Below are 253,953 nucleotides of genomic sequence, written 5' to 3'. Positions count from 1 at the left end.
AGGCAGTTATTGAGAAAGAAGGAGGACACATAGAATAAAAACATTTTCTATTATGTCAATTTTCTTGTGGCAAATAAATTCTCATGACTTTCAATAAACTAATTGGTCATACACTGTCTTTCAATCCTGTCTCAAAATATTGTAAATTTTGCTTCCCCACCCTGTAATTCGTAATTCATGCAAAAATTAACAGGTGGCTATGGCTCATTTAGTAGAGCAGGTGATCCAGTGACCAAAATGCATAATTCCATTTAATAAAGCTAAATCTCCTTTAATCCTGCAGTATAACATACAAAACCATTAAAAAAGACCAGCATTTACACTGATTGACACCCAGATAGACCAAAATGTGCTGTACTTTCAGACGTTCACGTGAAAACCACCTTCGGTCACTTTCATGTCAGTCAGCTGAAATAGCAGCTTTTGTTTTTACCTTCAAAGAGACCACAAGAAGAGGAATCAGGAGCCGTCTCTGGAGCTATCGGTTTACACAGAGACCAGCCCCTCAGCTATAGACCTGCAAGTCTGACAGGGATTGAACACATTCACTCAGTCTCATCCCCTGTCACTGAAATCACTGCAAAACCCAGCGATAACATTGAACTGATGCACTGCTGTTAACAATATGGATTGGATTATATTCACGTAACAAGTTCTCTGAGGTGCAGGAATAGCAAGAAAAGTGTCTCCATGAATTACATATGAGCCTGTTTCTGCATGAGGATCGCATTTTAAGGATTCTAACCCTTTGAATGCCAGTTTGATTACATGAAGTCACGGTTATTTATGAAAAATACACTTTTAAAAAAAATGTCAGTGTTGGATATGTCTGATTTTCTACAAATGCAAAATTAAACAACACAATTACAAAATGCATGACTGTATTTGTATTGGCTTTGAGGTTAAAAAAATGTGGTTTTATCCCATAAAGACCCAAACTATCTACTGATATAAAATATTTAATACCTGTTGATCCACTAATCCTATCAATACATGTAAATAATTGGTATAAAATACAGTTTGTCATGTATCTGTTGGGATGTGAATCAGACGTATAAACCGTCATCACTACTGTCAGTGAACGCAACAGACAATAAAGTCATAAGTAAGTCATGATAAAAGTCACTTTTCTTCACCCATAAAGACCCAAACAGCCGCCGGTGACACAAACCATCTACTGATATTAACTGTTTAATATGTAAATAACTGGTATAAAATACAGTTTTCATCTTTTCATGGTCATCTGATATGACCCATTTGGACGTTCAGAGGCTCCGTAGTTACCATGGAAACACGTCATCTTCTACAACACTGATTGACCAGTAAAACCCATGGAGTTGGATCAATAACAGTGGATGGAGGTGATTGTTTTTACATTCATTAATCATAGATTTTACTGTAAAAATCAGTTTTTCTTAAGTTTTCTCTGTTTTTCGTAAAATAACCCTCAAATGTAACATCAGAATACCGATGAAAATACATAATCTGTAAATCAAATACAGCAAAATACCTGATTTTCAGGATAATATTAAAATAAATGCTGATAAATCACTTAAGAAAGGTTAAATAGAGAGAAAAATTCATTTAGGAACTTCCACTAAAGTAGTACTGGGTCTTTATGGGTTAATGGGACTTAATGGGTCATTTTTGCCATGAATGACTCCAGAGGGTACATTAAAACTAATAATGCATAAAAGCCAATGTTTTTGGTCATGTTTGATCTATCCCAGATTGAAAAAAACAAATAACCACCAGCCCCAAAACATTTGTTATATTCTGTATTATTTTTTTTTATTTAAATAATTGTCTTGATTGGGAACAGTATAATGCAACAGTTTTTCCAGATACATTTTTTATTCTTTCTTTTTTTCACGGAATATCCTTTGTTGTGGACAACATTTGTTTGTTTTTTAAGTAAAACTTCCATCGCTAGGTCTCAAAGGACATGGAAAAAACTAATTTTGTGATTTATTTTTTTTTTCATTAAAAAAACAAAAACAAACAAAAAAAAACACAATAGCATCATGTAATCATTTAAAGGGTTAAAATGTTGGTAGATATCCAATATTTCATAGTTTTGATTAGGACTGAATTTAATCAAAATATTTGACCAATAAAAGTAGAAACTAGTATTAACCTGTATTATTTCTACAGCGTTTTCTGGAAGTGGACCTGTTGGTACTGAATGACTCAAGAGGATAGAGAATATTTTTTCAGAGTTCTGATGATCTATGAGAAAATTCACATTAGAATTCTAAATTTATTCCAAAAAAAGCCCAAATGATGACAGGTGAAACTTGTATCAAATGTCCATAGTGATGCTTGAGGGTTAAGACTTCAGTGTCCTTCAAAGTGTTCCTTTGTAGGACACCTGGACCTTACTCCAAAAAAACTCTCCCAAATAACCAAACACAGAGCCTCGAGGCGACCCACGTCCACTTTGACCCCTGTGACCCCTAAACAATGGAGGTGAGACTAAACAGAGGTGTTTGTATGGAGGGGTGGGGTGGAGGGGTGGGACAGGTCGAGGCCTGCCTGTGTTTGTGGAGTCTCAAAGCGGAGGTTTGTTCAAGGCTCGTGAAGAAAACCAATAAATGTTTGTGATTTCACTCTATTTTTTTTTTTTTTTTTTTTTGAACTTTTTATTTAGATTTTTGCACAATATAAACAGAACAAAACATCTGAGACAATAAATACACTGAACAAAATATAAACGATCACTTTTGTTTTTGCTCCCATTTTTCATGAGCTGAACTCAAAGATCTAAAACTTTTTCTACGAACACAAAAGGCCTATTTCTCTCAAATTTTGTTCATAAATTTGTCTAAATCTGTGTTAGTGAGCACTTCTCCTTTGTCCTTTGCTGAGATCCATCCACCTCACAGGTGTGGCATATCAAGATGCTGATTAGACAACAGGATTATTGCACAGGTGTGACTTAGGCTGGCCACAAAAAAGGCCACTCTAAAATGTGCACTTTTACTGTATTGGGTGGTCCAGGGGGGTCAGAAAACCAGTGTATTTGGTGTGACCACCATTTTCCTTGCACAGTCAAAACTTGTGACATCTGTGGTATTGTGCTGTGTGATAAAACTACACATTTTGGAGTGGCCTTTTATTGTGGCCAGCCCAAGGCACACCTGTGCAAAATCATGCTGTCTAATCAGCATCTTGATAGGCCACACTCTGAGGTGGATGGATTATCTCAGCAAAGAAGAAGTGTTCACTAACACAAATTTAGACAGATTTGTGAGCAATGTTTGAGAGAAATAAACCTTGTGTGTACACAGAAAAAGTTTTAGATCTTTGAGTTCAGCTCATGAAAAATGGGAGCAAAAACAAAGTGGTGCGTTTATATTTTTGTTCAGTGTAATAAATAAAAAATAAATTACACCACATAGTATTATTATTGTTACAAATATTATATTACATCTATAGATACATTGCCAAATATCGAAATATTCATGTATTTGTATACATATGCACACATCTATATAAATACAAAACACCTCATGTCAGGCTTATAGGAGCAATTCTTGTCAACAACCCAATAAGTTTAATTATACAAATAGTCTTCGACCATGTGCCATCTCCGCTTAAAAAGATCCATTTTCATTTGTAATGATGCGGTCATTCTTTCCATAGTGTACACTTGTTTCAGTCTTTGTTTCCATTCTATTACCATTGGTGATTTGACACTCTTCGAATTTACTGTTACTATTTTTTTAGCAATCAATAGTAAAATATATCTCTGCTCTGCATTAAAATCATTGACCGGTATGACTCCAACTAAATAGAACAAAACATTTGAAGGGACTTCTCTTTTTACAATTCTTTCGATTTCTTCTTTGATATTTTTCCAGTATATAAACAAGCTCGGACAGTCCCAAAATACGTGTGTATGGTCACCTGTTTACCACAATTTCTCCAGTATAAAGCTGTAGATGGATCCCTTTTCATTCTATTTTTATGTGATGTGAAGGCAGGGCTGTCAAACTCACTTTAGTTCAGGGGCCACATACAGCTCAGTATGATCTGAAGCGGACCGGACATGTTAAATTATTACATAAACACCTAGAAATAATGAGTAAAGATTTTTCTTGTTTTGGTGCAAAAAAGTTTTTCTAAAACACATGCAGTTTTAACAGTTTTACGCCTCAGCTTCTCATTTACACACAGTGGATCCACAAATGCATAAAACATTTAGTAAGCAGGATAACATTGAGCTCATTTACATGATAATAAAATCCGACAACTGGGAGTAATCGCATAACTGACACATTTTCATGCACTTCAGAAATGTGATAATTGAAAAACCCTGGTTTATATGTTTCAGTCCATTATCAGGTTTTGTCCGTAGGATGTCGGCTCAAACCTTCTATCAGTAGTCGTTTTTCCATTGACCCCCAAATTTCGCAAATAGAACTTGCGCATAAAATTTACCTAATGGAAAAACGACAATTTTGCCAAAAGTCTCATTTTTTGATTAAAAGTTTTTGCGCTGGCAAGAGGTGGTTTTCGGGTGTAGCGCAAATGGTATGTCACACAAAACTGCGATGTAAGAACTTTTTTCATCAGGTGAATAAAAAAAAAAAAAAAAAAAAAAAAAAACGGATGTTGACGTACGTTACAACAAGCAAAGAAGAAGAAGAAACATGTCGCGGTATGTGGACACACCAGGAAACCCAATCATTTTTTAATTTACTATGAGATAGAGGTGTAATAATAATAATGAATATATCTGTAAATCAACACATATTTACATTTGTCGCTATGTTTATGGAATGACGTCTCATGTCATCTCGCGATAATAACTAAACAAATCATTGCATTTGTGATTTAATGGAAAAGCCAACATAATGCACTTGTGTTTTTGCAACATTTAGTAAATATCGGTAAAATTTTGAGCAGGTGTCCAATGGAAAAGCGACTATTGTCTTCTCACTACGTCACTTCTTTATTCTATGATTTGTTTTTACATATGTGCAGATGTAAAAGAACAAAATCAATCACATTAACAGGTATATGCACAAAGACATATGAGTAGAGTAATGGAGAGAATCTCCTAATCGGATTACTGCTGTTATCTGTAAAACCTCGAGACCCAGAAATGCATTTTGTCCTCTGTAGGGGACAAAAGTTTCACAGTTTTACTTAAAAAGGCTGTCCATTGCAAAGGACATTCCATTAAAACATAAATAAATGAAAATAAATTTTTAAATGTTATAATGACTCAGCGACAGAGAATAAAATAAATATAGATATTTTAACTTAGAAGGCAAAATTAAAACTTCTGTGATGTTATTCGCGCCAATAGCGTCATTTCTGGTGTTGCACTGCGATGAACTGGCGACATGTCCGACTTCTGAAAACTCTCTCATATTTAAATGTAATGAAAATACAGCTGTAACATCTCAAAACGTACTTATATGTTTTGAACATGACGTGTAATTTTGAATTTATTGTTAATTTGATCATTTTATTAGGAAAATTTCACATACACAAAAGTAAATATGCCAAAACGCCCGAATTTTTAAATCTTTATGATCGAATTTGAAAAATATACTAAATCACTGGAATTTATCTTTAACAAGAAAAACACAAGCACTCTGACAATTTATAAAGAACTATTTAAAATGGACTGAATTTACTCTGGTGTTTTTTTTTCTTTGATCTTTATATTTTAAATAATAATAATAATAATAATAAAATAATAATAATATATAATAATAATAATATATTATTATTATTATTATTATTATTATTATTATTATTATTATATTAGTCTTTTCTTTGTGTTTGTAAGCCTTTGCATTATGTTAATTTATTTGGATTATTTTCCCTTTTGATATCTTGATGTTTGTTCAAAATTTCCAGATGTTTTGTATACACATAAATTTTCAATATAGTTGAAAAAAAACCCCAAAAAAACTCGCAACATGTTCAGGGTGTCCCCCCCCCCCCCCCTTGGCCCTTAAGTCAGCTGGGATAGGCTCCAGTGACCCCCATGACCCTAGTGAGGATAAAGTGGGTTCAGAAAATGAATACATTTTTTTAATGTACTGAAAAAAACAGTTGCATTAAGCAGTTTCCGATCAAGACAATTGTTTAATATAAAAAGCAAAAAAAAAAAAAAAAAACAAACCAAAAAAAAAACAAAACAAAAAAAAAACACGCCTTTCTCTTTCTTGGGTCTCAGAAGGATAAGTGTAAGTTTTATTCCTCAAAAATTCATCTAAAATTCTTTCTCATTTCTTCTTGCCCTGTTTTGGTTCATGAAACAAACTGAAATTGCCGACCTGAGCTCAGCTGTTTGCACACGGCACTACATCTGCCCTTTTATGGTGTTAAGTGGGCGTGGTCACATGCTAATTCCAACAATCAGCCATTGTGTCTTATTTACAATCAAGTGAGATTCAACACTGAGAACACCTGGGTGGTACGAATGTTTGCTCTGGAGTTGAATCCTCTTGATTTTTCTTTAAAATTAAAAAAATAAGAGGAATTTAAGAGAAATATGAAAAGCTCAACGTCACACAATCATGAACAGAAAAAAACAACTTCTTTTAGTGATCATAGTTAACCCTTTCATGCACAAATTATGAGAACCTTAATCAAAATTTTTTCCTGAGTGTTTTTATTCCTCTTTAGGCATGAAAAAACAATGTGACTGAAAATTTTCTTTGAAAAATAAATAAAAATAAATAAATAAAATAAAAATAATTGAAAAAAAAAAAAAAAAAATACATTAAAAAAATGAAAAAAAAAAAATTCTTATGACCTATTTGTCATGAAGTTGCAAAAATATCCACTCAGCTGGACACTACACGTTTAATTTTGATGCACAGAAACATGTATTTACTGATAAATTGTGTGAAAACTATGGGGAGGGCTTGTAATTCTGGGGGTTTATGCTCAGGAGAGATCTACATAATGTTACCAATTCATGTCAGAAAAGATGTAGTGTCTTGAAACGTTAATAAGATATGTGTTTAAAAAAAAAAAAAAAAAAAAAAAACAAAAGAACAACAAAATCCATGATATACAAGAGAACAGCTGTAGAATAGCTGTCCACTGTAGTGACCAGTATGCATGAAAGGGTTAAACTGATGGTGAGTGTTTAGACACAGCTGTGCAATTCTGTTGAATGTACCACAGCCTATACTGACGGCTCATTAAGGAAATATTAAAAAAAAGTAGATTAAAACAGATTTGTTGTGTTCAGACCAACTGTTTGGCTTGTTTCATGATCATTATGAAATTAAATCATGTTTTAGAGGCAGAAAAAGTCAATTTTTCAGATCTGTTAGGTGTTCTAATAATTTTGTCCACCATTGTTGTTGCAGTAAATAATTTTTTTCATTTTTATTCATTAAATCCCTGTAATTTCATGTATTTATTGCATACGATAGCACTTTGGCAGCTTTAGAGTAATTTTTTTGTCTTCTGCCAACGTTCTCCATCAAAACATCCATCTCTTTTGGATGTATAGACCTTTTTATATTACACTGGTCAAACAAATTTATTAAGTTTTTTGAGCTGATATAGGATCATTTTGGTGTGCTGAATCCAAAAATCCTATTACTTTTGCTCAATCAGGTCAACTTTCTGAACTATGCTACATACTGGCTTTTTAACATTTTTGCTTACATTTATGGGCATTTTCACATCATATGATACAAAATTCTTTATTTCTTGCAATAAACGAGTTCTGAAGATTTTACTTTTGCCAATTTATGATTGTTTTTTTTTTAATATTACAGGTGAATGAAATGGCTTCGACTACAAGATCTTGCAAAAATAAGCCTGACGTATTCTGCTACATCTGTGGTGAATACACCATTGTACCTAACAGGAATCAAGTCACAAGTTTCATAAAGTGTGCTTACCAATCTTATTTTGGTATTAATTATTTATTTTGTGAGAAGATCAAATTTTTCAAAATCAAATTAGTAAAAAACCTGACCTGATTGAGAAAAACAGATGTCATTTTTGGATTTAGCGGTGCAAAATGGTCCTAATTCAGTTGAAAAAACCTAGACAACTTGCAAAAAACATTTTTTTGTAACCCAGTGTTATCAAACATACAACAAATAAACTAGAAAACAAATGAACACATAAATAAACAACGAAGACAAGGATACCAGTTTGAAAAGAGACTCAAATCTCACTTTATATAAAAACATCTGCAGTTTGCATTTTTGAGTTGCGTCATATTTAGCAGGGTGCTTACAGTGGAGCCACTGAATATCTGAGACTTAAGCCAACGAATGCAACACGAGCAGATGTGCATCTAAACTGACTGCAAAGAGAAACGACAATATCTGATGACCTCTACTGCCAAAATAGAAGCACAAATAGTGAGTGTTGAACTTATCCATTCCCATCTGTTTAAATGATTGAGATTCAGTATAAGTGATCACACTAGCTGGGTTTCCGTTACCGTCAGAAATGCGCGGAATGTAAATTGTGCAACAGAAAACTAGGGATGTCCGATAATATCGGCTCACCGATATTGGCATAAAAATGTAATATCGGTGAATATCGTTATCGTTTTTTTGCCTATCATTAAAACCGATAAAATAATGCTTGATTCGCTGGCATTTACCGACGCGTAAATGAAGCATTGTTTGTAGCTGAAACAAATGTGCAGTTTTCAAAATTGTATAGTAGAGTTGCCACACTGTAATAGACTCATGGAGGGAGGGAGGAAAAGAAATAAATATGGCATTTTTTCCACAACTTAAGTTGAAGTATGTATTCTTTGCACAGACAGTGTTTACATTTTGAAAGCCTTGTTGCATTTGAGAATGCATCCAATGGGGCATCACAATAAAATTAGGCATGATGTGTTAATTCCATGGCAAGAGATATGTGATGTTACCTAAAATTAGTTTAATATCCCACAATATCAGCAGCGGTATCGGTAGATATTGGAATCGGAAATTAAGCGTTGGACAATATCGGCATATCGGTTTTTGGCAAAAAGCCAATATCGGACATCCCTACAGAAAACTGGTACTGGAAACACTGAAATGTCGCAAAAACTGTCAAAGATCGCAAAAAGGTTTTTGTGTTCTCATGGTGGTTTTTGAGATGTTTCGATATAGAAGTATATCGCGAAAGTGTACATTTTCACACATCTGTGCACGGTGGATTTGCTCAGCCCAAACGTCTCACCTATGACCCTGTACCCAGAACAGGTGGTTCTAGTTTGTACAGACAATACACACTCGCTTTTGTGTAGGAACTGCTTCCTGAGGGCAGGACAAGTCTGGTGAGATTCAGTAAGATCACATAGTTCACTAAACGTCTAAAAGTCTGGATCCATAACTAGTTGGTGAATTCCTGATGGACAGTTATCTCCCAGAAATCCATTCTGCTATGTTACCTGGCCCAGCTGGGAATACATTCTAGTTGTTTATATTGTGATTGACCTGTTTGTTTATTTATTATATTTCCTTAAATGCACTGTCTAGTTACGCGTGTTTTGTTTATATTGACTTTTGTTCATTTTTAAATGGGTTCTGTTTATCATGTCCGATTTCAATCTTTGTTTTGAACACATATTTGAAATTCTAAGTGTTATATTGTTAAATGTGAAAATTTACAAATGAAAAGCCAAGGAGAGTATGTTTCCATCATTTGCATTATTTGAATTCTAAGTGTTATATTTGTTAAATGGTGAAAGTTCTACAAATGGTGAAAAGCCAAGGAGAGTATGTTTCCATCAGGGTTTGTTTGTTTGTCAGTTAGCAAGATAATTCAAAGAGTTTTGGACGGATTTGGATGAATTTTCAGGAAATGTTGATACTGGCAGAAGGAACAAATGATAAATTTTGTGGTGATTGGGGGGGACTGATCTGCCTTGGCGGAAATCTGTGCTCTCCGAGTGCTTTTCTACATTTTTCTATGGGTTCTGTTTATCATGTCCAGTGTCAAACTTTGTATTATGAACAAATTACTTGAAATTATAAGTGTATACTTGTTAAATGTTGAAAAGCTCTATAAATAGTTTAAAAAAAAAAAAAAAAAAAAAAAAAAAGGAAATCCATTCTGCATAGCCACTGCCATAAATAAAGACTTTGCCATTCCCTTCTTTAGTTTCAGACAGTCAGTGCAATTGCAGTAGATGAACCGACACTACAGTGCCAACACCGTGGAAGTTTTACATGAAACTCAGTGCGTCCATCTTCCTTAAACAAGCGTCTAACGAGAACTATACAGTATTTTACTAGAATTATGACAAGTTGCAAGATGGGACTTTACTAGAATCACACATCAGAAGCCAAATACTCTTCAATGGAAACACCTACTTTGTCGAAATTGTAGAAATATCGCTTTTATTTTGCGGAAAACTGTAATGGAAACCCAGCTACTGATGATCAATACGTGTTTACCTCAAGTCACTGTTTCTAAAGCGAAAAGCAGACATGCAGCAGTGGGTATGTGTTATCTGAGTCGAATGAAACTGTTCAGTGCGTGTTCATGATTATCACACAGCTGCAACTGTCTTAAGAAATACTATCTGTCCATGTCAAATAGCGTTAAATGTCATTTGTCGAGGTTCGGCTCAGGTCCTTATACCCTGTGTTCGTAAGAAGATGGTGGTTGATTGCATTACTTCAAGTCCCTGCTTAATATCCTCATCTTTTGGAGTTCCAAAACACATTTTATCATAATACTCAACCCTAAAAAGCTTTCTTAGAAAAAAATTACATGTACAACACTTTAAATGCTAGCAGCACTCTGACGTGCTTAACCGAAGACATAAATCTTATCATTACTTCTGACCAGCAGTGAACGTTTCCTCAAAAATATCGACTTTTGTATCAGTACACTCAGTCTAGTCTTATATACAATACAGCAGCTTATCTGTATATTTCCACAACAAAAAACAAAAACATACAAGTACATCCACATCACTAGTTGACATTTCCCTGATTTTTTTTGTTGCTTCCGTAACAGCAGTAAAGGCATGGGCATTTACAGTGTTTGTAGACGTGTGTATGTTTAAGCGCACGTGTGAACTCGTACCTGAACATGCGCGCATTCACAACCGGGAAAAGTTTGCAGTAGCAACAAAAATATTATTATTAAATGGAAAATCTCATCATAAATAGCTGTTCAAGTAAGTTGGACTCATTCAACAAGGTGCTCTGTTAGCTAGTGATGAGCATGCGCGATACGGGGAGTAGCAGAGCCAGCTGTTCACAGTACAGGAAGTGGAGTGCAGACGCATCGTACTCCCTCTGTCCATTAAAAACGCAAAGTGTTCCTCAAGTCCATGGAATAATGAGTCACCCCAGTGCTTCTATATCAGTGTGTTGATCCATATTAACTCAGTGGTTCACTGGTCATTGGTGATTCCACTCCGTGTCCTCGTGTGTCACTTCCTAGGAGACAGACATGACATTATAATTCATTCATAACCTTTATTTTAACTCAGATATATTGAAGAAGCAACCTCACTTCCAATATAGCTGAGACAAAACACAAAACATTTGAAACATACGATGAACATGGCAGAAATACCAACGAAATACTACAAGTGCATTGTGCTCAAGTGCTTCTGTTGTCGTGGTGAAATTTAAAATGGGTGACGCACAATTTATCATGACCTGCTACTCGAGTAAAAACAGTTCTGGATGTGTTAATTCATCTGCTACAAGCAGTTTTTTGTTTGCAAATTGTATATACTATAAATGTGCAAATTCATCATTTAACAACAGCATTGTTTATCCCTCGTTGAGAAGTTCTCTGGTTCTTTCATCGAGGCAGCTTGTGTATCAAAATTTTTTTCCCACTTGCTCAGTTGAAAATACAATGTGAGGGGGCATTTATGTGCAATTTTTAAGTTTGTAACTAGTATTTACCATAATTCCCATTGCACATAAAGGCAGGATTAGAAACAGGTTCAACGTCAGGGCCATAAAAGACTTGAACTGATAATCCTGGGACTGTTGGACATCGTTTTATACGTTAATACATCTCTTTTTCCTATTATGGTTTATGTCAAGATGCTGTTTATTATCTTCCCTGGAGTTGCACTTAAATTCCACTGTATGACAAGAAAGTTCATTCACGTACAGAAGTTTTTAAAAACTTAAGAAAACACCATGGGATTCTAACGCAAGATCTTGAGCTTGAACCCCCCCCCAAAAAAAAAAAAAATCATCAACTGGAGCCCCAGAACAAAGTGCAGCCTAGCTCCAGTCTCTCTCTGCAATCACTTCCTTTTATGCTTTCACTTGCACCTACATGGACTGTACCACCTGAACAGGTATGGGAGGGGTGTGTGTGTGCAAAACATTAAATGATCCTAAATACGTAACCTAAAAAACAGCAGTGTAACCTGATCTCTGCTGACATACACTAAATACATGGCCAATGTAATCATAAATGTCTATATTCTAATAATGTCAAAGGCTGCAGAAGTCTGTCTTTCTTCCCCTTCTACCTCTGAGTCTAAACACTCTCAGGATCTAATCATGCAAACCTGTTGTCACTCAGCCTAACGAGCAGCTGAACTCAAGACACAAGAGTAAACCCCCTGTAAATCCCACTATGTTTATAACCCATAACCATCAAAACTGATCAATAATTAAAGTATAGATGATAATGCTGAAAACTCCTTTCATTGTAACTCAACTTAGTTCAGAGGAGTAACTTTATGGCTATACTTCCTTAAGATGAGGACAACTGACTGTCATCAAATTCATTAGATTCGGAACATAATGTTAAGGCATTTTAATACATGGATGGTCACTTGACAATAATAATAACCTGTTCACCTTCAACAGACACAAATGTATATCTTACTCTTAACCTTTTGAAATTTTTTTGGAATGTGTTTACAAGATAATCTTTAAGTTAGAACTGTGATGCACTTTTTCGGGAGCATACCTACAGTATGTTCCCTGGTACCTATGTGCCCCAGTGCCTATGTTAGGGTTAACTAACTCTAACTCTACATAGGTACCGGGGAAGATTAGGCTGACTCCACTTTTTCAACCCAGGATTTAAAAGTATAAGAAGTTGCATTCATTTCTTTTCTGTAACCAACCTCATCCATATGGTTATGGGGGAGATAAGTCAGAATGGTGGAAGTGAGCATACCTGTTTATGTCTCATTCTCTTTTCTTCAGCTCCAAGAAAACACAGTAAATATGCACACAGTCTTAAAAGACACACAAAAAATTAAACTAAATTGGTTGTAAAGGTTAAAGTCACTATTTAGTGTGATATCTGTCCCCATGACAAGAAACAGCACAAACAATTAGGCCATGCACACAGGTATTTATTTATAGAATTGCATATTTACCCACCTCCATTTTCAATTAAAACATTGTACACGCTAGATCATTTTCAGAAAAGTTTTCATCTGTACGAACCCACATAAGTATGCTACAGAGCGCTGTCGTGGGATGCTACATACTCAGAATTAGAATCAGAATCGCCTTTATTCGCCAAGTATCTTCAAAAAGAATACAAGGAATTTTACTCTGCGAGAACAGAAATTTGTTTTCTCAAAGAGGCAAGAACAAAAACAAGGTTTGCTCCAGTCAGGACTTTTCTTACTTCATCAAAAACTCGAATGCTGAACTTGTGGGGGGTCCTTTGCTTTCCCACATTAACCACGCCCACTTGAAATTCCTGACCAATCAGGCAATAGTTCTTGGACACCACATGAGAAGAAAGTTCTGACTGGATGGACTGTCAAGAACAAGCTGCTAGAACTCCCAAACCAGAGCTGTGAGAACAACATGATGTCATTTTCTTCTTGCGGTGAGAACAAGACCTTTGGGTGGTGCTGTTTCATACCAAAGACCCTCTTGCTGTGAGTCATCTCTTGTAACAACTACACCACTGTGTCAATTTTTTTTTTTTTTTTCTTACAATTTTTCATTTAGCGTTAATGTTGGATTGACTCCAACGTACCTCTTACGGTGTGGTCCATATGTGTCCAACATGACGGTATGGCCTGTTCCAGGTTCCACTGGCAGCGCTGCAGAAGATCTTCACACTCTGCTCTGGACCTCAGGCCCAAACGAAACAACTGCTCCACCTACCATACAGACAGGTGCTGTAGTTTAGTCACAAAAGCAGATGAGTTCAGAAGTGCCTATTTTGTTATTTGTTCTTTGCAAGATGAATTTTTTCCATTATCCTGTGGATGTTTTTACCAATTACGTTCTAATTTTAGACCTCTACTACTTTTAGCACGCCCTGTACTCTGCATTTACACCTTTACATTCATAATTTACACTTCATCAGCATAGAACAAAAGGTGAAAAGTAGGCATCAAAGTTCTCTGTCTCAGTTATGATGCCATAGCCACTACTATGATGACAACAAAGTCAGATAGACCGTACCTTTCAGATGGTTTACAGCCTGAGGTAATGCTCCAGCTGTGACTCTGCAGAGCAGCCCGACCACTCCTCCAGTGTGACACATGCACTTCACCCTGGACCTGTCATTCATGAAGTAAATGTATGTTAACGATATCTGAAAACAAAAACTGGACCTACACAGCAAAAAAAACAGTATTAAAGAGCATAAAAGACACAAAAATGCATATCACACCATTTCACACAAATCTTGTTTGTATGAATAATTTTTTTACAGTTTTGTCAATACAATATGGTTCCTTAATCTAAAGATTCCCACAAGTTACCATTTACAGTAAAACTTGCTCAGTTAGTGCACACAGAACCAAATTTTGTAGCTCCTCGTCAAGTGCAGAAGATTGCAAATTACCTTCATGGTTGACCTTCCAATGATACTACCAGATATTGCGAGGAAAATGAAGTTGGTCAGACAAATGCAGCATATGGATGTTTCTATTTCCTCTTTTTCACCTGTGAGATGCTCTGTTCCTGCTGCATGCTGGGAGCTTTTGCAGGTCGCCCGTTATGTTGTTGTAGGAGGAGTTAGGTTGGTTCCGCCAGGCTGCTGCATCATGGGTTTGACGGCTGCCATGTTCGCTGCTCCGTATCTGATGAGAAAAAAATGGGAGGGGACAGTTTTTATCCTGAATCATGATTACAACGGCATGAAAAGTTGGCTTTCAAGAAACAAACTATATGTGCAACATTTTTGTTTTCCGCTTGCAGTGTCTGATGGATTAAAATCAATGCTGTAAAACTTTTTCTATGGATGAAATAGACTCCTTCCTCCCAGATTTTATTCACACATGTGTTCAAATCCGTGATAGGTTATAGAGCACTTCTGCTTTGCCGAGGTAGTCTGTCCTCCTGATGCTGATTAGACAGCATCAGTATTGTTCATGTGTCACAGTAAAAGACCACTCTGACGTGCAGTTTTATCACACAGTACAACACCACAGATGACCAAAGTTTTTAGGGAGCGTCGCAGTTGGCATGTTGACCGAAGGGATGTCCATAAAAACTGTTGCCTATGAACTAATCCAGTTACCAACACTACTCCAGGACCTCTACACAGCGATTATCGGAGTGAGCCCTATGTTCCCCAGTCCAACATACATGATAGGAATGTAGTTCCGTATATAGAGACGTAGGCCTAAATCCATAATTGAAGGCATGGTGTGTTCATTAGTTTCACCAAAGGTTAGGGTTAGGCACTGGGGAACATAGGTATTGGGGGACATAAGTATGCTCCCGGATATCTGAGACCAGCCACTGAGACAGGTGATGAAACAACCACGGAATCTCTGTACAACTTTTAGAAATGGTCTCAGTAAAGCTCTGTGGGGTCTGAACCTGACTTCAGCCATAACATCCTAACGTTTCACAGCCATTGAGGAGGAGTGGACCGGCATTCCACAGGCCACAACAGACAACCTTAGCCTGTTGTGCTGTATGAGGCAGATGGTGGCAGATACTGACTGGTTTTCTGATCCTCAACCTTCAGCATATCCAAGACATCCACAGTGCAGAGCCTGATAAATGTCTCTTTTCAACATAAAACTGAGTAGTTAGTGGCCTTTGTTTGCCTCCTCCTGAGGCACACCTGTAGAATATTGTGCAGTCTAATAGCATCCTGATATGACACACCTGGTAGGTGAGTAGAATAACTCAACAAAGCACAAGTGCTGAGCAACACAAATTTGGGGAAAATTTGAGAAAATAGGAATGAATGTATGGATAGAAAAAAATGTATATCCTCAATTTCAACCCAAGAAAATTTTGAGCAAAGACAAAAATGTTTAATTTCTGTTTTGTTTGGGTTAGGTTTTGTTAATGGACTGAAACATGTAAACCAGTTTTTGTCTTCATCCAGTGATTTTATGACTACAAACAATACCTGTCTTCACATATCTGTGACTACATGAAATCAGTTAAATATTTAAAGATTTAAATGAACATAAAATCCTGTTCACCATATTCAGACACAAATGCAATTTTCAAAATCAACTTTTCAACTTTTTGTGATTTATTGTGTTTGTTATATCTAAAGTCTGCCCTTCAGACAAATTAAATAACTAGGCTCAAAAGACATACAGTAATGAGGCAGTAATGTGTTGGTCATCAACACACCTCTCCAGAAAGGCTGGACGCTCTGGTAGTGGGGCAGGAGTCGAGCTGTCAATCAATGACGAAAGGCCACGCCCCTCCCGAAAGCTGAGAGGATCCAGTAAAGAAGTGGAAGAGTAGGATGAGCCAGAAGCCGCCAGCCGTGAGGAATGGGACGTGGCTTGAGGCGGGGAGGATGAGGTGGTGGACAGGAGGGGACCCAGTAACCCTGATGCCCTGCGGGGAGACACAGAAAGAGGAGGAGGCGGCAGAGCCATGGGCCGAGGACGAGAGCGCTGGCACCAGTGGGAGGGGCGAGGACGAGCGTGAGCCGGGCTGAGAGAAGGCGTGGTCTCTGGGTGGGATCTGAGGAGGCGTGTCTTCCTCTTCGCCTAAGGAGATGGAGCTGGAGCGAGCCTGTGGATGGGTCGAACGGTGGGACATCTGTTTGGAGGGACGCAGAGGGGGGACGGGGCTGCGAGGGGGCAGCACCGGACGCTCCTCAAAGCAGGACGAGAAGGAGGAGGTGGGAGTGGGGGGAGGGAGGGGGCAGGCAGATCTGTCTGTGGGGGGGCGAGAGGAGTGAGGGGCATAGGGAGAGGGGATGATGGGAGGGAGCGGCCGGTTGCCATGGGAACCTGAAGCTTCACCATCACCTACAATAGACACAGAGGAATGAAATATGTTTTAGTGTTTTATCATTCCATGTAGTTTTATACAATAGATGCTGACAATATTTTGAGATTCCTGTTGGATTTGTGTAGGATGGTATTACATTTTGTAATGGGGAAAAAAGTAAAAGTGTAGTGGGAATCTTGATAGCTGGTCAGTATATACAGTTGCAGAAAAAAATATTAGACCACCTTTGTTTTCTTCAATTTCTTGTTCATTTTAATGCCTGGTACAACTAAAGGTACATTTGTTTGGACAAATATAATGATAACAACAAAACTAGCTCATAAGAGTTTAATTTCAGAGCTGATATCGAGCCATTTTCTGTGGTTTTCTTCATAATAACCAAAATCACTTTTAAGTTCTTACATCAATATGGAATTGTACTGCCAAAAACAGTGCTTTTAGGCATTCCATGTTTTCTTTCCTGTCTGTTTTAGTCACATGATACACACAGGAGTTAGTACTTGATAGCATAACTATTGTTTTTCATGACTTTTGATGGTCTAATAATTTTTTCACAGCTGTACATTCATGCAAATTGCCTCTTACATATAACGGGAAAGGGTTAGGAGTCATTCTTCTGGGATTGAGATAAAAAAAACAGAGTATTCCCATGAGAATGGGAGGGAAAATAATGAAAAGTCTAGTCCCGTTTCCTCCTCTATTCTACTTGCAATTTTTGTCTTTACCTCTCTCTGTAGTTCTTGGAAGAGATCAGCTGATTGCGATTCACTCCTGCCCGCCATTGTGGACCCAGGTGTCGTTGAGGCCTCTTCAGTCAGTCCCTTGTTGATAGAGCGCACTTCCTGGTCCTCTGATTGGTCCTCAAGGTCTGTGGTAACCTCGTCATATGATGGCTGAGGGAGGGGCCAGTCCAGGATGGAGGGAGTGTCCTGAGGAGGAGAATGATGGACATTTGTGATGCAGTTATTGGAAAAATACAGCTGATACATGATACATTTAGTATCATTTTACTGTATTTACAACATGTCTCTATCTGTAATAAGGTAAAATATGTTGGACAAATCAATAATAAAACAACTGACAGATAATGAGAATATTTATAGGTTATAATTACTCACACCATCTGATGTGGATCATACCTTTAGTGTGTCGTCATCCGGCTGTCGTGACTCAGTGAGAGGTGAAGGTGTTGTTGAGCTAAAGCTGTCGTCTGTGAAATCAATGAGTGACACCTCACTTTGGCCGAGCGCACGCCGGACCCCTCCCACGGCGGAGCTTCAGACCCAGTGACACCCCCAGTCTCTTCAGCCCGACGAAGCGCTGGTGTCATCATCGTCGTCGTAATCGTCCATCACAGAGTCATAGAAGGGCTCTACGCACAAACAGATGCAGAAAGCAGAGTCAGGAGATGGCGGTCAAGGTGTTCAAAGGTCGAACTCAAGGTGGGAGACAAGAACTTACTCTTCAGGAGAACAGCGGGCTGCGGTGGACGAGGTGGAGGTTGCTCTAATAAAGACAGTTACAGTATTAAAGTCATGTTTACAGCTACATTTTCCAGATCGTCAAAGATTCATATGTAAGGTGTGCGTTAATTTTAGAATTACTCTTGGCACGGTTGGGGAGCTTAGTCGGCCTCGCTATGCAGGCGTCAACACCAAGGACATCAGGAGGGTCCATGGGGTTCCCCAAATACAGACTGAAAGGAAGAAGAACATATATATCAATAGAGTCAATCAATCCCACTGGAGTTTTTCCTTGCCGAGAAGGAGGGCCTAAGGACGGGGGATGCCTGGGATAATCCATTCCCTTCTTCTATTGCTTATTTGACTGTTGTTTGTTTTCATATCCAACAAATTCTGTAAAGCCCTGTGTATCTTTTTTCTTTTCTTTTTTTATGTTATATACCTGTTGTAAAGCACATTAAGAGCATGAAATGTGTTCTGTAAATAAAGTTGAATTGAATTGAGTACATTTTATTTATATATTTTATCTATATATTAAGCAACCTCAATCAATAAAAGGCTGCAAAAGAAAGCAAAGTATTCATTTATTATTCTTTAGGATTGTTCTTTTTCCTAACACTGTGAGAGGCTGCTCTAAATCTTGTTGTTCTAAAAAAACCTAAAGCTTGAAAAATCATATGGCACATTGCTGCCCTCTACTGGAGATTATAAGCAACGCAGCAAAAGAACATACTATACAAGGCTTCTTAAAAAAAAAGAAAAACATACTAAAACTTTAAAGCCGTAGATTATATGTATATCAGTCGTAAATATAGGCTTACAAGCATATGATTTATTAAAGCAACACAGTATATATAATACTAGCTCGGAGCTCCTTAAACTATAACATTTAAATGGTACTTGAGCTGGCAACATTTGAAGTATATATTGATCGGACTGTGTATGTACAGCTAAGTCATGACCAACAATAACTTCGACAAACTTGTAATATCATCCTGAGACCCAGCATTTTTTGTCCTCTGTAGTGGACAAGAGTTTCACAGCTTCATGTAAAAAAAAAAATGTTCACTGTAAAGAACATTGCTAAAACAAATGTATTAAAAAATTGTTGAATCAGTGTATCAGTGTTTGTTTGTGTGTAACCCCTGTCCTGTCCTCCCATCAGGTAATATCCATACAGTAATACAATAATTAAATCCAACCAATAAGGGGAATTGATCTAAGGTTCAAGCAGAGCTTTAGCAGAGCTTCCCAGAGGCAGCAGGAGCTGTGATGCTAAATTAGTCACGGAAAAAATTATGAGACAATCCTTGTTTTCTTCAATTTCTTGTTCATTTTAATGCCTGGTACAACTAAAGGTACATTTGTTGGACAAATATAATAATAACAACAAAAATAGCTCATAAGAGTTTAATTTCAGAGCTGATATCTATCCTTTTTCCATGGTTTTCTTGATAATAACCAAAATCACTTCAGTTCTTACATCAATAACTATGGCATTGTACTGATAAAAACAGTGCTTTTAGGCATTTCACGTTTTCTTTTCTGTCTGTTTTAGTCACATGATGCATGCAGGAGTTAGTACTTGATTGCAAAACCGTTGTTTTTGGTGACTTTTGATGGTCTAATAATTTTTACATTAAAATCCTCAATGGGGCATTTTCCTGCACAGCCTTAGAAGACATTGCATGACATGAGGAAAACTGGAGGTGTTTTACTGACCTGTCTATGCGATCTGCATGTCCCCAGCTCCTGTGTGGGTCTGTGTCTCCATGTCCAGTGTGGATGAATGAGTGTTTGAGTGGCCGGCTGATGTCGTGAGCAGACAGGCCGGCGACTGATGTCACCACATGTCGCGGAAACTGACCAACACGAAGTGTTCCTCTGTTTTGGCCTCGCCACCAATAATGCTCTGCCCTGAAAATGCAAATGTACAAAATGAGACACAATAAATAACAATTATGAGGCCCAGGATATTGGACTCATCAGATGCTAAGTGGCGACGGTGCTTCAGAGTGTCTGCTGTTCCCTAATTTGTGTCTATGGTGGAATCCTACTATGCTGTAGCGTAGTTTAATACATAGAGTATATAATATGTAGAGTTAAAGGTACTGTTCCTACTTTACATTTATATCGCAGCTTTAAGTACATGGATTTTTAGACAAAACACCTAAAATTTGATGTTTTGTTGTAAGTTTCAGTACGTGGCATTTTACCCAAGTGGAGCTAAAATAATAAGCTCACCAGTTATACTGCAAACTGTTTCGACATCGTGTCATTTTGTTTTTTCTTTTCTAACAAGTAATCAGTCAATAATGGAAAATAATCAGCAGTTTTATCTGTCAGTCCTATAAAAATAGTACAAAATGAGTTACACCTTATCCAAGTGCAACAATTATTTTCTGCTGATAAAAAAAACTAATTATATAGTATCTCCAAAATATTATTATGCTATTATGTGATAACTGTTGCAGGAGACATTATTCCACATTGAATACTTCTGCCTTTCATATCTAAGTACATTTTCCGGATCATTTGACTTTGACTAAAGCAACATTTTCAAAACATGACTTTTTCTTGTAACGGAGTCTAATACTAAGACTAGTTTATGTGTCTGTTTCGTCTGATTTCCATAACTTGTGTCATCAGTAGTGTAAAATGAAAAGTTTTAAGAATGACAGGACTTTCAGAAGTACAACAAACTGCCTGTCACACGAAGAGAAGGATCCTTTAATTGGTTTAATTAGATTGGGACATATATGCACGCACAGAAGTCTATAATGAGCCAGTAATGGGACAGTAATTTCCCACAATGCAAGGAATGCAAAGTCAACAAAAGATGCATTTGTTGTGTTGTAGGAAGGATCGTCTCTCTATGCTGACACACATACAAGCAGTAATCGTGTTAAAAACTGCTTTCTGACAAGAACTAGCTGAAGGTTTGGAGCCTTTCTCATGGCGCCTTCATATGTTGGCCCATAAATACACACTGACCTCCCCTCTATGATGGTAATGACATCATTCATTTTAATCTGGAGCTTGTCTTCCTCTTCAAAGTCCTGCAGGGCTCTCATATCTGTAGGCATGGTCTGCAAAACACACAGATACTCATAGTATCATCGACACATTATATATGTACCTTAAACTACTACTTATTGTGCTTAAATAATATCAATAATATCGTTGTATATTCAGCTTTTCAACAACTTTATCTCATCTGTCAACCATAACAGCTATTCCGGAATTACATGCATGATAATAATAATTATAATCTTTTTTTTTTTAGAGCACTTTTCAGACACAGTAGAAAGCTCTTAAGTAATTCCTAAAATACAAATGACAAGGAATATGACAAAGATGCAAACTAGTATAATCTATATGATGAAAAAGATTTGATTAAAACTTGCTACCTCAAGTAGGAAGTCTCTGAGGGCGATAAAAGTGGGCCTGTCATCAGGTTTAGGGCTCCAGCACTGCAGCATGACATTGTAAATATCCTGAGGACAGTCGTCAGGTTTACAGAGCCTCTCAGCCTCCACATCTACCTTGTGGAGAATCTGCAGATGGACATTGATAATGCATTAATAAAAGAAGGATATATTTCATGGATATAAAATGTTTAACTCTTGATCCATTAATCCTATCAGTACATGTAATAATTGGTGTAAAATGCTGTTTTCATCTTTCATGGAGTTGGATCAATGACAGTCTGTGGACACATTTATTTTATGTTTAGTTAACAATATACAGTCGTGGAAAAAATTATTGGACCATCAAAAGTCATCAGAAACAATGGTTATGCAGTCAAGGACTACCTCCTGTGTGTATCGTGACTAAAACAGACAGAATAGAAAACATGGAATGCCTACAAGTACTGTTTTGGCAATACGATGCCATAGCTATTGATGTAAAAACTTAAGTGATTTTGGTTATTATCAAGAAAACCATAGAAAATGGCTAGATATCAGCTCTGAAATTAGTTGTACCAGGCATTAAAATGAACAAGAAATTGAAAAAAAACAAGGGTGGTCTAACATTTTTTCCACAGCTGTATTTTGCAGAAAGAATGATCTTTTTCTTCAGTTTTCTCTGTTTCTTATACAATAACACTCAACTTTAGTCTGAGCTTTAATGAACATCCACATAATCAGTACATTAAATATAGGAAGATACTTGATTTTCACTTTCAGAACATTAGAGTAAATGGTAATAAATCACTGAAGAAAGCTTAAAAATTCATTTGGGAACTGCCACAAAAGCAGCACTGGGTCTTTATGAGTTAAACTGAACAAATCCATGAGCTTCCAGTAGTATTACAGCAAAGTATGGACGCACCTGGCTTCCATAAGGCCCAGCCACGGCTCTTGTCCATGGGTGAACATCTCCCACAGAGTGACCCCAAACATCCAGGTATCAGACGCATGGGAAAAAGTACGAGACTTCAGGGGACTCTGGAGCACACCTGCAGAAAAAAAGCAAGGACGGAAAAACAGCTGAATCGCTTGACACAATCTGAAAACTGCTTTTGTTTTGTCTTTCATCTGGACAGGATTTTTGTAACCAGAAACCTCTGCTCACCATGGAAACGGGATTTTGTGTCCCTCCTCCATGATGTATTGGTCGGTGTGTGTCGGCAGCGCCCTCATCAGACCAAAGTCTCCAATCTTTACCGTTTCGTTGGTCGACAGTAGAACGTTGCGAGCAGCGAGGTCTCTGTGGAGGAAACGCTTCTGCTCCAAGTAAGCCATGCCGCATGCCACCTACACATATTTAAGGCATCCAAAAACACAGAAAATAATCAGGCACAAACTACAAACACAGCTGATGTCCAAACTCACGGACACAAAAACATTGTAGTACCAAGTCCATCACATGAAATAGCAGGTGTGTAGACGAAAGGATGGAAGAGAGAACAGGTTGTTCATATTTGTTCAGGTTATTACATTTTTTGTAAAAGACTAGTCTGTAAATATGAATATTTTTGTGTAATTTTACTTTTCTTACACTAAAACAATGAGAAAAAATTGCAGTTTTAATTATTTTTAGGTTATTATGATAGTAGTTTACTGGTCTGACGCACTATAGATTGAATTGACCTAAAATGATTTTGACACCCTTTATTAATATCTTCATTGTAATTTTTGCACTTCACAAATTCATCCCAAGGGCCTGACTGGACCTTTTGGTGGGCCGGTTTTGGCCCCCGGGCCGCATGTTTGAGACCCAACATTTGCAATAAACAAAATGATTACAGATTAATATATAAGTTTAATAGGGTTCTCATGTTTTTGTTCATGAATTCTGTTAATTACAAAGTGAAACATTAGGATATGAGTCAAAAGGTAAAAGGATATAGGCTCATATGGAAAGACAGATGATCAAGTTTTGTGTAATATTCTATTCTGAAAATGAAATATTTAGAAAAATCCTCTTCTACACTGAGGTAATGTAGCATGTACACAAACTTTAACTAAAAATCACAAGTAGTAAACCTCAAAATAGAAGTCCAAGTGTTTTGCTAATGTCTCTGGGTGTATCACAAAAGATGTGATGAAATACAGGAAAAGAGAAACATGTGCTTCATCACTTTTATTTCCTCTATTGCGTATTTCTCCAACTGACCTGTACAGCGTAGTTGCACAGGGAGGAGATGAGGATGTGACCCTGTCGCTTTCTGAGACGATCCAACAGGGATCCCATAGGGGCCAGCTCAGCCACCTACATTAAAGCACCACACAGGCACTCAGTCTTCAGCTCGGTTTATTTGATAGCTTCTACATCAGTGTTCATCTTTGTGTCTCTTACCATCTTCATAGGCTGTGTGAGGACGATGCCGTGGAGCCGGATCAGGTTCTGGTGATTAAGTGAGTGCATGGCGTTCACTTCTCGGATAAAATCATCCAGACCATCTGAGTCCAACACGCCTGCCTTCAGACACTTGACAGCAACTGACAACTATAAATAACAGCAAGCAAAAACACATGTATTACAGTTGCGGAAAAAATTATTAGACCATCAAAAGTCAAACAACAAAATATTCCAAAACAACTTTGAAATAATTCAGACAACTTTTAGGTTTCTCACAATAAATTCTTAGGTGTTATTGTAGATGAAAAATTGAGCTGGAAATACCATATTGATCTTGTCTGTAAAAAAAAAAAAAAACATGAAGTCAATTGGCATTTTGAGTAGAGTCCATTCATTGATAAATCATTCCTGTTTCTTGATTTTTTTTAAAAATTATTATTGCTTAATTTATCCTTATATTACTTATTGTAATACTGTCTGGGTGGCAACCTGTCCCACTTATCTCAATAAGATTTTCCTAATTCAAAAGAAATTTTTAAGAATGATCAGCTTTTCTGAGAGATTTGACTCATCTGCTCCTCTTTTCAAAAAAATTCCAGCTTTTCTCAGTTTTTGATGTGAATGTTTACCAGACCTGTGTCTTCATGTACAAATATGTTCACTTAACTCATGTCCTTTCTAAAGTTTACCAGAACTTTTTTATGTTGTCTTCTGTTATTCAAAATTATCCTACACCATACTCAAGCTAATTTTATCTTCCGTACTGCCGAACTTCTGTCAGTCAGTATTCTCTAAAATATCGTGGAACTGAAGTGATTTGGTTATTATCAAGAAAACCACAGAAAATGGCTAGATATCAGCTCTTAAATTAAACTCTTATGAGCTATTTTGTTGTTATCATTATATTTGTCCAAACAAATGTACCTTTAGTTGTACCAGGCATTAAAATGAACAACAAATAGAAGAAAACAAGGGTGGTCTAATAATTTTCTCTGCGACTGTATTTCTCATCAAATCATGCAACATGCATATGAATGTAGGCTGCAAAGTTCAAAAGCTGACTGTAGTGCTTTTGTGTTATAAGGCCTTGTATGGATTAATTCAGCACAGTCTCACAGAGTACTTTTGTGTTATAAGGCCTTGTATGGGTTAATTCAAGACAGTCTCACAGAGCTGCAGAGATTAATTATTCAGCCAATGAAATAAAATGTTAGCTTATTTCACTGCACGAGGCCAGTAAACAAAAACTGAATGCAGAAATACAGTATCTGCAGTGCAGGCACCTTAGATTATGGCAAAAACTTTTGGTAGTGTGGCTGCTGTGGAACAATGTTAATGCTCCTTGCAATTTTTTTTTTTTTTCAGACGTAACAGTGTTAGGGAAATGTTCATATAATTTCAGCAATTTTGCATGTATTTTATCATTTTTATCAAAATATTGTGTTTTCTCAGATGCCAAAAACATAACATGAATGTCCTCTACTTAACTGGGATCAGTGTCTTTAAATGTAAAAAAACTTCCCTATGACAGATATTATCTTGTTATCATTTCAATATTTCTTTCCAGCCAAATGATTTTCAGCAAGAACATCATGCCGTAAGGAGGAAAGGAAATCATATCAGCATGAATCTCCTTGGGAGGTAAATCCTTCCTCTGCAGGTGCCTCATAATTGCCAGAAAACACCAGCTCCCATTACCATTTAAAGTCATCTGTTTGCCACCAAATACAATCTTACTTGTAAACACAGACTTTCCCTGCTTATCCTGTTTTAAGTTTAATCACTTTGGCATTCATTCTTCAGCATCAACTTATGGATGGAACAGTCTACGCTCATTAGTGCTTTTCCATTGACCCTCAAATTGCGTGAATATAACTTGCGCATAAAAATTTGCCTAATGGAAAAACGACAATTTTGCCAAAACTCTCATTTTTTGATAAAAGATTTTGCGCTGGCAAGAGGTGGTTTTTCGGGCATAGCGCAATTGGTATATCACGCAAAACTGCGATGGAAAGACCTTTTTGCGCAACTAGAATCACATGAATAAAAAAACTGGATGTTGACAGATGTTACAAGAAGTGAAGAAGAGTTTTAAAAATAACATGGCGCGGTATGTGGGGACACACCAGGAAACCGAATCATTTTTTAAATTAGTACGAGATAGAGGGGTAATATATAATAATAATAATGAATAAATCTGTAAATCAAGACGATATTTACGTTTGTTGCCACGTTTATGGAATGACTTCTCGTGTCATCTTGCAATAATAAATAAACAAATCATCACATTTGTGATTTAATGGAAAAACCAACATTACGCACTTCTATTTTTCAATATTTAATAAATATCAGTAAAGTTTTGCGCAGATGTCCAATGGAAAGGCCACAACTTGATTGATTGATTGACTGATGTATGTATTTCAAATATGAATGTCAAAAAGGAAGAAAAATAAAATAAAAAAAAAAAAAACACTTAAACATAAGACATATAATAAATATTCGAAAAGGAGTGAGAAGGAGTATAACTTATAAACTCCAAGCCCTTCTCCTGAAAATAATCAATAACAACAACAACACAACAGTAATCTGGGAGGTCGTTTTATCAATATCATCTCACTGTTTCATAGAATAAACTCGAGTGGTGCCTGAAATATCACGTCTTTCTGCTTTCAGCTTAAAATATTCACATTTACTAATAGCTTGTCATAACTGATCTCCAAGTGCAGCTCGGCACATTAGAATGATAACAAATAAAAAGACTTTGTAATTGTAGTTCTTTAAGCTGAATGCCTGGGCTGATGTGGAACCTGAGTTTAAGAAGTGCAACATTAGGTTAATTATTCATACAATTTTTTGACACTGTGTGAGTGAATTCATAGCTTGTTACCTCCGCCAAGGAGGTTATGTTTTTGCCAGGGTTTGTTTGTCTGTCTGTTTGTCTGTCCGTTAGTGTGCAACATAACTCAAAAGTTATGGACAGATTTTGATGAAATTTTCAGGTTTGTTGGAAATGGGATAAGGAAGAAATTATTAAAATTTGGTGGTGATCGGGGGTGGGGGGGCCCACGGGGGGGCCCATTTCCAACAAACCCTGAAAATTTCATCAAAATCTGTCCATAACTTTTTGAGTTATGTTGCACACTAACGGACAGACAAACAGACAGACAAACAAACAAACCCTGGCAAAAACATAACCTCCTTGGCGTGGGGGGGCCCACGGGGGGGGGGCCACTGATCAGCCTTGGCGGAGGTCTGCGCTCTCCGAGTGCTTTTCTAGTTGTAGATATGTCTCACCACTCTGCCGTTAGGGCCAGTCCACTCTCCTCTCCGCACCACTCCAAATGTGCCATCACCCAGCCGCTCAAACAGCTGCAGCTCTGACTCTCTGATTAAACAGGTCAGTGAGGCTCCTGATTCGTTATTGGACGAGACGGTGCTGGACGATGCACCCTGGGTGTGAGGCTGCTGGGGGTCGGCGTCTGGTCGTTTCACTGGAAACACCTTTGAAATATTATATTTGAAATTAGAAATAGTGATAAATAATTAATGTCAGGTCCAGCATCGAAATGTGGTTCAACAAAACTCAAAATCAAAAGGGGTAAAATATCAAGGGGAGCCTCATATACTTTATGAATTTTCCCTTGGCAAAGCAAATTTGTTCAGCACCAAAAGGCAGCCAGACTACCATTCTGCCGTGATGATGCTGGACAGGACAAGTTTTAAAAAGAAAAAAAAGAGAAATTAGAAATAATGAAATGAAATAATATTTGATCGATTACTGTGAAAAAAAATGCAGGGTGAGTTCTAATTAAAGACAAATAACACTGGTCTGCAAGTAAAATGCTTCCAGGATAAAAGTAGTGAAATTTTACCACGTGTGAGTCACTGATGAAGACAAATCAAGTCAAAAATGCTGGTTGGCTGAAGTTTCCAAGATACAGTCTTGGGTCAAAATGCAAATTAATGAGAAAATGGGTTTTACTCAAAAGGAATATTTGTCTCAGAGCTACCAGATCTACTTCAAGACACTGTCTGTACATGACAATACATTCACTTTACAGGTTCTATCTAGTGGAAGATTTATAAATCTACACTATGAATGTACATAAACAAATATATATATGTAATAACACTTTATCATATACCTTGAAAACATCAGCAAACCTGCACTTTTGTCATTTGTTTTCCGATTAATCTTGTTAAAATTTGTAACATTTAGCACATTTAATCTCTGAAGCAAATAATTTCTAAAAAAAAAAATTGTAGATCAGTGTTATCTAATATTTAACAACATATAAAAACAACATAAAGATTCAGATAGTAATAATCCATCTCAACCTCTCTAAAAGTGTGCATTGGTACATTTCCCAGTAAGATCCTGCCCTCTGCATTTTCTACTTTCCTCTTTTTTGCTCCAGACATTTCTTAATGTGGACTTTAGGGCTGTCAGTTTTCATCTCCAACCCAAAATATATAATTAGTGGATAGAGGAGCCTTGACATCACCCAATGGTGTCTGAACTGCTGCTTTTAAGCCAGTACTTTCTATTTTGTGTGAGTCAGAAATGATCATATTTGACAAAAGTGGTGGAACTACAGCATAAGTGGCAAGCTAATGCTAAGTGCTAATCTACTGTCTAAGTAAACGTGAACTTCATCAAGCAATGCGCAACTTATTTTACAGTCTTGTTGGTGGAACCTATTAATCACAAATACAGTCGAGTTGCCTGTCAGGAAAAGTTTTATTCAATTCTGATAAAATCAGTCATTCTATTATTCCTGAGAAGTTATTAAAGCAAGAAAGATTTAAAGATGTACCACCAACCTTATTAGAGGTTCCAAATAAAACTTATGACACTGGACTGACCCTGAAAAAAATGACTTGCTTAGAATTCATAGAGATGTAATGTAAATCTCTCGGAGCCAGGGCTTTATGAGCTGTACTAAAACTTTAGGACACTTCTGCATTGGCTCCATTTTGGAAGCTGAGGTCCTTGTCCAAATCATGTTCATTCCGCTCTTCTCACTTACTGCAACACTGCTAGCGTGTTGAAGTTCTGTCTGAGAGACACAAAATGTCACCTGTTTCACATAGTCCTGTTGGTCGGACACAGGCAGGACAAGGGAGTAAGTACTTTGTATTCCATGAAAATTTCCATAGAGTTTTGTAATGAGAAGACATTAACATCTTATTTTTCTGTTTCACCACCATAGCTCTCTCCTGTGTTCACTGATCAGAGCAATATTACATAGCTTATCTTTCAGGAAAAGTAATGTTTATGGGTATTCTGCGTTTTTATGAATGCTATGCACCTTGCTCATCCAGGATTTGCGCTTATAAAGAGCTCTTCTCCTCTTGACTGCCTCCCACAATCGTCTCTGACCTGAAACAACAGAGACACATGTATTGAAAACACTTAAACGCATTTATCTTAAAACACCCACAAAAATATTACTGTCCTGTTGACATGACTAAGAATAAAAATGCAGAAATAAAGATGGATTTTTATGGGTTCTTAAAGGGGCTTCAGTCCCTGTGAAGTAACACTTTACATGCATTTCAAGTTTTACAAACAGCAGCTGGAATAAAATGGGACCCACCTGGGCGCCCCATCCCGATCTTCTCCAGGTCTTCATTTTTGACATAATCAAAGTGGGAGAGTCGTGTGACGTTGAGCTCATCGCGAATCCGCAGGAAGTACTGCTGCAGCTGAACATCTGTCAGCAACTCCAGCAGCCACTCTGTCCCTTCTTCACACTGCATCTGCACACAAAAACACGTTTCACTAAAACCTGATGTTGGTTAAAACAAGCAGAGTTAAAGGAGTGATATTTTAGTTTTTAATGGAATTATGCATTTTAAAACATTCCCTGTGGTCTACGTAAACTGTAAATGCTCTGCTTGGGTCTGAATTCTTCAGTAATTCAACTCCACAGGTCCATCTTCAACCCTATTTCTGAGTAATGACACCAGAAAGGTGGTTTTGAGCGCTGGCCCTTTAAATGCAACTGAGCCACTTTACGACCCACCCCCTCCAGGTTGTTGGCTGTGCTGCTGTTCAACCAACGACTGAACATTTTAGGTAATTGGCTCCAAGTACAACAATTATGTCGTACTTGGAGAAATGTTTGTCTGAAGTCTTGACCTTACATGTGTAAATGTCGTGATGTAACTGCATATAGATGAAACAAATTATGCAGGAATTAAAACAGCTTGTAGAAATCCACTCGATTTTTGCCAAAATGAACATAAAGATAGCGTTGCAGCACCTGGAGGGTTCAAATTCAAACTTTTTGAACTATTAATGTCCCCAAATACACAAATAAATGAACCAAAGACTAATGAAAGTGGGTTTAGCAAAATATGACCCCTTTAAGTAGTCCACATTTTGAGGGCGAATGGATACTGTTAATGGACAACATATTAAGTACAGAAGAAATGACAGAGATGCTATCAGCTACATCACTCATTTATGAAAGACTGATAGCTCCAACATCATGTCAGACCTGGAAATAACTGTACAGTTAGGAAATAAAATCGTCTAATGAATTAAATGTATTTCAAGCACCTAGTAAATAAGGCAGGGCAGTTTCTTTGAAATTCAATCATAATGAAGTGATATTTTAGTGAATGACATTTACAGCCATGTAACAAAAAAGGTGTAAAACATTTGTTCTTCTATGAGTCAGTGTGATTCAGTTTAGTCATTGGCAAAGAAATTATGCGATTAGTTCCATTTGTTAGTCTGTCTGTCAGCGTAATTATAAAAAGAAACCCACCGGACCGATTTTCATTAAACTTGTTGGAAGGGCATGAGCCAAGGACAAACCTCTTAAATTATGGAGCAGATCAATAAAGAGGCGGGGGCTGGAACTGTCTCCACTGCCTTTAATGTTAGAGAGCACCAGGTCAAAACAGGAACAGATATAAACGATGGTTTGTTTGTTGTTTGATATTTTGGAAGAAGTAAAGTGTACAACAGACAAAAACAAGTCAGGTTATGTCTTTTTAAGAATGTGAAAAGCAATTCCAGACTCTTATCACATTTATGGATATGCTCCAAGTTTAACCCATAAAGACCCAAACATTCATCACTGACCAAAAGCATCTACATGTCTAAACTGTTTAATACCTGTTGATCCACTAATCCTATCAATACATGTAAATAATTGGTGTAAAATGCAGTTTGTCATCTTTTCATGGTCATCAGATATGACCCATTTAGATGTTCAGAGGCTCCATAGCGAACATGGAAACACCATTATCTTCTACAACATGGGTTTACCAGTAAAACCCATGGAGTTGGATCAATGACAGTGAATGGAAATGCTTGATTTATATTCGGTTAATGATAGATTTTACTGAAAAAGTCACTTTTCCTGCTTGATATAATAACCTTCAACTTTAATCTGAGCTTTTATGAACATTTTCATGGTCAGTAAATAAAAACAGGAAAATATCTGATTTATACTGATAAAATGCAAAATACAGAGGATAATATTATAATACATGGTGATAAATCACTTAAGAAAGGTTAGATATAGAGAAAATTTCATTTGGGAACTGACACAAAAGTAGCGCTGGGTCTTTATGGGTTAAAGGATTCATCCTTGGTCTATATCTTATCATTCCACCAAAGTTCATGCAAACTGGTGCAATAGTTTTTTTTTTTATAATCCTGCTGCAAGCCTGAGGAATGAGAATATTCAGAGGAAACACAAATAAAAGAGGAATGGTGTGTTTATTTTATAACCTTAAAGCTACAGTGCTGGATAGTTTTTTTTAGCATTAGTAAGCAAAAATTCAGTGCATTGTAATTCAAGCATCTAAAACCAAACTTCTGCATCTGCTCTTTGCCTGTGTTTGCAGGCTGTACAAAATCTACCCTGTAATACCACGATTTTGTCTCTCGTCACAGGCATTTTCAGACACGTGAAGGGGGGTTTAAATATGTGATTTACAGCTCTGTTTACCGATCAGTGGTCAGATTCTGTCCAATGTGACTTGGTCTTTATTTGGACCAACAGGAGAGAACCAAAGGAGGAAGGTGTGCATTTTCAGATTCTGGTGTTTTCCCCCTTTTGTTAAGATTTGAGACTTTGAAGAACCAGTGTATAAGACTTAGAGGGATCTACTTACAGAAGTGAAATGTAGTATATGTATTATTTGTATTTGTATTAAATGACAGAAAAATATGTTTTCATTACCTTAGAATGGGCAATATGTATTTGCAGATGGAGAGATTTGCAGATAAGTGTCACTATTATGTACCGAACCTCTAAACAATAAAAAAAAAACATATATAGCAAAAATAATACCATTTTTGTCATAAATCATAACCTTTTGTTTTTAATTATTGCCCACAGAAAGTAAGACCCAAAAGTTTTGAGCCAACCACATACAGTTGCAGAAAAAATTATTAGACCATCAAAAGTCCTCAAAAACAACGGTTATGCAATCAAGCACGAACTCTTGTGTGTATCATGTGACTAAAACAGACAGAAAAGAAAACGTGGAATGCCTAAAAGCACTGTTTTTGGCAGCACAATGCCATAGATATTGATGCAAGAACAGAAGTGATTTTGGTTATTATCAAGAAAACCATGGAAAATGGATAGATATCAGCTCTGAAATTAAACTCTTATGAGCTATTTTTGTTGTTATCATTATATTTGTCCAAACAAATGTACCTTCAGTTATACCAGGTATTAAAATGAACAAGAAATTGAAGAAAACAAAGGTGGTCTAAGAATTTTTTCCGCGACTGTATTACGCCCACAGTAGCCTTTATGAAATCCAATTCTAAATCCATGGGCATTAATATTGAGTTCTGCCATGATGTCAGCTGATGTCAGTGGGCCCCAGACATTATAGAAAGCCAAAGTCCCACCCCTTACACTGTGGTGCATGAGACCTGCCTTCAGAAAAAATATGAACTGTGCCACCTTTTACACATATGATGTTTGTCAACTGATATCATGATTTTATGAGCCAAGAACGTCATAGTTTGAGACAGTTACAATGACGTCACCTCTGCAACTGTCTATATTTACATGTTTTCACACTCTGATACTTCAACAGTTTTTCCACAAACTACCACTTTCTTTCTATTGTAACCCTCTGTCTCCTGTACATATTCCATTTTTCTATCATTTTCTATTAATTGTCTTTGATTTAGAAGAACTTAATTATTTTAAAGTCCATATTTTAATTTTCCTTATCTGAGAATGGGTTATCTTAGAACTATTATAGCTAAAAATTAAAATGAAAGATGAAAAGAAAATTACTGTTTTCAGCTTTCAGGTGTTTTTTTTCCTCTACATCTAGCCTGTAATAAGCACGTTAAGGCCTTTTGTTCTAAAAATGTTGTGAGTGTTTTTCAAGGTATTTGTTTCTATTTAATCAACTACCCAAACAAATGTGTCCAAAAAGAAATATATTTTCAACTCAGCCAATGCAGTATGACACATATGTTGCATAATTTATGGAGCCTTTGTATATCCAAATGACGGTAATAGATATGTTAGGTACGTCTCTGATTTTGAGGGTTAACAAACATCATATGTGTAAATGATGGGATAATTTAGAGGAGATCAATACACTTTTGAAAAAAAAAAAAAAGGTCCCAAGGGGCACAACTGGAAGGGGCGGGAACCCAGCTCTCTATTGGTCACTCCTACCTCTATCTTTTATATAGAGAGCATGAGAATTATTAAATGAAACAAGACTGATTAATCAATACTGACAACAGTCTTTAGGTGGTTGAACAAGCAGCCTTCCCTCCACCCTCCAGCTGCACCTTCCATCCTGATACATACACACTCACTAACAATCTCAACAACATATTCATCCTGCCCACACATATGACACCTGGCAGCACACGCTCACGCCACAACAGTAATCACAGCCACGGCAAAAATAATCACTGCACATTCACACATCTTCGGACTTTACCATTTGTCCTCCAGCACTTCCTCTTATGCTTCTGCCTCTCTCCTCTTCGTCCTCATCCTCCCTCTCCTCCTCCTCCTCTCCTCTGGTGAAGGGAAGTCGCTGGTACATATAGCTCTCCCCCATACTGTGGCAGCTCCTCTCGTCCTTCGTCCTGTCTATTTTTTCAGTCTAGCGTGAGGCTGTTATTCAGAGGAGGCGTTAGCTTTTCCACCCCACTCCCCTGGCTCGGAGTCTAGTTTGCTAATCTCCTCTCAGCTCCATGACCTTCCCTGCTCGATCGATACGCGCATGCACACACACGGACGCAAACGCACCGGGAGGCATTTGACGCCACTCTCCCGGCTCGCACCATCCAGCCGTATCACCTAAAGCTATCTATGAACTCCCTCTGTCTTCCCTCCCACTGGTTCTTGTGCTCCCTGCTGACTCACGACTTCCTGCAGCGTCCGACACCTCCATACATCCCATTCTCTCTCCATCTCATCCTCCCTCCCTCGTTTCCATCTCTCTGTATCTAGTACATCTCACTCGGTCTCCTCCTGGCTCAGCAGCAGAGCCTCCTGTCTGATGTTAAATAATTCAGCAGCTCTAACAAGAGGATGAGGGGGAGAGAGAGAGAGAGAGTGTGTGAGAGAGAGAGAGCACTTGGAGAAAGAAAAGGGAGGAAAATGTAGATACAAATAGATGCACAGATGGATGTGTAAATGGATGAATGGTCAGGCCAAAATGAAATGAACTGGAGATGGTTCCCAGCATGCCTTCGATAGGTGCAGATGGTTGCTATGTTTGACATGAATGCAAATAAGTATGTTTGTAAACGATGGAATTGACAGCTTTGCAGACAAATTTGATATTAAACCAGTGCTGAGGCTGTAAATTAGTCTTTTTAGCATAAATTATTTCTTAGTAAATCACTTAATCTATGCCTGAAAAGACAAAATGACACATGACACGATGCTTTAAGAAATCAGATGTAATGAATTTAACATGGAACATTAAATGACAAATCCTAGAAGCTAATTTTAGGAAAATTTATCACTCCTTCTGCTCATTGAATCAGTTAACTGCCCGCTGTTTAAGCTCTTGATTCAATTATACAAAGCTTGTTTCGTTAGATATCAGATGAAGTATTAAGTCTCTGGGCTAGCATTGGTAGTTAATGCCAAAAGAGTAAAGGACAAGTCATTTAACAGATATTCCCTCAAACTACTGGAAAATGAGTTCATTCTTAATACCATGTATGCCTTTACAGCATTTATTGAAATGTGAAAGGGTCCAATGTGAAGGAAAAACATGTGAGAAGGGTGATTAAGTGGAAAAATGTAAGATGTGATTGGCTGCCATTGGAATAAACCACTAATTCCATAGTGACCAGAATTATTAGTTTAAGTTACTTTAAAGGCTGCACGAATACAGGACTTCACTCATTATTTGAAAAATCCTCCTTCAACCCGCCACATCCTTTATATTTTTAATGTCATGAATCCCTAATGAGACAATATATAGGTATATCTGCTTCTGCTTCTTACATCACCAAAATCTTATCTATTGGATCAGAGCAACAACATTTTCCTTAATATCCTTCTCGTGCTGGTGATTTTATAACTGAATGCACTTAGCTAAAGAGCAGAGGTACACAAAAATCAAGTTTGCCTGATCCCTTATGAGCTCTAATCAAGATATCAGTAGTACAGCTATCTAATATAGTTACTATAATGATGTAGTTAAGAGGTAAAGTTCCATTTGAGCTTCTATCAGGTCTTTGAAAGTCAATGTAAGTGGGAAAAAGATTGTTTAAGCTGTTACCTGATACAGAACAAAAAGTCAACCTAGTCATTTTGTGGATGAAACAAAGAAAGAATGATTGATAACAATGAAAAACTTTCACAGTGCTATGCAAAAGTCCTAGGCCAACATTAGATTTATTGTTTTAGTAAAGTAAACTAATGACCGCGCATATGCATTTCACAGTCTCTACATTAAGATAAAAGTTTCAGGAAAAAACGCTTCTATAAACCAAAGTGGTGGTATTTAGTGGGATCTCCCTTTGCTATTAACATGTCTTTAATCCTGTTGTTCAGATTTGATTAAATTTATTACATTAGTTTTCTGTTTTATACCAAGTTTCATTCAACACACAGCTATGGAAAAAAGTAAGAGACCACTGCAATTTCCTCTGAAAGCAGCGTGTCTGCATGTATGACAGCCATTCCATTCCTGTGTCTGTTGAATTCCGACACAAGCACATCTTATTCTACTGAATAAACACCTGATCCATGTCTTATTTAAGAAGGAGAAGTAAAACCACTACTGTGGCCATCACTATCTTCTTACAATAGGCAAAAACAGCGCTATTAGTAGAGCAAAATTAATTGGAATCAAAAAATAACAATAAAAACTACTGGACTTCTGCTCTGACAGTGTTCCTGAACTCTGAGGACTGGTTCTTCTATCAGGACAATGCTCCTAGCTGAGGCAAGGTGTGGATGACGGACCATCAGATGAAGACCCTGTCATGGCCAGCCCAATCTCCAGACCTGAACCCATTTTAAAAACTTCTGGAGGAAGATGGATGGTCACAAGCCATGGAACATTGCTGAGCTTCTTGAATTTCTATGCCAGGAGCTGCATAAAGTCATCCAACAGCAAAGGTGGAGAACCAAGACATGTGAAAGCTGTCATTGAAAATCAGGGATATTCTACCAAATATTGATGTCTGAAACTTTCCCAAGTTACAACATTAGTATTGTGTCATTTAGAAATGAATATGAACTGGTTTTCTTTGCATTATTTGAGATCTGCATCTTCTTGTTATTTTGACCATGTGTCGTGTTCTGCAAATACATGCTCTAAATAACAATATTTTTATTAGGAATTTGGGCGAAATATTGTCGGTAGTTTAGAGAATAAAACAAAAATGTTAATTTTACTCTGACAGGTAACTGTAAATGGCAAAATCAAAGAAAGTGATAATTTTGCAGTGGTCTCTTATTTTTTTCCAGAGCTGTTTCTAATTGTTTGTGCTGTTTCTTGTCATGGGTAAGGGGTCATAGTAAATATTGACTTTAACCCATTTAGTTCAGTTGCTGTTGTGTGCCTTTTAAGGCTGTGCCCATATTTCCTCTAACTTCTTTTTGTATGTGAAGAAAATAGCATGAGAAATAAATATGTATGTTCATTTCAACTCTGCAAAAACAACAAAGCTAAAGGTGGCTTAAGACTTTTTCATATTACCGTATGCTTAAATGTTATTATCACAGCACTTTACAGCAAATACATGCACCCACTGCCACAGGGAAGTCAGTTCTGTCTGTTCCTGTAACTGTATGTAGTATCACTGCTGATAGCGGCTGATGTGTGAATGTGCATTTGAGGCCTAAATGAGCACAAAATCAGACCCTTCATCTCACAGCATGCACGCGTTTTATCAAGGGCGACGCTCTAAATATAGCCGTGCTAAATTTAGCGTGCATTCGCTGAGATAGAGCGTGAAGTGGTGTACTGTAAGCTAGGCTGCCTTACTTTACTTTTATCTCAGCATCAGCATCCAGTGAGTGTATCAATCATCAGCTCTTTAGCCCTGAAATGACTGCTGAACTTTGTTTTCCTAACAAGCCACATGACAACACAGAAAATTTTGAGTTTCTGTTTGAGTTTTATACTGCAGTAAACATGGTAATAATACACTATTTATTATATATGTATTGTTTTGATGAACATGTCAGTATAGTAAAGATCCAGTATTGGCTGTCATGTTCTGCATTTAAAGTATTACTTATATAAAAGAAAATAATATTACAAAAACATCCATATTAACATACAAAGTAGGGGCTGTAATTATGCACTAAATGATCCGTGTTGGTGGTGTACTGTTATTTGTTATTTATTTTACTTCTGCATCAATGCATATGTTGTGTTTTTCTGCTGTACATGCTAATGGTTGAGCTGATTTGATTTGACTTTATTTATTGTTCAGTAGTTTAATGTACAGAGATGTGTCATATCGTATAAAATCCGGATGTGTTTGTAGCCTCGTATCACTAAGACAGTGACTTTACAGGAGCTTAGAAGCACAGCCCTCTTTTCGGCTTTGTGACAGTGCATTTTCCTGGTAATCTAAGAGGATTTTGAGGAGTTAACTTTAGCTTCAGATGGAGGACAGTTTTCTTAATCCAATACGTATCAACACATTTCCAATGACACTGTGTGATCTGCAAAGAACTAAAGCTGTCAGACAAATCCAGTGGAGTAAAAAAAAAAAATCCTAAGTTTGCCTCTGAGATATCATGAAGTAGATGTTGAATGTTAGAGCCTGGCCAAAAAAAAGTCCCAACCTGGATTTAACTACGTAAATACCTCAGATCCTTTAACTCTAATTGATGCTGTGAGTAGCTTCTCATTTCTTAAACAACCATTACTTTGTAGAGAGCATAAAGATTGGACTGTGTTTCAGTGGAAAAAGTTCATGTGGTCTGATGAGTCCAGACTGACCCTGTTCCAGACAGAGAAGAAGGTGGATGAAGTGATTACCCATCATGCTTAGTGCCTACTGTACAAGCCTGTGGGGGCAGTGTCATGATCTGGGGTTGGTTCAGTTGGTCAGGTCTGGGTTCAGCAACATTATGTGTCTAAATATTGTGACATTGCGTAAGTTTAGAGAAATTATGCTATGGCAAATGTGCGCTGTAATCAAACTACAGTCAGTCCAATGAAATATTAGAGTGTAGGACCTGCTTTTGGCCAGGCTGTGTAAATTAGTAGAAGTACCTCAAATATTTACTTTAAGTCAAAATAGAGAACGGAAGTCCCATCCCTTCCAGTTGTGTTCCACAGAAAAAAAAAAAAATGCATTAGTCAACGGAAAGACATTCCTTGATTGTGTCTGAAATCATTATTTACATATGTTTGTCAATTGAAAAGATGAATTTAAAAGTCAAGAAAGTTGTTTGCTGTAAAACTGCTGAACTGCCAGACGCAAATAGAAACTACACTGCAAAAAAGGGTGTCTAAAAACAAGATAAAAACACTAGATCTGAGGAAAAAGGTAAACAAAACAAGTGAAATATCTGTCCATGCAGCAAGATAATTTCACTAGACAAGATTTCTTGGATTAAGATTGTTAAATCTAGAAATAAGCATGTCTACAAATGTATGAACACTTGAAATAAGAAATTAACTCTTAAAACAAGATAAATTATCTAACACTTCTAAATCCAAGTTTTTGTTTTGTTTTGTTTTTTAATCTTGGTAAGAACCAAATAATTTGCAGTGTACAAACTGTCTCAATCCACAATCTGTTCAGAGTCTGAAGATGTCTTTGCAGCTTCAACATGAACAGACTGTAGGGATTTTCATCTCTTTTGATACTTTTTCACCTCGCTCTGGAAGTTTGAGTTAAAATAATTCAAGGCAGCAGCCATTTTGGTGATGGTGACATATCTCACATGCAACAAGATATGTAGTCCATTTAGATATTTAGCACAAACTACATATTTTTTTATTAACTTTGCTGCAAACTGTGACTTTCTTGTCTTGTGAAATTAGGTTTTAAATTGACAAACATCATAAGAGTAAATGGTGACACAGTTCAAACAGGATCTTTCCATCGACCACTGTTCATTTTTTTCCAGAGTAAGATCCAATGGAACAAGCACACCAAAAGTGGTAGGACTTCAGCTCCCTATCACTCAGCCATATTTACCCATTGGTTTTCTGTCCTACAGATTATATGCTGATCTATGACAGATCTTACCGTGCATAGGTCTTCTGGAGACAGCAGCAGTCAGGAGTGACTGGGTTCACTGGAGGTCACCTGGAGAAGGCCATGGATGGACGGACGCCACCACAGCTGCAAAGATAGAAAGGGTCATAAACATAGCCTATAATACACTAAAGTAAACTATTAATTAAAGGATTCAAGGAGTTTTTTATTGTCATTCTAAGTGCATGGTTCATGAGAGGGATGGAATTAGTTACCCTGGTCCAAGTAAAAAAGGCAATGACAATATAACAAACTTTAAATGGCAAAAAATATATATATTGAATTTAGACAATTAAATTAAATACACAGAAGCATGTGGTATAATAAGTAAAGCTATACAGTATTGTGCAAAACTCTTCACCACCCCCTGGATAAATGAGCAGATTTGTTTATTTCTCAATCTCTTTCCTTCAGATACACTAAGAAAATATCAGAAATATGTGCACAGCCTTAAAAGACACACAAAAAAATTAAATTAAATGGGTTGTAAAGGTTAAAGTCATTATTTAGTGTGACCTCTGACCCCATGACAAGAAACAGCACAAACAATTAGAAACATCTGACGTGTTGGGTGTAACCTGATAAAAAATATCTGAAAATGAATGCAATAAATGCAATATTGTCTGAACAAAAGGGTTAAAAACATGTAAGTACAAAGCAAGGTCACACTAGATACGACCGCTTTAGCTTATAGAAGCTGTTTTTTCCCTTAAACTTTTGTTTTTAATGCTGTACACACTAGACATATATCCAGATTGTACTGTATACTGAATACTCTGTATATGTGTGGTCATTAGAACTTTACTAAACCAACAACAAGTTGACCTAGGACCTTTGCACAGCGCTGTATGTAAAATGAAATAATAAGTGCCAGTGGAAGACATTGCATTTACCCACAGCATAAAAACATATAAGAACATATCAATTTCCAACAGAAGACCAGGTGGTAGAGGCAAGTAGATCATTTGAACATACAGTTCAAGAGTCTTATGGCTTCAGGAAAGCTCAATTAAAAACATTTTCTCAATTAATCATGTGTTTTCTACAAAATCATAGAAAACTGATAACTAATATGAATAAGAAGAATAAGACTATCAGGACAAGCAGGGAGTATTTGGGTACTTGTGTTTGAGAAATAAGTCATGAATCAACATAATAGCTGCCAACTTTCTGGCAGTTTCTCGCAGACAACAACTAACTTGCCTCTCCAAAAGCTCAAAGCAAACTTGCATTCCATCTGTCCACAAACAGACGACAGCAGAGTAGCCCAAAAGCTGTGACAGACTGTGAAAATAAATAAATAAGATGTTGAAAACTGTGACAGTGAACTCAGACGAGGAGAGCCCAGTCTGGACAAAGAAACAGACAGACTCAGGAAGACCTGGAAGTCCAGCAGAGGCAGACTGTACCCGCAGAGTTTTTCATCCACGTACAGTCAGTTGGGGGGAGTTTTTACACATTACTCTAAGGCATGTTTTCAGTCTGGAGGGATAAAGAAGCTGGATTCAAGACACAAGTGTTGTGAATGCTGCCTATAAATAGAATACTTCCCATTTCCACTGATTTGAAATATTATCATGATAAATACATGTATGTCGAGGGAACATTGCCGGAAAAATATAATAACTCCTAAAATTACAGCTAAATATGTGTCCAGAGTTCAACCTCGTTGGAGAGAATGTGGAGATGTCAGTGTAAATCATGTACATGTCTTTTGGTTATGTCCTAAACTTGTATCATTCTGGGATAATGTACTGTATATTCAACAATTGTTATGATATTGGGTTATACAATCCTTAAAACATGTTTGGTGATGTATTTCGGATATATTATTGGTAATAATGTAATTAGAAATGATAGATATTTGTTTAAAATACTATTACCAGCCTGTAAAAAAGCTATTACCAAAAAATGGTGCAGATTAGAACTACCTACAATTAACAACTGGCTACTAATTGTGAATGGAATATTTGAGATGGAGGTTCTGACCCATAGATTGAGGATTTAAGAAGAGCAGTGTCATGATAAATGGGAGAAATGGACAATTTTCATTTCAGCATCACATGATTAAAACCAATTGTTAGTCACAAAGGTTTTTTTATGGTCAGTGTATCCCAAATGTTCCTTATGTTTGTACTGTACAGAATTCAAACAATAAAAATAAAGTAAAAAACAAACAAACATGTATGTCAGTTGTTAAAAATGATCATGATAAATGTCAAATCAAAGGCTGTTTTTTCTTCTTGATTGAGAATTGAAGGAACCAGATGTTTACTTGAAATACAAAATTATTATTTATGTTCAGAAGATGGGAAATATTTCAGAAATCTACAAGTAGAACTTTTAAAACCATTATAATGATAAAATATTTAAAGTAGAAACTAACTGTAAAGCATGTTATAATTGAAGCATTAATGACAATGAAAATTAACTAAAACATATATTGCAATGATATTGATCACAAAATGAAATTACATTATTACAAATATTATTATGTTATAGTCCAGCTCCCTGTTAGCAATGAGAGACCTGAACTCAGTGTCTCAATACTTATGTCTATACAGTATAGTGACACTGTCATGAATAAATGTATTTTGCTTTTATTTCTCAAGTCATACCAGATGAAGAGGTATGTCATTAATTTGCATATTTTTGCTTATTTGTTTTTCATTTTTGGCTTAATACAATTTTTATCATCCTATTTAATAACCATTCTATGATTTTTATTATTCTGTCACTTTACCCTTTATTTTTACTCTTCTGTCATTTTATAATTGTGCCTTTAGTGGTTCAGAAATTATTAAACATTTTAGACCATTAGATGTCGTGGTCGCCAGAAGTTGTTTAGGTCTTTGAGGCTCAAAAGCTTTTTTTGAGGGGATTGTTTATAATCACAGATAAATAATTCTAGTTGTGTGCATACAACTTCTTCATGCACAATGGATTATAATTATTTTGCCCAGAATCGTATGCAAAATTGACAGTTTTACAATATAATATAATATAGGTTTATCATATAAACTTTACATGATGTGAAGGCTTTGAAATCAAGGCATCTAAAGTCCAGGAATGTCTGACATATGGCCCATGGGCCAAAACCTACCCCCCAATGGGTCCAATCTGTCCTCAGGGATGAAACTATAAAGTGCAAAAATTACAAAGATTAATATATACTGAATAATACATGTTTTAGTTCCAGATGTCTGTTAACAGATGTTTTGTGCCTTTGTTGATCCACTCTGATCAGTAAGTTGTAATATACATGTTTAACTAATAAACAGAGGCATAAAATTGTTAAAATTCACTTACTTTTCTCAAGGAATTTCAGGTTGTTCATGGTTGGTCAGATTATTCACATTTTGAAAAATACAATTTGCTAAGATTTGAAAACTTCAGACTTTTCAAACTCACCTGTCTTGTCTATAAGTCCTCATCAAATAAAAAAATGAATTGTGTGAAAGGATAGTTTGTAAATATAGATATTTTCACCATGTAATTTTAGTTTGTTTTTTTTTTGCACCAAAAAAGAGACAAAATTTTGGAGTAGTCATTATTTATAGGTTATTATGCTGTTATTTCACTGGTTGAGAGCCACTTGTGTTGTATGTGGCCCCTGAATTAAAAACCCACAGTTTATAGACTAGTGTTGATTGAATAAATCAACACTAATAAATTTATATTGTATTTATTGTATTAATAATGTATTGTATGATGTACACTTTTATATAGTAATGTGTTGTATATACTGTATTGTCAATTGAGGACTACGGATGGAAAATAACTCCCAGCTAATTCCAGCATATTTACACAAAGTAGCCAAATGTTTTTATTTGTACTGAGTGTTCATTAATATGCATTGTCCTCATCAAATAAGTAGATAAGATAAGATAAGATAAGATAAGATAAGATAAGATAAGATAAGATAAGATAAGATAAGATAAGATAAGATATTCTTTTATTAGTCCCACAAGTGGAAATTCCAGACTCCAGAAATAAACAAATAAATAAATAAATTTTGTGAAAGGATAGTTTGTAAATATCGATACTTTCACCATGTAATTTAACTGTTTTTTGCACTAAAACAGAGAGAAAATTTTGGAGATGTCATTATTTATAGCTTATTGTGCTATTATTTCACTGGTTGAGATCCACTTGCGTTGTATGTGGCCCCTGAATTAAAAACCCATGGTCTATAGATTAGTGTTAATTGAATAAATCAACACTAATAGTACTGAGTGTTCATTAATATGCATCGTCCTCATCAAATAAGCAAATAAGATAAGACAAGATAAGATAAGATATTCTTTTATTAGTCCCACAAGTGGAAATTCCAGACTCCAGAAATAAACAAATAAATAAAGTGTGTGAAAGAACAGTTTGTAAATATAGATATTTTCACCATGTAATTTAACTTTTTTTTGCACTAAAACAGAGAGAAAATTTTTGAGTTGCCATTATTTATAGCTTATTATGCTATTATTTCACTGGTTGAGATCCACTTGCGTTGTATGGGGCCCCTGAATTAAAAACCCATGGTCTATAGATTAGTGTTGATTGAATAAATCAACACTAATAAACTTATATTGTATTTAATGTATTAATGGATGGAAAATATCTCCCTGCTAATTCCAGCATATTTACACAAAGTAGCCAAATGTTTTTATTTGCACTGAGTGTTCATTAATATGCATCATCCTCATCAAATAAGCAAATAAGATAAGACAAGACAAGACAAGATAAGATAAGATAAGATAAGATAAGATAAGATATTCTTTTATTAGTCCCACAAGTGGAAATTCCAGACTCCAGAAATAAACAAATAAATAAATTGTGTGAAAGAACAATTTGTAAATATAGATATTTTCACCATGTAATTTAACTTTTTTTGCACTAAAACAGAGAGAAAATTTTGGAGTTGCCATTATTTATAGCTTATTATGCTATTATTTCACTGGTTGAGATCCACTTACGTTGTATGGGGCCCCTGAATTAAAAACCCATGGTCTATAGATTAGTGTTGATTGAATAAATCAACACTAATAAACTTATATTGTATTTAATGTATTAATGGATGGAAAAGAGCTCCCTGCTAATTCCAGCATATTTACACAAAGTAGCCAAATGTTTTTATTTGCACTGAATGTTCATTAATATGCATCATCCTCATCAAATAAGCCAATAAGATAAGACAAGACAAGACAAGATAAGATAAGATAAGATACGATAAGATAAGATAAGATAAGACAAGATAAGACAAGATAAGATATTATTTTATTAGTCCCACAAGTGGAAATTCCAGATTCCAGAAATAAACAAATACATAAATTGTGTGAAAGAACAGTTTGTAAATATAGATATTTTCACCATGTAATTTAACTTTTTTTACACTAAAACAGAGAGAAAATTTTGGAGTTGTTATTATTTATAGCTTATTATGCTATTATTTCTCTGGTTGAGATCCAGTTGCGTTGTATGTGGCCCCTGAATTAAAAACCCATGGTCTCTAGATTAGTGTTAATTGAATCACTCAACACTAATAAATTTATATTGTATTTAATGTATTAATGGATGGAAAATAGCTCCCAGCTAATTCCAGCATATTTAGCCAAATGTTTTTATTTTAACTGAGTGCTCATTAATATGCATCGTCCTCATTAAATAAACAAATAAGCTAAGATAAGATATTCTTTTATTAGTCCCACAAGTGGAAATTCCAGAGTCCAGAAATAAACAAATAAATAAATTGTGTGAAAGAACAGTTTGTAAATACAGATATTTTCACCATGTAATTTAACTTTTTTTGCACTAAAACAGAGAGAAAATTTTGGAGTTGCCATTATTTATAGCTTATTATGCTATTATTTCACTGGTTGAGATCCACTTGCGTTGTATGCGGCCCCTGTATTAAAAACCCACGGTCTATACTTTAGTGTTAATTGAATAAATCAGAAATCTAAAGGAAGAATTGGGATGGATGGGGGGGTAAACAGAGGATGCCATGTCTTTAATGTGTAAGTGTTGGCTCGCGCAGTTCGTGTCTGTGCGTCAAAGCTGATTAGCCTCAGTCACGTTAGTCTGCCCACCTGCCCGTCACCGCCGAAAACACTTCACTTAAGCCTCTACAACAACTGTTTCAACTTCACTTCATTCATTATTCATTCATGTGTGCAACAATTCTACTCTGTTTTTGGTGCAACACGTCGCATCCTCCTCACTGAGCCGTTGACAAACTGCCAGACGCTCCAGAAAAAAAAAATAACCCCGGGCATACCGACCTATAAAGACGGGCTTTGTGGGGAAAACAGTCCCTTCCTCCGGTCAGTCCTCGTTCCGTCCGCCGTTCCGAACCGCGGCAGCCCCGTGGGACACCGCGTTGTCGTTCTGGAGTCGGTGAAATTCGGTTGGTGTCTTATCTCTCCGTTCCTCTCCTCCGTTAATTCGTGGACGCTCCCCAGTGCGCCTGCCGGGATTCACGAGCGTCACTGTGCGTAACCTCAACGCTCTATTAGCGCGAGCGAGCGAATGGTCCCATCCCGGAAGTAGTAAAAATAAAAGCACTTCCGGTTTTATTGCAGACACTGAAAACTAAAAAATAATGCGAAGATGACAATTTTAACCCTTTCATGCACGAATTATGAGACCCTTAATCAAATTTTTTTCCTGAGTGTTTTTATTCCTCTTTAGGCATGAAAAAAACAATGCGATTGAAAATTTTCTTCTGGGAAAAAAAAAAAAAAAAAAAAAATCGAATAATTTAAAAAATGTAAAAAATACATGACAAAATAATAATAAATTAATAAATAATAATAATAATAATAATAATAATAATAATAATAATAAAATCTTATGAACCTATTTTTCATGAAGTTGCAAAAATGTCCACTCAGCTGGACACCACACGTTTAATTTTTGATGCACAGAAACATGTATTTACTGATAAATTGTGTGAAAACTATGGGGAGGGCTTATGATTCTGGGGGTTTATGCTCAGGAGAGATCTACATAATGTGACCAATTAATGTCATAAAAAATATGTAGTGTCTAAAAAACTTTAATAAAGATATGTGTAAAAAAAAATTTTTTTTAAATCCATGAATATATAAGAGAACAGCTGTAGAATACCTGTCCACTGGAGTGACCAGTATGCATGAAAGGGTTAAACAAGCTAGGAAATATTTTTTGGGGTAAGTATTTTTTTTTTTAAACCATGAACAATAAAACATATACATCGTGCCTATTTTAAAACAAAAATGATTGAAATTACTTAATGTGAAATTACTGGAGCCCATGTACAGCAGGGGTGTCAAACTCATTTTAGTTCAGGGGCCACATTCAGCTAAATTTGATCTGCAGTGGGCCGAACCAGTAAAATAATAACATAATAGGATATAAATAATGTCAACTCACTCAACTGTCAACAAACTTTTCTCTATGTTTAAGAGCGAAAAAAAGTAAATTTACATTATGCACAGGTTTACATCTACAAACTATCCTTTCAAGCAATGTGAATAACATCAACAAACTGAAATGTAATTTAAGTAAGCGTAATTTTAACAATACTCTGCCTCAGTTTATCATTTACACATGTACATTATCACTTACAGATCACAGTGGATCTACAAATACACAAAACATTTAATAACAGGCAAAATATTGTTAAAATTTTACTTCTCTTAAGACATTTCAGGTTCTTCCTATTTGTTCAGGTTATTCACTTTTTTTTTTGCGAAATCATACTTTGTTTTAGTGTAAATACATGAAAATATTTCCATTTACAAAGAGAAAAATTTGGAGTTTTGAGTATTTATAGGTTATTGGGTAGTATTTTACTGATCTTACCCACTTGAGATTGAATTGGTCTAAATGTGGAACCTGAACTAAAAGGACTGTTAATATCTTAGTGTAATTTTTGCATTTCACAAATTCATCCCAAGGGCCGGATTAGACCCTCTGGCGGGCCAGATTTGGTCCCCGGGCCACATATTTGACACCTGTGATATACAAGTAGTTGGATTAAAAATCATAAAATTCAACATCATGCTAGTTGACACAAGGGGGGCATCAGTAATAACCTTCAGCATATGTACAAGATACAAACAAATAAATATAAATATATAGTTTAGTTATAGATACCAACTTAAGATTTTTTTTGCATAAATTAATGTTTTACAGTGTTATAATTGTTTTACATTTAACCTTGACATACATAACCAATGTTAATTTGAAATATAGTTGTGAAATGTCATTTTTAAAGTCACAAATGAGAAAACTTTAAGAAAAAAAAAGCATAGTCACTATAAAATTACTACAATAAATACAAAAAACTACATTTGAAAGCTCTGATGTGCTTCAATGTGCAGATACAATGAGCCAAAATTGTTCTGAAGCAAAAATAAATGTATAAAAATGTGCAACTGGGGATCTATTGTAGAAGGACACTGAAACTCCTGAAAATTTCACAGATCTATCATGAATAGTTCAGTAATAACTTCCTGACTTTTGCATCTTTTCCTTTTTTTTTTTTTTTTTTTTTTAAAAACAGAAAATTACGATAAAGTCCCATTTTCAAAGCCCAAATATCTAACACAAAAAAACAAAACAAAAAACCCTACCACCCTCATGCTACAACAAACAACTATGACAAAACAGGTCGGACTGATCAGATGCTAAGCAGAAGGGTTTATTACATGATTCTGCAGGGCATGAAAAACACAGAGACATGATCTTGAGAACACACAAATAATAATAAAATGTTTTGACACACTGCTGACTCTTATTTTATGTAACACAGTGAGCACAAACTGTAATAATTCCCTATCTCTCCTCCTCTGTGTTGACTAGAGAGCTATTTCTTTCTCATAACAGAGGAATGTAGGACTGTAGCAACAGGATGTAACAGTAACAAGCTGAACAAAACTGAACGTACTGTAATTTTAATATCAGAGTGGTTATTTTTGTCGAGTGATCGTAATATGACTTTCAGTTTCATGTTATCATTTATGATTGTAACAAATACCAAGTAAAAGTGAAAAATTAAAGTTAAACCCTGATTTTTTTTTTTTTTTTTACATGTGCTACTCAGTATTTGGGTAAGAATCTGTTGAACTACTGTGATTTAACATGCAGTGACAAAATATGTAACTGGAGAAACATGCAAAGAGTTGTAGGAGTAGCATCGGGAGTGAATCAAAGAATGCAGTATGTAAGTATTTTTAAAGTCACTGACACAAAGAAACTCAGGAGGTTTCATCAGGCTGCTTAAGTAGGCTACAGTATAATGGTTACAGTGCATTTCACAATTCTAGTGCTTGTGTATCAAGTTGCTTGATCAGACTGAACACAAAAAAAAAAGTGAAAGATTAAGGTGTATGTACTGTAGTTCTATGGCATAGACTTCAATCTGGAGCAAAACAGAAAAATCAGAAGTACACACATTTTGGAGGTCAGGAGGACTATGCCTACAAACAAACACACATACATATAATCCAAAAAAATAAAGACAACACAAATAAATATGTCAAGTATAAAACTCTGGGAAACACTGTCCCCGATAAGTTGTTCCACCCTTCAAGTGAAATATGAGAGACACTGCTCTCGATAAATACACAAAAAAATCACTCACACACACACACACACTGGTAGGCAAAAACTACCATCACTGCTTATCATTATGGGAGACACTGCTCCCGATAATGGGTTTAATTATGGAAGGCACTGCTTCCGATAACTTGTATAAATAAACTGCTCCAAAGTTGACTGTGCAACACAAATGGCTGTTTTGCAAATTATGCAGCTTTTTCAGCTCTTTATCAGTTTTCAACTGCCTTAAAAGGGGATTTGCTTCATATGCATTACTGTTTGTGCTGTTTTTTTGTTTGTTTGTTTAGCATCATCATCATCCTGCCAACAAGTGCAGGTAAGTCAGACTTATTTTTAAATCAATTATTCATCTCTTCAGGACTGTGTTATGTTAAAAATTTTATATTTTGTTAGTGTTTTCCTGCCCATTTTTATCCAAAATCCTACCCAACACTTTATCAAGGAAAACCCTTCTGACCTTCATTGCTTCCTTGTAAAGATAACAACAAGAAAGAAATGAAAGTCAGACCAAAACAAAAGAAAACAAATCTACATTTTTTTTTTTTTCCATTTTGTCAGCAACAGTTGAGGAGTCATTTCTGTAGCAGATGCTGCCGTAGGATCAGACAGTATAACCGTCATAATTATGGAAGGCACTGCTTCCGATAACGTTGTATAAAAAGACAAACGATAAGTTTATAGTGGGCGCTGCCACTGATAATACAACTTAAGTAAGGTTCTCAGTGTTTGGATGGCAAAAGGTCACAGCAAAGGCTTTGACTGATTTCATAATGCTGAACCAGGAGGAGAGGCAGACTTTGTAGTAGCTTTTTAATTGCTTTGAGTATTTTGTGCTGTTTCACAGTTACATTTTACCTTAATATTAGGCCTTTCTTCATCTTTGATGGTTTAAGACTCTGATCCCCCACAAATTCTGAATGTACGCCAACTTCTATCTACTTAACTTGTGCTGATTGTTGGAGCTCAATATTATTTTCCGTGCTCTTAAGTGGTCCTTTGCCGACACCCGCTCAATCTCACAACCACACGCACACACCTGCAATCACCCCTCACGCTGGCCTGAACCCTTTAGATTTCGTTGTCTATGTCCCAGATATCTCGATCCATGGTGTTGGCGCATCCCTGCAGGGTCCAGGTGGCCAGGGCCAACTGGGTGTGGAGCTCCTTCATGTCAGTAGTCTTAGCGATGGCAGCCAAAGTGTGCGGGCCGTGGCCCAGGAGGAGGTGGCGGAAGGGAGTCTCAATGGGAGAGACATACGGGGAGAGGAGGGAGTGTTCAACCTGGAATGTAAGAAAAAGAGAAAGACCATGTAAGAGACCAGCAGTGTGGTGTTGGAGAAAGACTTTTTACTCATGTGCTGTGGATATTTATCCACTAAAGTAAAGATGTATGACATTTTTTATCTGTCTGATGTCATCTCTGGATCCAAACAGTCAATAACCAGGTGAGCCTGTGCTACTTTTACACAGCACTTCTGGTACGGGAATATTTCACCTTCATTCTCAACGACATCTGTGTAAACAAAACGGTGGGATCATTTGGTCCCACCTTTATCGCAGCTCTAATGTCTGTGGAGGTAGTAACAGAGCTGTAATAAAGGAGGAATCATGAATCTGGAACGTTATGTAAAAGGAACACCTCTCATTCTGCAACCAAGGTGTCACGTTTTGATGATGGCGGCGACCGCCCCAGGCCTGAGAGACAGCAGGCACATATGGAGGCACTGGCATGGATTCTACGGCAGCCGCCCGGGTGCTGCGGCTTCGTGCCAGGGGTGTTGCGGGTGCCGTGGTTTCATGCCAGGGATGTCGTGGCTACATGCCATTTTCACCTGTGGCACAAAGCTGTGGGACCAGCACCCAGGACAGATGCCGCAGAATCCATGCCAATGTCTCCATATGCACACTATAAATTACGCTGCGTCACCAACCCTTTTATTGTAGAACGCAGGTCTACTGTGTAAAAGTCCAGCCTGTCTCACCGCTGTTACTCCTTTGGTTTGGCTGTGGACATCAGTCAATGGTGGAAAAAAGGTGGGATCACCATCTAACCGTTTTTCTCTGTGTAAAAGTGGCTTATGATGCCTTTTGTAAACAAGGCAACAGTCAGGGTTCAGAAGGGGTTAAATTCACTTATTAAAACCAAATACATTTATTAGTGCAATTTTACATAGTAGTTAAGACACTAAAAATAAAAACTGACTGTTTAAATACTACCACAGAGACACTGTCTAGTTCCTTTCATATTTCCAGTTCCAATTTATTTCTTTAAACAAATCATTTTTCAAATAATCATGTCATCTGTATTTGCTGTTCATGTAGTCTGTCTTGTGTTTTCTCAGTCTACTGTTATATCTTCACCTACTATTCTACATTTGGTTAAAAAAAAAAAAAAAAACATATAGGGAAAAGCAAAAGCTTGCAAGTATTGCTACCAACCCTGCATGTAAGAACAGATCTAAGAAGCATTACATATCTTACCTTCATGAGCCTGTCATTGAGAAGTCGACACGCCTCCTGGTCACTGATGTCAGTGTTTTGGACTGCGTATCTGATGCGTTCGGCAGCTCGTTTGAAGGAGCCTAGTGCACGGTTCAGCCAGTTAGAACTCACACCCTTCAGGTCACCAGACTACAGAAAGAAAACAGAAAAAAAAAACCCTGATCTGTGAAGTTAATTGTCAAAAGCTAATGTTCAGTTTTAGAAATAGCCAAGACAGAGACATATGCTCTAACCTGTGTGAGGTCGAAGACGCGTCTGTAGACACGAACCACATTTTTGGTGATGAGGCCACTGTATGCGGTCACGTCCAGTTTGATCAGGTGATCGTGCACCAGGCGTAGAGCCATCTGGCCGGCAAACTGGGCTGCCACAGTCATCATTTCACTGGTGTGATGGTTGGTTTGGTAATCGAGATGGTCCATGTTATCCAGGTTGGTGTTATAGTACATGTACTCCTTACTCTTTAGAAGCAAACAAGCGTAAAGAGAAACAATTTTAATACAAAGAAAACAAAACACTAAAGAAACAGAATGCAACCAAAACTACATGTCGGTTATCTGCACAGTTATGGTATGTTTATTAAACTGTCTGGAAGTAAATCGGTGTAATCTTGCAGGAAGGCTTACATTGTCAGAGACAAAGTGGAAGGAGATGGAGGGAATTCCAGAAAAGGCCAGAAAGGGGTAGGCGGGGTCGTCCATCGCCATTGGCTTCAACCTGCACACAAGATAATGTTACGTCAGTATACAGTCGTGGAAAAACTTATTCGACCATCAAAAGTCATCAAAAACAATGGTTATGCAATCAAGTACTAACTACTGTGTGTATTATGTGACTAAAACAGACAGAAAAGAAAACATGCAATGCCGAAAAGCACTGTTTTTGTCAGTACAATGCCATAGCTATTGATGTAAGAACCGAAGTGATTTTGGTTATTATCAAGAAAACTATGGAAAATGGATAGATATCAGCTCTGAAATTAAACTCTAATGAGCTATTTTTATTGTTATCATTATATTTATCCAAATGAATGTAGCTTTATTGTACCAGACATTGAATGAACAAGAAACTGAAGAAAACAAGGGTGGTCTAATATTTTTTTCTGCGACTGTACATTCCTATACTAAAAGATGCAAAAGTCCAAGGCCTATATTAGGTTCATTGGTTGAATAAAGTTCTGATGGCCACACACATGCTTTCCTCAGTCTCTGTATTTAGATCCAGTCTCCATATATGTTTAGTATGTACAGCAAGAAAGACAAAAGCTTAAGGGAAAAAACAGCTTCTATAAACCAAAGTGGTAGCATTTAGTGTGACCTCCCTTTGTCTGAACAAATTTGCTAGATATGTTAAGTGCAATGACATTTACTGAAATAATGTTCTGATGTTTTATACCAGGTTTCATTCAACACATGTCAGATGTTTCTAAATGTTTGTGCTGCTTCTTGTCATGGGGTCAGGGGTCACATTAAATAGTGACTTTAACCTTTAAAACTATTTAGTTCAGTTGTTTGTGTGTCTTTTAAGGATGTGCCCATTATTTCCTGTATTTTCTTCTTGCATTTAAAGAAAACAGAACGGGAAATAAATACGGATGCTCATTTCAACCCTGCAAAAACAACAAAGCTAAAGACTTTTGCATAGTTTGGTATATATTCTATATACTTCATATGAGTTCTGGCATATGAATAAATAGTGAAAAGTTTTGCTTATTTGATAAACTGGAAAAGCATTTTTATAGAACCATATTAAACACACACATAGAAATACACGATGACACCAGATTTTAATACACATGATAACCAGCCCAAAACTGTGTGACTCTGACACTGAAAAGGCAAAAAAAGTGTGACAAACAGACACCACAGACAACTAAACATTTGCTTAATTATAATGTACTTACACAGTAGTTTGCCATTTATCTTTTCCAACCATATCGTAAATAGTGCCAGAACCAAGAGGACTTCTCACCTTCAATGAGATAAGGGAAATATGGTTAGTTCACGCAAGACTGGGTCAAGGTAAACAGGATTTGGTATGAAGTGACTGCCTCTGTTACCTCAGTCATTGTGCTCTGAAGAAGGCTGTGTAGAAGTGGACTCGCTGAGGCAACAAAGCTCCCACGGCCTTGAGAGGAAATACATTTACTTTACTTATAGTCAGTGTAACAGCCGTAACATGAGAGCAACAATGGTAAGTTGGAATAAAAAGGTAATTAAATGCACTTTAAGCTATGTACAAAATCAGTTTCAACTTTGAATATTGGTGTGCATGTGTGTACTGTACGAACCCAGGACCATTCCATCCAGACTTATGTATGTCAGCACATTTCTGTCAAGAGAGGACAGGTACGCCTGAAAAGGAACATTCATACATTATTTACAGAACAAAAGCAAATCATACATTTGTATGTTGATGTTGCTTTTCCACTGATTGTAACAGCTCAACTCGTTTTAACTTTACTCAGTTGATCACTGTGGCTGGTCATGACATTGTAACATTCTCTTCAACACGTATAACTTACAATTTCCAAAATAAAACCCTATTATCAAGACATTAGGCATTTATTTTTAAAGAAAGTGCCTCAACTGTATGAACTTCTATTGTTTGAAATTATGGCCACAAAAGGACTTTGTATTTTTTGAATTCTTGTTCTTCTCGATAGAGCTGACTTGAAAATTCGCTCCAGTGTATTCTGACACTTCCCACACTGTAACATGACAACTCACATACGTACTGATACAGCAATGATTCTGAAACAACCAATCTGAGATTTGTATGATTTTACATGACTTTTAGCTTGTTTGGAAACTTGATGAAGGTGACACTACATACAGTATCTAACACTACCTTCTCACTACAGGTGTTATTGCCCAATTCCAATCTTTCGCTGAAATCAGATTTTTTTTTGCATGGTTGTTCAAATTCTAATTTAAATGCATATTTGAACAGTCGACAGTCCTGACGTGACCAATATTCACAGAAGATGTGACGTCACATGCAGCACACTGTGTTTACAGAAGTAAATATGGGTACTGTTGGGTTCCGTCTCCTCCAGCACACAATTGTGACATCTGTTGCATTACACAGGACTTTTATGTCAGAAAAAAGAAGTCAGATTTAAGTTCCTCAGACTGTGTAAAAAAGAAAAAATAATAAATAAAATCAGACACGGTTCACATATGGGCACCACCTTTATCTGCAGTGTGAATGTAGTGTAATAGTACCTGGTGGTCACTACAACATTAAAAAAAATGCAATTATGAGTCCAGGTACGATGAGCTGATACCATCAGTGGAAAAGGCATTCGATTCAAATCATTTAGTTCCCACCTCCAGCCACTCTGTGGCGCCAACGCTACCATACACTCCAGCAGACCAGCTTGCAAACACCAGGCTTCTCCTTGGCCTAAATCCATCTGGAAAAAAATGTTATGAGAAAAACATTTTCAGCCATTAAGTCTCAGTCTTCACAATCTGCAGATTTTGTTTTATTCTTTTTCAAGGATAATGATTGTACTTTCACTTTTAAACATGTATCCAGAGAACCACATTTGTTACCTTTCTCCACCATCTCATGAAAAGCCTTGGCCAGCTCTATCAGTGCAGAAGTACCAACAGCGGCTCTGGCATAACCTTTACCCCAGGCATCCCTCTGAGCTCCCAGAACAACATAGCGATCTGCAGATCACAAAACAGCTTACTGTAGTAGCATGTCTTTCAAATGTGCAAAGACAGAAAAAAATCCCATTGTTAACTAGACCTACCAGGATCTGTGAAACCCTTGATGACTCCAAACACATTGTGGATCTCCTTGGTCACCAGCACGTTGTTCACCTCAACGGTAATGTTTTTAACGCCTCCGAGTGTGTAAGCCAAAGATGAGTGGCCACCTCTAAAACCACTGCTTGCATCTGCTTCAGGGCCACCTATTTTCCTTGAAAGGGGACAAAGGGGAAGACAAACACAAGATAAACAATACTGACACGGTGGGATTAGTCTTTTGCTCAACAAAGCACAATGAAAACAGTATTTTCCGCTATGGGGTTTTAAAAAATATGGCTGAAATGGCTGTAAAACTAAATTTAGACTGCTTGCAGTGAAAACATGTAAATCAAAGTTACAAAAAATGCTTCTAAGGCCCTAGTGTATTTGTGTGACTGTGTAACCTTACTGTAGAATAACTTGAGCCATGCTGGCAGTGATGGTCTGGGCTGGGATTTTTGGGAGGCCAGATGAGTTAGTTGGGGGAAACTGGGTGTGATTGAAGGAGGGAAATCCAGGGGTGTAAGGATCGCCTGTGCCCAGGTGGACCTGAAGGGAACATAAAACAAAATAAGACATTAAGAGATTGCAGACCCTCGCTCCCTTAACTGGGGTAAACACATAAGGATTTTCTAAATCTAAAGAGACTGTTTATCCGTTACAGACCCCACACATGAAGATAAAAAAAATCAGGCATTGAACAGTTTTGAACGTACTGTGTGTGATGTGCTCCAATAATCTCAACACAGAACACCTCATACATAAGGATTCTGATCTAGAATTTAGTCCTCCAAGCCAGGAATCTCATCTGATCAAACATGATCTAACAAAATGAAGAACAAACATAGCAACAACCAGAAACACAACACACACCATGTCATTTCGGTTATGGTATGACTTGGCGGAGACACTGAATAGACATTCTTGGGCTTCCCACAATTCCATAAGCTGGTTCTCCATTTCTGAGGTGCACCGAACTTTACGTTTCTGGTCAGTCATGTGTGTTTTTATTTACACCTGCTTCCTTGTTCCTCAGTCAGCTCCCGTCTTGAATGACTACATTCCGTTCCACATCACAATTCAGGGAATCATGACTCAGCAGTCATCAGCTTTCCCCACAAACAAAGATTTTTGGTCGTAAATATTGAACAAGTTTAATAATTACAATTGTCAGCCCTGACCAGTTTCAGAGCCCATTATTGGGACAAATTCACTCTTAACACCCCTCAGTCCACAGGAAAATCTTATAGGATAATCTTGTAAAACATAAGATAATCTGGCGTTTGCCGTCCTTGGTCAGGAAGGGGTAAAAAAAAAAATAAAAAAAAACTGGAACAAAAACAGCCCGATTATCTTTATGTGTGTACCCACTTTAGGTCATAATCACCATGCTGCAGAATTTCCACAAGGGGGCAGTACTGAGTAGAATGAAATAAAGCCTCATATTCCAGTGGTGTAAAAATTTCTAGTCAAAATGCACAGTAGATTTTGAGTTCCAGGCACAAAAAGAAGAGACCAAATGACCTGATTACAGTAACTCCTTGGGGTCTACAGTTAAAATATGCAAAATAATTTAAAAACAACAATTTCGTGGCTCTGGTGTGTTTGCAGCATGTTGAAAATGTATGTGGAACTTACATGTCCATAGAGTGGAGTGTCTGCTACGTAAGTGTGGTCCTCAACATCTGGGTAGATCAGAACAGCAGAGACACCCCTCGATTCAGCATTATCCACCTAAACAAACATCAAGACAAACAAGTAAATAAGAAGATTGAAGAAAAGTAACAGCAATAAGTGTTGGCTGCACAGTATATTAGGGTTTCTACAGGTTTCTGCAAGTTAAATTTAAGACTTTTTAAAACCGTTTTAAGAATACTTGGAATAGAATTTAATTCCAATTTCACAGCCATACAGGCAAAAATTATTGACTCCAAAAATTTAAGAAAATGTATTTATTTACTCCAATGCCTCAATTTCCACCATTCCGAGTCATTTCTCAAAAGGGCCACAAAGGTGCCGATAATTGGTTCCTAATTTCAATATAAATTGTCAGGCTGGAACACATGAAACTGAGTAAACTGTTTGTGTTTCTTTGCAGTTTGGACATTTCCCAGACACATTTAAACACAATACAAAAAACAGGTTTATGGCAACATAACTTAAGACCTACCATATCAAATTTAATCCCTTTTAAAGATGTTTTTTGAGGTATTAAATGCATATTTGTAAATTCAAGACTTTTAAGGCTTTTTACGACCCTGCGGGAACCCTGGTATATACACATATTAATACCTGCTGAGCAAAACTGATACGTCCAGCTCGGAGTAATAACACACAGCCCTGAAGCTGAATGTTTTTGTTCTGCAGAACATCAAGATCTTCAGGACGACCAAAATTTCCATACACCAACTTGCCCTGTGCACAAGCAGATAGAACATCATATTAGAAGAAAAACCATCATCTGCAGCAACACTGACTCACTGATAAAACCTGTATAAACTGACAGTGGTTGTAAAGACTTCTTCTAAGTTAAAAACAAAAAAAAAAAAGTTCCATTTTCTCCATTTAAAGATAACCTAGGAATTTACTTTGAATTTTTATGAACATCCACATGATCAGTGCATTAAATATAGGGAAACATCTGATTTTTTTAAAAAAAAAAAAAAAAAAGAAAAGCAAAATACAGAGGATAATATTGTTTTAAAAATGGTAATAAATTGCTTAGAAAAGTTTAATGTACAGAAAAAAATCATTTGGAAATCTCCATAAAAACAATTCTAGGTCTTTAAGGAATTTGTTGTAAAAAAAAAGTAAACTTCAAAATTTCAACAACGATCCATTTCCACTACATTAACTGACCTGAACTTCACCAGTAGCACTGTAGGCAAGATATCCTGGGGGCTTAAAGTCATTTCCATCAAAAATGACATGGTTTGGACGTGAGCTGGTAATTAGAAAAGGAAAGTTAAACAATTTTTTGTGCACTTTGTTTAAAATCAGAAGTAAACAACTAGAAATAACCAAAAAAAAAAATCTACAAACAAGAACAAAAGCAGCATCTGCACTTGAATAAGCAAAACAACATGTTTGCAGCACGTGTGTATTAACCTGTCTGGCGTTTGCAGCTGAACATAATGGATGTCAGTCCACGGCTCCATCTCCAGTTTCTTGAATTGGTCAAAAATGTGGTTTCCTAGACTACGATCTTCATCACTGCCAGCTGATCGTTTGGGTAGATCAAAGGTCCTACAAATAAAATCCAAAACAAATTCAGTCTGTTCCTCTGAAATGACTCTTTTGGCAGTTACACTATTTCAATGTTCCTTTGTAAGAAATGACTCTAAATGCTTTAAAAGTCACACAATATGCAGTCAAACATTTTGTAATTAGTCTTTTCACATTAACTAAGATGCCTGCATCTTATACGTGCCCAGTTTTCAGGCTTTGTAGTGACAGTCTTTTGTAAAATGTAATGACTTAAATAAAAAAAGTGAATTTCCTAGGCATTCAACAGTCAAACTATTCAACGCTGTATGTAAAAACACATCAAAGGCTACTGCATAACATTGATTTTTAATTCTCCAGATGGTCAAGTTCAGTGGTTTTTACACCAGTTCCACTAAATGAACTACCAGCGTACTTCAGAGTCTCGTCAAAGGCCTGGCTGGTGAGTTTTGATGCAAGAAGGTGGGTGATGTCCTTCCAATTCAGCGGCGTTTCCGGAGCCGGTGCAGTAATTGGAATGTTTTCAACCGGCGGTGGGCAGGTTACCGGCTCAGCCCGAGGTTTACGGTGACTGACAAAACCAACCAGATAGCCTGGGAAAAAACCAAGTTGTATAACTGATTTTAGAATAATTTTCACTGGTATCACTTAATAAAACTGTCAGTTTTATGTCCTCTTTTTCTTCAGGGTGAAGTAAATAATCTAGGTTTTAATCACTGTACCATTTAGAGAGCAGATAAAGAAAACAGCAAAAGCGAGGCCTACCGATTAGAAAAATCAGCAGGATTGACAGAACCAGGTAGCAGGTATTCCGCCGGCTCAGATTCTGTGGTGCAGGCCTGAAGGTTGGAGACCCCCCTGCCTGACCTTCAACCTCCAAGCCTTCATCTGTAGCATCGTCGGACAGTTTGACCTCGACTCGTCCTTCTCCGTCCTGCTCGGGCTGTAGTGTGAATCTGCTGTACCGTTCATTATTAATCTAGAAAAGGACACAAAGACAGGAATGAAAACTATGACAGAAATGTGTTAGTTATCCGGCACCTGCAGGATTCAGTGGCCAAAATGGGTGATTACAAATCTATTCTGTCAACGCAATGAAAATCACTCTAAAAAATGCAAAATGTGCAAGTTGGTTGTAAATGTAGATAAATAATAAAAATTTTCATGAAAAGAAGAATCACTCACCAAGCTGTTAAATGTTTTCCTCACTCGATTCATGTTGTTTTTGTTATTCTGCTGAGAAAACATAAGAGATGACAGAGTTATGGGAAGCAAATTAGTAGAACAAGTGCAGAGAAAAAGATGAAAGCAGGGCAGAAAAAACCCAACAGGAAATTGAGAGAAAGAAATAGAGTGGCAGACAAAGGAGGGGATGAGTACGTGTGGTCAGTCAGGTCCCGAACAGAGCTGCTGTTCCTTTGGCATCAAAGGTTCCAGTCAGGTCTGCAGGCCACAGGGTGTTTTTTCTGTAAACAGCAGAACGTTACACCCTGAGGCAGAAAGCTAGCATCATCACTACAAGCCCACAGAGGTGTTCTGTAGGAGTGCTTTAGGGGAAAATTTTAATCTTTGTCACACTCCTGTGGCAATAAGGCAATACTGTACGATACTGTAGAGCTGATTCACTGAGTCATCGAAAAAAAGTAATTGTTTCCCGACGTTAAACTGACGAACTTAACTGCAAATCTACGGTCAAAATAAAGCACAGTTAGCTGAGACTGAAAGGTTCTAGCCTATATGCTGTATATTTACTTTTAAATACTAAAATAATGGCCTAAACTGGGGAAAATGGCTGACATTCAGGGAAAAATGTGTCTATTAAGGGACCTAAACACATTCTGACACAAACAAAGGCTGTTCTTTTCATTTGCTTGTTTTCTGTCTTAAAAGGCGCTGGAGACTTTCGTGACGGATTTTTCATCAAATCTGTAAAACCTCAGTCATAGCCTAAGCATCACAAATCTGTTAGTCTTTCTGTGATTACTCACCTGAATCTCTTGCATTACGGTGCAGAATTTCGAAGTGCCATCCACTGTAAACAAACCCGTGTGCTTACATTCTGAGCCGGAAGGTAACTCTGGCATCTTCAGAATTTTTTTGTCGCGATGTGCATTGTGGGAAACAGAGGCTCACGCTGCCACTGCAGGGAGGTTCGCACTGCCAATGCCTCCGTTTCCCACAATGCACGTCATGACAAAAAAAATTCAGAAAAATTCAGGTTTGTTTACGGTGGATGGCACTTCAAAACTGTTCACCGTAATGCAAGAGATTCAGGTGAGTAATCACAGGAAGACTTACAGATTCGTGATGCTTAGGCTATGACTGAGGTTTTACAGATCTGATGAAAAATTTGTCAAGAAAGTCTCCAGCACCTTTAATCTGAAGAGACTGGATTGTATTATACTGATAAAAATGAGAAATAAATAAAAATTGCTAAAAAAAATAAATAAATAAATAAAAATAATAATAATAATAATAATAATAATAATAAATAAATAAATAAATAAATAATGGCCTAACAGCTATAATATAAATTATTAGTTGACACAGTTTTTTTGATTGTTGGTTGAACGAGACAGTGTTTCTGAATTTGTCATCACAGCTGATGGGTTAAAATATAGGCCTATGTCAAGGAAAAGACATCAATGAAACCAGCAATTTTTAGACCACAGCATCACACTGCGGGCAAAAAAAAAAAGGTCAATGTGGCTCAGCTGAACTGTTTCTGGGTAAAACCCCAGTGGTTTGATCATATCACTGACATAGAGTTAATTCGACGGATAAAAGTGAAAAAGTCTTCATCATTAAGTTAAGTTCAGAACCTATTTTAATTTTTTTTTTTTTTTTTACTTTGGTTCATGCATTTTTTTTTGGTATTTTAGTGCCGTTTCCTTTTCTTAGGTGAGTGAAGGATGAATGAGTGACAATAGTGAAAAAAAAAAAAAAAAAGGATAACTTGAACAACAGCAAGGAACATCATGAAAGCAAGTCGTTGTTAATATTCACTTCAATAATTAACCAAAAGAGAATAAAGTGCAATATGGAATACACAATACCACCTTAAGACTGTAGATGCATACATTTTCATACATTTTACAGTTTCAGTCTCCATTTCACCATCATTATACTCATTAAAATGTCACTGTCAATACCTTATGAAGTGAAATACTTTTTTTGGGGTCTGTTAACATACAAATAATTCCCCATTATTACATTAATGCCATGCTCATCTTAAATCACAAAAGAAGAACAGAGTTGACCTTCACTTTCCATAGACTTGTGAAACATGACACTGATAAAAAATCTGGAAAACAAGACTAACAGGCTCTGTTTCCAGATCATAACAATGATAATCTTGTTTTGGGCATTGTTTCCTTTATAAACATGTCAAACGCAGACTACTCTGAGGCAACGGGCAAATGTCACACATTAGTGGTGGACACTTCTCACTGTTTCCTGGTTTCAGTGACATTAAGCAACACTTTGCTGACCTGAAGCAGGAAATACTTGAAGACAAAATTCTATTGTTATCGAATCATTTCGTGTTATTCCGTGAAATGAAGCAACTAAATATTTCCTGTTAATGAAAATGAATGCCTACATTCATTTTGATTTCTTTTATTGCTACTGACTATTATTTTGGTGATAGATTAATTCATAGTTTTATTGAAACTGCAGTTTTCTAAACTATAATAATAACTATCACATACATATGTTTCAGTAATATGTCCTGCTTCTAAAATGTGCAGATCTAACTTTGTAGTAAACTGAATGTCTGTGCATCTTATATGTGTGGTGGTAGGATGACAAAGTTAGGAAAGCAATCTAGGGGGAAAAAATATTATTTGTCATGTATATATCCACTTCAACTTAAGATTTTTGGTCAACCTGCTTATATTTTACACATTTTTACATCCCTCATTTTACTTAGTTGAAATCATGCTAATCTGCTTATGAAAAAAAAAAAAAGGCTACCACAAAGAACACGTTGGTGGTTGCATCATGGCATGACTCCATATTGTTCCTGGTTGAAGCAGGTGTAACAACCTCTGCAGGTCTGGATGTCTGAAATAAACCTTAATTTACATTTTACCAAAAAGGAAGCAAAATAATTTGTCCTTCATACTAATTCCTCATACTTCCCTAGAATAGCAGGAAACAAATCAGACTCAACAATCCCAATCTGAAAACAAGTCTCCTTAACATTTATAATATATATAATAGTTATAATTTTGGCTAAATACAGAACATATGTCATGCTAATGTATTGCTGCATCATTTATGACTAAGCTAGTTAGCAGTGACCAAATTCGTTGCTAATTTAATTGAAATGGAACGTAAATATTATATGTAGCTTAATAAGATTAACCTTATAAAATAGAACTAAATAAAGTGGTCGGTGTTGTCCATTACCTCACCTTGAATCGGTTGAAGCTCAGCCAGCCCGCTCCTTCATCGCAGTAAATCTGCTCCGCGTGCCCTTATACGGCGCTGAACGTTCCGCCTACGTCATAACGCACGACGCAATGTGTACGTAAGCCCGCCGCCGTAGCGTAAAGGTGACGCCCACTTCATCCTGATGAGATAAGATGAGCACCAGGTCTTCCTCATAGGAAAGACCATCTCACTGATATACACAAAGAAATGTGACCATGACTTTTCACATTCATCTCTGTTCAGTTTCAGACGTAAACTACTGCATTTACAATTCATAAAATACATGTAGCTTTAGATTTTTTTTTTTTTTTTTTTTTGTTTGTTTGTTTTTGTTTTCCAGGGTTCAAATGAGCATACATATTTATTTCTCATTCTCCTTTCTACAGATTATTATTATAATGATTATTAGATTATTTTTGACTATTTGATTTTATTGTTTTATTTATAGGATTGTTGTAGTATTATACACTTGTTAATTGTTTTTGGTATATTTCTTTCTTTTGTATTGTTTTTATGATGTGCAGCACTTTAGAAATGTTCTTGTTGTTTAAATGTGCGATATGTAACATAAAGTGGACTGGATTGGATTACAGATACAACAAGAAAAATCAAGAAAGATGTGTACAGCCTTAATTATTAGTATGAATTTCTTTTTATATGTACTCCTTCAATTTTGTCTTATTCATTCATTTCATTAATTTTTTTTTTCTTAATAATTTATGTATACTTGTCTTTCCTTGTGTTTTTATACCTCCCTTGTTGAACCCATTCTTGGAAGATTTTCATGTTCATGTAGCTTCATATGTGACATTATGTTGCATTTGCATGTGAAAGTTCTATTGCAGTTAAAAGATTTTATCCTATCTTCTCAAAAATAAAATTCACAGCTAAAACCTTTTAATCTTCATGTCAAATTTGGAGATCTGGAATATTCAAAAAAATTTAAGGATTTATAACTTAACTTTTACAGAAGATAGAAATACATTATATTACAAAAAAAAAATTAAATGATCCAAAATAGGGTGAGTAATTCATTGTATGTGCTTCAGAATGAGCAAAAAAATAGCTGAATGAATCAGTTGGTACAGTTCTTTTTTTTTTTTTTTTTTTTTTTTTTTTTTTTTTACATGCATAACCTAAAAAGGCTGAGATCTTCAGGCATAAATCCCTCTAAACTGTTGGTACACAGTGTTAGTCTGGTTTTACCTTTGAGGTCCTTCAGTCATTTTGATACTTTCTTTTTGGTTAACCACTCCACTTTGACAATCAGATCATGAGTTTTACAGTAAAACTGTATCAGAAGTGTAGATGAGATGTGCTGATAACAGGTGGTACAGAAAGTAATTGAAAAAACATTGCAGCTACTGTTCTTTCTAATATATTCTCTGAGACAGGAAATAATGAGTCACCACATCCTGAACAGGAAGATGTAGCATGATGTAACCCTAAACTGTTTCTCAGCTCAAAGTCAGATGTAAAATGTGAGAATGTACCTGCTTTTTCTTCTGTAATCAGGGTGAGTCACTAGATTTAATGCAGTTGCACACAACCAACTGCAGACATTTGGCATGTGACCACAAATATGATTGCTATTATTAACCCTTTAAAACCAAGAGCATAATCTGTGGATTAAATTAAATGTCTATTTTTCCAGAAATGTTCAGTCATTTTTTTAACCACTAATCCACACAAATAGTAAAGTGGAGTTTCTCAGTTTATCAGTTACATTCCGTAGCTCTTATTTGGACATGAAGGCTCCATAGTGAATGTGTTTAAACACTAACTTTGTGCATCACAGAGTCATTATAATGTCCACCTATGAGCCAATGAAACGCTCTGATTTGTTTCATCAAAGTAGCAAATTAGAGCAGTAATTTATTTGGAAATTCAAAACATCTACATTACATTTTCTAAATTAAACAAAAAATTTGCCACAGGTTTTGTCTGAGTTACACAGTAAACAAAATTAGCACTTTTTGAAGCTATTGTCATTTTTTGTGAAAATTGTGACTTTAACCCTATAAAACACGGCCTATTAAAAACTAGCCACAACATTCTATTTTTTTTTTTTAACTGAAATGTTTATTAGCGGTATTAACATAATCCAAACAAAAAAAAATTGCCATATCATTTTGTTTATGATATTTTTTTGTATCACATTCAATACATTTTCACACCTTTTTGCTCACAACAACGCTAACTTTCGATATAAAAATACATTTTACCAATAACATTTTAAAAATATAGAATGTTTAAAGTGTTTTTTTTTTTTTTTACATGATCCTTTTTACAGACTTTTTATTTCTTTTGAATGGCACCATAATTTCAATGTTTTTCAATATTTTTCAGTTTTCAACCGCATAACAATATAAATGTATGCTTAACATAACTTTTTGAAAATTACCAAAGACTTTCCTACAAAATGTGTGTTAGATGTTTTAACATTAGCAGCCATATTAAAAAGGGCAAAAAAACAAAAAAACAAAAAAACAAAGCCTTTCCATTGGCTGCAGTGGGATGATAATCCACCAGGAGGCAGAAAACACAGACTGGGTCATGCACAAGTTTTGGAGGAAAGAACTGATTTTGTTGATAAGATAAAGGTCTCAGAACCTGGCGTAGCAATTATGATACAAATGGTTTTATAGGGTTAAATGAATTGAATGACCAATACTAGATAAATACTTCAATAAACTATAAAAACTAAATAAAATAGTACGGTCAGTCAGGTACCACAAAAAGAGTTAAAAAAACTCTGTATATATTTTTTTCATATTTTTTTTCTCTCTCTTTTCATCAATGATGTTAATTGCCTGTTATAGAAAAAAGATGGTAATAACATTTAAAAAAAGGGAAAAAAAAGGGCCCAAGGTTAAAAATGTCTGCACTTCTTTTGGTCTGTGTTTCCCAAACTTCAAAGTAGAACCCAAAGTAGCTAGAAAAAAAAAAAAAAACAAAACAACTTATGCTATGTGAATTAATTTATCTGATTTAAAACAGGGAAGAGTGCATGATATTTGATGATGGAAAGAATAGCTTTTAATCCAAGAACATCGAAATATATTTTTTTATTGAAAACTTGGAAATATCTGCATCTCTTTAAAATGACAAAATCCAAAGAAGGTCAAAAACGTTCAAAGATTACAGACACAAAAAAGACAAAATCAAGCTTAAAGATATAACAAGACTAAAATAATCCATTTTGATAGTGGAAGAGTCTATAAAAATGTAGGTCTACAGTGATTCATGATGTATTTTTGTACATTTCAGGTCTTGAGGGAGACACTGAATTATTCTTTTGGGTCCTATGTTGAGAACGTTGGGGACGTACTGTTTCACTTTCCACTTGAGCATGAATAATATCAGAATATCCTCCTGGGGAATCTCACTGGAGCAGAGCCATGGCTAATGATATCAGTAACACCTGTGTTTTGTCTGAATTTACAACCCACATCTTTGCTGTGAAAGGTCGATAACACCTGCAGTAGTGAGACTTATCACACATGGGGTGTGTGTGTGCCCACAGTAACAATGGGTGGTAACATTTAATTGGGTCTGACCACATCGTGCAATAGCAATAATATCCCAGATGGTGTCACCTTTGTGCTTTGTGTTAAAATTACTCCTCATCTCTGGAGAGAATCCGGTGAGAAATAATTTGTGTCTCTTAAAGAAACCCTGACACATATAGCAGTGCAGATGGCATGTGTGGGTGCAGATCTGTAGGAGCACTTAAAGTTATTTTTAAGCATATAGTTAATATTTAATGCATTTTTTTTTTTTAAGGAATGATCATAAGCCTGCTGTCGGCCTAATACATCCCTGTTGGGTGCTGTAAATAATTAACCTAGAACATGAGGTTTTTTGATTAGCATTTTATTTATAGGGAGATTTTTTTTGTAGTGTAAATGCAAAAATATATAAAAACAAAATTATTGCAGGTAAATGTGTTTGTGGTTGAAGGAATCTGGGCAAATACAGAGTAGGTGTTGCATTAAAAAATAGAAAAACTGTACGCAGACACCTCTAAAGTTGTTAATTAATACGTTTGATATAGTTTGTGTAATCATCAAACTAAAATAGAAAAGAAGTGTTAAAAAGATAAGGTTGTTATCTGCTGGACTGGTCGGAAACGGTAACATCCTGATGTCTTGTCATTGGTGCGAGGTTGCTAGGCAACAAGCGGTGACTCTAGGAAGCCACTGCTCCCAGCCAAGAACTCGTCCTGCAGATAAACCCCCCGTCACACCGTAAATAATCCATTGGTTTTGTAAATTAACATGATATAATATGAGCCGAAGAACAGGCTGTATGGAGAGTAATGTTACTCAGCAAGTAAAAGTGGCTCTGTTTAACCCATAAAGACCCAGTGTTACTTTGGTGGCAGTTTCCAAATTATTTTTTCTCTCTATTTAACCTTTCGTAAGTGATTTACCATCATTTATTATAAAATTCTCCTCTGTATTTAGGGTTTTTTTATTAGTGTAAATTAGGTTTTTTCCTATATTTTATCCATGGATCATGCTGATGTTCATGAAAACTCATCGTAAACTCAAAGATTATTATATCAAAAACAGAGAAAACTGACAAAAGACTGACTTTTTCAACAAATATGTCAATAACTGAGCATAAAACAAGTGTATCCATCCACTGTCATTGATCCAACTCCATGAGTTTTACTGGTGAATCAATGTTGTAGAAGATGATGGCATTACCACGGTAACTACGGTGCCTCTGAATGTCCAAATGGGTCATATTTGATGATCATGTAAACCATGACAAACTGTATTTATTACATGTATTGATAGGATTAGTGGATCAATAGGTTTTTAATGTTTAGATCAGTAGATGGTTTTGGTCACTGGTGGATGTTTGGGTCTTTATGGGTTAAGTTGTTACACTCGGCTAAAAGAACTATGTCAGGACTGCAGAAAAAAAACTCATACAAGCCAAAAAAAAAAAAAAGAAGGAAAGGTAATTTATCATTCAAGCACAATTTTCCCTCATTTGTTTACAGCCTTGTTGCTGATTTGGTTGAGATCATTTAATAAACCTCAGGGTGTTCCTGCCTCACCTGCATAATTTCATGTATTTTTATATTTGTTTTTCTTCCTTTCTTCATTTTTGTCTGTCTGTCTCTGTTTCTCTGTGCAAAAAAAGTACTTTTCTGTTGCTATGTGTTAAAAGCTGCTCTCAAAAACCATCACTGCTTTATTTATTTATTTATTTTTTGCTCTAATGTCCACATTTATCTTAGCTACAGTCAAATATTTTGCATTTACGAGAGATGAAACCAAATTTTTCTGTGTGGCAGCAGACCTACGCTTCTGTCATTTTGGACTGAAAAGTGTTGTTATGCCTCTTTGCTTCTGCACTTTTTGGCTGTAGTACGGACAGACTGGTGTCTTACTTAGCTCTCAAAAAGAACAAATTTAAGCTCTTTTCCAAAAATGTGAAACTCATCTTTTAATTCATTAAGTATATCCACATTCTGAAGAGTTTTAGAAAGGAGCCACAGCTATAAGTTAAGCATCTGAGTCAACTATTAACAGTATCCTGTCAAAAAATAGAAGTTCAAGGATGAATTTAACAGCTTTAATAACTACTTGTGCATTTATATTTTTAATTGCAGCAGTTTTGACACTCAAATCACACCATAAGTACTGTTCAAAAGGGGTTTTAGGTATATCGTCTACATACCTGAGATGCATTTGCAGATGTTTTCTCATGACATTTCCAAGCTGAGCTACAGTTCATCATGTTAAATGTCTAAATATGCACTGGTGAAAATGCCAAATAAAGCACATGAACATTCTGCCTTTGTTTTACCATGTCCTCTTTGTTCACTACACACCCAGCCAGAGCTGTTTGTGACCAAATCTAAATTCCTCATCGCTTTCTTCCCTCTATCGCTGCATCATTTCATTGTTTCTGCTGGTGTTAGCACATTCTCCCCTGCACATGGTGGAATCCATAGGGGACACCACTGCAGGGATTAGTGTAGTGGGTGTATCTGGAGCTATGTGTGTTAGTGTGGTGTTGCCAAATTCTGCTAAAAACTACTGCTAAAGTCTAGAAAATCAATAAACTATGCATTACATGATGGGTAAAAAGCAGGAAACTTAACCCTTTCATGCACTGTGTTATTGAAACTTCAGTTAGAACTATAATATTTATGTTTACGCATTTGGCAGACGCTTTATTTACAATAATTATTCTGAAGTAGCTACTCCAAAGTATAAAACCAGAATTACTACATGGACAACATTATCAGATAATTGGTAACCTGCACTACAGTTACATTTTAGATTAAGTTTTCCTAAGTAAACCATGTTATCTTTATGGAGTGCGGCTTTTGGATGCAATGCTAAAAATGTATATTTAATATTAAAATTGTGTTTAACCAGTCATTACCTTCCTAAAATAATTGTGTAAATCGTTTTTTCAGATTTTTCAGGAAACACCAACAATTAACCAGAAATTGAGTATTTGATATTTTAAACAAACAAGTGTTGCTGGGCACAACAAACCTCACCCCTCACACATATTGTAGATTATTTTGGCATCAATCCAGCCGATGTCATTATGTCTATGTGTGTGCTGATGTCAGCATATCAATTGCATCTATATATGTGCCAAGTTTGAAGTAAATTGAAACAAAATTGATGTTATTATAGACGTGAAATGTATGCCATTATAAGTAAATGGGAGAAAAAAAAAGATTTTAAAAAATCATAAAAAATTTTAACTTTGACCTACTTTTCCCAAAATGAAATCACCTCTATTTTGGGTCACTGGCAATTTATAAACCAATGTGATATGAATTCAACCAATAGTTTTACTGCTACAGACATGTGAAATTTTGGCCATTGTAAGTAAATGTGGGAAAAAAGATTTAAAAATTCATAAAAAATTGAAACTTTGACCTATTTTTTCCAAAATGTAATGCCATCCATTTTGGGTCACTGGCAATCTATAAACCAAATGTGGTAAGAATTCAACTGATAGTTTTGTTGCTCCACACATTTGAAATTTCGCCCATTATAAGTAAATGGGGAAAAAGATTTTAAAATTGCTAAAAAAAAATTGAACTTTTACCTACCATTCCCAAAATGTAATGAGATCTATTCTGGGTCACTGGCAAGCTATAAGCCCAATTTGGTATGAATTCAACCAATAGTTTTGCTGCTCAAGTGTTAACAAACAAACAAAGAAACAAACCGAACCTAACACAATACTCCTTGCCTCCCCTTCAGGGGGCAGGGTAATACATCTAAGGCGATTATTTAAGGTGATTATATGTATCTGACTCAAAATGGATGCATTTTGTGCTTAGAAGTACTGGTCTCACTCAGGTTTGCAACAATTCATGTGCGAAATAGTCAAATTCATGACTAATACAACCATTTTTACAAGTGCAATCTAAAAAATGACTGTAGAATTAACACCAAAAAGTAGTAAAATTACAACATATAAAAACTGTAAGTGACAATACAATGCAAAGTTGGTTATTTGAAAATATTTTTGTGTTAACGATAAAATCAAATATAGTTGTAGTTCTTACAGGAAGAGTATGTTAACAAAACCAGATTTGTATGTAGAAATTATGTATTTCTATTGTTTTGAGAAACTAAAACTGTAAATTGAAAAACAATGTGGTGCCATTTAAAGTGCAAGACCATAATGTTTAAATAACTATTTGCTTTTTTTTTTTTTTTTTTTTAAATAAAAAAGTTATTTAAAAAAATAAGTGAACATTTAACAATTTAACATTTTAGACTTGTAAATTAATGGGTTGGTAGAGTTGGTAGAGTGGCTCTTCCAATAACCAAAGGGTTGGTGGTTCGAATCCTGGCTCCAACTGTCCATATGTTAAAGTGTCCATGGAAGACACTGAACCTTAAACTGCTCCCAGTTGGACCTGGTGGTTTTGGAAAGTGCTTTGGACACCATGAGGGTGTAGAAAATGCATTCAATAAGTGCAGTCCATTTACCATTTAAATCCAATGTTAAATATACATGTTTGAAATATTAAATCTACATGTTACTCTGTAAATATGTTTACAGTTGGATGTGTTTTTTACAGTATTGTTCTGGTAACCATAGCTGCCAGTTTTTTTTTTTTTTTTTCATAAAAACTTCACGAACGAATTGAATCTTTTGAACGGCTCTTTGAAATTAATGATGGGAACCAAGTCTTTGTAAAGAGCTGTTATTTATTTATTTATTTTTTTAAGGAGGGAGTGTCCGATTACCTGTCAATTTACCAACATACTGCTCTTGTTCTGAGAATTGCCCTACAGTTCAGGTATTCAAGTAATTGCAGTGATTAATCACTGTTGTGTTTTGTGCAGTTTTTTCCGTATGTTTACACACATTTATTGTTCTTGTTTTGAGGAGAATACAATGTTATTTCATACAAAAATGTTTTATTTTCTTCTTCATTTTTAGGCTACAGACTAGTCCACATAAGGTACCGTGATGTTTTTGGTCAAATTCCATCATTTGCCAAATGTCACCTCTCATGTCATGTATTTAGCCCACACATTTGAACGAGCTATTCGTTTTTACGGTAAGACAATATTTACTGCCGCGCCAATTAAACACCTTTAAAATGTAATGTCAATCATCACATGTAGCCTATTTAGTCATTAAAACATTGGTGTTTCAAAATAATGCAAAAAAACATAAAAGAGCCAATCTTTTGAAGGGCTCTTTTCAGTGAACGGCTCTCTTTAAAGAGCCAAAAGTCCCATCACTAATAAAAACAACAGGATTTTTTTTTTTTTTTTACAGTGCGGCCTATTCACTTCTTAATTAACCCTTTCATGCACACTGGTCACTACAGTGGACAGCTGTTCAAAAGTGTTCTCTTGTATATTCATGGATTTTGTTGTTTTATCAGCCAACACAGTGGACGCTTATGCATCATCCCATACACTGCAATTCATACCATTACTGTAACTTTGCTGGTCTAGGTAAACCTGATCTGCAGTAAGATGTCTGAGAGTAAAAAAAACTGCTAATTGTCATTAGACTGTCATTAACAGGGTTTTTTTTTTTTTTTTTTTGCATATTATCTCCATGCAGGTATGTTAAAATGTGAGAAAACAGCAGATTAGCAGCATTAAAAATGTTTTAATTTCATAGTTTTCACACAGTATATCAGTAAATACATGTTTCTTTGGTTCTAAAACTAAATGCATGGTGCCCAGGTGAGTGGACATTTTTGTAACTCCATAAAAATACGCTAACAAAAATCAATAGAATTATTATTTTTATGCCTAAAGAGGGATAAAAACACTCAGGAAAAAAAAAAAAATCGTGATTAAGGTTCTTATAAGTCATGCATGAAAGGGTTAATTATCGCGATATTTGGGGAAGACAGGTGCGAGGAATTGAGTGCAAACATATGCTACCTTCACATACTATTGGAAATAATTAGGTAATAAAAACTAGATCTAGCTCTTTTAATCCTATTTAGTGTATTTCCTCGGCTGATGTGCGTTCACTTACTCAGCGATAGTAAACTTTTCATTGTGAAACAGCTTACAGGCTATTCTGAGCCGCTATCCTATTACCCAGAGTTATTGTGTCACCGCCATCTGTTCAAGACGCCTGGTGCGTGGTGCGACAAATGCGTCATTGCGCTCATATCTGCCCATTATGAAAATGCATGCGGGGAAGTGGGAATTTACGCGGGGTACCTGAAGGCAGCAGGGGGGAGTTAGAGACAGAGAGAGCGCGAGAGAGGGAGACAGAGAGAGAGAGAGAGAGATTTGTTCATCAGCGCTTTTTCCGTTTTCTGGGCAGTCGCTCTGCCTCCTCTGTCGTGTCACCGGAGTAAAAAAAAAAAAAAAAAAAAAAAAAAGAGGAAGGAATATGGTTTCATCTGACGCTCCTCCCGTTCCAGAGCTGCTGTAGCGGATCTCTAGTACGAGGAGGAGGCTGGGGCTGGGGCTCGGTCCGGTACAAACCTCCCTCTCTACCTGAAACAACCACAGGACTCCTTTCTCTTCCCGTTATTCACCCCATCCCGCAGGAAACCAACCAGCACACCGAGAGACATAAATGGGTGAGACGCAACGGTTTTATTTACCCCCTTGTTTTTAATATTTACAGAATATCCAAAAATAGCCTCGAGCCATCCGCGCGCGCATCTGGATGAGGTTGGAATAAAACGCCCGATCCAGATGCGCGCGGGGTTCAGCCTCTTTTCTTTCCTTCCTTCCTTCTTTCCTCCTCCTTCTCTCATCTCATCTCCTCTCCTTTCCTTCCCACCTTACCTCCCCTGACGTCGCTGCCTGCACACACATAGCTGCACATTGTGTTTCCGATGCTTTATTTGTGATGATTAGAAAGGCCGCGTGCGTGTGAAAGGCGCTCGTGCTGGTGCGATTTGAGGAAAAGAAGCAAGTCACATTGATGAGTTGCAGATGTTGACACGTTTACATTCAAGCTCTGTCTGTGTATGTGTGTGTATGTGTGTGTGTCCATTGTGTTGTACAGTGTTTGGCTCTGTCCGGCTTCACTGTGGACTAAAAAAAAAAAAAAAAAAAAGGCCCCACTGTGACATTCTTCTTATCATTGCCATCATTTCCCACAGTGTGAGCTCCGTGCCACACAATACATGCATTTATTGATCGCAGGTTTGGTGGTCAGAAATCGATCAGTTAACACATATACAACAAATGACTTGTTATTGACAGGGAACGTGAAGGTACTTCCTGTTTGGGTGCACACTTTCCTCTGTCATTCCTTTGGTTCATTGAATAGCTTGCATGGTCTGCAGAGGTGGACTTGACCTTCTGTGAAGTGAATGAATGATGAACTGAGCAGGTTAATTGTCAATGTAGGAGCAATACTGTAAAAAAATGAGTTAAGTAGAATTAACACCATAAAGTTGTAAAATTGCAACATAAAACAACTGTAAGTGACAATACGATGCAAAGTTGTTTATCTGAAAAGATTTTTGTGTCAATGATTAAATCAAATATAGCTGTGGTTTTTACAGGAAGAGTATGTGAACAAAACCAGATCTGTATGTAGAAATTATGTATTTCTATTCTTTGGAGAAAATAAACCTTTAAATTTAAAACATTATGGTGCTATTTAAATTGCAAGACCATAATGTTGAAATAATGGCCTATATGCTTTTTTTCTCTCTCTCTTTTTTTTTTTTTAAATAAAAAAGTTATATAAAAAGTAAACATTTGGCAATGTAACATTTTAAATTTGTAAATTAATGGGTTGGTAGAGCTGTTAGAGCGACTCCTCCAATAACCAAAGGGTTGGTGGTTCGAATCCTGGCTCCAACTGTCCAAGTGTCCATGGAAGACACTGAACCCTAAATTGTTCCCAGTTGGATCTGGTGGCTTTGGAAAGTGCTTTGGACACCATGAAGGTGTAGAAAGTGCGCTAAAGAAGTGCAGTCCATTTACCATTTAAATCCAATGTTAAATCTACATGTTTAAAATGTTAAATCTACATGTTACTCTGTAAATATGTTTACAGTTGGATGTGTTTTTTATAGTATTGTTCTGGAAACCACAGCTGCCAGTTTTTTTTTTCCATAAAAACAACAGGATTTTTTTTACAGTGTAGGAGCTATTTGCCCATTTAGTTTTTTGTTTAAAGTTAATTTACTTTTTTGTTTAGTTTTTTTTTTTTTTTTGCTAATTGTTTATTTTTGATTGTTTGCTTTTGTTTTTCTTTTTCTTTTTTTCTTTTTTTTTTTTTGTTTTTCTTATTGGTTTAGATCAGGGGTTTCAAATATGTGGCCCGGGGGCCAAAACCGGCCCACCAAAAAGTCCAATCTGGCCTGGCGGTTGAATTTGCCAAGTGCAAAAATGACCCTAGTCACTTTCCCATTGGACATTTTCACAAAACTTGACCAATATTTGTGGAAAGATAGTTTGTAAATTTAAACACCTTCATGTAATTTTTCTTTTTTATACTAAAACAAAGGAAAAAAATTATTATTTATATTTCTAGGTTATTATGATAGTATTTTACTGGTCCGACCCCCTTTAGATCATATTGGTCTGTGTGTGGCCCCTGAACTAAAATGATATTGACACCCTTGAATGTTAATATCCTCTGTAGCTGCACAATATATCATTTGAGCATCGTCATCACAATGTACATGTGCGCAATAGTCACATCGCAGGTCCTGCAATGTAGGAGGCAAATGAACTCAATGTGTTCTCACCTAATTTCAACCTGGGTACCTGACATACACTCCACGCAGCGATCCACCAATCACAATTGTTCTTAATCAGTTTGTCGAAGCAGACCACAACCCTGCACATGGAGGGAGTCATTGGTAACAACATTGAAAAATGAGAAACGAACAAGAGAAAAACACTGAAAATGAAGACTTGGTGCCAAAAAGAAAAGCAGTGTCAGTTATCTGGAATTATTTTGCCTACAAGAAGGATGATACTGAAACACGTGGTTTGTGTTGACAGTTGCCTTGCAATTGTTGCCACAATGAGAGGAAACACAACTAATTTGTTTCACCATTTACGTTGGCACCATACAGCTATTATATCCTCCTGAGTATTTTTTTTTAAATATCGCAGGGCTAAAAAAACTGCAATGTTGGTTTTTTTTTCCAATATTGTGCAGCCCTAAATTCATTCCATGGGCTGTTTTTTTTTTTTTTGGTATATTTGACTCCCCTGGGCTAACTGGTCACTTTCCTCTAAATGTACCCATTCTGAAGTGATGTATCACCATTTATTGTAGTATTATCCTCTGTGCTTTGTATTCTTTCAGTGACAATCATGTATTTTGTTATATTTAATTTACTGATCATGTAGATGTTCATAAAAGTTCAGATTAAAATTGAAGGTTATTATATCAGAAAGAGAGAAAACTTAAGAAAAAAGTGACTTTTTCAACAAAATCTCTCATGAATTGAACATAAACCCAGTGTGTCCATCCACTGTTATTGATCCAACTCCATGGGTTTTACCGGTGAATCAATGTTGTAGAAGATGACATGTTTCCATGGTAACTACAGAGCCTCTGAATGTCCAAATGGGTCATCTCTGATGACCACGAAAAGATGAATAACTGCATTTTACACCAATTATTTACATGTATTGATTGGATTAGTGGATCAACAGGTATTAAACAGTTTAGATCAGCTGATGACTTTCGACGCCAATGGATGTTTGGGTCTTTATGGGTTAAATTGGTTTGATTTTGATGACAAATAGTCACTACAGTCAACGTAGTCTAAAGCACTAAAAACCTGCAAAAGCTGCATCATCTTCTGCTTGCAGCCTCAGTTTCTCAATGTAAACAAACCTGGAATTAAGACCATCTAACCCAAGGGTGTCAAACTAATTTTAGTTCAGGGTCTGAAGTGGGCCGGACTACTAAAATAATAACACAATTATATCCTCCTGAGACCCAACAATTTATTTTTGTCCTCTGTAGGGGACAAGATTCACAGCTTTACTTTGAAAAAAAAAATCCTGTCCAGTGCAAAGGACATTCCATAAAAAATAGAATAAAAATAAAAATTGTATCTGAAATACTATTGCATTATGCTTTTTCCAATCAAGACAATTATTTAATGTAAAAAAAAAAAGCCAAAACATTTACTTTCATGGGTCTCAGGAAGATATATAAATAATGTCATGCCCAAACTTTGGTTACATGATGAAAATGTTTACATCTATATCCTTTAAAAACAATGTGAATAACTTGAACAACCTAAAATTTCCTAAGAAAAATAAGTGTAATTTAAAAAATATTCCGCCTTAGTTTCTCATTTACACATGTGCATTATAATTTACAGATTACAGTGGATCTACAAATACACAAAACATTTACTAAAAAGCAGAATATTGTTAAAATTAGGACATTTCAGGTTGGTCATATTCAGAGGTGGGTAATCTCAGTTCCATAGAGTAAAAGTCCTGGCATGTATTGGTTCTACCTGTTCACTTAACACAGGTGATTCCATTAAGTATCCCATCTACCTGGATGAGGAGTTGTGCTCATCAAAATGGGCTGGTTCAGTGAGTGGTTGAAACAAATACATGGCAGGACTTTGACTCTGTGGAGCTGGGATTACCCACCTCTGGTCATATTTGTTCAGAATATTTACATTTTTTGTGAAATGATAGTTTGTTTTTGTGTAAACACAGTTAAATTACCTTAAGATATTTAAATTTACAAAGAGAAAAATTGGAGTTGTAGGTTATCATGGTAATATTTTTCCCAGTCTGTACATGGAACCTGAACTAAAATTTTTGTGAATATCTTAATTGTTGTTTTTGCATTTCACAAACTCATACCACATCCTGGACTGGAACCTTTGGCATGTTTGACACTCCTAATCTAACCTCAAACAACTCATCAGTTTATTATTTCACATATTGTTGGCCTCATAGCATAAAGTTGTACACTATGTGGACAAAAGTATTAGGACACATTGAATTCAGGTGTTTCTTTTCTGGGATACAAAACAATAATGACAAATATTATAATATAGTTTTATATTGGGAGAAATGTCAAATTGTTTGTCAATATTGATGTTTATGTCTTAAATCAGCATAAACAGGACATCTTACGAGCTGTAGCCATGATGTGTCCCAATATTTTTGTCAGTATTTCCTGTTTGTTTAATGGGGAATTTTTCTTCTTAAGTAAGATAGGAAGAAAGTAGATACTTAGTTGTTAGAACATGAAAAATATTTTAGAAATTTAGAGGTAGAACATTTAAAATCATAGTCATAGATAAGAAAGACAAAATCAATGTTGAGAGAAGTTAAGTAAAAAACATTTCTGGGGAATTTTGGAAGAAAAGATAACAATTTAAACAAAACTAACCAACGCAATGTCATAATATTTATCACAATATATAGCTATATTATGACATTGTTAGAAAAGAGACACCTGAATTCAACGTGTCCAAATACTTTTGTCCATATAATTTTGAAACATCAGTATTTCCTATTTAAGTTTAATGGCAGATTTTTCATCTTAAGTACGATGTGAAGAAAGTAGATGGTTCGTTGTTGTAGAAAATGTATTATTTACAGTTAGAACACATAAAATTTTCAATATTTAGAGGTAGAACATTTAAAATCATAGTTATGGATAAAAAAGCTAAATGAATGCTGAGAGAAATTAAGTAAAAACCATCTCTGGGGCATTTTGGAAGAAAAGATAACAATTTAAACCAAACTAACCAATGTAATGTAATGACATTTATCACAATATACAACTATATAATGACATTTGTCATTATTGTTTTGTATCCCAGACCCCTGTTTGAAAAGAAACACCTGAATTCAACGTGTCCCAATACTTTTGTCCATGTAGTGTATGACTTAGGCAATTATGCTATGAATTTATCAATGTGTTTATTTCAGTGTGTGCTCAGACTGGACTTTTTCTTTAAAACAGAGGAAGTCACTAAACACTTGTGAAATGTTTATAGTCATATTTTCGGTTACACACATCACAGCAGACACAGCAGAGTGAAAATGCAACCACAGACCAGCTCGTAATATTTTAAAGCGTGGGCACATGTTATAGTTGTTGAACATGTGTGACTGATAAGCTGCAAAAAGACAAAATACTATTGAGTTTTACTAGATATGGTGTTGCTGCTGTTAAAGACCCCCCCCCCCCATTTGCTCAAACAATGAAGATGTACACGGAGAAATGTGCCATAAAAGGGCTCAGTGTCTCTATTGATAATTGTCTGAACAGAACACAATACAAGATTGACTGAAGATGTTTCACTTTTGTCAGAACTGAAAACTCTCACTGTCTTTCCTCCGCTGTTGCTGTCACTCTTTCACTCTTTCACTCTCCACCTACACTGAAATCCCAGAGATGAATGTGCCATGTCCCATCTGGGGGGTGGGGTTCAGGAAGGCATTCTGGGAAATGGGAGTTGCATGAACTAGCAGCAGAAAATGCACATCGAGGAAATGTAATAAATTACTAAACTCTGTCGCAAAGTAGCTCTGCAGATGCATCAGAATGTCGATTGGGAGAAGGCTTGAATTTTTCCTTTAATGTGGGAGGATTCGTTGAGGTCTGTGATCTGATCCACAGTTGGAGTGGGTGGGTTTGAGTCCCAGTGGGCTCCAGTCCAGCGTGAATGTTTTACAGACGGCAACACACAGCTGCTCTTGACATCATCAGAGACAATTCTGAAACATACCCACGTTTAACACTCAGGTCTACTGCAAACCAATGAAATGTTAATGTGGTGGGTTTGCAGAGTTCAGTGGGTCTGTGTTTTTTTGTTTTTTTTTTCTGTGGGAATGTGCAGTTTCCCCTTATCTAAACTGACTGCAGCTGTTGAGAAGACGCTACAGCCTCAACCTAGTTCCTGAATGTGTGGACAGTTTCTTGACCACTTGAGTGTAGAAATGTTTATTTGCGAGAATCTGGTGGTAAAATACATAGCATGGTATGTTGGTTATGACTCAATGTATAGCAATATATTCTGTAAGTGACTTTTTAAAGGGGTTTTATGTAGTGCTGATGTTCCAAATTTTCACCTGGAAGAAGTCATGTATTAGAAGACATTTAGTTTTACCAAAACCACCAACTAATCAACACTATATATTCAGAGATTGTATCACTCACTGAATAAAGTTCATTGTTTTCACACATTTGTATTATGGTATCAGCAACCTTTCCACTGCAAGCTAAAAGTCACTGGGCTTGATGTACCAAGATTGCAAATAACTAGGGGTGTAATGGTGCACTCGTTTGTACCGAACTGTTTTGGTTTGGGGTTTTCGATACAATACAGAGGTGTACCGAACAAATACCTGTAGCCTATATGAAGAGCACAAACACTCGGAAAGCAGGGTGGCTGCAAGCAGAACCCAGGGTTTCCCCAGTATGCATTCTGCAGTGGTGTCGGTGCTAAATGGTCAGCACTACTACAAAAAAAAAACAAAAACCCAAAAAAACCACTTTATTCTGAGGCTGGGGCACCGATAAGGGAAGGTAAACATGACAACAGAGAATATAACAGAGGCACAGAAGCTGGGTTGGATGTTCGAAGCTCATTAAGTTTTGCTTTTGGTTTTTGGTAGTTAATTCACTGTACCAAAAACATATCGAAAATGTTTCAAAAACCGAAGACCCCTTGTTGAGCCGCATTATGTAATAAATTCCCATTATGTAATAAAAGTTCAAAATGGAATAAGAATGTCATGTCATCTTGTAATAAAGCCGCATTATGTAATAAGGTGACGCATTTTGTAATAAACTACCTCAATGCATTATGTAGTCAATTTTTTCGCATTATATAGTAAGTTATTACAATTTGGGAAATTTTTGACAAAATGCACTTGACACATTTTTATTTTCAGGAAAATGTAATGTGCTAAATTAATCTTTAAACTGTGTGGTTAAAGTTTTGATTACATTACCTGTAGCTCCTGTGACTGATTTCTTCTAAATTGCTCTGAAATTATATTAATTTGGATTGTTATTACATAATGAACAATGTTATTACATTTTTTGAATAAAAATGTGTCAAGTGCATTTTGTAATAAATTTCTCAAATTGTAATAACTTACTACATAATGTGAAAAAATTTACTCTATAATGTGTTGACGTAGTTTATTACAAAATGCGTCAGTTTATTACATAATGCGGCTTTATTACAAGATGACGTGACATTCTTATTACATTTTGAACTTTCATTACATAATGGAAATTTATTACATAATGCGGTTCAACACCCCTGTACTGAAAACATACTGAACCAAAATTTTTCTGTACTGTTACACCCTTACAAATAACAGGCACATATTTGCCTGCTCGCACAAAATGCACACGCCATTGATTTGCATGTCACGGCTGATCAACTAAGATTGCCTGCGTGAATGATAACAGGTGCAAAGTCTTAGAGACTGCCCTATTTAAATGAGGATTTTGCGTGCGCTACTGGTTGTCGTCATGGAGACAGCACTAAGGGCAACAGTGACTGGAATGATCCAGACGCATGGAAATGTAACGCTACGAGAAGTTTTGTCGTAGTAGGTATTGCATGACTTCTCCTTGTGACTGGACCCGAATCACCATCTAGTTCATCTAGAAGTTCTAAAATGGCATCACTGGGTCGGCGATACATCTGTGTTATTTTTTCTTGCGTCGTTCCAAAAATGTTGATGTGAGCAGAACAGATTGGTTGTTTGTGTTGTCTTTGGTTGGTCCTATGCCGCATCCTCACCACAACAGCTGCAGCAGTCTTGCACAAAGCTGTGTCAGTTCAAACGTGCCATTCAGATGTACTCAATATAGATGCAAAATCAGCCGCCACCATCAGTTTCAGGTTTGGTAAATTGGTAAACAAATATTTGCATCTACTCCTTACATCAATTTTGCATGTTCTGCTAGAAATGCCTATATTCCATATTCATCAAGGCCAACACACTAAATGGGTTGCGTGAGCTATTTTGCCCATTTCAGAGATGCAACCCTCGGTGGATCCTGTTAGTAGATAAGCTTCAACATCTTTTTGCGTGCACAGTCAAGTTTTACATGCACAAACCTTAAGTAAACCAGGCCCATAGACACTTATTTCGACAGTCTGTCAAAATACACTGTGTCTTCTAATCATCACGTGCTGCATCAACTGATAGTTTACATTGTAGCTCTGTTAGCTTAGCTCTGTTCTTAGAGAGAAAACAGCCACAGTAAAACCACAAATCACCTGTTTTCTGTTCGGTTTGTGTTGTCAGTAGCTGAACTAAAGATCTGTTTGGAATCAAACAAGGTCAGAACTGTCACAGTTTAGTCTGACTCGTGGATCAACAAATGGCAACTTAGAAAAGATAATAACATCACATAATAACTTTATACCTTCATAAACCTCAGAATCAAACTCACCTTTGTAGAAAAAATCCTGCCATTTCAGCATCAAACACCATTCTTTTTATTTAGAGCTGTGTCCAGTGGAGAAAACAACAACAGTGCTTCTAGTTTTTACTCACTTTGTCACTTTCCTTGACTTTTAAAGTTGTTTCTTAGTGGTTCTCATCCCATCTGGTCACTTTCTGATGCTTTGGCCAAAAGCTCCGTGGTGTTAGTTTTCCTCAACATGGGAGAGCGGCAGGGTGACTCACTACTCCCTCTAGTGGTCAAAGACTCAGTTCATTTCACTACAGTCCAGTACACTGGCATATTTGGCAGAACTTCACATCTCATTACTCTAAACACTGATGATTTTAGGCCATATTTAAATATTTTAATGTAGAAATACCATACGCAGCTTTTTTTTCGGAAAACGTTCAGTATAAAAAACATACACCATGTCCATAAAATATGACTTAAAGGAGTTTACTTTAATGCATTCAGAACAGTAACACCTCTAACATCGAAATTCACCAAAATGATCCATGAATTAAGTTTTACGAGATATAATAATACACGGTTTTTGAGAACACGTATGAGTGTGAAGTGTGATTGTATTTTGTCAGAAGGTGATGAAGCATTCACTCTTCTGTATTTCACTTCCTCCCTCTTTTTTATTATGACATTTTACAACATCAACATCAGTGATCGTTCTCTTGCGCCAAATACAAATCATAAATTCAGAGTCACTCATTTCATTGTGATTATATATTTCCTAAGACCTGAAACTAATATACTCTCACACATCAGCCATGGTTACAACTCTGTGTCATCTCCATCGCTCTTGCAGAACGTTACATCCGTTTTTAATTTCCTCGGTGCACCATCATTTTGCATGGGCTTGAGTTTTCTCATCTCTCTGCATGGCTTCACACCAGGCAGAGTTCCTCTCCTGGCATTAACTTAGTGTCACTTTTAACTTGCGCCCTCTTTTGCACTCGTCCAAGTGTGTCGTGTACTGAGCCACAAGCTGTCGTCTCCTTCCGTACTGTAGTGCTGCTGACTGACGTGGGCGGGTGGGTGGACATGCCGTGATGTCCTGCTCTGGGTTTGCGATCTGCCACAAGCTATCAACTCACTGAAAATCCTTCTCCTACTTACCGAGAGTCTTTGCCACCCAGACGTTTTCACTCCTACTACTGTGGTAGCTCCCACATACGTGTCCGGAAAAAAAAAAAAAAACTGGCTTAACTCTTTAACCCCTGAGACATTATTTCTATAAAACATGCTTTTGCGTCTGTAGAATTATCATAAAAGCTGCTGTGAGTATGTGCTTGTGTCCCTTTTCTTCGGTGGTTTTGTTTTATTGTGTGTTTTAGGGTCAAAATAGGATGAAATAACAGAAAAAGACAAAGAGAGGAGTTGAAGTTTGACAGGTTTTTAGTAAATAAGACACTCAGAATGTACCTCAATAAGAGATGTAGGGTGTTGAACATGAACTGTGAACTGGAACACATGCAACAACAACAAGCATTTGAATTTTGACCCAGTAGTTTTTGTTTTGGGGTTTTTGGGTTGTTTTTTTGTTTGTTTGTTTGTTTGGTTGGTTTTTTTTTTTCTAAATCAGTCCAGCTACTTTTTGACAGATGGTTGAACTGAAAGCAGTTATGTGGTCAAAACTTGGTAAACACAGTAAAAAAAAAAAAAAAAAAAAAAAAAAAAAAAGGAAAATCACAACAGGGAAAATACCAATAAAAACAAAACAGGAAAAAATGGTGTAAAAATCTCACTCACTGCTCTGTTTTTTGACCCCCATTACACAGGCGGTGAGGGGTGTACTGAGCATGCACAGATGTGTGTGGAAAAAACAAGGTCTATTCTATCAGCACGTTTTGAATTTTTTTCTATTAAGCAAACGGTTGAATTTTTATGAATATTTAAAATAAACCGTACATTCAGAACGCTCACCCCAGGCACATCAGGAGTTAAAGGGTTAATGGAATTTATGCCTAACCGCTGTCTCATCTCTGGCTAATCTCTCACCAGAATCACACCCTCCCCATCTATACACGACTCGGACCACAGTAGAACTTCTTCCTCCTAATGCCCTGACCTTCCACTTTACTTTCACAACAGCAGTAGTCTTGTGGTTCATTGTGGCTGGTGTTATCGTGTACCAGTTTGTATTTGTGTGCTTTACTTCTCTTTGCAGATGCATATGGACGGTGTGAGGGAGTGATCATTTTGGGGAGGAAGCCAGTATGTCTGAGTCATAGCTACCCCTTTCTGCTGTTGTTCCCATGGTTACCCTACCCCTGAATCCCTACCACCCCCCCACCCCCTACCCCTGGCCCACCCTCTTCTACCCACACAGTTTAGACAAGGATCAGGCCTTGGCAGTGTGTATGTGTGCATGTGAGTGACTGTGTGAGGGTTAGGGTTAAGAAGGTTATACTGTATGTGTGATATGACACATTCAGTAAATTTTTACCAGCATTAGCAGCTACACAAGCTGTCACAAGGTGTTTGTGTGCATGATGTTTAGAAAGACAGAGAAAGAGAGTGAAACATGAAGTGTGTTTGCATTTTGTCAAAGTATTAGCTTCATTAACAATTCACTCTAAAACACTGACCTTAAAGGCACATTATGTCGTACTGATATTCCAAATTATGGTGTCAAGATGAGGTCAGATGACATTGTAAACATATGTGAAGTATTGTAAACCAAAACAAGTGTTCAGAGAACGCAAACCTCTGCCAAGCACCCCGAACGGTGTGCATGTGTGGATCGACTATTTCTTTTTAAATTAAACAGTTTCAAGGTTGTTCCATACAGCAGAAAAAGTTGAAGCTTGGTACCAGTCATGTGTATGTCAAATTATATTAAATTCCAGTCAATATTTGTTGAGTTATAATGAAAAATATGTTGTAAATGGGATTTTCAATGTTAAATTGAAATGTCCACAAAGTCCACATTCCACAGTGGATGTGGACAATTTTATGCTAGCTATAAGCTACAGGTATATCAAATTGGAGGATAATCGGAGTTGTTTTGAATTTTTTTTATGAATTTTCGAATATTGCTCAATGATGAGAGACTGGAAAATTTGAGATTTTGTGACCTTGCTGTGAGCTTGAACTTTGGCCTACTTGGCCCAAAATTTAATGGGTTGGTCCCAGGGCCTAGGCCTATCTGTGGGTCAAATTTGATAAAGATGGTTGTAATAGTTTTCTCGTAAATTTGCTAACAAACTAACAAACACGCAAACAAACAAACACACAAAGTAAAGTGATCACAATACCTCCTTGTGGAGGTAAATATATATTTCTTTTTAAAAATGCACCTACAAAACTTACTTTGCTCCCACAAACCCGTTTTTTTGCTTTTACAACACGCTTTCTGCTTTTACAAAACTTTGCATTTACAACACTTTTCTGCGGTTACAAAACATTCTGGCCTCTTTTTGGTGTGGGGGTGTGGTTAGATGAGAGACGTGTCCAAACCTGGTTTAGACTGGAAGCAATGTTAGTGGTAATGGACAGACATCGCCTCATTCACTACAATGGAACGATTGTGAAGTACCACTGTGATGTGTCTGTTTCATGTTGTTTGTTTGTTTGTTTGTTTACTTATTTCGAATTTGCATTAAAACCAAACAATAAAAGGATTATATAAAAGGAAGTCCAACATTCGAAAAGGACTGGGATGAAGTTTAATTTATAATCTCCCATCCCCTTACCCCATTCTTCAACCTACCCTAAATTCCTACACAAAACACGAAATTGCTATACATATCAAGAATAGATTGTCCATTTTGCAGCAGCATTTCACATTAAAGTAAACTCTGTCCTTTTCGTAGCAGTAATCATGCACATATCAACAATAAAAATAAACTCTGTCCATTTCATAACAATAATACACATATTAAAAAAAATAAACTCTGTCCTTTTCATGACAATAATACACAAATCAAAAACAAATAACACCACTTATCCTTATAGGGCATAATGAAGTTGGTTCTGTTCTTGAAACCAGTTCCGAGATCCGTAAACAGAACCAGTTTTGTTAACGGAACGCGGAACCAAGCTGTGCTCCAAGCCCTGTAGTGTCTGGCTGTGCACATAGCAGTGCCGGTTTGACTTAAATGGACCTCAGATTCACTTCCATTTTTTTGACAGTTGATCAGAATAACACTGTTTCTTATAATCTTTGCATGTTGGATCTGCTGATAGTTTACATCATAGCTCTGTTAGCTTAGCTCTGTTTTAAGACAGAAAACAGCCATAGTAAAACCATAAATCACCTCCTTTTTCTGTATGGTTCGTGTTGTCAATAGCTGCACTAAAGCTCTGTTTGGAAAAGTCTAGACAAGGTCAGAACTGTCATTGTTTACGCTGAACGACAACTTAGTAAATCCCATAATAACCTTAATAACTTTAATAACTTTATGCCATAATAACTTTATACCTTCATAAGCCTCACCTGTGTAGAAGAAACGTCGCCATTTCAGCATCAAATTCCATTCTTTTCATTTAGAGCTGTGTCCAGTGGAGACAACAACAGTTCTTTTAGCTTTTATCACTTTGTCACTTTCTTTGACTCAAAAAAGTTGTTTCTTAGTGGTTCTCATCCCATCTGGTCGCTTTCTGATGCTTTGATCAAAGGCCCTGTAGAGTTTGTTTTCCCCAACTTGGAAGACCGTCATAGGAGGTGTCTGTAAAATTCTTAAATTATTTGATTTCAATGTGTTTTAGCACCCTGAAAAACTAAAATTAAACAGGACACCAGCACATTTCTGGATACCGTCATTGTAAAATATCAATTATCTTTGGCATAACTTTGTAGCTGTTGATTCTCAGTACTCTAATGATAATTTTAGGCCATTTGTAATATTTGAAAGTAGAAATATTACATTTAGCCCCTTTAATTTACTTCAAATACAGTAAGTATATTGTGTATTTGTATAGGAATTTTTGGAGTCTTGCTTCTGTTGCTTGTGCATATGAGCTTTCATTATTATTTCAATATCTGCTGCTATTCGACAAAGAAAAGCGTCAAACAAATAAACAAACCAGCAATTATATGCAGTTTATCCCTGCAGTTAGTGATTTGCATATTAATGTAAATTTACAGTGTGGCAATTGCAGCCTTATGCAGTCGTTCCTCTTTCAGTTCCAGTTTTGAATCCATGAATAAAACCAGCACATTCATCAGAATCAAGCTTATTGTGCAAGAGAAATATGAAACAATTTGACACCTTTGCAAAGCTTGACCTTCTTTCGTGCTTGCTCTTTCTTTTCCTTTGCGTCCAGTGGAGGCCGTGGTGGAGTTCGACTATGAGGCTCAGCAGGACGATGAGTTGAGCCTGACGGTGGGCGACATCATCGTAAACATACGCCGCGATGATGGAGGATGGTGGGAGGGCGAGCTGGGGGGACGAAGGGGGCTGTTTCCAGACAACTTCGTCAGGGTGAGTAATTGCAATTTCCCCTTTCATCTTTCCTTTTTCTCAACCTCACTCTTTTACATGTGCCATTAATCCACAGGAGGCTTTCCGGAAAAAGCAGAGTACTTCCCAGTCTGACGCTGCTTTATGGGTTTTTTTTGGTATTTTTGCAAAGCGTAAAGTACTTTTGTCTTGGGTTGATTTTGCAGTTACAAGATATAGCCTATTAGGCGAGGTTAAAAACAAGGCATGAACAAACACAAAGTTGCACCACTTAGGGCAGGGGTTTCCTCACGTTTTATGTCATGCTGTCTCTTGCAAGCTAAAAGAATTTCTTTGCTTTGATCAACATGCAAATTGCTGACATTTCCGATCCAAAGCGTATTCAATGTGGGTATTTTCTCCTTTATAACACACATAATATGCAGCTGATTGAAAAGGGCTTCCATTCAATTCTGATCATATCCCGTAAACATCCACAGTTGGATGGTTTCACACCATTAGGTTCAAGAGTTAAAAATAATTTACAGACAGACAGACAGATAGATAGATAGATAGATAGATAGATAGATAGATAGATAGATTCTTCATTGTGTTATTAGATACTATATGTAAAAGCCTACATCTTATATGCATGAGGTGTAACCCAAAAGTTCATGTCATGTAAAATCATGATCAGTTATCTGCAATATGACCTTTGAGTATTTTTTTTTCTATTTAACTTTTATTCAACCAGATAAAACCCATAGAGATCAAGATCCATTCACAAGGGTGACCTGGCTAAGAGATCAGGACAGTATAGATTAAAACATACAATTTTAGAGGTGCAATAGTATAGTATTTAGGACTAACTTGTGAGAGTAACCCATAAAGACCCAAACAACCACTGGTGACCAAAATTAACTACCAGTATAAAAATTTTAATAACCTCTGATCCATTAAATCTATCAATCCATGTAAATATTTGGTGTAAAACACTATTTGTCATCTTTTCATGGTCATCAGATATGACCCATTTGGATGTTCAGAGGCTCCGTAGTCTTCTCCAGCATTGATTCACCAGTAAAACCAGTGGAGTTTTATAAATGAGAGTGGATGGAGACACTGGGTTTATATTGAGTTAATGATAAATTTCATTGAAAAAGTCACATTTTATTCATTGTTTTTCTGTTTCTGATATTATGACAACTTTAATCTGAGCTTTTATGAACATCTACATGATCAGTAAATGAAATATGGGAAAATACCTTATTTTTTATTAAAGAAACACAAAAGACAGAGGATAATATTGTAATAAATTTTGATAAATCACTTAAGAAAGGTTAAATACAGAGTAAAATTCATTTGAGAACTGCTGCAAAAGTAGCACTGGGTCTTTATGGGTTACACCCAGTTTTCTCACCTGCTAGATCATGATCCAAAATAAGGTTGTGAACTCATTCCAAGTATGTTGCAAAGTATGTGGTTAAAAACAACAACAATAGCAAAAAAAAATACCTCTCATGTTTCAGCAACCCAAAACATCTACAGCATTTAAAATATTTAATAACTTTTGAAGCATTAATCCTATCAAAGTACAAGTGTAAAATGAAAGACGGATAAAAAAATAAAGGGGAAAGTGACAGAATAATGAATAAATAAATAAATAATATAGGCTATTCAACCGACTGCTACCCTGACTCATTGATCAGCCTGAAGGCAGAGGGAATACATGAGTTTGTTTATCTATTTGTTCTCCTCTGAGGCACATACTAACATCTCGGCAACGGCATTAAAGTAAATCTGTCTTTGAGGACATTGTCTGCTTGGCTTAGGATTCTTCTGGTTTTCTGGAACACTTGCTTCTTCCACAAAGAATTCAAGTCCTTTAAATTGGACGCCTACAATTTTGGAACAGCCCCTAATGCTGCTGCTGAGACTGTTCTTGTCTTTCACAGAAAGCCCATTATAAAAGTAAAGAACAGAAAAAGTTGAAGGACTTTCAATAAAAGAAGGATAAAAACTATATAAAACTGTTTTAGAAATATTAAATGAGTTCAGGTTCCGCAGTAAATGGATTCTTTGTTGATCTATTTTGACCAGTGACTGTTTTTGTCGAACCTGAGCTCAGAATCAAACAGCCGCAAGATACAGCTGCGGGAAAAATTATTAGACCACCTAGGGCTGGGTGCTATGGGAAAAAACCTATCACACTAAATTTTTTCATATCAGACAATATCGATATGTATCACGAGATAAATCAAATCACTATTTTATGTCAAGCTTAAATTTTCCATTTCTCATAAGTTAGTTGTGAAGACATCAGAGAGACAGAAAGAGAGAAAGAGAGAGAAAGAAATGCGTATATCATGGTATTTATGGAGAAGTCCCATCCTCTGTGCTTAGAAATATCAAACATTAGCATGTGCGCTGTGGCTGCTCTTACGCCTGTCCTGTGTACCTCAGCCTAACTTGAAGTTGCTCTAGTGTGACTGGTTTGGTGCAGCGCTACTTAATTACAATTGGCTGTTCTCACATCTGTACAAACATGGACAAATGAATTCTATCGAAATTGTATCGGGCATGTCTCATATTTCTATTGAGGAAAAGTTATATCGCGATATATATTGTTATTGTTTTATCGCCTAGCCCTAAGACCACCCTTGTTTTCTTCAATTTCTGGTTCATTTTTAATGCCTGGTACAACCAAAGGTACATTTGTTTGGAGAAATATAATGATAACAACAAAAATAGCTCGTAAGAGTTTAATTTAAGAGCTGATATCTATCCATTTTCCACTTTTTTTTTTTTTTTTATTTTAACCAAAATCACCTAAGTTCTTACATCAATAGCTATGGCATTGTACTGACAAAAACAGTGATTTTAGGCATTCCATGTTTTCTTTTCTGTCTGTTTTGGTCACAGGAGATTTTTTCCACAACTGTATTTGTACATGTCCATAATTTGGACCTCTTCGCCATGAATCATACTAGTATCGTGCACATCAAAATATAACTTAAACACATATGGATACAGATGGATGTTTCTCTTCATTTAGATCTGGTTAGTGTTGATGGAATACTCAGATTACTTGAATATTTGCAATATCAGATGCAGAAGACTAATAATAATAATAATAATAATAATAATAATAAATTTTATTTATAGGCACCTTTCTTGGCACTCATGGACACCATACGATAAACAGGAGAGTATAAAACAAGCAATAGAACAGAATAAAAAGCAAAAGGCAGGTTAAAAATTGGTCAGTACAACTGTGGTCATATCGAGAAAGCGGTCCTAAACAGATGGGTTTTGAGTCTGGATTTAAAGAGAGGGAGTGAAGTCATATTTCTGAGCTCTGGTGGTAAGGAGTTCCAGAGAATTCAGCCGCTCTGCTCCCTATGGTGAGAAATGTGAATGTTGTTCAGGTTCAGGTTGTCATTTAACCCATATGTTATGTACCTACCCAGCAGGTACAGAGCTTTTAGACTGGCTATTTTAAGATAACGTCTTCTATAATGGGTGTGCGCTTAGAACTCTGCCCTTTGATGGCCATCTTTGGGACCCCGGCTGAGTTGACTAGTCTGAGTTTCACACAGAGATCATTGCCTTCACATCATTACTGGCCAGACGCCGTCTTCTTTTACAATGGAAGCCTTCTAATCCTCCTTCGTTATCTCAGTGCATTAAGGATACAGTATCTTTTCTTAAACTGGAAAAAATTTAACACATAACGAAGGGATGTACTGACAAGTTTTTTCAGAAATGGCATCCATTTTTTGATTTTTGTACTGATTTAAGATTCCGGCTTGACTAGATGCTGTTGTGGAGATTGTCAAATATTTTGTGGAATAATGTGTATGTATGATCGAGACAGGGCATGGAGTGGATGGGGTGAGGTGGGGAGCTGGGTTTTGTTTTTTCTCTTTCTTTCTTTTCCTTTGTCTGTTTGTGTTTGTTAGTGTTCTAAATTTCAAAATTAAATGACATATCTGGGGGAAAAATATTTGCAACTGTGTATATTTTGCACTTCTGTTCTTCTTTGACTTTCTTACATGGATCTAATCGACACTAGTAGTCAATAGTCGAGTTCTATAAATTGGCTTAGAGTCTGGTTCTGACCAACTCTTTCTGCAAAGTGTCATGAGGTAACTTTTGGCGCTATATAAATAAAATTTGATTTGATTTGATTTATTTGTTCTTATGTATCTCTCCTTTACAGGGTGGGGAAGCAAAATTTACAATATTTTGAGGCAGGGATTGAAAGACAGTGTATGACCAATTAGTTTATTGAAAGTCATGAGAATTTATTTGCCACAAGAAAATTGACATAATAGAAAATGTTTTTATTCTATGTGTCCTCCTTCTTTCTCAATAACTGCCTTCACACGCTTCCTGAAACTTGCACAAGTGTTCCTCAAATATTCGGGTGACAACTTCTCCCATTCTTCTTTAATAGTATCTTCCAGACTTTCTCCTAATAGTTTTGCTCGTAGTCATTCTCTTCTTTACATTATAACCAGTCTTTATGGACACTCCAACTATTTTTGAAATCTCCTTTGGTGTGACGAGCGCATTCAGCAAATCACACACTCTTTGACATTTGCTTTCCTGATTACTCATGGGCAAAAGTTTCTGAAAAGGTCTGGATAATAGTGTTAGGTATGATTATGACATCAATATATGTTTGGTTTCAAAACAATTGACGTAGTGCCTGCTGAGAAAAAACAACTAAATGTTCATTGTATATTTTGCTTCCCCACCCTGTATGTGAAGCACTTTGTAACATGTTGTTTTAAAAAGTATTGTATAAATAAAGCTTTACTTACTTCTTCTCGTTTTAAGTTAAGTCTAAAAAGAAAGCAGAAATACTACATTTAGTTCCTTTAACCTACATCAGATACAGTGACTATATAATGAATGTATAATATTAGACAAAACTTTAACTTATCAACTTCTTCTCCTTCCTTTTTGAAACCGGACCATCTTAGTCAAATAATTTACTGGTACTTAGTAGAACATGTGACGCTGATAATCTTTGTTTTGTGGCTTTTTTCTCTTGGGTGAAAACAGCCACAATATATAATTTTGTCCTCAGTAACGTTTTCTATTATTTACTATTTTTGTCAATAAATGTTCTTTCTTGCAGTGGTACTAACAGCACTGAATGAATAATACTTACATCCAACATCTTTTGTACCATTTTGCTCAGAGAAAAGGAAAATGTTTCTGTGAAGAAAAACAGAAATCATTTGCGATTTTAACACCAAATCCAAACACTTGACTTGACATGAGCTTTGCTTTAACTTTACTTTAACACCACACTTTTTCAGTCGTTTCATAAAATATGCTCCAAGAAACAATTTTTCTTTGATATACACAGATACATGTCATACATCAAGCATTTCACAAATAAGTACATTGTATGTCATATGAAAACAGATTTAAGTTCCCATGTTCACTGTAGAGGAGACAAAAAAAAGTTTAAAAAAAAAAAAAAAATGCATGTCACCAAAAACAAAACAACAAAATATTATAATACAATTAAGTAAAATAAATAATACCTATTTAATGAGGACTATAAGAAAAAAAAATTATGAACAGAATATCATAAATGACAGCCCAAATAACACCAGCAACAAATCCACCCAACATCAGTTGTTCACATTAATCTCTCGTGACAGAGTCTTGCAACTTATGTTTTAATAGACTTGAGACTTAATTTTTACCTTTATAAACACAATGTCTGGATAGTGGCCAAACATGGGGAAGGGGTGGGACTAAATCAGTGTTTACTTCCAATGTAGAGAGACTGTGTTTGTTTTCTATCTGTGTTACATTCCAACTTTTTTCCTGATTGACTGATTGATCGATTGAGTTCTCCTTCATTCTATGAGTACGAAATAAAGTACTGAATTAGAAAAAAACATAGTGTTTGATAGGGCAGCATATTGGAAAAACAAAACTTTTATTTCATTAAGTAATCTCTAAACCAGAGGTGGGCAATTAATTCTCTTATGGGGCCACATAAGAAACTTTGACAGTTGTTAAGGGAGCCGGACCAATACACCTGCAGCTCTGCTCAAAATATATCTCTCTATAAACAGTAAACAACACAATGATGCAATGAAAATGTGGAGCAAAGCTTTGTTTGTTTGCATATCTCAGTTCCTTTTTTTTTTTCTTTGCCTGTGACTTCAGTGAACAAATATTTAGAAGTTCATGTTTTGTTAAAATCTCTGCATTCTGAATCAGTCTTTCTTTTTTTGGCAGTAGCTGGAATCTTCATGGGCTGAAACTGACCAACAAACCAATCAGTGTATAAACCTTATGCTAGGTACTAGGCCTGTAACGGTACACAAAATTTTCGGTTCGGCACGTTTTCAGTTTTGAAAGCCACGGTTCGTTTTTTTTTTTTTCGGTTCGGTACGGGACGAAAGAAAACCCCTCAAAATGTCTTTAATACATTTATGAATTTTTTTTTACATTTTCCCCCCAATTTTTGGACACAATAGAATATAGAAAAACAGGAATATAATTCTGCTGCTATAAATCAAGTAGAAAATAAAATAAATTACTAATATTACTAAATGTATTTTAAACATTAGTATTGCACTTTTCTCTGACAGGTTGTTTTGAACAAACAACAAAAAGTAAATCACAGTTCTGTAAGTTCACATTCTGCATAAAAATACCCAAAAAATTCCACATGAAGTGCAACATTAACAAGAGGACAAACTGGTATTCTCTTTAAACAAACTGAAGAGCAACAATGACAACAAAAAATTCACCAAATTATTTATTTTAGGACAGAGAACAAACTGTTTAGGACACTTTGTGTATGTGCGCGCGCGTGCAGGGTGCGATTTGTCTTTTTTTTTTGGGGTCGGAGCCGGGATGGGGGGTCCATAACTAACATAACTAATGTTGGCGTGAAACGAAAGAGAAACTTTATATACTTTCAACGTCCAACTCCTGGGTTCTATTCCTCTATTATACAGCGTACAGGAGAGAGAGAGAGCCAGACAGACAGACAGAGCTAGTGTAAGTGTTTTAGAACTACCGTAGTTCATAGGTGATAAACAATGTCCGTCTTATCACCGTCTCTTTCCCCGTTGTTGTCTTGAACTGACTGAACTGACCTGAACTGATCCCAAACGGGACTGTAATAATGGTGGAGGGTCCTCAGTCTCTTCCTTCCAGGTTCACATCATATTTGTTGTTTTTTTTTAACCTTATATCAGCTGCTATTTTGTATTTCAGGTCAATGTGCGCGCCCTTCAATATGTCCGTGTGGAACTTGTGCGGATTTAAAGTTCCGCATCAAACAATGTCTTTCATTCCTTTTTCTTTTTCTCAACATAGTGTGCCGTTTCGGTACAGCTGTGTACCGAACCGAACAGGTGTGTATCGAAATGGTTCAGTTCGGTACGTGTACCGTTACAGGCCTACTAAGTACGTGAAATACGCACGAAAAACATCAATTTAGCCGATCCTTCAAAATAAAAGCAGTGCTGTTGTATTGGTTACGTTAGCTACAATGATATATATTTATATTGACTTTTAATTTGTCAATTTGTGAACTCATGAGGGCCAGTCAGAGTCAGCTATTGGTCCGCTTGTGGTCCATGGACCGTATATTGCCCAGGTCTGCTCTAAACAGTCAGGATGTCCTCTACACAGAATGACACATTTTACCCTTGTAGTTTTGTTTTTAACACAATGCTGTGTAACTCATGTCACATACAATAGACAAAAATTGCTGGGCATTGCTGGGTCTCGTGAAAATTTATGTGTTTTGTTTTTTTTTCACTTTATCTGATCAATTAAACAGAAATACGAAACATCTGAGCCAATAAATATTAGGTAAATGGTTTTAAAAAATGTAAAACCACATAACCATCTTTAATTTATATTCTTATCATAAACATTCAGAATCAACACATCTCTCGACCTTCTCCATTCTGTGTTTATGAGTACTTGGAGATATTAGGCTTCCAAATCACGCCTCTGTAAGACGCATACAGACAACTAGCTTCCTAACAAATTGTAATATCACAAATCATGCACGTCTGAAATGTGAAGGTCAGATGTAAGGTCAGAACAGAAACATTCCACCTTCAACAAATGAATGCGGGAGCAGTCTTATGAATGGCGCATTCATCATTCTGCTCAGCGAAGGTCGAATGCTGAAGTAAAAATAAGTAGTACAAAGTTTAACACATTAAGATCCAGTTTTTATAATATTATCCTCTGTATGTTGAATTTTTCATGCATACTGAGAGCTTATTAAAGCTTATTATATCAAAACAGAGAAAACTGAGGAAAAAGTGACTTTTTCAGCAAAGATACCAATAACTGAAAAGAAAAAAGTGACTCCAACCACTGTAATTTATCAAACTCCATGGGTTTTACTGATAATGTTATAGAAGATGACAGAGTTTCCTACATTTAACCATTCCCAAGTGATTTATTATAATTTTTTATAACATTATCTGAATATTGCATTTTTTCATTGAAAATCGGGTATTTTCCTATATTTAGGTTACTGATTCATAAAAGCTCAGAATAAATTCAGAAGTTATTACATCAAAACCCAGAAACTTAAGGAAAAACTGTCTTTTTCAGCAAAATATGTCATTTGTCAAACTATATGGGTTTTACTGTTGAATCAGTGTTGTAGAAGATGACGGTGTTTCCTACATTTAACTATTCCTGGGTGATTTATTGTCATTTATTGTAATATTATCCTCTGAACACTACATTTTTTCATTGAAAACCAAGTATTTTCCTATATTTAAGTTACTGATTCATAAAAGCTCAGAATAAATTCAGAAGCTATTACATCAAAACCCAGAAACTGAAGGAAAAAATGTCTTTTTCAGCAAAATATATCATTTGTCCAACTCCATGGGTTTTACTGGTGAATCTGAAAGATTGCTGCAGAAGATGATGGGGTTTCCATGTTTACTACAGAGCCTCTGAACATCCAAATGGGTCATATCTGATGACCATGAAAATACGACAAACTGCATTTTACACCAATTATTTACATGTATTGACAGGATTAGTGAATCAACAGGGATTAAACAGCTCAGATTAGTAGATGTTTGGGTCTTTATGGGTTAATCCTGACATTTAACAATTTTACTGCATATACTGTTGTCTCAATATAGATCAGATACAGTATGAAAGTATGGAGTTTCACCAGCTAGTTGTATTTTCACATGTGTGTGGTTTTTTTGTGGTGGTGAAAACTGGGAAGTATTGAAGTTCACAGTGCCATGAAGGGAAGTAGAAAAATACCACAAGCAAAAGTCAGGTGTTCACATTTTACCAGTGCTAAATAAGTCCATGCATTGTCAGGTGTGGGCTCAGTTTGTGCTGACTGAACGTCACAGTTTGCTTTCGCTGTCAGACGGTCGGACAATGGGTCTGTGGAGGCTCACTGCAGCATTTGTGTGTGTGTGTGTGTGTGTGTGTGTGTGTGTGTGTATGGGTGTGTGTGTTTTGCGAGAGACAGAGGGAGACTGTGAGTAATGCAGTAATACCAGACTGGTCTGTCACAAGACTGCAGTTATGGGAATCAGTGACATTAAGCCTCGCAATGCTGATGAATGTGCATGTACAGGAAGTGGGGGATGTGGACAGGTTGAAAAGGCAAGAGGAAGTGATGGCGTCCACCCCCCCCTTTCTCCCGGTGTCGCCTCGGTAGTCGACTGGAAGACATAACTGACAGGGATAAGGGTGGTTTCAGTTATTACGCCGACATTTTCAGACAAAGGGAAGGTTAAAAGTTTTGTTTATTTCCACATTTGTCCAAGTTGTGTTTGACATTAATGGAAAACAATGTAAATGGGAAAAGGATACATCTGGATGCAGATGTTTTTCTAATTGATTGAATCGGGTTCTGCTTCGAGGTGCTTTTAAGGAACATTGTTGTTATACCTTTAGTACCTTTTAAAATAATGGTGATGTTTTGTATGTACACTTGCAGAAAAAATTATTAGACCATCAAAAGTCATCAAAGACAATGGTTATGCAAACAAGTACCAACTCCTGTGTGTATCATGTGACTAAAATAGACAGAAAAGAAAACACGCAATGCCTAAAAGCACTGTTTTTGTCAGTACAATGCCATAGCTATTGATCAAAGAACTGAAGTAATTTTGGTTATTATCAAGAAAAACATGGAAAATGGATAGATATCAGCTCTGAAATTAAACTCTTATGAACTATTTTTGTTATTAGTGTTTCATTTGTCCAAACAAATGCACCTTTAGTGTACCAGGCATTAAAATAACAAGATATTGAAGAAAACAAGGGTGGTCTAATAATTTTTTTCACGACTGTACGTTCTTATCTACTGTTTTATGTATGGTTTTCGTACTGACTTTTATGGTGTTTTATGTATACTTTTTATGTATATTTTTACTGTGGATGTATGGCTGTGATTTCTATTTTGCATAACTTCTGCTGCTGCTGCTGTCTTGGCCAGGACTAGAGCTGCATGATGTTGGGAAAGACTGACATTGCGATTTTTTGTAACCCTGTGATATATATTGCAATATGAAGAAATACTCAGTTGGATATAATAGCTGTACGGTGCTGATGTAAATGATCAAACAAATTAGTTGCGTTACCTCTTGTTCTGGTGACAGGTACGAGACACTGACGACACAGAACACGTGTTTCAATATCATCCTTCTTGTAGCTGAAATAGTTCCAGGTAACTGATGTTGCTTTTCTTTTTGGCACCAAATCTTTGTTTTCAATGATTTTTCTCATGTTCGTTGCTCATTTTTCAATGTTGTTGCACTTTGCAGGACCTGCGATGTGACTATTGCGCACACGTACATCATGATGGTGATGCTCAAATGATAGCTCTAGCCAGGACAGTCTTGAAAAAGAGATTTTTAATCTCAATGAGCTTTTTTCCTGGTTAAGTAAAGGTTATAACAATTATAACCAGGAAAGCACAGACCTCCGCCAAGGCAGATCAGCCCCCCCGCCTCCCAACACTACCAAAATTTAATAATTTCTTCCCTGTGCCTGTATCAACATTTCCTGAAAAGTTCATGAATATCCATCCATAACTTTTTGAGTTATCTTGCTAAAAGACAAACAAACAAACAGACAGACAGATAAACCCTGATGAAAACATAACCTCTGCCATTTCACTTGGCAGAGGTAATAATAAAAATATCAAGTTATTAATGTTGGCCACTTTGAGATGCATTAGCCAAGTGAAGTATTTCTGAAAAAAATTAATTACTTGCCCGTTAATGTAACCAGCCTGCCTCCATGTATGACTCAAAATACTCTAATCGGAAATGCTCAGTTCTGTGTTAAAAACCGCATCTTTCAGATTCTGATTCTATCTCGATCATCAAGTTCTCAAGTTTCTCAAAGCTTTATAAAAGAGGAAAAAACAGCAAGAACAGGAAGAGGTAAATGTTTAGTGGAGAAAATGTCAAGCACACAGGCATTGCACGTCAGAATCACATGTATAACTTGACATTAAATGCTTTGGAGGTCAAGCTAAACATTGTTCCACTGTGTTTTCTGGTCATTTCTGAGAAATAACGTCAATGGAGATGTCTGTAAAATTGGCAAAGCGGGTAAAAATAATATTTTGCATCACTGTTCTCATTGTGCATTTCACCAGCTCCCAATGGTTCCCAGCGCTCTTTCTTTCTATGTTTGTGTGTTGCTGATTTGTTTCAGAGCTACCGAGACTAATCTGTCCTGAAAAGTTGAAGCTGCGTCTGTGCATTGTTTTTTTATTTTTTCATTATCTGGGGAAGAGAAAGAGAACAAAGCTTTTAAAATATATGAGGCAGAACACAATGTTTAGCATTAAAGCAGTGGTTTGTATACTGCATGCTGTTAATGTTACACATAAACACACACACACACACACTGAAGCGTACATTATCCAGGTGTTTCCTGTTCAGATATGATGAATCATGTTGTCTTCCTCTTCTCATTTCAGCTGGGTTTCCTTTAACTCTGGGTTACCTCCATATCCCCACAGGAGGAATTGCAGTAGAGCATGAATGCAGTCCAAGTAGTAACAAAGGCTCCAAGAACAGCACAGTCTGCTTTGTTTCTCCATTTGTTTTTGCAAAACCACAACCTAATTAGACTCAGTTTCTTAGTATTAAAATTGACATTTTAATGCATAACAAATATAGTCATTTTTTACCTACGCTCCACTGATTTTTCATGACGCATAGAGCTGTAAACCTCTCATAAAAACAACAAATGTCTGCTTAATGCTGCAGATTTATGTGTAGGTTGAATGAGCTGTGTAGCGTCTTCCAGTTCAAAGATTTTTTTTTGTAGTCAGTCTGTGGGCCTGTCTGTAAATGTGACTTTCAGAATGACTATCTGTGTGTCTATATCTGTTTTTGCAGAACATGAAGGTGTGCAGTATACAGCGACAGAACCACTCTGGCTGCATGATCAATGCCTCCTTTCCTGGTTCTGCATTAAAACTGCATTAACCTACTTTGTAGAGTGCAAAAGGCAAATGTTGTTTAGCGGTAGCTGTTTAAGTGACTCTATGGTTTGCTTTGTCGTTATTATTAATAGTTAAATATATATAGATTTGTTTGGTACAAATGTTGATGCTGAGGAAACCGCAGAGAAGAGGAAGGCAGAAAACATTTAGAAAATTTATGGTGCGTCCTTGAGTTTTAATCAGCCACTTCCTACAGGATAAGTAGTTCACAAACCCCATGTCAGAATTAAATTAGCCTCTACAGCTGCAGGAATGTGAATCTCCTCTCAGCTGAGCGCCAATTTGTGGTTCAGGCTGATAAGACAGGGCGCGTTTTTTACTCAAGAATCAAACCTAGCTCCGTTCCTGACCTGGTAGCTCCTAAAATGGTTCTCAGCCCCTAGATGAGCTTCAGCTGTTGTCTAGGAAACGTCTCCTCCTTGTTGATATTTTTGGATCTTAGTGGCTCATTAAGGCCTTCACGCCACACCAGGCCATACACAACCAGAGTGTGTGTGCAGGGTTAGGTTCTGTGAGTCAGTATACCCAGGCCTGTCTGCTTCACTGAGCTGTGTTTGCCACAGGCCAGGGCTTATGAAACAGTGTCATGATGAATGTGGTGGGGAGATGTGAACCGTCATGTCGAGCTTTCCGGGCTTCCGTGTGTCTCCCTCTTTTTTTTTTTTTTTTAGTCGGTGGACTCTTCTCCTCCATCTGTCTGCTTGTTGATTTGTCTCATTTATCCACCCGCCTCTATCTTTTTCAGTTTTCTTGATCAGTTTCATGTGGCGTCTTGTGATTCCTTAGCCGAGTGAAAGTCACAGGCACAGAAAGTTACCAACAGACAAAGAAGAGAGGTTGCAGCAGAGGAGGAAGGGGTGGTTTTCTGTTTGGATATTTGTGTTTGTGTAATCTTTCTGGCCATCTGCAGGTAAACAGACACTCCAGAACCATCTCCAGCCACACAACTGCCATTATAACAGGCCGCGTAGGTGTCTTTATGTTTTCTTTGCAATTAAAGTGTCAAAAAATGTCTTTTTTTCTAAATCTTTTGCATCTTTGTTTTCAGGAAGAACTTAACTTTTCATATCTGGCCATTAATTATCATTATTATAAGTAATAAATGCTTAAAACAGTATATTTTAGTAAAAAGAAAAAACGGACTTGACATTTTTAGCATATTTATTATCAGAATCAACTGTACATGTCCATAACGAAACTTTTTGAAATCGCAAAAATAAACTTTGAATTATTTTACATCTCCTCAAACATGCTTTTTGGTCTTGAACATTCAGTATCCATATTGTAGCTTCAGATTCTTTATTTGTTTGGTTTTTAGGCTGTGTTGAAGTCTCTAAAACAGTTCCTTTTTATTTGTAACAGAGTCTGACCTTGCTACGGTAAAGTGTTAAATAGTATTGGCAAGCTCAGGATCTCAGCTTTCCGATGCCATTTGAATTTTGAGGATAGCATAAATTGAGTTACAGTCATTTGAGTGCGAAGTGCAAAATGCAGCGCTGGAGAGCTTGCCGTTGTTAAAGGGTTAAGAGCAATTTCTATACCAGAGCCATGGCTGCTCTGAACCTTTACAATTGCATTCTGCTGCTATGTAAATAAAAGTAATAGAACCCCTACTCAGGACATTGCACTACTACTTTGCGCTTCTCACTTTACTTAAAAAGACTTGACATTATTGCCGTTACTACCACCTGCACATCCTGCACATTCTATTGGTACTGGATTCGCTCTTCTGTGTGTTTGTCTATGTGTGTCTTTTTACTTTACTGTTTTCATATTTATATTTTCATTCTTGTCTGTCTTTATAATTGATATGTATATTTTTACTCTGAGTACCACACAGACAGAACACAAAAACAAATTTCGTTGCACTGCACAACAGTATTTTGCAAGGACAATAAAGCGTATTCTATTCTATCTATTCTATTCTAACACTCAGGGTGACTTCCTCAGCAGCAACACATCAACTTCCTATCAAAGCTGCTAGTAAATGAACTGTATTATCTCGTATACTTCACTCAACTGACCTTTTGTCTGTAAAATGCTCCTTATCTTCTTCCATTTCTCTCTACTGATGTTCTTCACCTTTCTGTCTCTGTAGGAGATAAAGAAAGAAGGAAAGAGGGATGGAGGACAGGCGAGCATGATCAAGTCCGAACTTTCCAACGGCAGGGCCAGCCCCGTGTGCGACTCAAGCGTACGACCGGCCAAGAAAGGTACCCACGCAATGCCCATACTTTACATTCATGCAACACTGCTCACTTTCTGTCTCACTGTCACTTTTTCTGGGTCAGAAATGACACATCTGAAACGTTCAAACACTTGATTTTAGCTTTCATTCATTCATTTATTTTCCGAGCTGCTTAATCCTCTCGAGGGTATTGGGAATGCTGGAGCTTATCCCAGCTACCATCAGGCGAAGGCATGTTAAATCCTGCTGCCATTTCATTGCTGGGCTGATGTTATTATATCTAGGAGAAAATTAGCAACATGTATCAGAAATCAAATGACAAGTAGCTGTTTTTGGAAATGCATCTTTCAGTACCAGAGCAGCATATAAAGAAAAGTAGGAGTATACACTATTTTTTTTCCGCGAATGTCTTAATTAAAATGCATGAAGTTTATAATATTGTGAGATAGAGCTGGATTATATGGTAAAAAAGATTGATTTCCCAAACAATTTATGACTTGAATTCAATGAATACATGAATCCAGCCACTGTTCCAGTACCAAGCGTGTATAAATGGTGAGGGTTTTGTCAAGAAGGGCATACACGTAAAACTTCGGTCAAATTAACCATTCAAATCATGAACACGACTTGCATACTGGATCGGTTAATAATGATCGCCACCGGTGCTGTTGACGAACAGGGTGCCGGCAGAAACTGGGCAACTGTTGATCGAAGAAAAAGAGGATGTGGACATGTATGTAGGAGAAGAACATGCAGATAGTTGGCGTGCATGAAGAAAATACATGGGACAGGGTCAGATGGAAACAGATGATTTGCTGTGGCAACCCTTAAAGTAGTAGCAGAAGTAATTTAATTGCTACATGAACCAATAGATAAAATATGATGATGAATGTTATCTCTTTCCTAAAATTATATGAAAGTTAACTCACTTTATTATCTCTATAGGGAAACTGTTTTGCATTTTACCCATCTTAATACACACACAGAGAACTTAGCATTAGCACCTAGCAGTAGCAGTAGCATTAGCACTTTGCAGATTAGGATCAGTGAGCTGCCATTGAAGGCAGTCTGGGACCAAAGCCAGATCTTCATCAGTACCTTGGTAAAAGGCACTGTATATAGAAGGAGAACATGCAGGATAGTTGGTGTGCAAGAAGAAAATACATGGGACAAGGTCACCCATAAAGGGAGCAACCAAAAGTAGCTGTAGTTGTAATTTAATGGCTACATGAAGCAAAGATAAAACATGATTCAAAAATGCTGTCTTTACTAAAATTATATAAAGGTTGACTCATTATACTGTCCCTGGAGGAATATTGCTCCCTGCATTTTACCCATCCTAATACACGCACGCAGTACCTAGCATTAGCTCCTAGCATTAGCATTAGCAGATTCAGATCAGTGAGATGCCATTGAAGACAATCTGGGACCAAAGCCAGATCTTCATCAGTACCTTGGTCAAAGTCACCGTATGTAGAAGGAGAACATGGCAGGATAGTTGGTGTGCAAGAAGAAAAGACACGGGACATGGTCAGATGGAAACAAGTCATTTGCAGCAGCAACCCATAAAGGCAGCAACCAAAAGTAGTAGTCGTAGTAGTAATTTAATGGCTACATGAAGCAAAGATAAAACATGATTCAAAAATGCTACCTCTTCACTAAAATTATCTAAAGGTTGACTCATTTTATTGTCCCTGGAGGGATATTACTTTCTGTATTTTACCCATCCTAATACACGCACACAGTACCTAGCATTAGCACCTAGCATTAGCATTAGCAGATTCGGATCAGTGAGCTGCCATTGAAGGCAGTTTGGGACCAAAGCCAGATCTTCATCAGTACCTTGGTCAAAGGCACCATATGTAGAAGGATGACATGCAGGATGGTTGGTATGCAAGAAGAAAAGACACAGGACATGGTCAGATGGAAACAAGTAACTTGCTGCAGCAACCCATAAAGGCAGCAACCAAAAGTAGTTGTAGTATTAGTATTAGTAGTAGTAATTTAATGGCTCAATGAAGCAAAGATAAAACATGATTCAAACATGCTATCTCTTAATTAAAATTATCTAAAGGTTGACTCATTTTATTGTCCCTGGGGGGATATTGCTCTCTGCTTTTTACCCGTCCTAGTACACACACACAGTACCTAGCATTAGCTCCTAGCATTAGCGTTAGCCAAATCTTCATCAGTTCTTTGGTCAAAGGCACTGACAGGAGAATTAGCATACAGTATGTGTATGTGTTTTTGATGAACAAACAAACTGAAAACAGAACCTTCTAGCTATGAGGCAGAAGTGTTAACCAGTGTGCCACTGCACCGCCCTAAAAGAAACACATTGTTAGCATAATACAAGAAACAAATAGGTTGCATTTTGAGTTTTTGTTTAGCAAGAAGTGTCTCCAGAGGAACAACCTTGATTTTGCGATAGCCTACATCAGGTAAATTCACACTCATTTATTAATACTACATCAGCAACATTGTTAATTCATAATGATGACAGCTGCAATGATTAATCAGTTAATGAGCAAGTATTTTGATGACAGATTTGACTCATTTTCCAAGAAACGAGACACAATTATTACATTATAGCTTCATAAATGTGAATGTTTTCAGGTTTCTGTTCTCCACTAAGACAGTAAAGTAAATATAAGAGCTGTGGAGCAAGATATTTGAGGATTTGATCTTTGGATATTATATTTTAGCATTTTTGATATTTTATAGACCAGATAATAAAAGCTGCAGGACACCCCTTCCATCTGTCGGAGCTACTCTTGGTTAAAATTGAAAGACTAAATGTAAATAGAAATGAAACTGACATTGTTTCACACTGTTATAGAAATGTGAAACCACTTTTCTAAGCTTCCGTGTCATGACACAGAATACAGAATCTGACCAGAGATTTGTAGTAACTTTCATTTATGTATTCACCCTCTGTACCTGTCTGGGAACGCCTGTGATTAACAGAAACCTGTTTCATGTAGTCAATTTTCTACAGTTAGAAAATACAAGGAAGGAATAAATACAGAAATTACAGTATATTGAAAGTAATTATAGATTTTTCAGCAAAACGGCTAAAAAAAAATCATGTTTTGCAATTATAATAAGAAAGTAATCAGTAAATTAATCACAAATTAAATTGAATCATGAGTTACAGCCCTAATGAGGTTAAAGATAAAAAACATGAAAAAACAAGGAAAGGCTTTAAAACCTCAGATTCATAGATCCTATTAGTGTTAGTCTGGATTTAGGTCAGACATTCCACAACACTGTAGAAATATTTGAGAGCACGCATGCCATACATGTGCCTTCATACACACATACTCACAAATATGTAGCCATGTGATTCCTTGGTGCTTCAAATGAAGAGGAGAGCCACCTGGTGGGTAACAGTGGGTATTACAGTATTATGCCCCAGCTGGTGTGGAATGACTCAAGAGTAATGAAGAGGCTAATGAGTGTTAGACAAACAACTGCAAGGCCAATGGGAAGCATTTGGTGTCTGAGCTGGTTAGTGTGACCACCATCTAATTGAAAGGTCAAAGGTCAGCATGCCAGGCCACAGCCACAGGCTTTTGAGTTAGTCATTGAACACCTGCTCAGTCACTGTAAGTCAGGGGATTATGGGTAACTGCACAGAGCTAAGCATGTGACATGTAAGCTGAAAATATGTACTCTCCTGGTCTTTCCGTGTGTGTGTTCTGCAGGAGAGCAAATCCGTAAGCGAAGATGTAAAGCCGCCTTCAGCTACGTGCCTCAGCACGAGGATGAGCTGGAGTTGAAAATAGGAGACATCATTGAGGTCATCGCAGAGGTAAGACTGCTTCCATTTTGGTGGAGTTATGATGTGATGATAGTGAGGAAAAATCAGCTCCAAAAACACAAAACACCCATAATTATAACATTTGAAGATGTCCAATGCATTTTATAGCAAGAGATGCTGGTGAAAAAAATACAATATAATCCCAAATGCTAAATGTATCATACAATGTATTATTGCGAAATGTAAAGATATGATGCTGAAACATAGACCCACACAATAAATAAAACCTTAACTATTAAGGAGTCATCCAATACTGATAGAATATCTAGACATTTGTCAGTTAATCTCAATAAACACTATAAAAATTCAAATATATTTGAAATTTTAGATACTCATGTTCAACAAGACTGAGTGATTTGGTGAAAAAGTCCATTTATCCATTCATTTTATGAGCCGTTCAGGACTTGTGAGGTTCACGGGGGTTCCGAAGCCTACCCCAGCTACAAATGTCATACTGTGATAATTGCGGACAGTATTGTAATTTACACCTGCCCTTTGAGCCAACTTATGCAATTACCAAGGGAAATGTACAGATTATGGTTATTATGACATGGTTATTGAAGACCTAAACTAGTTTTTTACATATTACCTCCCTCAATCATTGTCACTGAATCTACAAAATTACAATTTCAGCCTTTTGTGATTATATAATTGCACAAGCTGACATTGCGTTTTACACATGCATTTGATACTGATAGAGCTGGTGTTAGAGAAGTGCAGTTTGCAGTCAGTTAATACCAGCTTCTGAAAGTGTTAACTGCACCAGCGAAAACACATTTCAGTTTGCATCAGTTTTTAATGAATTAGACAATCAGGTTTTTGTACCAAGGATTATTTGCACAGAAAGTTTTCAGTTTTGCACCAAATGTATAAATATTCACAAATTTACATCCATGCTATCTACTTGAAAGTGCAGTTCATCTCCAACGTAATATTTTATAATTCAGTTTTTTGGAACTTAAATATTAATATTAACCCCAACTTTTCACTATCAAGCTTATATTTGATCTTTCCTACCAGTTCTGTGAAAACATACATACTGTATATTTGTATATTTGTGTGTAAATTTGTTTTCTGTATGTTTGCTAGTAGATACACCTCTGTCTGTAAATCTTTGTCTGGTCTCTCAGTATGCATGCGTATTACTGTTTGTCTGCTGTGTTGTGTATGTGTGTGTTTAGGTGGAGGAGGGTTGGTGGGAAGGAGTTCTTCATGGGAAAACTGGAATGTTTCCCTCCAATTTCACCAAAGAGATCATGTCAGAGTCGGACATGGCGTCTATAGACACGCCCACGTCGCAGGAGGAGGTTCGCAGTGTTAGAACCAGTGAGTAGAAACAAACAGTTGATACTATATACAGTGTGTTAGGACTATAATCTTTCGATGATTTTTCCTGCTGTGTCTTTGTCTGTAGAGGGCTGTCGATTACTAACCTTTACTGTTTATTGTCTGTGTATGCAGGTAAGGACAGCCCAGGCAGCGAGAGCGATGGAACAGACAGTAGATCAGACGTAGGATCAGGAGAAATCCAGCCGAAGAAGGTAGTCATCACGTAAACTACAGCTGTGTGCTACAGCAAGTGTAGCACTTACTATAATTACTACATTTAAGCATCAACAGTCAAGTTGACATGAACTTACACAGTATATTATTTTAACTACATAACAAAACATAGTTAAATGTGCATGGAACTAGTCATATACAACAGGATTCCATAGAAAAACTGAACAACTCAGGCTTCATATGTATATGGGCTGCACAGTAGGAAAACTGATATACTATACTATCTATATTATAAAAGCCAAGTGGCCTCTGTGTTCGTTTGTGTGTGTGTCTGGGGATTCACACAAAAACTGGAAAGAGCTGACTGCTGCAGTTTAGCATACATATGTATTTTTGGTCAAGGAAGAGACTAGCAAAAACAGCAAGTTGATAGGACCAATAGTTTGGGAGATATTAGTAGTTTTGGAATACAATAGCCTTACAGTTACATTGCTATGGCCAGATTGCTTTGGTGGTGACTGCTGGACAAATGCGGTACAGCATGCATGAATACACAACAGCACGGGTCAGCACAGTAGTATATTTTATTTCTTAAATAACACTCCCTGGCCACTTGATTGGGTACATATTGCTAGTACCAGGTGTACCTAATATAGTGGCCAGTGAGTGTATATGCTGTTGCTGTGGCCCATCTGTTGTAAAGTTTGATATATTGTATGCATTGGTTATTTGAGTAACTGTTGCATTTCTATGGGCATTCTCCTCTGACCTCTGGCATCGACAAGACTTTTGTATCCAGAGAACTACCTGCTTACTCATTATTTTCCCTTTTTTGACCGTTGTCTGTAAACTGTAGAGATGGTTGTGCATGTTCAAGTCATTTAAATGACTTTATTCACCATTGTGTTGCTTGGTTTGGACTTCAGTAGAATGTCTTAACCGCATCTACACACCTGAATGCATTGAGTTGCTGCCATCTGATCGGCTTATTTGATATTTGCATTAACGTCCATTCAAACTGATGTACCTAATAAGAAAGGGAGAGGATAATACAACACCCAACTTAAATAGCGCTATTTGATTGTAATTTATCTATCGAGAGGACTGGAGGGGGCTTTTCTTTCTTTCTTCCTAATTCATTTTTTTCAGTTTGTGAGAACTGGCGGGGTCAGGGTAGGAGCTGCTTTGGTTGTTTTATTGTAAAGTAATCAAGAATGATTGCGTATAAATTGAACTGAATCAAATTGAAAAATCTTTAATGTCCTACTGAAGGGCAATTTGATTTGCAACAGAAGTGTACATATCTCACATGTCACCAAAGCAATCATTCTCACATAATACAATAAATACAGTAATTAAGTCATCATAGTTAACAGTGCATTGTTCCCAACAAGCTCGCCTACAGGCTATTTAAAAACTTAACGGCAGATGGGACAAATGATTTGAGATATCAGTTTGATTTGGCTCTGCAGGGGGAAGTGTACCTTCTCTTAGATGGAAGAAGCTGAAACTCTGCATGACGAGGTTTGCCAAAATGCCCTTTGCCCTCTGAGTGGCTCTGGCTTGATACAGATGATCAAGATCATTCAAGCCAGTGCCAATTGTTTTTTGGCCGATTTTAACAACATTCCTCAGCTTGTTTTTGTTTAGAACACTGAGGTTTCCAAACCAGCAAATCAAAGAAAAAGTTAAAATGGACTCAACAAAAGATGAAGAAAATATTTTAAAAAGCTTTTTTATCAACATTAAAACACCTCAGATAAAACAGCCTCTGATTTGCCTTCCTGCAGATGGCATCTGAGTTGGTCTCAAAGGACAGTTTGTTGTCCAGGGTGGGGGCTTCCCTAATCTGAATGACAAATGGCATGGAATAACTAATGACCACTAGGGTTAGGGTTAGGGTTAGATCATTCGTTATTCCATGCCATTTGTCATCCGGATTAGGGAGGCCCCCAGGATGGTGCCTAAATACTTATACTGACTACTGCCACTGCTGTACCTTTAAGAAAGATTTGGGCTGACAGGTGCGTTCTTATGAAAGTCAAGAATCAAGGGGGTTTACAGTTCAAGCAGCTGTTACAACAATAAAGTCTACATATCTTAGAACCATTAAATCAGATCAAACCGTCCTACAGCTGTCAGATGTCTCGAAAATTAGTGGGAAAATCAAAAGCATGTGAGTTCCTTTAGAGTCAAGCAGCAAGAAAGTTGTATCAGTTGTCCTCAGTTGACGTTACATGTCCCGTGATGCGACTTTTACACATGCTGAAGTTGTACATTGTGCAGCGCTAATTGTAATGCTAACGATACTTTCAACATGAGATTGCTTCTGTTTTATTCATATAGTTTTTACAATAGAGGGGAATCGTTGTACCCTGTAGCGTCAACGCAACGCAATTACTCTTCACCCAATCTCCTTCTTTTTTGGTATTTAGGTGCAACTTGGGAACCTCTTTGTTGAGTTCATTAATATCTGCCTCAACAACTTCTGTGAACTCCAAAAGAGGCATTTAACTATTTATGGCGTCCATAACTCAGGATTAAACAGTCATAAATGTAGTGTGTTTTCTGCAGCTGTTAGACTTTGGAATTACATTATAATAAGGATATATGAATATGTAATAAAACTGTCAGATCATCATTGTTTCTAAATCTAAATGCCTAAAAGTCCAAGGAGTAACACACACTGGCGTGATCCCTCTAACATATGACTAAAGAATTCATTGACCCGTGAGGATCCACAGGTTCTAGATGTGGTAGTTTTTATACTGTTGTGTATGCATGCATGCTGTACCGCATTTGTCCAGCAGTCACCGCCAAAGCGTTCTGGGTAGCAAACGATTTTAAGGCTATTGTATTCCAAAATTACTAATATCTCCCAAAATATTGGTCCTATCAACTTGCTGTTTTCGCTAGTCTGTTCCTTGACCAAAAATACATATGTATGACAATCTGCAGCAGTCAGTTCTTTCTGGATTTTGTGTGAATCCCAAGACACACACACATACACACACACACACACACACAAGAAGCTCATCATCAAGCTTTGTAGAAGCCTGATAACGATGTAATGGTTTCCAGGTGTGCTGGAAGAGGGAAATATCTAAAACATGCAAGATACTGGACCTCGAGGACCGGATTTGAATACCCCTGATAGATTCTGGACATTTTTAAACTTTAACTCACTATCATTCAAGATTCCTAAAGAAACAGAGTGATACTGAGAGAACCAGTGAGTGAGAAGTGGGTTTATGTTCAACTAACACCAGCTTTGTGAAGGTGTTAACTGCACCAGTGGGAATTTTATTTAACTTCAAGTCAAATCGGGGTTGATGCCACAAATTTAGACCCTAATGTTGACCAAAATTTTTCAGGTCTTGAGGGGTCAGTGGATGGTCATGGGGGCAGATATACGAAGCTAGTCCAGATGAGGTGAAGGGATAAGTGAAACTGGTTCAGGGCAGTCCTCATTGTCAGAAGGGGAGGCTGAGGGGTCATTACAGTGTTCAACGGTGGTCTTGTTTAACGTATATAGGAGGGAGGTGGCTTGAGTAACAGGGGATTCAACAGTGGCTTTCACAGCAAAAAGAAGACACTTGTGATCATTTTAATCCATAAAGACCCAGTGCAACATGAATTTTTCTCTCTATTTAACCTTTTTGAGTAATTTATAACCATTTATTATAATATTATGCTCTGCATTTTGCATTTTTTTCCCTGTGAAAATCAGGTATTTTTCTGTATTTAATTCACTGACCTTGTAGATGTTCATAAAAGCTCAAATTAAAGTTGAAGGTTATTATATCAGAAACAGAGAAAACTGAAGAAAAAGTGACTTTTTCAGTAAAATATATCATTAACTGAACACAAACCAAGTGTCTCCATCCACTGTCATTGATCAAACTCCATGGGTTTTACTGGTGAATCATTGTTGTACAAGATGATGGTGTTTCCACGTTCTCTATGGAGCCTCTGAACATCCTAATGGGTCATATCTGATAACCATGAAAAGATGACAAAATGGATTTTACACCAATTATTTACATGTATCAGTAGATGGTTTAGGTCACCGGTGAATGTTTGGGTCTTTATGGGTTAAGCTGAATATAACCTTTACGCCCCACAAGGAACAAACTTTTAAAGGCTCATTCAAAGCCTAAATGAAGCACTTTGGTGGACTTGACCTCATTGGGTATCATCTTCATTCATAGGTCCGGGGGTTCGGTTTTGGTGACATCTTCAAGGACCAGCCTATCAAGCTCAGACCTCGCTCTCTGGATGTGGACTCTGAGGGGGATAAGGTGAGCCTGTTTTATTTTCGTCATACTTTTTTTTTTTGGATACTGCTATCATTGTATTGTGAAGGAAGGAAGTCCCAGCTGTGGCTCCTCCCCTTCCTCCATCTCAGTTTTTCAGCACAGGAAGTGGTTTTATGTTGACACACTCATGCACACACATGCACACCCGCACACACACACACACACACACACACACACACCCTGCAGGGATTTGACAAGCAAAGCAGAAGTGAGAGCCCTGCAGAGTGGAGAGAGAGGCAGAGAGGAGGGAGGTAATACAGTTTTACACTGACGTTTACATATTCGCACACTGTCGGCTGCTGCCAGGGCTGATGTAGCAGAGGTCCTTCTGTCTGTCTGTCTGTGTTTAACTGGAACCACAAGAGCACGGTAGAGTCAATTTTTATTTATTTCTCTGTCTTGTACATTTCTTTGCATACTCTGTAACACTTTCAACCTCTCTCATTGACTTTCTTATCTTTATATCCTCTTCTTATTCTACATTTACTATGTGAAATTCAGCAGTCTTATTGTACCCCAAAAGTTTGAAGCACTAGACTGCTAGACTCCTATTTTATCCACAATATGCGCAAAAATAAATAATAAATGTGGGTTTTGATAAAGGCTTTGGAATGTCTTGGTGGTCAGATTGCTCTGAGAGGATGTTTCATGCAGCCAAAACCACATTTTTGTGGAAACAACAAATACTTTTTTGTATTTTGTGGGTGAAAAAAGTCTGATTCATGGATGTGAAACTTCAAAGGTCAAACACACTTTTTATAGGTGCAGTTGGGTAGTTTCAGTTTTAGTGGCCCTTGACTCTTCCTCCCTACTGTCTTGACACTTCATGTATAATGTATTCATTCTTTATTTATAACACTTTTTAAACAACATTTTATTTCTATTATCTTAAAACCTCAGTCTATTGCTTCATTCTCTCTTTCTTTTTATTTTATCATCTGTTATTATATTCTCACTGCTAATAACTTCTCCTTTTAAAAATACATCACTGTAAATACTGTAAATAATATTCTCTTTTAGCATTATTATGGCTTGTTATGTGACTTTGTAAGTTGTTTCTTTCTTGTTTCTATTTTATCTGCCTTCTATGCTGCCTCTTAGCCAGGTCGTCATTTTAAATGAGAACTGGTTGCCAATTGATCTACCTGGTAAAATAAAGTGAAATAAATAGATAGACTTGGACTTAGAGGAACTTTCTGGATCCACAAGGGAAATTACTTGGTCAAAATATGAAATGGTCAAAATGGTCAGCTGCATACAAAAATACTCAAAAAAAAGCAAATAAATAAATAAAAACAAAGAAGAATTTAACTGAATTTCCCCCTGGGGATCTGTGTCTGTATACACTTTAATTGGCCTGAAAGAACAAATATCAGGCATCAAACACTTCTCTACAGACGTCTGAGTGTGTTTGAAGGATGTTTGTCAGCCTGTCCCGCTGAGCAGGAGGCTGTAACGTTGCTTTATGGTGAGACCGGTCTCTTTGCTCCCTAATGAGGCTCTGGAGGAGGTGACAGCAGATCGTCTCCATTGGGACGGGTGGACACTGAGTCACTCTGAGCCACGTCAGTAATAACCGGGGTTCAGCTGTTTGTTCATGGGTGAAGTCCACCAGTGTGGTATGAGCTCCTGCAAGGATGCTTACAAAGCTTCAAGTCCATGTGTGAACAAAGACCAACATTTCTGGATGGAGGCTAATGCATTCTGCTATCACACACACCATAACTTCCTCCTTTTCTGTACACAAAACAAGAAGTTTCCATGTCTCCTCCAGATGTTTTTTTCCCCTTCATAGTGAGTCAAAGCCACTAAAGCCACTAAGCCTTGAGATTAGCTGAGTGTACACAGTAAAAATACAGTCTAGGGGAATTTTAAGGGAAGGTAGTGGATACTTAAAGCGGGGCCATGAACTTAAGGCTATTTATGGTATAGAAAAAACCTAAAATGCAAGGACATTTGCACTAAATATCAGACTTAAATGACTAAAATGTATATGGTTGTAGATTTTAAGCATCAGTTTTTGAGTTAAAAACCCTGCATTAGTATATTTAGTAATTAATAAGCAGTATTTTAACTATAAGCTTTAACATTTTAATCAAATTGTTCTTGTCTTAATCTTCCAACCCCTATTACATAATTTTCTGGTTTGAGATATTGGACAGTTAAGTTTATTTAAACTGATGTAGATATGTTGCACCTCACATTTATAACTTAATTTCTATTCTGAGACTTGAATGGATGGTTTCATGATGTACCGTTTTTCAGTTACTGGACAGTTTCATATTCCCCATTGAAAATGCTGAAAATTACATTGGGGATTTTAGCAATTCATCATCATATTTTAACCTTCAGTTCCTAGATGAATCATAACTGAACTTCTCTATTCTAACTAAGTAAAATGTGGTTATAAAGGCCAATTTATACACAGTTTATCCCTCAAAGTCCTAAACAGCCACTGGTGACCAAAAACATCTGCTGATCTAAAATAATTAACTACTTTTGAGCCTCTAATCCTATCAATACATGTAAATATTTCAAGTAAAATCCAGTTAATCGGATCAGATGTGACCCATTTGGATGTTCAGAGGCTCCAAATTTTGCTGATTCACCAGTAAAACCCATGTAGTTTGACAAATTATGTATTTTGCTGAAAAAGTCAGTTTTCCTTAACTTTTTGGGGCTTGATGTAATAACCTTTGATTTTTTCTGAGCTTTTATGAACACCAACATGATTAGTATAGGAAAATACAGGATTTTCAGTGAAAAAATGCTGTATTCAGGGGATAATGTTATAATAATTGGCAATAAATCACTTTGGAATGGTTAAATGTAGAGAAAAATTAATTATAGGGTTGATTTATATTCCGATCCTGCCTGTGAATGAGTTTGAATGGATAGTTTCATAATAATGTGCTGTTGTTCAGTTACTGTAGAGCACCTTATTCCCTGTTGAAAACGCTGAATTTTATATTATAGTTTTTAGCAATTCATCATCATATTTAACCTTCACCTCCTTGTAAAGTGGATTCTGTATTGTAACTAAGCAAAATGTATTTACATAGCACATCTAAACATGAATTAAGCTGACCAAAGTGTTGTGCTATAGCAGACTTGGCGTTTTCTTAGTTGAATTTCCTGTACGGTTAGAGTGTTAAATCAACTCCCTGTAGATGCAGTTTTTTTGGTCCAAGTGAGGATCTGAAAGCTGAAGTCATTCTAGACCATGTACAAACAGATCTTGGCAGATATTGTGAGGTTTTGCAAGTTTCTCCGAGGGTCAGCATGTGACATTTGGCCATGTAAACCTCCCTGTGATGCTGTAATGATGTGTCCATGCTTGTGGCACCACATGGGTCTCATTAGGGAGGAAAGAAGAGGAGTGGAGGGAGTAGAGAGAGGAGAGAAGCCGGTTGGGGGGAGAGATGTGGTATTTCTCGGCCCGGACAGAACAGAGCTTCGTGTGTGTTTTCAGGACAGACCGGGCCCTGTGAGTATGTGTTTTCCTGTGGAAGAGCCACCCTGGTTCCACAAACACAGTCGAGGGATCCACTCCAGCAGAAAACAACAGGCCCTTTAAAAGCCCACGCCGCTCACGCACACGGCTACACATACACACTCTTCGTCATCAAGCCATCTTGTTGGTTTCTGTGCTAAATCTGATCGCATCGGCTCTAATTAGCTGGTTATAGTGGAGCTCTGGGACGGCGCTGTTCACTGGAGGGAAGAGATTAGCTCATATAATTGTTGTTTTTGTAATAGCTTGGTTTTGTTTTGCATATTATATTTTCCTTTTGTCCCTCTGCTACTTTGTAGTTTTAGTTTTATATGTTTCCTAACTTTTTTTTTTTTTATGGTAGTCTGTCCTTCACTTTTTAAGACACCCATGAGGATCCTTTAATGAGTCAGGTGATAACACAATAAAAAGGCCATTTGCATTTTTGGGGGCTATTTTTGGTGGTGTTTTTTTTTCTATTGTTATTATTATTATGTCTCCACACAGGTGACAGCAGTGGCTGGAGGCGTTAGTTATCAGGTTGTCCATCCATCTGTCCTGTTCTTGTTATATATCAAGAACACCTTGAGGGTATCTCTCCAAATTTGGCCCAAATGCTCAGTCGGACTCAAGGATGAACTCATTAGACGTTTAAAGATCAAGATCACCTCAGAGCACATGGCTGTGACCAAAGAATTCCTACAGCGCCTGTTAAAAGTTTGGACACAACTTTTCTTTTACCGTTTTAATAGATACATGCATGTTCTTATTACTTATGTGCAGGAAACTAATTTTGGTAATTATCGTTTTATTATTAGGCAGCATTATCTTATCAGCATTTTACATCATGTATGTAACTTATATATTTGTAAAGCAAAACAAACAAAAAACAAAAGCATACTCATACAGGGGAGCAATGACAGAAATAACAGAAGTATATACAGTAACCTAAAATAATAATAATATTAATAAAAATAATAATTATAAACTTTATTGCAGACACAAGTCCACATAACACAAGCCTACAACATACACACAGCATACAGAATAAATACAATTAAAAGGAGATACAGAATTTGTGCACATTACAAGATATACAGACTCTTGCACCAATGCTGTCTCAGTTTAGAAGTGAAATGATAGCTTTTCAGGGGGCTGACTAGGGCTTCTGTTGTGTGGTTCTCTGATGTGCCCAGGCGACACATAAAAGTAATAGAGTTAATGAGAAATGATAAGTATTTTTCCCATTTCGTTCAGGAAACAAAGTAATTTAATGTTATGCAGAGTCTTTTTGACCAAAACAAATATGTAAATATACAGATATTGGCACAAAATGAAATACAGTACATGAATGAAATGCATGTAGCCACATCATATTCCACTTAACTAGAACATATATTGAGGCTAACTCAATGTATTTAAGTTAAACACAACATGATGTAATACATTGAACACCAACTTCATCTGCAACAAGGCAATGACCTGAAACACATACATCCAAACTCTGTAAGGGTTATTTACGGTAGAGGACAGTCAGCTGGGGAGTCATCTATCATGGTTGCAAGGTCAGAGAGAAATACAGTTTTGACAGGTTTAGCAAGAGGAATGTCAAAGTATTTCAGCTAAATGTAGAAATTGTCCAGATGCTAGTTAGTGCGTAAAATATTACTATTTTTGTACCAGTATCTATACACGTGCATACATTATTTGTTGGTTAAAAAAATCTTCATACTGTTAAATTACCTAGTTTGTTGCATGTAAACAACAGAACAAACATGTTGTCTCCGGAAAATGCTAATGTGTGTTTGCTAATGTGTGTGACAGACAATATAGGCTAATTCCGACAAAATTTCACATAAATGTGCAGTAGGATAAAATGATAACATGATGAGGTTTTTAGCTAAAGGTCAACCTCAGTGTCATGTCATCATGCTTTGCAGAAACACCTTTTCTTGCCATCCCCGGCAGTCCTCTGAAAAATTAGTCTCTAAGTAAGAGTAAAATGTGTTGGAATCATACAATATTGTGAGACCGTCTGATTTCACTTAAAAATAGATGTATTATAGTCTGTTAAAATCCTTCAGATTCCTCTCTATATGTGCACTGCTCTACACACAATACTTATTACATTATTGGCTACATGAATAGGTTGAATACATCCAGATTTGCATTAAGTTTTAGCCAAGACCTCGATGATGATAATGGTGAGTCAGACTTCTGTGTAAAGTCTTAACACTCTCAGTAGAGTTCAGGTCTAGACTCTGTGGCATCCAATCCATGTGTGAAAGTGTTGTCTCATGCTCCTTGAACCACTCCTTCCCCTTTCCAACCCTGATGTTTCCTCTTATTGTCATGTTGAAATATACAGGTGTCATCGGCAAAGAAAAACTCCATTCATTATAATCAGTTCATAACACTGCCAACATAGGCTTGTACTGTGGTACTAGGTATGATGGGTAATCATTTCATCAACAGGGTCAATCTGGACTCATCAGACCATATGACCCTTTTCCATTGAAACTCTGTCCAATCGCCATGCTCTTTACAAACTGATGGTTGCTTAACCCTTTAACGGGCAAGTGACTATTTTAGGTAATTTCCACATTCATTACAAGACATTGACAGCAACAGTTCCAGTGAGGACAGTGAGGCAACAGTCTCAGGTCCAATGTGGTCTACAGGGTCTGTAAGGTCCACCTCTGCATGAACAGTGAGTGTACCTGCTTTGTTAGGTACCATGAAGTAATGGTACTAATGTAAGGAATGATGTTCAAAGGGATAATGTGGATGTTGACAGGTGTCTGGATCAGCACTTACATTGTTCTTTTTTTTTTTTACCCACCACCACCCGCCTTTTCGGAGGACAACTTTATTATTAATTACAGCTTTTTTTTAAGTAACAATCTCAAACTTTATATTCACATGTTCATCCATTCCTTGCTTGTATACATATACATAGAGGGAGGGCTCGTATAGACGAAAGTGTACAGGTTGTTCTAATGTTCTAAAAATGTTGGTCTATTGTTCTAAAATACATGTTCCTTTCACATTACATGTGTTTTTCTTGTATTTTTTTTCTTTACTACTCAGATATTTTTTGGGGGGATTTTTTTTTGACACTTATGGGCAATGAACCAAATATGGTAACTTTATTGACCTTAATTTTCTACATGACAGTAAAATGTTTGGAAAAATTTCACAAAAGTGATAAAGTCTTGTTAGGTCCTGCAATAACACACTAAGGTTGAAAAGTTGGCATCAGTGAAAGAACTGAAACATACAGTTGCGGAAAAAATTATTAGACTACCCCTTGTTTTCTTCAATTTCTTGTTCATTTTAATGCCTGGTACAACTAAAGGTACATTTATTTGAACAACTATAATATAACAACAAAAAATGCTCATAGTTGTTTAATTTCAGAGCTGATATATAGCCACTTTCCATGGTTTTCTTGATAGTAACCAAAATCACTTCAGTTCTTACATCAGTAGCTATGGCATTGTACTGCCAAAAACAGCCCTTTTAGGCATTCCATGTTTTCTTTTCGGTCTGTTTTAGTCACATGATACACACAGGAGTTAGTACTTGATTCCATAACCATTGTTTCTGATGACTTGATGGTCTAATAATTTTTTACACAACTGTATTAATTACAAGGAAGGATCTGAATTATTTGCTTGTTTTGGCCAGATTGTGCAGCATATTATTCTGGGTGGACATGGATGGAGACAGTTTGGCTAGTTGACAGATTTGTGGCCTAATAGGTCTGCTGGCATAAGTATGTTACTAGCAACTAAATTCAGTTATGCTATCAGTCAGTTGCAGAGGATGAAAGATGTCATAACCCGCAGATAGATCACACTTCTGTACATCCTGCTACTTTCTTGAGAGACACTTGAAAGTCAGTGTGGGAAATTTAGACAGTCCGGAAGTGAATCAGCCTGACCACCAAGTAGATGTGCGCTACGACATCTGCAGCAGGTGTCAGATTAAACTTACATGTGTACCTGAAAATAAAAGCTTGCTTCTATCTGTTTGTCACTCAGGCCGGCGAGGGGAAAGCAGCAGCAGCAGTAGCAAGTGTGGTCCCCGAAACCATGAAGACTGAACCTGACAGCAAAGCAAAAGGTGACAAGTTACTGAGGAAAACTGCAGAAACCTGTGCATGCTTTGCACCCAGTGTTTTCCAGAGCATGCCACAGTCTGTAGCTCACTTCCTATTGCTCATGTAGAAGGTTTCCGTTCATTCTAATGTTGTTTATTCGGGCATTGTAGTGTTGCTTGTATTGAAAACGCTTCCTTATAGAAATATTTGACATCTAAGAACTGATTGATTGAGGAAAGTATTTGCATTGTGCAGAAGTTACATCAAAAACTAATGCTACATCCACACTGCAGGTTGATTTTTTTTTACTGAAATCACACACATAATACCACAGACTCATGTGGAAACCGTCTACCGTCCTGAATGATAGATATGTGCAGAAGGACGGAAGTTTATTTTTAGTGTAGTATTTTATTTTTTAATGTAGGACTTTCTTTTATCTGTAGCAGTTTAAGATTCCATTGAATGAAACGTGCTTTATAAATGCAATTGACTATTTTTACCCCGCCCCCTGAAGGGAAGGCAAGGGGTATTGTTTTTGGTTCAGTTTGTTTGTTAACATTCTAGCATCAAAACTGTTGGCTGAATTCATACCAGATTGGGTTCATAGATTGCCAGTAACCCAGAGTAGATGTGGTTACATTTTGGGAAAAGTAGGTCAAAGTTCAAATTTTTAAATCTTTTTTTTTCCCATTTACTTATAATGGCCGAAATTTCAAATATCTATAAAAACATAAATTTTGTTTCAATTTACTTCAAACTTAGCACATATATAGAGGCAACTGATATGCTGACATCAGCACTTGCATAGACATGATGACATCAACTGGATCGATGCCAAAATAAGCTGCAATACGTGTGAGGGGTGGGGTTTGTTGTGCCTGGAACCGCTTGTTAATGTAGCGTTTTATTTTTTAATGTGGGACTTTCTTTTCTCTATTGCACTTTGAGATTCCGTTGCATAAAAAGTTCTTTATTAATGCATATAAATCTTGCTGGGTCCCGCCTCCTCCAGCGCAGAATTATAATATTTGTTGCATTTCACTGAGCCTGATCACATGCACACCAATACTTCGATCATTATCCGATTTCTTTAGTTATCAGATTAATCAAGTGATCATATAAACAGGATAATCTGATATGTTTTTATCGGATAAATAACCTGATCATAAGAAATAGGATTAACACACCTGGATTTGTCCCCAATACTCCAATGTCTTCTTGCATGTATACAGGTTAATTGGATTTATTTCATTCTTTTACATCTTCGCATGTGTAAATGCAATTAAAATCGTAGGGGATGGTAGTTATGTAGTCAAACATGAGTGGAAGACAATAAGAGGAAGTTTAGCCTACCATCGCTCTGTACGTTAGTCGTCCGAAAGAAATCCGATAAAGGACTGGAGCATCTAAACCAGGGTTTTTTAATTATCACATTTCTTAAGTGCATGTAAATGTGTCGATCTGATTATTACAATTATCCAATTACTCCCAGTTATCTGAGTTTTATGGTCATAGAAACAGGTTCATTGACATAAAAGAAAGAAGATGAAAGAAATAAAATGCGATATGACCATTCAGACTGAAGTCACATTGCAAAACATCCCATGCATATTCGATTTAGGACCACATATAAAATTAATTTATTCAAAAAAATCTGGTTTGTCATTAAAAAAAAAATCTGATGTGGGTCATATACGGGCAAAAAGTCAGATTTGGGCCACAGTGTGAACACACATTGACAGAAAATCTGCATTTCATCTTTTATTCTTATTATTCTGTGTTTTTCTGCAGGGAAGGAACAGTGTAAAGTCCTTTTCCCATATGAAGCACAAAATGAAGATGAGCTGTCAATCAAAGAGGGGGAGATCATCAACATCATCACCAAGGTAACCAGTGTACAGTCGACTCCACCCATCTCCAGGTGTGTGGTGTCTGCTCTAATGCTCCATCATCTGGTCAGCTGGATTTGTTTGTGGAAAAGAACACATTTGCTTACACTCATATTAATGCTCTTAGAGGGAATATAAAGTGCAGTTTGTTGTTACATTTCGTCCAGGACTGTGCAGATGCAGGCTGGTGGATGGGGGAGATCGGAGGGAGGCAAGGTGTCTTCCCAGATAACTTTGTGAAGCTGCTAGTTCCTGAAGTGGAGAAGGAGGTAAATGTGACTGAAGGATGAACAGATAAAAGCCTCCGTTACAGCGGAGATGACGGACGTTCATGAAAGGGTGTTTGTGTTTTCAGAGACCAAAGAAACCGCCTCCTCCCAGTGCACCTTCTGCCAAACATGCCCCAGGTAACAACCCCTCCTCTCCTCAAATCTCCCCCTCTTTCCTCGTCTCCTCATCTTTCTCCTACTTTTGTTTCCTCCTTGTTTCTCCTGATTTTTCCTCATTTCTCTTCCTATTTTCTCTCCTCTCGTTGTTTCTCCTCACATCTCCTCCTCTCTCTTTGTTTCTCCTCTTCTCCATTCTCATCTCCTCATTTCTCCACTCCTTGTTTCTCCTCCTTTCTCCTCTTTTTTTCTTGTTTCTCCACATTTGTCCTCTTTTCTCCTCTTCTCGTATCTCCTTCTTTCTCCCTGTTTCTTCTCATTTCTCCTCGTTTCTCCTCACATCTCCTCCTCTCTCTTTGTTTCTCCTCTCATTTCTTCACTGCTTGTTTCTTTCTCCTCTCCTCATTTCTCCTCCTTTGTCTTTGTTTCTCCTCTCCTCTCCTTGTTTCACCTCTCCTCGTTTCTCCTCTCCTCTCCTTGTTTCACCTCTCCTCGTTTCTCCTCTCCTCTCCTTGTTTCACCTCTCCTCTCCTCTCTGGTATTCTTGATAGAAAGAGAGAAACTGACAAAAAAAAATCCAACACAAAACAAAAAACAGAAACTTGTGACCTTTGACCTGTAGAGAAAAAGCCAGAGGTCAAGAAGGTTCCTCCTGAGCGACCTGAGCATCTTCCTCAGAGAGACCAGGATCGAGGTAAAGCCGTCTTAGCCCACTTTGGCCCTGCTCGACCCTCTTTGGCCTGCTTTGACTCGCTTCAGCCTGCAGCTTCCCTCAACTTTGCACTGATCTGTTCAGATGAAAACTAGCATACTAATAATAATACTCAGATTTTTTAGTCAGAGATTCAGGTCAAAACAAATGGGGCCAAATGTATATTATGTCAGGTGCGGATGTTGGATGAGGTAAAAGACACGCGAGAAATCATTTGCAGCATGTTTCATAGCAGGAAGTTAATGGGCACGGTGGTTTTACTCTGAACATCCAGTCTCACAGCTGCAACTTCCAGTTATCTCAGCTGTGATCATAGGCTTCTAATCATAGCTCAGAACATATCATAAGGAAGTGCAACATGTCTGAAAACGCAACACCTTCAAAAGCCACATAAGTGAGAGCTGGCGAATACAGTATTTAACTGCAAATTGACTTAACCCTATAATGCCAAACGTATCATATTTGATACATGAGTTTTGAAGCCCTCTACATGATCAGTGTGATATTTTTTTCCTTGAAAAACCATATGTATACAATTAGATACATGTAATACACAGATAATCCACCGGGGGGAGGAATTTGTTCATCAGAGGCCTTTCCAGTGATACTGCAAGACTGTCATTAATGAAGAAGGAGGCAGAACTTTGACCATTTTAAAAAGGAATTACCAATTTGTTAGACATGTTTGTGTTATATTATGTTTTTGTTTGTTCAAAAATAATATTTGAGCACTGAGACCCGACAAAATTGGAACTCACACATGGAAATTTTTCTTTGGGTTGTTCAGAAGGACCAATAAAGGCTCCAGTTTCAAAGAACTGGAATTTTCTGTCAATGATTTAATGGTTCAGGCTTTACAGGGTCAAGATTTGTTTTACATTTTGGAAGACAATCATAATAAAATAAATCAGTTTACACTAAAAGGAAACTGTGAAGGTTTGTTTGTTTACTCACCTTTTGGAAACTCATTTAAAATTACACTGTCTTATAATCTTCACGTGCTGCATCAGCTGATAGTTTACATTATAGCTCTGTTAGCTAACAGCCACAGTAAAACCACAAAACACCTTCTGTACGATTTGTGTTGTCAATAACTGCACTAAAGATCTTTATTATTATTATTATTATTATTGTTATTATTATTATTATTATTTTAACCTTTATTTAACCAGGAAAAAGCTCACTGAGATTAAAAATCTCTTTTTCAAGAGGGTCCTGGCCGAGACAGCAGCAGCAGTTGCACAAAATAGAACTCACAGCCATACATCCACACTAAAAATATACATAAAACACAATAGAAGTCCATTTTAAAACCATACATAAAAAACACTAAAATAAGATCATACATGTAAAACACCACCGTTATTTTAAAAGGTACAACAATGTCGGAACTGTCACAGTTTAATCTGAACTGTGGATCAACAAACGGCAACTTAGCAAAGATAATAACATCCCATAATAACTTCATACCATCATAAACCTCAGAATCAAACACACGTGTGTAGAAAAATCACTGCCATTTCAGCATCATTGTTAAAGGGTTAAATAAAGCTGTTTTTGTTAAATCTGAAAAAAATCAATCTCTTAATGGGAGTTTTTCTCTACTGGAAATAACAAAAGACGTTGCTTAAAATGTCCTTGAAACAGAAAAAGGGAAGTCTTTTGCAGTTCTCTGATTAGTTTACCCCAAACACAGGACTCTAAACTAACGAAACAAACTCTGCCACCACTTTCCTCCTAATCCTCCTAATCCTCTTTGTTCCGTGTAGCTCTCCAACTTCTGTGCTTGTCGTTATATTTTTCCTGTCCGTCCTCACAGCCCTCGGCGTCTTCAGACCTTTCTTTGTCCTCTTTTTTTTTTTTAATACTCTGTCAACCTGCTTTAATCCGTCAGAGGCAGATTTAGTTTGTTGTCTCGCCACAGCTCTCGCCTCCTGATGCACTTTCTGACTCTCCCATGATCGTCATTAGTTTGTTCTTTTTCATATTTTAGTTGATTCATTTATTGTTAATTTACTGTATTATTTTGTTCTTTTTTGTCCATAGTTTTTTTTATGAATTGTTTTCTTCATTTATTAGTTAGTTTTCTTGATTATTCTGTTCTTTTTGTTTCACTGTCTTTATTTATTTTTACAAATTTTCCTTGTTATTTTGTGCAGTTTGTTCATTTTTAATTTTTTTGTCCGGTTCCCAAATTATTTTATTCATGTTCTGGATTAATGTGATCATTTTTGTTCATTACTGTAATTTACATTTTTTACAATTTTTATTTAATTTTTTTTCTCCAGTTGTTAGTTGTAATATTTTCTTCATTTTTATCTATTGCCTGAATCATTTTCTTTTATATATGTTCATATATATTCATATTTTCTTCTTCTTCTATTTATTAGTTAGTTTTCTTGATTATTCTGTTCTTTTTGCTTTTCTTTCGTGTCACTTTCTTTATTTTTGTTAATTTTCCAGGTTATTTTGTGCCGTTTGTTCATGTTCTAGACATTTTTTGTCCAGTTTCTTAATTATTTTATTCATATTCTTTATTAATTTGATCATTTTTGTTCATTACCGTGATTTTTTTTTAATTTTACTTTTTTTATCGTCTTTTAAAAATTGTATTATTTTGTTAATTTTTGTTCATTGCCTGTTAGTTGCCTTGTTCATTGTTTTATGAATTTTCTTTCCATTTGTTCTTTTCATTTTTCATTAATTTCTTTGATCATTTTGTTCATTTTCCTTCATTTTTTTTAAAATTACTTTGTTAAATCTTATTCATTTTCTTGATTTTTTTTGTTCATTTCCACTCATTTTCTCTATTTTGTTAATTTTTGTTCCTTCCTTGCTCTTTTTTTTATGTCCTTGAATATTATGTTATTTTTATTGATTTTCTTGATTATTTTTGCTCCTTTTTTGCTCATTATCTTGACTATTTTTTCCTTTTGTATTAATTTTCCTGATTATTTTTTCCATTTTGTCAATTTATTCCATATTTTGACGTACACTTCTACTTTCCCGTCCTCTAATTATGCTCATCTGTCTGCACGTGTGTGAATGTGTTGGTGTATGTGTTGTATATTCTCTTCTTTATCTGTGTTTATGTTTTATGGGTCTTATTTTGTTTTGCGTTTTTGTGCGTGTGTGCATGCAGGTGAAGAGTTGAAGGTTGGAGACATCCCCAAGCCCTCCCTCCCGTCTGTCCTCCCCAAGAAACCCCTCCCCCCAAAGACAACCAACTCCTTCTCGTCCTCCCAACCCCCACGGCGTCCTGAGAGACCGCCCACTCTCACGTCAGTACATAGTCACACTCACATCCAATCAGAAAAAAAAACAAAAAAAAAAAAAAAACAGCTGACAACCACAAGGAAACATCACTGAGCGTGTCCAGCCTAACGTTGTTGTATGGTTTACCTGCTCAGGTGTGAAAGCCCCAAGTCTGAGGGCAGGGCTTCAACCCCAGACTCTGCCCCTGACAGGTCACATGACACTGGTGAGTTCACCTGAAGGGAGCATCGGCCAATCAGATCAGGAAGCTTCTCTCTCTATCTAAACACCAGTGTTACACTTTAGTTTTTGTTTCTCTGTTTCTGGTTTTTCATAAACTTAAAAATGGGTCCTGGAACATGTTATTGGGTCGCCCGTTTGTTTATTATTTTGTATGTTTTATTTTCTTAATTTTTGCAAATTTTCCTGATTGTTTTCTTAATTTCCTTATATATTTTCAATTTTTTTTGCTCGTTTCCTTGATTATTTTGTTCATTTTTGTTCAATTTTGTGAGTGTTTGATTTTTTTTGCTCCTTTTCTGGAATATTTCATTCATTTTTATTCATTGTCCTCATTATTTTCTTCATTTTCTTGATTTTTTCCCATGTATTTTCATTATGTTGAGTACTTTGATTATTTCTTTTATTTTCTCGATTCATTTATGTTCATCTTGTTTTTGTTTATGTTATTTTGTCAGTTTCCTTGAATTTTTTCTTTTTTTTTCATAATCATGAATATTTTGTTAATTTTGTTTCATTGTCTTCATTTTTTTCATTTATTCATTTCTTTGATGATTTTGTTCATTTTTGTTCAGTATCTTGATTATTTGTCATTTTCTTGATTTTTTTTCTCACTTTTAGTGAATTCCCTTCATTATTTTTTTTTTCATTTTCTTAAATATGTTATCCATTTTTATTTATTGTCTTGATAATTTTGCTAATTTTCTAGATTATTTTTTCCTATTTATTGGTTATTATGTATTTTTATTTAGTTATTTCATTATTTTATAAATTTTTGCTGATGTAATATTAATTTTAACTTACACTGTCTCTCACAACATTAAACCAATATGAACAAAACATCAGATGAAGTTTAATCTTCATTATGTTATCTTTTACATTTAAAGAAATATGAAACTCCTATGATATATTCATCGATCCTCATTGGAAAATGGAGAAGTTATTGCAGTTCATGGTGAATTTTTCAACAGCTGGGGTCCAGGGAGACGCCACATTTGTCGTTTACATATGTGAACCACTGCTGTATTTCATCTTTCAACTGACTTGCGTGAAAATTTGTGTCTTGTGTGTGTGTTTTCGTTTAGAGGTGGACCTGGATGCGGTTGTGTCTTCAACAGAGAAACTGAGTCATCCGACGGCTTCGCGGCCAAGAATCACAGACCGCCGGCCTCGCTCACAGATCATCACACCTGTGAGTGTATTTATATTCTGTCCACAAGAACGGGAAGTTCCACATGTGAGACGCAACAGCCCGACATCCAGTACACGTCGACTCTGATCCATCATATCTATGCAGCCCATACAGTCTGAGGAAAATCTGCAATATGTGATAACATTGTTCTATATTACAATGAAAATAAACAAATACTGAGATGTTTCTATTAGTTATGCGATCTCAAGTCTTATAGATGCAATGTTAACATACACTGAATGAAAGCATGAAGTTACTGCAAGCAAGTTTATTTGCCAATGAATATATGAGACAAAGGACATTAATATAAACAAGTGGTGCCAGGCACAACAAACCCCGCCCCTCGCATGTCTTGTAGCTGATTTTGGCATTGATCCAGCTGATGTCATCATGTCTGTGCATGTGGTGACGTCAGCATATTAATTGCCTCTATATATGTAGCAAGTTTGAAGTAAAGTGAAACAAAATTGATGTTTTATAGACATTTGAGATATCACGCATTATAAGTAAATGAGGGGAAAAAAAGTTTTAAAAAATTCATTCAAAAAATGTGAACTTCTACCTACTTTCCCCAAATTGTCACCCCATCTATTCTGGGTCACTGGCAATCTATAAACCTAATTTGGTTTGAATTCAACCAATAGTTTTGCTGCTAGAGTGTTAACAAACAAAGAAACAAACAAACAAAAAAAAAAACAGACCAAAAACAATCAGTAATAATAAGACAAATAAAAAATGTACTATTGAATTCCTCTAGCTATTCTCTTTTTTATGTTTTGCAAATCTCATAAACTCATAATTTATTTAGAAGACAGAAAACATGTCAAAAATCTTTATGTTTTGGAGTCATCGTCAAAATGTGCTCATTTTCTTCCAAATATTTGACACTTTTTTGATTTTGTCATTTTTTTTCAATGCTCGTGATGAATGTCCATTTTTAATCATTAAAAAAAAAATTAAGTTACATTGAGGCAATTTTCTTTCTTTCCTCTACAACTTTGCAAACTCCGATTAGATCATATTCACATGCTGCATTTAAATAAAATGATGTTTCTTTTTGCATTTGAGACAGATTTTTATCAGGTCTTTATCACATATGTACATATTGCAGTTACAATCACAATAAAATGTATTAGTCAGCAATTAAATGTCATTTTAAAGTCATATTCTAGGGCATCTATACAAAAACTATACTGGTTATTATCACTTACACATCCCATATATGTCTGCGTCCTAATGTGTAAACTTAAATGTTGGAATTAACTGTAACTGATATATACATTTTTCAATTATATTTCTTTTTTTTAATCTGTGTTTAGTTGTAATAGTCCCCTATCTGTTTGTATTGCCTCTAGCAGGTTAGTAATTGTTATAGATTTTCTGAACTTTCCTTGTCAGTAATAATTTGTTCACGTACAGTAGATTTTTAAGTGTTTATGACAGGTTTATACTAATATATAAAGATCCCATTTTATAAATAGAAGTCATAAAACCTGTAGCAGTATGGAATTGGTCAATGTCATTTATTTAAGAGTTTATTTCAGTGTTCGTAAACTCTGAATAACCAGTTTTCTCTGCCTCTTTCCTCTCTGTCGCAGTCGTCTCTGTCCACCACCGACCTGCTGGACTCCTCTGCAGCTGAGGACAGGAAGGACAAGGACAGAAGCAAGGATGAGTCGGAGCCTGTGGCGCCTAGAACTGTAGACGTTGCCCTGAGAAAAGGAGTTCCCACCATCCATGTAAGTCACCTTCACAGCACAGGACTTGCAATAGCTATTGTTGTCCAGCAGGGGGAGCAATATTGTTGATTTTCATAGAAGTTGATGACCTGAGTTAACCCTCCAGGGTCTGTGATTATGCAGTATCAGACTATTTAGTGTTTTCAAAGCACTGTAACAAAAAAAGTGCAGATTCGAAGTTTTTGTTTGACATTGATAGACTATGTAAAACCTGAGAAAGCTATTCAGTTCTACCTTTATATGTTCGTATTTGCCACATATGTACTTTTTCAAGATCCACAATAGTTCATTGAGCATGTTCGTGGTATTTATTGAAATAAATAAATGCAGATTTTTGGGACCAATATGTTAACAAAGTAGGTGTAAAAAATAATAGTAATCAGAATATGTAGGTGAAAAAAAATCTAAAAAAAAAAAAACAGTGGCAACAGTGCTGTGATGGCAGCAACAATAGCATTAACAATGATGACTTTATATTTAGATAAATTGTACTTGTCATCTCGTTTAGTTATTATCAAGTATTTATTTATTTACTGTTTAACTTTTTTTATTATTACCCCCGTTTTCCTCCTTTTTTCTCTCTCTCTCTTTCTTTTTCCTTTCTGTTCTTCTCCCCCAATTATGATGACTTCATGTAAATATTCTATATTATTACACATAAGTTTCCTTGTCACTTGGTGTTGCTTAAATGAAGGTTATGGAGAAAAAAAAACAAAAAAATGAACAGATCATGTAGGTGAAACATGGTTATAGTAAGCATTTTTAATGTGGTGGTCAGACCCCTAAGGGTTAAAAATACTGGTTTGTTATTTGACACAGCCATACTTGTTAAAAACACTTGTTAAATAATTATACACTGCAAAAAATCTAAATCTTAACAAGTGTATTTTTCCCATTTCTTGTCAAAATATCTCATCACATTTAAAAAAAAATCTTGAATTAAGCCCAAAAAAAAATCTGCCAATGGAACAAGTGAAAATTATCTTGGTAAGATTTCTTTCAAATAAGATTGTCAAGATCTATTGTCTAAAAATAAGTTCTTATATCACACTGAAAAGTTACTCTTAAGGTGATTATGTCTTATTTTAAGTGTGATGAGATATTTTGACTAGAAATGAAGAAAATGCACTTGCTAAGATTTAGATTTTTTCCAGTGTAGCATTATTATACCAAGAAGCATGTGTAGTCATTTACATTTTCTTTCAACACTGACCCCTGAACTGAAAATCCATTGAGTCCTTTATATTTGAAGTCATTTTTGGGTGTTTTCGTAGGTACCCGAGAGTAAAGCACCGCTGCCTGCCAAACCCTCAGTCCTGACCCCACCGAACACCACCGGCCATCGACCCTCATCCCCATCTTCCTCCTCGGGTCTTAGCCCCTCCCCCGAGCTTCGGCATTCACCTCTGACCCCGCCCACGCTGGAGGAACTCAGGAACCAGCTGCGTGACCTGAGAGCTTCCGTAGAACTGCTGAAGAGCCAACACAGGTATGAGCATCCATCACATGGGTATAATATAAAAAAGTTACTAGACCATCAAAAGGCATCAAAAACAATGGTTATGCAATCAAGTACCTACTCCTGTGTGTATCATGTGACTAAAATAGACAGAAAAGAAATCATGGAATGCCCAAAAGCATTGTTTTTATCATAGCTATTGATGTAAGAACTGAAGTGATTTTGGTTATTATCAAGAAAACCATGGAAAATGGATAGATATAAGCTCTGAAATTAAACTATTATGAGCTATTTTTGTTGTTATCATTATATTTGTCCAAACAAATGTACCTTTAGTTGTACCAAGCATAACAGTGAACAAGAAATTGAGGAAAACAAGGGTGGTCTAATAAGTTTTTCAGTGACTGTACATATATGTATATGGAAAAATAGATACGATTTTATGTGCGTTTATGAATTTCAGGCAGGAGATGAAGCAGTTGTCCAGCAGCCTGGATGAGGAGAAGAAGATACGTATTAGTTTACAGGTGAGATTCAATATTTTATTCAGGTTTGTGGTTTAGCACTGCAAAAATCAAAATCTTACCAAGTGTATTTTTCTCATTTCTAGTCAAAATATCTCATCACACTTAAACTAAGACATAATCACCTAAAGAGGAACTTTTCAGTGAGATATAAGAACTTATTTTTTGACAATAGATCTTGGAAATCTTACCAAGATAATTTTCACTTGTTCTATTAGCAGATTTTTTTTTTGCTTAATTCAAGATTTTTTTTGCTTAGTTCAAGCAAAAATCGACCAATGGAACAAGTGAAAATGATCTCGGTAAGATTTCTTGAAATAAGATTTTCAAGATCTGTTGTCTAAAAATGAGTTCTTATATCTCATTGAAAAGTTACTCTTCAGGTGATTATGTCTTATTTTAAGTGTGATGAGATATTTTGACTAGAAATGAGAAAAATACACTTGGTAGGATTTTGATTTTTTCTAATGTGGATTAACAAACAGCAGCTTAGCAAAGATAATACCGTCCCATAATAACTTCATATCTTCATAAGAACCATAATCAAACTCATCTGTGTAGAAGAAATGTCCCCATTTCTGCCTTAAATGTCATTCTTTTCAATAAGAGCTGGAGAAAACAACAACAGTGATTCTACATTTTATCACTGAGTCACTTTCTTTGACTTTAAAAGTTGTTTCTTCATGGTTCTCATCCCATCTGGTCACTTTCTGACACTAACCTAAAAAGTCCTGTGGAGTTTGTTGCTTCAATCTAACACATTTATACACATAATACTCTTACACACTGTAATAACAAAATATAGAACATTTTCTGAATAAGTGAAAATCTAATTATAGAAGAATGCATAAAATAAGATATTATTCTGTATTACCTATTTGTAATTAATTAATACAGACTATCATGATTGGGAAATATTATCACATTTATTACCTCCGCCAAGGAGGTTATGTTTTTGCCAGGGTTTGTTTGTTTGTCTGTTTGTTTGTTTGTCTGTCCGTTAGTGTGCAACATAACTCAAAAAGTTATGGACAGATTTTGATGAAATTTTCAGGGTTTGTTGGAAATGGGATAAGGAAGAAATGATTAAATTTTGGTGGTGATCGGGGGTGGGGGGGCCCACGGGGGGGGCCCAGACCAGAAAATTTCATCAAAATCTGTCCATAACTTTTTGAGTTATGTTGCACACTAACGGACAGACAAACAAACAAACAGACAGACAAACAAACCCTGGCAAAAACATAACCTCCTTGGCATGGGGGGGCCCACGGGGGGGGCCACTGATCAGCCTTGGCGGAGGTCTGCGCTCTCCGAGTGCTTCTAGTTAATGATTGTATTTGTAGTAAATAATGAAAGTGCATATAAATATTATAGTTCATATTAAAAAAGGTTGATTATGCAAAAGTGATTGTGTGCGAGGTGACTGAAAAAAATGTATGTGAATGGTTTGTATGGATGCTTTGTGTTATTGTAAAAATATATAGAAAACAGTGTGTTAAAGCAAATGAAGCGGAATTAATTTAATTATCGGTTTGCAAAAAGGGGTGGGAGTCTATAAGTTATACTTCTTCCCACACTGTAAGACTAGATAAGTTTAGTTTACTTAAAAATTTGAGGAAACCGGTTGCCTTAAAAAATTTGAGTAATGAGTAATGAAACCTTGAGTGTATTAAACCTAAATGCTTGATTTGAATGGAATTGCTATTTTAAGTACAACGCACTAAATGCCAAGTTAATTTAACTTAATATTTGTTGCGATGTCAATTCCTTTGTATAATCATTAGACTTAATATCATCGGTTCATTGCACTCATTTTCTAGTTGATTAAAATTAAAGTCTTTAGCAATATAAACTGCCTTATAAAATTACTCAACTTGGTATGTTGTAGTGTGGATGAAAGTGAGGTAGGAAGTTAACTCTGTAATTTGCCAGTACAGGAAGTGTTTTCATTGCAACAAGGCGTAGAGATTTGCTTACCCAAGAACACGAAAAGATGAACAGGAAATCCACTGTTCTTCCTCTGGCTCTGACTCATGGTGCAGCTGTACAAAAATACAAAAACAAACACAAAAAGGCCAATAAACACTGCCATACACACATTCAGTCCAAATTAACACTAACACCACAACCCCACTGAACCCCTGCACAGAAAAATAACACATTTTCAACAACATGCCCAATACCCACAATGCAATGCACAGATAAAAAGGTGTGGTCATGACTAAAACTTAGTGATTTAAATCCATTCAACTTACACTTTTTCATACTTTCAACTATGTCTACAAATTAGTAGAATATACTGAACATTTTATAGTCATGTAATAAAACTTAAATCATTCAAGTACATTGTAATTAAAGCATTTTAGTAAATACAAAGTCCGGGCTTACAGTGCACTCCTTTTCATGCGCCGAAAAATTTTGTTTGGCCGTGTTGTACACTGTAAGCCCGGAATTTGTATTTACTAAAATGTTTTAATTACAATGCACTTAAATGATTTAAGTTTTATGATGTTACTATAAAATGTTCAGTATATTCTACTAATTTGTAGACATAGTTGAAAGTACGAAAAAGTGTAAGTTGAATGGAATTAAATCACTAAGTTTTAATCATGACAACACCTTTTTATCTTCGCATTGCATTGTGGGTATTGGGCATGTTGTTGAAAATGTGTTATTTTTCTGTGCAGGGATTCAGCGGGGTTGTGGTGTTACTGTGAATTTTGATTTAATGTGTGTATGGCAGTGTTTATTGGCCTTTTTGTGTTTGTTTTTGTATTTTTGGAGAGCTGCACCATGAGTCAGAGCCAGAGGAAGAACAATGGTTTTACTGTTCATCTGAAAATGTTGTACAATGAAAATCTTAATGTCTTATCAAATTAAAAACACCTCCTGTACTGTCAAATGGCAATGAGCTAACGTCCATCCATGCTACAATATATTGAGTTGAATAATTGCATAACTATTTTGGTCAGAAATAGGATTTTGAGTTTCATTATCTTAAAAAACCTTTTAATCAATGATAACTTAATCTGGCTGCAATTGAGAAAAGTAGTCAATGTAACCTAAAATGCTGAGTTGAATGGTTGGATAGTGGGGTGGATTCTACAACAGATTTAAAGTACAAATAACTTGTCTTTTAGTGTTTTCTACTTAATAGTTTAAGTTCAATACTTTTAGCATTAAAGTTGAACGTACTTAAACCAACTGATTAGTCGATCATTACTCAAATCATTTAAGTGCAATCACTTGCCTCAAATTTTTTGAGTAAACTCTACTTATCCGGGCTTACAGTGTATGGTTCTTTGTTATCTGATTCTATGTGCTCGAAATAAAAAAAAAACTAACATTGTAATTGAATCTACTAAACAGAATGTCCTGACAGTACGTCTTTTTTTTTTTTTCCGTTCCAGATGGAAGTAGAGCACATAAAGAAGAACCTGTCGAAATGAAACCTAAAGCATCCTCATCTGCCCGTTTGATCGCCACATCAGATGCCAGCGTTCGACCACACTCTCACCGCTGGCCGAGACATTTCAGCCAAATCGACGTCTGTGCCAAATGATCACGACGACCCCCTTTCAGAAACTATACATCCCCGCCTTATCCTGCGTTTACTTCTGTGTTTTACTTTTGAGTTTTAAGAGGCTTCTCTGTTACGTTTACTGCTGTTTAGTCAGAGCTCGCTGTGCCACCGGTACCGACCTCAGCATGTCGCTGTGTGTTGCCACGGTTACAGAACGACAACACAGAGCCGCCGCCGCCGCCACTGACCTCACTGGTACTTTATCCTTTCAGAGCGTGAGGGGAAACCGGGAACTCGGCCCGGTTTCAGAAGACCTCTGTGCTGTTCTGTGTCCACTCTGCGGCCTTCGCCTCTTATCTCTGTGTGTGAAAGAAAAGAGTGTGAGAGTTTTTCAGTTTCCATCCGTCAAGGGGGGGTGGGGGGTCCGGTGTGAGTTTCAGATTAGAGATTAGATTTTGAAGCACATTGTCGCATTATAGTTCCATTTTTTGACACACTGAGCTTGATGTTTCTATGGTACACTGCAGGCGGGTGATTCCAAGCATCAGCCATTTGCAGCAACACTGGTGTTCAGACACATTTCTACAGCGTTTTTCTTGATACATTTTTAATTAGCAGTCAAATATGTCAACTCTTGGGAGGTACAATAAGCACATGAGTTTAAATAAACTAACCAACGTGACAAGTACTAATACTGTAGGTGCTATTTAAAGGAATAGTTTGACATTTTGTGATATATATACTTGTCCTGAGTTGACCTTCGAGGGTTATAGGGCGTCAAACTCAAGGTCACATGCACGTTAAATGTCCCAGACCTGTAAAATCTATATCAAAATACTAGAAGGTCTCAGAGCATCTGTGTGTGTATTTGCACAGTTCAGAGAAATTGAGATGTTTTTAAGTTCACTTCAATTATATTTGTAGAGACTCTGCACGGAGAAGAACTGGACCTGGAGTCAAACCCAAGACTAGGATTTGTATTTGATTTTTTTTAGTTAGATAATGAGTATGGATGGACATTTTTATTACTTTTTTAAATTTTTCTTTACATTTATCCTTTTATATGTGATTTATCACCATTTATTACAATATTATCCTCTGTATTTTGATTTTTTAAAATGAAAATCATGTATATTTGTGATCATTCTTTACTTTTTTATTATTATTATTGTTGCTTTAGTTTGGCTGGGGAGCACGTGTTAACCCTTAAATACCAAAACCGTCTATGTTTAATGTTTAACGACTTTAGGACCACTAATCATGTCAATGCACCAACATTATTTGTCTGCAGTGGCATCAGATATGACCCATTTAGTTGTGAATGTGGAAGAACCGTCATCTTCTACAACACTGATTCACCAGTAAAACCATGTAATTCAACAAATAACAGTGACTGTAGATTGGTTTATGCTATATTTTGTTGGAAAAAGTCAATTTTTCTTTTTTTTTTTTAATTTTCTGATATATAACCTTTAAATTCACTCTGAGCTTTTATGAACATCTGTGGTTGGTGAATTAAATATAGAAAAATAACAGATTTTCACTAAAAATGCAAAATGCAGGGGATGATGTTATAATAAATGGTGCTAAATCTATTAGGAAAGGTTAAATGCAGAGAAAAATTAATTTAGAGGTGACCACAAAAATGTCTTTAAAGCTTAAGTTATAAGTTACAAACACAACAAAAATGAACAAATAAGCATATTTTACAAACTATCAAACTATTTCTTCAATAAAACTCCAAACTGCCTCTTGACATTTGACTGCATATTAAACACTTATTTGACCGAACACATCTGAGATAGTAAAAATATACATAAAAAAAAAAAGAATGCCTTTTTTTCTTTAGCACTTTTACACATCTGAAAAAAGAACAAAAAAACAAAAAACACATCTGTGCTGGTCACGTCTCCGCCCCCAAACATCACCCGTATCCATGTCCATCTGCCTGTCTCTGGTGCAGTTTTTTGGCAGTAGCATTAGGTGAGATTTTACATTTTGGGGACAGGGTTTATGGAATGTAGTCAGTGAAAAGTTCTGGAAGGAAAACTGAGATAAAAAAAAAATCTGCGAGTGCATGCGTGAGTGTGTGAAGAGCATGTACGGCTGTTTGCCAACCCTTCCTAATATGTACGTGCACAGAATCTATGGCAACCTGTCACTGTGGCCTTCCTGTTTCTGACTCCACTTATCCTTTTCTTTCTTTCTTTCTTTCTTTCTTTCTTTCTTTCTTTCTTTCTTTCTTTCTTTCTTTCTTTCTTCCTTTCTTCCTTTCTTTCTTTCTTTCTTTCTTTTCTTTTTTTTTTATGACAACAAGAAAACTGCTACAAATGAGGCTACAAGATGTTTTCTTGAGTTGGTCCTTTCTCTCCAGGATAGTGAAATATATAAATATATATATATATACTTTTATATTTCAGTGTAATAAAGATGCTATTATGTACTGTATGTGCGTTTCCTTTTATTGTTTTTTTAACATTCTTTGCAGTGACTATTTCATTCAGTTTACCTTTTTACTGTTACTGTAAGTACTTAGTATTATCTGTTTCTTTGGAAAATGAGCACAGTCTTACTTAACTAAAGGTCTGCGTGAACAAAAGAAGAAGTAAAACTCCCAGTTTGGTCATAACTGCAGCTGAAACTACCCACAAGTCCTGCAACATCATCAATATTTTTATGGAATGTGAAACGCGACAAGATTCGACAAGACATTTCTGCTGAATATATAGTTTGCGGGTAGTTGCTGGATTTCGGGTGTCGCCGGCCAGGATGAATCACCTAAATGTAAGGATGCAGAGCTTTAGAAGAGTTATATATGGAGGTAAAATAAACAGGCGAACAAGAAGAAAACTACAGATATCAGCTGGAAATCCTTAAGTGACATTTCTTAAACATCACTTGGAAGTTGCAGATTTACTGTAAAAGCCCCGGGATGTTTGTTAACTTGGACAGGAGTGAATGAAAGATGTACAAACTGTTCTGAAAGTTACATGACATAGTCTAGGCCAGGGGTCAGCAGCTTTTACAATGACCCAAAAGAGGGAAAAAAAGTGTCTGGAACAACAAAAAATGTCTATTCCCCAAGAGATTTATAGTTATTTTTGCAACTAAAAATATGTAATAACTATGCAAAGCAGTTGATTTTGCAAAAGATTTGAAGTAAAAAAGTTCATTAATCATTACTTTTTTTTTTTTTTAAGACAACCACTTTTCTCAATTTTTTAAAGCAAACTCAACTAATCTGGGCTTACAATGCAGAAGGTTTACATACAGTACTTGCAGGGTTGAAATGAGCTTATTTATTTATTTATTTATTTACCATTCAAGTTTCTTCACAAAGACTTCATCATCACTGTAGTTTCAGGGGACACTTAAAATTCAATCTTGACTGGGAAATAATAACATAATAAACTATAAATAGTAAAAAAAAAAAAAAAAAATCCACATTTTTCTCTCTATTTATAAACTATCCTTTCACAAAAAAATGTGAATAATCTAAACAACGATGAACAACCTGAGAATTAAGTGCAATTTTAACAATGTTACACCTGTTATTAAATATTTAATGTCTTTGGAGATTAATTATAATCTGTAAATTGTAAAGTACATGTGTTAATTGTTAAAATTGCACATTTACTGAAATAAATTGAGTTTACACCTACAATGACAGAAAAATCTTGAAAAATAACTTAATTCTTACATTTGCTGCTTTTATTTTTGACAAAAGCATATAGGAAGATACTAGAGGAGCACATCTACTGTAGACCTGAATATCCAAATAACCTGTGTGAGATTTAGACAGTGGAGTGTAAACCTGACCTTTGACCTCTGTCTGTTATATTGATAAACTCCATCTGGCTGTAAATCCAGTATTATGACATAAACAAAAATGTGAATAATTTAAACAACAATGAACAACCTGAGAAATAAGGACAATTTTTTAACAATATTATGCCTGTTACTAAATATTTAATGCCTTTGTAGATCCACTGTGATCTGTAAGTTGTAATGTACATGTGTAAATGAGAAACTGAGGCATCATATTGTTAAAATTGCACTTTTACTGAAATAAATTGACTTTGATACCCCTACTTTACACCTAAAAATGTTGAAAAATATATATATATATATATATATATATATATATATATATATATATATATATATATATATATATATATATATATATATATATTTTTTTTTTTTTTTTTTTTTTTTTACATTTGTTGCTTTTATTTTTGACAAGACCCTCTAGGAAGACTAAAGAACCACATCTAGGCCTGAATATCCAAATAAAAAAAATAAATAATGACTTTTGACCTCTGTCTGTTGTGTTGATAAACTGCATCTGGCTGTAAATCCAGTATTATGACATAAATAAAAAAGTGAATAATCAGAACAAACTCAGAAATAAGTGCAATTTTAAGAATATTATGCCTGTTACTGAATATTTAATGCTTTTGTAGATCCACTATAATCTGCAAGCTGTAATATACATGTGTAAGTTGTTAAAATTGCACTTTTACTGAAATAAAATGAGTCTGAGCCCCTTGCTTTACACCTACACTGACAGAAAAATATTGAAAATAACTGTTATTTCTAACATTTGTTGCTTTTCTTTTTGACAAAAGCATATAGGAAGATACTAGAGGAGCACATCTAGGCCTGAATATCCAAAAAACCTGTGTGAGATTTAGACAGTGGAGTGTAAACCTGACCTTTGACCTCTGTGTGTTGTATTAATAAACTGCATCTGGCTGTAAATCCAGTATTATGACATAATCAAAAAATGGCAATAATCTAAACAACCTGAGAAATCAGTGCAATTTTAAGAATATTATGCCTGTTACTAAATATTTAATGCCTTTGTAGATCCACTATGATCTGTACGTTGTAATGTACATGTTTAAATTGTTACAATTGCACTTTTACTGAAATAAAATGAGTCTGAGCCCCCTGCTTTACACCTACACTGACAGAAAAATATTGAAAATAACTGTTATTTCTAACATTTGTTGCTTTTATTTTTGTCAGAAGCATATAGGAAGATACTAGAGGAGCACATCTAGGCCTGAATATCTAAATAACCTGTGTGAGATTTAGACAGTGGAGTTTAAACCTGACCTTTGACCTCTGTCTGTTGTATTAATAAACTGCCTCTGGCTGTAAATCCAGTAGATCCACTATGACCTGTAAGTTGTAATGTACATGTGTAAATGAGAAACTGAGGCATAATATTGTTAAAATTGCACTTTTACTGAAATACACTGACTTTGACACCCCTGCTTTACACCTAAAAATGTGGAAAAATATTTCTTTTTTTTTTTTTTTTTTAACATTTGTTGCTTTTATTTTTGACAAGATCCTGTAGAAAGACTAAAGAACCACATCTAGGCCTGAATATCCAAATAAAAAAAATAAACTAGAAGCACTCGGAGAGCGCAGACCTCCGCCAAGGCTGATCAGTGGCCCCCCCTGTGGGCCCCCCCCACGCCAAGGAGGTTATGTTTTTGCCAGGGTTTGTTTGTTTGTTTGTTTGTTTGTTTGTTTGTCTGTCTGTTTGTCTGTCCGTTAGTGTGCAACATAACTCAAAAAGTTATGGACAGATTTTGATGAAATTTTCAGGGTTTGTTGGAAATGGGCCCCCCCGTGGGCCCCCCCACCCCCGATCACCACCAAAATTTAATCATTTCTTCCTTATCCCATTTCCAACAAACCCTGAAAATTTCATCCAAATCTGTCCATAACTTTTTGAGTTATGTTGCACACTAACGGACAGACAAACAAACAAACAAACTAGAAGCACTCGGAGAGCGCAGACCTCCGCCAAGGCTGATCAGTGGCCCCCCCCGTGGGCCCCCCCACGCCAAGGAGGTTATGTTTTTGCCAGGGTTTGTTTGTCTGTCTGTCTGTTTGTTTGTTTGTTTGTCTGTCCGTTAGTGTGGAACATAACTCAAAAAGTTATGGACAGATTTTGATGAAATTTTCTGGTCTGCCCCCCCCCCCCCCCCCGTGGGCCCCCCCACCCCCGATCACCACCAAAATTTAATCATTTCTTCCTTATCCCATTTCCAACAAACCCTGAAAATTTCATCCAAATCTGTCCATAACTTTTTGAGTTATGTTGCACACTAACGGATAGACAAACAAACAAACAAACAAACAAACCCTGGCAAAAACATAACCTCCTTGGCGGAGGTAATAATGACCTTTGACCTTTGTCTGTTGTGTTGATAAACTGCATCTGGCTGTAAATCCAGTAGATCCACTATGACCTGTAAGTTGTAATGTACATGTGTAAATGAGAAACTGAAGCTTAAAATTGTTAAAATTGTACTTTTACTGAAATAAATTGAGTTTGACACCTCTGCTTTAGACAATGACAGAAAAATATTGAAAATAACTGTTATTTCTAACATTTGTTGCTTTTATTTTTGACAAAAGCATATTGGAAGATACTAGAGGACCACATCTAGACCTGAATATCCAAATAACCAGTGTGAGATTTAGACAGTGGAGTGTGAACCTGACCTTTGACCTTTTGTCTGTTGTATTAATAAACTGCATCTGGCTGTAAATCCAGTAGATCCACTATGACCTGTAAGTTGTAATGTACATGTGTAAATGAGAAAGTGAGGCATAATATTGTTAAAATCGCACTTTTACTGAAATAAACTGACTTTGATACCCCTGCTTTACACCTAAAAATGTTGAAAAATATTTCTTTTTTTTTTTTCCCACATTTGTTGCTTTTATTTTTGACAAGATCCTGGAGAAAGACTAAAGAACCACATCTAGGCCTGAATATCCAAATAAAAATAAATAAATAATGACCTTTGACCTTTGTCTGTTGTGTTGATAAACTGCATCTGGGTGTAAATCCAGTATTACTGAGATAAACTGAGTTTACACCTACAATGACAGAAATATCTTGAAAAATAACTTAATTCTTACATTTGTTGCTTTTATTTTTGACAAAAGCATATAGGAAGATACTAGAGGACCACATCTAGACCTGAATATCCAAATAACCTGTGTGAGATTTAGACAGTGGAGTGTAAACCTGACCTTTGACCTCTGTCTGTTGTATTAATAAACTGCATCTGGCTGTAAATCCAGTAGATCCACTATGACCTGTAAGTTGTAATGTACATATGTAAATGAGAAAGTGAGGCATAATATTGTTAAAATTGCACTTTTACTGAAAAAAAAAACTGTCTTTGATACCCCTGCTTTACACCTAAAAATGTTGAAAAATATTTATTTTTCTTTTTTCCCCCCACATTTGTTGCTTTTATCTTTGACAAGATCCTGGAGAAAGACTAAAGAACCACATCTAGGCCTGAATATCCAAATAAAAAAAAGTAAATAATGACCTTTGACCTCTGTCTGTTGTGTTGATAAACTGCATCTGGCTGTAAATCCAGTAGATCCACTATGACCTGTAAGTTGTAATGTACATGTGTAAATGAGAAACTGAGGCTTAAAATTGTTAAAATTGTACTTTTACACCTAAAAATGTTGAATTTTTTTTTTTTTTTTTTTTTTTTTTTTTTTTACATTTGTTACTTTTATTTTTGACAAGATCCTGGAGAACGACTAAAGAACCACATCTAGGCCTGAATATCCAAATAAAAAATAAATAAATAATGACCTTTGACCTCTGTCTGTTGTGTTGATAAACTGCATCTGGCTGTAAATCCACTATTATGAGCTTTATGAACCTGCTTATATGCATAATGTAGATTAATTATTGACAAAACCCACGACCAGAGATGGACAGGAGTGTAAAAAGAGTAAGTCTGCCACCCTGGCAGTCCCAGTAGAGGACGCAGATCAGAGGGACAGGCTGTTTTCTATTTCCAGACGCAGATAAAGTTTCAGACTGGACCGAAGGCGTCGTGCGTAAAACGGTTTTCATCCACGGAAGAACCCAGGAGCGCGCAGACCTGCATGTCCTTCCTTCTCTCCAGGAACTAGTCGGATCCAGTCTGGGTGAAGCGGACTTTTTGGTGCGAGATAATTGGAGGCTGATGTGGGTTAATGATGCGGAAATGCGGGTGGACAAACTCGGACGCGCTCGTCTCCGTGGAGTCCAGGTGCTGGACGAGTGAGCGAGAGGAGGACTAGACGGAGGAGAAGACACCGACCAGGGCACAGAGGGAGGGAGAGAGAGAGAGAGAGGAGGACAGAAAGGGAAAGGAAGGAGGTAAAGGTAGTGTTTTTGTAGGTTTTTTTTTAAATCATGGAGTCGGTGCAGAACTCGCAGGTCGTGGACATGGTCGGGGAACACCCGGTCGGAGCGTGCGCCCTAGAGCGAGACCGAGACCGGGATAGGGTGGACGTGTCCAGCCCCTGTCCGCCGACCAAGCAGAGGTCCCTAAGGGTGGTGTACGTCCTGAATGACGGGATGAAGTCGGTGATGGCCAGCAGTCCGGAGTCTGGGGCGCTCCAGTGTCTGCAGAGAGCCTGTGACGCAGAGAGCGCACTGCTGACCACGGTGACGTTTGGAAGACTGGACTTTGGAGAAACATCTGTCCTGGATAGTTTCTACGATGCAGGTGTGTGACTATGAGTGTGGGTGTGGGTGTTGGAAATCTCCCAGGTGGATTGGTTAACCCTTACATGCATACTGGTCACTACAGTGGACAGTTCTTCTCCAGCTGTTCTCTTGTTACCTCCGCCAAGGAGGTTATGTTTTTGCCAGGGTTTGTTTGTTTGTTTGTTTGTTTGTTTGTTTGTTTGTCCGTTAGTGTGCAACATAACTCAAAAAGTTATGGACAGATTTGGATGGAATTTTCAGGGTTTGTTGGAAATGGGATAAGGAAGAAATGATTAAATTTTGGTGGTGATCGGGGGTGGGGGGGCCCACGGGGGGGGGGGCGCAGACCAGAAAATTTCATCAAAATCTGTCCATAACTTTTTGAGTTATGTTGCACACTAACGGACAGACAAACAAACAAACAAACAAACAAACAAACAAACAAACAGACAAACAAACAAACCCTGGCAAAAACATAACCTCCTTGGCGTGGGGGGGCCCGCGGGGGGGGGCCACTGATCAGCCTTGGCGGAGGTCTGCGCTCTCCGAGTGCTTCTAGTACATTCATGGGTTTGGTTGTTTTAGTTCCATATCAGCCAACACAGTGGACACTTATGCATATGTAACTTTGCTGTTCTTGATAAACCTGATCTGCAGTAACATGTTTGAGAGTAAATTAATTGTTATTAGACTGTAATTATCATTTTTTCTTTAACAAAATGTTTTTTTTTGTATATTATCTCCATGAAGTGAGTAATAACTAGTATTAGAGTATGTTTAAATATGAGAAAACATCAGATTAGCTGTATTAAAAGTGTTTATATTTCATAGTTTTCTCTGTATATCAGTAAATACATGTTTCTTTGCTTCAAAAATTAACCCTTTCATGCGTAGTGGTCACTACAGTGGACAGTTATTCTCTAGCTGTTCTCTTATATATTTGTGTGTTTTGTTGTTTTAGTTTCAGCCAACACAGTGGACACTCATGCATCATCCCATATACTGACATTCCTGTAACTTTCCTTTCTTTTAACTAAATCAATTACTAATTGTTATTAGACTGTAATTAACAGAGTTTTTTTTTTTTTTTTGCATATTATCTGAGTGAGTAATAACTAGTATTATAGTATGTTCAAATGTGAGAAAACATCAGATTAGCAATATTAACCTCCTGAGACCCAGGAAAGTGAAATTTTTTGCTTTTTTCCATTAAACAATTGTCTTGATTGGAAACTACATAATACAACAGTTTTTTTTCCCTTTTGTTTGGTTTTTTTTTTTCATTTTTAAAAAATTATTTTTATTTATTTATTTTTTTTAATGGGATGTCCTCAGGGCCAGAGTAACACTTCATTGTACCCTGGGCAACAATACTCAAGGGCCCCATCATCACAACCCCAGGATCCCTGTAATCTGGCAAAATACAGAATAAGTTCCAGGAATATATGTAAATATACCCCATACTTCAATATCTAACTATCATCAAATGCATTTTGATGTACAAATGTGTAAATGCTCGTAGAACTACAAGTGCACCACTATAGCCTCTTGTCAAGGCCACTCACTTGCATATGATGATATGAAAACAAAACACATGAGCATCAGTATAATCTAAAATTGATCCACTACATTAGAAAGAGAGGGAAGTGTCCTCCATTTTCAGAAAAAAATAAATAAGAAACCATTTCCAAAGTATCCAGTATTTATTTAAGAACACTTTTTGCGGACAGTTTCATTTATAAACCAAAGATAACCAGATATTTTCGTTATGCCCGAGCTACCCAGGGCCCTTCAGAGGTCGTGGGCCCCTGGGCAATTGCCCAGTTGCCCATATGGTTAATCCGGGCTTGGATGTCCTTTACAACGGACAGCATTTTTTTTAAGTAAAACTGTCAAACTTTTGTCCCCTACAGAGGACAAAAATGTATTGCTGGGTCTCAGGAGGTTAAAAATGCTTTTATTTAATAGTTTTCACACAGTATGTCTGTAAATACATGTTTCTGAGCTTCAAAAATTAAACAAACGGTGTCCAGCTGAGTGGACATTTTTGTAACTCCATGAAAAATAGGTTCATAAAAAACAAACAAAAAATCAAAAACCAAAAAACAGAAAAATCAATGACATTGTTTTTTTCATGCCTAAAGAAGAATAAAAACACTCAGGAAAAAAATCTTGATTAAGGTTCTCATAATTCGTGCATGAAAGGGTTAAACGCATCGTATCCATTTGAGTGGACATTTTTGCAGCTCCATGAAAAATAGGTTCATAAAAAGCTGTCAATTGCATTTTTTTCATGCCTAAAAAGGAATAAAAACAGGGGGGAAAATCATGATTAAGGTTTGTCATAATTCATGCATGAAAGGGTTAAAGTGTAATTAAAAGTTCCTGATTGCAGCCATCCACATCCTCCTGAGAGCTGAGATTCACTAAAACATTTAACCCAAAAGGACCCAGTGTGACATTTGTGTCAGTTCCCAAATACAGTTTTTCTCTACACTGTAAAAATGACCGTAGAATTAACCCCAAAAAGTAGTAAAATTGCAACATAAAAGAACTGTAAGTGACAATACAATGCAAAGTTCTTTATTTGAAAAGATTTTTGTGTTAACGACTGAATCAAATATAGCTGTAGTTCTTACAGGAAGAGTATGTGAACAAAACCAGATTTGTGTGTAGAAATGATGTATTTCTATTGTTTTTAGAAAATAAAACTGTCAATTGAAGTACAATGTGGTGCCGTTTAAACTGCAAGACCATAATGTTGAAATAATGGCCTATTTGCTTTATATATAAGTCATAAAAAAGTAAACAGACGGTACTAGAGGACCACATCTAGGCCTGAATATCCAAATAACCTGTGTGAGATTTAGACAGTGGAGTGTAAACCTGACCTTTGACCTTTTGTCTGTTGTATTAATAAACTGCATCTGGCTGTAAATCCAGTAGCTCCACTATGAGCTGTAAGTTGTAATGTACATGTTTAAATGAGAAACTGAGGCTTAAAATTGTTAAAATTGTACTTTTACTGAAATAAATTGAGTTTGACACCTCTGCTTTAGACAATGACAGAAAAATGTTGAAAATAACTGTTATTTTGAACATTTGTTGCTTTTATTTTTGACAAAAGCATATAGGAAGATACTAGAGGACCACATCTAGACCTGAATATCCAAATAACCTGTGTGAGATTTAGACAGTGGAGTGTAAACCTGACCTTTGACCTTTTGTCTGTTGTATTGATAAACTGCATCTGGCTGTAAATTCAGTATTATGACGTAAAGTGCATGAGTTTATGAACCTGTGTACAGCCCAATATGATCTCGCATGGGTCAGACCAGTAAATTAACCCTCTGGTATTCGGGTGCGCTTTTTAGGCACACTTTGCACTTCATTTTAAAAAAACTTCATATTATTTTTCACAATTTAAATAAGGTTAGAATTCAAAAGTTGTTCATTTTTGCATGATCTTTAAAATTCTGGCCACCAACTAAAATTTTCACATTGTAAACAAAAGAAAATTACAAGACTAGCATCTGTCTCCCAAGTGTGCCTAAAATGCACTATTTCTTCCATTTGATATGTGTGATTAGGGCTGACCTTGATTTACAAAAATAAAATCAAATTAGAGCAGAAAAATAAATCAATATACAATATTTAATAGTTTGATTTATAGGTGTGCATTTTACGCACACTTGGTGACAGATGCTAGTATGTTTGAACATTTCACCTAGCGCCAAAAATAATAATGCAAATTAACCAATATTGGAGGTAATCATTAACATATGCCAGGATGAAAAAAATCAAATAATATGTGAACCAATTATTATGTAGTATATTGAAAAAAAATATATATATATATTTTGTTTTTGTATCCAAAAAAACGGTTTGTTTACATTATAAACACAGCATTTAAAGGGTTAAAAAATATGACAGTTATTGAGAATTTGGTATTTTTATTTACGGCTCAAGTTGATGAAATAGAAAAAAGTGTAAAAGAATTAAAAACAAACTGTATGAAAGTTTTTTTTGACATTATTCCACAAGTGTGCAAAAAACGCACACTTGGTGCTTAGTAGGGGCCTTGGTGGATGGGATACCGGAGGGTTAATAACATAATAACCTATAAATAATGATAATAATAACATTTTGTCTGTGTTTTAGTGTGAAAAAAAACTAAAATAACATTATGATGTGTGAACAATAACATGTTAATAACCTGAACAACCATGTACAACCTCCATGGGTTTTACTGGGGAATCAATGTTGTAGAAGATGACTGTGTTGCCACGGTAACTATGGATCCTCTGAACGTCCAAATGGGTCATATCTGATGACCATGAAAAGATGACAAACTGTATTTTTGTACCAATTATTTACGTGTATTTCTAGGATTAGTGGACCAACAGTTTAGATCAGTAGATGGTTTTGGTCGCTGGTGGATGTTTGGGTCTTTATGGGTTAATGATAGTGCAGATCTGTAAATAAACATTACATGGAAGTCACCTCCAGTTCCAGTTTTATTTTAGAGGGCACACATGGAATACATTAAGGCCCATAGGAGCGTTATTTGATTCTGTTTGACACCCATCATTGTTTGAGCTTCATTTTTTTCTCTAGTGCCAACAATTACCTAATCATATAATCCATCAGTCTGTCTTCACCAAAAAGCTGCCACCTACTCAGATGGAAAAGACGACACTCGACACTGTCTCAAAAGCTTTTAATTGACAGATGATTATCCCGTCTTATGTTGTCTTCACCTCAGCTGAAGACAACACGGGGACAGATGAGTTATACCAATATGACGTTTTAAGTCAAATAGGCAAATCTAACGCTAAGATTTTGAGGAGTTTCAGAGCTAAAGTACCACCATAATGAGTTTCAGTGCGTGCATTCTTTGTCGTATTCCTGTAACTAATAACATAAGTGGTGGAGAGCTGCCAGTAGGATAATGAAAGGCTTAAGGGGATATGATCCACAGTGTATGGAATGCATCTTATGTTGATGTTACTAGATCTGCATTTGGTTTTAGGCTACAGGACTACTGTGAAGTTACCACGGTATTTTCCATGCGTATCTGATCTGCAGTTTTTATTCAGTAATATAGACAGTATTGTGCAAAGGTCCACCCTCTAGGTTTCTTGTTTTGCAGGGTTGAAATGAGCACATGTATTTATTTCTTATTCTCTGTCCTTCACATGTAATAAAAAAATACAGTAAATGTGCACAGCTTTAAACCATAAAGACCCAGTGCTACTTTTAGGCCAGTTCCCAAATTAATTTTTCTTTCTATTTAACCTTTTTTAAGTGATTTATCACCATTTATTATATTATCCTCTGTATTTGGCATTTTTTCAGTGAAAACCAGTTGTTTTCCTATATTTAATTATCTGATCATGTACTTTAATCATCATTCTGATATTACGTTTGAGGGTTATTATATCAAAAAGAGAAAAAACTAAAGAAAAAGGGACTTTTCCAGGAAAATATATCAATAACTGAACATAAAAACAAGTGCCTCCATTCACTTTCATTGATCCAACTCCATGGGTTTTACTGGTGAATCAATGGTCACACTAGAGCAGGGGTGTCAAACTCATTTTAGTTCAGGGGCCACATTCAGTCCAATTTGATCTCAAGTGGGCCGGACCAGTAAAATAATAACAGTGAAAAAAAGGAAAATTAAATTGTGATAATGTTAACATCTTCAAAAAACAGAATAACATGAACAACTGGAAAAACAACTGCAATTTTAACAATATTCTGCCTCAGATTATCAGTTTATCATTTATACATGTGCATTACAACTGACATTATAATTACACACACGCAAAACATTTAATAACAGGCAGAGTAATGGTAAAATTGCATTTACTTATCTTAAGAGATTTCAGGTTATTCACATTTTTTGTAAAATAACAGTTTTTTAATACAAACATTTTCATGTAATTGTACTTTTTTACACTAAAAGAGAAAATTTGCTGTTTTCAGTATTTATAGGTTTAATATGATAGTATTTTATTGGTTCTGATCCACTTGAGATCTGATTGGTCTGTATGTGGAATCTGAATTAAAATGATTGACATCCTCGATTGTTAATATCTTCAGTGTAATTTTTGTATTTCACAAATCCATCCCACGGGCCAGATTGGATCCTTTGGCGGACCGGATTTGGCCCCCGGGCCGCATGTTTGACACCTGTGCACTAGAGAGTGACTTTAACCTTTAGAACCCATTTAGTTCGGTTTTTTTTGTGTGTCTTTTCACCCATAAAGACCCAAACAGCCACCGGCAACTCAAACCATCTACTGTTTTCGTAGATGTGTGAAATTTCGCCTAGTTTAAGTAAATGAGAAAAAAAAAAAGATGAAAAAAATTCATACAAACTTTGACCTACTTTTCCCAAAATGTATTCACATTTATTCTGGGTCACTGACAATCTATAAACCCAATTTGGTTTGAATTCAACCAATAGTTTTGCCGCTAAAGTGTTAACAAAGAAACAAACCGAACCAAAAATGATACCCCTTGCCTCCTCTTTGGGGGTGGGATAATAATTCTGAACATTTAAAGGCAGGTCCTACCTACTAAATGCAACCACTTTGGTTTATAGAACGTGTTTTTTCTGTGAAACTTTTGATTTTACTGCTGTATATACTTCACATATATCCAGATTGCATCTTAAAACAGAAACTGACAAATACATATATGTGGACAACAGCTTTTGCATAGTAGTGCATCTTAAAATCATGTTAAACAGGAGCAAGTGTTTTGTATCCTAACCTAAATTCCCACTAGACTACCATAACAGTGCAGTACATCTCAGGTATGTACTTACAGCTTTCAGAGGAGCGCCTCCCTACTAAATGAATGTGCCTCTACATGTTTATTCCTGTTTTCTCTGAACTGACTTACAGTTCCTGTTTTTCATAGCGCACTGATCATTGCATCTGTTCTGTGGCTCAGAACAAGTGATAGCATACTTGTTTTTACTGATGTCAAGCCAGACTAAAACACGCTTTTCTTCTTGTTGTAATGCTTTCCTGTAGCTCTAAAGTAATTGTAAACTTTCCATTCAACACCAGAGCCCATCTTGCTTATTTTTTGTTCTGCACAATTGATCAAATCGCAGTCATTATGTTAGCCACTGCAGTTAAATAATCGCAAAAGTCCTCAGTGTAAATGTGCAGATTAAGGAGGATTAAAGGTGATATAATGGCAGAAAAAAAAATTAAATAGCTTGTTGGGTGATATTTTGAATTGTATGACAGAAGAAAAGAGGGGTGCATGTAATGTAATGTATAGTAAATGCAAAATGAAAGTGATTTTTTTAAGACCCCCCCCCCTTCTACGAGTTGTATGTGGCAGGTATTTGTTACCCCGAGAGGCAAGGGGTATTGTTTTTGTTTTGGAACAGCAGGTCAAAGTTCCAATTTTTTAAATGAATTTTTTAAATCTTTTTTTTTTCCCATTTACTTGTAATGGGTGAAATTTCAAATGTTGATAGCAGCAAAACTATTGGTTGAATTCATACCAGATTGGGTTTATAGACTGCCAGTGACCCAGAATAGATGTCATTAAATTTTGGGAGAAGGTCAAAGTTCTAATTTTTATGAATTTTTAAATCTTTTTTTTTCCTACTTATACTGAGTGAAATTTCACGTCTATAAAAACATGAATTTTCTTTTAATTCACTTCAAACTTGGCACATATATCGAGGCAATTAATATGCTGACATCAGCACACGCATAGACAAGATGACATCAGTTCAATCGATGCCAAAATAAGCTACAATCCATGTGAGGGGCGGGGTTTGTTGTGCCTGGAACCACTTGTTGCATTAATTTTCTGATGTTTTATACCAGGTTCCATTCAAGACTTGTTAGATGTTTCTAAGAGTTGGTGCTGCCTCTTGACATGGGGTCAGGGGTCACACTAAGTAGTGACTTTAACCTTTAGAACCTGTTTAGTTCAGTTTTTTGTGTGTCTTTTCACCCTTAAAGACCCAAACAGCCACTGGCGACTCAAGATAAACAAAGAATCAATTTATTTCAAACTTGGCACATATATAGAGGCAATTGATATGCTGACATCAGCACAGGCACAGACATGATGACATCAAGGCAAGGCAAGTTTATTTGTATAGCACATTTCAGCAACAAGGCAATTCAAGGTGCTTCACACAGGACATTGAAATAAAAGAAACAAAAAGAAACACATTTAAAACATTATAAAAGAAACATGTAAAAGGTGATTAAAAACAGCAAGTAAGAAAACAACACAAAATCAAAAAAAAAAAAAAAAAATACAATAAAATAAAATAAAAATAAAAACACACACATATTAAAGTAAAAGTTGCAGTGCAGAGTTTCAAAGAGAATATAAAATTTAAAAAGTCAAAAGCCTTTTAGTCAAAGGCAGCAGTGAACAGGTGAGTCTTTAACCTTGACTTAAAAGAACTCAGACTCTCAGCAGACCTGATATTTTCTGGTAGTTTGTTCCAGATATATGGAGCATAGAAACTGAATCAGAGAGAAGTTATCAAGAAGCGATCGATACAAAAATAAGGTACAACATGTGCAAGGGGCAGCCTGAAAGCACCTGATTACAATTGATAATCTATTCTATGACATATTTAATTTTTTGTCCATACTGCTGAGCACTAAGGTGACCCAAAACATGTTCCACCTGTGTGTTATTTTCATCATAACTATTTTTTTCTCCTTCCAGACATCGCCGTCGTCGACATGAGCGACGTTTTTCGACAGCCCTCCTTGTTCTACCATCTGGGTGTGAGAGAGAGCTTCGACATGGCCAACAACGTCATCCTGTACCATGACACCGACCCAGACACGGCCCAGTCGCTGAAGGTACGCGCACACGCACACCTTCCTGAATGGAGTGTCGAGGTCGCTAAAGCGCAGGGGTGACATTACCAAGTGCTTCCTCAGAACAAAGTGATCCTCTCAGTTATTTCCAGACTGGCATGTGTGCAAAGTGGACAGCGTGATGTGTTTGTGGGCCGCTTCAACAGCTGGTTATGAAGGAGGGAAAAAAACAAGTTTACGCAATAATCCAAACATACTGTTACAGTCCATCCTCACATGTACGTTACTGTGTTATTACAGGACATGGTGGCACAGAAAAACACAGTAAGTTTCCCTCTGTGTGTGTGTGTGTGTGTCTGTGCTTTGATTTATGTGTACACACTGTCTTGTTCTATTTGTGGAATAATATCTGTGAAGTGCCATTCGTCCTGTCACGCTCGATGCATGCCGGAATGCACATGTGCATACTTCCTCTGCCTACCGCTTCCTCTTTGCAGTACACCCATACATGCATACAGCTCTGTGTACTCATATAGACGAATGCTAAGAGGCATTTCACATTGAACTTTGGATTTTTTATTGTATTTTTTTGCAAGATAATTAGGGATGCACGATAACTGTTTTTTACAACCAAGACGATAACCGATAACTTCCTGCTTCTCGTAAGTGATACTGATAACAAACAATAATAGTTCCCATTCTTCAAATTCTTTTATTACACTGGGTTACAAAAAAGTGTTTTTTGCAAGTTGTCTAGGTTTTTTCAACTTAATTAGGACCATTTTGCACCACTAAATCCAAAAATGACATCTGTTTTTCTCAATCAGGTCAGGATTTTTTGCTAATTTGATTTTGAAAAATTTGATCTTCTCAGAAAATATAATAATTAATACCAAAATAAGATTGGTAAGCACACTTTATGAAACTTGTGACTTGATTCCTGTTAGGTACAATGGTGTATTCACTGCAGATATAGCAGAATACGTCAGGCTTATTTTTGCAAGATCTTCTAGTCGAAGCCATTTCATTCACCTGTAATATTAAAAAAAACCATTAATCATAAATTGGCAAAAGTAAAATCTTCAGAACACGTTTATTGCAAGAAATATGAAAGAATTTTGTATCATATGATGTGAAAATGCCAAAATGTTAAAAAGCCAATATGTAGCATAGTTCAGAAAGTTGACCTGATTGAGCAAAATTAATGTGATTTTTGGATTCAGCACACCAAAATGATCCTAAATCAGCTCAAACAACTTAAACAATAAATTTGTTGTTGACCAGTGTTATTATTTCAAGTCAGTGATAAAACTCAGTTAATAGTAAAACAAGTGGTGCCAGGCACAACAAACTCCGCCCCTCGCACATATAGTAGCTTATTTTGGCATTGATCCAGCTGATGTCATCACATCTATGCGTCTATATATGTGCCAAGTTTGAAGTAAATTGAAACAAAATTGCTGTTTTTATAGACATTTGAAATTTCGCCCATTATAAATAAATGGGGGAAAAAAGATTTTAAAAATTCATAAAAAATTTTAACATTGATCTACTTCTCCCAAAATGTAATGAGATCTATTCTGGGTCGCTGGTAATTGATAAACCCAATCTGGTAGGAATTCAACCAATAATTTTGCTGCTAGTGTTAAGAAACAAACAAACAAAAAAACCCAAAACAAACCAAAAACAACAACGTGCACTGTGTACTGGTGAAATGTGTGATTTAGATTTATTATTATTATATAATTATTGGTGCCGATAGTTACTGTGCATCCCTAAAAATATGCAATCACATTTAAGGTAGAACATGTTGAAACTATCTAATTAGTTTTTTATTTTTTATTTTTTTTGTTAACAATGAAAAAAAAAAGAAATAATTTCCTTTTATTTGTGTCTGTCAGATGCACCCACACTTTCCAACTCAAAAAAAATATATTCCCACAAATATTTCCAGATAATATTTGAGATTTTAAGGATGTCTGAATACTTTTTTCCACTACCATAATTATAAAAAAAGTCTGTATATGGTTTGAACATGGAAGGACAGTACATTTCCACTTGGCCTATGTGACATGTAAACACAGCTCCTATACTTATAGCACCTGAAATGTATGTGTGACGTATGTGCGATGTGTTTATGTGCACGTGTGCGTGGGTGGAGTAGTCCTCTCGTTCTCCAGCGTTAGGTTTTCCCTGGGTTCAGTTGCCCCCAGAATACAGAGGCTCTGGATTGCGCAATAAAGTAGGTACCGAGTTGCACCGAAGCATGCCCAGACTAATAATAACAATAACAACAGTAAACAAAGGGGTGTGGCGTGGGACAACTGTTGTCCTGTTGTCCTTGAGGGATGTTGTTGTGTGAATAACAAAAGCAACCCCCTGAGAATATACAGCTGATTAAAGCAGAGAAGGACACGTTCAGTCTCGGACATGGAGTCAATCCCTACCCTCTGCAGACCAAGCTCCTAGATGAGATGATTAAATTAATAGCATTCTGTTCTGCAGCGAAGGACACCATGCCCATGTGGCCTGCAGACCGGGTTACACGTCCACTTCTACAAATTTGGAAGAATTTAGGAGCCATGTTACTCGACGGCTATGAGTCCTTTCCTGTATTTAACCATTTCATGCATGACATCCACATTTGTGCACTGCAAAAAATCCAAATCTTACCAGGTGTATTTTTCTCATTTCTAGTCAAAATATCTCATCACACTTAAAATATGACATAATCACCTAAAGCACAGGTGTCAAACATGCGGCCCGGGGGCCAAATCCGGCCCGCCAAAGGGTCCAATCTGGCCCGTGGGATGAATCAGTGAAATGCAAAAATTACACTGAAAATATTAACAATCAAGGATGTTCAAACCATTTTAGGTCAGTTTTATCTAAAGTGGGTCAGAACCAGTAAAATACTATCATAATAATCTATAAATCTTGAAAATTTTCGTCTTTGTTTTAGTGTACAGGGTGGGGAAGCAAAATTTACAATGAACATTTAGTTGTTTTTTCTCAGCAGGCACCACGTCAATTGTTTTGAAACCAAACATATATTGATGTCATAATCATACCTAACACTATTATCCATACCTTTTCAGAAACTTTTGCCCATATGAGTAATCAGGAAAGCAAACGTCAAAGAGTGTGTGATTTGCTGAATGCACTCGTCACACCAAAGGAGATTTCAAAAATAGTTGGAGTGTCCATAAAGACTGTTTATAATGGAAAGAAGAGAATGACTATGAGCAAAACTATTACCAGAAAGTCTGGAAGTGGAGGAAGCAACAAAAAACGTACCAAAGCTTTTATTAAAGCTCTCAAATCCAAAATCCTAAAGGATCCAACCAAATCCATGAGAAAAATGGCAATTGAACTTGAGGTAGACAACAAGACCGTTAGAAATGCAGTAAAATATGATTTGAAGTTAAAATCTTACACAAGAACACCAAAACACTTGTTGACAACAGCAACAAATCCAACTTTAGCAATTTTTGGGAATCATGTTTATGGCCGCCTTCTAGTCCAGATCTAAACCCTCTGGATTCTGCTATTTGGGGTGTTTTAGAACATGCTACGAATAGAACATCACACAGCAATGTCAACTTTCTTAAAGATACTATTAAAGAACAATGGGAGAAGTTGTCACCCGAATATTTGAGGAACACTTGCGCAAGTTTCAGGAAGCGTGTGAAGGCAGTTATTGAGAAAGAAGGAGGACACATAGAATAAAAACATTTTCTATTATGTCAATTTTCTTGTGGCAAATAAATTCTCATGACTTTCAATAAACTAATTGGTCATACACTGTCTTTCAATCCCTGCCTCAAAATATTGTAAATTTTGCTTCCCCACCCTGTAAAAAAGTTAAATTACACAAAAATGTATAATAACCTGAACAAATACGAACAACCTGAAATGTCTTCACAGAAGTATGTGGAATTTTGAAAATATTCCGCCTGTTGTTTAATGTCATATGTATTTGTAGATCGACTGTGATCTGTAAGTTGTGATGCACATGTATAAATGATAAACTAAGGCGTAATATTTTTAAAATTCCACTTATTTTTCTTAAAAATTTTCAGATTCATGTTGTGTTCAAGCACGGTTCGTAGATTTTTCATTATATTTTCATTATGGAATTTTACTTTTTTCCCTCAAAAACATAGAGAAAACTTTGGAGTTGACATTATTTATCAGTTCTTATCCTATTATTTATATTATTTTACTGGTCCGGCCCACTTTATATCATATTAGGCTGATGTGGCCCCTGAACTAAAATGAGTTTGACACCCCTGACCTAAAGAGTAACTTTTCAGTGAGATATAACTTGTTCCACTGGCAGATTTTTTGGGCTTAATTTAAGATTTTTTTTGCTTAATTTGAGCAAAAAAACCTGCCAATGGATCAAGTAAAAATTATCTTGTTAAGATTTCTTACAATAAGATTTTAAAGATCTATTGTCTAAAAATAAGTTCTTATATCTCACTGAAAGGTTACTTTTTAGGTGATTATGTCATATTTTAAGCGTGATGAGATGTTTTGACTAGAAATAAGAAAAATACACTTGGTAAGATTTAGATTTTTTCCAGTATGGACACATATTTATTTAACCCTTTCATGCATGAATTATGAGAATCTTAATCAAGATTTTTTTCCGGAGTGTTTTTATTCCTCTTTAGGCATGAAAAAAAAAAAGCTATTCGATAGATTTTTTATGAATCTATTTAATCACAGTTACAAAAATGTTCACTCAGCTAGTCACCATGCGTTTAATTTTAGAAGCAAAGAAACATATATTTACTGCTATACCATGTGAAAACTATTAAATAAAAACATTTTTAATGCTGCTAATCTGATGTTTTCTCACATTTTTACATACCTGCATGGAGATAATAAGCAAAAAAATAAACAACTTTTTGTTTTAAAAAAAAAAAAAAAAGTTTATTTCAGTCTAGTAACAATTAGCAATATTTTCCATTCGAACATGTTACTGCACATCAGGTTCATCTACAGCAAAGTTCCAGTAATGGTATGAACCGCAGCGTGTGGGATGATGTACAAAACAACAAATCCATAAATCTTCAAGAAAACACCTTAGATCAGCTGTCCACTGTAGTGACCACTATGCATTAAAGGGTTAAACTCACTTTCCAAAGGGTTATAAAGGCAATATTCTCCAAACCACATGGGGGCAGTCTCTATAGACCCTAAGCAATACAATGAAAAAAAAGTATCTTCTTAGTTTTAGAACTTGGACTGCTTTGTGATCTCATAAAGTTGACCTCGTAAGACCCAGCGATGAGTTTTCTGTCCACGTTTGTTGACAATAGTTTCACAGTTTTATACAAAAAAACAAAACAAAAAACCAAACTGTCCACCACAAAGGATATTCCATAAAAATTGTGAAATAAATGCATCTGAAAAAACTGTTGCATCATGATGTTTCAAATATTGGCAATTATTTAATTTAAAGAAGACAAAACTTGTAGTTTCCTGGGTCTCAGGAGGTTAAATATCTTCTTAACCCTTTCATGCATACTGGTCACTACAGTGGACAGCTATTCTACCGCTGTTCTCTTGTATATTCATGGATTTTTTTTTTGATTTTTTTTTTACACATATCTTTATTAAAGTTTTAAGACACTACATATCTTTTCTGACATGAATTGGTAACATGTAGATCTCTCCTGAGCATAAACCCCCAGAATCACAAGCTCTCCCCATAGTTTTCACACAGTTTATCAGTAAATACATGTTTCTGTGCATCAAAAATTAAACGTGTGGTGTTCAGCTGAGTGGACATTTTTGCAACTTCATGGAAACTAGGTTCATTAGAATATTTTTTTCCATTATTATTTTTTTAATTTTTGTTAAATTATTTCTATTTTATATATTTATTTTTTAGTTTTCAGAAGAGAATTTTCAATCGCATTGTTTTTTTCATGCCTAAAGAGGAATAAAAACCCTCAGGAAAAAAATTTTGATTAAGGTTCTCATAATTTGTGCATGAAAGGGTTAGTAATAGACTACTGGGGACAACTGCAGTTGAAAGTGGGGACTTTAAACACTCACACTTTTTATTTGATGTTGATACAGCAAATACAACCAGAGATATGATGGTTTGAAACCAGAGCAAACAAACATGAATAAAAGTATGGAAATGAGGTGGTGGTGGTGGGGTGTTATATTTCTTACCATATCGTCATCATTTTTTGTCCTTTTTCAAAATGGAAAACGCAGACAAATATTTGCGTATAGTTTTAATTTATTTTAATTAAAATTTATATGCCTAATATTTAGAACCAATATTCACTTTTAAGTCGTTGAAAAGGTTTGTTAAGCATCTTTGTGTTATTTATGCAATAAATTATATACATTTTTTGAATCGGATTTTTATTTTTTGTGTTTCTTTTGGCCTTTTATGTTGATATAGTAGGTTAAAGTGAAAAAATTATAAGCAGATGATATAGATCACTGGTGTCAAACATGTGGCCCGGGGGCCAAATCCGGCCCACCAAAAGGTCCAGTCCGGCCCTTGGGATGAATTTGTGAAATACAAAAATTACACTAAGATCTTAATCCTTTTAGTTCAGGTTCCACATTCAGACCAATTCAATCTCAAGTGGGTCAGACCAGTCAAATACTATCATAATAACATATAAATAATGACAACTCCAAATGTCTCTTTGTAAATGTAAATATTTTCATGTATTTACACTAAAACAAAGTATAATTTTTGCAAAAAATGTGAATAATCTGAACAAATATGAACATCCTGAAATGTCTTAAGAGAAGTAAGTAGAATTTTAACAATATTCTGTCTGTTATTAAATGTTTTGAGTATTTGTGGATCCACTGTGATCTGTACGTTATAATGTACATGTGTAAATGATAAACTGAGGCAGAATATTGTTAAAATTACACTTATTTTTTCAGTTTGTTCATGGTATGCACATCTTTTGAAAGGATAGTTTGTAGATGTAAACCGTTTCATGGTGTAAATTAACTTTTTTCACTCTAAAACATAGAGAAAAGTTTGGAGTTGAAATTAATTATACATTATTTTGTTATTATTTTACTGGTTCGGCCCACTTCAGATCAAATTTAGCTGAATCTGGCCCCTGAACTAAAATGAGTTTGACACCCCTGATATAGATGAAGTTGTGCTGAAAATAGTAAATAATAGTATATATAGCGTATAAAAGCAAAATCAAAAGTACTCAAAAACGGCCAAAATGGGCTCAGACCCCTAAGGGTTAAAATCAGTAGATGCCTTTGGTTGACGACAGCTGTTTTAGGGTTTTAATAGTCGATCCCTTCACTTATGGGAACAACAGAAATCTCCTTGCTCGATAGAGACGTGAAAATGGTGCTGTTTTGTCAGCATTACTGACTTTTACTCATAAGGGTTGATCAGACAACCGATCCAGTGTGAGAATCGTCTGAAGCATGCATTTCCAGACTTGAAGGGTGGTCTTGTGTTACTGAGTTTGTGCTGCAGTGGATATTTAAGAACCATTTGAGCCTCCGCATGTGGGTGAACCTTTCTAATGTTGTCACCCGGCTGTCAAACTATCTGTTCACACTATCTCTTTAATCTTTGCTCTCCGCCCCCACTCCCCCCTCCCACCATTCAGCATGTGTGTCTGTTACTTATTTGTGTCGTGGCCTGTTTTTACCAAGCATTTACCAAATACTGACCGCATTGGGGCGAAGTCAAGGGAAGGTTCACATCTGGTCAAAAAAAAAATTAATTATAATAACCTACACCAAATGTATATGTCAGGGTAGAGACTGCGATCTGGTAGGATCGGCGATTCTACCAGTAGAAACTCCGATCAGAGTCTCTACTGGTAGAAACTCCAATCCGAACCCTAACCCTTCTACTGGCAGGATTGGAGTCTCTACCGGTAGAGACTACGATCGGAGTCTCTACTGGTAGAGTCGCCGATCCTACCAGATCGCAGTCTCTACCCTTACATATATATTTGGGTTAGTAATTACTTATATGTTCAGGAAAATGTATTTTGAAATGAGAAAAAAATTTGTGGAAAAAAAAATTTGAGGAGTTTTATGAGTGTAATGGTGCTAGTACAGGCACAGAATCCAAATGCAGAACTCAGAGGCGGAATATAAAGTTCAAGGGATTTATTAGTCACAGATTTCACAAATAGTTGGATAATGAGTGACACAATCTTGAGGATAATTGGAGAAGACTTCCTATTCTGATTCGTCCTCCGGGCTGAGGACGTTAATCCCTTTCTCCGTTCGGTAACCGGGGCCTTACTCTCGACTAGGGAAAAGCAGAGGGAGGTCAGGGGCGGAAACAGGTCATACACAGGTAAGCTATCAAACAGGCGACAGGACATAAGGGTTGGACTAAACTCACGTACCAGAAGTCAGGCAAGGCGATCAGAACCAGGATAGCAGATGAGGCAGACAAAACCAACAGGGAGCAGGCAGTAGGCAAAAACCAGGTAGGCAAAAATGGGCCACAAAACAAGTAATCAAACAGACAGACAAGATCAAAACGCTGGTAAGAACTACAAGAGTTATAAACTGGCGTCTGACCAGGGCAAGAGACTGAGCTTAAATACACAAAAGGGAGGGAAGACAACGAGACACAGGTGGCACAAATCAGGGCGGAGACAGGTAATCAGGGGAAAGGTGAACACGATCAAGGAAGGGAAGTAAAGACGACAGACAAGACACATGAGGGAAAAATTAACAAAATAAAACAGGAAGTGACAAACAAACATGAAAGACAGACAAAACCAGACTAGCGTCTGGCTGCAGGCATGACAATGAGTGTGAATGTTTGGAAAGTACTGTCATTCTGGATTCATTTTATAAACTCTCATAAATAAACAAGATTTATTCCAAATACATTGATATTTGACTATTATATTATTTATGTCAGATTCTAAACACAGTGTTTAAAATTAATAAATGCATACAGGGTGGGGAAGCAAAATTTACAATGAACATTTATTTGTTTTTTCTCAGCAGGCACTACGTCAATTGTTTTGAAACCAAACATATATTGATGTCATAATCATACCTAACACTACTATCCATACCTTTTCAGAAACTTTTGCCCATATGAGTAATCAGGAAAGCAAACGTCAAAGAGTGTGTGATTTGCTGAATGCACTCGTCACACCAAAGGAGATTTCAAAAATAGTTGGAGTGTCCATAAAGACTGTTTATAATGGAAAGAAGAGAATGACTATGAGCAAAACTATTACAAGAAAGTCTGGAAGTGGAGGAAGCAACAAAAAACGTACCAAAGCTTTTTTTTAAAGCTCTCAAATCTGAAATCCTAAAGGATCCAACCAAATCCATGAGAAAAATGGCAATTGAACTTGAGGTAGACAACAAGACCGTTAGAAATGCAGTAAAATAGGATTTGAAGATTTAAATTCTCATGACTTTCAATAAACTAATTGGTCATACACTGTCTTTCAATCCCTGCCTCAAAATATTGTAAATTTTGCTTCCCCACCCTGTATATCTGTGCAAAATACATTTGAATATAATGTTAATATTATTTGTATGTTATAAATATTGTAAAAAAAAAAAAAAAAAAAAAAAAAAAAGTATATGATATTAATACTTGAAATAAAAAATGTTTAATTTGATATTTACTTTTGTTGTCCATCCGTGATGCTGCCATTTTTCAAAACTCTTGCTATTTAGGTATGATCAAATATTTTTTTCCTCTAACCAATTATTCGATTGTAAAATAGAGGGTTTAAGGTATACACTGAATACATTTTAGGATGAAAATGTCACAGGACCATATAGTGAGGACTCAAAAAGAGCAGTGTCATGATAAATGGGAGAAATGGACAGTTTTAATTTCAACGTCACATTAGTCACAAAGGATTATTATGATCAGTGTATCCCAAATATTCCTCATGTTTGTTTTGTGTTGTTCAGAAATCAAAAAATAAAAAATAAAGCAAAAAAAGAAAAAGAAAATGTCATAGGAACTTCACTTTTGAGAACTTTGTAATTCTTGCAAAAAAAATAGATGTTAATTTTTTGTCCATCCGTGATGCAGTAGTTTTTGGTATTTGTCTTTTACACTAAATTTGCCTTTTGAGTATGTTTAAGATGGCATTTAGACCTTTCCACTTTTGTGTAATATTTGTCTTAAACTTGTCTGGTTCAGAAGTAGTGGGCTTTCCATACATGACGCCCTTGACCCCGCCCTTTGGCTTTGCTTGAGCATCCACGCATAATTTTAAAGAACATTTTTATTTATTTTTACTGTTGAACACGCCAGTAGCAGTAAATCTCAAAAACCACAATTAAATTTCGGTTAATGAATTTACCGCGTCAGACATCTTTATATTTTATACACTGGGTACTCTCTCCACTTTGCTCTGACTTAAACTGCGTGCCCATGCGGAACACATGACCGCTGGTGTTTCTCCACCTTACTCCAATACTTCCGTAAAATGGCTGTCCGGTTAAATCCGGGCTGCCCCAGAGGGGGGGGTTGCGTAATTTAAAATTAACTCACCAGTTATGTTTCGGATGGAAGGACCAAACCAGGAGAAATGGAAGAACTCACCAAAGAGAAGGTTTGAGGTTTTAAAAAGTTAAATCAATAGTGTGATTTATTGCTTCAGGCAAAAATAGGAAAAAGTTACAAAAAGGAAAGAAGTCAGTTATCAATTAGTCTAGCATCAAACACACTATTCGTCTCCCCCTTGTCTCATCTCCGCATCACATTTTATAGTCTTCAGTCACTTGGAAGACTTCCATATTTGGTACATAATCTCAAGGATTGGTTGAACACTTGTTGCTGGGTAAAACATGTCACAGCTTACGTCAATAACTCCACGTTAGCTAATTCTAACAAAAAACACATTAGAAAGTTCACACCTGGGTTTGACATTTGCACCAACAATTTAGCTTACACTGCATAGTTAAACCACAAAGAGTTTACATAAATACGTCTAGTTCTAAGACTTGAGCAATTCTTGACCACAGAAAGTCCCTAAGTTCATAATCAAGATGAACTCAGCTTGCTTTTACCACAAAGCTGCAAGTTAAGAGCTTTTTCTGACCTTTTCTCTGAGTTCAGCACACACGAACCTGACCTGATACTGACTGTTCACTGTACACATCTGCAAAAATAAAAGATTCTTCAAGCAAAACAACCTGCAACATTACTTTTTGTCGTCTCCATTTTGGTTCATGATGTATGATGTATGATATTCACCTGACATTGTAGAGCAAAATTTAAAGTCACATTCAACTACCATTTAATACGATCCCTATCACATTACCACAACAACTAACCTCCCTCTTCACCCCTAGGCTTCCAGTGGTAACTACTACTTCATCCCCTACATAGTGACTCCTAACCATGAGTATATGTGCTGTGAGAGCGACGCCCAACGCAGGGCCAGCGAGTACATGCAGCCCAGCTGGGACAACCTGCTGGGGCCGCTCTGCGTCCCCCTCATGGACCGCTTCTCCAGCCTGTTGAAGGACATCCATGTCACATCCTGGTGAGACATCAGCAGCGTTGGAAGCAAATAATTTTAGATTTTTCATCATAGTTTAGTTTTATTTAGTTTTTAGAGCAGGTTTGCTAGTTTCTATTAGTTTTGTTTTTTTTTCCCTAAATGCTTATTTTTAGTTTAGTTTTAGTGTTAGTTTTAGTTTTTTCATATATTTTATTTTCCTCATCGTCGTATTCAAAGAAATCCCAGACAGGACTCTGCAGCTTTCTCCAAACTTTAGTCTCCATGTTTCCAGGTCGAGTAGGGACAAGAAGACGACCCTAAAAAAACAAGTGACAAGAAGTGACAGACTGTGAAGTGCTGTATGTTGCCGCCAACTAAAATTGCTCCAGCAAAATAAATTGATTTTATATCAATCCGACATTAAAAAAAACAAAAACCAAGGGAATTTTATCCATAATTTTTATACATTTTAGTTTAGTTTCAGTTTCAGTTAGTTATCGTTATGTCTTTTATTTATAGTTTTTATTTATTTCAGTTCATGAAAATCTTTTTTCAGTTCTAGTTTTCATCATTTCGTTTGTTTTCGTTAATGTTAGAGCCATTTTTTGTGTTTCAGTTAAAAACTCATATTTATATTTAGGTTTGATTTATCATTAATAAATTATGTATATTATATGAATGTTGAGTAGTAATAGTATAAGTCTTGATATAATTTTGTGATGCAATGCTGTTGGCCGCGAAGATTATAAATATGTAAAGAAAAAGGAGCGGAACCAGAAGCCTGAGGCTGGAGCATCACAGTCTTTTGACCACCGTGTAATTTAATTTAGAAATTCATCTTTTGTTTGTGTTATTCTGAGTTTTAAGTAAAGACCGCAAACACAGAAGTTGGATTCCAGACCCTTTTGTTTACTGATACGTTAGAAGAACTCCAAGGCTCATGGCTAGTGAGTGATAACCTGCACTCACAGTTAATGTTAAAAATCTTGTTTGGGAATAACACATGACAAAAGTAATGCATTGCAGTAATGGATTACTTTCTGCTGTAACACAGTAGTGTAAGGCATTTCTAATCAATTTTCAGTCATATTTTACTCTGTATGTTCAATAGCGCATGCGTTACAACACACTGTTAGCCCAAAATTTAATTACTCAAATAAAAATAAATAAATAAATAAATAATTTATCTACCGGCGTCCTCGGCACAGCGCCCCCTCTTTGACCATATAAAACAGGGGTCACCAATCCTGGTCCTCGAGGGCCGGTATCCTGCATGTTTTAGATATTTCCCTCTTCTCGCACACCTGACAGTCGTTCTCAGGCTTCTGCAGAGCTTGATGATAGGCTTATGGTTTAAATCAGGTGTGTTGGAAGAGGGATACATCTAAAACAAGCAGGATTGGTGACCCCTGATGTAAAATGTTGAAAAAAATTCAAGCGTTCCTGCTGGGATTCGAACATCGTCGACCGTAGCGTTACTTACTGAGCTATACGTTCACCGTCCGCCTTAAGAAAGCCATTTCTCAGTGAGGGAAATCACAAAAAAAGTCCTTGATCAAGTTGTTAAAGAGCATAAAGATTAGACTCTGAAGCACTGGATAAAGGTCATGTGTTCTGATGAGTCCAGTGGCAAATGCATGCTGTTACCAAAGCTAACGCCAGTGCAGTGCAGTCAGGTGTGAGACTTGTTTTTTGGATGTACGTAAAATACATTACATGAATGATGCAACTGATTAACACTTACATAAAGTCAAAAATGTATAAAACACTGATATGCATATTTTAAAAAGGGGCTTTTGTGGGAAAAAAATTCTCAATAAAAAATGTCATGATAATCTTGAATACGGTTTGGTATCATAAAATGCCAAAATATAACCAACAAAAGCCAATATATGCAAATATTTACACCTTTGGGTTAATTAAATTTCATCTTATATTGAAGTTGGGTTGATTTTTGTGCAGTTGGAGCAGATGCATTTACCTGTTTTGACAAAATGAATGAAAAGACGATGTGTAAATGAAACATCTAAATGTCTACGATTCTGTGACTCAGTCCAAACTCAGGTCCTTAATTCACTCTTTGTTACTTTTCTTTTTGTCTGCCTCCCTCAGCGCCTCCTTTAAAGACACCCTGCTGAATGATATCAGAAAAGCGAGGGAGAAATACCAGGGGGAGGAGCTTGCCAAGGAGCTTTCCCGCATTAAACTCCGTATCGACAACACCGAGGTTCTGACACAGGACATCGTCATGAACCTGCTGTTCTCCTACAGAGACATACAGGTATGAACGCACACAACACACAGACATAAGGCTAATGACGTTCATTTTGTCTTCTGTTTATGAAATTATACTTCCCTTTTTTTCTTTTGTTCAGACAAGGTATAGTTTTTTAGATGTTACCTGAAACTGTCAAGCAGGTAACATCTAAAAACCTATAAAAAACTAACAAAAGAAAAAAAGGAAAGTATAATTAAATACACAGACATATATATTCAAGCTAAAATAAGGATTGAATTTCTTATATCTTCTGAATGTTTTTATTTCTATTGATCGTATGTGATCACTAGGACTATGATGCCATGGTGAAGCTCGTGCAGACCCTGGAGATGCTGCCCACTTGTGATCTGGCAACCCAGCCCATGATCCAGTTCCACTATGCCTTCGCTCTCAACAGGTACACAACACCTGGAGGAAAACACATAGGCTAAGTGTCTATAGGTACAGGCACGGAAAATATTATTAGACCACTCTTGTTTTCTTCCATTTCTTGTTCATTTTAATGCCTGGTACAAATAAAGGTACATTTGCTTGGATAAATATAATGATAACAACAAAATTATCTCATAAGAGTTAAATTTCAGGGCTGATATCTACCCATTTTCCATGTTTTTTGTTTTTTTTTTATAATAACTAAAATCACTACAGTTCTTACATCAATATCTATGGCATTGTACTGACAAAAACAGTGTTTTTATTCATTCCATGTTTTCTTTTCTGTCTGTTTGTCACATGATACGCACAGGAGTTAGTACTTGATTGCATAACCATTGTTTTTGATGACTTTTGATGGTCGAATAATTTTTTCCGTGACCGCATGTTTTTAACTCTTTAAAACCTGACGTATCATCGCTGACACATGCAGTTTGGATGGCTGTAACTCCTTCACTGTTCGTGCAATTGGAAAATTCCAATGGTTTCTGAAACCTGAGATATTGCGCTTTGAAGGTAAATTTACATGAAAGTGTATCATGAAGATTTTCAGAAAAATTGCAAAAACTGATTTTTCATCATGATTTATTTATTCTTTTTTTTTTTTTTTTTTTTTTTTTAAACCATTGGAAAACGTATGAGGCAAAACCTTAACTTCCAACAGTGCTGAGGTAAATACAAAAATAAAAAAAATTAAATAAAATACAGACAGAACATGAGGCATAAAGGAGTAAAAATATGAATCAAGACATGGCAAGAACTACTGCAAAACTTACCTTAGTTGTATAGGCAACTTCTACAATAAGTAGAAAGAAAATACAAGAAAATTATAATAGGAAGTATTAGAGTTAAGCAGTTAAAAACAAGAGTGATTAAAATAAAATTAGCAATTAAACCTTGACCACAATAGCGCTGGTTCTTTATGTGCTAATGCTAGTTTTTGGAAGGTTTTTCCCATTTCCAGTGTTTCCGCTTTTGGTTTTTATGTCCACTGTTAAAACTGCTGGATGGTTTTAATCTTTGTATGTGAACACGTGAAGGAGAAACAGTCCCGGCGACAGGGAGCAGGCCCTCGGAGTGATGCTGCAGGTGTTGCAGTCCTGCGAACACCCGGCGCCCGACATGTTCTGCCTCTGTGGACGGATCTACAAGGACATCTTTCTGGACTCAGACTGCAAAGACACCAAGAACAGAGACAATGCCATCCAGTGGTGGGAGCCTCTTTCTGCAGACTACACGCTACGAAAATCAAATAAGCTCTGGATGTTCTTTGTGAATCTGTTGTTATCCTCTTGCAGGTACAGGAAAGGGTTTGAGCTGCAGCCCACGCTCTACTCCGGCATCAACCTCGCCGTCCTGCTCATAGTTGCTGGACAACAGTTTGAGAGCTCCATGGAACTGAGGAAAATAGGTGAGTAGAAGAGATTTGAAGGTAAACTAGCACGTTGACCTGTGGGGATCCACGGGTTCGAGGTGTGGTCATTTTTATGCTGTTGTGTATTCATGCATGCTGTACCACATTTGTCCAGCAGTCACCACTAAAGCGTTCTGGGCATAGCAATGTGACTGTAAGGCTATTATATTGAAAAATTACTAATATCTCCCAAAATCCTATCAAGTCCTATCAAGTTGCCATTTCCATCCATCCATCCATTATCCACCGCTTATCCGGGGCCGGGTCGCGGGGGCAACAGTCTAAGCAGGGATGCCCAGACTTCCCTCTCCCCAGACCCCTCCTCCAGCTCTTCAGGGGGACCCCGAGGCGTTCCCAGGCCAGCCGAGAGACATAGTCTCTACAACATGTCCTAGGTCTTCCCTGAGGTCTCCTCCGGAACACCTCCCCAGGGAGGCATCCAGGAGGCATCCAAAACAGATGCCCAAGCCGCCCCTCTCGATGTGGAGGAGCAGTGGCTCTACTCCGAGCTCCTCCCTGGTGGCTGAGCTCCTCCCCCTATCCCTAAGCGTGCGCCCAGCCACCCTGCGGAGGAAACTCATTTCGACCGCTTGAACCTGGGATCTTGTCCTTTCAGTCATGACCCAAAGCTCATGACCATAGGTGAGGGTAGGGATGTAGACTGAGCGGTAAATGGAGAGCTTCACCTCTCGGCTCAGCTCCTTCTTCACCACGACAGACCGGTACAGCGACTGCCATTTTCACTAGTTTATTCCATGACCAAAAATACAAAAGTATGCCAAACTGCAGTAGTCAGCTCTTTCTGGATTTTGTGTGAATCCCCGGACACACACACATGCACACAGCGGCCAGTTGGCTTTTATAATATAGATGGTTTATAACGGTGAAACCCAAAAGTGGGTCACATACCCATTTTCAGTTGGTTGCGCGCTTTTGTCTAGGCAAAATTTTACGTTAAGAAACCAATCCTGTGCTTTATTTTTTATGGAACGTAGCACCGCCCATTCATACTCCCCAACAGTAGACGGCGGTGATGTGCTGTAATGCTAATTAACACAAGATATTTCACAGCATAAAAGAAAACCCGAAAATTTCTATTTACCGTACTTTCCGGACTATGAGCCGCACTCACCCCGTCTTGAATGTCTCACCATCGCTTCATTGATGCCAAGCTTAAGTGCAGTAGCTCTATTTCCTTCTTCGTAAGCCGGATCAGTCATTAGCTGAGAAAAAATACATTAGCCGCATCATTTTAGAGCTGCGGGTTCACAGTGTGTGGAAAAAAGTAGCGGCTTATAGACCGGAAATTACGGTAAATCATAGCAAAACTCAGGTATGACAACGACTACATCAGATATGGTTTAACCTACACTGATGACAAAAACCTCAATATGATTAATGCTTAAATAAGACTGAGTACATTTTTAATTTTTTAGCAGAATGCGCTTTAGTTTAGATTAAAATGTACCTAATTTTGTGTTAAATCAAATATTTCCATCTTTAGCATCAACACCTGCTGGTCAGTTTGGTTAATCATTAAACTTGTCTTCTGTGTTTTCATACTGTGATATTCTGTATTATCTCAGGTTCAAAACACACCATCTTTTTATTAAATAAATTTGAGAAGTTTAACTTTTATCAGTTTGGGTCGTGGCTTGTCATTGAGGGGTGATACTGGGTCCTGAAGGTAGACCAACTGAGAACCACCGGTTTATAATATGAATATTGTTAGGGTTATGGATAGCTGTAGCTTTAACTACCATTAATACTTTAGATTTTTCTGTTTTTATATCATTAGCCTCATCGCATAATTGTCTAAGTCATATTTTTGGCCAAATTGTGATATCTGAAGCAGGAGTGTTAGGAGTTATCACAAAAAAATACATTAAAAAATTAAAAATTGGCCATAAATATGCAGTATTTGTGCAGATTTTAACAGATTTGTGCAGATTTTTGTCAGTGTGTGAGATGTAGCTCAGTGAAATCCTTGTTTTCAAACCTGAAGCTTATATAAACTACCTGAATACCTGCTCGTTTCAGGTTCATATTCACCGGAATAAAAATCTGAGGAGAAAAATGAACAAAAATGTGAAAGAAAAAGGCTTCACTGAAAATTTTTTAATTTTTTTTTTTAGCTCTGGAATGAAGCCGAAAATACTGCAGTTTATTTTGCTGTTGTGACGTTCTATTTCTTATCTATCTCCTGTCATAGGTGTGAGGTTGAACAGTCTACTGGGGCGTAAAGGTTCGCTGGAGAAAATGAATAACTACTGGGACGTGGGCCAGTTCTTCACTGTTAGCATGTTAGCGAGCGACATTCCCAAAGCCACACAAGCTGCGGAAAAACTCTTCAAACTCAAGCCGCCGCTTTGGTAAAGACACAATATTACACCGTGTTACTGTTGTACTTGACAAAATATAAGTTTTATTGTGTTTGATAAAAAGATCGATGCCAAAAATCATAACCCTTTATACAGAAACGCAAAGATCTGCCCCTTCCAGATGTTACCTCGCTTTAGAAATCCAAAACTGTGTTCCATTTTTATTTGCGGCATCAACTACATGCACATTTTTGTAATTTTAAGACACAATTTTGCATGTTTATGAAGTCAGTTTGTCACAATATCCACAACATAAAGTTGGAATAATTATGTTTTCAGACACATTCCTCTTTTTATCCCTTTCTCTACATCAGTAATCTGATTTTACCAGGTGTAATGATTAAATACTGAGTTCCAGTTACACTTTAGCTATCAAAAATAAATCGCATCGTCACAATGTCTCAGGTAAAAATATCTTATTGAAATTTTATGGTCAACAGTGTATTTACTCCACAAACTGTTCAAAGCTGCTGAAAACATCTTTGCAGGTCTCAGCATAACTAGACTTGTACTGATTTTAACCTTTTTTTTTTTTTTTTTTTTTTTTTAGTGCTTTTTAACTTATTCTCAAAGAACACAGAGAAATGTGTTGATGTCCTGCCTTTCTGGTGATGGTGACATGTATCTGATAAGATGAGAGATGCATTCTACTGAACTATTTTACAACGCTTACAACAAAGTAAAATACGTCTTTCAAAATTACCTTTGAATCTGACAAATATCATATCGTTATCCTCATAGCATAATTGTCGAAGTCGTATTTTTGGCCAACTTGTGATATTTGCTTAACTTTACTCCCCTAACACTGCTGATTCATCTTATGCAGATATCACAGTTTGGCCATAAATGTGACTTAGGTAATTACACTGGGTTACAAAAAAATGTTTTTTGCAAGTTGTCTAGGTTTTTTCAGCTGAATTAGGACCATTTTGCACCGCTAAATCCAAAAATGACATCTGTTTTTCTCAATCAAGTCAGGGTTTTTTGCTAATTTGATTTTGAAAAATGTGGTCTTCCCACAAAATTGATTATATTTTTGTGACTTTATCAGTTGATTTTTTTATATAGTTCTCACCCAAAATAGGTTTTAAGAGAAAAAAAATCATTTTTTAACAGGATGTATTTATTAAGTGTTACAAACTGTAGCAGAATACGTCAGGCTTATTTTTGCAAGATCTTCTAGTCGAAGCCATTTCATTCACCTGTAATATTAAAAAAAACCATTAATCATAAACTGGCAAAAGTAAAATCTTCAGAACTCGTTTATTGCAAGAAATATGAAAGAATTTTGTATCATATGATGTGAAAATGCCCATAAATGTAAGCAAAAATGTTAAAAAGCCAATATGTAGCATAGTTCAGAAAGTTGACCTGACTGAGCAAAATTAATGTGATTTTTGGATTCAGCACACCAAAATGATCCTAAATCAGCTCAAAAAACTTAAACAATAAATTTGTTGTTGACCAGTGTTATGCTATGAGGCTAATGATATGTAACATAGATGACATCATTTGGACAAGATCAGGGTCCTTCGTTATTGACTGTCATACATATTTTTCAGAGCTACAGTAGAATGGGGCAGATTTGCTCTATGTATAATCTGAAAGTTTGTCTACCATGAGCTGTTCATCTCTGTAAAATCACTTTTTCAACGTTAACTTTTTTGGTTATTTTTATTGCATGCACATGGATTTCATATATTGAAACCACAGACTGTAGATATTTTGGAACGGAACTGTTTCCCATTGGGTTTGAGCTGTCATTTTGAACCCAGTAGTTTATGATTTCACCAGCTCTAACCCTCATTGACCAAATGCGAATAAGTAAATATAATATTTTTAACCCTTTCATGCACTGTCCACTCCAGTGGACAGTTCTTCTCCAGCTGTTCTCTTGTATATTAATGGGTTTTGTTGTTTTAGTTCCATATCAGCCAACACAGTGGACGCTTATGCACCATCCCATACACTGTAATTCAGATCATTACTGTAACTTTACTGTTCTTGATGAACCTGATCTGCACTAACATGTTTGAGTGCAAATCAATTGTTATTTGTTCGACAAGAAGGTTTTTTTTTGCATATTATCTCCATGAAGTGAGTAATTACTAGCATTAGAATATGTTAAAATGTGAGAAGACATCAGATTAGCAGCATTAAAAATGTTTTTATTTCATTGTTTTCATATCACTTTCTGATATTGGGTTTTAAACACGTTTCTTTACTTCAAAAATTAAATGCATGGATATTTTTGTAACTCCATAGAAAAAAAAAAAAAAAAACTCGATCGCATTGTTTTTTTCATGGCTAAACACTGAAGAAAAAAATCTTGACTAAGGTTCTCATAATTCGTGCATGAAAGGGTTAAAAACCCAAATCAGCTCCTGTATATATATTGAAATGGGTGTCATGATGCTGCATTTAAAATTCCAATGATGGCCCAAATCAGATTTTTTTGCCCATATGTGACCTGTATCTGATCTGTTGAAGACAGTTTGAACAGCACAAATCCGATTTTTCCGAATCTGACCCAGGCCACTTTCATATATGGTCCTAAATCCGATACATATCTGATATTTTGTAATGTGACTTCAGTTTGAACGGCCAGGTCGCATTTATCTGACCTTCACATCATTGAAATGTGACAAACATCACAATTCTGCATCCCAGGAGAAGATGCAGTGAGAAAAACATACAGTGCGTACCTGTGTGGTCACATATAACATCAGGACCTTTTTTGCGCATGTGGGTCACTTCAGGGTCGCCTTCACTTCATACTCAAAACTGATTTAATGTGTAATATGAATGAGCACACAAAAAAATCAGATTTCACCAAAAAATCCAAATTGTGCATTAAGACCTGCTGTCTGAACAAAGCCTTAGAAGATATTCTTCTAATCTGCGTCTCATGCGTCATTTTCAAATGCCCATATTTGAACCTTCAGGTATTTGCGGTCAGTGGTGCAGAACCTGCAGCTGATCCAGAGATTTAAGAAGCAGAACATTGAACATTCCCCTCTGCGGGAAAGACTCAACTTTTGGATGGACATCATCGTAGAGGCCACACAGGGCACCACCAATCGACTGCGGTTTCCGGTACAAACATGTACAATCCGACTTATTCTAATATAATAAAGCAGGGGTGTTATTTTAGCTCAGGGGCCACATTCAGCCCAATATGATCTCAAGTAAAACAACAGTTAAAAAAAAGTTAAATTATGTTATGAAAGTGTTTTATAACTACAAAGTTTCTTTAAAAATGTGAATGCAACCTGAAATTTCTTAAGAAAAATAAGTGCAGTTTTAACAATATTATGCTCAGTTTATCATTTAAAACATGTGCATTCTAAAAAAAATAACACTTCCTTCTCTGAAGACATTTCATATCGTTCATATTTTTTCAGGCAGTTTACGTTTTGTGTGAAAGGATAGTTTGTAAATGTCAACATTTTTATGGAATTTTACTTTTTTACACTAAAACTAAAGAGAAACATTTGGAGTTGTCCTTACATTTACATTTATGCATTTGGCAGACGCTTTTTTCCAAAGGGAAGATTAACAATTAAGCTCTCTCTCTCTCTTTCTACTTCATTTGTAAAGCACTTTAAAACAGCCACAGTGGACCAAAGTGCTGTACAAAAGAAAAAATAAAAAACAAAATAAAACAATAAAATACAAGAATAGATTCAAGACACGAAACAGCTGTACAATTGAAAAGTGTCATACAGAAGAATAAAAAAGCTAAATAATAGGATAAAATACAAGAATAGATTAAAAAGACAACAAAAAAAAAACCCAACAGCAGTCTTTATTTATGTAACTTATTATGATGGTATTTTACTGGTCTTTAGATTATATTGGTCTGTATGTGGAATATGAGCTAAAAAGATTTTAACACCCCTGATTGTTAGTATCTTCAGTGTAATTTTTGCATTTCAAAAATTCATCCCACGGGTTCAGATCGGACCCTTTGGTGGGCCGATTTTGCCACCTGTGTATTAAAGCATGCACTAACAGCTTTTCTTCTTCTGTTTCTTTTACAGGTGCTGATTCTGGAGCCAACTAAGGTTTACCAGCCCTCGTATGTGTCGATTAACAACGAGGCGGAGGAGAAGAACGTCTCCATCTGGCATGTTTCTCCAGCTGAAACGGTTAGAGAATAACCTTTATGTCCTGATGATTATCTCAATCTTAACTGCCATCATAACACACTCAGTTTAGAACAGTGAGTCCTTTAACCCATAAAGACCCAGTGCTTCTTTTGTGGCAGCTCCCAAATAATTTTTTCTCTATATTTAACCTTTCTTAAGTGATTTATCACCATTTATTGTAATATTATCCTCTTTATTTTGAGTTTTAACAGTATAAACCATATATTTTCTTATATTTAATTCACTGATCATGTAGATGTTATTAAAAGCTCATAGTAATTTCAAAGGTTATTATATCAAAAACAGAGAAAACTGAAGAAAAAGTGACATTTTCAGCAAAATATACCATTAACTGAATGTCATTACAAGTGTGTCCATCCACTGTCATTGATCCAACTCCATGGGTTTTACTGGTGAATCAATGTTGTAGAAGATGGTAGTGTTTCCACATTCACTACAGTGCCTCTGAATGCCTAAATGGGTCATATCTGATGATCATAAAAGGACGACAAACTGTATTTTCCACCAATTATTTGCATGGATTGATAGGATTAGTGGATCAGCAGGTATTAAATAGTTTAGATCAGTAGATGGTTTTGGTCGACAGTGGCTGTTTGGGTCTTTATGGGTTAAAGGGGTTTTATGTAGTATTGATATTCCAAACTCTCAGACTTAGTTCTACCAAAACCACTAACGAATCAACGCTATGTATCCGCAGACTATATCACCCACTGAATCAAGTATAAAGCTTATTATTTACTCACATCTGTATTATGGAATCATCAAGTTTTCTTCTTCAAACTATGTTGTAGACGCTTATTTTAACAGTTTGCTCAAAATAACACTGTTATAATCATCACGTGCTGCATCGGCTAATAGTTTACATTATAGCTGTGTTAGCTTAGCTCTGTTTTTAGACAGAAAACAGCCACAGTAAAACCACAAATCATCTCTGTTTTCTGTACGTGTGCGTTTTCAATAGCTGAACTAAAGATCTGTTTGGAATCGAATAAACAAGTTCAGAACTGTCACAGTTTGGTCTGAACCGTGGATCAACAAACAGCAACTTAGCAAAGATAATAACAACAAATAATAGCTTTATACCTTCATAAACCTCAGAATCAAACTCAACCATGTAGAAGAAATGTTGCCATTTCAGCATCAAATAATAATAATAATAATAATAATAATAAGAAGAAGAAGAAGAAGAAGAAGAAGAAGAAGAACTAGAAAAGCACTCAGAGAGCGCAGACCTCTGCCAAGGCAGAGCATTGCCCCCCCCCCATGATCACCACCAAAATTTAATAATTTATTCCTTGTGCCAGTATCAACATTTCCTGAAATTTTCATCCAAATTCGTCCATAACTTTTTGAATTATCTTGCACACGGACAGACAGACAAACAAACCGACGCTGGCAAAAACATAACCTCCTTGGCGGAGGTAATAATAATAATATTAAGAAGAAGAAAACTTTTATGTTATGTTATGTTATGTTTATGCATTTGGCAGGCGCTTTTTTCCAAAGTGACTTACAGGGGAAAACCAATTAAATCACTCAATCAATCACATTTTAATTATATAGCGCCAGATCGCAACAAAAAAGTTATCTCATGACACTTTATATATAGAGTTGGTCAAAAACCAGACTTTATTTGCATAGTACCTTTAAAAACTGAGTTTACAAAGTGCTTTGACAGACAAATTAGAAGGGCACAAAAGCAGGATACAATTGAAAAAAAAAAAAAACAAGACACAAGCGAACACACTAAAGCATAAAAAACTACACAAAACAATAAAAGAGATATGTACAGTAAACTTGAAAGCATAACGCTTCGAATAAATTTGAATGTATGGAAGTGGAGAGGGCAGGGATTACATAACATGATGCTGTCAAATCTATGCAAGAATGAAGGAATGGACTAAAACAACATCATGTATGTCAATATAAATGAATAACCAAAACAGGGTAAAATTAAACATTCAAACTCCATTCTTTTCATTTACAGCTGTGTCCAGTGGAGAAAACAATAACAGAAATTTTTAGCTTTTATCATTTTGTCACTTTCTTTGACTCTAAAAGTGGTTTCTTAATGGTTCTCATCCCATGTGGTCACTTTCTGACACTTTGAGCAAAGGCCATGTGGTGTTTGTTTTTCTCACCATGGAAACCAGCAGAGCGACTCACTACTCCCTCTAGTGGTCACATAAATCCCTCGGTCCATCAGTATAAATCCAATACATTGACAGAACTTCACAGCATTATTATGATGATAATTTTAGGTCATTTTTTTCCTGTTTGACAGTAGAAATACATATAGTCCTTTTACTATCATGTATATTTTCTCTGTGAAGATAAATATACAATAACAGCTGCTTTATTTCAGAAGGGGATCCACGAGTGGAACTTCACTGCAATGTCCATTAAAGGAATTAGGTATGGATAAACAGCTGAATGTGAAACATAGATGGATTTATTATAAAACATAGAATACAAAAGACAACAGAAGAGGTAACCGACTGACTCTTGTTTGCAGCATCAGTAAATTTGACGAGCGCTGCTGCTTCCTGTACGTCCACGATAACTCGGACGACTTCCAGATCTACTTTTCCACAGAGGAGCAGTGCGGTCGGTGAGGACACACACCTCTAGATGTGTCTGTGTAGGTGTGTGTGTTTGTCTGTGTTCGTGCTTGTGCAGCATGTGCATGTGATTCTAAGTTATAATGTCTATCTGTGGATGTGTGTGTGTGTGTGTGTGTGTGTGTGTGTGTTTCAGGTTCTGCTCTATGGTGAAAGAGATGATATCTGATGGGACGGGGAATGCTGCCGAGCTGGAAGGGGAAGGTGAAGGAGATACACTCGAGGTTAGAATGTGCACATGTGTGTTTGGTCATGTTGGGACATCTACATTAACATGTGGCCAGAAATGTTCGTCTTTGTCGTCGTCTTCGTTAGTAATTTCTTCAAACATATTCTCTGACTAAATTATTATTCAGATTCATTTTATTTTTATTTTTTTAATTCTCTTTTTTATGAAAGAAATTCAGTTTTTTATTGTTAAAATATTGGGTTATGCAATTCCTGAAACATGTTTGGTGATGTATTTTGGATGTGTAAGAAAAAATTCTAGATATTTGTTTAACCCTTTCATGCATAGAGGTCAACACAGTAGACAGTTATTCTCCAGCTGTTCTCTTGTATATTCATGGATTTAATTGTTTTAGTTCCATATTAGTCAACACAGTGGACACTTATGCATCATCCCATACACTGTAATTCATACCATTAGTGTAACTTTGCTGTTCTTGATAAACCTGATCTGCACTAACATGTTTGAGTGTTGAAGGGGTGGGATTAAATAAATTATACTACCTCCACTCCTTTTAGAATGTGCAAATGAAGTCATGTAAGTTTTGTTTTGTTTTGTTTTTTTGTTTTCTTCCATGACCTCTTACTACCTGTTTTTTTTCCTAAGGACTAAGTAAGATTACTTTGTCTTGTTGCATATTCAAAATAAACTAAACTAAACTAAAAAAAAAAAAAAAAAAAATCAATTACTTGTTATTGTTACTAAACTTCAATTAACTGTTTTTTTGCATGTTTTTTCCATGAAGTGAGTAATGACTAGTATGAGAGTATGTTAAAATGTGAGAAAACAGCAGAATAGCAGCATTAAAAAGGTTTTTATTTCATAGTTTTCACATGACATATCAGTAAATCCATGTTTCTTTGCTTCCAAAATTAAACGCATGGTGTCAAGCTGACATTTTTTTAACTCCATGAAAAACAGGTTCGTAATAAAATTTTCAGTCACATTTTTTTTCATGCCTAAAGAGGAATAAAAACACTCAGAAAATAAATGTTGATTAAGGTTCTCATAATTCGTGCATGAAAGGGTTAAAATACCATTAGCAGTCTGTAAAAAGGCTATTACCAAAAAATGGTGCAGATTAGAAGCACCTACAACTAACGACTGGATACAATTAGTGAATGGAATATTTGAGGTGGAGATTCGGACCCATAGACTGAGGAGTCAAGAAGAGCAGTGTCATAATAAATGGAAGAAAAGGACAATTCACATTTCAACATCACATTCCTAAAAACAATTGTTAGTCACAAAGGTTTATTGTGGTCAGTGTATCCCAAATGTCCCTTATGTTTGTTTTGTAATGTACAGAAATCAAACAATAAAAAGAAAATTATAAAAAAAGAAAGAAATTAGGTTTTTACAAACACTGAAAAACCTTAAAGATACACACACAACTATATACATCCAGAGAGTATGTGTAAAAAAACAAAACATTTACAGCAGCTCATTATTGTCTTGGCATACAGGTTTTCAGAGTAAAGAACCAATATATAAATAGATAAATAAAAACACAGAAAACACAAAACTGTTAGTTAGAGGATTTTGAGTCCATATTCATGCACATATCTCACCCACCTTAATTGTTGTGTCATTGACTTTTCTAATATTTGTTACGCTCACTTTACTGTAAATACTGCTGTGAATTCAGCTCATGAAGAAACTTTACCATTCCAATTTGTTCAGATTGAAAAAGGCACATGAATATGTTTCAGACTATTGGTCAGTGTTTTTCAACCTTGGGGTCGGGACCCCACATAGGGTCGCTTGGAATTCAAATGGGGTCGCCTGAAATTTCTAGTAATTTTTTTTTTTTTTTATTACGAATAAAAAATGTATGGTGAGTTGTCAGAGACAATCCCAATCCATAAAAGACATGACAAACTGTGAAACTGAAACTGAAGCACTGTGGCTCTGTTTATCTTTCAAATGTTCATTGTGGTCGGTTTCAGATGCTGCAGCTCTTTCATAATTCATAGTTTCAGTTCTTGTTTGTTCAGTATTAATTGTCAGCCTTGTAAATCCAAGCTGGACTGACTGTACATATCCTGACCAAGGAAAATCAAATTCTCACTTTGTGCAGTAATCTACACCTGGCTTTTCTGCCTCCGTCCATAATAATATACATTATATAGACTAAATGTCGTCTAAAATGAACGTTTATTTGCAACATAGTGTAGCAAACTATTACATGATCAAAAACAAATTAATTTTAGTCGAAAACAAATGTCTCAGTTTTGAATGTCTGGGGTCACCAGAAATTTGTGACGTTAAACAAAAAATGTTGGGAACCACTGCTATAGGTGGAAGTGATTACTCAAGACACATCCAAACAGATGCACATGCAGCTGTGTTGTGTAATAACAGGACAGAATTGAATTGAAGATACTGTAAATGAGTTCAAAACCTGATGATTTCCTTCACTTTCTGATGACGTTTCTTTCACTTTTCATTTTTTCTTTTTTTTGTTACAGTATGAGTACGACACTAATGAGACAGGCGACAGAGTGGTGTTGGGGCGGGGCACCTATGGAGTGGTGTATGCTGGGAGAGACCTCAGCAACCAGGTCCGAATAGCCATTAAAGAAATCCCAGAGAGAGACAGCAGGTCAGTGGGCGTGATGATTTCTGTCCTGTAAGCTCAAGTCTTACCAAGCTGTAAAGACTATATTCAAAGATTCACACGAGTCAAAGATTGTTTATTGTCAGTTCACTAGATGTACAGAACACACAGAGAATTAAAACACTGTTTCCTGCTCACCTTGTTAATCTGTTTAACCCTGACCATATTTTCAGGGGAAAAACACCTAAACAGACATACCCAAAGTAAATGAAGAATTACTTCACAATAAGGTTCATATGGATGTTCTTGGTGTCTATGGACATTTAGAGACCTCACAGAATCTATTCCCATTGTCTAAAATATTGTATCTATTACCCTACCTGAGTAAACTGTAACAAACTAAAAGAGAAATTGGAATTTTTTATCCTCGCCTGTTTTTTTTCGGCTGGATTGACGATGATACGCATAAATAAATTGTTTTTTAATAGCGTATATTTCACCCCACAAAGATTAAAAATCATGTTTGAACATTAAAGTTTGCACTAAAATACACTTTTGATGTACTTTTATTAACATTAGGGTCTAAACTTTGAAAAAAACATTCATTGTCCTGATTTATTATATTTTTATAGTAGATGAATATTAATATAATTTTTTTGGCCCACGGGCGGGCTGATAGGGCTAAAGGGGTTTTTAAATGTCATGCATTAAAAAAAACAGTTAATACAGAATAAAAATACATTTTGAGAATAAAGTATATCATGTAATATACTATAGGCAGAATATAAAGTGCACTCGTCAATCTGTTTATAGTAGCAGCCGTAGTTCAGTACAGTTATGTTATGAGGTGAGGAGGTGCATAATGGAACCAGACAGCGACAGATTTGTCAACAGCAACAGATAGGGCAATAGTGCAACATTTATATAGCATATTTAACAACCATTTGTCATGAAAATTCACTTTAAAGCAGTAAAACAACACCATTGGATTGAATAATTAGAAATATGTTAGTAATAAAGTTCATTAAAGGCTCAATTGGGATGAACTACAGATGTTGCAACTCTGCTTAATTTGCTTATTTCCAGTCAAAGGATGAAAAGTGTGTTTTTCCATGTGTTTTTCTGAATCAGGTACTCTCAGCCTCTCCATGAAGAGATCGCCCTTCACAAGTACCTGAAGCACAGGAACATTGTTCAGTATCTGGGCTCAGTTTCCGAGAACGGGTACATTAAGATCTTCATGGAACAAGTCCCCGGAGGTGTGTTTGTGTGTGTGTGAAACAGGGAACGGATAGACGTAGAATATGTCTTTTTTTTTTGCTTCTTTTTTATTGTTTGAAACCCTTTAACCCTTTAACCCCTGAGATATTTCAGGTAAACGTTCTGCTGGGAATTTGCGTCTGTTTCTGCTGTGGGTATGTGGTTATTCTCCTTTTCTTCAGTGGTTTTGTTTTACTGTGTGTTTTAGGGTCAAAACAGGGTGGAATAACAGAAAAAGACGAAGAGAGGAATTGAAGTTTTACAGGTTTTTACTAAATAAGGCACTAAAATGTAGATCAATAAGAGATTTAGGATGTTGGATTTGAACTGTGAACTGGAACACACTGAACAAGAACAAGTATTTGAATTTTGAACCAGTAGTTTTTGTTTTTTCTTTGGAGTTCAACCAGGTGCCAAAAAGCAGTTACATGGTCAAAACACGGTAAAAATACAGTAAGAAAAAAAAAAAAAAAAAAGAAGAAAGGAAAATCACCACAAAACTGCACACAACAGTAAAAATTAAGGAAAAGGTTGAAAAGCCTAAACCATCTATTTTCAGAGCGAGTCAGTCTCACTCACTGCTCTGTGTTTTGCCCCCCCCATTCCACAGGTGGCAGAGGGTGCACTGAGCATGCTCAGATGTCTATGGAAAGAACAAGGTCTATTCTATCAGCACGTTTTGAAATTTTCCCTATAGAGTAAAATGGTTGAATTTATATGAATATTTAAAATAAATCGTACATTCAGAGCGCTCACCACAGACACGTCAGGGGTTAAAAGGTTAAAATGTTCTATCCATTTAGGTAAATGTCCAAAAACATCGATCAGAACTATTGTGTGTCTTTACATTTTACTGGTAATTCTGTTCGGTACAGGTAAGTGGACTTTATTGTGACTAAAGTATAAAACAGCTGATGGAGGACACGTTGTTGTAACTCAACGGTGTCTCTGACTGACTGGTCATCTTCCTATTTCATAACACTGGTCAACAATAAATTTATTGTTTAAGTTTTTTGAGCTGATTTAGGATCATTTTGGTGTGCTGAATCCAAAAATCACATTAATTTTGCTCAATCAGGTCAACTTTCTGAACTATGCTACATATTGGCTTTTCAACATTTTTGCTTACATTTATGGGCATTTTCACATCATATGATACAAAATTCTTTCATATTTCTTGCAATAAATGAGTTCTGAAGATTTTACTTTTGCCAATTTATGATTAATGTTTTTTTTAATATTACAGGTGAATGAAATGGCTTCGACTAGAAGATCTTGCAAAAATAAGCCTGATGTATTCTGCTACATCTGCGGTGAATACACCATTGTACCTAACAGGAATTCTGTTAGAAAATGTTTTTTTTTCTCTTAAAACCTATTTTGGGTGAGAACTATATAAAAAATCAACTGATAAAGTCACAAAAATGTAATCAATTTTGTGAGAAGATCAAATTTTTCCAAATCAAATTAGCAAAAAAACCTGACCCGATTGAGAAAAACAGTTGCCGTTTTTGGATTTAGCGGTGCAAAATGGTCCTAATTCAGTTGAAAAAACCTAGACAACTTGCAAAAAACATTTTTTTGTAACCCAGTGTAATCGGTTTTGGACACTGCTTGTCTCCGTTCTCCAGGAAGTCTGTCTGCGTTGCTGAGGTCCAAATGGGGTCCGCTGAAGGAGGCCACAATAATCTTCTACACCAGACAGATCCTGGAGGGGCTCAGATACCTGCACGAAAACCAGATCGTCCACCGAGACATTAAGGTAAAGCGTATAAAGTCGACATCCACTGAGGTGAAGTGATGAGCTGATTAACCCTTAAAGACCCAGTGGTCCTTCTGTGGCAGTTCCCAAAGGAATTTACCTCCAGACTCAAAATATATATCACCATTTATTTTAATATTATCCTCTGTACTTTGCATTTTTCCGTGGTAATCATGTATTTTCTTATATTTAATTTACTGATCATTAGGCCTGTAACGGTACACACAATTTTCGGTTCGGTACGTTTTCAGTTTTGAAAGCCACGGTTCGTCTTTTTTTCGGTTTGGTATGGGAAGAAAGAAAATCCCTCAAAATGTCTTTAATACATTTATGAATTTTTTTTAAACATTTTTCCCCCAATTTTTGGACACAATAGAATATAGAAAACCAGGAATATAATTCTGCTGCTATAAATCAAGTAGAAAGTAAAATAAATTATTAATATCACTAAATGTGTTTTAAACATTAGTATTGCACTTTTCTCTACAGGTTGTTTTGAACAAACAACAAAAATCAAATCACAGTTCTGTCAGTTCACATTCTGCATAAAAATACTAAAAAAATTCCACATGAAGTGCAACATTAACAAGAGGACAAACTGGTATTCTCTTTAAACAAACTGAAGAGCAACAATGACAACAAAAAATTAACCAAATTATTTATTTTAGGACAGAGAACAGACTGTTTAGGACACTTTGTGTATGTGCGTGCACGCGTGCAGGGTGCGATTTGTCTTTTTTTTTCTTTTTTTTTGGTCGGAGCCGGGGTGGGGGGGTCCATAACTAACATAACTAACGCTGGTGTGAAACGAAAGAGAAACTTTATATACTTTCAACGTCCAACTCCTGGGTTCTATTCCTGTATTATACAGCGTACGGGAGAGAGAGAGAGCCAGACAGACAGATAGGCAGAGCTAGTGTCAGTGTTTTAGAACTACCGTAGTTCCTAGGGGCCAAACAACGTCCATCTTATCACCGTCTCTTTCCTCGTTGTTGTCTTTCACCGGGACCTGAACTGATCCAAACAGGGCTGTAATAATGGTGGAGGGTCTTCAGTCTTTTCCTTCCAGGTTCACATCGTATTTGTTGTTTTTTTAACCTTATATCAGCTGCTATTTCGTATTTCGGGTCAATGTGTGCGTCCTTCAATATGTCCGTGTGGAACTTGCGCGGATTTAAAGTTCTGCATCAAACAACATCTTTCGTTCCTTTTTCTTTTTCTCAGTGTACTGTGCCGTTTCGGTACAGCTGTGTACCGAACCAAACAGGTGTGTACCGAAATGGTTCCGTTCGGTACGTGTACCGTTACAAGCCTACTGATCATGTAGGTCAGGCGTGGCAAACTCATTTTCTTCCGGGGGCCACATTCAACCCAATTTATTCTGAAGTGGGCCGGACCAGTAAAAAAATAGCATGACAGCCAAGAAATAATGACAACTCCAGATTGTTTTAGTGCAAAAAATATCATTCAATTATGGCAATATTTACATTTACAAACTATCCAAACAAAAAGGATGTGAATATCCTGAAAATGAAATTTGTTAAGAAATATAAGTACAATTTTTTTTTTTTTTTGCGAAAATGTTTTTATTAAAATTTTTTATCATTTTAACAAACAAACAACAAACAGCGCATACATCAGATCCATGCAACCTGCTGACTACAAACACAAACATCATTAAAGAAAAAAAAATTATACAAAATGTAGAAATCTGAGCATCCACCTTCAGAAACCACAGTGGGACCTTTTTCAAATGTTTGCGTTGTCCTCCAGTAAATTTATGAGTACAATTTTATTAATATTATGCCTCGACCTATCATTTACACATATGCATTACAGATCCGATCTACAAAGACACAAAACATTCAGTAACAGGCAGAATATTGTTAAAATTGCACTTAATTTACTTCAGACGTTTTAGGTTATTCACATTTTATTGTTAAAGGATAGTTTGTTAATGTAAACATTTTCATAATTTAATGTTTTTTGCTCTAAATCAAAGAGAAAAAAATGGTGTTGTCATTATTTATATATTATTATGATATTATTTTTTAGTTTGGTGCCCTAACTTGCACTTTGCAAATCCATCCCACGGGCCAGATTAGAACCTTTGGCGGGCCAGTTTTGTCCCCCGGGCCGCATGTTTGACACCTGTGATGTAGATGTTCATGGAAGCTCAGATTAAAGTTGGGGTTATTCTGTTAAAAAACAAAGAAGACTGAAAAAAGTGACATTTTAAGCAATGATATTAACAAATCAACACAAAACTAAGCATCTACAACCCCTGAATGGGTTTTACTAATGAATCAATGTTGGAGAAGATGACAGTGTTTCCATGGTAACTACCGAGCCTCTGAATGTCCAAATGGGTCATATCTGATGTCCATGAAAAGATGAAAAACTGTATTTTACACCAATTATTTACATATATTGAAAAGATTAGTGGATCAGAAGTTATTAAACAGTTTAGGTCAGTAGATAGTTTTGGTCAGTAGTTGCTGTTTGGGTCTTTATGTAGTTAAACTCCAGAAAGAGGGCAGATAATACAGTGGTTAAACTAAGATTAAACCCATTTGATTGTGCATGTCAGTAATGTGTTCTTATGTGTTTGTTCCATCAGGGGGATAATGTACTGGTGAACACATACAGTGGGGTGTTGAAGATCTCTGATTTTGGGACCTCTAAGCGTTTGGCAGGTGTCAACCCCTGCACGGAAACATTCACTGGTAATATTTACACTTCCTGCTACAATAATTAGCACTGTTTTTAACACTTTATTTAAGATTCACTGTATTATCCCACAATGTCGGGGAGTTCTACTTATACTATAATCATTATGTTAAAATTAATCACCATAATTACAGCTTACCGCAGTTCTGTGATGACTTACACACTCATTTTCCTCTACATTTAACCTTTACTAAGTGATTTATTATCATTTATTGTGTATTATCCTCTGACAGTCAAGTATTTTCCTATATTTAATTCAGTGATCACGTTCATGTTAATGAAACCACAGGGTAAATTTGAAGGTCATTTTAATAAAACGAGAAAACTGAAGAAAAACTGACTTTTACAGCAAAATTTATCATTAACAGAACTTAAAAGTAAGAGTGTAGAAGCCCTGCCATTGGTCAAACTACATGGGTTTTAGGGTTTTCATGTAACCAGCTGAGCCTCCGATCGTCCAAATAGATCATATCTGATGCCCCTGGAAAGATGAGAAACTGCATTTTATCTGAATTATTTCAATGTATTGAAATAATTAGTGGCTCCAAAATTACATATTATGCAATCTTATATTTTAAAAGGGAAGTGGATTCTGTTTGTGTGTGTCTCAGGTATCACACAAAATCTGTAAAGAAGTGACTGCTGCAGTTTGGCATAGTTTTGTGTTTTTAGTCAAGGAACAGACTAGCAAAAACGGCAAGTTGATAGGACCAATATTTTGGGAGATATTAGTAGTTTTGGAATACAATAGCCTTACAATCAAGTTGCTGTGCCCAGAATCACATTGCCTACACTTAGAACAATGGGGTAATGCTATGCTTTGGTGCTGACTGCTTGACAAATGCGGTACAGCATGCGTGAATACACAACAGATATCCATGCTGGGGGACCAGGATCTTGCCTGTCAGGGTCGGGATGTGGATTTTAAACACCCGCCCCCCCCCCCCTTTTTTTTTTTTTTTTTTTGCATCCCACCCTCAGTATTGACACTGGTCGCTTTTCCATTGGACTTCTGCACAAAACTTTACCGATATTTACTAAATGTCGAAAAAACAGAATGTCATAATGTCGATTTTTTCATTAAATCACAAATGCTACGATTTGTGTAATTATTATCGCGAGATGACACGAGAAGTCATTCCATAAACATGGCGACGAATGTCAATATGGTGTTGATTTACAGATATATTCATTATTATTATTATATATTACCCCTCTATCCTGTACTAAATTTAAAAAATGATTCGGTTTCCTGGTGTGTCCACACATATCGCACCATGTTTCTTTTAAAACTCTTTTTCTTTGCTTGTTGTAACATCTGTCAACAACAGTTTTTTTTAATTCACGCGACTGTAGTTGCGGAAAAAGGTCTTTCCATTGCAGTTTTGTGTGCTATACCAATTGCGATATGCCCGAAAAACCAGCTCTTGCCAGCGCAAAATCTTTTAGTCGAAAAACTAGAGTTTAGGCGAAATTGCCGTTTTTCCATTACGGATATTTTTATGCAAGTTATATTCGCACAGGTTGAGGTTCAAACCAACTAATGATGAAGTCCAGAAGGTGGACGATCACGCTAGTTGTATGTAATTTATATCTATAACATTGTAATTCAGTAGATGCATTAGGCAGGTGGCAGCTGTTTAGGTTTAATATTAATATTTTTGCTTGATCAAACATAAACAGGGTTTCTGTGGGTCATTAAAAGGCATTAAAAGTCATTAAATAGATTTTGTGAAAATTAAGGCCTTAAATGGCATTAAAAAGCATTAAATTCGATGTCCAGAGGCATGAAAAAATTAAATACACTTGATGGAAAAAAAAGCATTGTTATTCACAATTTATTTTGATTTTATAAACATTTAATAATTTTGATCGGAAGTATAGTGTGATGATTGACAGGTGGAACCCTTTAATTGTCTGTTGTTTATGGTTGACACTCAGAGTCACAACATTGGATGCTTGGAATGCAACATGCTGTGAGCGTGCTCATGCCATGGTGAAAAAGCAGAGGGAATATTAGCAAATGTTGGAAAAATGGGAAAATGCAAGTTTCAGCAGAAGTGATTGGAGGAGAAACTATTCAGAACCTGGTTAAAGCCTGTGGATGATAAACCATCATAAAACTATATAGAAACTGTATCTGCAGTTGGATATGGGCATTACATTTGTTTATAGTGGCATTAACAATCATTAAATCAGATTTGCAGATACCTGCAGAAACCCTGATAAACTGAAGGATACACTTTTATAAATGTCATAGTTTTGTTCCATTATTTAATTTATACCCAACTTATATATTAAAATACTAGTTACAAAGCCAATCTAAATGCATACGTTCCTTAATTGTACTTTTAGATTAAATGTATTGGTATATGCTCATATTATGTTGTCTGTGTTTAATATTAACTTAACTCATTTAGAATTCAACCGGTGCTGCCTGACACAACGTGAATAAAAATCTCTTGTAATGACTTAAAGAAAACACAGCACAAAGTGCTGTCACTCATAAACAGACAAAGTAACTCAGTCTGAGCTGCTTAAATGGAGTCATAGAAATGCTGTGGTCTCAGACAAAGAGTGTAAATATCAAAATGACCCTCAAAATATCAAGAGCCACTATTAGCCTCTATGGAAACACTTAGAGGTGGCGTGCACGGCCGTGCACGTGGACACACACAGCGGCGCTTGCGTTCATCCACCATCTGGCCTCCTCCAGCCGCCAGCGAGGAGTGTAATTAGATTAGCTAATCAAGCAGAGGCAGAAGGGTGTTTACCTTTCATTAGCAGGTGTGTGTATGTGTGTGTTCTTATCTGGTTCCCCTCCGCCACCCTCATCCCCGTCTCAATGACTCGCTCCTTTTTATGGCGCTCTCTCGAAACAAGGCCCCAAATGCCAAGAGCTTTTCAGAATAACCGACTAGAGACAAAACCCTTTTAATTAACATGAATCAGATCGCTTCCCTCTTTGGACCGACATCAACATCTGCTGTAATTTAGAATCGTCAACAGCAGGAATTACATTTTTCCAGCTTGTACAGGGTATATGTATGTGTGTGTGTGTGTGTGTGTGTGTGTGTGTGTGTGTGTGTATATATATATATATATATATATATATATATGTATATGTATATATATATATATATATATATATATATATATATATATATATATATATATATATGTATGTATATATGTGTATATATATATATATATATATATATATATATATATATATATATATATGTATATATGTGTATATATATATATATATATATATATGTATAGTTAAACATACCGTCGAACAAAAAGATGTCACAGTTTGAGGAAACTGAATTTTGGACTTTTTTTTTTTTGATGAAGGTCTCTATTTTCAAATATATAACAAGAAACATAAAACTTGAACATGAAACTAATAGTAATAGTAATAATAAATAGTAATAATAAAAAAGAACAGAAAATGGACAGATAAGAATGAAGCAAAAGACGCTAAAATGAAGTAAAAATGATTAGAGAAATCCAATCAATCAATCAATCAATTTATTGCAAAATTACTGTAAACATTAAGATAGTTAAAAAAAAGAAAAATAGCAAAATCACAGCTTTAAAAACAGTAAAACTAAACTAACTAAATTAAACAAAAAACTAGATAAAATCAATGAATGATTCAAGAAATGTCTTTTGAAGTTTTCCCTAACACTGAAAAACTAAGGATAATTGAATAGTTGTTAATAATCTGTCAATGTCTTATAATTAAAATAACAGAATTATGTATCGAGAAAACTAAATGAAACAACCTGAAATAAACTGAAAACTGACTGAACAGAGAAGTTTTCAAGACTTTGATAAAAGAAGCCGGTTCAGTAGGATTAAAATTGTAGTTTTTGCTTGTGATTTCAACAAATATTTGACAATAAATAAAATAATTAAGACTCCATGTGTTTAACTCTTTATAGGACACGCCTAGAAATTCTTTGAAATTCAAAATTTCAACCTTAGTGTGTTATTGGAAAACATGAGAAGACTTTATTTTGTGAAATTTTTCTAAATATTTTTTTGTCGAGTAGAAAATCAAGGTCAGTGAAGTCACCATTTTTGGTTCCTTGCCCGTATGTGGCGAAAAAAAAAAAAAAAAGTGAAAGGAACATGTATTTTAGAACATTAGAACATCATAAGTGCTGATCCAGACCCCTGTCCACATCCACATTTTCCCTTTGAACATCATTCCTTACATTAGTACCATTACTTCATGGAACCTAACAAAGCAGGCCCACTCACTGTTCAGGCAGAGGTGGACCTTACAGACCCTGGAGACCACATTGGACCTGAGATTGTTGACTCACTGTCCTCACTGGAACTGGTGCTGTTACTGTCTTGTAATAAGACCGAAATTAGTCACTTGCCTGATAAAGAGTTAAAAAAATGTTTCTATCCTCAGGTACCCTGCAGTACATGGCTCCAGAAATCATAGATAAGGGTCCGAGAGGTTATGGGGCCCCGGCTGACATCTGGTCCCTGGGTTGTACAATCATAGAGATGGCGACTGGGAAACCGCCTTTCCACGAGCTGGGAGAACCACAGGCGGCCATGTTTAAGGTACATAAACAACCTGGGAACGTGTGTTTGGAGAATGTCATGAAAAAGTACATTGCAAATTATTTATTTATTTATTTATTTAAGTTATTTATTTGTCTCAAACTTTGAAGTAAAAAAGAAAAAGCAACTTAAAAAAAACAAAAAAAACAATAAAGAAGTCAATTACTTACGCACACATCAATGGTCATTAATCACAGAAAAAGTAATGAAATACAATAAATTTAACATAAGTGTACATAAGAATCCAGGGTGCGATTTGTTGTTGTTGGTTTTTTTTTTTTTTTTTTTAAATTCTCTTTATTGAGTTTTTTCACATAGTAACAAAAACGTGTTCATGTACATTCATTGTGCTCAATGCAACAAAAATGAGAACACGCAGTAAAACAAAAAGCACACAAACAACAGTAAACAATGAACGTCAAAAACCAAACTATATCGCCAATCCTAAATTGTTTACACATTTGCAGTATTAAAATAATCACTGAAAGGTTGCCATGTTAAGTGGAATGCATTTAATTTCCCTTTTAATGAAAATTTAATTTTTTCCACTTGTAAGTGTTTCATTACTTCTCTCATTAAGGCTGAATGGGCGGGGGGAGTTTTTTGTTTCCAATTTAATAGGATTAATCTTCGCGCTAGCAACACCACAAAACATATCGTATTGTTTTGGTTGTTGGAAAGTTCTACAGCAGCCGCCTTCACACCAAACAAAGCAAAAACTGGATGTGGTTTAAGTTGTTTTTTTAAGATTTCGGATAAAGTCTGAAATATCTTGGTCCAGTATATTTTGACACAAGGACAGTTTCAAAACATATGTGCAAGTGAGGCCGGCCTGATTTGTTGGTTTTTACATCCCTACTTCTGCTCAGTGAATTTCATCCTTGAGGGGGACAACCAGCCAAGTGAAATAACAGACAGGTTGTGACAGTTTTCTTACACCAGGGTTTTCTTACACAAGGGCTTATCTAGTCCGGCCCCTTTCTTACTTTCAGTGTCGGATTCGTAACCAAATATATTTCCTTCATCAGCTATTTATCACATTAACCCTTTCATGCATACTGGTCACTCCAGTGGACAGCTATTCTACAGCTGTTCTCTTATATATTCTTGGATTTTGTTGTTCTTTTTGTTGTTTTTTTGTTTGTTTGTTTGTTTTTTTTACACATATCTTTATTAAAGTTTTAAGACACTCCATATCTTTTATGACATGAATTGGTAACATTATGTAGATCTCTCCTGAGCATAAACCCCCAGAATCACAAGCCCTCCCCATAGTTTTCACACAATTTATCAGTAAATACATGTTTCTGTGCGTCAAAAATTAAACGTGTGGTATCCAGCTGAGTGGACATTTTTGCAACTTCATGAAAAATTGGTTCATAAGATTTTTTTTTTATTATTATTATTATTTTTGTCATGTATTTTTTACATTTTTTAAATTATTCAATTTTTTTTTTTTTTTTTTTTTTTTTTCAGAAGAAAATTTTCAATCGCATTGTGTTTTTTCATGCCTAAAGAGGAATAAAAACACTCAGGAAAAAAATTTGATTAAGGTTCTCATAATTCATGCATGAAAGGGTTAAAATTAGAGAACAAGGAATAACTAGTCATAGCATCTTTATATTAGTTGTATCACCATTGTGCAACCATTCTGCCAGAAATAAACATAAACAAATAGAGACTAAACTATACAGGGTATATAATATGTAAGCACCAAACTCTTACCAAGACAAAAAAAAAACTTAGTTTAGAAGTGGTAGATAATTTATCTTGTTTTAAGAGTTAATTTTTCTTCAGACATCTATAGACATGCTTATTTCGACAATCTTAATTCAAGAAATCTTGTCAGGTGAAATTATTTGGCTGCATGGATGGATATTTCACTTATTTTAAGTACCTTTTTTTTCTTAAATTTAGTGTTTTTAACTTTTTAGACACTCCTTTTTTGCAGTGTAGAACTCAGTGTGTTTTGTGTTTCAGGTGGGCATGTTTAAGATCCACCCAGAGATCCCTGAGTCCCTGTCGCTGGAGGCCAAGTCCTTCATCCTGCGCTGCTTCGAGCCCGACCCCAACAAGAGGGCCATCGCCTCCGACCTGCTCCGGGACACGTTCGTCAGACACGTCACCAAGGGCAAGAAGAGCAAGATCGCCTTCAAGCCATCAGGTCACACAGAAATATATTAAATAAAATGGAAAATTACATGAACTTTCTGTTGTTACTTCTGCAAACAAACATTAAATTCCAGTTAAAGTATAAATATTTGTCATAAATAAAAAGTAGAACCGGTATTTCACAATTTACAATTTACAACAATTTCATTTTATTTTATTTATTTATTAAAAAAAATTTTGCAAAAAAATGACACTTTTACTCCAGTTTTCTGTGTTTTCATACAGTAACTTTCAAACTTACTCTGAATATTTACATGATCAGTGAATTAAAAATACTTCATTTTTACTGAAAAATGCAAAGTACAAAGGATAATACTATAATAAATGGTGATAAAACACTTAGGAAATGTTAAAAGTGGAGAAAAATTCATTGGGAAGTCATCACAAAAGTATTTCTGAGTCTTTAAGTCTGGTTCCCAACCTTTTTTGGTTCGTGGCCCCATTTTAACATCACAAATTTCTGACGACCCCAGACATTTTTTCTGCAAAAATGGATTTGTTTTTAATCATGTAATAGTTTGCTATACTATGTTACAAATAAATGTTAATTTTAGATGACATTTAGTCTATATAATGTATATTATTATGGACGGAGGCAGTAAATACAGGTGTAGATTACTGCACAAAGTGAGAATTTGATTTTCCTTGGTCAGGATATGTACAGTCAGTCCAGCTTGGATTTACAAGGCTGACAATTAATACTGAACAAACAAGAACTCAAATTATGAATTATGAAAGAGCTGCAGCATCTGAAACTGACCACAATGAACATTTGACAGATAAACAGAACCACAGTGCTTCAGTTTCAGACTCACAGTTTGTCATGTCTTTTATCTATTGGGATATATTTATGTATTGTCTCTCAACTCACCATCTATTTTTTATTAGTATTTTTTTTTTTTTTCTTAATTACTAGAAATTTCAAGCGACTCCGTTTGAATTCCAGGCAGCCCCACGGTTGAAAAACACTGCTTTAAGCGTTAAACAAAATTTACAAAAAATACAGAACAATAAAACCCTCTCAGTCGTTCTTTGTTTCTCATGTGTCTGTGGTGTTTCCAGACTACATCCACAGCGTTTCCCTGCCCGTCCAGTTGCAGGGTGAGGCGGCCGGAAGCAGCAGCAGTGAACACGGCTCCGTGAGTCCGGACTGCGACTCGAAACACGACGTTTTCTTTCAGAAGAAGAAAATCTCAGGCTCGGAGAACCTGCTGAAGCCCCCCAACTCCAACTACCTGAGGTCAGTATGTCCGTATGGGTGGTGGTTTATGAAATGTACAGTTTTTACATGTGAAGTGTAAAGATGTGAATGAATGTGCAGGTGTGTTACCTGTGTGGTTGTGGGTGGCAGGTGGTCTGATTGTGCTCCCTTACACTCCAGTGCCTTTTACGACGGTAATATAATGAGGTCTGATACTTTACGATGTTGTATGTGTGCGGTCATACGTGCACGCCTCATCATGCTGACTCACACTGCCTCTACACACAGAGTAGCCAGGAGAGGCTTTTATCTGTAAATAGACCGGACCACGTGTGCTATGGCTGTAAATCACCAGTGTGCTCCGTTTTATATTACTGTGACATCACTCTGTGTTTGTGTCGCCCAGCGTTCCCGACGAGGGTTCGGTGTCAGAAGACCGCAGCGCCCCCCCCTCCCCCGAGGACAAGGACGGAGGCCTGTTCCTGCTTAAGAAGGACAGCGAGAGACGGGCCATTCTGTTCAAGGTCCTCAATGAAGACCAGAACAAGGTCATCTCCAACCTCAAGGAGAACCACATCCAGGTGTGTGAGACATAAGAGGGTGGTGAGGTCTGATATTTGGTAATGTGACACAGAAAACACACAAAAACCTGAAAATACTGGATGTTATCACATAAAAATAAGAACAATGACCCTGTATCTCACCGGCATGTTCTATCAAGGTCAAGGTTACTTTATTTATACCCGTAGGTAGATTTGTTTTGCTGTCTAGGTGATTGCCTTGGCATTACAACAACACATACATGGAACATGCAAAACAGGCACTTGATCACGCTTACAGACAGGACAAAAAGACAGGACAAAAAGTTCTCAGTGTTCCACCATTCGTGGGTATAGCAGCATGGATAAGTAAAAGAATAAAATAAATAAGATCAAATAAATAAAAACAAGATGCAATAAAACACAATAAAAACCAGAAAAGATAAAAACAATCCGGGATAAAAACCAGGATAAGAACATAAAATTAAAAAATGTACAAATTTGAAGTCACAATAATAATAAACAGAGCAAACAAATGGAATAAATTAATAAGTTAGTAAAGTGCAATGTCACTATTTCTTATTGAGCTCACTGACGGCGACAGGAACAAAGCTATTTTTACAACGCTGTTTCCTGAACCTTGGGACTAAGAACCTCCATCCAGAGGAAAGGAGCTGAAACTCGCCTCGTAAAGGATGGGAGTCATTGTATCAAGAATGTTGTGGAAATGTTCAACTGACCACTCACTCAAAGAAGAGGAGAGAAAGTTAGAGTTGAAATAAATGATCATTTATTTGAGAAGTCATTCACAGAGAAACTCTGTAAGTCTGATTAAACATGAGAAAACTAAAGATTATATAGAACCCAAATCCATCCCCCCTCAGGTATGACATCATTCCTTACGTACATCGTACCAGTCCATACTACTCCTTCTCTGTTCCATGAAGAGGTCACTGTAACCTCTTCACCCTAACCTTGCCTGGATCCTATCTCAAGTGTAGGCGCCATCATCTATCTACACATCCAGACATTTAGGTGTTTTGGTTTTAAATCAAGGCAAGAACTCCCTTCCCGGGTCAGGGTGTCATGCAGTTGTAAATGTCACACACAGAGAGCATCTGGCATGAATAATGAACAGCAGTAAAGAAGATGAACCAGGCCATGAAAGCAGTATAGAAGTAAATTTTCCACCACAAGAATCAATACCAAGTTGAGATTATCAGGTTTTGACCTACCGAACTGTCCACTGCAGTAATGTCATGCATGAAAGGGTTATTATAAAGCAATAATAGGTTCATGTTAATATAGTTTTAGCTTTATAAGGAAAGCTTACATCATGTATTTTGAATATGGCATTGTACTATCCAAGGTTATTATCGTTAACGAAAACTAACGAAATGACGAAAACTAGAATTGTAAAAACATTTTCTATACTTTAACTGAAATAAATAAAAACTATAATTATAAGAAAAAACGATAACTAACTGAAACTGTATTGTGTAATTACAAAACTAACTGAAACGTATAAAAATTACGGATAAAATTCCCTTCGTTTTCGTCTTTGTCAATGTCGGATTGATATGAAATCGATTTACTTCCCTCAAGCAATTTTAGCTGCTGGCACCATATGATATTTAACGGTCCGTCACTTCTCGTCACCTGTCATTTAGAGTCGTCTTCTGGTCCCCACTCTACCTGGAAACATGGAGACTAAAGTTTGGAGAAAGCAGCAGAGTCCTGTGTGGAATTTATTTGAATTCGATGGTGAAGAAGATAAAAGATATAAAGAAACTGAAAATAAACTAAAACTAAGCATTTACAAAATAAGGAAAACGAATAAAAACTAGCAAACCTGCTCTAAAAACTAATTAAAACTAACTGAATTAGAGAAAAAAAAGTTGAAACTAAATAAAACTAAACTATAATGAAAAATCCAAAACTATTATATCCTTGGTACTATCCTATTTAAAATGATCACATACCATTCATAACCTTAATTTAAACTCGGAGATATATTGAGGACGCAACCTCATTTACAATATAGCCGAGACAAAACAAAACATTTGAAACATACAATGGACATATCAGAAATACCGAAAAGTAAAAGTGACAAAGACGAATTAAAAACAGAGAAGTCTACTTAAAAACAGGAGCACCTGGATGTACAATTAGATTGTATTTGAAAAACAAAATATTTTACAAGTGCTGCTGCTTTTTGCTGATAATGATACAGATGCCAAAACAAAAAACAGGACCAAAGTCCCTGTATCTCACCGGGATCTTCTATCATCAGTAACAAGATGAATTTGCAAGGTTGTCAGATTCTGCTGCTCAAAACCTGTGTAGAATTATAAGAAATACAGCTGAAATAAAACATCTATTCCTGGATTTAACTAAGCAAATACAGTTGGTAGAAGTCTTTATTGAAGAATTACTGCAGTGATTAATATGTTTCAGCTGCAACGAGTTCTTAAACCCTGACTGATGCAGTGAGTAGCTTCTCGTGTCTTAAACTTGTTAGATAACACTGGGTTACAAAAAAATGTTTTTTGCAAGTTGTCTAGGTTTTTTCAACTGAATTAGGACCCTTTTGCACCACTAAATCCAAAAATGACATCTGTTTTTCTCAATCAGGTCAGGTTTTTTTGCTAATTTGATTTGGAAAAATTTGATCTTCTCACAAAATTGATTACATTTTTTGACTTTATCAGTAGATTTTTTATATAGTTCTCACCCAAAATAGGTTTTAAGAGAAAAAAAATCATTTTCTAACAGGATTCCTGTTAGGTACAATGGTGTATTCACCGCAGATGTAGCAGAATACGTCAGGCTTATTTTTGCAAGATCTTCTAGTCTAAGCCATTTCATTCACCTGTAATATTAAAAAAAACATTAATCATAAATTGGCAAAAGTAAAATCTTCAGAACTCGTTTATTGCAAGAAATATGAAAGAATTTTGTATCATATGATGTGAAAATGCCCATAAATGTAAGCAAAAATGTTAAAAAGCCAATATGTAAAATAATACCATGATAGCCAATAAATAACGTCAACTCCAAATTGTTTTAGTGCAAAAAAATAACATTCAGTTATGCCATTATTTACATTTACAAACTAACCAAACAAAAAGGATGTGAATAACCTGAAAAAAATGAAATTTGTTAAGAAAAATAAGTACAATTTTATCAATATTATGCTTCGACTTATCATTTATATTTATATACATATGCATTACAGATCAGATCTACATATGCACAAAACACTTAGTAACAGGCAGAAAATAGTTAAAATTGCACTTAATTTTCTTTAGACATTTCAGGTTGTTCATATGTGTTCAGGTTATTCCCATTTTATTGTTAGGATAGTTTGTAAATGTAAATATTTTCATAATTTAATGTTTTTTGTTGTAAATCCAGGAGAAAAAATTGGTGTTTTCATTATTTATAGGTTATTATAATATTATTTTTGAGTTTGATGCCCTAACTTGCACTTTGTAAATTCGGAGCGGGACCTTTGGTGGGCCAGTTTTGGCCCCCGGGCCACATGTTTGACACCTGTGACTCAATGTGTAATAAAAACACTGAGAACAAAACCACCTTTCTGGTGTCATTACTCAGAAATAGGGTTGAAGATGGACCTGTGGAGTTGAATTAATGAAGAATTCAGACCCAAGCATAGCATTTACAGTTTATGTAGACCACAGGGAAATGTTTTAAAATGCATAATTCCATTTAAAAATAGCGAAATATCACTCCTTTAAGTTATTCTGTGTAAGTGATGCATGTTTTTGGGTTGATCTTCATAATGCAGGGCAGTGAGGAGCTCCAGCTGTCTGTCGAACACATTAAGCAGATTATCTGTATCCTCCGAGACTTCATCCATTCCCCAGAGCGGAGAGTCATGGCAGCCACCATCTCCAAACTCAAGCTGGACCTGGACTTTGACTCCACCTCCATCAACCAGATCCAGCTGGTGCTCTTTGGCTTCCAGGACTCGGTCAGCGCACCCAGAAACACACACTCAAGCCACTTAAATGTCACTCCTGATGCAAACACTTATTTAATGTGTAAGTAACTGCCTTTGTGTATTTCTCTGGGATGTTTTCAGGTCAATAAAGTCTTGAGGAACCATCATATTAAACCCCACTGGATGTTTGCTATGGATAACATCATCCGCAGAGCTGTCCAAGCTGCCATTACCATCCTCATACCAGGTGGGAACATCAGAAATACACTGTTACCTGGGCTTTTGATGCCATCTGGTGGCCATATACGGGATTTTACATCTTAATAAAGCCAAGCCATAAATACACTATATCAGGGGTGTCAAACTCATTTTAGTTCAGGGGCCACATTCAACTAAATTTGATCTGAAGTGGGCCGAACCAGTAAAATAATAACATAAAAATATATGAATAATGTCAACTCCAAACTTTCCTCTATGTTTTAGAGTGAAAAAAGTAAAATTATTTTATTAAAATATTTACATCTACAAACTGTCCTTTCAAACAATGTGAATAACATGAACAAACTGAAAAAAAATGTATAATTTTAACACTATTATGCTTTAGTTCATTATTTACACATGTACATTATAACTTACAGATCACATTGGATCTACAAACACACAAAACATCTAATAACAGGTGGAATATTATCAAAATTGCGCTTACTTCTCTTAAGACATTTCAGGTTGTACATATTTGTTCATGATATTCAAATTTTATTTTATTTTTTTGTAAAATTATACTTTGTTTTAGTGTAAATACATGAAAACATTTATATTTGCAAAGAGAAAAAATTCAAGTTGTATTTATAGGTTATTATGACCCACTTGAGACTGAATTGGTCTGAATGTGGAACCTGAACTAAAATAATTGTTGATATCTTAGTGTAATTTTTGCATTCCACAAATTCATCACAGGAGCCAGAATAGACCCTTTGGCGGGCCGGATTTGGCCCCCGAGCCGCAAGTTTGACACCTGTGCACTATATGAATAAAGGTATTGGAACATATTGAATTCAGGTGTTTCTTTTCTGACAGGGGACTGGGATACAAAACAATAATTATAAATGCCATAATATAGTTTTATATTGTGATTAAATATCATTGCATTGGTTACTTTTGTTGAAATTGTTATCTTTGCTTCCAAAATGCCTCAGTATTGATATTTATAAACTATATGGATACAAATATTGGAACACATCAGATTTGAGACATAAAAATCAGTATTTCCTTAAAGTTCAATGGGAGATTTTTCTTCCTAAGTGAAATGTGAAGAAAGTAGACTATTCGTTGTGGTAGAAAATTATTACTTACAGTCAGAGCATGAAAAATATTTTTGAAATTTAGAGGTAGAACATTTAAAATCAGTCATGGATTTAAAAAAAATCTAAATTGAACTGATTCAATGTTTATTGTTTATTGTTTATACCAGGGGTCTGCAACCCTGGTCCTAAAGAGCCACTATCCTGCATGTTTTAGATGTATCCCTCTTCCAACACACCTGATTCAAATGATAAGCCTATCATCAAGCTCTGCAGAAGCCTGATAATGACCATCAGGTGTGCTGGGAGAGGGAAACATCTAAAACATGCAGGATAGTGGCTCTCTAGGACCAGGGTTGTTGACCCCTGGTTTACGCGGCTCCCCATTAGCTTCCACCATAGTGGTTCCTACTCTTCCTGGGGTCCGTACATACAAATACATAATAAATATATATATAAATAAATGACTGTGGAGAGAAATCCATGTCTTGGGCATTTTGGAAGCAAAGATAATAATTTAAACAACCCTAACCAATGCAGTGCAATGATATTTATCACAATATTCATTTATATTATAACATATGTTAGAAAAGAAACACCTAAATTCAATGTGTCCCAATACTTTTGTCTATATAGTGTATGTGTGGGGGTAGTATGTGTCACAAAGGTATTCTAATGTGTTAAAGCATTCCCACAATGCATTGCACTATGAGTGTGACTAATACAAATGCCTTTACAGTAATAATATGGCATGAGTGTGATATGTTGTTTGACCTTTAAATCCTGACTGACAGAGCTCCAGACCCACTTCGGCCCAGCGTCAGAGTGTGAAGGAGCCGAAAAGGAAGACGAGGTGGATGAGGAAGAAGTAGAATATGGGCCTGTGTTAGCGCCTACAGCTGATGACTCTGGGACGCCAGCCGATCCCAGTGCTGGTGCAGTGAGCACTCTAAACTCCGCCCACACACAGGAGCATCAGCGAACACATCATCAGCTGGGTGTACAGCTGGGACGGCTCAAACAGGAGACCAACAGGTACATATTCATCCAAACATGCATTCAAAGCATTGACAGAAGAATCGAATCGAATAGAAAATCCACAATCACAACAATATTAGAAGTATGTACCGGTATTTAAATATAAAAGTTAAATAATGTGTAATAAAAAAATACCACAGTGGTAAGCAAAATAAGAAAGAAGATCTTCAAATTAAGTAAAATAAACTAAAATAATTCTTTCATAATATGTCTGAGGCATCACATTTTATAATTTGTAAATTGTTGCAACAATTTTCATTTCATTTTCATTTATTTATTTGTATCAGACATATAATAATATATATAATATATAATATAATATAAACAAATAATTACAGTCCATAGAGTATAATAAACATTAAAAAAAATAATAATAATAATAAAAAGGGTTATATATATATATATATATATATATATGTATATATATATATATATATATAAACAACACGCATGCACACACCCTATCTTCAATAACAAGTACAAAGATGCTGGTGCCGGTATTTAACAAGTGTAGAATCTGCATAAAAGTCAGAGTTAACAATTATAAAAATCACAACATTTCTAGAGTGACTTAAACGCGGTATAAAATTCAAAATTGCATTCCGTAACATCTCATAATAAGAGCGAACATTATTAAAACAGAACATACCACTAGCACTACAGCTACGACAAAGACCATGTATAATACGGAATGCATTGTTAAAAGCCACTCTGACTGAGTGAGCAGTACAACGTTTAAAATGAACCCATAAGTAACAGAGATAAATATTCGAGCAAAAAGATATGAACAATTTATTCTTAACAGTAGTGGAACAAAAATATCTGATATATATACCATCTATATACCACAATATGTGTTTTTTTAGTGCGGAGGATAGAATTATATTGTAGATCCTCATTGTTGGACCTAATTTTGAAAAAAAAAACAAAAGCAAACTCCAAAAAACATTTCAAGACACTGTATCTAAAATGCATTATATATTGTCTTTTTCCTTTCTTGACAAAAAAAACAAAAAAAACAAAAACAAAGGCATATGTGCATCACTCAATTGCAAGAGACAGTGATGTTTGACAATTTACAGTATGTTTGTACCAGTCAAGAAAGTCACAGTTTATTGTAAAGATATTAAAGTAACTTCTAGTTTTTTGTGAAACAGTTCATTGGACTTCATCACCTTACAAACATTAAAACAATTGTTACCTCAGCATATTTTACCCCATTCCTTAGGAGCAAGGTGGAAAAGGGTTAAAAGAGTCTAAAATCACTACACTTTGTTCTGTCAAAGACGCAGCGACATCTTAGTGACTTTGAATAAAATGTGGAGAGAGAAAGAATGATGATGTCACCTCCATGACTGTTCTCTACACAGTAATGTTTTTTTAGTCGGATACACTAACAATTTTACAACAAACTCTTCATTTAACATCTAAATACTTTCTTGACTTTCAAATGATCTTTTCAGCTGACAAATATACACATAAATCGTGTGTAATTCAAACAGGATCATTGACTTTAATGCAATTTGTATAAAATCCTTGAGATTTTATTATTGCTTTTATGGGAGGACACTGAAGTAAATTAATGAGAGTTGCTTCTGGAGGATGTGGGCATCGATCCCACTACCTCTCGCATGCTAAGCGAGCGCTCTACCATTTGAGCTAATCCCCCATTACATACCTTATATCAGTTCTCTGTGAATGAATGAATGAGTTTTTATTATTGTGTCCTGCATAAGAATATGCCCAGCCCTTACATGGGCTTATAAGACCCCAAAAATACAAACCAAATACCAGACAACAGGCACAATAGATTTTAACAAGACAGTATACTGACCTATTTAAACAAACACATCTGCCACTTTTTCCTGGCTTTACAAACAAATAATGCTAATTTATATACATTTGAACTAAACAACCATTTCATCTGGTCATCATCAGCGCTCAGGATTTCAGATAAACATGTCATCAAACAAAGAGGCTCTCAGTTCATCATACAGAGGATAATACAAAAGAAAATGTGATTCATTTTCCACCTCCCCCAAATCACACAGTCCACAAAGTCTGTTTTCTTCTGTTCTTTTTTTCTTTATTGATGCCGTCACCCCCACTTGAAACAGTGCGTGACTTGTGAAATGCTGCTGCAAAACGGACAGTCTATCCTTGATATGTACAGCAATTTTGTGTTTTATACACTGAACAAAAATATAAACGCACCACTTTTGTTTTTGCTCCCATTTTTCATGAGCTGAACTCAAAGATCTAAAACTTTTTCTGTGTACACACAAGGTTTATTTCTCTCAAATATTGTTCACAAATCTGTTTAAATTTGTGTTAGTGAACACTTCTTCTTTGCTGAGATAATCCATCCACCTCACAGGTGTGGCATATCAAGATACTGATTAGACAGCATGATTTTTGCACAGGTGTGCCTTAGGCTGGCCACAATAAAAGGCCACTCCAAAATGTGCAGTTTTATCACACAGCACAATACCACCGTTGTCACAAATTTTGAGGGAATATGCAATCGGCATGCTGACTTCAGGAATCTCCACCAGAGCTTTTGCCTGTGAATTGAATGTTCATTTCTCTACCATAAGCCATCTCCAAAGCTTTTTCAGAGAATTCATGAAGAAGACTGTGCGAGGAAAATGGTGGTCACACCAAATACTGACTGGTTTTCTGACCCCCCTGGACCACCCAATACAGTAAAAGTGCACATTTTAGAGTGGCCTTTTATTGTGGCCAGCCTAAGTCACACCTGTGCAATAATCCTGCTGTCTAATCAGCATCTTGATATGCCACACCTGTGAGGTGGATGGATTATCTCAGCAAAGGACAAAGGAGAAGTGCTCACTAACACAGATTTAGACAAATTTATGAACAATATTTGAGAGAAATAGGCCTTTTGTGTTCGTAGAAAAAGTTTTAGATCTTTGAGTTCAGCTCATGAGAAATGGGAGCAAAAACAAAAGTGGTGCGTTTATATTTTTGTTCAGTGTACATAGTCAGAATTTAGTCTGATATGTGAGGATTTTTGAGTTGCTTTTAGGGTAGGTGAAGGATGGAGTAAGGGGGCGGGAGATTATAAATTAACCCTTTCATGCATGAATTATGATAGCCTTAATAAAAAAAAATTTTTCCTGACTGTTTTTATTCCTCTAGGCATTAAAATAACAATGTGATTGACATTTTTTTTTAACCTATTTTTCATGGAGTTGCAAAAAATGTCCATTCAGCTGGACACCATGCATTTAATTTTTGAAGCGAAGAAATGTCTTTACTGTGTGAAAACAATGAAATAAAAACATTTTTAATGCAGCTAATCTGATTTTTTCCTCACATTTTAACATACTCTAATACTAATCATTACTGTGGAGATAATATGCAAAAAAAGAAAGCTTTTTGTTTAACCCATAAAAACCCAGTGCTACTTTTGTCATCATTTTGTTTTAAAAAAAAACTGTTAATTACAGTCTAACAACAAGAACAAGCAACTGATTCACACTCAAATATGTTAGTGCAGATCAAGTTTATGAAGAACAGCAAAGTTACAGTAATTATATGAACTGCAATGTATGGGATGATGCATGAGCGTCCACTGTGTTGGCTGATATGGAACTAAAATAACAAAATCCATGAACAGAGCAGCTGTAAAATAGCTGTCCACTGTAGTGACCACTGTGCATGAAAGGGTTAAACTTCATCCCACTCCTTTTTGAATGGTTTACTCTCTTTTTTATATAATGATTTTTTGTTTGATTTTATTGCAATATTCGAAATAAATAAATAAACAAACAAACATACAAACTTATGGAGCCAGAAGTGACCATATTTGGATTTGGAGTTACTTTACCACCAGGATTCAGAGCCACATGAAGGAGGTCATACCTGAGCTAACACTAAATGCAAGCCTACTGACAGTAAAACAATAAATTTCATCAAGCGTTTGGGTAACAGAGTTATTTATGGTCTGATTAGTGTAACTTATTAACCACAGCTGCAGTGGAGCTGTCTGTCAGGAAAAAAAATGTTTTATTAAATAAGTAGAAAGCACTCATAAGGCGAGTGACCTGTCAATCAAGCCCAGAAACTGCAGATATCAAAGCTACTATTTGCCATAAAATCTTTTCATTAAAGAGATAATTGGAAGAAAGATCACACAAAAGGTCAAAGGTTAAATCACTTTATTATCCCTGTGTCGCCAGTTCATGACAGAGCCACTTTATTATCCTCATAGGGAAGTTGGATCTCTACAGTTTAGCCATTCTAACACATACAGCACCTAGCATTAGCATTAGCATGAGCTACAAGCATTAGCACATAGATCATCCATAGATCATTACTGTCCAAGAGAAGAACTCATGAAGTTTTCAAGAGCAAAACAGGTCCAGTTGAACTTTGAAAAACAACTAAGGATGAATGATGGGCAAATGAGCAAGGCATTACACAGACATTATCACATAGCAAATTAGAAATAGTGGCAAACTCTAGATCTTCATCAGTACCATGCTCAAGTGCACTGACAAAAAAAAAAAAAAAAAAAAAAAAAATTAAGGTCCAATATATTGTTTTATTATTATTCTGAGAAAATAGTCAGAATTCTAGCTTTTTTTCTCAGAATTCTGACTTTAGTCTGAGAATTCTGACTTTAACCCTTTCATGCATGAATTATGAGAACCTTAATCAAGATTTTTTTTTCCTGAGTGTTTTTAAAAAAAAACAATGTGATTGATTTTTTTTTTTTTTTAAATCAACCTGTTTTTCATGGAGTTACAAAAATGTCTACTCAGCTACACCATGAATTTTATTCTTGAAGCAAAGAAACATGTATTTAAAACCCAATATCATAAAGTGATATGAAAACAGTGAAATGAAACCATGTTTAATGCAGCTAATCTGATGTTTTCTCACATTTTAACATATTCTAATACTAGTTATTACTCACTTCATGGAGATATTATGCAAAAAATAAATATTAACAATTGATTTCCACTCAAGAACCAATCAAGAACAGCAAAGTTACAATAATGGTGTGAATTGCGGTTCATGAGATGATGCATAAGTGCCCACTGTGTTGGTTGATATGGAACTAAAACAACAAAACCCATGAATATATAAGAGAACAGCTGTAGAGTAACTGTCCACTGTAGTGACCACTATGCATGAAAAGGTTAACCTCAGAATTCTGACTGTTTTGAATATTTTTTATTATTGTTCTGAGAAAAAAGTCAGAATTCTGAGAAAAAAAAAAAAAGTCAGTATTCTGACTTTTTTCTTAGAATTCTGACTTTAACCTCAGAATTCTAACATTTTTCTCAGGATAATAATAAAAAAATATATTAGACATTAATTTAATTTTTTTTCCAGTGGCCCTTATCCTCTTCCAGATAAAAATAGCCATTTTATTTTGTCCAAAATTATGTCTACACAAGATGGACATATTTAGACATAGACATTTTCAGCTTGAATATACTGAACAATAGGTAGAAACAAAATGTAGCCTAGCAATGTTAGCACTCGTACGCAGGCGGTTGAACACCTGACTTTCCTGGAATTTAATTCCGTGCCAGATCAACAAATGCTTGAGCATGTTGCTGGTATTTGCACCCTTGCATGAAATTACAGCAGTACACTGATTATAAACGGCATTATTCTTGTCTCCTCTGGTGAAGTGTAGCTAAACTTTGGAACGCTTTTTCCTCTCCATGATTCCTCACGGTTGAAGCAAGTCAGACGGTGACATAATTACATAATATACTGCATTGCGATGTAGGAAAAAACAGAAAATGTCATGGCGGGAAATTACAGAATTTTTAAGAACTGATAATGCTGGAGGTGTACAATTCTGATGGAATTGATCAAATGGAACGGGTTGTAAGTTGGAACCGGTTTTTGATTCCCACTCCTAATGATGACTGAATAAACATAAACTAGAACCTGAACATAAACCAAATAAGACCAAAATGAGTCCTAGAAAAAAAAAAAAAAACTGACCTATACTGACTCAGTGTTTTTAGACAGTGTGTTAAATCCATGGCTTTTTGGATCCACACACAGCAGTATTACACTTTAAGACACTTCCACGTTGGCATGAATTTAGATCCAAGGTCAATGCCGCTAGGCTCTTTATAAATTGCATCATGACTGGTTAATGGAGGCGTACAACCAGCAGTTCACACACAAAGAAACAGTCCTGTAAAAAGAGCATGTGGTGATGCAACTGCCCTTATTCTATCAGGGAGAGGAAGTTCAGAACAACAGGAGCCAAACCCATAATTACTCTAGCCCAACCCTGCACCGGCATTCACACAGAGCAGTGTTACAGCATGTGGCACATGGTTGTGACTAAATCCAAAATAAAACAGAGCTGAGGCCAAACAGGTGATGGTAGATACATGTCAGCATTAAAGTCTGAGCTCACTTTCTCCATGTTTGAAGATTAATTTAACACCTAAATACAGTAGAAAGTTTAATTTCCTCTGTAAATATAAAATTTTAATTATAATCAATGTTTTTACGAGACACCAAGCTAAGACAGCTACATAGAATCAGTATTTGTACAGTAAAGAAAATGCAAAAACACAAAGAAATAAACTGTCTATGTCACTTTTCTGGTCTGAGGCAACAAAAAGCAATAAGATAAATGTAAGCCCTGTTCAATAGCAGATTCAGATCACATACCGGTACAACACAGTACTTCTGGACCTTATAAAATATTTATTTTGCGCATCTGTTTTACTTCAAGCTTTTTCTTTGTAAGGACTTTACCCAATGGAGGCATGACAAGTGAAGTCAAAATGAGAAATATTGACTTGTGATTGTATTGCATCAAAATTACTGCAAATGAAAAGGTCTAGAACACATCATCTGGTCTGGCTTCAGGACCCACCATCACCCCTCAATGATAAACCACCACCCAAACTGATAAAAGTTAACCTTCTCAAATTTAGTTAACCCATAAAGACCCAGTGTTACTTTTGTGGCAGTTCCCAAGTTAATTTTTCTCTATATTTAACCTTCCTGAAGTGATTTATCACCATTTATTATAATATTATCTTCTGTATTCTGTGTTTTTTCAGTGAAAATCAGGTATTTTTTTTCTATATTTAATTCACTGATCATGTAGATGTTTATAAAGCTCAGATTAAAGTTGAGGGTTATTATATTAGAAACTGAAGAAAAATGACTTTTTCAGGAAAATATATCAATAACCGAACGTAAACCCAGTGTGTCCATCCACTGTCATTGATCCAACTCCATGGGTTTTACTGGTGAATCAATGTTGTAGAAGATGACGGTGTTTCCACATTCACTACGGGGCCTGTGAACGTCCAAATGGGTCATATCTGATGACCATGAAAAGATGACAAACTGTATTTTGTCACCTATTATTTATATGGATGGGTAGGATTAATGGATCAACAGGTATTAAATATTTTATATCAGTAGATGCATTTGGTCATAGATGGATGTTTGGGTCTTTATGGGTTAATGATAAACCAAACTGACCAGGAGGTGGTGATGCTAAATATGGAAATATTCCCTTTAACACCAAATTAGGTACATCTTAACCGAACTAAAATGTGCTCAAAGTTTAGAATAAAAAGTGCATTCATAATTAAACACATTGAGGTTTTTATCTTCGATGTAGGTAAAACCATACCTTAGCTAGTCGTTGTCATACCTGAGTTTTGACATGATTTGAATAGAAACATTTGGGTCTTCTTTTATGCTGTGAAATATCTGGTGTTAATTAACATTACAGCGCATTACTGCCACCTACTGTTGGGGAGTGTAAATGGACAGCGCTGACCTCCATAAAAAAGAAACCACAAGTCTTCGAAAGATTATTTTTTGCCCAGACAAAGGCCCGCGAGCCACTGAAAATGGGTTTGTGACCAACTTTTGGGTCTCGACCCACCAGTTGAGAATTACTGTTCTATAGTATCTTCTAGTACTTAGTGTATGTGCAGTGTCCAGGTAAAATCCTACATTTTTTGTTATTTGTTCTTAAAAATATGCAAATTTAAATCTAATGGTGTATACAAACATGGTTAATGTTGACATCAGTGTGCCCTAGTATATGTAAGTACCTTTGTTACCTCCGCCAGGAGGTATTGTGATCACTTTGCTTTGTGTGTTTGTTTGTTTGTTTGTGAGCAACTTTACGGGAAAACTATTACAACAATCTTTATCAAATTTTACCCACAGGCCTAGGCCCTGGGACCAACCCATTAAATTTTGGGCCAAGTAGGCCAAAGTTCAAGGTCACAGCAAGGTCACAAAATCTCAAATTTTCCTATTTCTCATCATTGAGCAAGTTCCGAAAATTCATAAAAAATTCAAAACAACTCCGATTAGCCTCCAATTTAATACACCCGTAGGTTATAACAATATCTTGTATCTGGCACAAAATTGTCCACATCCACTGTGGAATGTGGACTCTGTGGACATTTACATTTAACATTGAAAATGCCATTTACAACACATTTTTCATTCTAACTCAACAAATATTGATTGGATTTAATATAGTTGGACATACACATGACTGGTACCAAGCTTCAACTTTTTCTGCTGTATGGAACAACCTTGAAACTGTTTAATTTAAAAAGAAATAGTCAATCCACACATGCACACCGTTCGGGGTGCTTAGCGGAGGTTTGCGTTCTCTGAATACTTGTTCCTCTTGTATACACATCATATAAAAATATGAAACAGAAAATCCTACATTTTACATTATCATGTTGTTAACATTAATGTAGGATAAAGTGCTCTTTTTTATCATATAAAACAATGTGTCTACAAATGCAATCAACAAGAAGTGTGATTTATTGATTTGATTTATTCAATCCACAATTCTCATTATTAGTAAGTATTAAGTGTCTGGTGGTGATGGTGCGCTAAATCCAACTTCTTCCGTAACGTTATTATGGAACATGATAATGTTATGAAAATAATACCAGACTGTTATAAACAGACGGGTGTGTGATGACATGTAAGTGATTTACTGCTGAGCTAAAAGCCGGAGACTCAAAGGACGATCATATTTCTAACAGAGGGAGGGGAAAGATGTGCACGGTGTACATGGTGTTTGTTTACGGGAAAGTTCACAGGCTTTTTAGGGCAACGGAAGAAAGTAAAACTGGGCCATTTTGGCTTTGGTAGTCTCATTTCTTCTCTTCTGCTGAGCGGTAGTGTAAAACCTAGTGATAAAATCCAGTATAAAAATCCTCCCCAGCCCCAGCCCCAGTTGTTATAACATTACATCTGTGTCCTGAACGTGACCAGATGACGTCTTTACTTGCGGTGAATAAACCACCTCCACACAGCTGTTCTATTTGTGCAGCTAACAGATGTTGCTGTTTCTGCAGGCTGTTGGAGGAGCTACTTCAGAAGGAGAAGGAGTACCAGCAGGTCCTGAAGGCAACGCTGCAGCAGAGAGCACACGATCTGGAGCTGGTCAGAGTCCGGCACAGACCCCCAGGTACACCCACAGCGACCGGCTCGACTGACTCAGTAACCACTTTTATCAAGACCAGTTTTCTGTCTAAATCAGGGGTGTCAAAGTCAGTTTAGTTCAGGGGCCACATCCAGCCCAGTGTGATCGAAACTGGGCCACCCTGTATATAAAAAATATTTAGCTTTTGTTCTTACAGACCATATTGAAAGAGAAATTCAGGTTCTCAGGAAAATTGCCGCTTATCAGTTAATCGTTTATCAATCAATAAGGTCAGCCAATAATGATTAATGGATTAATCGATAATTTGCATCCCTATTTCTAATTCATCTCACAGTCCATATTGGACGCTTTAGTGCAGGGGTGTCAAACTCATTTTCTTCCGGGGGCCACATTCAGCCCAATTTAATCTGAAGTGGGCTGGACCAGTAAAATAATAGCATGATAGCCAATAAATAATGACAACTCCAAATTGTTTTAGTGCAAAAAATAACATTCAATTATGCCAATATTTACATTTACAAACTATCTAAACAAAAAGGATGTAAATAACCTGAAAAAAATGAAATTTGTAAAGAAATGTAAGTACAATTTTATCAATATTATGCCTTGACTTATCATTTATACATAGGCGCAAAACATTTATTAAGAGGCAGAAAACTGTTAAAATTGCACTTAATTTTCTTCATTTCTTCATTTTTTTCAAGTTATTCACATGTTATTGTTAAAGGATAGTTTAACGTAAACATTTTCATAATTTAATGTTTTTTGCACTAAATCAAAGAGAACAAATTGGTGTTGTCATTATTTTAGGTTATGATATTATTTTTTGAGTTCGATGCCCTAACTTGCATTTCGCAAATTCATCCCAAGGGCCGGATTGGAACCTTTGGCGGGCTGGATTTGGCCCCCGTGCCACATGTTTGACACCTATGCTTTAGTGGGTCGATTTTGGTTTGTGACCCCTCGTCTAAATCCTGCCTCTCTTTCTTTCCACAGACATCCCACCTCCGTCCATCTTCCACATCCCAGCGGACCACGAGCCGGACAAGCAGCTCACTGATTGGCTGAAAGAGCAGGGAGCGGATCCTGACACTATAGATAAGGTTCATCTCATAGGTTTCACTGTGAGTACTTTTCGTCCTTTTTCAACTGGCATCTTACAGTTTTTCTGTGTTTTTTTTGTACTAGTTTGTGCTGGAGGAGTACACACTAACTGATATTCTCAACGATGTCTCCAAAGATGACCTCCGCTGTCTACGTCTAAGGTATCTACGCTCTCATTTCTATAAACTTTGAATCACTAAAACATGAAATCAAATCAAAATTAAAACAATTCAAACAGTCGGAAAGAATTAAAACGTTTAAAGAGATAAGCAAATTAATTATTATTTAAAAATATAGAGCTCAGGATTGACTAAAGAAAATACTTGTTTAAAAGACTAGGATTAATTTTGGTAGTTGTGATAAGGACATGATTTACCTGAATTAAATTAAATATGTTTTCTCTTCTGTTGTATATTTAGCAATGATTACATTGAAAATTTGTTTGTTTGTTTGTTTGTTTTTATGTGGAAACATTGTGTTAACTGTAAATACGGTTAGGCAAAATAAGTCTGAACTTCGGCCTAAACCCTTTCGGTCTCATTGTATATGGAACAATGGATATGTTTTTGTTCAGAGGGGGAATGTGAGAGCGAATGAATAATGTGTCAGTAATGTAAAGCGCTTTGAGTGTCTAAAAAAGCACCATAGAAATCTAATCCATTATTATTTTTATTTACTGTTTGTTCTTTAAAGTAATAATTAGAAAAAAATTGAACTATTACTACTACTACTAAAATTAGTTTTGGAGACTTGTTTTACTCAGACAGACTAAAGGGAAACATTATGCCCCCCGTTGCTTTTATCTTTAATATTAAAAATGTACTCACAAGTACAATCTCATGTGACTAAAAGCAGATTCTTAGGGGGCTTGACATTTTAACAGATGCAGATTTTAAGTTGCAAAGCTGCAAAAGCACCGGCCTTCAAATCATATGATGTCAAGCAAAGAATTCATAAATTATTAGGCTCTAAAACACATGAAAGGTAAATTTAGATTGAGGTTTATTTGGCATAGGCTTTAGAACATTAGCACTGGACCTTCAACACACAGTATGAATAAGAACCAGTGCTTGAGCTCTTGCTGGTCATTTTTTTTTTTTTTTTTTTTTTTTTTTTTTTTACACTTAGTTCTTTGACTGTGAACATGGTTGGTGTAACAGAACAAATTCCTGTCAACGACTAATCAAGCATCCATCCACCCACCCATGGAATTCCCATGGAATGAATTCAACCAAGACTTTTGCTGCAACAGACATGTGAAATTTCACCCATTATAAGTAAATGGGGGGGGGGGGGGAGATTTAAAAAATTCATAGAAAAATTAAACTTTGACCTACTTTTCCCAAAATGTCATGACTTCTGTTCTGGGTCACTGGCAATCTATATACATAATTTGGTATGAATTCAACCAAGAGTTTTGCTGCTACAGACATTTGAAATTTCACCCATTATAAGTAAATGGGGGAAAAAAAACATTTGAAAAATTCATAAAAAATTTGAACTTTTACCTACTTTCCCCATAATGTAATCACATCTATTTTGGGTCAACGGCAATCTATAAACCAAATTTGGTAGGAATTGAACAAAGATTTTTTCTGCTGTAGACATTTGAAATTTCGCCCATTATAAGTAAATAGGAAAAAAAAAAGATCTGAAAAATTCATAAAAAATTTGAACTTTCACCTACCTTCCCCAAAATGTAATCAGATCTATTTTGGGTCACTGGCAATCTATAAACCAGATTTGGTATGAATTGAACAAAGATTTTTGACTGCTTATAGACATTTGAAATTTCGCCCATTATAAGTGAATGGGGGAAAAAAAACATTTGAAAAATTCATAAAAAATTTCAACTTTCACCTACTTTCCCCAAAATGTAATCAGATCTGTTTTGGGTCACTGGCAATCTATAAACCAGATTTGGTATGCATTGAACAAAGATTTTTTTCTGCTTATAGACATTTGAAATTTCACCCATTATATGTAAATGGGAAAAAAAAAAAAGATTTGAAAAATTCATAAAAAATTTGAACTTTGACCTACTTTTCCCAAAATGTAATCAGATCTATTCTGGGTCACTGGTCATATATAAACCCAATTTGGTATGATTTCAACCAATAGTTTTGCTGCTAGAGTGTTAACAAACAAACAAACTGAACCAAAAACCATTCCCTCTGCCTCCTCTTTGGGGGTGGGTGGGTGGGGTTTAATAAATCATGAAAAACAGCTTGATAGCGTTACTCATTCCACTATAAAAGAGAAGAGGAAGAATATTCATCAACCTTCACGTACAGCTGAAGTTGCCCTTTTCTATTTACATCTTACATCACAAAACTGTCATCCTCCCTTCAGGGGCGGAGTCTTGTGCCGTATCTGGCGGGCCATTCAACGGCACCGAGAGCGAGAGAGGCTGAGGAGTCACGAACACTCAGAGGACGACGCGTGACGGGGGAAAGATGGAGGACTCTGTTTTGCAGAAACATGCACACGTCCACACACTGCCGGCCTGTCCTCTCTGCTTTATATGAAGTGTCTCAGTGCCTTTTCACGTTTCATTAAGACTTGATTCGACCAAAGCACTAGTGCTGGCACTACTATATGTATCTGTATCTGTGTTATGTGTTTAATGCAGCTTCGTAAACATGAGCACATTCACTTCAAATCTGTAAATCACTACAGACTTCTTGGGTGATTGGATATCTGATTTTTTTTTTTTTTAGAGTAAACAGGGTATGCACATTGGTAAGCGGTTTAGTTATGCGGTCATATTTTTGCTTATATCGCTTCACGTTCTATAACAGAGAACACTCCATTTATTCTACTGTATTAACAACATAAACATCTGAGAGGGGTTTAAAATCTAAATGTCTGATACTATAATTTCATGAAAACTCATTTTGCAGGACATCTATGGTACCGTACTTTCCGGGCTATAGGGCACACCTGACTATAAACTGCACCTGAGTATAAGCCACACCCACCAAATTTTAAAAGAAAAAAATATTTGTACATATATAGGCCACACCTGACAATCAGCCGCAGGTGTCCACATTGTAACATGACATATTTACACAGAAAGATGGTAAACAGAAGTATTACACTGGGTTACAAAAAAATGTTTTTTGCAAGTTGTCTAGGTTTTTTCAACTGAATTAGGACCATTTTGCACCATTAAATCCAAAATGACTTCTGTTTTTCTCAATCAGGTCAGGTTTTTTTGCTAATTTGATTTTGAAAAATTTGATCTTCTCACAAAATATAATAATTAATACCAAAATAAGATTGGTAAGCACACTTTATGAAACTTGTGACTTGATTCCTGTTAGGTACAATGGTGTATTCAGCGCAGATGTAGCAGAATACGTCAGGCTTATTTTTACAAGATCTTCTAGTTGAAGCCATTTCATTCACCTGTAATATTAAAAAAACATTAATCATAAATTGGCAAAAGTAAAATCTTCAGAATTCATTTATTGCAAGAAATATGAAAGAATTTTGTATCATATGATGTGAAAATGCCCATAAATTTAAGCAAAAAGGTTAAAAAGCCAATATGTAGCATAGTTCAGAAAGTTGACCTGATTGAGCAAAATTAATGTGATTTTTGGATTCAGCACACCAAAATTATCCTAAATCAGCTCAAAAAACTCAATAAATTTGTTGTTGACCAGTGTTATTTATATATTTATTTACATACCTTAACTCAGTGTTTTTCAACCTTGGGGTCGGGACCCCACATGGGGTCGCCTGGAATTCAAATGGTGTCGCTTGAAATTTCTAGTAATTGATTTAAAAAAAAATAAAAATAAAAATACTAATAAAAAATATATGTTGAGTTGACAAAGACAATCCCAATCCATAAAAAACATAAACTGTGAAGCTGAAACTGAAGCACTGTGGTTCTATTTATCTGTCAAATGTTCATTGTGGTCAGTTTCAGATGCTGCAGCTCGTTCATAATTCATAGTTTGAGTTCTTGTTTGTTCAGTATTAATTATCAGCCTTGTAAATCCAAGCTGGACTGACTGTACATATCCTGACCAAGGAAAATCAAATTCTCACTTTGTGCAGTAATCTACACCTGGATTTTCTGCCTCCGTCCCCAATAATATACATTATATAGACTAAATGTCGTCTAAAATCAATGTTTATTTGTAACATAGTATAGCAAACTATTACATGATCAAAAACAAATTAACTTTAGCAAAAAAATGTCTGGGGTCGCCAGAAATTTGTGGTGTTAAAATGGGGTCACGAGCCAAACAAGGTTGAAAAACACTGCCTTAACTGCTTTTTTCCAAACAGTGCCTGTAATACGGCAGTAACACGGCTGGTTAAAAAACCCAGAAAAGTCATTAATCGCTATCTTCGTCTTCCTTCTGCGCATTGAAACCACTGCAGTCGTCTTCTTCAGTTTCGGAGTTGAACAGCCTCAGAAAGGCTCCGTCACACACCTTCTACGTCTCTCTTCCGCTATCGATTGCTTTTAACTTAAAAGCTGCATCATATGTGTGTTTTCCATGATGAGGGTTTGTGCAAAATGACTGTTTAGTTAAGCTTAAAACTTCTCCTCTTCATGACCTCTTCCACCTGTCTGTCTCGCTTTTAAGCTTCCTGCTAGAGCGCCCCCTGGAGGCCGTTAGCCCGTAAAAATCTATACTCGAGCCGCGTTGTTGGATAAGCCGCAGGGTTCGAAGCGTGAGAAAAAAGTAGCGGCTTATAATCCGGAAAGTACGGTAAATCTTTTTTTTCTGCAAACAAGCAAGTTGCACACCAACTAAGCAGTAATATGAATCATCATGAAAAAGTTTTGTTTTGGCTTTGTACGTACAGTCTCCAAGACCCATTTTAGGGCGGGGTCAAGGGTGTCACAGATGGACAGCCCATGACTTTTTGATTCCTAACTTTTGAACCAGACAAGTTTAAGACAAATATTGCACATAACTGGAAAGATCTAAATGTCATCTTAAACATTCTCAAAGGGCAAAATTTAGTTTGAAATAATTTTAATTGAAAAATATCTAAAAGTGCTGCGTCATGGATGGACAAAAAATTAATGTCTGTTTTTTTTTTTTCAATAATTACAAAGTTCTCAAAAGTGAAGTTCCTATGGCATTTTCTTCCTAAAATTTATTCATTGCACACCTGTAATTTTCCAGTTTGGGATAAATAAAGTACATCTATCTATCTATCTATCTATCTTACAACAACAAAAAAATATTTTATCATACCTAATAGCAAGAGTTTTGAAAAATGTCAGCGTCAACAAAAGTAAATATCAAATTAAACATTATTTCAATTATCTATATCAAATACTTTTTTTTTTTTTTTTACAATATTTACAGCATACAGATAACATTAACATTATATTCAAATGTATTTTGCACAGATATATGACTTTATTCATTTTAAACACTGTGTGGTTAGAATATGACATAAATAATATAATAGTCAAATATCAATGTATTTGGGATAAATTTAGTTTATGAGAGTTTATAAAATTAACCCAGAAAACTCTCACTTTCCAAACATTCTCACTCATTTCACTTTTTTTTTCTCATTCCAAAATACATTTTCCTGAAAATATAAGTAATTACCTACCCAAAAATATAACTTTGCTGTAGATTATTGTAATTGACCAGATGTGAACCTTCCCTTGTCTTCGCCCTTTAGCTGCCAAACTCTCGTCTGAATACTTAAATGTGTTACTGAAAAACATTATTCCAAAACTCTGCAAATATGTCCTTTAAAACTGAGCTAAAAGCCTTATACGTATGTTTTTTTTTTTTTAATGATAAACCCATGTTGCCAAGTTGAAATAATTTATTGAAACCTGCGCACACATCACTTCCTTTATTTTATATGCATGTTATTTATTTGTTGTGTAAAATTTGCTTGTGTTTCTTATCTAGTAATTATTTCTTCTCTATATGTGTCTGTAAGTGTTTTTTTTTTTTCTATTCCAACTGTTTCACGTATTTACGCGCCTTTTCCCATGTGTTTTGTGGTTACTTTACAACTGCAATAAACCTGAAAGTCACACACTATCAAATGTTGCCATTAATGTTATCTATTTAAAGGGGACATATTTTTCTAAACCCACTTTTTTTCGTCTTTGGTTCATTTATTTGTGTATTTGGGGAACCTAATAGTTCATAAAGTTTGAATTTGAACCCTCCAGGTGCTGCAAAACTATCTTTACAATCATTTTGGCAAAAATTGAGTGGATTTCTACAACCTGTTTTAATTTCTTCGTTATTTGTTACGTTTTATAACTAGTTACATCATGACATTTGCACATATAAGGTCAAGACTTCCGACGAATATTTCTCAGAGTACGACATAATTGTTTGTCAGCAGCAGCGGTTGGAGTAAAAACTGAAAATATGTCCAAACTTCGAGCCGATTACCGAAAATGTTCAGTTGTTGGTTGAACAGGACAGAGCAGCACAGCCAACAACCTGAAGGAGGGCGGGGCATGAAGTGGCTCATTTGCATTTAAAGGGCCAGCGCTCAAAACGACCTTTTTCTGGTGTCATTACTCAGAAATAGGGTTGAAAATGGGCCATTGGAGTTAAATTAATGAAGAATTCAGACCCAAGTATAGCACTTACAGTTTATGTAGACCACAGGGAAATGTTTTAAAATGCATAATTCCATTTTGAAAAAAAAGCAAAATATCACTCCTTTAAGACAAAATGAAATGCAGTACTGATATTTAATTGGATTGCAGGATAAATTAACCACACTCACACTCCAGTCCTGTTGCTTTAAAGCTGCACCTGGAAACATATGAAGTAAAGCAGGTGATCACTACCGACCAAACAGGTTTTATTTCTTCATACCGGTCGAAGGAAGGCAACTAAACCAGTCTGCTCTGTAGAGAACCATTTGCATTTTTCTGCAGGGATAATCATCAGGTGTTTGGATCAACAATTTTGAAGTGATAGGCTTGTTATCTGCAACTTCTATTTATTTTTAATCAGATTGGGAAAGACCCTCTGTTATCTGCATGCAACCCATTACCTTCTGTTTCACTTTAATGCCCTGAAGGTTTTCCCAGTGGATGTTAGAATATAACCGAAAGCTAGGTTTAACCCCAACTGAAAGGAATTTACCAGAAAAGTCTACAAATTGAAGACATATGAGACAAAAACATCACATAAAGACATGTATGAAGTAAAAGTAAGTATATGGGCAAGTAACATACTTAAGATGGAAGGAATGAAACAGGTCACAGCTTAGAATGTTTAATCTTTTAACTCTTTAAGTCCTAAACAGACGCCAGCCACAAACAGCATTTACTGATCTAACATGTTAACTAACTTCTGAACCTCTAATTCTATCAATACATTGAAATAATAATAATCATCACCAATAAAATCCAGATAGTTTGACAAATGACAGTTTGTAGATGCTTGTTTTTATGTTCATTTAATGATGAAAAAGTCACTTTTATTCATTTGTTTTCTCTGTTTTGATACAATAACCTGTGAGTTTCCTCTGAGTTTTTATAAACATCTACATAATCAGTAAATTAAATACAGGGAAACATGTCACTGTTACTGAAAAAAGCTAAATGTGGAGGATAGTGCTGTAATAAATGAGAAGAAGAAAAAAGAGAAGAAGAAATGAGGTGAAATAATGACCTTTGAATTTACTCTTTCTTTGTGTTCGTTTCAGGCAAAATTTACTATTATCACTTGTTTTTTTCTTTTTTTTCTGTTTTTAATTATGTTTGTGTCTGAAATAAACTAAACTAAACTCTAGGTTTTCTCTATCTACATACTCAGTAAATTAAACATAAAAAAACACCAGATATTTACCAAAACCTGTAAAATGCAGACAATCACAAAATAATAAATGGAGATAAATCATGTAAAAATAAATAAATAAATAAATGTCCTCAGTCTTTAAGGATTTATGAATTGAACCTTTATTTTGAGGTTCCCATTTTGATTAAAAAAAAAAAAAAAGTGGAGGATAATGCTGTAATTAATGAGAAGAAAGAAGAGAAGAATGAGAATGAGGTGAAATAATGACCTTTGAATTTACTCTGAGTTTTCTCTATCTACATGGTCAGTAAATTAAACATAAGAAAACACTGTGTTTTAACCAAAAACTGCAAAATAAAGAGAATCACATAATAAGACGTGGAGATAAATCATGCAATAAGTAAATAAATAAATAAATACATAAATAAATAAATAAATAAATAAATAAATGTCCTCAGTCTTTAAGGATTAATGAATTGAACCTTTATTTTGAAGTTCTCACTTTGAAAAAAAAAAAAAAGAAACATGTTAAAATGCACAAACAGTCGTAAAAAAAAATCCAAAGCAAAATCTTAAGAATAAAAATGCAAAACAAATGCAGAGGTCAAATGTGATAAAATTAGACCCTGAGGCTAAAAACGTGCAGTCAAAAATCTCCTTGAATTTATCTGTGTGTCAGGTGCATAGTGGCCCTGAATTGAATTCCCTCACGGTAAAAACTGCCGGCACATTCAACGTGATACTATCATTACTATTGTCTCCTTGTGCATGATAAGAACCCGTATTTAAAAACATAAGTGAAATGATATATGGGTGTAAAAAGTACAGAAGCACATGTGAATGAATAAAAGCCAGCTTCCCTGTGTAACCTCTAGGGTTTTCTATTCCTAAATACTATAGCACGTTTGGATCTTTCCTTCAGTTAGACTAGTTTTACAGTGTGCATTCCACCCCCGACAGCTACGAGAGGTTTCATTCTTTCACCATGTACAATACAGGTGGCAAACGTACCACATCCGGCCTGCCGAAGGGTTCAGTCCGGCACGTGGGGTGAATTTGGGAGACGCAAAAACCACACTGAAAATATTAATCATTTTAGTTCAAGTTCCACATTCAGTTTGATCAGACTGCTAAAATATTATCCCAATAACCTATAAATAATCATAACTGCAAACTTTGCTTTTTGTTTAAGTGTAAAAAAGTAAAATTACATGAAAATTTTTACATTTACAAGCTATCCTTTCACAAAAAAATGTGAATAACCTGAACAAATATGAACAACGTGGAATGTTTTAAGAGAAATAAGTGCAATTTGGCCAATATTCTGAAATGTCTTTTAAAAATAATTTCAATGGCTAGATGGATTGAATTTTAAACAAATCAATTTTTTGTTCATTTTTGCACGTTTTGGTCTTGTTCTTGTTTAATTTGTTCACAGTGGGGTCGGGGTCGGGCTATTTGTGTTAATTTCATTCATGTCTCTCAAACTTTTGTATATGTTTAAAAAAAAAAAAGTGAATAACCTAAACCAACCATGAAAAACTTGAAGTGACTTAAGAAAAATAAGTGCAATTTTAACAATATTCTGTCAGTTATTAAATATTTCGTGTATTTGTAGATCCACTGTGATCTGTAAGTTAAAATGCACATGTTTCAAATGATAAACGGAGGCAGAATATTGTTAAAATATCATTCGTTGTTTTGTTTTTTTTTAAAAGAAATTTCAGATTGTTCATATCATTCATATCATTCACATTTTTTAAAGGATACTTTGTAGATGTGAACATTTTCATCATGTAATTTAACTTTTTTCACCGTAAAATATAGAAAAAAGGTTGGAGTTGACATTATTTATATATTATTATCTATATTATAAAAGCCAAGTTGCCTTTGTGTGCATTCATGTGTGTGTGTGTGTGTGTCTTGGGAATCACACAAAATCCGTAAAGAGCTGACTGCTGTAGTTTGGCATACTTATGTATTTTTGGTCAAGGAAGACAGTAGCGAAAACAGCAAGTTGATAAGACCAGTATTTTTGGAGATATTAGTAATTTTGGAATACAATACCCTTACAACCACATTGCAATGCCCAGAACGCTTTGGCGGTGACTGCTGGACAAATGCAGTACAGCATGCACAAATACATAACAGCATAAAAACTACCACATCTAGAACCTGTGGATTCTCATGGGTCAACATGCTAGCTACGTTATTATTTTACCGGTCCGGCCAACTTAAAAGTGGGGTCTGAGATGTTTTCCTGGAGCATTCTTTTACTGTATTCCTTAAAATCCCCTTCACACCCCGATTACAACTAATTAATTAAATGCTTTAACACAACAATTTTAAAAATCAGTCACCTGTGGAGCGGGCAGGACTGAAAAAACACCATCCAATCATTTTGAGCGCCCACTCGAAATGATTGAACGGTGATACACCTATCAAACTTAACTGCCATTCGCCCCTCCCCCCTTCCCCCCTCTGCACTTACCCCTCTTCGAGCATGAGTCGCACGTTCCCAGAGGCTGGAAGTGCTTGTACAGGAAGCGAAGCCAGAACCTGTCGATATTAGTTATATTAGGATGGAAAGTTCATCGGCAAACTGTTTTGTCACTAATATAAATCACTAGGAAATGTAATGTTCGTCCGATAGGTATGAACTGGGGCTGTTCTGGAAGAGTGGGGGGTGGGGTGGGGGGGTCAGAGGAGGCTGAATGAGGTATGCATGGATACACAAGCTGGAGCCTCAGCTGGGGCTGTAGTTAGGGATGGGAATCAAGAACCGGTTCTTTTTGAGAACCGGATCTCAGTAGCTCGATTCCTTGGAATCGTTTGCCTGCCGGCTTAACGATTCTGCTTATCGATTCTGCCTTCGTTGCGCATGGGCGATGACGTCACGCGTACGCTGCATTGTTTTGGTCAGAACGTAGCCAACATGGCGTTGATGCAGAAACGGTCTAAACAGATGACACCAGGTCCACTGGAACACTGTCAAAGCTTCCATGTCTTCAAAAGGGTGGAATCCTTCCAATATCCTCAAACATTTGTCCACAGCATGTGAATCATTTACAGGAATGTCACGTATTTTATACGCCACTTAGCGGTGCTTGTGAATGTAACGGCAGAGTGAACGCCGGGCCAGTTCCAGTGTGGGCAACAAACATCGTAACTCCTCAAATACAAGTTTCCGAAGGTAAGAAGGGAAAGGAAATGAGGTGAACAACAACGGGAGACAAGCCGAGCCGAGTCGTACCGGTTCCACGTAGTAGAAATGCGGCAATAGAGGAACTAGTAAAGCATCTTTAGTTTCACTTTCACTGTACGCCCACCCCAACCCCCCACTCCACCCCGGGCCCGGCGTCATCTGTTCTTATTATTTGTATTGATTTGAACACTTTCAAAATGTAGCTTGCTCGAACCATTTTTCTAAGATCTCATACCCCACCTTTAAGATCGTATTGAGAGGATGTGGCCCCTGAACAAAAATGAGTTTTTTGAGACACCCCTGATGTAGAATGAAAATAAACTCCTCAAATAACCAGTATCTCTCTTTTTTTTCCATCAAGGTCCTTCCCACTGACAGACCACACTGAGGGGTCAAAGGTCTATCCTGGTTAAATTTTATTCTTCTGTTAGCTTTTCTCACCTAATAATAACAACAGTAATAACAGTCCCCATTCGAACCTCCTCTGTTTAGTTTAACACAATGCAAATAATAAGGTCACCGGTCCAAAACAACTCACACCCATAGCATGAGTAACAGCGAAACTATCAACCAGACTCACTCTTTCACTGATGAACAATGTTTCAGGCACAGGCAATATCCCATTTCATGCTCTGCCAGTAAACCACTCAGTATACAATGTCAAGCTGCCTTAAGACAGGTAATTATTCAAATCTGATGTTATCTTTAGGTCTATTGTGTGTCAAGTTATGTCTTTGTGCCTGTGAAATGTCTTTGTCTCTGCGCCTGCATGTAATTGGATGATGCTCTATTCCAATAAAACCCTAATAATTCCTGTGGTGACATCTAGATAATTGCAACATAGCCTGTTTTGACCTGTAGGACATCACTGAAAGCATAATTCATTGTTAAGTCTCTTACACAAGACAGTGACTTGCTGTTCTTCGACACATGCAGTGTGTGTGATTTATGTCATAACTACTGCTTCTATGAAACTGGTCCCTAAAAACAGGACACGGGGGCTAAAAATTCAAACCAGATGTAGACTAATGTTATAAAGCTAGTTTGGAAGTACTTTGGGTCTATTTTAAAAAGAAGTATTTACTGAGATAAAAGAGAAACTGTTTTTCAGATTAAACACATTTTTATATTATTTTTATACAAAAATCCGCGTGTAACACAGTAAAAAGGACACGAAGATTATGTGGTACTATTTTTTTGGATATCTATTCTCTCACGGGTACATTTTGGGAGTCATACTAATTATGCAAGGGAGAGTGTTTCACTAAAATGACCACTGTTGCAAAATCACCTGCGATTTATTTGTGTTTAAATAGGCAGGTTCTGCATGGAACACGAGTGGACACGATGGGTTACACACAAAACCTAGAATGAAACTGCCAATTCATGAAAAACCTTCATGTCTGGATTAGAAAAATCACTCGGATCATCAAATTTAACACAGTGTCTTTATTTATAGCGCTATATAAGATCATTTCCAGCCATGTTTTCCAGATAAAACGCTCTGACACCTAGGTAGCTTTCTTGTCCCAATTTTGGTCCTGTTTTTGGCCCCAATATTTTATTAAAAATTCATACATTTTGGGATGGCTCGGAGCAAGAGTATAATTGTTTTTTTTTTTTTTAATTATCTGAGGTCATCATTAGGTACATCCTGGGGGGAAATATGTCTAAATTTCTCTTTTATTATTGGGTCTAGAAAAGCTGGAAAAGTGCCAAATACCAAAATAAACCCAGTTTCATAGAAACACACACATCCCAAACTTTCCAGATTCATTAAAATGTCATTTTTATAGTTCCTGGGGGCACAAAAGGCATGAACATTTTAACAATTTAGACTATTACTGATCAGGTGCAGCTCATTATGTTAATGATTGGGATGTCCTGAAAACCAGCTTCAGAACCTGCTCGATTAATTAAATGCAGCTGCAGTTAAAATCAGTGGTTGTAAATGTGCTTTGGAGTTGTTGAAAAGACTTTCTTTGGGGTTTGAGATGCATGTATTGTATGTTTTCAGCAAGATTCTTTGCTAAGATAATGTGGGGAAAATGAACGTTCTTGGTTAATCTCCAAAATGTGCCTTTTAGTCTATCATCTCATGACTTGTCCACACTGCAGTGGATATTTTGAAGGCTGTAAGGACATGCAATGCAACAACGGCTGCAAAATAATGCTCAGTCAGACCGTTGTTTGTGTTGGATTACAAAGAAGTGGACATGGCATAATAATACTGGACATAGCAGACGTCTGCATCCAGCTGGAATCTGTCATGAGGGTGAGTTGAAACAAGTTTAGCTCTAAATATGTTTCCTTAAGTGTTGTTTGGGGTTATGGAAATGTATTGTTTACACTGATGTGGATTTGTCCATAACATTAGTCCAATCCGTCTCACATGTATCTGTGCTGATCTTGATCTACAGCAGGTCATACACTGATTTATACAACTGGATTTAACCCATAAAGACCCAGCGCTACTTTTATGTCAGTTCCCGAATGAAATTTTCTCTATATCTAACCTCTGTTAAGTGATTTGTCATTTATTTGTAATAGTATCCTCTGTATTTTGTATTCTATTAGTATAAATCAGGTATTTACTTGTATTTAACTTACTGATCATGTAGATGTTCATTAAAACACAGACTAAAATTGATGGTCATTATATCAAAAATAGAGAAAACTGCAGAAACAGTGACTTTTTCAGTAAAATATATCATTAATTGAACATAAATCAAGTGTGTCCATCCATTGTCATTGATCCATGAATATGACGGTGTTTCCACGGTAACTACGAAGCTTCTGAACATCCAAATGGGTCATACCTGATAAAGATGAAAAGATGACGAACTGTATTTTACACCAATTATTTACATGTATTGATAGGATTAGTGGATCAACAGGTATTAAACAGTTTAGATCAGTAGATGCTTTTCGTCGGTGATGGATGTTTGAGTCTTTATGGGTTAATGTTTCTGGTGCAGCTTGATTACAAAAAGACATAATAGACATGAACAAAAATGGGATGTGATGCCATTGTTTTCCAGTATGTTTTTCCTGAGCACACAGATGCAAACAAACCAGTTATCAAAAATATACACAGAAAAAAACAAACTTAAATTCCTATAACATGTAGACAAGACAAACAAATGTTGTAAAAAATATCAGCTTTATAAAATTAGTGTGGCTGAGCATAAGTGAACACAATGGAGAAAAAACAGGAGGTGGAAAATCTTTTACCAGGGATGATTCACCAGCTAGGCCTGTTTTCTAAACGGTAACTCAAGTCTAAATCGTCATCTCAACTATTGAAAGATTTGCCAGTTGTGTTGAGTGACGTAAGTGTGTGCTTTACCACTGATGTTGACTTGATTGTCTAATGTCAACAGGTTTGCGTGACGTTGGAAGGGATTGTTAGACGGGGAAGTTTGGAAAGTGCTGTAAGGTCAGTAAAGTAATATTTATTTTATGACTGTGAATATGCATTGCGTAACCCCACCATGAGGTACTGAAAACAGTGCATGTGTTTTTGCCTAAGTATGACTGTTTTTACTATCTGTTAGTTTGTTGCTACATTTGCATTTATCATCAAGAGTTATTACAGTCAGCATGTAAAGCACAGGTGTCAAACATGCGGCCCGGGGGCCAAATCTGGACTGCCAAAGGTTCCATTCCGGCCCGTGGGATGAAAGGTCAAAAATTAACCTGAACAGTCAAGGTTGTCCAAATCCTTTTAGTTCAGGTTCCACATACAGACCAATGTGATCTCCAGTAAAAGTAACAACACAATAACCCATAAATAATGACAACAACAATTTTTTTTGTGAAAAATTATGTGGAAAAAATTTAAGTGAAAAAAATAAGATTACACTTTGAAAATATTAACATTTACAAAACGATTCTTTCACAATAAAATACAAATAACCACATAAATAAAAACAGAGATGAACAACCCAAAATGTGCAATTTGAACAATATTCTGCCTGTTATTAAATGTTTTGTGCATTTATGGATCCACTGTGATCTGTAGTTGTGTTACTAATAACAGATGTAATATTGTAGAAATTGTTCAAATTTTAGTTCCAAACTCCAAAATTTTAACAATATTCTGCCTGTTACCAAATGATTATGGAACATTGTGTGTAATGTACTTCTATAAATAATAAGTCGAGGCATAATATTGTTCAAATTGCACAAATTTTTCAAATGAAATTTCTGTTTTTTCAGGTTTTTCACATCTTTTTGTAAAATGTACATATTGTCATAATTTAATTGGGGGTTTTTTTGTACTAAAAACAAAAAGGAAAAACTTGGATTTGTCATTATTTATAGGTTATTAAGTCATTATTTCACTGGTCTGGTCCGCTTGAGATCAAACTGGGCTAAATATGGCCCCTGAACCAAAATGAGTTTGACAGCCCTAATGTAAAGTGACTACTTGAGATAACTTGTACAGTTTTGTTTGATATTGCTTTACCACATTTAATTTATTTTTCTTTTTTTTTTTTTTTTTTGCTCTGTTCTTTGTTTTACTTATGTTTACTTATGTTAGTGGAGTGGCCACTACAGTTATTTATATCCTCCTAAGACTCAGCAATGCATTTTTGTTCTCTGTAGTGGACAAGAGTTTTACAACTTTACTTAAAAAAAAAAAAAAAAAAAAAAAGGCCACTGAAAAGGACATCATAAAAAAATTTTAAAATGTATCTGAAAAAAACATTGCATTATGCTATTTCCAATTAAGGTAATTATTTACTGTAAAATTAGTATTAAATACAGCAAATGTATACTAATTTTACATTATTGTACTGCTGTTAGATACTGACTTTAAAAGCTTAAAAATTACAGGTTAATACACTTTATTATTAGGAAATAATAAAGCAAATTCAGTCTGTATTTCACCCATCCTAACACACAGTATCTAGCTTTAGCATTAGCGATTAGCATTAGCATTTTAGTAACAGTGAATTACCATTGAAGACGCTCGCAGACCAACTCTAGATTTTCATCACTACTTCGGTCAAGGGCATTGACAGAATTAATCTATGTATACCTGTTTATGATTAACATGGAACATATTGAAGGTTTAACCTTCCAGCTATGAGGCTGAAGCGCTAACCACTATGCTACAGCACTGCTCTTATATGTATGTTATGCTAGTTGTCTGGTAATATTGTATAGTGTTAAGGGAGAAACCTTTTGTCAAATATAACACAATTAATCATCTAAGTTCATTTAAGGCTGTTTTCTGTCGTCTCACAACAGAATAGTCAAGAAATAAGACACCTACTCATATATTTTCATGGCATGTTATTTCTGTATCATTCATGTACTTACAATAAGGTTTTAGCATTAAAAGCTAGCATAGTTTAATATGAAGGTAGATTTGTTTCTTTATTGCTTTAACCAAAACAAATATTTTCAATAAAAAAAACACCTTTCAATCAAAGGAAAAAAAAGTATTTGAGTGCAAAAAATATTTGAGATTAAAAAAAATTGCATTTGAACACTTTTTTTTTTCTTAGATTTTTTCTTTTTTTTTTTTTTTTGAAGTGTTATATTTTGATTGATTGAAGTCCTCCTTTTTGTATTTTGACCATATGAGGGATAGGATATTGTGTCTATTATTCAATCCCAAAAAATATCACTTCAATCAAAAAAAAAAAAAAAAAAAACTTCAATCAAAAAAAATATTTTCAATCAAAAAATAACTCACTTAAAAAAAAACACTTTTCAATCAAAGAAAGAAGTGTTTGAATGCAATATATATATATATTTGACATCCAAAATATTGCATTTGAACATTTTTTGTCTTTGAAAAGTTTTTTTTTTTTTTTTTTTTTTTTTTATTGAAGTTTTTTTGTTATTTAATTTAATTTTATTTATTTTTTGTTAAAGCAATAAAGAAACAAACCTACCTTCATAGTTTAAGGGCAAACAGGATTCTCTTCAATGTAAAAGAGGTAAGACAGATGTTATACATTAAGATGTGGTTGCATAGTTTGACTGGTAGTTTCGTGGAGGTCGTCATTCCTCGGATTGTCTACATTTTTTTGGTCCTCTTTGTGTGTGGGCAGCCGGAGTTTCGTTTTCCTTTGCACGAATTTCTGGTGCTGCAGGAAGAAACATAGAGTGAATGACACAGCATTATGGTGTCTTTGCAAAGGTATGCAACAGTTTCAGATCACTTTCATTGTTACGTTTGTACATGTGTGGGTGGTCCGTGTATCTTTTGGTAAGTGGATTTAGAAACAAAAAAAGAAACAAAAGAAAAACTAGTGGTTAAGTGATTTTCGTTTTAAAATAGGAGAATTAAAATTGAATTTCAAGGCGTTTTTCTTTTTCGTATGAAATCTGGAGTTCGTAGACATTCGTGGAGAGAGCATGTCTATGATGTCCAGATTTTGTACGAATTGAAGATTTGTACAAACCCATCATTCGTAAGAATCTTTGTGACCTCGATGGCATTAGTGCTCTTTCCTTGAAAATGACAACATCCAGTCTCAAGAAAATTAAAAAAAAAAAAAAAAAAAAGACTTTTTTTGGTCCATTTTTCCATTTCTGTCTGGTAGTAACTTTCTCTTTCTTTTTTGTTTTTTTTTTTTTAGAAAAAGAAAATGAAAAGCAATCCATTTTTTTTTTTTATTTGGTGTGTCTGTTTTGACACTGAAAAAGAAAAAAGCCTTGAAATTCAAGTTTAATTCTTCTATTTTAAAGCAAAAACCAGTTAACCACTGGTTTTTCTTTTGTTTCCTGTTTTTTGAAAGACTTTATTTTTCAGTTTTCAAATAAGCATCTACATTAGCATAGGACATATGAACTAGTCCTAAGCAGAACAACAAACGCAAACATCAAACCAAATCCCACCCAAAGGCTCAGAGAGCAGGAAAAATAAATGAATAAATAAAATAAAAAGAAAAGGGGACACACAGTTAGACTGACTTTGATCATGAAAAAAGAAAGAAATTTAAATAAAGATAACAGTCTGACGTTTCTGTTGTTTCTGAAAAGAAAATCCAATTACCAAAAGACACACTGACCGTGGGTGAAGCTAACCCTCCATATACAGTATAAATACGACCCTATCATTGTCCAGGGTTATTCAAAAAGAATGAACCGATTTCACAACACATTGCTTCAGTTCTCAAGCATCGTCATGGAATGAGTCAGTGACATTTGAAAGAGGAGTTTTCTAAGTTTTGACTGTGATGATTGACCATGTGGAGGAGGAAACACACCAGGAGGCTGGAATAATCTTCACCGCAGTATGATTTATTTACAGTGTTTGCCCAGGTGACATCGCCGATTGAGCTGTGTTAGTGAAAAAAAACTAAAAAAAAACTAAAAACAGAAAAAAACTCAACTAATTGATGAAAAACAGCGAGACAAAACATAAAGAAAATCAGTCTTAAACCACAGAAAATAAAGCTCAGCCCATGGCTAAGGGCAGCCAGCTTCAGTGACCTGCTTCACTCATGCAGAGCCACACTTCTCCTCGAGGAGCTTCTACTCCAGGCTTTTTATACCCGTTGCCCCTCCCACATGAACAAACCAATCCCCAATGTTCAGTTTACCTTTCAATTAACATTTACCAGAATATTACTGATATCTTGACCTATACCTCATTTCACTACTTATATTTAATACTTCCCCAAAAAGTTTCTAACAGTTTAAACCTGGTTTAGAGCATTTTTAAGGTTAACTACTGGCCAACTCACAAAACTCCCCTCTGATGGCTGCCACCCTTGGTAAGTTCCTGATGCCCTCTACTATAAAAGGTTTGGGAACCTCCCTCTTCCTGTTTGTCTGTCAGGCCTGGGATCTGGTGATGGGATGGAGAGAGCATGGAGTGAGCATCAAACAGTTAGGGAACAAAAGGAACAAAAGAACCAGACTTAAGCTATGCAAAATGTGTTTTGATCTGTGGGCCCATTATGTAGCTATTTCTAAGGATGCAAAAATAATAAATATGAAATGAAAATATGATTAATAGAAACAAACAAAACTAGACCAGCTAAGCTAGCAGGCCCAAACCCATGCTCCCCCTGTCACTCCAACCCAGAACCAGGCCCAGAGCCTGAGAACAAAGGACACAGGTTCAATCCACTCACAGGGCATGGGCTGCCACCATGACATTGACCTTAACCCTTTCATGCATAGTGGTCACTACAGTGGACAGCTATTCTACAGCTGTTCTTTTGTCTAGTCATTAATTTTGCTGTTTTAGTTCTATATCAGCCAACACAGTGGACACTTATGTATCATCCTATACACTGCAATTCGTACCGTTATTGTAAATTGCTGTTCTTTATAAACCTAATCTGCAGTGATGTTTAAGTGTAAAAAATTGCTTGATATTGTTATTTGACTGTAATTAACAGCTTTTTTTTTTTTTAACAAAAAGGTGGGGGTTTTTGCCCATTATCTCCACGAAGTGAATAATAACTAGTATTAGAGTATGTTAAAATGTAACAAAACATCAGATTAGCAGCATTAAAAATATTTTCACACAGTGTATCAGTGAATGCATGTTTATTTGCTTCAAAAATTAAACACATGACGTCCAACTGAGTGGATATTTTTGCAACTCCATAAAAAATACAGGGTGGGGAAGCAAAATTTACAATGAACATTTAGTTGTTTTTTCTCAGCAGGCACTACGTCAATTGTTTTGAAACCAAACATATATTGATGTCATAATCATACCTAACACTATTATCCATACCTTCTCAGAAACTTTTGCCCATATGAGTAATCAGGAAAGCAAACGTCAAAGAGTGTGTGATTTGCTGAATGCACTCGTCACACCAAAGGAGATTTCAAAAATAGTTGGAGTGTCCATAAAGACTGTTTATAATGTAAAGAAGAGAATGACTATGAGCAAAACTATTACGAGAAAGTCTGGAAGTGGAGGAAGCAACAAAAAACGTACCAAAGCTTTTATTAAAGCTCTCAAATCCGAAATCCTAAAGGATCCAACCAAATCCATGAGAAAAATGGCAATTGAACTTGAGGTAGACAACAAGACCGTTAGAAATGCAGTAAAATATGATTTGAAGTTAAAATCTTACACAAGAACACCAAAACACTTGTTGACAACAGCAACAAATCCAACTTTAGCAATTTTTGGGAATCATGTTTATGGCCGCCTTCCAGCCCAGATCTAAACCCTCTGGATTCTGCTATTTGAGGCGTTTTACAACATGCTACCAATAGAACATCACACAGCAATGTCGACTTTCTTAAAGATACGATTAAAGAAGAATGGGAGAAGTTGTCACCCCAATATTTGAGGAACACTTGCGCAAGTTTCAGGAAATGTGTGAAGGCAGTTATTGAGAAAGAAGGAGGACACATAGAATAAAAACATTTTCTATTATGTCAATTTTCTTGTGGCAAATAAATTCTCATGACTTTCAATAAACTAATTGGTCATACACTAACTTTCAATCCCTGCCTCAACATATTATAAATTTTGCTTCCCCACCCTGTAGGTTCAGAATTTTTTTTTTCAATCTCATTGTTTTTTAATGCCGAAAGAGGGATAAAAATTACTCAGGGGAAAAAAAATCTTGATTAAAGTTCTCATTATTCATGCATGAAAGGGTTAAACATCAAATAACAACAGCGATCAGCTCAGTGGATTGTGATATGCCGATAACATCTGGGAGGAATTACCGCTTTGACGTTGTCTGTGCTGCAGGTGGCAGACACACTGAACACTTGTAAGACAGGAGATAAAAGTTGATTCTGAGTAGAACACTTGTGACTTGTCTGGAGTTTTCTATCGCTTTTCCTTATTAAAATATTGCGTAATGAAATGGGTTCATTCTTTTTGAATAACACTGTATTGTGAGTTCAGTGAAATGCAAGCAACACGTTTTTCTTTGAAGGCCTATCTGTACAGTTACAGTAGGAAACCTCAAAATGATGGTGTACCACAGAACATAACATGTATATTTAATGAATTAGAAGTATGTCATAGGGTTGCATTTTTATGGAAGTGAAACTGAATTTTCAACTGTTACATTGTATTGGCTGTGAACATGAGACTATGGAGTGGTGGAATGCTATCTTTGAAATCAAAGGCGAAGCTGCGTTCAGACTAGAGCATGTCAGACTAGATGTGCGGTATGTGGTTTTGTGGGTGGATGGGGTTTTTCGTATGTCTTACCACAGAGTTGCTACAAGCCTCTGCATTTTTCGAGGTATTGGGTTCACACATAGTTGGCGCCGTTTCCACATCAGTATACTGGAAAACAAAAGGCAGTAATTTGAAAACACTATCCTGGTATTTAACGGGAAAGTAGGACACAACATAAAGAAACAGCGCTGGTTATTGGAGTGGGTCAGTGTATCTTTACTTCCGCCAGGAGGTATTGTGATCACTTTGTTTATGTGTGTGTTTGTTTGTTTTTTAGCAAGATAACTCAAAAAGTTATGGATGGATTTTCATGAAATTTTCAGGAAATGCTGGTACTGGCACGAGGAAGAAATGATGGAATTTTGGTGGTGATTGGGGGGGCAGATCTGTCTTGGCGGAGGTCTGCGCTCTCCAGATGCTTTTCTTGTTTGGTAATTGGATTTTCTTTTCAGGAACAAAACAGAAACTAGTGGTTCATTGATTTTCGTTTTAAAATAGACTAATTAAAATTTATTTGCAAGGCATTTTTCTTTGTCAGTGGCAAAACAGATGACCTAAATTTAAAAAAGGATTGATTTTCCTTTTTTTTTCTAATAACAAAAAAGAGTTACTTCCTGACAGAAATGGAAAAACGGACCAAAAACAGCTGTTTTTTTCATTTTCTGAAACCGGATGTTGTCATTTTCAAGAAAAGAGGGCTAATGCCTTGGTCACAACGATTCTTATGAACAACGGGTTTGTACGAATCTTCCAGTTCGTACGAAATCTGGAGTTTGTAAACATTTGTGGAGGGAGCATGTCTACAATGTCCAGATTTTGTACGAACTTGAAGATTCGTACAAACCTACTGTTCGTAAGAATCGTTGTGACCTAGCCATTAGCGCTCTTTCCTTAAAAATGACAACATCCGGTCTCAGAAAATGAAAAAAACAGCTGTTTTTGGTCCATTTTTCCATTTCTGTCAGGTAGTAACTTCTTTGTTGTTATTAGAGAAAACCAAAATCAATCTGTTTTTAAATTTGGTTTATCTGTTTTTTCACTGAAAAAGAGAAACACCTTGAAATTCAATTTTTAAAATTGAATTTCAAGACTTACAATTGATGTATGTAAATGTGTAAAGTTTATAAGGAACCTGGAGCTTCAGATGTTTTGTCTAAAGTTTGGTGTGGATTCCCCTAACATTTTGTGGAACGATGGGATATCTTAGAGCTGTTTGTTATTATTATTGTTGTTATTATTATTTTATTTTGTGATTTTGAATACAGTGTTACAGTTTCTAAATAAGAGAGTCAAAAATGTAAATAGGAAATCAGTTTTATCTTAAAAATCAATATCTTTGGGGAAAAAAAACGCAATTTTCTCAGTTTTTTGCTCAAAATTCATTTTTTTCCTGAAAATGACCAATATGCAAATGTTTATATCTCATGAACAAATGAAGATGGAATAAAAGAGTTTTTTGTGTTTAAAAGTTGAAGTTCTGGTCTTTCTTTTGATGTATTCAGTGTTCACATACTCCTAACACAACATTTTCAGTGAGCCTTCAAAGATAAGTGAATATGAGGAATCAAAAATAAGTTCAAGTGGTCCTGGCTCGAGGAAACTGATAGAAATGACGATTTTCTGTCGCAGTATGTACAGAAGACAAGCAAAGCAGGTTTGTTTCTCATCGAAGGCATCCAGAAGAGTTCAGTTTTTTTTTCTTTCCTCACTTTCATCACTAATATTAATTCTTCTGTTTTAAAATGAAAATCAGTTTAACCACCAGTTTTTCTTTTGTTTCTGAAAATAAAATCCAGTTACCAAAAGATTGACTGACCGTAGTGTCTCTAACTTCAGAAACAGGATCAGATAAGTGTGAGAAAGATGGAACTGATACAAACAGGCTGATATGAGATCAGTTTGGGAAAACATTAAACTAGAAATACAACACGCTGTAATGTTATGAAGGGAAAATTAAAGCAAAGTTAAGTATGAGGTGTCTTATAATGTATCACACACACACAGAGATAGAAAAAAACCCAAGTGTAGTCTTACACTGCATTAACATTGCACCCTTCTGTTACATTCTGCCGCCGGCACCTCACCGCTCCTCCTTTACTTGCGATGGCTTTCACGGCATCGATTTTGGAGAAAGTCGTGCAGCATCCATGATGGCCTGCACCAACAAAGACAGGCATGCAAGCTTGAATGTGATCCGATATCAGAGTCACGCCACCGGCAGGGTGTTTCTCAGCCAAAAGCTTTTATCAGATCATGTGTGGAGGGTGGTGGACTCATATTCTGGTGCTTTTTGTGGTTCATCCGGTAGCTGATTTTTTTTTTTTTTTTTTAATAGGGTTTTTTCTGTTTTATTTAGTTTTTTTTACCCATAAAGACCCAAACATCCACTGGCAACCCCCTTGTATTCCCCCTGACAATTTGCAACCAAACAAAACAACTCATTTTAGGAAAGGCAGCTTTAAACATTGAGCAAAACAACTTCAAACATTGATTTTCCTCCTTGAACAGACATCTTTATTCCTTGTATCTTTAGTTCAAATCCGTAGTGAATCAAACAAATACAGTACAGGTGTCAAACATGCGGCCTGGGGGCCAAAATCGGACCACCAAAAATTTCAATCTGGCCCGTGAGATGAATTTACCAAGTGCAAAATGCAAAAATTACCCTGAAGATATTAACAGTCAAGGGCATCAAACTAAAAAAAAAAAAAAAACCTAGAAATAATGACTCCAAATATTCTTCTTGGTTTAATGCAGTGTTTCTCAAACTGTGGGGCGGGACCCCTAGGGGGGGCGTGAAGGCTTGCCAGGGGGGTCATGGGATCACTCCTGTGTGTTTTTTTGGTTTTTTTTGTTTTTTCTTCAGGTTAGAACATGTAGCAGACAAACATTAGCACACTAATGTTTTAGCGTAGGAGCACCCTGGACTCATTTTAGGGATGTACAACAAACAAATCTACTGCCATGGTGATCTGTGACTAAACTAAACAAAGAGTTTAGGTTTGGAGAATGGACAAGGATTGGACTGGAAAAGAAAAACGTGACATGTTTGTGTTTTTGCACAGTTTGAGATGTGCAATGGAAACAGGCTCATTTCAGCCACTCATAATGTTAAAATGTTTGTCTTTGTTACCAAAATGTGTTTGTTGTTCTAAAAAACTCTAGCTTTATTATCATAGTTGTAAGATAACTGCACATTTCTTATTTTTATTTGGAAAAATATTGTCTCAGGGCAGTCTGGTTAAGTTTATTTGTATTATTCAAGCAAAAATCTAAGTTATTTTTAATTTGCACAACAAATTATTCAAGGAAAAGCAAAAAGTATTGGTACAATATTGATGTTTCTTTCAATAAAAGTTATAATTGCACCACTGTTACAATGTTGTTGGGATTGAGGGGGGCCTAAAGATTTTTCATCCTCCAAAGGGGGGCCCGACAGAAAAACATTGAGAACCACTGGTTTAATGTGAGAAAAATAATGATATTATGCCTCTAAATAATGGCAACACCATTTTTTTCTCTTTGATTTATTGCAAAGAACATTAAATTCTAATATTCTTTAACAATAAAATGTCAATAACCTGAACAAATATGAACAACCTGGAATGTCTAGCAAAAAATAAGTGCAATTTTAACAATATTCTGCCTGTTTTGTGTCTTGGTAGATCTGATCTGTAATGCACATGTATAAATCATAAATTGAGGCATAATAGTGATAAAATTGTACTTATTTTTCTTCAGAAATTTCATTTTTTCCTAGTTACTCACATCTTTTTTGTTTTGAATAGAAATAGTTTCATCATTTAATGTTATTTTTTGCACTAAAAAATTGGGAGTTGTCATTATTTATAGGCTATTATGTTATCATTTTACTAGTCCGGCCTGTTGGAGATCAAATCAGTATGTATCAATTGGAAATACAAATTCACAACTTAGAAAAGTAACATGTGGGGTCCCACAAGGTTCAGTTCTGGGACCCAAGTTATTTATACTTTATCTAAATGGTATTTTTATGGCATCTAGTAAGTTAAAATTTACAATATTTGCAGATGATACTAATTAGCTTTATTCGGGAGTAAATATGAAACAAATATTAGAAACTGTGGAAAAGGAATTGAGCAAGTTAAAAAAAATGGTTTGATGTTAATAAGTTATCACTTAATGAAGATAAAACAAAATTTATGGTTTTTGGTGGTGCTAGGGGAAATGATGATATAAAACTGAAAATTAATGAAATTGAAATTGAAAGGGTGTATGAAACAAAATTTTTGGGAGTGATTATTGACCATAAACTCTGTTGGAAACCACAAATAGAATATATCAAACGCAAAATGTCCAAAGCTGTTGCGATTCTTTATGAAACTCAAGACTTGCTAAGCAAAAAATGTTTGCATATGTTGTACTGTTCACTTGTAATGCCATATATGTCATACTGTGTGGAAATATGGGGCAATGTGTATAAAATTAATTTAGACCCAATAATTAAACTCCAAAAAAAAGCTATTAGAGTCCTAAACAAAGCTGGTTATCTCCAATCAAGTAATCCACTTTTTGTAGAATCTGGTTTATTAAAATTTCTTGACATTGTATATTTAAAAACAATGGAATTTATGTTTCGCGTTAAAAGTAAAAACCTTCCTTTTTGTATTCAGAAAATTTTTAAGTTAAGAGAAGGACATTATAATTTAAGAGGGATGTTTGTGTTTGAAAAATGTAAAGTAAGAACAAACGTTAAATATCACAGTGTTTCAGTTATTGGTGTCAAGCTATGGAACGAACTGAAGGATGAAGTGAAATTGTGTAGCTCACTGTTGAGTTTCAAAAAGAATTTAATTGGTCAAATTAGGAAGGGGACACGGTGGTGCAGTGGATAGCACTCGTGCCTCACAGCAAGAAGGTCCTGGGTTCGATTCCAACACCAGTCGACGGGGGGTGGGACCTTTCTGTGTGGAGTTTGCATGTTCTCCCCGTGTCTGCGTGGGTTCTCTCCGGGTATTCCGGCTTCCTCCCACAATCCAAAGACATGCACTAATAGGTTAATTGGTTAATCTAAATTGCCCATAGGTGTGAATGTGAGAGTGATTGTTTGTCTCTATATGTTCAGCCCTGCGATGAACTGGCGACTTGTCCAGGGTGTACCCCGCCTTCGCCCCTATGTAGCTGGGATAGGCTCCAAGCGACCCCCGTGACCCTAGTGAGGATAAAGCGGGTTCAGAAAATGAATGAATGAATGAATTATGAAGGGCTATGAAAGTAATATGATTACAAAATAACTTATTACACTGAATGTAGTATAATTTAAGTTTAAGTATTTATCTGCTGCAACTTAAGGTGTGGACTTGGACTAAGGATGTGAATAGGAGAAGCAGAAATAAGCCTCCGGCTTCAGCTTCTTCCTTTTTCAGTTACAAAATGTGTTAATTTTATGTTTGTTTGTTTTTTTAATATGTATGTGTTTTGTTTTGTTTTTTTTTTTAATATGTATGTGTTTTGTATTTTGTATTTAACTGAAATAAACATTCATTCATTCAAATTGGGCTGAAAATGGCCCCTGAAAAAAACAGGAGTTTGACACCCCCTGAAATACAGTACGTGCACAAACCTCACGCCTACATATTAGTTTCAGTTTACAACCTTTGAATTCCTCAGCTTTTTAACATGATTGAGCAGCTGCAGAGAGTTTAATGTTAACAGCTTTTGTTGTTCCTGAAGAGAACACACTGCAATATACCTAGCACTGATTTAGCAAATGTGTTAGCATGTTTTCACATCCAGCAAAGACAAAGTAGACTCTTTTATGCTCAGTTTTGGTCTCAGACAAGTGAATAAGGTCTGAGTGAGACTCCAAAACACATGGAGCACTGGAAAATTTAATATAACATTTTTAGTCTTACTTGAGTCATAAAAAATATCAATATTGTGCACCAATAAACACTCCAAATGGTTGAATTAAGGATGGAAGTTCATTTTTTTAGTATCACTTTAGTCATGCAGGTGGTTGCAACAGTGTTCTACTTCCTGCACGTGTTGAGTTTTTGTTCATTGAGATTGATAAACAAGTAGAGTCACGGCAAAAAATTATTAGACCATCAAAAGTCATCAAAGACAATTCTTTTGCAATCAAGTACCAACTCCTGTGTGTACCATGTGACTAAAACAGACAGAAAAGAAAACATGGATGGTTTTTAGCAGTACAATGCCATAGATATTGATGTAAGAACTGAAGTGATTTTGGTTATTATTAAAAAAAAAACATGGAAAATAATAGATATCAGCTCTGAAATTAAACTCTTATGAGCTATTTTTGTTATTATTATATTTGTGCAAATAAACTTACCTTTAATTGTATTAGGCATTAAAATGAACAAGAAATTGAAGAAAACAAGAGTGGTTTTATCATTTTTCCCTCATGCAGATACTTTATTTTCTTTACTACGTATGTTTTCAAATCAGCAAGTACAGTTTGGCTAGTGGTGAATGGCATGTGAGTTTTTTTGGCACTGCAATCAAAGCGTTTCTTTTATCAAGACACAATGAAAAACAAAGTTAATATGTAAAACAAACCAAACAAACAACAACAAAAAAAACAAACGTACCTGCAGCTTGAACCGCTGTGTGCACATTTGTACCGATGACTTCCAGCCAAATAAGTACCAGCCACATGAAAAAAATCAGCCTCATTTCACCTGGAAAAATAAGAATATCCCAAGAGCTGTCAGGAATTTGGTGTGTGAGGATACAGCAACAACTGGATATTTTTGTCCAAGTCCCTGTGGGTTTAACTGATAGTAACAGAATCCTCATAGGGAGTGCCTGACAGACGTGTTGTTTTTTTTTTTTAACTTTTGCTTTTTCTAGAATTTCAGTTCATATCCTGTTTCCTTATACAACTACTCCTTTGATGAATCTTTCCAGGTTTTTTTTTTTTTTTTTTTGCGTGCAGAAATGTTCCAGACTCTGAACTGGAATTTGAGACTGTCGATTAATGATTGCAAAAAAAAAAAAAAAAAAAACCCTAGAAAAACCCCCTGGTGAATACTGTCCTGTAACCTGCATTCTATCAGTCGCTCTTAACAGTGAGCCTGCCCTATTTCTTTTCTGAACAAACATGCGATTAAGATCAGAGTTCATTTTTCCAGCCGTGGCTCTGGGTGTAATTTACAGATAAGTAACCTTATAGTTATTTATTACATCCGACGTCAAAGCTTTTCTTTCATGCCGATAAAGTTGAGTCGAGGTTAAAGTCCACTTCCGTAGCATTTTTTTTTTTTTTTTTAAGTTCAAACCCAACATTTTTAGCACTTAATTCCAATGAAACTGTTCATTTTATGTACAAAGCTGCATTCATACATTAAAAAACATTGCGTGCATCAGAAATCCGGCCTTTACATGTGAAAATTCTGTGATTTAAGACTGTATTTTGCTTGCATCAAACGAGTTTTTCATGACTGCCCAGTTGGCAGCGGGTTCCAAGTTGTATTATACGACACTTATTTTGATTGGGCGGCAATTCAGTTCAATTCAACAACACTTCATTTGCGTCACCGACAAGGAAATAACAGATTACACCCTTGATAACAAACCTCAGCAACGTACACAATGTCTGGACACTCCCACTTTGATAATCTTCAGCTATTTTTAGCTCATGTACTATTCTTAGCTCCTCTAAAATAAGCCCCAGGGGTATAAAAATAGACTATAAACAAGTTAACTTCACACGCAAAACCTGCAAAAAGGAACATGAGACTTTTGCCCTGATTGTGTTCTTTGCAGTTGTCAGAAATGATTGATGATGTGTCAATAATATTAACGCTGCGTGCAAGAAATCTACTTATTGAATAACTCGATAATGAAGTAATGAAAAGACTTAATTTTTATGCATGAATTATGAGAACCTTAATCAAGATTTTTTTTCCTGAATTTTTTATTCATCTTTAGGCATGGGAAAAAAATATATTTTTTTTATGAACCTATTTTTCATGGAGTTACAAAAATGTCCACTCAGGTGGACACCATGCATTTCATTTTAGAAGCAAAAAAACACGCATTTACTGATGTACAATGGGAAAACGATGAAATAAAAACACTTTTAATGCTGCTAATCTGATGTTTTCTCACATTTTAATATACCTGCATGGAGATAATATGCAAAAAAAAAAAAAAAAAAAACTTTTTGTTTAAGAAAAACGGAAAACAAAGCTGTTAATTACAGTCTAAAAACAATTGCCAATTTTTTTTTTTTACACTCAAACATGTTACTGCAGATCAGGTTTATCTAGAACTGCAAAGTTACAATAATGGTATGAATTACAGTGAATGGGATGATGCATTATCTTGAACTATTTTTAGCTCATGTACTATTCTTAGCTCCTCTAAAATAAGCCCCAGGGGTATAAAAATAGGCTATAAACTAGTTAACTTCACACACCCTGATTGTGTTCTTTTTGTCAGAACTGATTGATGATGTGTAAATATTAACGGTGCGTAAAAGAAATCTACTCATTGAATAACTTGATAATGAAGTAATGAAAACACTTAATTGTGTTGGTGTTTTTACTGACATTTAGTAAGAATTTTGTGATTTTAACTGATATTTTGCATCACTGCGGGAGTTTCTGTTTGTAATGAAAAAAGTCAACACCTGGATTTAACTCAGTAAATAGTTCAGATCCTTCCATTGTTGCATTATTACAAGAGTAATTAATATGTTTGCATTACAACAAGTGGTGCCAGGCACACCAAACCTCACCCCTCACATGTATTGTGGCTTATTTTGGCATCGATCCAGTCAAAGTCATCATGTCTATGCATGTGCTGATGTCAGCGTATCAGTTGCCTCTATATATGTGCCAAGTTTGAAGGAAATTGAAACAAAACTGATGTTTTTTATAGACATTTGAAATTTTGCCGATTGTATGTAAATGGGGGGGAAAAAATATTTTAAAAAAATTCATAGAAAATTTATACTTTACCCTACTTTTCTTAAAATGTAATCTCATCTATTATGGGTCACTGGTAATCTATAAACCCAATTTGGTATGAATTCAACCCACAGTTTTCCTGGCACAGACATATGAAATTTTGCCCATTATAAATAAATCGGGAATTTTTTTTTTTTTTTTTTTAATTCATAAAAAATTTGAACTTTGACCTACTTTTCTTAAAATGTAATCGCACCTTTTCTGGGTCACTGGTAATCTATAAACCCAATTTGGTATAAATTCAACCAACAGTTTTGCTGCTAAAGTGTTAACAAACGAAGAAGGCGGGGTAACAAGTTATTTAGTGAGTAGCTTCTTCTTTCATTTCTTTTTCCACCATGACAGACGACTTATACCACGGAAGCAAAAATATGTAACCGCCTCATGAGGGCCAAATTATTGGCTGGGATCATGCAAAGAAAACAGCTGAGATCCTGAAGTACCAGAATGAAGTTTAAAAATTACTGGCCAACGTCAGTTATTAAAACCTGGAATCCTGATTTTTTTTTTTTTTTTTTGTCTCTTATGATTTGGTGAAATCAAATCAGAGCTTTATTTATTGCTTAAAGTAACAGTATCTTGAGGCAAAGCTCCAGTATAAATTCAGTAGTTCAACATCAGCAGTAGAATGAAGCATTTGATTAAAAACTGTGAATGAAGACACTTAACCCTTTATTGGGCAACTGACTATTTTTGGTCATTTCTGCATACATTACAAGACAGTGACCACACCAGTTAAAGTGAGGACAGTGAGTCAACAATCTCAGGTCCAATGTGGTCTACAGGGTCTGTAAGGTCCACCTCTGCATGAACAGTGAGTGTACCTGCTTTGTTAGGTACCATGAAGTAATGGTACTAATGTAAGGAATGATGTTCAAAGGGAGAATGTGGATGTGGACAGGGGTCTGGACCAGCACTTATGATGTTCTAATGTTCTAAAATACAGGTTCCTTTCACCTTACATGTGTTTTTCTTGTATTTTTTACATGTGCTCCTTGTATTAAAATTTTTGGGCCACTTACGGGTAAGGAACCAAATATTGTAATTTCATTGACCTTGATTTTCTACATGATACTAAAAAAATTGAAAAAATTCACAAAAGTAATAGTCTTGTTAGGTCCTCCAATAACACACTAAGGTTGAAATTTAGAATTTCAGAGTATTTTTATTAGTGCCCTAAAAAGTGTTAATATTAAGGCATTCATCCTTATAAACTACACTGTAAAAAAACTGTAATTTAACAAAATTTTCAGTTTATTTTACAGATTTTTCCTGTATTTTCAAGATACAGGAAAAAGTCAATGAAATGACAAAATAGACTGTGATTCTACATGTCAAATGTAAAATAACATAAACTGTAACTGTGAATAACCATAAAATTTAAATTTTTTAAAAGAATTTTTGTCTTTTTTCACAGAAAAATACAGTAAAAATACATTTGCAAATGTATCGTAATTTCACAAACATTTTTTTTCTATATATGAGATTACACTGTTAATTTAAAGTTTAATACTGTAAAAAAACAAAAAAAAAAAAAAAATGAAATGAGATAAAATTACTGACAATTAACCATAAAAGAAGTATTTGTTCTATAAGTTTAACAAGACTTGTTTGTTAATTGACAAATATCTTGTGTAATTACGGGAGGTTTCACAACAAAAATGTTGAATAAACGTATTTTTGTGAATGTATAACATGTATAAGCACTGAAACTGTCCAAATACAGTTTTTATCAGTGAATTGTACAACTTAGTCTCATTGAAAATTATTTATACATGTGTATTTATAGGTAATTTGATTGTTTTTAAGACATCAAAATATTCTTCATTAAACATTAAAAAGTCAAAAAAAAAAGCAAAATGTCATGTAAAGTTAGGGCAAAAAACTGTATTTTAATTATGGAAAATTACCGTATTTTTATGAGATGGTTATTTTCCGTTATTTAACGGTATTTTTTCGGCACCCCTGCTGCCGGAATATTAGTGTTTTTTTTTTTTTTTTTTACATTGTAATCTGAAAATGATTCTGGAAATTTATCATTAATAACGTGTTTGAAAAAAAAAAAAAAAAAAAAAAAAAATCCATGGAAAACTGCCTGCAGAGGTATACCTGCATAAACATTTGCTCCTTCAGTGAGAACCTCTGGACTTGGCACTTCACAGCACTTGACCTGCGTCACCAACAACAACTCACACCATTGAAAGCATACCTCAGTAATGTACACAACATCTGAACACCCCCACCTTGATAATCTCTGACTGTTTTTAGCACATGTACTATTCTTAGCTCCTCTAAAATCAGCCCCAGAGGGGTAAAAACTGTAAATATATTAACTTAATTCAACATTTATGCTACTGTAGAGATAGAAATGGTGCAACCTGAACCGTTTTCTGATGCTGCTGCTGCACGTTGCAATTATTTTCCCATAAATGACAGACAACTGCAACATGAATAAAGCATGAGCGTGTTCTATAGGTAGAAATTTAAGTGATGTAAGTGCTTTATGAATAAATAAAATCCAGTTTATCACACCTTTCAGATAGAGAGAAGACAAGGCAACCTATTATACATGTGTAGGCATAGAATTATATATATCACCAGTAATATGAGTCATATACAGTATCTTATTACTCTAAAAATTATACTACAGTGGCAACACATTATTAAACACATTCCCATGATATGTAAGAACAGTCATTCATATTACTTTTCATAAAAATAAAATAAAACAAAACCAAAACAGTGGTAAAATGCTGCATCAGATGTTATAATCCACATTCACAGTAGATAAAGAGTGGCGTGTCTGCTTTAGTGTGACAGGTTCTTGGTTTTTTGTTGCAATACATAACAGGCTCACTAATGATATGTGTTGAATGATGTGTTTTTTCCCCATGTCGGTGATGCAACAGCAGGGGGAAAAATAAAACCAGTCTGAGACATGCCCTCATCAGGTGAAGTGAAATCTGCAAAACATGGAGGCTAATGTACGGTGGCCCAGAGGTGCAACAGCCCAAAAAATGATCCACTGTAACAAAAAAGACAACAGCCCAAAAAATTATCAGCTATAAGAAAAAAAAGAGAACAGCCCAAAAAATTATCCACTATAAGAAAAAAAAACAGCCCAAAAAATTATCCACTATAAGAAAAAAAAGACAACAGCCCAAAAAATGATCCACTGTAACAAAAAGACAACAGCCCAAAAAACTATCCACTATAAGAAAAAAAGAAGACAACAGCCCAAAAAATGATCCACTGTAACAAAAAAGACAACAGCCCAAAAAATTATCCACTATAAGAAAAAAAAAGATAACAGCCCAAAAAATTATCCACTGTAACAATAAGACAACAGCCCAAAAAATTATCCACTATAAGAAAAAAAAAAGACAACAGCCCAAAAAATGATCCACTGTAACAAAAAAGACAACAGCCCAAAAAATTATCTACTATAAGAAAAAAAAGACAACAGCCCAAAAAATGATCCACTGTAAGAAAAAAGACAACAGCCCCAAAAATTATCCACTATAAGAAAAAAAGACAACAGCCCAAAGTTATCCACTATAAGAAAAAAAGACAACAGCTCAAAAAATATCCACCAGCCCAAAAAAATTATCCACTATACGAAAAAAAAAGACAACAGCCCAAAAATTATCCACTATCACAAAAAGACAACAGCCCAAAAAATTATCCACTATAAGAAAAAAAACAGCCCAAAAAATTATCCACTATTAAAAAAAAAAGACAACAGCTCAAAAAATATCCACTGAATTATTTACACGTATTTATAAGGTTAGTGGATCAAACGTTATGAAACATTTCAGGTCAGTAGATGCTTTTTTTTTTTTTTTTTTAAGGTTTGTCACTACTGTTCTTACATATCTTGAGACCAAGTAAAAAAAACATTTTGTTGCAGATGGAACCTTATAAAAAATTAATGCATCATTCAAGAGACATGAGTCACTTACAAAACTCATGCTATTCTTCTAAACCACTTTTCGGGAACTTCAGCTTTACATCATACCTAGCGCCAAATCTGTCAAATTTGTCAGTTCACTATCAACATATAAGGATTAAAGCGCTTATTCACGTAGCATTCCTAGATGTCAATAATAATCCAACTCAATGAAAAATAAGGGGAAGTTAAAATGTTTTTTCACAGCCTAAATGTAGAGAACATCGGGATTACAGCATTACCCACGTCTACCTGTTGCGTGTGAAGTTACTTGCCGTTGGAAATCGTTTTTTATACCGCATGGCATTAGGTCTAAAAATAGCACACATGCTAAAAATAGTAAGAGATTATGAAAGCCGAATGGCATGTGTACTTCGCTCTACAATGCTGCTATTTCCTTTTGGTGACGCAACAGCAGGTGGGAAAAAAAAAAACATAGATTGCAGTGGTGTGTGCAATTGGAAACTTCCTTGACTGTGTGTGACAGGTTCACTTTTACAACCTGAAAGCAGAAAATGTTTTGAAAACTGCAAACGGCATTGACAGACAGCGTGGATCATGTTTTGTCATGGCCGTTCTCACATTCAGGTTGTGACGCATGCTAAAAAGTTGCCTAAGGGCCAAGTAGAGCTATAATAATAATAATAATAATAATAATAATAATAATAATAATAATAATAATAATAATAACAATGGGTTAAAATAAGGATATGAGTGATTCTAATCCTGATTTGGTGTTTGTCAGCAGAAAATAGGAGGGGATTTTGTTATTTGAGCACTGATGGTGCAGAATAGAATTGTATGTCAGCCTAAACTGAACACAGATTCCTTAAACAACACTACATCAAGAATCAATATCCATATATAGAAGCTAACTTTGGAAAAAAAATATATAAGGAGATGTTAACGGCCTGAGAAAAATAGCTTAAGATCCTGTTTGACTGGTGCTATGAACTATACATGTGACATTTTTGTGGCAAAAACAATAGAGTAACAAGTATTTCAAAGTGTAACGGCTCAGTGGAATGCATCTACGCATCATTAACGGCTGCCAAACAGAAATTTCCTCGACATGCTTCTGCTTATTCTTCAATATTTTGGAACATAATATTGAAGCAAATCAAAGAGCAAGGTGGAAAAAGTCTTAAATGGGCCTAAAATCAGTCAAAGTCTGCCAAGATGTTGATGCTGCAGTGGCATCTTCAGCATCTCTGACCAGAGAGAGAGTTAAAATGGGGTAACCTCTGCAACTGTCAACTGTTTAGTCTTTCTATTTATGTATTTATGTATTTTCACAGTTAAAAGTTTTACAATAAAATGCAACTTCCTTGACTTGTAAAATCTTGTAAGCTAACAATCATACAAGTAAAGGATCAATCAAATAGGTTTTAATAATAATTTCAGGTTTGGTACAGGTGCTTGAAATTCTTGAAAATGCTTGATGCGTCAGTTTTGTTTTAAAGGTCTGAAAAGTGCTTGAATTTCAGTTTAAACGCTTGTAATTAAAACCAAAGCTACTCACAGAGATGATACATTTTGAAAAATAAAACTAAGTAAACTAAATTTAAAAAAAATTCTCAGGTCAACTCGGGTTCATTTTTAATTTAATCTTTGTCTTGGTGTGAGTGTGTCTGAAGAACGCCAAGTACCTTCCATTTTTTGGAATAAAAGTTTGTGTTCTCCTTTAATTTCAAAATTTTTTGCTATTACGAAACCCAATTTTAGATGTTTATAGCATAATACAATGTACATCATTGTGATGAAAAGTAAAAAAATATACTCATGAGTATATATATTCCTGTAGATATGTGTTTTTTATGGTGTATGCTGGAAAAATTTGAAAATGACCCTTGACAGTGCTTGAAAAATACTTGAATTTGACCTTAAAAAGTGTGTATGAACCCTGACTGACTGTAATACATTTTCATTTCTTCTTTGTTGACCTCTCCAATACAAAAGTAAATTTTATGTTAACTATGTGCAGAAGCATCATGAACTTCTCAGGGGTTTGAGGCATCTGGATAGACCATCACTCATTGGAAACGTAGATTAATGTCTTTTTTTTAAGAAGAATTTTCACATTGTTGCTGCTGTCAGACCAAAGTTGAAAAGAAAAAGCACCAGTGAGGGGTCATTTGCATGTCTGATGCTAAAAAAAAAAAAAGAGGTAGCAGATATATCAACCAAGATGACTTTTTTAGGGATGTCCATGCATATTTTTTAAGGCAATGCAAAGACCTGGATGAGGAAGACGATGGTGCAGAAATTGGTATGACTTGATGCACCCTCCACTTAGAAATTATGGTAGAATGACCCTAAACTGTTGCACACCTGCCTGAAAAATTGCACGCAATTACACCTGAAAGATTCCATTGCTTATCTTCAACCTCTAAATGGCAACATGTGTGACTGCTCATAATTTCCGAATAACCTTTACTAAAAAAAGATAGGCCTAACACCAGGATTCCAGTTATTTTCAGGAATTCAAATGAGTCTGACGTTGAGCTTATTTACATGATAGGAAAGCGGAAAGAGTAAAAAGTCAACAAGAGATTCCATCATTATTCAAAGTGAGGATGAGGTTGGCAGAAAGGTTGACTCTCATTTTGACAAATGCTCTAAACTGGGGGGTCAAACTCATTTTAGTTCAGGGGTCACATTAAGTCAAATTTGATCTGAAGCGGGCCGGACCAGTGAAATAATGACATAATAATATATAAATAATGTCAAGTCCAAACTTTTCTCTATGTTTTAGAGCGAAACAAGTAAAATTATGCGATGAAAATGTTTACATCTCCCAACTATCTGTTAAAACAATGTTAATAACATGAACAAACTGAAATTTCTTCAAAAAAAACTAAGTGCAATTTTAACAATATTATGTCTCATTTGATGTAAATTACAACTTGCAGATCACAGTGGATCTTCAAATACACAAAACATTTAATTACAGGCAGAATATTGGTAAACTTGCACTTCAGACATTTCAAAATGTTCGTATTTGTTCAGGTTATTTGTTTTTGTGAAATGCTAGTTTCTTTTAGTGTAAATACAGTAAAATGATATGAAAGTGTTTACATTTACAAAGAAAAAAGTTTGGATTTGTAAGTACAGGGTGACCCCAAAAAAACAGGAATTTTTGAAGTGCGTATTGGCAGACATGAGCAAGTGGCAGCACTGCAAGACGGTGACCTTGAGCAAGTAAACACACCCCCATTTTAGTAACCATGGATCAGTGGAACGGGCAACAGCGTGCGTTAGCCATAAAAATGTTTTATAAAAACGGTGATAGTTTGACAGCTGCGCAGAGGGAGTTCCGACGTTTTTACAACTTAGGACGTCATGGTGCTGTTCCATCAAAACACACGATAAAATGTTGGATTAATAACTTTGAAGAGACTGGATCTGCCCTAAAGAAGAAACCAGCTGAGATGTTGCAGCGGTCAATGAGAAATCTCAACAGCAGATTTCAAGAATGCATTTGTACAGGAGGACGCCATCTACAGGAAGTAGTTTTAAAAAAATGAAAATTCCATCATTGTTTCTTAAATGGCATGTTTTAAGGTTTCAATTACTATGAATAAAATATTTTTCTTCCATCACTCTTGGTTTTATTGGATTGTTAAAAAGTTCCCGTTTTTTTGTGTCACCCTGTATTTATAGGTTACTATGATAGTATTTTACTGATCCGACCCATTTGAGATTCAACTGGTCTGTATGTAGAATAGGGCTGTACGATTGTGGCAAACATGTGAATCACAATTTTTTTTAGCTTAGAATTGAGATCATGATTCTCAGTCATGATTTTGTCACAAATTTTTTATTGAACCACTGTCAAGGAAAATGTTTTTTTTTTACCTCTGATTCCCAGCTGGCACAATAGAATTTTTTTTTTTTATATAAAATTTTTGTAGGGCCAGTCTTTTTGATTCTTGGTTAAAGACCAAGTTATCTTCACCAGCAAAGAAAAGAAAAGGAGAAGAAGAATAGCGCAGAAGTCAGAGGTGAAAATGAAGACACTTGAATCTGGATGACTGAAAAGAAGACCAACATGAGATTAACACCGCTGAATGCGCACCTTTATTAACCATGATTTCAGGTGGGTGAGTTTTCATCCATTTCAGTCTTTATCGCAGACGTTCCTCTGCTGTAATTCACTCTTTCTTCACTCAACTGCAGCCGACAGCAGCAGGTCACGTGTTGTAAAGACACTTTACCATTGTTTGAGGGAGGGGGCAGCGGCGGTTCTGTGTTCGTGGGCATTTGTTTGTAATGCAGCCTGTGAAATGAAATGCTTAAGAATCGTCAGTGTTTAGAAATGAGATCGTGTACATGTGTGAATCGAGATCACTATCTTTTAACGATTAATCGTGCAGCCCTAATGTAGAACCTGAACTAAAATGATTAATATGTTCAGAGTAATTTTTGCATTTCACAAATTCATCCCATGGGCCAGGCTGGACCCTTTAGCGGGCCAGATTTGGCCCCCAGGCCGCATGTTTGACACCTGCTCTAAATGATCCACCTGCAGTTCTTTTACTATAAGGTTAAAGAATAGTAGTACTGCTGCTGCTGTAAATCATCCTGACTGTCACCCATGTTTCTATGTCCTTTGATCACTTCATATTGTGCAACTCTGTCTATTGTAGTCTGGTCACACCCATGTGACTCTACGTGGAAGTGATAGTTTTATCTGATTGGGGTTGGCGATGTGTACGTGTAGTAATTCTGAACGACTTGGTGTGACTCATTTTTGCATTGTGTGCGCTGACATTAGGAAACAGCTATCACGTTTGACACGCTATGTTTGACTTGGAAAAGAATGATGGAAAATTCTTTTTAACGGTAATAAATGGGACTAGTATAAACATGTCAAACAGTCACAACTTTTTTACGAAGTGAAACAGGTCGGCAGGGATTGATGTTTTATGGCAAAATATACATAGACAGGCCACTTAAGGACAATTTCATCAACTTAACCTTCTGCTCAACTTGACTGAGGCAATAAATAAATATGTTTCATACAAAGGAAGGTAAATATCCTGTGGAAATCTTGAGCTTGTGACAGGAAGAAAATTTTTGGCAAATGAGTGATTGAAGAGACCATGCACTGTACATTAGGGGTGTAACGGTGCACGCATTTGTACCAAACAGTTTCAGTTCGGAGCCTTCAATACAATACTGAGGTGTACCGAACGAATACATGAAGCCTATGTGAAGAACGCAAACACTCGCCTTAAAGGTGCAGGAGACTTTCGTGACCAATTTTTCATCAGATCTGTCAAACTTCAGTCATATCCTCAGTATCACAAATCTGTAAGTCTTTCTGTGATTACTCACCTGAATCTCTTGCATTATGGTGAACAATTTCAAAGTGCCATCCACCATAAACAGACCATATGTTTACAAACAGAGCCAGTAGGTAACTCGGGCATCTTCGGAATTTTGTAGTGACGTGCATTGTGGGAAACGCCGGTTCACCCTGCTGTCTGGCAGCGGCAGCTGCTACAGACATGAGGCGGAAACAGCAGGAGGTCCCTCCCCTCTATGCATATTCCTCCAGCCATTTCCGTGCATGTTTTTTTTTCATCCATAGAATATCATATGGCCTCCATAGCCTCCATTTCCCACAGTGCACGTCACAACAAAATTCCGAAGATTCCCGAGTTACCTCCTGGCTCTGGATGTAAACACACAGTTTGTTTATCGTGGATGGCACTTCAAAATTGTTCACCGTAATGCAAGAAGTAAGAAGTAAGAAGTAGAAGCAAAAAGTAATAAGTAACAATAAGTAACAAGTAATGCGCGAACCTTGAAGTGGAACGCACACAGTATGAGCAGGGTGGACGCAAGCAGAACCCATGTGCAGTATTTGATACCCTAGACGTACATCTAAGTGGTACACGCACCTTACGCATGCTGAAGGTGAACCAATATGGCAGTTCAGAGCAGCGTCACAGGTACAAAACCAGAGTTGGAAGACCCTCTGTCTTCTCTAAGGTATCCGATTTGGGAGCATTTTGGATTCTCTGTCAATTATGTCAATGGAGAGTGACAAGTTAACAAAACAAGAGTGGTGTGCTGGCATTGTTTCATGAAGATCAGTTAAATTTAAAGTTTTTTTACCTCTGCAAGGAGGTATTGTGATCACATTGCTTTGTGTGTTTGTTTGTTTGTTAGCAAGATAACTCAAAAAGTTATGGATGGATTTTCATGAAATTTTCATGAAATGTTGATACTGGCACAAGGAACAAATGATTAAATTTTGGTGGTGATGGGGGGGGGCATCTGTCTTGGGCATCTGTCTGTCCAGATGTATCCTGTTTCCTGGTTATTCAACAGCAAATGACGCAGATAAAATACTGATGGAGCTGGAGTTTCAGATCATTCCAGATGACAAATTTGCATTTGGTAGGTGGTCACTGGAATTCTCTATATGAGATCCAAAGAGGTGTTAATGCAAATGAAGTTGGCAATCATTTGGCTGAAAACACAAGATAAATCTATTACAGAAATATAGAGCTTTAGGAATGGTCAAATCTACTTGGTACATTCTTTAAAAAATATATCCACTGGTGAGCTCAGCGACACTAAAAGGCCTGGAAGACCACAAATGACAAAGTATATAATTGCAGAATTCGTATGTTTGAGAAGAAAAATCAAAGCATCTCCAGGAGGAAACTCAGCATTTGGTCTGCAAAATTAACCCATCACAGAGATACCACAACTCTAGACAACAGTGAACCACATTATGTGCCCAACATGGTGGAGGCAGCATTACAGTATGGACGTGTATGGGTGCCGATCGAAGAAACTTTGTTCAGATCCAAACAAATGCTGCAAAACCAATAGGGTGGTGCTTCAGTTTGAAGATGGATACTGACCCAAAACATACAAAAGCAACCCAGAAAGGTAAAGAAGCTGGATGTGGCCAAGTCAATTACCTGATCTGAACCCAACAGAGGATGCTTTTCAGTTACTGAAGACTAAACTGAGGGCAGCAATACCCAGAAACAGGCAGCAACTGAAGACAACTTTCATTAAGACCTGGAAAGCATCACCTGGATGAAACTCAGCATTTGGTCATGCCTATGGTCACTGATTTCCTCCCATACTTCTCACTGACTCCTCATCTTTATAAAGATCTTGGTTTGTCCAATTACCAACAATAACCCAACAGAGGATGCTTTTCAGTCACTGAAGACTAAACTGAGGGCAGGAAAACCCACCAACAAGCTGCCACTGAAGACAACTGTCATAGAGGCCTAGAGAGCATCTCCAGGACGAAACTCGGCATTTGGTTATGTTTTTGTTCATTGACTTCCTCCCATACTTCTCACTGACTCCTCATATTTATAAAGATCTTGGTTGTCCAATTATTTTTGAGCCACTCAAAGTAGAGGGAGGTTGCATAAAAATGGGTGAACTTCCTGAATTACATTATTTTTGTGAACTCTTTAAAACCTGACGTGTCAGCTCTGACACACCCTGCACATAGGCAGTTTGGATGGCTGTAACTGTCACTGTTTGTGCAACTGGAAAAATTTCCAATGGTTTCTGAAACCTGAGATGTTGTGCTTCATAGACTTTATTTGGTCATTATGGTAATTTTACCCACGCCTGTACTAGAGGCTGGAGAAGTAGCATTTTTTTTTTTTTTTTTTACTTTATTTCTAGAACATTTTGAACATTTTAGACAGTGATGCACAGCATGAGGTACAAAAATATAGAACAGACATCGTACCTGAATGTCAACTCCCCCCTCACCCACCTCCCATCCCCCACCCAAGGCCAGCCACTCAAAACCCAAACAAGACAAATATTTAAGAAAAACAATTCAACCAAAAATAAAAGAATTAAATAAAATAAATAAGGAAAAAAAAAAATTTAGAAGGTGTATACAAAAACCCATATATACACACATATGCATATAAATATATATAAATTAGATATGAAGAAATAGCATTAATCAATCCTCCAACTCTGAAGAAAGGTCCAGCAAATGTATGCAGTTCAAAAAAGGATCCCAAGTAACATGAAATGATTTGGAGAAGAAGCTGTTTTAGCAGAATTATAACATGCAGTAAAGTGTGAATGATTGCTAGATTTGGAAAGATCTGGAAAAATAGGCAAACGGACTCACTCGCAGCATATTTTATTAACCTTTTTATAGTCAAATTAAGAAAAAAAGTCCTGGCGAACCACTTTAGGCTTAGGGTTTAAAGGGTTTAACCTGTCTGTATGGACCTCTATGTGCTGTAGTGACGTGCAACAAAAGTCAGTCAAATAGTAACTTGAGTTGCTTTTCCTAAGACGCAGCAAATTTTCTGGAGGAAGTAGAGAAGCAGCTTGTTAACAATGGAAAACAGACTTTTATTGCATGTTGTATTTTGGATAAGTCACTTTGAAGTGCAGTAAAACCCAGTAAACAGAAGCGCCATTGCGTTGGAAAGAATGCAGATGGAAGAAGTGACGTTTTTAAAGAGGCTGATGTCTTAAGGCGGCATGACCGTATCATCTATACAACTAAACATGCAGATAATAGTTTTAGTGCAGGGCGATAAGCTACTCTCATTATTACATTTGACATCATAGCTGTGGGTCAAAGCTGTATTTGTGAATGGTGCATTAATAATTGGGGACAGTGTTGGGGAAATTAAATGATCCAGATTATCCTCATGATCATATACCGAACATACTAGCGGCATTGTACGATAGCATGATAAGTAGAACTTGTCTGCCACCACTATCCATTTGTAAACTACCATTTAATCATGCATGCAGGTAATAATTTGAGCCAACATTTGAGGCATGGAGGGAAGAGCATGGATTCGTTTGGCCTGTCAAGCATGATTAAATTCATACAGCGGTAGTGAACTGCAGCCTTCACATTGAAGCATCGTCTGCTAGCAGTAGAAATTTCATGAACGGCAGCATAACCACTTCCGAAAATGGAGTACGGCAGCAGGGGTGAAGAATTCAAAGTAGAGAGAGGCTAAAATCGCCCAGCATACCTCACAACA

The 253,953-nt window shown here is 35.9% G+C and overlaps 4 protein-coding genes and 1 non-coding gene across 7 annotated transcripts; 2 read left to right on the top strand and 3 right to left on the bottom strand.

Annotated features, from left to right (window-relative positions):
- Positions 1 to 13,407: 13,407 nt before the first annotated feature.
- Positions 13,408 to 46,605, bottom strand: LOC115411067 (activated CDC42 kinase 1). Its single transcript, XM_075353445.1, is given in 34 exon segments — positions 13,408 to 13,477; positions 13,942 to 13,981; positions 13,984 to 14,068; positions 14,371 to 14,400; positions 14,402 to 14,473; positions 14,862 to 14,917; positions 14,920 to 14,949; positions 14,952 to 14,998; positions 16,521 to 16,777; positions 16,779 to 17,031; positions 17,033 to 17,067; positions 17,069 to 17,152; positions 17,861 to 18,064; positions 18,275 to 18,372; positions 18,375 to 18,407; positions 18,410 to 18,448; positions 18,451 to 18,507; positions 18,597 to 18,641; positions 18,740 to 18,831; positions 20,321 to 20,515; positions 21,593 to 21,687; positions 22,009 to 22,155; positions 22,223 to 22,238; positions 22,934 to 23,043; positions 23,045 to 23,060; positions 23,177 to 23,358; positions 24,221 to 24,316; positions 24,404 to 24,553; positions 27,701 to 27,907; positions 29,719 to 29,789; positions 30,007 to 30,169; positions 34,361 to 34,515; positions 40,113 to 40,208; positions 46,397 to 46,605. Coding segments are annotated over 33 exon segments (3,237 nt in total). The 5' UTR covers positions 40,120 to 40,208; positions 46,397 to 46,605.
- A 2,175-nt stretch (positions 46,606 to 48,780) lies between these two features.
- tfr1b (transferrin receptor 1b) lies at positions 48,781 to 63,693 on the bottom strand. Of its 2 annotated transcripts, none has more exons than XM_030122837.1 (19): positions 63,631 to 63,693; positions 60,398 to 60,445; positions 59,978 to 60,191; positions 59,628 to 59,805; positions 59,096 to 59,233; positions 58,847 to 58,931; positions 58,280 to 58,402; positions 57,626 to 57,721; positions 56,397 to 56,536; positions 55,990 to 56,159; positions 55,784 to 55,903; positions 55,556 to 55,641; positions 54,514 to 54,577; positions 54,283 to 54,350; positions 54,127 to 54,194; positions 52,850 to 52,940; positions 52,457 to 52,684; positions 52,203 to 52,352; positions 48,781 to 51,002 (listed from the first exon to the last, which is right to left on the bottom strand). In XM_030122837.1, exons 2-19 carry the CDS (start codon positions 60,428 to 60,430, stop codon positions 50,790 to 50,792), a joined length of 2,265 nt encoding a protein of 754 aa, XP_029978697.1. In that variant the 5' UTR covers positions 60,431 to 60,445; positions 63,631 to 63,693; the 3' UTR covers positions 48,781 to 50,789. The 2 variants fall into 2 exon arrangements, with proteins under 2 accessions (XP_029978697.1, XP_029978698.1); XM_030122838.1 differs by having other exon boundaries at positions 60,398 to 60,448; positions 63,631 to 63,649.
- A 9,464-nt stretch (positions 63,694 to 73,157) lies between these two features.
- Positions 73,158 to 135,843, top strand: sh3kbp1 (SH3-domain kinase binding protein 1). 2 transcript variants are annotated; one of them, XM_030123530.1, is made up of 19 exons: positions 73,188 to 73,724; positions 87,818 to 87,975; positions 102,558 to 102,672; positions 106,355 to 106,461; positions 107,652 to 107,796; positions 107,932 to 108,011; positions 112,185 to 112,274; positions 119,832 to 119,913; positions 121,685 to 121,779; positions 121,950 to 122,051; positions 122,138 to 122,189; positions 122,791 to 122,862; positions 126,023 to 126,161; positions 126,291 to 126,361; positions 127,461 to 127,567; positions 129,166 to 129,306; positions 130,581 to 130,795; positions 131,229 to 131,292; positions 134,700 to 135,843. In XM_030123530.1, the coding sequence occupies exons 1-19, from the start codon at positions 73,721 to 73,723 to the stop codon at positions 134,736 to 134,738; spliced, it is 1,878 nt and encodes a 625-aa protein (XP_029979390.1). In that variant the 5' UTR covers positions 73,188 to 73,720; the 3' UTR covers positions 134,739 to 135,843. The 2 variants fall into 2 exon arrangements, with proteins under 2 accessions (XP_029979391.1, XP_029979390.1); XM_030123531.1 differs by lacking the exons at positions 122,791 to 122,862; positions 126,023 to 126,161; positions 126,291 to 126,361 and having other exon boundaries at positions 73,158 to 73,724.
- Positions 135,844 to 142,703: 6,860 nt separating this feature from the next.
- map3k15 (mitogen-activated protein kinase kinase kinase 15) lies at positions 142,704 to 213,913 on the top strand. Its single transcript, XM_030123529.1, has 29 exons — positions 142,704 to 143,373; positions 152,085 to 152,224; positions 152,483 to 152,506; positions 163,517 to 163,710; positions 165,781 to 165,949; positions 166,237 to 166,343; positions 167,419 to 167,589; positions 167,677 to 167,789; positions 170,005 to 170,164; positions 173,119 to 173,269; positions 174,217 to 174,324; positions 176,711 to 176,760; positions 176,861 to 176,956; positions 177,103 to 177,190; positions 179,667 to 179,800; positions 180,887 to 181,014; positions 182,647 to 182,777; positions 185,398 to 185,503; positions 189,943 to 190,100; positions 192,081 to 192,264; positions 193,335 to 193,512; positions 193,880 to 194,054; positions 197,824 to 198,009; positions 198,121 to 198,226; positions 200,075 to 200,315; positions 209,690 to 209,802; positions 210,775 to 210,881; positions 210,967 to 211,043; positions 213,235 to 213,913. Exons 1-29 carry the CDS (start codon positions 143,058 to 143,060, stop codon positions 213,326 to 213,328), a joined length of 4,005 nt encoding a protein of 1,334 aa, XP_029979389.1. The 5' UTR covers positions 142,704 to 143,057; the 3' UTR covers positions 213,329 to 213,913.
- On the bottom strand, positions 201,915 to 201,987 carry trnaa-agc (transfer RNA alanine (anticodon AGC)). Its single transcript has one exon. It is a non-coding gene; the product is annotated as a tRNA-Ala (tRNA).
- Positions 213,914 to 253,953: the final 40,040 nt, after the last annotated feature.

The sequence above is a fragment of the Sphaeramia orbicularis genome, chromosome 20 (assembly GCF_902148855.1).
Source record: "Sphaeramia orbicularis chromosome 20, fSphaOr1.1, whole genome shotgun sequence".
Lineage (NCBI taxonomy): Eukaryota > Metazoa > Chordata > Actinopteri > Kurtiformes > Apogonidae > Sphaeramia > Sphaeramia orbicularis.
The sequence above is the reverse complement of the archived record's forward strand: the minus strand, read 5'-3'. Positions and strand labels throughout refer to the sequence as shown.

Bases quoted from the DNA above. Each gene is read 5' to 3' on its own strand.
- tfr1b (XM_030122837.1), bottom strand. From the start codon at position 60,430: ATGAATCGAGTGAGGAAAACATTTAACAGCTTG. The intron at 57,722-58,279 runs GTATTAATATGT...ATGTTTGTTTAG, and splicing joins GTATCAGTTTTGCTCAGCAG to GTGGATAATGCTGAATCGAG. The intron at 51,003-52,202 runs GTAAGATATGTA...CTTACATTCCAG, and splicing joins TCAATGACAGGCTCATGAAG to GTTGAACACTCCCTCCTCTC.
- sh3kbp1 (XM_030123530.1), top strand. The intron at 126,362-127,460 runs GTGAGTTCACCT...GTTTTCGTTTAG, and splicing joins TGACAGGTCACATGACACTG to AGGTGGACCTGGATGCGGTT. The intron at 129,307-130,580 runs GTAAGTCACCTT...GTGTTTTCGTAG, and splicing joins AAGGAGTTCCCACCATCCAT to GTACCCGAGAGTAAAGCACC.
- map3k15 (XM_030123529.1), top strand. From the start codon at position 143,058: ATGGAGTCGGTGCAGAACTCGCAGGTCGTGGACATGGTCGGGGAACAC. The intron at 163,711-165,780 runs GTGAGACATCAG...TGCCTCCCTCAG, and splicing joins GACATCCATGTCACATCCTG to CGCCTCCTTTAAAGACACCC. The intron at 185,504-189,942 runs GTAATATTTACA...TTCTATCCTCAG, and splicing joins CTGCACGGAAACATTCACTG to GTACCCTGCAGTACATGGCT.